Here is a 243,793-nt window from a genome sequence, read left to right on the forward strand (position 1 = left end):
ATCGGAATGATAGCAAGAATCGGCTGCGCCGGCTGGGGCCTAGAGAGGCTCCATTTATAAGGCAGTCTTCCTCTCAGTCATTATTTACAGTGCAGACATATGGTTTTACAGGGCTATCTTGGACAAAAACAAAAAAGAAGCTAGACTCTATGCAACGGATTATACTATCATGAGGGCATACTACACTGTGTACACCTGCTCTGCAGGCCCTGACGGGGCACTGCCACTAGACTTAGAAGTAATTAGAAGAGTCCTCAATTATAGAATTAAGAGACAAATCCCAATTAATATCCTAGGGATAACAATAGACCTTGAGGCTGATGTCAAAAAAATGAACAGAAAAGAATAACAACCACACTTACTGGCAGTGGCAGATCAAATGGGAAGAGTCAACTAAAGGAGACGTTATTAGGTTGTCCCGGCCTCGGGTAACCCTAGTCCCCTTAAACCATCCCCCTACTTGCTTACAGTGCATGGTTCCCTAAGTGCAAAGTTATGCCATATGTGCAAAAGTTATGATTTGGGATCCCAAATGTACCTGTGTAGCTGATGAGGATTGGGCTCATGTCCTTTATGACTGCCCCAGTTACCATCCCTATAGATGTAGACTTATGGCCAAAATTGGACCCATAAATTGCAGTGATGAGCAACTGCTCATCTCTGATGACTTGCATTACATGGCCGTCTCTGAATTTGCTCAAAAAGCTTTTGAGACTAAGAGAAGCAACCATAATCGAGACTGTGATCTCCCCCCACACAAACACTTAGACAGATGTTCTTACCTAATTGTGAAATTTTCTGATAGTGACAAACCCAAATGTGACTGGCCTGTTAGAATGTATTTCTCACCCCGAAAATAAAAAATGTTCATGTTAGAAATTGTATTATTTTATGGGTGTGACATCTATGCATAACTTCATGTGCATATTTTCATAATTTATGTTTTTATAACTAATTCAGTTGTTATATTAATCACATAAATGTTAAGGATTCATGGTGCTTAGTTCAAGTGCTATTAGTGCACTTATTTTTGAGAGAAGATTGTATGTATTGTGTGAATATTGTTTGTGTAATTAGGTGTGTGCATGACAATTTTCTTGATTGGGGCTTTCTGTTGCATCCGCATTGCCGAACATGATGCAGAGCTCTAGTCTGAGAAATTACATCAATACAAGCATTGTGTGCTTGCTTGCTAATGGTTCTCAGTCATGTCTACAGTGCTGAATGTGACAGAGCTGTAGTTTGTTTTTGTACCTTGGAGTATGTATGAGTAGTGAATGAGTGAAATGTGTATGGTAGTGTGTGCTTGCTAATAGCTCTGTCGCATCCGCATTGTCAGACGTGACAGAGATCCGTAGTCTGTGTTTCTACATCTTGGTGCATGTATGAGTAGTGAGTGAAAAGTATGTATGGCAGTGTGTGTGCTTGCTGGCAGCTTGATTGATATGGATTTGCCAAAATATATTTCCTTCCCCTTAATGCATAGAAACAAATATTTGTTTTAATTAAAAATAAATATTGTGAATTAAATGTAAAAATTAATCATGTAAACAAAGTAATATCTGTGATAGTCTAAGTATACATGGGTGATTGTCTATCTGTGTGTAAGAAAGTATAGGTATAGGAGACAATGGTTTTGTTTGTGGTTGTGCATATGTGTGTAAGTCACTAAGTATAATAATAAATAAAGTTGTACCTGCAGGTTGAGTTGTATATATATGTGTGTGTGAGTGAATGTCATGTCACCTGTGCAAACTATGCAGTGAGTGAATGTTTGTGAATATTATAAAAAATAAATTAATAAATTAAAAAAAATAATAAAATAAATGTGATTGTCTGACAAATGCTATTTAGGCAGCACCTGCATCCTGTCTGGCTGAATGATGAATGCAAGATGACAAATGTGTGTGAGAGAGTTGTCCTGTGTCTTAATCGCGTCTGTCCCTAAATTGCAGCATCTGGAGACTAGGCACCTGCGAGGTGATCTGGTTATCTGATTGAGGTGTTTAAAGCTTTGAATGGATTGAGCAAGCTCAATGATGATGGGATTCTTCCTCTTGCTCAGACGACACACATGAGGGGGCACAAATCCAAATCAAGGAAGGATGATTGCTGAATAGATGTACAGAAGTTTGCCTGTAGTCAACAAGGGGTTGATTGTTGGAACAAAATTGAAGGCAGAACTAGACAAATTACTGGAGGGGATGAATAGCTGAAATTGGGTTGGTTTTTTTTTTTTTTTTTGTGATGCTGTTTTATAAGCTTCCTTTCTTGCATTATTTTCCCTTGCTAATGCGCTTTTTCACTTAGACTTTCATTTTTTCACATCAAAAGGGCAGTGAAGTTGGTAAGAAGTGGCTTTTTTGTTGGGCAACGAGCTTCTAATCCCAATGAGAAAAGGCATCTATGCACTGTTGCAGTATGTGCCTTTACTCCTATATCCTCCTCCTCCCATTCTGTTTTGAGATCTGTCAACGAGGATCTTCTGTTTTGGACAAGCAGACAGACCAAAAATCTTTCCTGTGCTGCAGAAGATATTCACGGATATCCACTTCCTTTCCTTCTGTTTTAGACTGCCAGTTTCTAACAATTTTCATAATAGACGTGGCACTGTTGACTGATTACAGTGAATTCTTTTAGCTGTTTCATGTGTAGAATGTCCTTCTGCATTTAATTCAGCAGCAACACTTTTCCTATTTGTGTTAATTGTGAAAACTTAGCCATTGCAATATCACAGAATGCTGGGCTCATGGCAAGTGCACCAGCCTAGCAGAAATATATTTATATTGCTGCTTAGTCCATCTGATATCCATTTAGATATAATCCTTGAACAGTATTTCTTAGTTTGTATAAAAAGCCTGTTATCTTATATGATTATTTTCTTGAATGCTTCCCACTTAGAATTTTCTGATGGTAATATCATTTGGTCCAACTGTACAGAATTTAAAAACTGTCTGAGACCACTGTATAGTCACCTTTACAAAAGCCCTTCCCTTTACCCTTGTCTTGTCGGTAGTTACATATTTAAGTAAATTCCACATCAATATACTGTGATTGCTGTCACCTAGTGTTTATTTTATCTGCAGGTGCTTAATCTGTGAATAAGCACTGCTGATAATCGAGAGTATTACTCTCACTTTAGGAAACAGTCATCCATTAAATTCACAAAACTCCTGCTAGTATGTGAGTGACCAACCCACAAGTTCCAGTCAATATCTGGAAAGTTAAAACCTCCCGTTATAAGCCATTCTGATTTACTGGCCCACTATTTCTCTGTACAATTGTTCACTGTACTCATCTGAATCATTAGGCCTATAACACTCTCCTACTCTCAATTTTGCTTTATTAGTGCTTATGTCACACCAAACTGACTCAGTATTGCACTGGCCACCAATGTCACTGGATAACTTATACATAAAAATAGTAGTTTTTCTTTTCTTTATCTTAGATGTTTACTGATTCGTGTTCAGGTACAGAAAATGAGTATAGGATATGAGAAGTTAGAAGTAGTGGAGATTGATAATTTATTTTTAAAAATTAAAAAAAAAATTCAGATTAATACAGTGTTTAGTAAAACATTAATTTAAATTGTTTTTGATATGGCATGTCTATTTATTTTAAAATTACTGGGAAAAATATTTATCACATCATTACTACTCGCACATTAAAGCAAAATCAATGTAATCATAGATTTCAAATGAGATCCAAGTAATCTTTATCTGTCTCACTCTCATTTCCATAAAAATGACAATTGGATCAATATACTTATCTTCAGTCTTAGAATTTTTAACCCAGTAATTATTTTCCACATCTTTAATTCATATAATACACTCAGCCTTTCTGTCAGTGGTTATTTGTTCCAGAACTTTTTACCATGTACTTTATCCTCATTATATATCTCATTTCTGGTGATGTTATTTTCATAATATGTTATTGCCTATGCCCAACAAATTTATATTGGATTCAGGTCACAGTGTTAAGTGTAAATCTAAATGACTGTGTTCTTCTAACAGTTCATCAATAACAATGTGTATCTAAATGAACAGCCAAGCTATGTATGAAAGTAAAGCTTCCATTTGAACACGTAGCAATCATTATGTGCTTTAACCTCTAGAACTGGGCTACATTCACAGTACAGTACAATACACAATACAATATTATAGGATTGTATGGGATTATTTCAACACAGAAGTTGTATGCTTCACTGAATTTGATTTTTAGTCGTGGTGATCATTCAGCTCCCACTGTGGTGGTGGCTACTTGGATTTAAAATCAATCGTTCATTCATGGTTATGCCTAAGGTTTTTATAAAGTTTTTTTTAATATTTTCAATTGTACAGCATCACCTGAATAGGTGAATCTACTGTACATTTAAAAATTTGAGCCTCTTCCAGGACAGCTATTTTGAAGCAACTAGCATCTCATCAGCTGGTAGGTGGTCTTATTTGAATCACAAGTTTGCTTCTTGCAGGCCAGTGTTTCTTATGAGTCAAAGGATGCACTATGGTGCATCTCCCAATTTCTAATGCAGCAGGCATTCTTTCACATGTAGATTTAACATTCATTGAAGACCACTGTTCTTATTTTCCCTTCTAAAATAATTTATGCAGTTTTGTAACATAATAACTGTCACTTGTACACATTTCCCTTTCAGTGACATTGAATCTTGTATATTGTTACTTAGCTAGCTGTCATATTGATTATACAAAGTACCACTACCTACCATTATATTGTAGCACAACAGACATTAAGTCAGAAGTATATTATTGGATTCAGTGCACATTTTTTGAATGCCTTATCAGCAGTCTCTCTCTCTCTCTCTCTCTCTCTCGGAACCACTGCAGTCAGTCATCCAATAACAAGTGGGAGTCCAATGAAAAATTTCAGCCAAATATTTCTTTACATTTTATAAAGCCAGACCTTGCAAAAGAGTATTCAAATATTATAATAATATATTATAATATATCATTATATTTATGTTATATTTTTATATTGCCTACTACTGCACATTGTTATCAAGGACCTAACCAGCAACCGAAAAACAGAGAAGCAAAGAATCGTGGCTCACCTATTGCAAAACAGATGGGAGACATCAACCAAGGGACAAATAACACGACGATTCATACTGATAGTTGCAAAGATGTACCCAAAAGCACCATCATGGTTCTAACCAGAGTTAAATACAACCTTCTTACTGACAGGCCATGGCCCATTTAAGGAAAAACTCAATGCACTTGGGATAACAGAAGAGTCCACTTCCACCTGTGGAGAACTGGAAACTTGGGAGCATATCATGTACGACTACGAAAATTATGAAGAACACAGATGCAGACTTATAACCGAGATCAAATACCTGCCAACAAACCAAGAGCACCATCTCCTGGATTCGGGGCACCTCCGTAGCCAGGTGGGCAGGAGTAGCAGTGCGTTGCACACGCTTCTTGATTAGACCGGGGTTCGAGCCCGTGCCCACCAAATACGGAGGATGCGGAAAGGTCAGGGAATGACCACTGCATATCCCCAAAGCAATATGGCCTTAGTTGCTAATGCTCCTAAAAACCAAATAACAAACAAACCTGGATTCAGAAGATGAATACAAAGCCCTCAGTCACTTCGCACTAGACGCCTTCAACAGAAGACGAACAGAAATTGCAATCCACAATGAGTAAATAGGTGCAGTGCAGCAAATAAATAAAATAGAAATAAAACAAAGTACAGAGGAAATGATGGAAAGCAACACCAAGGAGACAATGCCTAAGGAACAGACACCAAACAGACATAACATGCGCCAAGAACTTGGAGTAACAACAGAACAGAAACACCGAAATGTGTCCGACAAAAAAGGAACATGGAACCCAACATAAAATGGGAAATACCCCCTCCTAGGAAGATTTCTTACTGGGCTGAAAAATATTTGGCTGAAACATTTCAGCCAAATATTTCTTTACATTTTATAAAGTCAGACCTTGCAAAAGAGTATTCAAATATTATAATAATATATCGTTATATTTTTATATTGCCTACTAATGCACATTGTTATCAAGGAAAAAACAAATGTACAGATTTCTGATAAATACCTTATTATTATTTTTTTCCAGACATTAATAAGAGAAAAATATGTTTAAGGTTGTCTGTTGTAAAATTAAGCATACAAAGTTTTTATTTAATTATTATAGGAATCAGCTTATAAAGAATATGTAGGTACTGTGACAGTACATCCTTCTGCAGATGAATGCCTTTGGTCTCCTTCTCGTGATTTTTCTTCACCTGTTACTCTATTTGATTTAGATTATCAAGGAAACCATGAAGAAATAGTAAGTATGTTTTGTTTCATATAAAAATGTATATCACAGATTTTGTCACATAAGATCTTTCAAGAGTTGTACAAACCTGTATACTCAAGCTGTAATATACACCCCCATAATAATATCAAATATCTGCACATCATAATTATGGCATCCACATCCATGAATATTATTATTATTAGCCATATGGTGCAAGGAAGCCTGAGGCTTATGCTGCACCAGCCCAAAAAAAAAAATTTCTGAACCACCCCGAGAGAGAGAGAGAAGTAGAAGGGAATCGCCAAGAAAGAGAAGAATGATGATATCCAGCTCAGGACCCTGGGTGTGCCAAGCCAATACTCACCAGATGGGAGCCCCTGGGAATAGGAGCATCATAGTAGGAGTTAGAAGTCAGCAACACCTTCCTGCATGTACAAATTAACATATTTGTGTATGATTGTTTATATGATGAAAGTTGCACGAATGGTGATAGAATAACCCATACAGTGGTTTGCTTCTTTGTTTCCAAATTTTTAGGATTGCTAAAGTAAAGTACACTCTTTCTTCAGGTACCCCCAGAAAAGTTGGGTGATACCAAGGCAAGAGAATGTGAGGGCAATTGATTCATGATTATCACAGAACATTTTGCCTCGATAGCATCATTTGCTGATGCTATCGAGACAGTGTTAGGTGGGTCGGAAAACTGCTAGCTTGGGGGGATACAAGGACTAATAGATTAACAGTAGCCACTGGCAGAGGTGAAAGTGATTCTTGCACTGCTTCTATTAGAATGAGCAGAAGCCTGGAAAACAAGATGCAGGATATTTCAGAGACTACTGGAAGTCATTGTGGTACAAGTAAACACATGGGTTGTGTTAGGGTAGCTAAGAAAAAGAACAGGTGCATGTATACTTGCATGTACACCAATGCTAGGAGTTTGGTAAATAAATTTGATGAATTTGAGGTATTGCTCAAAACATCAAAGACAGATATTATTGGGATATCATCAACGTGGTGTCACACAGATATAAGGAATGCAGAACTGGAATTTGGGGAATACAATGTGTACAGAAAGGATAGACAGGATAGGAAGGGAGGAGGGGTTATGTTGTTGTTGTTGTTGTTTGGTTTTTAGGAGCATTAGCAACTAAGGCCATATTGCTCCGGGAATATGCGGTGGTCAGTCCCTGACCTTTCCGCATCCTCCGTATTTGGTGGTGACGGGCTCGAACCCCGGTCTAATCAAGAAGCGTGTACTACGCACTGCTGCTCCTTCCCATCTGGCTACGGAGACGCCTGAGGAGGGGTTATGCTATTAGTTAAGAAACACATAAAATCCAAGGAAGTGAAGCCAGTCGACATCGCTGGACAGTGCAGTGTCGAGTCAGTTTGGTGTGACATAAGCACTGGGAGATCAAAATTGAGAGTAGGAGTGTGCTATAGGCCTAATGACTCTGAAGAGTATAATAAGAAACTGTACGGGGGAAATAGGGTGGGCCAGTAAATCAGAGAGAATTATAATGGAGGATTTTAATTTCCCAGATATTGACTGGAATTTGGGGGCTGGTCACTCACACACTAGCAAGGCTTTTGTGGATTTATTGGATGATTGTTTTCTACATCAGCATGTTCGGGAGGCAACTAGAGGAAGTAATACTCTTGATTTGATTATCAGTAGTGATTCTTCATGCATTAAGAATCTGCAGATAGAGGAAGCACTAGGTGACAGTGATCACAGTGGGCTGAAGTGGGATTTACTCAAAGAGGTAACTACCATCAGGGGTAAAAGGTAAAGGTAAAGTGCAACCATTATCAACCCACTGCAGGATGGAAGCCTCCTCAACAATTCATGCTGAGGGAAATGGACCATAATTTGCCAAGCTGGTTCAGTGCGGGTTGGCAGATCGACCGTATTCAGCAGTCAGGGGCTTGAACCCCGGTCTACTCAAAGAGCATGTGCTACTGCACTCCCGCTCCTGATTTATTGCTTTTGTAAAGGCGACTACAATGGTCTGAGACAGTATTTAAATTCTATACAGTGTGACCAACTGATGATGTTACCAACGGCAAATTCAAAATGGGAAGCATTCAAAGAACTTACCTTGGAAGCTACTAGGCTTTATTATTATTATTATTATTAGCCACATGGTACAAGGAAGCCTGAGGCTTATGCTGCACCAGCCAAAAAAAAAAAAAAATTCCCGAGTTACCCTGAGAGAGAGAGAGAGAGAGAGAGAGAGAGAGAGAGAGAGAGAGAAGTAGAAAGGAATCACCAAGAAAGAGAAGATGATATCCAGCTCAGGACCCTGGGTTTGCCAAGCCCATACTCACCAGATGTGAGCCCCCGGGGTTATTATATATGCTTGGGATACATATAAATTAACACGTGACACAGAAGCCTATGATAGATATAAGTTGATCTGTAACCAAGTTACAAAGGAAGTTAGGCAGGCGAAGGCAGATTACGAGAAATCTTTGGCAAGGGATGCAAAGAAAAACAGCAAAGAGTTCTTTACTTATGTAAACTCTAGAAGGAAGGGGATGAATCAGATTGGTCCACTTGATATTGATGGTTCAACTGTTGATGATCCTGCTCAGGTAGTTAACAAACTAAATGAATATTTTACATTGACATTCATACATGAGGAGTTATTCAGGAAGGGGAATGCCATAGATGAAGTAAACACTGGCAGTGAGCTAGATGATCTTGTAATAATTGAGAGTAAAGTGGAGGAGAAATTGTTGAAGATAAATACAAGAAAGGCACTTGGGGTGGATGGGATCTATCCAGTTATATTAAAGGAGGCAGCAAAGGAAGTAAGCAAACCCTTAGCCATAATTATGAGAGCTTCCTTGGACTCGGGGGAGGTACCCACAGACTGGAGATGTGCAAATGTGACCCCAATTCACAAAGGAGGATCAAAGGCTGACACAAGTAATTTAGACCTGTGAGTTTAACTTCTGTTCCAGGAAAATTAATGGAGGCACTGGTTAAATAAGCACTACAGGATCATCTAGACAAGACTTCACTTATAGCTCTAACACAGCATGGTTTTCTTAAGGGGAAGTCTTGCCTGACCAATTTGATTCGATACTATGATGCAGTCACAAAAGAACTGGATGCAGGGAATAACTTTGATATTATATATTTGGATCTTAGAAAGGCTTTTGTTACTGTTGCACATGGAAGACTGCTGCACAAATTGGAGCAGTGTGGCATTGGAGGCAAATTGCTGCTATGGATAAATTAGTGGATGAGGGGGAGAAGACAGAGAGAGTGGTAATCAATGGACACTGCTCATCGTGGACTAATGTTATCAGTGGAGTCCCTCAGGGTTCAGTTTTGGGTCCATTATTGTTTTCTGTATTTATAAATAATATTGATGATGGTATATCAAGCTTAATGTCCAAGTTTGCAGATGATACAAAAGTTGGCAGGGTTGTTAAGGACACTACTGACGCTATGCTGCTGCAACAGGATCTGGAAAGGTTGAGCAGATGGGCTGAGAGGTGGCAAATGAAATTTAAAATTGACAAATGTAAAGTACTACATATGGGAAACAGCAACCCCAGAGCAACGTATCAACTCTGTGGTACTGCACTGACAGTGGTAGAGAATGAAAAGGACCTGGGGGTAATTGTGCAGGCAGATATGAAGTTCTCTGAGCAGTGCAGACGGGGTGCAAGAGTAGCTCATGTATACAGGAATTTTTCTGGCAGGGATAAGGAGGTGATTATTCCCTTGTATAAGGCAATGGTCAGGCCACACCTTGAGTACTGTATACAGGTCTGGTGGCCTCATTTCAAGAAGGATGTAGAGCTGCTGGAACGAGTACAGAGAAGGGCAACGGTTAGTGAATGGAACAAAGGTTTGCTCTTACGAAAAAAGGCTTAAGTTTTGCAAATTACAGTGTCTGGAGACTAGGCACCGGCTAGGTGATCTGATCTGATAGAGGTGTATAAAGCCTTGAATGGTTTGAGCATGCTCAGTGCTGATGGGATTCTGCCTCTTAATCAGAATAATCACCTGAGAGGGCATAAATTCAAATTGAGGAAAGACAGATGTAGGATAGATGTCTGGAAATTTGCCTTTAGCCAGTGGGTAGTTGGTTAGTGGAACAGACTTCCATCCCTCGTTGTGGAAGTTGATTGCCTATATAAATTTAAGGCTCAGCTGGACAGGTATTTCGAATGAACGGAGGGATGAAGTGGAAGGGTTTTTTTTTTTTTTTTTTTTCTGGCTGATGCTGCATAAGCTTGCTTGCTTTCTTACAAGGAACCAAGCTACACATAATTGTGATATTATGCACTGAACCTTCTGGGAGCAGAGTAATTGTTCATATCAATTCACCATATACCAATTCAAATTTTGACTATTGACATAACCATTAAAATGAAATTAGTCATCTTTGGAGAAAAACACTGTCTAAAATTCCAGGCTAGTTTAGAATAAACATTTGAAACCAGTGACAATAGCGTATTTTTACTTTTTTTTTTTATTTTTATAAAATTTTAATCTGTTCAACATCCATAAAATTTGGTGTGGATGAAACCGAGACATTTTCCAATTTGTCTATTGTCATCGAAAGACTAGTCTGTTACAACTATTACCATTGATGAATGTTAATCCCTTTTTTGTGTAAGCAACACTACCTTTGTTTGGGGCTTAACATATCTAGAAATTTATGTTTGAATCCATCTTGTGATCATTTTAAAGATTTGAAGTAAAGTTTGCTTCCACAATGAATATGCATCTGATTTATTAAAAATAATTAATGCAAAAGGCATAATACTTTACAAATTTAAAATACATTAATACAACATTCAGTGAAAATACACTATTCTTTGTTTGTAATAGTGAATTGCAATATGCGGCATTGATTTAATTGTATCTCCTATTGTGACTACCTTCACGAGTTACCATATATATTGCACTACCGGAAATAAGTAATGCTTCACCAATGGAGAAGACTATTTTTACTTATTCTCAGTGGTATCCACTGAGAATAAGTGTGCCACCCAGATGGCACACTTATTTCAAGGTTTTTTTGGCCTATCATCGGTTGGTGGGCAGGTACCCTGGTGTTGCAATCATGCCAACCCAGTTATGAAGTATAACTCCACAATATGAGAGATGCCAAAAGGTGTACATAGCAATAATTACTTAATAAAAATGATAAATGCACAAGGCATAATACTTTAAGATACATTAATATAACATTCAGTGAAAATACACTATTCTTTGTTTGTAATAGTGAATTGCGGCATTGATTTAATTGTCTCATATTGTGACTACCTTGAAATGGTGCCATCTGGGTGGTGCTGTCCACTAAGAATAAGTAACAATTAGTCTTCTCCATTGGTCAAGTGTTACTTATTTGAGGTAGTGCAATACATGGTAACTCGTTGTTTGTTTGTTTTTTTATTTGGTTTTTAGGAGCGTTAGCAACTAAGGCCATATTGCTCCGGAGATATGCAGTGGTCATTCCCTGACCTTTCCACATCCTCCGTATTTGGTGGTCACGGGCTCAAACCCCGGTCTAATCAAGAAGTGTGTGCTACGCACTGCTGCTCCTGCCCACCTGGCTACGGAGGCGCCTAGGGTAACTCGTTGTGAAGGTAGTCACAATATGAGATACAATTAAATCGATGCCGTTTATTGCAATTCACTATTATGAACAAAGAATAGTGTATTTTCACTGAATGTAATATTAGTTCATCTGATTTATGAATGCTATGTTTATAACTATGGCTTTGGGATCAAACTGCTACAAACATTCAGAAATTCAGGAAATATAGCTTTTGCTATATTAAATATATTGATGTTCAAATATGTTACATTATGCCTGCAGAAAGGAAGTAGCCATTTTGAGCATTATTGCTCAATGTGGCCACTATGACACACTTATTGCTGATTATCAAGGTTATTATCATTATGTATACACATAATACAAACCTACATAATATTATAGTGAAATATACAGGGTTGCATGACATTCTGAAGACAGTATATAATTAAATTGTACAATTCATTTATACACAATTTAATTACTGAATACTCTACAATATTCTTTGTATATTTTAGTAACTTCTTCAACACCTGAAGCAGAGGTTTATTTTTGGAGTTGAAACAACGAAGCAGTTCTTTTCTGTTACGATTATTCATGCAAGGTAGATCATCGAATTCTACATGTTGTTAATTTCCTTAAACAGAAGATGGGAGTTATGTTGACAAGGAGAGGACAAAATGCTTCATTTTTATTGCTGCATCTTATATGATATTTGTTAATGTGTAAAATGAAAATGGAATATTTTATACCGTGTATATAATATAAAACAAGTACAAAAAATTATATACATTGATATCATTTTTTGTACATTTTTCTATAACAGACAGTTAACTGCACAAAATATATTATTGTTTCAGTATTTAAATCAATAATTTTTCCATGAATTTGATCTGAGAATCTCACTGATTTTTTTAAAATTTAATTTTGCATTTATATAGATTTCTCTAAACTTTAGTTATATGAATTAGGTGGGTACAATAAAAATAGAGGGAAAAAAGATTTACATTTCAGTAGACCAATATAAAAAATTCACAAGCAGTTGCAATACATTTTATTACATAGTCATGAATTATACTTGATTTTATAAACAAAAGCTTGTTGGTTTTGATATGTTATGACCAGGATGACCTTGTTAACATTATATTTGAATTATTCATATAATAATATCACCACCTATTTTATATATTAATTGTCACCACTTTAGAATTTTATATCATATCTATGTCACAGATTAATAAAATTATCAGAATAGTTGATATTATAAAGAAAGTAAAGGACTACAGTAAGCTGAAATCTGAAAAATACATTCACCATAGGGATAACTAAACATGTTCATTAAAAATTAAAGCAATAAAAATTTTGATATAGGAGCACATCTTTCAGCTGAGCTCATGGAAAAAATTCTTTTTAATTTAGCACAGCTGGTAATGCTCTCGTGGTATAGATGATGTAATTTGATAACCCAGTAAAGGGTTATAGGCTGTAGTCTGAAAAGGAAAACTAAGAAAAAATAGATTTTCATAAGCCATGAATTTTTACTTAATATATAATATTAATTTTATGTATTATGATATGTAATAAAGTGGATGTTTTGTAATAACTGAAACTTTAACCAAACTTAGAGATGGTTCTTAATGCTTTCCATATTATGCATCATTTACTGTGACTGATGTTATTTGTAATATTAACTTTATACTTATTTCATATAGTTGTTAAAATCAGAGACTTAAAGATAAACTGATATATGTTAAATGCAAAACTGAATATTATCATGATGGCTACATTGCATTATTTGGCTATATAATTAAATATTTAACACAAAATATTTTTCAAAGGTTCTGTGCATATTTTTAATAAAAAGTTAGAGTGAAAATTGAGTTATGAAATTTTAAATTGTTCTTAATATAATTGGGAGATCTGTGCTTCTTTTGCACTCCTCAAGTCTCCTTTCTATTTCTTTTGTCTTCCTTGAATGTTAATATTTCTTGAACTATGAAATATTCCTACCTCATGCCAAAATAATTGTGATATTGTACAAATAACCAGGAAAGGAGATTGACTAATTTTATGATGCTGTATAACATGATGAATACCTCTGCTGATACTGAAAAAAAAAAAAAAAAAAAAAAAAAAAAAAAACCATTGCCCCACAATTATATTAGCTTTATAATAAATATATCAACTTTTTACATGTTTATAAATTAGATTTCTTTTGTTTCAAATTCTATCAACATTCATTCTACAATTCATAACATCTAAAACTATATTTCCTTGTCTATTTGATATAGAAATTATTTTTGAATCAGGTTATTTGAATCATATTATTGAAAAATTTTATATTTCAATCTTATTCTTTATATTTTGAGAAAGTTAAAGTCGGTATTACTTTTTCTTGATTATAAATAAGTTACATATTTCTTCTTTTTTTATCATTTATTATTCTGTTTTCAATGTTTTTCATGTGTATTTGAAGAGAGAATTAAGACAGAACTTGGTTAGAATTGCTGGACAAATCTTATTGGTTTTTTGACTGTATATAATATACAAATTATAGAAATTTCTTGCAGTGCATTAAAACTTCAGTATATGAATATGTGTAGTGTAGCAGAATTGTGATAACAAAAATTAATTGCACAGTATATACCAGTGCAAGATGCTCTCTGAATGATCTGTTTAATTATACTGACATTTTAGATAGAATAGATATGTTATTAATTACCATTTTTACTCTGTTACTTTTAACGCTATCCCTTTAATGATTTTTATATGGCATAAAAGGGATAGTTCATATATATATGTATGTTTACAAAATTAGTTGAATGATTCATTTATTGTATGTTTACCTGAATAACAATTCTAAATTCTTTTTATTTAAGGTATTAAAAGATTATTAATATACTCCTGGTATTTATATACTGGTATTATATACACTCTTTTGCATATACTTCTGGTATGTGAAGTTCAATCAGCATATACACTGTATTTATTTATACATTGGGTTAGACAATAAGTATCATATGTTTATTCATTGATCAGATATATTATTTACATTACTGTAAATTTTAAGATGTTAACGTACTGATCTATTTGCAGGCTTCTGGCTTTCCTGTTATTCCTATTTATAAATAAGCTCAAATTATTCATAAAATTTATACAAAACACATTGTTTGTTTAATAGTATTATAGCATATTATATATACATATGAGATTTAAGCAGTCAACATACCTGGCATGTTTGCAGGTTATAATTTCTATTTTTATTTATAAATAAATTAATATTATTAGTAAAATTTGTAGAAATTGGTTTTTGATGGAAATAAAATGTTAAGAATTGAAATGTTAATATACTGAGCTGTTTGGAATGTACAAGTTTCCTAGTTACTGTTATTTATAAACAAGTTCATATTATTAATAAAATACATACCCAACATTTTATTTGTTTGTTTATAAAAATGGAAAGAAAAGAATTATGTTTTTACTTGAAAGTTAAATGCTATTTAATTCTGTTTTACTGGCATAATATTTGCATAAAAATTATCACAGAATAAAATAATTAATTACATGGAAGAGATGAAATTATGAAAAATGTAAAACCTAGTTTACACCAGTCATTTGATTTTATTGAATTACGTATACAATATTTTTAAAGATATTTATAAAATATAATGAAAAGTATACACAACAGTTAGTATTAGTATCAATAGGCAAATGATACAAAAAGCAAGCTTATAAATATAAATAAATTACTACTATCAGCAAAAAAATAAAAAACAAACCAACTTCTCACAATACATGTCCATCCTCTCCAGTACTTTGTCTAGTTCTTCCTTGAATTTATTCAAACTACTCACTTTCATAACAATAGGTTGTGAAATGAGAAGGTCTTCCTTTTTTTTTTTTGGCTGATGCTGTATAAGCTGCTTTCTTACATTGTATGCCTCTGCTAATACTAACAGACAGAAGTTTGTTCCAACAATCAACTGGCTGAAGGTAAACTTCTACACCTCTATCCTGCAACCATCCTTCCTCAATTTTGCTGGCAGAGATAAGGAGGTGATTATCCCCTTGTATAAGGCAATAGTCAGGCTGCACCTTGAATACTGGTCTGGTGGCCACATCTTAGGAAGGATGTAGAGTTGCAGAGAGTGTCTGCAATTCTGCTCAGACATGATAGGAAGGAGTATATGATGAGAGCCATGTCAATCAATTTGGCCCTGGAGGGATTGTGCAAGGCTCATGGGGTAGAATTTTTCTCAATGTGGTCTGTGCTTGTTAACAGGAGATTGCTTCCACAAGACTAGAATACATTTAAATAGAAAGGCTGCAAGAATATTTGCCAATGCTATCAAGGCAACGTTAGATGAGTCGGAAAATTGCTAGCTTGGGGAAAGGAATCGCAGACTAATAGATTAACAGTAGCTGCAGGCAGAGGTGGAAGTGATTCTTGTACTGCTTCTATTGGAATAAGCACCAGGCTGGAAAGCAAGTTGCTGGAGATTTCAGGAACTGCTGGAAATCATCATGAAAAAAGTAAATACATTGGCTATGTTAGGGTAACTAAGAGTAAGAACATGTATACTTGCATGAATATCAATGCTAGGAGTAAATAAATTTGATGAATTTGAAGTGCTGGTCAAGACATCAAAGGCTGATATTGTTGGGAATATCAGATGAGTCACACAGATATAAGGAATACAGAATTGTAATGTAGGGAGCACAATTTTACAGAAAGAACAAGAAAGGATAGGAAGGGAGGAAACGTTATGCTGTTAGTTAAGACAGTGACTAAGACAGTGCATCCAGTTGACATTGGTAGACAGTGCAATGTTGAGTTAATTTGGTGTGAAACAAGCACTTGAAAAGTAAAAATTAGGGTAGGAGTGTTTTATAGGACAAATGACTCTGATGAGTACAATGAACAACTATACAGGGAAATAGTGGGCCAATAAATCAGAATGTATAAAAAGAATATTGTCACATCCAAAAGAGCAGGAACTAAAATATTTAATAGGTCGGATACAAATTTTATAATATCCCTTCCTGACAGGGGAACGAGACAACCAGTCGCCTCGCCCCACCTGCTACCCCACCTTTCCTTCTGGTGAGGCATGGGCATGCCTCCCTGACCACCTGGGGGAATCTCCTCTGTCTCCCCTATACTTCTGCCTTTGTCCCCAACCTTCTGCCCCCCCACCCCACCCCACTCTACCAATACACGATGCAAACGCCCTACACACTAAATTTAATCTAGCCCAAAAATGATCTTCGCCCTATCTCGGCCTAATTATCCCACGCACTGCCTTGCCATATATATGAATGCATGCACACGTGCTGTATGCAAACATTCAAAGTAATTACAACTACATGGATGCGTATATATTATGTATCACTGTACATAAGTTTTTTTTTTTTTTTTTTGTCCTAGCCGCTGAAATCTCAGGAAATTACGCGGCAGGACCTGCCAGAGTAAATCTAAGTCTGCTGGGTTCCTGGTCTGCCTCCACGGGGCGAAGGTGGGGCAACGCTGGGCTCCAGCAGGGGTCCAGCGGCTAAATGACCAGATGAAAAACAGAAAAAAAAAAAAAAAAAAAAAAAACAATACCCACACACTTTTAAACCTTTGGCATTCTCAGCAAACTGGTACATCCACAAAGAAAGCAACATGGAGATGGGTGGGTACCCCTGGTGTCACATGACAACAATATATCTTACAGAGTAGTTGGGGGGGGGGAATCACCAATATGGCTGCCTTTCATTCTGCCACGTTATTTTACCGCTCCTGGTTTTTAGTTGAATATATGTGTGTTTTTCTTCAAATCAAAAGTGTTCTCAATGATTCTACAACTTCAGTGACCCTTGTGGTGAGAAACTTTGTGTTTTTCTGGGTTTTTAGCCTGCTAGAAGAGTCTTTATTTGTATCCTTTGGTCAGACTGCATGGTCACCATGTGGCTGACATTTGGAATATAGAGAGGCGACCGATATTTTTCGGTCGCAACGCTTTTACCAGGCAACTTGACTGGGGAGTACCATAGTGATTGTAAATTTGAGCAGTGATCGTGCCCCAATCTTTTTGCCTTGAATTCAGCATAATTTTTACCAAAATAATGACTTTAGTTCCCCCCTACCATTAACTGTCCACAGTGAGGAGCCATCTTCATCCCTATTCATTTCTGATGTCACCATTTAAATCATCGTCTCCATCAAAAACCCCCCTAAGAAAGTAACCCTGTTCTCCTAGGGGAATTATTATTATACTTGACTCTTCCCCCCCCCAAGGTGACAGAGGGGAAACCACAAAACTTGCAGAGCTCACCATGAGCCTCCTGATTTAGCCATGGACTTGTGGTGGGCATCATTCCAAACAATCTTCCAGTACATAGTACTCTTGCCCGATAATCCGAACTGTCCCGGTTATCCGGATTGCATGAAAATAGAGGGGAAATGATGAGGGAATGGAGGGCCAAAGTCAGAGTGACGATCCATCATCGTCAACCAAACAGAGGGAGTGGAGGACACCTGATCGGGGTCCACCAAACAAAGAAGAAAAACCTGTAACAAGACGGGTCCTAGGTTGGAGAGGGAAACTCGTTCCCAGACAGAAGTGAGGGAATTGCATCTCAAAAGGGCCCCAGCGACAAGAAAAACTGCTGGACCCCACCTTGCCAGAGGGCACACTCCAGTAAAAAAACGTACCTTAAAACGGTACTGGAGACTATTCAAAGACCACCCAAACAGAGTATCTACTGGACTTCGGTCCCAGATTGTAACAATCTTTAACAAACTGGAAGCACTCCTGAATGATACCCACTTAGAAAGTGAGAGAGCGATGGCTAAACTCCAAGTATGGAATGTGGCGCAAACAAAATGCTACAGCATGCGCCCACATATTTAGAAATGCTGAGGAAACCATCAAACATGATAGAAAACACACAAACCAAAGGCCAGCCGACCAAAAGGAAAACTCTGCTCCCTACCCCTAACATTGTCGTGCTGAGACCCCCTCACCACAGATGACACCTCCAGTGAAAGCATAAAAACCTACGTCATAAAAGAATTATCCGATGACCTGAAATCAACACAAATCAAAACAATTAGGAAAACAAGAAATCCAGGAATCGTCACAGAGAACGAAACTAAAGGAAGCTAGCCAAATAATGACAAACCCTAAAATTACAAATTTAGGGCTAAAAGCGGAAGCACCGAAAAGGAAAGGGCCCTCAATTAAAATCTACGGCTTAGATGCCAATATGACACCAGAGGAACTATAAAATATATGTCAGAAACCTACAGAGGTCCCTACCAGAAACCAACATGAAGGAACAAATTACCCCTAGGTACGCTATCAAACCCATGACAGGCAAACTCAAAGAACTAGGTTGTGGAACTCAGCCCAATAGCATGGCAAGTCCTTGCGAACCAAACGCGGATATTTATCAACTGGAAAAGCCACAGATTCCATTAACACTGGTTTCCAAATGCTCCAAGTTTGGCCTCACAACCCACACTTGCAGCCAAACCACCCTGACTTGTGGCCACTGTGCCGACAAAGGCCATGACAAGGATTGCCCAAAAAGAGACGTACCAAAATGCGCTAACTGCAAAAGCCAAAAACTGGATGCAGCACACTCACTTAGAAACAACCAATGCCCCATCTATATAAAAATCAAAAGCTTTACCAATCCAGAATTGATTATGGTAATACACCTTAAACCTTACAACAGTTAAATTCATCCAACTAAATGCGCAGAGGGCAAGGGCCCTAACCGACCAGGTTAGGCTGAAGGCTGACAAATTAATGCAGACATCATCATCCTGCAGGAACCGTACACCCACTCCAAACACGTCAGAGGGCAACCTGTGCAGATTGTGCCCAAGTGATCACTGCACTTGGCACCTTTTATGTCATTTCCCTATACTGCAGACCCGGTGAGGGCATCACCACAGCTACTAGATACCTGGAACACGCCACCAACCTACTACAAGGAGAAAAAAAATCATTATTGGGGCTGATGCAAATTGCAGATCCCCGGCTTTGTACAGCCCCCCCCCCCCCCCGACAGGCAAGGTACCAGGAATGGGCAGCTATTGGAGGAATTCATTGCGAGCTCTTCTATCGCTGTCCTCAACAGACCAAACCAGCTGCCACTTCTGTAACCTCCGTTTTGGGGCAACAATCGATGTCTCCCTCGCCACCCGAAATATAGCAGGCAACATCACTGATTGGACTGTTCGGGACGCGTGGACTATATCTGATCATAGGGTCCTGACCTATCAACTCAACAGGAACTTGCATCAGCCACCTGCAGAAAGAATTCTACACCGTTATGCGCTGAAAACGCCAAACTGGGACCTATTCCAGGAAACCCTGACAGCGAACAAGAATAGAAGAATACAAGAACTAATCACTGCCAGAAACCCTGATGACCTACAAAGGACCATCACAGGAATCATTACAGAGGCTGCCAACATCTCGATCAACAAGAAAACGGCCGAAACCAGGGGCTGTGTCATGGTGGAGCCATGAATTACAACAAATCTGCAAGGAAGTACAGAACAAAAGGACAAACTTCCAAAGCCTGGGCAGGAGGTAGAAGCACTCAGAAATCTATACAGAGAGGCACGAAACTCCTATACAGCCCTTATACGGAAAACAAAAAGAGAATCCTGGGAGAGGCTAGTGACAAATACAGGAAACACTGACCCCTGAGTTGTCGTGCACAAAGTAGTCACGAATAAACTCCCCCAGAGGGGAGGTACTTACAACCACAGTCACACCTCAAGGAGACGAAACTTGCTCGTGGGAAGCATCAATAAACAACTTCTTAGATGCCACTTTCCATCCCCATGTAGAATCATAAACGGAGGAACAAATCCAGACCTGCATAAGCAGTAACAATTACCGAACAGAGAATGAAGAACCACAATTCACCAAAGACGAACTCATCCTGGCTGCCTCACACATAACAGCAAAGAAATGTCCTGGCCCAGATCTCCTGGAGCCGGAAATCATCAAAAGCGTCGCTGAAACAGAACCACACCTACTGCAACTGTTCAACCTGTGTTTGAAAGCGGGATCATACCCGCAGGATTTGAAAACGGCTAACGTCAAACTAATAATTAAAAATCAACAAAACCACCAAAACAGCCATCCTCCTATAGACCAATAGCTCTCCTCGCCATCATTACTATCAAGAATAAACCATCATTACCAACTGGCAAACCTACCCTCACCAAACCAGTACAGGTTTGAATCAGGTCGATCTACTGTTGACGCCCTCAAAAGCTTAATTACTCCAGCACAAGAAAAGGAGAAAAAAATACTTCCTAGCAATATATTGACTTTGCTGGAGCGTTCGACACCTTATGGTGGCCGAGCGTCCTGGGTCGGCTCCGGCAGGCAGGGGTGTCTGGCAACCTCTTCAATGTGCTCCGGAGCTACCTCACTGATAGAGAAAAAGGTTAACACTCCATACAAAGAAATAAGGAAAATCTTCAGAGGCTGCACACAAGGATCAGTCCTAGGACCAACGTTGTGGAACCTCCTATGGATGAATTCCTACAAAGACTTGGAAGGGGTCTGCTCGCAGGCTTTTGCGGATGACCTCGTCCTGACAATAGATGCTAATTCTAGAGCACAATTAGAAACACTGGCAAATCATGCCATGAAAATCCTCCAGGATTGGGCTAGACTGCACCTACTCCAGATTTGCACCTAATCTAAACTGCACATGCGGCGAATAAGAAACGTGGACTAACCTAATGTTTGTCACTAATATGACGACCTCCGCTGTCAACTGGTGACAAAATTGAAACACTCCCCAAAGACCAGAAACAATATATCCTGGATGACAAAGAATCATACACAGCCTTCACCGATTATGCCCAGGAATTATTTGCTAGGCGTCGAACCATTCATTCTCAACAAATGAACGGGCAACTCAATCAAAACGCAAATGAAGACTCAGAGATGGAAACTGGATAACATGAATGAAAACTGCAGAGGGGTAACAAAGCAACACTATATTATGACAAAACTAAGGACAGAGACCAGAATTAAGCCCGTGGGTCATGGAAGCTGAAACACCCATCACAAAATGTGACTATGCAGTTCTAACAAAGAACAACATCTACATCTGAATCTAGAGAAATGGATGCGTAACTCAACTGCGTGAAATACCACAATCCTGGACTGAACCAGTGAATGGATTGGAACACACCGATCTAGACCACGCAGCCTTGCTGCCGACACGCCTTGTTGGCGATGAATCAAGCACTGTGACTTGATTCCTTTTTATTCCCTTCCCTGGCAGGGGGGGGAGGAGACATTTTCTCTCACTCTGCCACCGACCCCCTCTTCACCTGGTGGAGCATGGGCATGCCCACTGATCATCTGGGAGCACCTTACCCCAGTGGGGAGTAAAAGTATCTCCCCCATACTTCTACCTTTACCCCCCCAAGTCTTCCACCTCCCCTCTACTCTATCTGTACTCAAGCGATGCCGCACACACCAAATAAAATTTCGCTCAAAGTATAGTTTCACACAGTTTCGGCCTGTTCATTCTAAACGATACCCCAACATTCGATAACGCATGCATGCAAATTCAAAAATTTTTTTTTTTTTTAGTTCCTTGCCGCCGAAATCTCAGGAAAGTAAGCGGCAGGACCTGCCAGAGTAAATCTAAGTCTGCTGGGTTCCTGGTCTGCCCAGTGGGGCAACGTTGGGCCTCAGTAGGGGTACAAAGGCTAAATAACCAGATGAACAACGATACATGACACTACACATATACAGTGTCCATACACTTTTAAATCTCTGGCATTTCAAGTCAACTGTTACACCCACAATGAAAGCAACGTGGAGAGGGGGAACCCCTGGTGCCGTATGACAACACTTTACACTTTTACAGCGCAGTAGGGATAGCCAATATGGCCGCCTTTACATTCGAATGCACGTAACTACAGCGTAGTAGGGGGTTTGGGCATGCCCCACTGATCTCTTGGGGCACCTTCCCTTTTGTCCCCATATTTCTGACTTTGACCCCCCCATCCTTCAGCCTACCCCCCACCCTGACAACCTCACACAATCTAAATATTCAAAATTGCGCATCACCCCTTCTTGGTCTCTAATCTTTTAGCGTCTCACCGCATTAATCGTGTGGTCCTATCTTTTCCCCCCTCCCCCGGTGGGGTAAAGCGTATTTAGGGTCAGACGGCACCAGGGGTTTCCGCCATCTCCGCATACATTGTGGTGTGATACAGTTTACATTGTGGTGTGATACAGTTCGCTGTAAAAGCCAGAGATTTAAAAGTGTGTGGAACTTGGAATGTGTGGTGTCATGTACCGTTGTTCTTCTGGTCATTTAGCCGCCAGACCTCTGAGGCCCGACGTTGCCCGCACTTCGCCCCGTGGAGGCAGACCAGGTACTTAATAGTTTGTATTTACTCTGGCAGGATGTGGTTGTCACATCCAGGGTCTGGTCCAGCCCAATCAGTGTTTATCTTTCATGGGATGTGGTCCTCTCCTAAGTAGTTTGGTTCAGTTGGCTGAGTGTCCGTCCATGGAAATTGTGTAGTGGTTTACATGGCCAGGTTATTCATTATTGGTTTGGTAGATTCCTGTGCCCTTTGGTGGTTTCGTTGGGGTGAGAGAATGGTCTTTTCCGTCTCCCCCCGCCGCTCCTCTCTTCGCCTGGTGGGGAATGGGCCTGCCCCACTGATTATCTGGGGGTCGCCTTCTCTATCATCCCCATATTTGTCTTTTCTCCCCAGCCTTCCTTCTCCCCACTCTACCAAATACGCTAGAGTATACCCCTCATAAGTTGGAAATTTTAATTGCGTTCACACTAACTTCATTTGGCTTTTCTACTCAATTTTCCTAACCCCCACTGAGCGAGAATTATTATTATTTATTTTTTTTTTTAGGTCCTAACCACTGAAATCTCATGAAATTAGGTGACAGGATGTGCCAGAGTAAATATCTAAATACTGGTGTACCTGGTCTGCCTCCACGAGACAGTGTGGACAACATTGGGCCCCAGCAGGGGCCTAGCAGCTAAATGGCCAGAAGAACAATGATACACGACACTACACTTACAAAATCCATACACTTTTAAATCTCTGGCGTTTACAGTGAACTGTCACACCCACAATCAAAGCAACACGGAGAACGGAGAAACCCCTGGTGCCGTTAGACACGATTACACAGTGTAGCACAGTGGTATCGTCACTGTCCTCCCCACACCGGGTTTTTCCTCCCCCGGGTTCGAATCCCGTCCATGACGCGAGGAACATTAATGGGCTTTTTTCACTCCGTCGCTGAGTTAGTCGGTCTCAGGCGTAGAAAGCAAAGTTTTTCCCCCGCAAACAGACAAATCGACCATAGAACACACGCAATTCGGACATAAGACAGCACGGCAGATGAATTTAATTATTCGGGTGGCCTAAAAAAATAATAGTTTGGTTTGCAGCGTAGTAGAAGGCAGCACATCAGTGACAGCCAGGTGTATTCCACCCAGTTTGATAAATGAAGCCATGCTGAAGTTGTTACTAACCTAGGAGAGCTTACAGTCAATGCCGCTGTCCTTGACCCAACACTTTCACAGAGAACCGTACCAGAGCAGATACTCCTATTTCCTATGGCCCTGGAAAACAATGAAAAAGAACAGTAATATGATCTCTTCATCCCTCAGTGCAGAGATAATCCTGCAATGGATTAAACTGGAGACGATTCTAATGAATACAAACACAAATTACCAGAGAGCAGCAAGAACCTTGGAAGCACTACGTGCAGGCGGCAATCAAATGCGACGGCGTGCCCCATCTTATGCTGAAGCACTGAGGACTATCCCCTATAGAAATAGCGAGAACGGGCAAAACCCCAGAAGTTGAAAAGAAATAAAAAAAAAAAAAAAAAGACACTTCTACCAATGCCCAACATCGTCATTTTAAGACCAAAAGGGGAGGAAGCCAGTACAAGCGAGGAAATCAAGAGAAAAGTAATAGAAAACCTCAGAGAAGAATTTGGAGAAAACAGAATAAAAGCCATAAGAAAGACCAGCGACCCAGGGACAGTAATAAAAACAGAGAGTAAAGCAGAAGGAACCATAACAAATCCCTACACTAGACCTCACGGCCCGGGCCCCAAAGAAAAAAGGGCCATCGGTTGTGATCTTTGACATGGAACAGGATATGACCCCTCTCAACTGTTCACAGAAGAAATCTACAGGAAAAACTTAAAAAGTGCACTCCCAGACCAGAATGAAAAACAACTGCTTATTCCTAAATATAAAACTAGAACAAGGAACAGCAGCAACTGTAATTGGGTCGTGGAGCTTGCGCCGGAAGCTTGGAGGGTTCTGCATACAAAGAGTACCATCTATGTGGAGTGGAGCAACCACAGGTGGCAATGCCAAAATGCTTCAGATGCTGCAAGTACGGCCACACCTCCCATGTCTGCAGCTAAAAAGATGCCACGTGCAGCCACTGCTCAGCGAAAGGGCATGAATATAAAAACGGCACAAACAAGGAAAAAGATCATGTATGAATCAACTGTAAATCTGCGAGAATGGAACACACCCATTCCACACGGGATTCAAAATGCCCAACATATAAAAAGGTGAAGAGTATATACCAACAACGAATTGATTATGGGGATACACCATAAGAAATATAACCACGGAGTCTTAAAGATACGCCAAATCAACGGGAATGTGCCAGAGCAGTGGTTGACCAAGTGTGTCACAAAGCCGATGAAGAAAATGCAGATATGATCCTCATTCAGGAGCCTTACATGCACATTAGATAGGTCAGGGGTTACCTGACGAGGTACAAAATTATCCAGAGTGACCAGATACACCGTGGGCAGCAGTGGTAGTACGGAACCCAGAAATAACGGCAACAAAAGTACCACAGCTATGTACGCAATAGCGTTGTACTGCAGACCTGGCGTGGAAATCAACTTTGTCATCGCATACCTCCTTACCATCCAAACAACACTAGCAGGACAGAGAGTAATAGTAGGAACAGACGTGAGCTTCTGCTCCCCCGTTTAGCACAGTACTACATCAGACTGACGCGGAACCAGAAATGGGCAAAGATTCGAGGAACTCCTTGCAAACTCAATTTTCACAGTTAAAAAACAAACCATTTAAATTACCAACCTGCAATACAATCAGGGAAGCCACGATAGATATCATCCTGACCACAAGGAACATAGAAGCTCATGTGATCGATCGAACAGTGCAAAATGCCTACCACATAGGATCACCGTACAATAACCTATCAAATTGGAAGACTGATGACAGGGACAACTATCGACAGACAGCTGGCAAACAGATTCGCTATCGAAAAGGCAGACTAGGAACTCTTCAGAGCGCAAATTACCAACAGTGTGCAAAACATCTGGCCGGACAAGGAGAGGGCCGGATGAAAGACCCGGATATATTGCAGAACGAAATCACCAATATCATAACCGGAGCAGAGGAAACAACAATAAAGAGAAAAACTCCCTCATTCAGGGGCCCTGGTGGACACTGGAACTACAAAGATTGAGAAAACAGGCCCAGGCAAAGAGGAAGAAATTCCAAAGAGCAATGGGAACATGGCCACAGGAAGAGATGGTAATACTACGACAGCAATACAAAGAAGTACACAACACTTAAACAGAAAAAATAAAAAAAGAACAAGCGAACCTCAAAGGAAAACCTGATATCAAGGACAGGGAATGAGAATCCCTGGGGCGTGGTATATAAAATTACCACAAACAAGCTACCCAGGGTGGAAGAGTTGCCACAGCAACGAGGATGCCCAATGGAAACCAGACTAAAACGGAGAAATCGATAGCCAATATCCTGAGAGCTATCATCCATGAGCTGCCAGATACCCTCAATAACCAACAACAGGCAATCTGTCAGGCAAATCAAGCAGAGAAGACCCAAGAAACAGAGCCTCCCTTCACAGTTGAGGAAATGCAGGATACGGCCTTACAAATGCGCAACAGGAAATGCTCCGGTCTGGACCTCATAGAACCAGAGATGGCTAAAACATCTGTGGAATATATACCAAACGTGATGCTTAAACTATTCAACCGATGCCTGGAAAAAGGGAACTTCCTCACAAAATGGAAGACTGCACACCTGAAACTCATCTGAAGAGCCCGACAAAGCCACCGGACCAACCTACTTCATGCCGTTCCATAAGCCCTACTTTCTACCCGAACTCTATGACAGGATGCTCCACAAAAGAATCATGACCCACTATAAAATCGACAACCTAGAATTACCAAGGCAATATGGTTTCAAACCAGGCTCCTCGACCGTAGTGGCAGTCCAGAGCCCCACAGCCAGGGCCATCCAGAGTAACAGGAAGTTACTCTGGATGGCCCTGGTAATAGCAGTGGACATGTGTATATGTAAAGGGCGGCTCCTAGAACGTTTGTTCAACTCCGCCTCGTATCTCTGTGAAGAACAGTATCACTACAAATGGGCTAGATGTGTGTGACGTCAGTTTGTGTGTATTGTGTGTGTGTTCTGTTGTTATGTTCTGACCTCTTGGCTACCCAGAAGCATCAGTCACCTGGACAGATGATTCTGGGTACTCGTCCACACCACGGGAAGGTGGGCCAGTCCATGTAAAGCACGTACTGTCTCCAGAGAGACTCTGGCCCACCTGCTGTTGTCAGAAGGTAGGCCAGTATCCTCTGGGGGCCCATTCCAGAGGAAAAAAAAAAAAAAAAAAAAAAAAAAACGATCACCCATGGTGCTCAATATGGAACCGAAATTAATAAAAAAACATTTATAAAAAAAAATATATATATATATATAAATAAATAAATAAAAAAAAAAAATAATAATAAAATTAAATTTAAAAAAAATTATGTGTGTATATATATATATATATATATATATATATATATATATATATATATAAAAAAGTAAAATGGAAGAAGGTAGTGGTGCAGGAAAAAAAAAAAAAAAGTATAAAGAAAGAAAGTGATGCTACAAAAAAAAAAAAAAAATTATAATAATAAATAAATACCTAAAAGAAGGAAGGTGATGCTACTAAAAAGAGAAAGAAAGCACTTAATTTTGTCTGCAGGCCGAGGAAAAATTTCACTTCTTGAGGATTTGAGTTTATATATTATTAAAGGAGATCTAACCAGCTATGCATCAGCAGGACCGTTGTGCTGCATTCTGTTGAGATCTGTCGACACTGAACGCCTTCGAAGAAATACGCCTTGAGCGGAAGCCTGAAGAATCTGATATGACTCCGAGCTTTGAAGCAGAGACGATTCCTGTCCTGGTTGAAAATTAGTAAGTGCATGAAGAAGAAGTCTGAGATCGTCATACAGGGAGCAATGAAACAAGATGTGATCCCAACTCTCTGGTGATCCACACGAACAGAGGTCTGTTTGTGATAAATTGAACCTAAAAAGACTCTGGTTCATCGATCCATGTCCTGTCAACAGGTAGGACGTGAATATGTCCATGCAGAACCACAATCGAACACGTTTATCAAGGAGAAATGAAACTTGTGGTATAAATTTTCTCGTTGTTGCACCAACGGGAGCTGTATCCCATCGAGACTGTCAGATGTTAACTAACTCGTTCCACAGTCTCCTTCTTTCTCTTTTAGCATCATCTTGGAGGTTGATGGTTATTCCAAGAAATTCGGTCTCAATCTGTTTTTTCAGTCTGTATAAAAATCCTCTATAAGTAACTTGCAAGTCTAAAGGTAATGTTCCGGCTAGTACTTGCAGAGCTTGTGTCGAGACTGTCCTGCATGCCTTTAGTAAACACCGCAAGATGGTTCTCTGCAATGAGGCGAGTTTTGCTTTGAAGTGTTTGAGCCGTGCCCTGTGAAACCATGCACCGGCAGCATACGTGATTAGAGGGAGGAAGACTTCATTGTAATAGATCCTTAAAGTTTTTCTGGAGAGTCCCCATTCAACACGGGACACCCTAACAATTGCACCAGTAAATCTACGTATTTTAGATGATAAGCTTGTCAAGTGAGGAATAAAATTGAGACTGGAATCAATTACTACTCCTAGAACCTTGTACTCTTTAACTATGGGGAGACGAACGTTGTTGATCTTGACCAACGGAGGACGAGAGATATCCAACTTTGATCCAAGAATCATCATCTTTGTTTTTGACAAGCTGATTTTAAGCTTATTGGCCACAGTCCAATCGTAGAGATCCCGGAGAACAAAATTTGCGGTAGTTTCAAGATCGGCCCTAGAGTTACCATTTACCAAGATGGTGAGATCGTCTGCATACGCTATTATTTTGACGTTGTTGAAAGATCGGGAGAGCCACTGCTGCAGCACCATGTTCCATGTAAAAGGACCCAATATAGAGCCCTGTGGGCACCCTCTAGATACTGATCTTGATACTTGGCTATGTTTAGCCTTGACTATTATGGTTCTATTGGCAAAGTAATTAAGGATTAAAAGGTAAAGGTGGTTGGAGCACCTAGCCGATCGCAGACGCTCCAGGACGCTCTCCCACCACAGGGAGTCGAAGGCGCCCTCGAAATCGATGAAAACGGCCAGGGTATATTTATGTACCGAGTTTTGAACTGAGGAGACAAAGTCCACAAGAGCATCCTCGCAGGAACGTCCGGGACAGAACCCATATTGACTCCTTGAAAGCAGATCCTGTTCTACCAGTAGGGTATTCAATCTAATGGCCATTAGTCGCTCTAGCAATTTACCCAAATTAGCCAGCAGAGCGATCGGCCTGTACGATCTAGCCATTCCAGAAGGCTTATCTGGCTTTCTGATCAACTTAACTAGAGCGACCTTCCAAATTTCCGGAAAAGTTTCTTCCTGAAGGCATCTGTTGAATAAGTTTAGAAGAACATAAGGTTTTAATTTCAAGACTCTGATAATAAAAATGTTTTCTACAAGATCCAGTCCTGGGCACTTCTGAACATTAACTTTATGTGAGACAGCCTGCAGTTCATCCAACGTAAAAGATTCGGTGGTTGTTGAGGACACATACAATTCATTGTCTGATCGGATTTGGGAATGAACAGCTAAGTCTGAGGTAGGATCATCCAACGGAAAAAGAGCATCTAAGATTGCATTTGCAGAATCATGCCAGTTCAGTGTTTCCACGGAGTCCGCCACAATTGAGCCAAATATGTTAGAACCAGAGGTTTTTCCTCTTACAATCTTGTACAGACGACCCCAAGGATTAGCATTTCCAGAGGTGTGAACGAAATTCATCCACGTTTCACGCTTTCGAGAGGCAATGGCCTTCACGTAGCTTTTCCTCAATGAAGAATACTGCTGGTAAAAACGATTAACGTCGGCTTGGGGCCAGTCTCTATGCCTTTGGTAGTACCTACGGGCTCGATGAACTTCCCTTCTTAACTGGGATAACTCCTGCGTCCACCATGAACACGTCTTCTGATTAACCCTCTTTTTCCTAGAAGACTTATATGACGCTTTTATTATTGCATTTTGAATATAGTTCACTTGATGAGAAATAGGTGAGGTTTCAAAAGAAGCAAGTTTCTGTTCGTCAAGGTCCAGAAGAATGGAAGAGTCAAAAGCATTCCAGTCAATATTTCTGATGGAAAATCTTATCAATTCTAGCTGTGAGAAAGTGTGTGAAGATGGAACGGCAGAATCAGGGGAAAGCATATAATAGATGACTCTATGGTCACTGGTGCACCAGTCCGTATGCACAGTCCAGTCAGTAAGCCGCAAACCGAAGTGAGAGTTTGTCATCGTTATATCTATATTAGATTCTCCTGCATAACTTGAGAAAGTATGAGGGTGATTAGGTTTGTTGTGATAGCAGTGTAATAGCAGTGGACTTTGCTGGGCCTTCGACACCATCTGGTGGCTCAATGTCCTTGGCAGGCTACAGAAAGTAGTACTCCCAGTAGCCCTACGGACGCTGCCCGCAGGGATCTGTCCTGGGGCCACTGCTGTGGAAAGTGGTGTTTGATGAATTCTTGGCCCTGGACCTCGCCAGTCAGGCCTTTGTGGATGATCTGATCCTAACAGTGGTAGCGGACTCCAGAACGGGACTTGAAATGCAGGGTAATGAAGCACTATAAACCCTGCATAACTGGGCGAAACACAAACACATATGCTATACTCTCACCAACCAAGAGAAGCTCAGTCCTACTAAGAGGTTCCTTAGATATCAGACGACCGTCGCAAATAAAAATAGCAGGAACCACCATTAAATTAACAAAGCAAATAAAATATCTAGGTGTTGTCCTGGATGGAAGCTTATCCCTTTACACCCCCATCTCACCTACCTCAGAGAGAAATTGCGCAACTACGCTGCACTCGTAGCAAGAGAATCTCGCAGGGACTGGGAACTCAACAGAAAAACCCTGTCCCTGTACTACAAAACAGTATTCATCCCAGCGATCACCTACGGATCACCAATTTGGTTCAAGAAAGCGGAAACCGTGGCCAATAGAAGACTACTTGACACGATCCAACGAAACATACTGTTAACTATCACTACAGCATGCAAAACAGCACTCACGGCCTAGCGGGAGTCCTACCACTGAACCTTGAGGTGCTCACTGTGGGCTGATGTATCTACTCTCGAAAGACATGCCAGCCACTATGGTCTTACCCTGGACCTGACCTCACCTGAAACACATAAGAATGAAAATAAGAAGATACTCAGCCCTAGTGGCTAGGATTACGAGGAAGGATTGGGGACTGAAAAAACGAACCCTAATGCTATATTATAAGTCAACCTTCATCCCAGCAATAATCTATGCAGCTGCAGTATGGTACCCAAAACATCACTGGTAACCAACAAGAAAATCCTGGATATGACACATAGGACCATCCTATTGACAACCACACGAGCTTGCCGCACGGTAAGCACACCTGCACTGCAGGTGCTTGCTGGAGCGCTACGCCTGGATTTAGAAGCTGTGTAAGCAGGACTGCTCTACCTGCACTCAAAGGGAGTGGCCGCAAATCATCAGGACTTCACAATCAACCCAGCAAGCAGTCAAAAACGGAAAGAGCACGACTACAGACCTACCTCCTTCAGGAGTGGCAACGAAGTTGGACAGAGACGACAAAGAGCGCGATCACTCGTAAATTCTTTCCAGAACTGAACAATATACCCAAGGCAACCGGACTGGTTCTTCCCGGGCTTGCACCTGACCTCGTTACTCACAGGACATGGACCCTTCAACCAGAAACTGTTCGGCTTCGGCGAACAGTTTCTGGTTGAAGGGTCCGATGACCCAAATTGCACGTGCAGGGAGGTCGAAAGCTGGGACCACCTCCTTTACGACTGCCCACAATACGAAGACCTCAGATGCACCCTCATCACGAAAATCCATTACCTCCCCAAAGGACTTGAACATCACTTAATTGACACGGAAGAGGAGTACCGCGCTCTCCCAGTATGAACAGGACCTCTTCACAAGGAGAAGGGTGTTAATTGCCATACATCGAGACTGATAGTACAGCAACATAAATCGCATAATACAGAGACGACTCCTGGAAAAGAAAACTGTGGAAGAAAAGAAAATGAACGGAAAAGAAAGGAATAAAGAAAAGAAGAAGAAAAGAGAATTAAAAAAAAAAAAAAAAGGGACTGGGATTGCCTCATGAGTGTCCCAATCTGAATCAAGTGGACAAGAATAGAGACAACAAACTGCAGCCTAGCTCCCAAAGCCTCACGGCAGCCTGAAGAGGTCACCCTAGCCCCCTTCACCTTTAAACCCTACTCCCCGGGGAGACGATTCTCTCGTCCCCCCCTCATTTCTACTCTGGTGGGGCATGGGCATACCTCACTGAAACTTCGGGCTGTCTTCCCTATTGGCTCCATACTTCTGTCTTTCTCCCCACCCCAGTCTTCAGCTCCCCCCGCTCTATCTTCACGCTAGCGAAGCCCCACACACCTAAATTTAAATACATCCAAAATATCTTCACCCACGTTCTGGCCCAACTCAAGCGACGTCAACCACACGATTGACTTTGGTATGTGTATGCACGTTGTGTGTACATATGTGCACATATGTGCTTGTATACACGCATATATGAATGCAATATAAATACAATATAAATTTTTTATTTATTTTATTTATTTATCTTTTTTTATCATTATTTTATCTATTTATCTTTTTATTTTATTTCTTTCTTTCTTTATTTACTTTTTTTTTTTTTTAGGTCCTAGCCACTGAAATCTCAAGAAATTAGGTGGCAAGACGTGCCAGAGTTACTTAAGTCTACTGGGTTCCTGGTCTGCCTTCACGGGGCGAAGGTGGGACAACGTTGGGCCTCAGCAGGGGTCCAGCGGCTAAACGACCAGACGAACAACGGTACATGGCACTACACATATACAATATCCATACACTTTTAAATCACTGGCATTTCCAGTGAACTGGTACACCCACAATGAAAACTACGCGGAGATGGGGCAAACCCCTGGTGCCGTCTGACACTAAATACACCTTACACCCTGGACCTAACCAGCAACCGAAAAACAGAGAAGCAAAGAATCGTGGCTCACCTGTTGCAACACAGATGGGAGACATCAACCAAGGGACAAATAACACGACGATTCATACCGATAGTTGCAAAGATGTACCCAAAAGCACCATCATGGTTCTAACCAGGGTTAAATACAACCTTCTTACTGACGGCCATGGCTCATTTAAGGAAAAACTCAATGCACTTGGGATAACAGAAGAGTCCACTTGCACCTGTGGGAACTGGAAACTTGGGAGCATATCATGTATGACTGCGAAAATTATGAAGAACACAGATGCAGACTTATAACCGAGATCAAATACCTGCCAACAAACCAAGAGCACCATCTCCTGGATTCAGAAGATGAATACAAAGCCCTCAGTCGCTTCGCACTAGCCGCCTTCAACAGAAGATGAACAGAAATTGCAATCCACAATTCGTAAATAGGTGCAGTGCAGCAAATAAATAAAAAAGAAATAAAGCGAAGCACAGAGGAAATGATGGAAAGCAACACCAAGGAGACAATGCCTAAGGAACAGACACCAAATGGACATAACATGCGCCAAGAACTTGGAGTAACAACAGAACAGAAACACCGAAATGTGTCCGACAAAAAAGGAACATGGAACCCATCATCAAATGGGAACTACCCCCTCCTAGGAAGATTTCTCACTGGGCACGACTCTGATCACCATAGTCAGGGAAAGAGTCACACATGAGTAAACATCGGATTGGACTTAGCAGAAATCACTGCCTTTTGGCAACTTGGGTGGAGCACCCTTGCCCGGCCCACTCTCTCCTTTTTCCCAGCTGGGGATAGTTGATGGTTTCCCGTTCAATCGTGAAGCAACTGACCACAGAATGCAACGAAGCCCAGAGTGAACGCCACTTCCCCAACAAGTCATTATGAAATGTGACTAAATTAAACTACTGATGACCAACAGGCGCGGCCAGTAAACTCCACTTCCTGGACAAGAGTGATGAAAACGCAACAAACACTGGACCTGACTAATACTTGCAATGACTTCACTCAAGATAGCACGGACGAGACCCGAGTCTCATGTACGACAACTGCCTGATCAGACCTCTGTGGAGGCTGGACGGTTACCACCAGACAATGCAGCTCTGCTGCAAAGCGCATTATTAGGATCTTAATCGAGCTCCCTGTCTCGATTTACTTTATATCCCCCTCCCCTCCCTGCCATCCCCTCCTTTCTCTGGTGGGCGTGGGTAGCCCCACTGACCACCAGGGTCATCTCTATCATTCTTATGTCTTTCCCCCCCTTCAGTTTCCCTCCCCCACTACCTATGCAACAGAGTATGCCCCACACGTCAAAATTGAATCATGCAAAATTGATCCTCGCACAACGACTTTTGGCTACCAAATTCTTCATCATTTTTCATTGTTTTTCCTCATCTTATTTTTTATTTTGAGGTCCTAGCCACTGAAATCTCAAGAAACTAGGTGGCAGGACCTGGCAGAGGAAAGCGATACACAACACTATACTTACAAGATCGACACACTTAAATCTCTGGCCTTCCCAGTGAACTCGTACACCTACAATGAAAGCAACATGGAGATGGGAAACCCCTGGTGTCGTTTGACACTAAACACACTCTACAACAGTTGCCGTCGATGATGATCAGTGGATAATACAACCTACAAGTACTCCTAAATCGACGGCACCGATCAAACTGATAGAACTAGGACAACTTACAAATCCGTAAATGAACCCATGACAATGAAGGATGACCGGAACCTCCTGGACAATGTCATGAGTCATTACCTGCATCTGGCACATCCCATTGGACACACATCGTGCTGGGAGCATATCATACAACGACAAGAATACCCAGATCCACCAAATGGACAAACCCTTGATATCAGCTACCTGTAGCCAGAAACCCTGCTGACAGCGCCATATGGCGATCTGAGTCGGGCAACTCTAGCGTGACTCTTTTGTTTTCTGTTGGGGTGAGGGAGGGATTTTACCTCCCGACTCCTTCCCTCTGGTGAAGCATGGGCTTGCTTCACTGATCAACTGGGGTTGCCTACTATCGTCCCAATACTTCTGGCACAATCCCAACCCAGCCTGCAGTCTCCCCTCCCTCTCTACCTTGACGCAAGTGTAAGCCCCACACACCAAAATTTAAATATGTCAAAATTATCGTTCGCCCATCTGTTCAGCCTTTCTAAATTCAAGCGACATCCCTCCCCCGCTCAATATATATATTACTACTACTCTTCTTTTTTCAGGTTCTAGCCACTGAAATCTTAGGAAACAAGGTAGCAGAACCTGTAATAATAAATGAAGTCTACTGGGTGTTCCTGATCTGTCTCCATGGGGGCAACGTTGGGTCTCAGCAGGGGTTAGCGGCTAAATGACCAGATGAACAATGGCACACGACAACACTTATACAATATCCACACACTTAAATCTCTTGTCTTTCCAGTGAACTGATACACGTATAATGAAACCAACACAGAGATGGGGGAAACCCCTGGTGCCGCTAGACATCACTTTACACATTTTACACTATGGTAAAAAAATCAGGAATAAGAAATCACCCGGAACCTAATTGAGTCAGAAATTGCAAAAAATGTCATTGAGTATGAACCTGACCTCATTCTAAACCTCTATAACCACTGCTTGAAACGTTGAGCATTCCCCACAGATTGGAAAACTGCATTAGTCCGGCTAATGCTCAAGAATCGTCCAAACCACCAGAACTGCCAGAATCCTATAGGTCTATTGCTCTGTTTTCCGCCCTGAGCAAGGTGTTTGAGCAACTCCTTTAGCAGAGATTAGAAACTCACTACGAAACCGCAGGGCTGGCTGCTACGAACCAATTTGGTTTCAAGCCAGGAAAATCAACCATTGATGCACTGAGAAATATTATATTATAGAAATATTACTTCTTGGCAATATCCGTGGACTTCAACGCCTTATGGTGACCAAGTGTCCTGGGTCAACTCAGACAAGCCAAAATCATGGAGAACCTATATAACTGTCTCAGTAGCCATCTTTCATATAGAAACATAATAGTCAAGACCCCTACAGTCTTGTTTCAAGACATATATACCGAGGCTGCCCGCGAGGTTCCGTTCTAGGGCCCGTGCTCTGGAACTACGTCCTGGATGACTTTTTGAACACCGACCTTGGAGAAGTCCAATCAAAAGTATATGCAGATGACCTGATCTTGATGATGGGGGCTAACTCCAGGGCTTTCTTAGAAACCTATATTATTAGTAAATTAATAAGAGGAGTTTACCTCAATATAGTACGTGGAACACTTCCGTATGATACCCTCCAGAAATTAAAACGGAAAAAACGAAAAAAATCGACAACTTACCGGTCCATTAAAGTAAAATATAAATAATTAAAGTAAAATATAAATAATTAAATAATCAATTTAACACAATTCAAAATCAATTCAAAACAATTAAAATTCAAATTAACGCAATTAAAAGAATAACGAAAATATTCAAAACGATCTATTACAGCTCTGATTCATACTATCTTAGAAACCTATGCAAATCGTGAGCTGAGAGTGGTACAAGAATGGGCTACTCACAACCAACTGAACATCTCACCTGCTAAGACCTGCTCTGTCTTACTGAGGGGCTCGCTAGCAACAACCAAACTGCCACGGATAAAGATCCATGACATTACCATAAAACTGCAAGCCCAAATTAAATACCTTGGAGTAGTCATCGACAAAAATCAACCTTTCCTACCGCACCTTGTTAACCTACGTAAGAAGATCACAAACCGAACTGCCCTAGTGACCAGAGTAACAAGGCCGGACTGGGGTCTCATAAAGCGAATCCTGGTGCTCTTCTATAGGGCCGTTTTCGTCCCTGTCATCACTTACGACTCCAGGGTGTGGCTTGCAAAGACAGACCGTCGTCAATCGCCGAAAGCTAGAAACCATTCAGTGCTCTATTCTCCTAACAATAACAAGAGCTTGTCGCACAGTCTCAACCCATGCCCTGCAAGTTCTAGCAGGTATACTACCTTTAGACCTAGAAATTGTCCGCACAGGTCTACTCTATCCACTCTCCAAAGGAAAATCGGACACAATATTAGACTTCACTTCTGGTCCATTCAACAACAGGACTGCAGAAGAAAACAGGCTTATCACCCATTTAACACAGGTTTGTCAGATTAAGTGGATGGGGTCTACAAAGGGAGCCATAACCCAAAAATTTCTTCAAGAAGTCCAAACAGTTTATCCCAAATGCCCGACATGGTTCTCCCTGGGCCTACAAACCACCTTCCTTCTCATCAGGGGTTTCCCCCCATCTCCACGTGCTATACATTGTGGGCGTGAAACAGAACACTGTCAATGCCAGAGGTTTAAAAGTGTATGGATTTTGTATATATGTAGTGTCGCGTATCGTTGTTAGTCTGGTCATTTAGCCGCTGGGCCCCTAATGGGACCCAACGTTTCCCCACTCCACCCCATTGAGGCAGACTGGGTACACCAGCATTATAGTTATTTACTCTGGCAGGTTCTGCCACTTAATTTCCTGAGATTTCAGTGGCAAGGACCTTAAAAAAAAAGAAAAAAAAAAAAAGAGAGTACTAGTTGGGCGATTTGATGTTAAGTTTTTGGGTGTGGGGCTCAAGCAATTTGGAGTTGATTCGGACGCTAGTTGTAAGTTAGAGAAGTGGAGGGAGACTGAAGACTGGGGGGAAAAGATAGAGATACGGGGTCCATAGAGAAGATGACACCAAGTCAGTGGAGCAGGCCATGCCCCACCAGAGTGACCATTGTCTCTCTTTGCTATGAATACATAAATACGTTACATATGGAAATCAAGAATGGTACCGCGTGGTCATGTGAGATAAACATAGCGCATGACCACGATTAAACAGAAGTTTGTTTGACAACAGTAAAACAAGTATTACCACGTTACCCGCATCTCTCTTCTATTGGATAAATAAATATTAGTAGGAGGAAAATTATTTTAATGTATAGAAAGATAACAAAATAGAAACAAACTACAATCCAGGAACAGATACCATATGACTAGAACTAGAATCCTTGGTGATTATCTACTAAACCTTTTCACTTGCGAGTTCTACCGGCAGCGATTAGGAGACCATATGCTGCCCTGGATGGTGTATTTTCTTCTGTAAAGAAACGGGAACTTCCAAGCCGATAATGTGCCTTGTCATCAGACCCTCACCGTCATCTATTCCGACACTGTGGAAAGCCTTGCAGGTAGCATGGCTGCAGATCGGTACGGAGGTCTTCTGACATCTTGCGGAGTCAATGCCTAGGCGAACATATAGTGTTTATAGTCTAGCAGCAACGGGGATTCTCCCTTACAAACTGCGGGGCATAATCGGTTACGCAATGCAATGGCGTTATAACCAGACGCAAGGCAGCCGGGTAGAGCAGGAGAGAGTTCTCTGGCAATGCGAACCCTTGGCTGCGCCTGAGGCTTCCAGGAAGTGTCCAGTTTACGGAAAAAAAGAAAAAACCTGCTAGAGGAGGAAGACCTGAAAAGAGGAGTAGAACATTGGTATCGTCACTGTCCTCCCCACACCAGGTGGGAAAGGCTCGGGTTCGAATCCCGTCGATGACGCTAGGAACTTTATGGGCTTTTTTCACTCCGTGGCTGAGTTAGTCGGTCTCAGGCGTAGATAGCAAGATTTCTCCCCCCCCAGAAACTGGGGTTTTTTTCGTCGGACAAAACAAGAAAATCGACCAGAAAACACACTCGATTTACATTACGGGTAACCCTAATATAATAACAGTTTGATTTGTGTAAAGGGTAAACAGAGCAAGAAGATTAAAGTGAGCAATAGGAAGGCAGTCTAACTAGAAATAGGAAGTTAAAGGGATAGAAGGACACCCCGTGGAAGGAGCCCATCCTCAAGGGCTCTGTATAGGTTGCCCCAACTGCAGTCCAATTGGGAGAGAGAGGCCTGCCAGAACAACACCTACAAGTCACTCACACTTCGCAACTATACGACTGTCCTACTAACAAAATATCGCAGAAATTAAACTATTGACAAAACTTAAATCACCGAAGAAGCCAAATTGAAACTACCGAACGGAAGTCACGAAATTCCAACCACAATATCGATAGCAAAGGCTATTTGAACATTAAGCAGCAGCTTTCCAAATAGTTTACAAATTTAACTTATAATATACTGCGGAATTTAAATTAACAAAAAGTATTACAGAAATTATACTGCTGACAAAACTTATAATCACTAGTGAAATTAAATTTAAGCTGCCCAACGAAAGTTACGAAGTTCCCAGCAAAATATCGGTAGCAAAGGCTATCTGAATATTAAGCTGTAGCTTTCCAAATATTTATCTAAATACCAAAATACACTAACCTACGCGACTATAGAATTCAAACTACTGTATATATTAACTACGGTTTAGAATATTAAAATTAAAAAAAAAAAAAAAAATCCAAAATTATTTCAGAAACTACCGTATTTCCCATGTATAAGACGCACCTTTTTTCGAAAAATTTGGGGTCTAAAAACTGGGTGCGTCTTATACAGTGATTGTAGATTTTTTTTTTACTTTCATTTCCCGCTTTTTCGCGCTTGTCTTTGCGCTCATTGTTTCGCACTTGTTACCGGTATATTAGGTTACGTTTTGCCACGTTCTGCCCAGAAATGGCTCAGAAAAGATTTTCGTACAGTGCTGAATTCAAGTTAAAAGTGATCCAGTTTGCAAAAGTGAATGGAAATCGTACTGCTGAACGTAAGTTTGGTCCTCCTCCAACTGAGAAAACAATCCGAGACTGGCTACGGGAAGAAGAAACCCTACTGAAAACGCCACGGCAGAAGAAGGCCATTAGAGGCAAGTCAGCAAAATGGCCTAATTTAGAGAGGGAATTGAAGACATAGACTGAGGAGCAAAGGGCAATTGGAATTCCTGTGTCCACAAAGATGGTTCAGCATGGGGCAAAAAGAATTGCTGATGAAAAAGAAGTCACTGATTTCAAAGGAGGACACAATTGGTACTTCAGGTTCATGGAACGGAATGGACTATGCATGGGCACACGCACCAGACTTGCCCAAAAGATGCCTGAAAGCTATGAGCAGAAGGTCCTTGAATTTCATCGTTTTGTCATTCAATGTCGGAGAGCACATCAGTTTTAGTTGGGACAGATTGCAAATATGGACGAAGTCCCCATTCAATTTGATGTCCCATGTAACAGAACTGTTGATAAGAAGGGGGTGAAAACTGTAACCGTGAAGACAAGTGGACATGAAAAGAGCCATTATACAGTTGTTCTAGCTTGTTGTCTCGACGAAACCAAGCTGCCTCCTATGCTGATTTCAAACACAAAACAATGCCAAAAGAAGACATTCCTCGAGGAGTGATTGTCCACGTTCATGACAAGGGTTGGATGGATCAGGATGGGATGAAGATCTGGTTTGAGAAAGTTTGGAACAGGAGACCAGGTGGGCTCTTACGCAAACCTGCCCTATTGGTGCTTGATCAGTTCAGGCACACATAACAAAAAATACAAAGAAGATTGCTGCAGAGAAAAAAACAAAACTTGCCGTCATACCTTGACATCCCAGCTCCAACCACTTGATGTCAGCATTAACAAACCCTTCCAAGCTGCCATCAGGGACGAATGGAACCAATGGATGAAGTCTTCTGGGGACAATTTGACACTAGCAGGAAGAGTGAAGAAACCAACTATAGGGAAAATTTGTACCTGGGTGAAAAGATCGTGGGATAATATCAAGTTTGAGATCGTTGTCAAGTCATTTAAGAAGTGTGGCATTTCAAATGCTATATATGGAACTGAGGACGAGGCAATATATGAAGACAGTGATTCGTCATCATACACAGATGAGGACAAGCTAATGGATGGGAGTTTTGACAGTGATGAGTTGTATGAATTTTATGATGAATAAAACTTGAGTTTAATAACTTTATGTAATAATTTTTTTTCAAATTTCGGGCCCCAAAATTAAGGTGCGTCTTATACACGGGGAAATACGGTAATTTGAAATGAAGAGCTTGGGAAATATGCAGCCACACACTGTAGCTTCGATCGCAGATCTATTTAGTAGTAAGAAAAGGAGGGGAGAGACATGCTATGAGAAGTATTAGGTATTAGGTATTAGGTATGTTCGGGGTCTGACGGCACCTGGGATTTCTCCCATCTCCGCGTATGTTCTCTGTATCGGACAAGCCAGAGATTTAAAAGTGTGTGGGATATGTACTGTGTAGTTTGTTGTGCCCATTGTTCGTCCGGCCTGTTAGCCGCCGGGCCCCTAGTGAGACCCGACGTTACCAATACCTGCCACAGGGAGGCCGGCCGGGTGTTACCAATATTTGTACTCTGGCTGGTCTTGTCACTTACTTTCCTGGGATTTTAGTGGCTAGGACCGAAAAAAAAAAAAAAAAAAAAAAATCGAGGTTGATATTAGTGATACAAGTTAGTATTAATATTGCGCGACGTGGGGCTGTGCGGTGAAAGTGAGTTTTAAAAACCAAATAGGTTCGGGCAAGAATTTTGATGTTCTCTTTTGATTTTGACATGTAGGGCTAAACGCTGTGCAAGACAAAAGTTTGGGGGGAGGATGAAGACTGGGGGGAAGAAATTGGAAATAAGGGGCCGACAGAGTAGATGGCCCCTGCAGGTAGTGAGGCATGCCCGTGCCCCACCAGAGTGAAAAAATTGGGGAGGCAAGGAGAGGCAAGCCTCTCCTCCCCAGGAGTTTGGAAAGAAAGATCCGCTCAAGAGAGTGCGGATTTGGGTCGCCAATAGGCTGTTCCGGCGGGAGAGTGCCACGTATGTCGTCTCCATCAGTTTGCAGGCCCTAAAAAATTGGCCGTTGAGTCTCATCTAGGTGGGACACTAATAGGGGATTAAATCTGGATGTCATCCTTCCAGACTGCATGTGGTCTGGGGCTTATTTTCTGGTCATTATCTTGGGGTCATAATCAAGTCTACTGGCTGTCATTATGGGGTTTTATCCCTTCCGTGATGTTTGCTAGTCCTTACACTACCTTTTGTCATTATGTAGTGGGTCTATGCTGCAAGGTCTTGGGGCAGTGTCCCTTTGTTCTGATGTCACGACTATTTAAAGGTGTTTTTTCGCTTCTATTGGCGGTAATCATGACTCTTGTAGTTCGACAATCTATTGTCACTTGTCTTTTCCTAGTGCATTTTGTAGTCAGTCCAAGGTCTGTATAGTCGGTTCCTCTGTGTCGTCTCGCAGCTATTTGCAGTTTTGTTTTGTCTCATTCCGTTAAGGTCTTCGGTATATGGCGGCTAGTGTTTGGCGCCTGCTAAATAATCCCTGGGCAAAATCAGTTAAGGCTAAATATTCTTCTTGTGTATCTAGTAGATGTGACTCGAGATCCCTCGGTAAATAGTGAACTCTAGTTATTAGTCTGCATCTAAGGTCTTCGTATTGGACACACTCAAACATAATGTGCACCCAGCTTTCTTGTTCCCCGCAAGTACAACGCGGATCCTCCACTATTCCCAATGCTGTAAGCTTTGCATTGAAAGCCCCATGACCCGTAAGGAGGTAGGTCGTGTAAAGTCCGGGTTGCAGCCAGGTTGGAAGAATGGGGTATACTCTGTCTACGTCCGGGATGAACTTTTTGGTGATGTTCCCTTTTGTTGTGTTTGTCCAGCGGTATTGCCAGGTTTCTTTTAGGTATTTCTGCAGCCTGTTCTTTTCAGCCTTGTGGGTTGCATTGTTATCCACTGTGTAGTCTTGGTGGGTGCAAGGCATTCCTTTGGTTATATAATAGGCTATTCCAGTACGTATGATGTCCAGGTCAAGGGGAAGGGCTCCGGCCAAGACCTGTAGGGCAACAGTGCTAGTGGTGCTACAGGCTCTGGTAATGGTTAACAGGATAGTTCTATGGATTGAGTCGATTATGCGTCTATTTACGGCGGTTGATGCCTTGTGATACCAAACCGCAGAGGCGTATGTTATAGCTGGTAGGAATGTCGTTTTATAATATAAGGAGAGCACGCGACGTTTAAGTCCCCAGTCCCGACGAACCACACGTGCTAACAGTGCAGAGTACTTCCTTATCTTTGTTCTTAAATGTGTGAGATGCTGCTTGAAGGAAAGATTACAATCTAATATCACCCCCAGGTACTTAAGCTGGCTTTGGAGTTTCACTGTGGTGTTGTTCACCTTTATTTGAGGTGGCCTGTGCAGGTCAAGGGAGCCTTTCAGTAAAATTGAGGATGTCTTAGTTGGTGAGATTTTTAGGCAGTGTAAGATGGTCCAGTCCTGTAGTATCCTGATGGCATGGTTTGCTTTTACCTCCAACTGGGTTCTACTGTCGGCAGCAATTTTCAAGATTAAGTCGTCGGCAAAAGCTTGGGTTTGGACGTCACCAAGGTCCATGGCCAGGAACTCATCCAAGACAATGTTCCACAACAGCGGCCCCAGGACAGAACCCTGGGGGCAACCCCTGCAGACACGGCGGTTTACCCTACCATAGGGTGCCACGACACTAATACTCCTGTCGGTAAGGTAAGACTTGATAGTGAGATACAAATTGCAGGGAAGGTTGGCCCGCCTTAGCCTTGCCAGGACACTTGGCCACCAAATGGTGTCGAAAGCCCCGGCAAAATCTATGGAGATGATTAGGTAGTATTTACTGTTGCAACTGGCCACACCGTGCAGCAGATGTCTAAGTGCCTCTACTGTCGAAGACTCAGGCTTAAAGCCGAACTGGGTAGACATGTGCAGTTCAGCACTCTTGTAATGTGTGTCAATTCGGGCATATAGCATTCTCTCAAATAGTTTGCTGATCACTGGTAGCAAAGCTATCGGTCTGTAAGTGGTTGGCTGTTGTGGAGGCTTCGTGGGTGTTTTTGGGATCAGCTTCAGTCCCGCAGTCTTCCAGTTTCTTGGGAAGATGCCTTGATGCAAACAGTTGTTAAACAGATTTAGAAGGAGTTCGGGGGTCAGATCCGTTACTTTTTTGACAATTTCCGGTTCGAGATAATCGAGGCCAGGGCACTTATTATTTCTTACGTGATTTGCCGCGGATTTGATGTCATCTAGCGTGAACGGTGGTTCACGGGAGTCAGTGGTGTATATGTCATTTTCTTGACATATTCTATGCTGTTCAGGTGAAGTAGGCATGGCAGTCTCCGGGAAAATAGTGCCCAGAATATTTGTGATTGACTGTTGCCATGTGGTGGTTTGGCTCCCCTGTGGTGTCAATGTGGTAGAAATAACTTCCCCCCTGGGGAGTTTGTTTGTGATTATCCTATAGACTACCCCCCATGGCTCATTATTTCCTGTTATGCCTGCCAAGTTTTCCCAGGCTCTTTGTTTGCTCTTGTTTATCGCATCCGTATATCTGTTTCTTGCTTCTCTATAGTGCTCCTTTAGTATCTGGACCTCAGCAGCAGGCCATGTGCGTCTTGCCCGTTGAAAGAGTTTTCTTCTTCTCATGGTCTCCCTTCTGAGTTGCTGGATCTCGTGAGTCCACCACGGGACTGCTCCCGGTTTGGGATTTCTCCTCTTCATTGATGCTTCACTCGCCGCAAGTATTATTTCCGTTACCCTCTTTTGATTCTCTATGAGAAGTAATGAAATTTTAGGATATGGCGTGCACATGGCAAGAATATATTCAGCTTCTTGACATAACATGGCCTCGACCAAGCTCCTGCATGCGCACTACTCGAATTCCTTCCAGTTACTAACTGGCAGAGTAGAGGCAGCAAGATTATAACTCTTAAGAATTACCAATAGGTTCAATCCAGTGGATTTTCTACAGGCCGTTCACAGGCCGGCCTGTGACCGAAGATTGGATCTTGCCATGATGTCCATCATGAACTCAAAACACATCAATCATACTGCATGATGGAAGAGATGGGGGGGAGGGTTTGCCAGAGCTTTGCTCTGGAGAATAAACATGGGCTCTACCACTTCAAGCCTCCAATAAGCAAAGTGGTGGTATTGCTTCGGTTGATGAGAGTCATCTACCATTAGCATAATCTATTGCCTAGTAACACAGAAGGGCGGCATTGCTCCGTGTTGTATGGGCGCCACGCCTGGACCCCTGCTTACTTTGATTTGCACCTGGGTGGTCACCTCCAGTATGCTAGGTGCCATTTTTCAGGACTGACACATGGCGTTATACTCAGGGTTATTAACAGTCCCACCATCGTGAAGATGAAATCAGAGGATTATGCTATTGCAGACCGACCGGACCTTGCCGAAATTAGGTCCACTTGACATTACTGTCACCACTATCGGTTCCACCAGCGTTTTAGACTCCGAGGTAGCAAAGCCTGGCTTGGCATACACGAGAATATGTCTGTGAGAGAGCATCAAGGACCCCTTGACCTTTTAAAGTCAAATTTCTATTTTCCCTTAACCGTAGGACATATTTTATGTATGTTTCCTGAGATTGAGCATCACGCGTATATCGAAAAATAAGCTACTGCTAAAAAGTAGCTTAATGGTGTGGCAAAACATTTTGTATGGTACCTCTCCAATAGAAATCAGCTGTTGTATAGAAAAACTTCTACAAACTTACTTTTAGACTAATTTGATCTTCAGAATCTGATTACTTGCAGAAGCAAAGCTGATATAGTAGTAGTAGTGGCATGAGATGCAAGAAAGCAAGTGTATGAACTTATGCAGCATCAGCCAAAAAAATAAAATAAAATAATAATAATAAATAAAATAATAAAGTAAAAAATTTACAAAACAATTCTCTCTAAAAGTTTGTCCAGTTCCTCCTTAAATTTATTTAACCTATCAACTTCCACAACGACAGATGGAAGTTTGTTCCAGCAATTAACCACACGCTGGCTAAAGGCAAATTTCCGCACATCTATTTTGCATCTGTCTTTTCTTAATTTGAATTTATGCCCCCATAGGTTAGTAATCTCAACAAGTGGACGAATCCCATTAGAATTCAGCGTGCTCAACCCATTCAAGGCTTTATACACCTCAATCAGATCACCTCGCAGTTGCCAGCCACTGCAATTTGCAGAACTTAAGGCTCTTGGTAAGATGATCTCTTCATTCCCCTCACCAATCTTGTTGCCCTTCTCTGTACACGCTCAAGTAAATCTACATCCTTCCTAAAATGAGGCCTCCAGACCTGTACGCAGTACTCAAGGCGTGGCCTGACCATTGCCTTATACAGAGGAACAATCATTTCCTTTTTCCTGCTAGCAAAATTCTAATGTATCATTTACGAAACCCCATGACCTGCCCTAGCAGCCTGTCTGCATTGCTCAGAAAACTTCATATCTGCTTGCACAATTACTCCCACGTCTTTTTCATTTTCTACCACATTAAGTGTAGTACCACACAGTTGGTACGTTTCTCTGGGGTTACTTCTATTCATATGCAGTACTTTACATTTGTCAAGGTTAAACTTCAGTTGCCACTTCTCAGCCCATCTGCCCAAATTTTCTAGATCCTGTTGCAGTAGCACACTCATTAACAACCCTGCCAACCTTTGTATCATCTGCAAACTTCGACACTAAACCTGATATACCTTTCATTGATAAATATACAAAACAACAGTGGACCCAACACCGAACCCTGTGGGACTCCACTAATAACATTAGTCCACGAAGAGCAGCACCCATTGATTAATTACCACCCTCTGTCTTCTCCCACTCAACCATCCTTTTATCCATTGTAGCAACTTACCCTTAATACCATTCTGCTCCTATTTGTACAATAGGTCTTTCATGCGCAACAGTGTCAAAAGCTTTCCTGAAATCCAAATATATGATATCAAAATTATTTTTGCATCCATCCAGTTCCTTTGTGACCACATCATAATAACCAATAAAATTTGTCAGACAAGACTTTCCCTTAACAAACCCATGCTGTGTCTCAATTATTGCTGCAGTCTTGGCTAGATGATCCTGTAATGCATCTTTAACCAGTGACTCCATTATTTTACCCAGAACAGAAGTTAAACTAACCGGTCTGTAATTACTCGTGTCACCCTTCGATCTCCATTTGTGAATTTGGGATACATTTGCACGTCTCCAGTCTGTGGGGCCTCCCCTGAGTCCAAGGATGCTCTTATAATTATGGCTAATGGTTTGCTTAATTCCTTTGCCGCTTCCTTTAATATAACTGGATAGATCCCATCCACCTCAGGTGCCTTTCTTATGTTTAACTTCAACAATTCCTCCTCCACTTTGCTCTCAGTTATTACAAAATCATTAAGCACACTGCTACAATTTGATAACCTTCTGGCATTTTCAAACCTTAATAACTCCTCATGTATGAATGTAGATGCAAAATACTCATTCAGTTTGTTTGCTATCTGAGCAGGATCATCAATAGTCGAACCATCGATGTCAAGTGGACCAATCAGATTCAACCCCTTCCTTTTTGAGTTTATATAAGTAAAGAAATCCTTGCTGTTTTTCTTAGCATCCTTTGCCAAAGATTTCTCGTAATCTGCTTTCGCCTGCCTAATCTCCTTTGTGACTTGATTACAGACTAGCTTATATCTGCCATAGGCTTCTGTGTCGCCTGATAATTTAGATGCTTACCATGCATTTTTCTTCTCTGTCACGAGTCTCATTAAATAAATCTTTATTGTAAGTAGAATTACAGCACAATATCCCATCACGGCGACGAGCGCCAGGGGTTCACGTATAGAAAAGATAAGTACGGCGTACAAATACAAAAGGCTACAAAATACAGCGAACACATACAAAAAGACTACAAAATACCGATCACAAATGAAACAGAAATACAAACACAGCATAAAAACACAGAGCTAGACACAAATACAGAAATAAATACAACTTGGCAATATATCAGGGTTCAAGGGCTTTGATAAAATAGTGTCTGTCCTTCTTGTTGCTTATTATGCTGTCGATGTCGGCGTCCACATGGTTGAGGGCGGCGAGCATCTGCTTGGGAAGAAATCTCTCAGTGAGTACAAGCCTGTTGTGGTGAGCCGCGAGTGCTTGGTACCGACCTTAGGCTTGGCTGTGGAATCCTCCGAGAGCAAGCGTTCCATAATATTTAGAGATGATATCTGGCCTGTGATGAGTTTGGCTGTGAAGACCAGCCTCTTTTCCACGATCAGGAACTTCATCCTCGGGATGTCGAGTGCTTGTGCCATCATAGTGGTTGTGGTAGTGGGAGGTAGATGAAGCGGCCCATTTCAGTAACCAGTATTCAGCGGTGTACACCCGCTTGAGGTTTGTAGGTGCAGCAGAGGCCCATATTTCTGCACCATAGAGAATGGCGGGGTAGACAGTGGAAGTGATGAACCTTTTAACAGTGACAGGATGTCGAACGTGTAGCAGCTGCTGCTTTGAGATCCACCGTAGACGAGAAAATCTGGTACTGATTTTGTCGATCTGGTTGACAAAGGACATCTTTTGGTTAAACAGAACGCCAAGGTCTGTGTGCGAGGGTACGTTTGGTATTCGTACCCCTGCGAGTGAAACGTTGAGTACTGTCGGCATGGATTTAAGGGAGAATATCACGTGAGCAGACTTCAGTGGGTTGATTTTTAGATTGAAGTTTGCCAGGTACAATTCTAGATCCTTAAGTTGGGAACTGATTCTGTTGCTGAGCCGAACAGGGTTGTCGCCATGGTTAATTTGAGTCAGCAGTTTGAGGTCATCGGCATAGCATAGGAGACCATTCGTTGAGGCAATAATGGGACAATGATAGCTGTGAACAGGACACCAGATAGGACACCCCCCCTACGGTACTCCAGCAGTAATGTCGCAGGATAGGGTATGTTGCTGCCGATGGAGAATAAGTATTCTGTGACAGAGAAAAGATTCCAAAAAGCACTGCATATCACCTCGAGTGTGAAATTTTTCCTTAAGTAGAGGAGAAATATCGGCTTATGTCGAGATATGTGGTTGCTAGCTCAGCTCTTTGTTCGAATGCGTTCTGTGGTGGCTGCCAAGTTAGTGATTGATGATTTTCCTGCGATGGCATAGTGTATATCAGGTGGTTTCGTCTGGAGGATTTGTTGAGTGATTGTGGGTAGCAAAGCCTTTTCAAGAGTTTTTAACAGACAAGAGGCAACTGATACGGGTCTGAACTAGCTGAGGTTTGTGGCAAATTGGTTTTTAGGGATGGGGTACACTCTGTACTTATTCCACTGGGGTGGGAAATAATGCTCAGCGAGGCATCTGTTGTAGATCGAGAGAAGAGGGTCTATGATGAATGTGCTCAAGCATTTGATCATAATTTGCGGAATTCCATCCTCCCCAACAGTGGCTATTGGGGGAAGAGAATTGATGGCACGTATGAACTCCCGTTTCGTGATGTGGATAGTCCCTAGGACATCTGAAGGGTTTTCATAGTCAGGGTGGACAACTGTAGATGGCACTGTGGTTGTATTTGAAAACCTGGTGATGTTCATTTGATAACCATTGAGGCCTAAACCTTGAACAATATTTCTTAATAGGTATGAAACTTTTAGTAGTATCCACGATTAATTCCTTGAATACTTCCCACTTAGAATTTGCTGTTGGTAACGTCATCAGTTAACCCCACTGTACAGAATTTAAAAACTGTCTGAGATCACTGTACTCACCTTTACGGAAGCAAAAACCCTTTCCTTTACCCCTGATGGTAATTAAATCTTTAAGTAAATCCCACATCAGTACACTGTGATTACTGCCACCTAGTGGTTCCTTTCTCTGCAAATTCTTAATACACGAATGATCACTGCTGATAACCAGATCAAGAGTATTACTTTCTCTGGTTGCCTCTCGAACATGCTGCAGCAAAAAACAATCATCCAATAAATCCACAAAAGTCTGACTAGCGTTCGAGTGACCAACCCACAAGTTCCAGTCAATATCTGGGAAGTTAAAATCCCCCATTATAAGACATTCCGATTTACTAGCCCACTCTATTTCTCTGTACAATTGTTCATTGTACTCATTCGAGTCATTAGGCCTATAACAGACTCCTACTCTTATTTTTGCTTTCGCAGTGCTTATGTTTGTTTGTTATTTGGTTTTTAGGAGCATTAGCAACTAAGGCCATATTACTCCGGGATATGCGGTGGTCATTCCCTGAATGACCTTTCCGCATCCTCCGTATTTGGTGGTGACGGGCTCGAACCCCGGTCTAATCAAGAAGCGTGTGCTACGCACTGCTGCTCCTTCCCACCTGGCTATGGAGGCGCCCCAGTGCTTATGTCACACCAAACTGACTCAACAGTGCACTGTTCATCTATATCAACTGGGTGCACTTCTTTTGATTTTATGTTTTTCTTAATTAACAGCATAACACTTCCTCCCTTCCTATCTTTTCTGTACACATTGTACTCCCCAAATTCCAATTCTGCATTCCTTATATCTTTGTGACACCACGTCTCTGCTATCCCAACAATATCCGCCTTTGATGTCTTGACCAACACTTCAAATTCATAAAATTTATTTGCTATACTTCTAGCATTGGTATACATGCAAGCATATATATTCTTAGTTACCCGAACACATCCCATATACCCACCTGTTTCACGATGACTGCTATCAGTCCAGAAGTAGTGCAAGAATCACCTTCACCATATAAGCTACTTTACTAAATATTGACAGGAAACTACACCTCAGTTGAACTGATTGAGAAGATACACAGCGGTAGCAGTCCGTAAAAGGAATATCTTCGAGAATCGTGCTTTACAAACCAATCTAGTGAAGAACAGCATCGGTGGCAGTGACAGACTATCAATATTGCCACCGAATTAGATGTTCCAGGAGAAAGCTCACTTCATTCAGGATTTGAGACAATTCAGAAAATGCTGTCGAAGTGGCTTCATTTCCAAGTCTCTCTCTCAACACCAGTGTGCTTTTATCTATAAAACTATTATATGAATAACTATCTAAATAATATAACGTAACTATATAAGTAATGCTATTGTATCCCTTTTTTTTATTTTATAATATGTACCTGTTTATTATTCTATACTAATTTTTAATATTTAAATTTTTATGTTCGGTTATTCTGAACTATCGTGTGAACACTTAATTCGAATAGTAAAATTGTAAACGGTTTAATAAGAATATCATAAATATTGTTGCCACGACAAACTGTAGAAATATCCCCGACGTCCAAAGCATTTTTTCCTTAGGTTTATTTTAAGGCGTTAATTATAATTTATCTATATGTTACCATTATTTTATGCTAAAGTGTTGTATATGGCTTCGAGAGTCTAATTTTATTATACAGAGTTTACTTCTTTACATCAGTATTAGTTTTGTAGTGAAAGTCCATTCTACAAACTTAAATTCGAACAGTATATTCATTGTTTGTTTAGCTTTTCGAATATTTTTCAGACAGAATTTCAAAGTGGAGTCATATCTGTTAGATAACTTTCCACTAATCTGTTGTCTCCTATTACCCTTCCAGTTAGCCGCGTGGTAATTAATAAAAGGAACAAAAGCGCAGTGTTATTTCAAAGTGGTTGATAAGCATTATGATTACTACAAGGTTGAAGCTCGACATTATACTGAACAGTGGCAAGTAGGATATCCCCCGTAGTGTGGTGACTAACAGTTAAACACACAGACGCCTGGTGTCGCCAAAATGAAACAAAATAAGAAAAACAGAATATGGCGCCGTTTGCTCGCAAATCGATGTAATCATAAATTTTTGAAATTAAACAAAACTGTAACCACGGTTACCATGTTGAGAAGAGAGCGCAAACCAACGCGATTAATAAGCTTATTTTCTGGAAGTTTTTTTTTTTTTTTCCCTGTCTATTTCACATTCTTCCCCCCCCCCCCCCCCAACTTTCCTCTTTCTATTAGTTCTGGCACCTTGTGTTCTTTACAATTCCATCTGTGTGCATTTTTTTATCAGTTAATTATATATATATAAACATTAATGTCCGCGACGGTATTATAAGGTTAAATAGACTGTAAAGTTCTGTGTAAACGTGGACCATATTCCTAAGAAGTAACCTACTCGTGCAAGTTTACAATAGAACTCTTTATTATATACAGAAAGCACATTGCTGTATACAACTCCCTTCACGGCTACAAGCCAGGGGTTTACATTAAAGAAATCACACAACATAATAAACACACAAAAAAAAAAAAAGCATTATGACTCCTGAAAGGTTTGAACACTGGGATGATGGATTCATGGCAGTGATGAATAGGTCTCCGGGAGCAGGTTCAAATGTCCTCTGACGTGGTCCTGGGAAGGAAGTCGACCGAGTACTTTCTGCCTATATTCCTTGTCGACTGCGAATTTGTAGAGTTCGCCGTCCAAGGACTGTATGTCTTGCAGCATTTGCACGGGTAGGAACCAATCAGTTAGCTTTAACCGGTTTGGAATGACCTGTAGGATTTGGATTAGCCATGAGGCTTGGGACCGGGATCCTCCATCCGCAGTTAGCCCAGAAATCTGGTACTGAAATAAAGCCGACCATCATTTTGATGGCAAAGACGAGTCTTCTCTCGTGAATGATGGCAGGAAGACGTCTCATGTTGAGAGCTGCCACCATCTGGGTGGTCCTTGGTGTAGGGGAAAGCAGAAATTTCCATATGGCCCACTTCAGTAGCCAGAATTCTCCCGCGAAAATCCGTCTAAGATGGGTCGTAGCAGTTGAAGTCCAGACTTCGGCGCCATAGAATATGATGGGATAAACACGTCTTAATATATCTGCACCCAATAGCCTGGTCATAGACGTGCATTAGTTGTTTAATCATCCAGTGGAACCCTCGTAACCATGAAACATACCTGCTTAGTTACCCTAACACATCCCCAAAATACAATAAAGCCTTAACGAGTTACGCACAAGCTGTCTTTACCATCAGACGGGCAAAGTTTGCTGAACTTAGAGCTGCCCAGAACAACGACCCTCAAGTGCAAACACAAACTGGGGTCGGATAGCATTTTCCCAATTGATAAAAGAGTAAGACTGCAGATTAAAATACTATGCTGGCATCATCATGGTTGGCACTCCTTGAAAAGCTGACTCCCAGAGAGTGCTTGGCCTTTGGCACTCGCACAGTGGTGCCTGCCCCTGTGACTTTTGATCCCTCTCCCCATCCCCTATTTCTCCTTACTCCAGTGGAATGCCTTCTCTATCTGTCCACTTTAGCTTGTTCCTCACATTCATACCCCCCCCCTTCCTCTTGTTCCGAATAAAAAGCGCCCTAGCTCGGGAATAGGCAATTCTGTCTGAGGGTGAGCCGGAGTTTTTCTACTTTTTGTGCAAATTCTGTTTAACGTGGAAACTTTCTGAGACTTTTGGATTCCACGAGGCCTTTGAATGCTCTGTGATGGTTAGTTTCTTTGTTGCAGCATAGAGAGAAACAGTGGCTATCCATCTTGTCATCAGGTCAATCCCGAGTTCGGGATCACATTCCTCAAGGACATCCCATGGGATTGCTTGAGCCGCATAAACACACTTTTCAGGATTAAGGTATTTGGGCGCTGTAATTGTTTTGGTTGTGACTTTCCTTCTTCCAGACGTGATGGGAATTTTTATTTGCACAGAGAGAATGATAGGGTTATGATAAAACTATGTTTCTTGTAGGGTTTTGATTAGCCACACAATTTGCTGACACGAACGCAAGGTCTAATGTGCTTTCACCCCTCGTGGGTGGTGTGCTAACCAGTTTGAGACCTAATATACCTAGACACTGACTCAGTCTCCTCTTGAGGTTTCCCTGAGTATTCGGGAGATTGAAATCCCCACACACGACGTGTTTCAGTGATGAATGGAGATGGTTAAGCAGCCAATTGAGGAGTTCATGAACTACTTGCGCGTCTGGAACCGGTCGGATATACACTGCGACAATGTCGAGAGAATTGTTCTGGCTGTTATTGTTTTTAGGTTTTAGCGTAACTAGAACTGCCTCGAAAGAGTCACAGACTGGCTCGATACTGAGTGGAGGATAGAAAATACCTGCTCATTGAAAAAAATCGCAGCTCCTCCTTCCCTCCGATTTTCTCTAGACATGCACACCGTCTGATACCCTGCAGGCCAAGTAGAGGAATGTGTTTTTTCATTGGGGTCAAGCCAGGTTTCTGCGAAGCAAACCTCGTTCATTGAACTGGACAGCAAGAGCTCCTCAACTTCATTCAGTTTATTCCTCATGGATCGCACATTTTGGAATAGGAGTTGGAATGAAGTTGTTCTCTTTACCGTGGCGAGGGATGTACGCGGTCTGATCCGTCTGTGATGCGTCGCTGGTCTTCGATATGTTGAAACCATGACAGGGATCGCAAAATTCGGGAAGAGAGAGAGAGATAGAGATAGAGATTTTGGGTAATTTTCAATTTCATCATTGGGAGTCCCTTTTCCGTGGGTATGTTAAGGGCGAAACATGGATTTCCTTTGTTTTTCCTACGGCTGTTCCCATGAGGAGCCGTTGCGTTGTTAGTGGAGAATAGAGATACATCGTATAGTCAGAGTCTGGACTGTTGTGGACACATCTCAGGAGCGTTTATGGATGTCACTCCTTTTCTACTCCGTGCTTCATAAAATGGCCTGATTATGGTGCCGAGGGGCCATTTGGTGCACATTTCAATCATTTCAAACTGATTTTATCACAATAGATGTGAAAAGAAGCATACGCTGTGCTTCGAGTATTCAATCTCTGAATCTTTAATTCTAATTGTAGTTCCTCAATCAGTACATCTGTGACGAGCTTTGCTGACATGTCTGGGGCCAAACGTGAGACAAACAAACTACTGGGGAAAGTCCGGGTGATGAACCATCCCGTTTGAAAGGCCGAAGCTTCGAGACCAGTGCGATGCCCGTTCAAGTGGTTTTCTTCCTGTTCAAACTGTTTCTACTGGCCGTCTTGCACTTTGTAGTCTGGTTATTTCCCGGTTCGGTATCCATCACCAAGTTGGTCACAGGCCTGGCAGTGGTTCGATTTTGTTTAGGACTAGCTGACGAGTGGCTTCCTGGGTGCAGTTCAAGGGCGTTTAATGTGGCATTTTTATTTATGTACTGATCGTAGTTACCTTCGTCGGGTGGCACATCACCACCTATTGTTTCCTGGGGCAGGTTTAGCTTGAGCGCGTTTAGATGATTTATTTATCTCAGAAGAGTGTTCAATGAAATCTTCTGTTTCTCTATTACCTTCATAGAGATGATGGGCGGCGTGCTCACGACTGCGTGTTCTGGTCTGTTATCAGCTTTAACGCGAGAGCTAGTCGTCAAGAAGGATGCACGGTCAACACAACCTTTCTCAAATTGAGAAGATACGGTATCCAAATTTCTGCAAGCTGGTTTTGGGGTCTGAGGACCCGCAGAGACGATTGATATGCGGATCTCTCTGATATCATAATATTGCTCTTCAGGTCTATCATCTGGTTTTTCAAAAAGCTCATTTCCTTTCTAATTTCCTCATTATGTGCACGAAGTTCTTGGTTTATATTGAGTAGAGCAGATAAACATTCAAAAATTTTTGGAAATTTCTCCTCTAAATTGTGCATATACTGTTCAGCCTGCATAGAAACAAGGTAAACAAATTGTGTAAATGCTTCCGCTATTATGCTGCTAAGGCTATTAGTGAGGTTGCTGAGATGTGGGGCGTATGACTGTTCACTCACGGAGCTAACGACTGGCAGTTTGGCAGTTGCCAGGAGAGATACAACAACACGATTTGTTTTCATTGATTGTATCGGGCTGCGTTTGTGAACTCCCAGCGTTTCCCTTAATATCGTTTGGTGGGTGATTTGCCCGGTCTCGCTCATATTCCAAATGATGTGTAACTTCTTTATCAAAATTGCTTTCTTTATCCTCCAAGTCATTATTTTGCATATCTGTGCAGCGGTGAGGGGTTACGGAATTGCCCTCTTCCAAAGTACTTCCACGGATGCATTTAATTCTTTTCGTGGATGGGGGGGGGGGGGGTAGCACCTTTCCTAATCGCCGTTGCCGTGGTGCCTACTTGTTTACTCTTTAGACAACACTTCCCCAAGAACCCTTTCCTTTTGCTCAGTGACAAGCGAGAGAGGCTTGAACCACGAGTATAACAGGCATATTCGGTGCTTTGACTTGCTACAAATTAAGGTTTCGTCTGCCGAGGTGTGGCAAAGGTCGCATGTCCCAGCAGTTACTGCGAGTGCTGTGTTCTTAGTCTGAGTCATTATTGCCGTTTCTAAGCGGCTTTGTATTTTTTGCTGAATTCAGAGATTAGAGTTCCAAGAGGTGGGGCAGCGGCCGTTTTCGGCTCCTGAGGCTATCCGGTCAAATAGCTCTATTCATGGAGATTACCAATCATCTTGAAACGAGGTCAGGCGGTATTATGGCCCACGTCCATAGTTCAATTACTATTAATAAATAATTACCCGATTAACACACAGGTCAAAAGTGAATGTCACCGTGTACCTGGTATCCTAAGGATCATGTAGTACTACACATGGAACAGTTCATAGGGAATATCATTCACTATTAAAAACGTACACACGGAGCACATAGAATTTGCGTCCGCACGGACGCAGGGCAGGCAATTAATTAATCAATTAATAGGGCATTCCTCAGTCGGCTGGTGAAAAAGCGCTTCTAAAAAAAAAAAAAAAAAAAAAAACCTTCTGAGCTATTACCGTGGATGGACGATCTCGCTCTCTCTCCAAATACGAGATATAAGAAGGCTATCTGAGAAAAATTATCTAGAACATCAAGTTCTAAGGTTACCTCACTTCCATTTCAGTAACATCGTGCACCAATCATTGAATGCTCAATTTTCAAAAAAAAAAAAGGATGAGCAGTGGAGAAACTTTTTATTTTTATTTTGGGAAGGAGGGTATGTAAAGGACGTCTTCGCAAGTAGCACAATGCACCACATAAGCATCGTCTCCTTCCACCAACGGAAAAAGCCCGGGTTCGAATCCTGTCAATGATGCGACAAATTATGGGCTTTCTTCAAAACGTGGTTGAAGTAGTCGATCTCAGGCGAAGCTTTCATGTTTCGCTCTTTCTCTTACCCCCCCCCCCCCTTTCTCCAAGGAACTTTGGGTTTTTCGTCCAGCAAACGGTAAAATCGACCACCGAACATACACGCAGTTTACAGACATAATATATACTGTGGAATATGGCATAATTTGCTGATGAGCCTAAAAGCCTATATACATCAAGGGCAAAAAGATTAATATCAGAAATTAGTTACAAAAGATATGCGGACGCCACAGATATGGCAACAGTTGAATTACAGGCTTAATATATGCCGAGGTAAAAACAGATCTAATATCAAATTAATACACCCCAAAATAAAAACAAAAACACTACGCTGATGCTTTAAGTGAATTCGTTTCTCACTATTACTCCGTTATTATTCTTTCATGGTAAAATTATCAATTTTCTGTCCTTGATTAATCTACTCTCTCTTCTCTGCATACGTTTCAACAAATTTATACCTTTCTTAAAATGATGTTTCCAGACCTGTACATAAAGATGCGTCCTAGACATTGAAAATTGCTGATATAAACAAACCATTTCACTGTTTTATACATATATATATATTCTATGCACACTGGTTAGAAAAAGGTCTCTTTAATGAGAAGTCGATGAACACATGACCCGGCGAACTGAATCTTGCCAAACAGATCCAGGGGTACCCGTATATTCATCCAAATAAGGAATGTTATAATGCGTCACTGTTAGACTTCTAGACTTAAAAATGCATTCAGTTTCAAGAACAAACGGCAAAACTGGATATGTCGAATAATCTCGAATTGTTTCATGAGGCAATGCTTAATCTCTTTTTATCACTTCACAAATTTTGCAACAAGTTTAAATCTTGTTCAAGGCCGTAGGAAAGAGAAGTTCAAAGTTTGTGATATCAACAAGAGATGTGTGCTTGACACACTCAGCTTCTGTTCATAAGACGTGTTTGAACTATTTTATCTCAGTAATGCAAGCAGCAGGCAGATTTGGAATTATAATATTAACTGCTGTATATGTTTTGGAGTGCTATCAATTAACAAGTAATCTGAGAGTTAGCCATAAAATATCGTCAACAACATGGAATGTTATTTTAAAATGCTTTCGACTGCAACTATTTATTCAAATAAATATTCAGTAATTATCCGAGTATATAATTGCAGTCAAAATTGAAAGAACAACTATTATTAAATAATCTGAAATGTTCAGAAGCTGATGGCTGCATAATAGTAATAACCTGGGAGCAAATTACAAAAAGTATTTTATACTATTCGATTTGTAATTGAATACTAGGCCTGTTTTCCGTTGTGGTGTACTAGTTTTCACTTGACTTCTTCGTAACGTACTGGTGCCCTTCTGGCTATGCATTTCCGTTAATGATTAAAAATTTTAAAAGATGTGACAAGGGGGAAAATTCGAACCTGGACCAGAAAAGGTCCATGTTCGAATCTCATCGATAACCGGAGAAACTTTAAGATTCACTACTCAGGACTGAAGCGGATTTTTTTTCTAAGTTAGTGGGAAAATTCCGGCTTTCCATTTCGCTGAACAGATAAATAACCTTTCGAATACTTGCAATTTACAGATACACTGCACTGGCAGTCATTAACACGTAATTGAATTATATCAAGTTTTATCTGGTACCGATATTCTTATATTATGGGATATAAAATAAACCACCGACTATTTTTCCAAATTTAATAACACCGAATTAATTAAAAGACACTTCAGCGTTTGTCTTTTTAATAGGTTCCTGAAATTCAGACGAATTATAAAATTAAATAAAGAACTTCATTTTACAATTATCGCAATTTTGGGGCAGTCCAGTGAAAAAGAGCTGTTGCTCTTTTGCGTCATATAGAAACGGTGCAGATTCAATCCTGTCGCCTGGTAAATTGAGAAATATTTCCCATCAGAAACAGGACTTTGGTTTTAGATTAAGTGCTAAGATTTCAGATTAACCATCAATGTACTGTGATTGTATCTATGTGTATTCTGCGATCGGTTTGCTTGTTTTGCTAGACCAGCAGTTCTCCAACTTCAGTAACATAAGGAATTCCCCCTTTAGCTTGAAAAAAAACTTTTCACTTTAAAGCGTTTTCGTGGACCTCACGCTTAACATTCACAATATTCTTTCTATGCTCTATAAATTTTTTCTGTTTTTAAATACTGATGACAAATTTTGGACATTATTCGCGAACTCCCTGAACCATCTCAACCTAAACAATCATACAATTCATGTACACAAAACACTTTCAGGTTTGCACAATGGGGTTTAACAATTCTTGCGCCCGTTATGACTACAATTCAAAACCTGTACATCTTTGAGATTATACGTCTATTTAATTAAAAGAGGCAACCGCCCTCTGTACACTGTTCTGCGATGGTAACACACTACAATATCCATACACTTTTAAACCTCTGGCCTCTACAGTGTTCTGTATCACACCACAATGTATATTACGCGGAGATGGGGGAAACCCCTGGTGCCGTTAGACCCTAAAAACACTATACACTATACACTATGTTCTGCGATGGCCGACAGCTGAATCAAGATACAAACTTTCTCGAATCTTGATATAAGGGCTGACCTTTCATATTTCTGTAGTCTCTTTTCATCTTGCACGCTCAGCTTTCTGACTTGAGGTTTCAAACTCAACAGGCCAGACGCTTGTATCAACGTAGTAGACATCTTTCTAACGAGGACATTGAAAAACAGTTATATAGAGAAAAGAAAAGTATTTCATCGAGCCATAAATGAAAGTAAGAGGACCTGCTGGCAAAACTGGGTCAAGGACGTTGGGAATACCAACCCTCGGGGATAACATATAAAATAATGAGGAATAAACTGATAAGTGGAGATATCTATCAGACTAATTAGTAATAACCTAGAAACAACAGATTGGCACTACTGTTGGAACGATCGTTGCTAATTTGTTTCCAAAGGATCTACCTCACTGTGATACTCCATAACAGACAGAGACCAGGAGGAAAAACCAGACCAATGTTGGATCTACTGATGCCAGCTTAAGCACCTTGGTGTAATCCTGGACTCAAAACTGTCCTTCCTTCCTCCCACACCTACAGTATATCCAAAAGAAGATAAGAAATTACACAACATTAGTGGCAAGGGTCACCCGCAGGGACTGGGATCTAAACCGATGTACCCTAGCCCTGTTTTACAAAGCAGTCTTGATTCCAGCCATCTCATATGCTGCAGGGGCCTGGTATCATCGGGCAACTATTGTCACAAATCAGGATAAAAAAAACCCAGGCCCGGCTACTCGTGCCTGGGGACGGGCAGCCGCTGCTCAGGTGTTGGCTGTTCCTTTGCAGAGGCTCTACATTCAATACAGATCCACTAGGTGGAGATGGGCTATGTCACCCTTGATACCAGGACACACGTGTTTTGTACTGTGTTTCCTCTACTGTAGTTTGAACACACACACATATATACATATGTGTGTGCTAGGATAATTATATATGAGAATGTACATAAATTTATATACAACATTATTGTGTATGTTTCTTGAGATCGTACATAATATTTGAGTGTGTAAATAAATGAAAAAAAAAATAATAAAAATGCTAGAATACTTTTATTTTTAAAGCTAATCACCGACACTAATGATGCCCAGAAGTGCTTTCAAGAAGTAATATATATGCGTTTTCCGAAACATGAGCTAAGATGATTCATCTGTACCACTTGACATCTAAGGGATACACTTGTTTTCCGTACATGTTAACATGTGAGCCGAACAACATTTTGTTGTTCTAGTTCATTAATTTGATATAATGAACGGTGGTACAAATTAATTATGAAATGGGATTTAGAACAGTGAATGTTAATGACTCTGATGAGTACAACAAACAGCTGTGCAGGGAAATAGAGTAGACAAATAAATCAGAATGTCTTATAATGGGAGATTTTAACTTCCTAGATACTGAATGGAATTTGTGGCTGTGGTTTCTCTATCAGAACCACGAACTGGACCAAATTTAAGTAAGTCTTTGAACAAGAATTTTCAGTTGATAAAATTGACAAAAATTGCACAATTTTATCTGCAATAGAATATGCTTACTTTGTGCAAAACACTCTTTACAGAGCTTTGAATTATTCCACTAAAAGAAAAGTTAGGAGACCTGACTCCACCCCTGGAGGAATCATGAATTGGAAAAAAAAATGGGGTACTAGCAGGTCAGCTTTATCCTTGGCTGAAGTGACAACAGAACCATCTGGTTTGGACAGAGATTAAGCCAGAGAAGATTTAAGGTGGGAGCAGAGATGGGCAAAAGTTGCGGCCAATAGCTTTGGCAAGAGACCAGAATGGTGGGCTACCATTAGGGCAAGAACCAAGTTTTCTACTCTTAGCCTGTTCAAACTCTGGTTTGGACTGATTAATAATTGCGTAAAGCAGTTATTAATCAGTCCTAAATTGTTGCGAGCTTTGGTGTAGGCAGAAAATGAAACTGAATAATTAGAAACAAGCCAATTACGATATGCAACATTCTTCTCTTGAACAGCCTTAGCACATTTATTTGAAAACCAAGGTTTAGATAAAGGACGAGATTTTAAAGTGGAGTGGGGGATAAAGGATTCCATTGCTGCAAGAATAATTTCACTAACACGATCTGAGCAAACGTTGACATCAGAAGTTCTGAAACAGTAATCTGACAAGAAAAAGAAAACAAATCTCGCAGGTCATCCCATTTTGTATTCTTGTAATGCCAAACAACACGAGATTGGGAATAGCCATGAGATAAAGGCTTCATTGGAGAAGATACAATCACCAAGTTGTGATCTGAAGTGCCTAAAGGACTTCACACTTCGACCGTGTACTTAGAAGGGTTATTTGTGAAAAAAAGATCAAACTTGTTGGCTGTATGGTTAGGATTGTCCGGTATTCTTGTAGGTAAATGAACAATCTGTGCTAGGTCATTAGTAATTGAAAAAGCCTCAGCATCTCGACCTGCTGGGTCGGTGTGACTAGAAAATGGAAGCCAGCCGGAGTTGTGAACATTAAAATCACCAAGGAAAATTATCTCGCTGTTCGGAAAGTTGGACTGGAGAAAGTCAAGTTGCAAAGAGAGGAAGTCAAAGAGCTCCAAGTGATTAGTGGAGTTGGGAGAACGGTAGAGACAACAGATGAATTTGACACAATAAGGTAGAGAGATTTTAAGCCAGAGAAGATCAAAGAAGAGGAGATTCCAAATTGGCAAGTCTCTGACAGGGAATATCAGAACGGACATATGCACATGTACCACCTTTGAGGCGAAAGGAATCATACAGCGAAGAATTTGGGCATCTGAGATGAGCAGTAGTTGAATAAAACGATAACTGAGATTCTGTCAGAAAAAGTACATGAGGTTTGGCAGACCGCAAGTGGAAATGGACATCATTGAGATTAGAATTGAGACCGCGTATATTTGTGAAATGAATTAGGAAGTGTTTGGGAAGTTTAGATCTTTTCGCAGATAAGCTTGCTCTATTAATTTGACAATTCATGGTGTATTCAATAGTAAGAAAAAGTGGGTGGGACATGCTGTATGAAGTAATGAAATTTTTGGATATGGGGTACATGTGGTAAGAATATACCCAGATCCTTGACATAACGTGGCCTCGACAATGCTCCCCGCATACACACTACTCGGACTCCCTCCAGTCACTATCTGGCAGAGTAGAGGTAGCAAGATTATACACTAGCTAATCCGGAAGCCTCCTAGAGAGTTACCAATAAGTTCGGTCCGGTGTACTAACTAGCGGCCGGCCTGCAAACCTCGAAATGTAAAGAATATTGGATCTCGCTACGATGTTCACCATAACTTCAAAAGTCATCAATCATACTGCATGATGGAAGAGATGGGGAATTGTTGACTTAGCTCTAGAGACTAAGCATGGGTTCCACCACTTCAATAAGCAAAGTGGTGGTATTGAACCGGTTGATGAGTTTGTTTTTTTTTTTTTTTTTGGTAGTTGTTGGTGCATCGGCTTCTGTGGCCATAATGCACCTCCCAAGGTTTTTGCAGTACTTTGATTCAAGCCCGAGGCGGGATTCGAACCCGCGACCTTTGGGTTGCCAGGCAGGCACTTTACCCACCCGGCTAGCCCGTTCGGCGATGAGAGTCATCTACCACCTAGTACTGCCTGGTAACATAGAGGGGCGGCATTCTTCCATGTGGTATGGGCGCCACACCTGGACCCCTGCTTACATTGGTTCACATCTGGGTGGTCACTCACCTTGTGCACGGAGGTTATACCCAGGATTAACTGGTGGTAGATGACTAACACAGAGGGCCGGCATTCCTCCAACTAGAAGATTTATTCTGATGTAGAATTTGCTACTTCAAAATAAACTATTAATATGCGCACGCGCATACGAAAATGGATATGCCCGTGCGCATATCTATTTTCTATTCTTTCGTATATAGATGTGTACGCATAGTTAATATTTTCGCACTATTAGATATGCGCACGCGCATACGAAAATGGCGTGCGCATATCGTATATCATATAGATGTATACGATATACGATATGCGCAAAAATGGATGTCGTATATCTATTAGATATACGACATCCATTTTCGTATGTATGGATGTGTGCAGTCGCATACGAAAATGCATATACCCCTTAAAGTACAAGCTCTGGTTTTATTAGTCTGTCATTTCTGTTATTTCTATCAGTTTTTTTTGGTTTTATCAAATTTCTGTTCTGAATATGTAACTGCTTGGAAATGCACATACACGGAAATGAACAGTGCACGCGCATACGAATATGTGCGTACCAAAATATAAATATAAGCCCCACAAGTCTCCTCCATACAGTATACATCCTGATATACATTCTTATCAGATTTGTTGTGTGAGTGCTTGGCAATGCACATGCGCACGCGCATACGAAAATGTGTGTGTGCAGTCCGCATAGGTAGAAATGGTGATGGAATGCAAGATGTCTTGTTGTGATTCATTGTCGGGACATAAAAGAGAGTTTAGTTGACCTGCGCGCGTATTGAATCTGGTAATATGATATAGCCATTGAGCTGGGTCCAGCTGACTAGGAAAGCTATGGGATTTTCCCTTTTTGAAACTGGGCGCCCAGGTGTGCTGTTATTGCTCTTGATTTCTCCCTATTAAATTGCCCTCGTGCTGTTGAATAGATATCCGGTCGGAAACCTGTTGAGTACTTTACTTTTCCAGGTTTGGTGTAGCTGCTGCTTTAATAGGAAGGCCAATGTGTACATCTGCATTCCACTAGGCTTTGGAGTAAGATGAGATCCTTAACTTCTTTGATGCGGAATATTGTGCAACGGTGTTTACACACAAGTTTCAAGACGTCACAAGTTTCAAGGACATGTCAAGGTACAACTAACATCCAAAAATGGTTTTCAGGCATTTTTGGATATTAGTTAAGGAGTTGGGGCTGACGATGACGGCGGTTTGGACGTTTTTTCAGGCAGGGGTCCCCGAGTAGGAATAATTAATTTTGCGTAGATAGGTTGGTGATCCGATTTGTAGTGCGTCTCAGGTGGTTCTTCAATCATACATGCCAAGGAGTAAAATAGCAAGTCAAGGTGGTTTTCTCCTCTAGTAGGGCAGTGATCGATAAGGTGTATACAGGGTGATTCACTACCAGTGCGACAAACTTGCTGTTTTCTTTCTTTTTTTTTTTTTAAGGAGCATTAGCAACTAAGGCCATATTGCTCCGGGATATGCGGTGGTCATTCCCTGACCTTTCCGCATCCTCCATATTTGGTGGTAACGGGTTCGAACCCCGGTCTAATCAAGAAGCGTGCTACGCACTGCTGCTCCTTCCCATCTGGCTACGGAGGCGCCACGCGACAAACTTGCAGGAGGTGTAGGGGGCACAAAGACGAATCGGAATCACATAGCATTGCAGGGTCCGAAATGCCTTCGTCATGCGGTAGAGGACGTTGAACGGGAGGTCGCGTGAACAGCGATCTCGCTGGAAGTCAGCATTTGCGAACCGGTTCCTGAGGCAGTAGGATGGACGAGTATTGAAACATTGAACTGGCCGACATGCACCTCGCGTATGGAGCTGCGGACTGTAACGGGCGCGCCGCTCTGCGCTTGTACCAGGAACGTTTCACGCACAGGCATGCTCCTCATAATACGATTTTCGCACGTGTGCACAGAAGGTTACGTGAGACTGGTTGTTTCACGAGAGGTACCATGAATCGACAAGGACGCCAATGAGGAGAATGTCCTACGTCTTGAAGAATAATCCGAGTACGAGTACTCGAGCGATAGGCAAACGATTGGGTATTTCCCAATCCACTGTATGGAGGATACTGTCAACAAACCAAATGAGTTCATACCATCTGCAACGCGTCCAATCATTGGAGCCTGCTGATTATCCACTCCGGAGGACGTTTGCTACTTGGTTTCTTCAACAGAAATGGTTCGAAAATGCTGACTTCCAGCGGGATCGCTGTTCACGCGACCTCCCGTTCAACGTCCTCTACCGCATGACGAAGGCATTTCGGACCCTGCAATGCTATGTGATTCCGATTCGTCTTTGTGCCCCCTACACCTGCAAGTTTGTCTCACTGGTAGTGAATCACCCCGTATTTGCTGACTTCATGTAGTCAACAAGGATCTTCTTGTGGGCAGTGAGCTGTGGAGTGAGGTTGAAATCCCCGATGGCGATATGGTGAGCTGATGGGTGAAAGTGGGTGATTGCCCAGTTGGCTGCCTCAGTAATGATATCAATTGTGGGAACCGGCAGGATTACGCAGATATCTATTGTGGATGCGTTTCTGAGCAGTGTTGTGCAATGGCTCCGAATCACTGGAGATAAGTGTTAATCAATTTGAAGGCCGCGTCTTCGAAGAATATAGCAACGCCACCTTCCTCCATTCCTCCTGGAGGTGAATTCCGCCACCTAGCCTGCTGATGTAGCTATCACTATGTTCTGTTGCTCATGCTGAAGCCATGTTTCGGATATAGCTGAAATATAGAGCTTGGATCTTGAGTCAGCTTCCATTCAGTCGAGTGTATGATGTGATGTTTCTCCTTCTGACGCTGCTGCTTGGGTAGAACGGTCGGACAATAACACCGATCGGCCAGGCAGAGGGGTTACTGATAGCTTCGACGGGATTACTCTTGGTAGTCAGCTTAGTGACTTCCGCACTGACGTAGAGGTTTTAAAGGAGGACGTTAGCTATTCGTTCAGGAGTTGTTAGGGAATGCAACCTCGAAATATTATCTTTTAAGGGCACAAAAGGTTATATTGTTGTACAGTTGGCACTAATTACATTAAGAATAGAAGATCTGTAGACTTAATTACCTATGTATGCAAAAAGAGAAGTAATACTTCTCATCTGATTATCAGCAGTGATTACCCATGCATTAAGAATCTGCAGGTAAAAAACCACTAGGCGGTAGTGTTGTAAATAGCATCAGGGGTAAAGGGAACGGCTTTTGCTTTCGTAAAGGTGACTACAGTGGTTTCAGATAGTTTTTAAATTCTATACAGTGGGACCAAATGATGATGCTACCAACAGTAAATACAAAATGAGAAGCATTCAAGGAATTCAGCTACTAGGCTTTTCATACTAAGAAATACTTTGCAAAGATTAGGCTTAAATCGACGTTAGATGAACTAATGAGACTCGTGGCAGAGAAGAAAAATGCACGAGATGAATGTAAATTATAAGACGATACAGAAGCCTATGGTAGATACAAGCTAGTCTGTAATCAGGCAGGCGAAAGCAGATTAAGAGAAATCTTTGGCAAAGGATGCAAAGAAAAAGCAAAGACTTCTTTATTTATGTAAACTCTAGAAGGAAGGCGATGAATCAGATTGGTCCAATCTGACTGGACCAATCTGATTCATCAATGTTGATGATCCTGCTCAGGTAGCTGCTGACAAACTGAATGAGTATTTTGCACTTTAGGGAAGTGGAGGCCAGAACTTTATCAGCTATATCCAATTATATTAAGGGAGGCAGTAAAGGAAGTAAGCAAACCTTTAGCCATAATTATTAGCGCATCCTTGCATCCAGGGGAGTAATTTTGGAATGTACTTGCTGAAATACTGTTTTAAAACTTCAGGGAAGGATGCTGTTTAAAATTCTTTTGGAGGTTTTTAGAGTATTTAAAAGCTGCAGATTTTTCCTAAAAATAGGAAAATCGTCGTGTTCCCTTTCGTAAAACGAGCGTTTGATGAAAAGCTTGTGTAGAACATCGCCGATTTACTGCTTAGAGATCAAAATTGACAATTGTTTCAGACAAAAACAGTAAACTCCGCTTGCAGTGATGCCGAGAGGATCGTGACCGGACAGTGTAAAATGGCATTATTTCGGAACCAGACTTCTGGGTTAACTGCGGATGGAGAATCCCAGTACCAATCCTTCGGACCAATCCAGTCCTTCATTGAGTCATGTAGTCAGATGAATCATACTGCACTTTGTTTTGCACTGATGCTAGACAGAAACTGTGGCGAAAACCTCACGAAGCGATGGACCATGCTTGCCTTGTTAAGATAATCCATATCATGATATCGCCCAAGGTTCAATTCAATAATACTTTTATTATTGAATTGCACCATTGCGTCAAAAGGCTAGATTATTTGCGTGGTTTTAGTATTTGCGCTACTTGGAGAGTTCGAATGCAGAAGGCAACCTATTCACAACGAAATATGTTTAAAAAGAAAAAAAAAAATAATAATCTACATTAAGAAGAAGCAGCGGTTAACTTTCTTCTAACCCCCTCTAAAATACAAAAACAAAATATTTTAATATTGTTGGAAGGGAAGTATGGATTGTAAAATATGGATTTTAAATCTATATTTGACAGATCTTAGAAACCATGAGCAAAAATTCAAACATTGAAAATCTTAAAACTTCCCCAGTTTCAATAGATTTAGCTTCTCTACAAGAAGAATATCGGATCGATGTGGTAGACCCTTCACAATGGAAAAGTAAACGTAAAAGAAAGGGTTTCATAATATATCAACTATCAGACCTCTAGCGTTTTTGCATTTGACAGAAATCAAATTCAAAAATCAGACTTTTCTATCAGTTATATCATTCAATAAACTTGGCATAGCATTTTCGTTTTTATTTGTTTAAATGAGACACGCGACAAATATCAGAAAGAATTTACAAATATCAGTTCAAGATTTGAAACAGACGTCATGTGCCTACTGCAGAAATAACAGTATCAGATTTTTATTGAATAACTGAGTAAAGTGAGGGTTTATTTTATCTGTTTGCGGTTTTAACTCGATTCGGGGACAAAGTTTGGTTTCAGACTCCACGAGGTTACCATACAACAAAATAACTCATTTATTTTCTAAAGTTCGATATTCGGTTAGCATAAATGTTCCGTGACGTTCACAAAAAAAGGAAAAAAAAGCAACTTCTAGTATCCATTCGTCATCATTCAGATATTCTTACCATGTCCATAAATATTAGTTATTTCTTTTCTTAAACTGAATAATAGTTTTCGCGTGGGCCAATTGATTCATCAATGATGAAAAACCACCACCGACGTGACATACTTTTATCATCATCTAATTATTTAGATTTTTGGAATGGATTTTTTTTTATATGTGACGAAGTGACAATGTATATACTGTTAATAAATGAAAAAAAAAAAAAAAAAAAAAATGTCGCAAAGAAAAGGTATTGCGTCAGATAACGCTTCTATTGCATCAGCGTGATTGCAAGGTATTGCACCAGCCGTTTCTATAAATACGGCGTTGGAAGGGTATATACGCTCATTAGTATCCTGTTTTTGTTGCGCAGAGGTGTAAGCATGGCTCCATATGCTCAGTTGATACCAAGAAAAAAAAAAGTGCAGCGTTGCTCTGTCCCAGGAAGGGACAAAGCAACGCTACACTTTTTTTTCTTTCTACGCGTGCTTTCGCTGATAAAATAGGCTACTACCAGTCAACAGTATCTCTGGTGCTGAAGTTAAAGCGTGAAACCGGTGAAGTGAAGAGAACACCAGGATCAGACCGTAAGAGAGTGACTATGCCTTCGTAATCGGCATGCTAGTGCTCCTGATGTAAAACTGGACTTGGAGATGGCCTCTTGTGTTGAAACAAGTGCACAAACTATCCAAAGACTGCTTTCGGAATGTAGTCTGCATGCCTATCGGCCCAAGAAGAAGAAACCTGTGTTGAGCCAACAAATGAGGAAGAAGCGACTTGCTTGGGCTAAAACTCATGTTTCATAGACAAAAGAACAATGGGATACCATATTTTCTGACGAATCGAAATTCAACCTGCATGGCTTGGATCCGAAGCGATATGTCAGAACACAAAACTCGGAGGCATACCATACTGACTGCATAACACCGACTGTAAAGTTCCCCGCCGGTCAGATGGTCTGGGGAAGCATAACAAGCAAAGGGGTGGGGCGAATTAAGTTTATTAACGGAACGGTGAATACAGAAACCTACGCTGCTATCTTGGAAGAGTGCCTGAAACCCGTTATTAGGGATCACCACAAAGTCCAAAACTGCATTTTTAAACAGGACTCAGCACCATGCCACACAGCAAAATTGGTAAGTTTTATATATTTAGATTTGATAAGTTTATCTTAGACCTGACGTAGCCGAGTGGTCAGGAGCCAGAGTGCATAGCACGCGTTCCTTGAGTGGACCAGCGTTCAAGCCCGTGACTACTAAATACGATAAATATTTGTATTGACGATTTATTGTAATCTCTACTGACTTGGTTGTCGTGCCGGAGTATAAACAGAAAATTTATTTATTCTTGTCTCACAAGGCTTAAAACATACTTACACTAATGTTTTACTCCCTTGAGGTGCAGTGATACCTCAAAAATGCTGGCATTACAGTGTTGGACCGGTCCATCAACGGTGGACCCACATTTGAACCCTCTTGAAAATTGCTGGTATATGTCGTCGTCTAAAATTGCTGAGAAGAAGCCAACAAGTAAGATTGAGCTGCAGGAGAGCATTGCACCAGCAATTAGGCAACCGTATATCCACGAAATTAGGCAACTATGTTCAGAAGTTGTTAACTCTATGCTAGATCGTTGCAAGGCTGTAATTGCAGCTCGAGGAGGAAGAACAAAATACTGAGGACTTATTTTGCTATTTACAGTACATAATACTATTTCGTTAACTCGTAATTCAGTCAGTTTATACACGTAAATGCAACAAAATGTATGTTTGGTTATCATGATTGCCATTTGCATGATTTCTCATATTTCCATTTTTACCCTTTGAGAAGATATTTATGACAATTAGGTGGAGTCTTTATTGGATTTCATTCACAAAGAGATATATTCCATCTGACAAATGCATTTCGAACACTTCTGCAACCCACAATGCAGAGCAAAACACATTATTTGCAAAATTCACAAGTTATTGTAGTTACGTGATACGATATTCGCACAAAATTACCGATACTAAAGCTTACGAACATTAAATAGTAACTTACAAAATCTCTCTAACAAAATTTAAAAATATGCTAACGAACGTGACTAGGACCATTAATTAAACTATTTATTGAATACAATATAATATTTTAATGAAGTCAAAAAACGGCGAAATTTTCCAAAAAAAAATTATCAGTTTCCAAGAGTTCAAAATTCTTCGACTTACAGTTCGTAGCGTCGTGAGGATTCATGCAAATCGACCCGTGAGCTCAACTGTACACAAATAAACCACAAAACTGTGTGAACTAAGTACCATAGGAACTGGCGGATTACAGCCCGAGTATTTTGCATCTTACAAAATTCCCCAAGAATAAAAACTGGTTATGAACCAGTATATCATGCTTTTTTTTTTTTGTAATCGCATACCTAATTAAACCAAGTTATTCTTAATTACAGCGAAAGTGTTTCATTCCCTAACGATTACTTTCTCAGTCTTCGAACAAATCCAGTTTTGTCATCGCTTTCACGCGGAGCAATGAAGCCAATTCTTTACTAACATTCACATCAGGGTTCCACCGTGAACAAACATGCAATATCGGAAATAGTCATTCAAAAACTAAAAATCATACGAAGTTGTTTAAATACTTTTAGCTGAACCGTTACTACTCATATTTAAAGCGAAATTGAAGAACTTGGTTGTTTATATTTTATAAGTACAGGAACTCCCCGACTTACGGAAATTAGACTTTATGTAAGTTTTTGCCAGCCGGTGCAAACTTAAAATCGCGGAAACGTATTTTGCATCCCTTTAACGAGGTATCGTGAAAATATCGTAGTAATGTGAACCCAATAACACACATTGTATTTTTTATTTTATTTTTTGTAATTCGTTCCAAGTCCTTGAAAGTTGAAAATATCGCTATATTATTAAGCTATTTATCTCTCTAAAAGGTCATGTTTATAATGGAAATTGCACTACCCTTTCATCGTTATCATATGTTCCCGTTAAAGAATCAATTTTGAACGCCTTTGTGATATTTTTCTAAAGCACGTTTCTGGACATCACGACCATAAAAAAATAAACAGTTTGCACTTTCCGGTTTATTGGGCTTTTCTGTTAGTGCATCTAATTATAAACGGGTAGTAAAGTCAATCTTATTGCATTTGCAATAATCCCGATAACTGGAATTGTGTGGGTTTTTACGCAATTATGGTGAAATGTGTGTCCCCTTCACTGAAATCTTCAGTCCTATAAAAAACGAATTTTCAGAAACTTCTCTTCATGAAGGGAAAGCAACCAACGGAAAGTGTAAGTGGTGGTAGTGCTAGGAAACGAAACAAAATTGATTTAGAAATGAAGATGGCAATGATTAAGAAGTACGAAGCAGAACAAAGTTTGTCATCTATTGCAAGGGAATTAGGTCTCGCTGCTTCAACAGTGAACACTAGGACAGTGCGCGTATGAAAGAACATGTCAAAGGATGAACGCACTTAAGATCAACAGTGATCACAAAACAGCCTTCAGGTGTCACATCAAAGATGGAACAGCTGTTAATAATATGGATCGAAAATCAGATTCAGAAGCGAGTGCCCCTCAGTCTAATGACCATTCAAGCAAAAGCAACAAGTATTTATAAAGATATTAAGGATAAGTACGGCGAACCCCAACCCAAGTTCGTAGGGTGGTTTAATAGGTTCAAGCATCGCGCTGGTTTCCACAACGTTAAAGTATGCGTGAAGTCTCCAGTGCAGAGAACTTGTGATGTGTTGGAAAAAATTACTGATGACGGCGGCTATTCAACACACCAAATTTTTAACGTTGTCGAGACTGCTCTGTATTGAAAAAAAAAAAAAAAAAATGCCGGATCGAACATACGTTGCCAAAGAGGAAAAGACAATGCCAGGTTTCAAGGCGTCAAAAGATAGGGCCACGTTTTTGTTTGTGGCTTATGCAGCGGGAGATTACAGATTAATACCACTGCTTGTGTACCATTATGGAAATCCTCGTGCATTTAAGGGTATCAATAAAGCCACCCTACCCATACATTTCCGATCGAACCAAAGAGCATAGATAACAATATCTCTCTCTGAGGATTGGTTTAAGTTGTAAGATTCGAAATCTTACAAAAATAATTTTTTTTAATAAAGACTTTGGAAGTTAGTTTTCCTTTTGGATCCTGTTGCTAGTGAATAAGAAAGTAATATCGTCAATTTCAATAATAACAAATTTTCAGCATGAAATATAAATTTAATGGGTGTAAGTAATAAAAACAGAGCCATTAGCCATCTACTTCCGTTAGAAGCGGGAAAAAAACTGCTGTAAAGCGGCATGGGTCCAACAACAACAGACAAATTAAGCTTTATGCGGGGTCGAACCTAGTAGGTCGTCAACAGGAAGTGGGTTCTTAAAGAGCACACAAGTTTCCAAAGATAGATGCTGTGGTCACTAATGTCATTTTTTGTGGTTTTGGAACGCTATGGAGACAAGCCGTTATATGAGAGGAGAAGAGTTGTTTTCTGGATGTTCGGCAAACATCAAAGGGCACACTGGATGGCAGCAGATCCAGAAGGTTGTAAAAAGGGGAGTATTGATCACGTGTTACTTGGCCGGCGGAATAAGAGTTTTCCAACAAATGGAATGAAAAAAAAATCCAAAAGGAGATATAACATTGGAAGGAGTCACTGAGAATAGGCGTGGCGAAATCGGGAGTAAGATGAAGGCAAAAGGCAGTGAAAGCATTGTTTAGACACACAAAGTTGAGATTTTTTTTGGGGTGAGTGAACATGGTTTAGGAGGCACTAAGTTGAGATTTTTTTTTTTTGTCGGTGTGAGTGAAAATGGTTTAGGGAGACATATAGTTGAGGTTTTGGTGGGTGCTAGTAAGAATGAGTTAGTCGGACACATAGTCGAGTTTTTTTTGGGTCGGTGCTAGTAAGAATGAGTTAGTGGAGGGAAAAAAAAAGGACTTTTCTTTGAGTGAAGGAGTGGGTAGAGAGATGATTTTAAGAAAGTAAGTCGGGCAGTCCAGATGTGTAAAGAAGTGTACAAAAGTATAGGACAGTGTAGTACTGTAGCGTAGTGTAGTGTACTGGGAATCGAGCAGAAAAAAAAAATGAAGGGGAAGGGAAGTGTCAATAGCAAGTGCCTGTGACAAGCAAGTGGACGAGGAGAAAGGGGAACATAGTCAATGTTAGCTCTTTGGAAAGTCTAGGCGTTGGAAAGAAAGAGTGAAAGATAAAACGAATCTCTCACAAGAAAAAGGTAGGATCAAATCTGCCGTTAAAGACCAAGATTCCTGAAATCTTGGAAAGCAAAGTGCTGGATCGGATGGAATCGGAACCCCGACCGACACGAGAGTAGCCATTCCGGAACAGGAGAAGTGCATCAAGCGGGCTGAATAAATGAAGCAGAAACCTACCTGGCAGCCCTACTACCCGTATGAGGTATGAGGTATATTGAGGGTCTAGCGGCTCCTGGGATTTTTCCCATCTCCGCGAATGTTCTATGTATCGGTGACAGTACCCTGTCAAAGCCAGAGATTTAGAAGTGTGTGGGTCATGAGTAGTGTTATATGTTGTGCCCATTGTTTATCCGGCTTATTGGCCGCCAGGCCCCTAATGGGACCAGACGTTGTCCATACCTCGCCACGTGGAGGCTAGCCGGGTGTTACCATTGAGTCAATTGTACTCTGGCAGGTCCTGCCACTTACTTTCCTGGGATTTTAGTGGCTAGGACCTAAAATAAAATTGGAACGACCGCGGTTGATTTTAAATCACTTACATTAAAGCACTAATATGGGGTTTGACGCTGAAAGCCTGTTTCTGAAGTGCCTAAAAGGTTGGGCGAAATTTTTTGGTGTATTTAAATTTGGACGTGTAGGGCTATACGCTGTGCAAGAAAAAGTGATGGGAGGGGAGAATGAAGGCTGGTGGGTGAAATAGGAAGAAGAGGGTCGATAGGGTAGGTGACCCCCAATTTTTCAGTGAGGCATGCCCATGCCCCACCAGAGGGAAGAAATGGTGTGGCAGGGAAGAGAGGCGACAGCAAGCCGTCACCTCCCTCCCCTGCCGGGTGTGGGAGTAAAAGAATTGCACTGCACAAGAGAGTGCAGAGCATAGAGCCAATATGGCTCCGTTGAGGCAGCAACTTGGAGTTTCTCTATCTTCGTTGGTCTTCTCTGTCATTGGTAGCCATATTTTTCCTCAGCTATGAACACTGGTCAGGTCCATTGTTGGGCTGTTAGCTATGGCTGTGGTCCTCTTCATCATGGGAAGTTCCGCAGCTCCATGGGGTTATTCTTGCGATCGCTGGTTTTAAATGATTAGTAGTAAGCAGGTTCCTGGGCGAGGTTCTCCTTGAGTCCTCTCCACGCATGTTCTGTGTTTTTTTTTTTTTTTTTTACCTTCTGTAGATGGCTATCAATGTTTTACGCCTACCAAATAGTTTTTGGGCATATTCCTTTAGCTCCCTGTATTCTTCAAGTGAGTCCAATAGATGTGATTCCAAGTTCTCGGGGAGGTAGTGTATTGCAGTGATCAGTCTGCACCTGAGGTCCTCATAATGGGTGCAATCATACATAATGTGCTCCCAGCACTCAAGCTCCCCACAGGCACATCTCGGATCCACCTCAATCCCCAGCGCTGCCAGCTTGGCTGTAAAGGCCCCGTGACCAGTCAATAAATAGGTGGTGTATAAGCCAGGTTGAAACCAAGTTGGGGGACTGGGGTACATCCTGTCGATGTTCGGAATGAATTTCCTGGTGATATTTCCCTTATTTGAATTGGCCCAGCGCTCCTGCCAAACTTGCATCAGGTGTTTTTGCAGCCTTGTCTTTTCATTTTTTTGTGGTGCATTAACGTCCACAGTATAGCCATGGTATGTACAAGGTATTCCTTTCTCTATGTGGTAGTTCATTCCCCTACGCATGATCTCTAAGTCAAGGGGAAGAGCTCCGGCCAAGACCTGCAGCGCGTGGGTACTGGTTGTCCTACAAGCACGTGTCACTGTCAGTAGGATTGTTCTCTGTGTTGCATCAAGGATGCGTCGGTTTACTACAGTTCCTGTTTTGGAAAACCATATTGCTGAGGCGTAAGTGATGATCGGTAGGAAGGTTGTTTTATAAAACAATGACAGGGTGCGTTGGTTTAACCCCCAGTCCCGCTTGACGATCCCAGCCACCAATCCAGAGTATCTTTTGATTTTGGCTCTGATATAAGTTAGATGGTGTTTAAAAGTAAGATTACCATCCAGTATAACTCCTAAATATTTTAACTGGGTCACTAATTTTATTGTGGTAGGTCCCACCTTTATTTGTGGCGGTCTACGTATATCAAGCTTGCCTTTTAGCAGGACAGAGGACGTCTTTGTTGTTGATATCGTCAGGCAGTGGGTTCTGGTCCAGTTTTGCAATATCAACATTGCCTGATTGGCCTTTTCCTCTAGCTGGGCCCGGCTATCTGCAGCAATGGTGAGGACCAAATCATCAGCAAAGGCCTGGGAGCGCACATCAACAAGGTGCAAAGCCAAGAACCCATCCAAAATCATATTCCACAGGAGCGGCCCCAGAACAGAACCCTGGGGACAGCCTCTGTGGACATCACGATTCACTCTACCATAAGGTGCTTCCACAATGATGCGTCTCTCGGAGAGATAAGACCTAATTATGGAATATAAGTTGATCGGCACATGTGCCAGCCTTAGTCTTGCCAGTACGCTCGGCCACCAAATGGTGTCGAACGCCCCAGCGAAGTCAACAGAGATGGCTAGAAAATATTTATTATTGCAGTTTGCTGCTGATTCCGATAGGCTACGCAAGGCTTCCACAGTAGACGAACCCTTCTTGAATCCGTATTGCGATGTCTCTGTGAGTTTCGCTGCCCGGTAATGCTGATTTATCCTTGTACAGAGTAGTCTTTCAAGCAGTTTGCTTGCATCCGGCAGTAGGGCTATTGGCCGATAGGAGTTTGGCAGGTGGGGTGGTTTGTTCGAATTTTTGGCGATTAATTTTACCTTTGCTGTCTTCCATTTTTTGGGGAAGATGCCCTTAGCCAAGCAGTTGTTATATAGGTGTAAGAGGAGGTCTGGAACGATCTCCACGGTCTTCTTAATAATTTCTGGTTCTAAGTAGTCCAGGCCGGGACATTTATTATTTCTTATCGTGGTTGCCATTTGTTGTAGTTCATCCCGTGTGAAGGGTGGCTCCTGAGTGTCTGTTGAGTAAACTTCATTATCTTGACAGATGATAAGTTGCTCTGGCAGTGATGGCTCTATTGGTTTCGGGAAGATGGCATCCAATATATTGCTTATAGATTGTTGCCACGTGGTGGTATATTCACCTTGTGGTGTCTGGGTGGTTGAAATGACTTCCCCCCCCTGGGAAGTTTATTCGTCACTATCTTGTATACCACACCCCAGGGTTCGGTGTTCCCTGTTGTGCTTACAAAGGTCTCCCAGGCCTTGCGTTTGCTCTTGACGATCGCATTTGTGTAGCTGTTTCTGGCTTCTCTATATCTTTCCCTTAAAGCTTCAACCTCATGGGCCGGCCATGTACGCCTTGCCCGCTGGAATTGTTTTCTTCTTTTAATTGTTTCCCGTCTGAGCTGTTGAATTTCCAGGGTCCACCACGGGACAGCCCCCCGGATCGGGCTTCTTTTTATTGCTGCGTTGCTGGCTTCTGTTATTATCTTGGTTACTTTAGTTTGGGTTTCATTGGGTTCCTCGAGCTGATTTGTCTCAGTTAGATGTTGGGCCGTTGCTGGTATTAGGATGTCTTTAAAACGTTCCCAATTTGCTTTGCGGATGGCATATCGGCTCTGTATTTGCTTGGATATTGGGGCTCTGTCAAGTGACCTTGCTATCTGATAGGTAATCACTCTGTGATCGGACGTTGTCCACGAATCCCGAACAAGCCAATCCTTAATATAGCCTGCGACGTTCCTAGTGGACAGCGTGACGTCGATCGTGGCCTCCCACAGTGTGTTAAAGAACGTGGGCAGTTGGTGTGGCCGATTTAGTACCATGATCGGGGAGTTAGAAAGATATTCGTCTAGTATTTGCCCGTTCCGAGTTCCGCTTCTGTCCGGAGTCAGGCTGTGCCAGGTGGGGGATCGGCAATTGACATCTCCCCCTATGATTATTTTCTCGTCTGGGAGCAAGTCTACCAAAACTTGAAGGTATTGTGTAGCTGGGGTAATGTCCTCCCCTGGTCTACAGTACAGTGCCACTATGTAGAACTGGCCTAGTGGCGTCAATACGTGGGCACAAGCTGCCCATGACGAGCATAGTTGTTTAACTTTCGTGACTGTGTAGTCTGGGTTGCGTACCACTACCGCCGCCCAAGGGGTATCTTCCTCATCGTGTACTATCTTATGTGATTGGGTATCCACACACCCGTTTAGAGTGGGTGTACGGCTCCTGGAGTATGAGAATGTCTGCATTGATTTCGTCAGCTTTTATCCTTAGCTGTTCTGCCACTGCTCTGGCTCTTTGCGCATTTTGTTGGATGATCTCTATTTTGGATGTATTATATTTCTTATTGTTTGTCTCCATAGTCGGTTCTCTTTTGGTATTGACCCTTTGCTTTGATATAGACCGGGCAGTTTGGATCTCTGATCGAATGTGTGTATTCCATTTTGGCTGCTTTACAATTGGCACAGGTTGGATCCTGTTCCCTGTTGGGGCAAGTTTTGTACTCATGGCCCTTGCCAGAGCAATGGCCGCAAGTAGGCGTTGTCTGAGTACAGGTGTGGGTTGTGTGTCCGAACTTGCAGCACCGAAAGCATTTCGGCACCGCTGCATGCTCCCGGAACCGGTGGGATCCCCATTCTATATATATTCTGTTGCAGTTCTTCAGCTGTTGCCATGCAGATGGGTCTAGTTCAACTACCCAGTTCCTATTGGTTCCCGATCTGGTACCGGTTGAATACCTTGGTGTTACCGTGCATTTTTTTTGTTCTTCCTGGGCTAAATTCCTTAAATTTCTGGTGAAAATTTCAGTTGCTAGTTGTTCAGGCGTTACGTCTTGGTCTACATTAAATATTATAATTGAAGGCCCACGCTTTTTTGGCGGCTCCGCTGTTAGCCCTAACTTGACAAGTTTTGGGTTTTCCATTATTGCCTGTATATCTTCCTTATTTTCTGTTTCTATTATTAGTCCCGTGCTTCTTGTTTTTCTTATTGTTTTAATTCTAGTAGTCCTCAAGTCATCTTTCATCTCTTTCATAAATTTAACCTTCAGTTCTTCGCTGGATTGGACACTTTCAGCGTTTTCCAGGGTTGTCGGTCTGAGAACCACCAAGTTTGGTGTTTTCAAGAGTGGTTGCGTTTTTTCTTGTTGCCCTTCTTCGTTTGGTTGTAACTGGTTTGAGCCATTCCTCAGCGCCTGGACATATGTGGGGGCACGCTGTTGCATTTGATTTGCCCCACATTGTTCGTAGATTTGTATCTTCACGTTTGCCTTTTCATTTTCCAGGAAGGTCTCTATCAGCATGGCTTCCATCTTACTAAAAATGTTTGCAATCCGCGATCTAATACCTGTTGTAATTCTGTTTGATGGTTCTTTGAAAACATTCTCTAATGCTGTCTTCAAGGCTAGAGATTTTTCATACACTGTGCCATCAGGCAAAGTAGGATCCAAGGGAACTTCTGTTGACTTCTCTTCTCTGGTGTCCTTTGTAGATGGCATACTCTCTGGTTGGTCCCTTGCTACAGTTTGGGAACATGTTCCCCCGCTCAGACTAGACATAGTGACAAATGTTTTATGTCCAGGACGCAATTTACCAGATTCGGTCTGCGTCTTCAGTAAATTTCCAAAAAGCTCTGTACGAGTCTCTAGCTCGGCTGAACGTACCCTCAAACGTTCATTTTCCACCAGTAAGGTAGTATTCACTGCCTCCAAATCGGCACAGAAGCCCAAAATACGTCCAGAAGCAGCAGTTGTAACCCCACTAGCCTCTGAGAACAGAAAATCGGTAAGGGCTTTTTTAACCCTAGAAACTACAGAACACATTTCAAATACCTCCGGAACCCGTCCAAGTACAGGATCATCTTCAAGTGGGGAACTCAGTATCGACTCCCATCTCGGAGTCTCTCCGTCTCCCCCATGTCCATCCGATACAGATGAACTGGAGGGACCATGCACATGTATTCCTTTAGGCTCCTCCAACGTCGATGATTCCACCGCTAATCTAGGGGAACATACTACATTATCTTTATCTATGTTAGAAGCTATGTCCTCATCCCCACGTGACACAACCCGAGGGGTCAATACCCGTGCCAAATTCTTCGAGAATAATAAGACGCCGCCCCAGACAGTGAAGATAAGCTGTACCTGACAGGAAGGACGAAAGATGACGCCCCGCCGAGTTCTACAAGTAAGTCGCTAGATTGTAGTAGTACCTTCACATAAACAAAGAACTGTAGGAACCCAGTAAATTGGTCATCAGGACTTTTAAAAATATATATATATACTGTGAGATATGTACTAGAAATACCTAATTGTAAAGATAGTTTAGGGAAGAATCAGGAAGGAAAGTGATTAACCAAGGGGAAAATTATTAGATATATGATAACGTAGAAAGGAATAGAATGGAATTGATATTTCTTGTTAATGGTATTTAAATGATGCAGGATTAAATATATCTAGAAAGGAAAGGATTGATATCAGCTAGTAATGATTTTAACTGATGTACGATTATGATATATATATATATATATATATATATATATATATATATATATATATATATATATATATATACACACACACACATGTAGGTGAGACTAAATCATGTTGTCTTATGTATGATTTAATTATTTTGGTTTTAATACACTCATATGTATAATAAACTGTTTTTTGATATACAACATTTGTGTGTGTCTTTTGTTGTTCTGAGCACAAGCCTATCCAAGGGAATTAAATACATCTAAGAGGTTTTCCCCTTGAACCTAGAATTTTCTGTGACGTCAATAGTCAGATGCGCAAGTGGGGAGTTATTTTAAAGGGGAGTTGTTTAAAAAGGAGATCTAATCACAAGGGGATAGATAAATAAACAAATAAAATACACAAATATAAAATATATGTAATAAAAAAGCATTTAAAATCCCCCCCCCACAAAGTGCTGCTTAATTCCGGAGGTTGAAAAATATTGTAAAGACAACGACGTTCCTTTCAAGATTTTTCTTCGATTAGATAATGCTTCTGGACATCCTATGCATCTAGAGGATTTCAATTCGAATGCGAGAGTCAATTTTCTACCGCCAAACACGACTTCACTTATCCAACCTATGGATCAGGATGTTATTTAAAAGCATACTATTTTCGCACAACATTTTCTCAGGCATTGTCTGCAGTAGACGATGAGAAAAATTACTTTAAGAGACTTTTGGAAATCTTAGAATATTTACTATAATAATAAAATACTTAAACAATAATAAGGCCTGGGCGGAAATTACTAAAAGTTGTTTAAATGGCGCATGGAAGAAAATATGCCCAAGGCACGTAAAAGGCTTCGAAGGATTTGAAAAAGACGAATCATATGAAGAGGTTACAGATAAGATTGTAAAAGGTTGCAGAGCTGCTTCAGTTGGAGGTTGATGCCAAAGACGTGGAGCAGCTAATAGAGGAAGAAGAGAAGGAATTATTTAACGAAGAACTTATTGACTTGCAGGCAGCGATAGTGAAAGAAGAAAATGCTGACGAAGCTCAAGATGAACCAAATGAGGAGCCGAGACGCTTCATCACCAGCCAGAGAGATGGCAATGGCATTTCGTGAAATTGCATCGGCGATGGCGAGGTTTGAGAAGATGGATCCTGACAGCGAACGATTCTTAAAAGTGAACAGAGGGGTGAATGATATGTTTGCTTGCTACAAAAAGATCTACGATGAAAAGAAAAAAGCCACCGTCCAGTCATCCATTAATATGTTCTTTCGTAAGGTTGAGCGGCCGACCCCTTCTAAATTTCCACATCCCTCAACCTCCGCAGCGGCATACTTATCAGCTGAAGACGTCGATTCTAGCAACTGTGCTCGAGAGGTAAAACTTACTGACGTTATGCCCGTCTCCTCTTTTTTTTTGTAATTTTAAATTTTTTTTTTTTTTTAAATTGCAGGCTTTTGTAATTTTTCCTGCGCATCAGATAAAGAATTGAATAAATACAATAAATAATTCTGTTTACATGTTCGTCGAACATTTCTTTTTTGATTCAATCAATTCAGCGAGCACAGTTGCGAGTGCTGCACAAGCACGAGGGAAATTCCGACTGACGCGCCGTTCCGCGAAACGCAACCCTTACTTAAGTCGGGGAGTTCCTGTACTAAAAGTACGATAGCTAATTAATGTTTATAAACAAAATAAACAAGGGGATCATAGCCTTACTAAAATTTCTTAGCTAAAACCAAAAATATATGCCAACCTACGTGATAGAATTATTCTATCAATTCTGATCACGCAAAGTAAGTTTATTAACAATAATTAATAAAATTAAACAAATAGTCCAAGATTACTGGGATTATTTGTTGAATTTTGTATTACTATAATTAATTCGCTGTTCGTGATGACTGAATATCCGTCATATAAACTGTAGACATTCTTTTATCGCATGTCGGTCAGAAAAATGTTTCAGCAGTGGAAAACGTATTCATATCGCTTGATAGCAATAGAGTTCAATTTCCATCGTCATTCAGAGTCGAGAAATTTTCTTCCCATCACGAGAAGTTGTTTAGTTGGCTGTTATAGGCGCATCAGCAACTTAGGATATATTGTGGCGTTAGGCCATATAATGTCTGTAAATTGCATGTGTCCTGTGGTCTATTTGCTGTTTTCTGGATGAAAAACCCGAGTTTCTGGAAGAAAATGCCATGCTACTCTCGCCTGTGACCGACTAACTCAGCTACGTTGTGAAACAGGCCATAAAAATTCCTCCCGTCATTGACAGGATTCGAACTCAGGTCTTTTCCACCCGGTGTGGACGAAGACGGCGATTCTATTCGCTATGCTATCCTCGAGGACAAGAAGTTTATTTTTATTATTCAGGGTGTTTCACAAATGATGGTCAATAATTTAAAGGTGAAAAATACAAACTAAAATAAGCAAAAAAAGTCCCAGTGAACGTCGGGCCACAAATGAATCGTTTTCGATATAATGCAAATTTCTATTAAGATCCGTCACTGACTATGGGAGCACTAGTTTAGCAAAAAGCTGTGGATCCTTTGCTAAGGGTGGTTTTATTAAACATAAGATAATATAATTTACTGATTTGCTGAAAGGTATTTTAATTTTTGGTTTCAACACCAAAAATTAAGTTTCAAAAATTTCAACACCAATTTACAGATGTTACAAAAGGTGTTCAAAATGATGCCTTGCATCCATACGCAGCTTTGTAGTTTTCTCTGCATTGAGTTGCGAGTCCTCAGGCATTCCAGGGTCATTTCGGATTTGCTGAAAGGCTCCTTCAACCTGACGCTGCAATTCCTCAACTGTGTTATTGTCAGAAGTGTACACCAAGCTTTTTACATAACCCCAGATACAAAAATTCATAGGATTTAAGTCTGGTGATCTCGGAGACCACATTACAGGCCCACCTCTATCTATCCAACGTTGACCATACCTTATAGTTAGATAGCGAGTCACACTTGAGCAAAATGTGCCGGTGCACCATCATGCATAAACCACATGTTCTGGCGTTGCTCAAGTGGAACATTATCATCATCAAGGAGGTCCGGAAGAACGTTCTGCAGAAACTGAAGGTACAACTCTCCTGTTAGCCTGTTTGGCAGAAAGTTTGGTCCAATTAGACGGTCTCCTAGTAGTCGTGCCAAGCCATTCAACAAGAAACGTTGCTGATGTCGTGACTCGTGAATTGCATTAGGATTTTCGTCGGACCAAACGTGACAGTTATGAAAATTAAAAATACCATCACGAGTAAACCCAGCTTCGTCAGTGAACAAAATGTTGTTTAAAAATTGGGGGTTCAGGACACACTGTTGTTGCATCCACTAGCAAAAGTTCACTCTGGGAGGGTAGTCTGTATTGCTGATACCTTGTATGCACTGGATATGGTATGGGAACAGTAATTGTCGATGTAATATTCACCACACACTGCTATGACTCAGTACATGCTCTTGCAGAGCAACTCTCCTTGTCGAAATTCCTGGATTTTGTTCTATTCTTTCTTACAGTCTGCGCGGCTAGCACAGTGGTATCGTTACCGTCCTCCCCACACCGGGTGGAAAAGGTCCGGGTTCGAATCCGTCGATGACGCGAGGAACTTTAATGGGCTTTTTTCACACCGTGGCTGAGTTAGTCGGTCCGAGTCGTAGATAGCAAGGTTCCCCCCAGAAACTGGGGGGTTTTTCGTCCAGCAAAACAGACAAATCGACCATAAGAACACACGCAATTAACATACACAAGACACAGCACGGTAGATGAATTTAATTATTCGGGTGGCCTAAAAATAGCAGTTTGGTTTTTTATTCTTTCTAACACCCTTTCCTCAACATCAGGTGTTATGCTTCTGGGCCTACCTGCTTGTACTCGATGTGCGAAGCGCCCCTGTTCTCTAAGGCGTTGATGTACCCTGATGAATGTGCACCTGTTGGACTGCCTTCGACGGGGAAATGCTTCTTGGTACAAACGTGCAGCCTCGAGTGCACTGCCGTTGTCAGCGGTGGATCCCATCTCTGTACAGTTCACCTTGTCAGTGGTGGATCCCAACTAGAAATGTGCAATATCTCGAAAACGATTCACTGAAGGACCCATGTTTACTAGCCTTTTTTGTATATTGTAGTCTGTACAGTTCACCTTTAAATTATTGACCATCACCTGGTACACCCTATATATACAGGGTGTACCAGGAGGAAAGGTCAATATTCCAGGAGGTGAAAGGATAGGTCATTTTAAGCAAAAAGGTTTATACAAACATGTGCCCTATCCCGAACGGTTTCCGAGACAGAGCTACTTTAATGTACATTTGTTTTGAAATTGGCGCGCAATATTTTCCTTCCCTCCCATCAGACTGCGCCATTTGATTATTATTATTAGCCATATGGTGCAAGGAAGACTGAAGCTTCTGCTGCACCAGCCAAAAAAAAAAAAAAAAAAAAAAAAAAAAATTGAGTTACCCTGTGTGAGAGAGAGAGAAAACAAGAGTCAGAAGTAGAAGGGAATCACAAGAAGAGAAGAATGATGATATCCAGCTCAGGACCCTGGATGTGCCAAGCCCATACTCACCAGATGGGAGCCCCCTGGGGTTAATGTGATTGTCAGTTATCAGTTGATTATTGTGACTGCAGAAGTGAATCAGACTGCGAGTGAATCAGTGAGTAGCGTCAGTTGTCAGTTCTAATTGTAAAAGTGTTTGCTAAAAATTCCGCACATTTTTACTAATGCCGAATATGTTTACGGCTTCTACGATGGTAGTGCGCCTGCTGCTGTTGATGAAAACCATCGACGCTTTTCTACACTTCGAATTCCGGATCGTAGAGTGTTTTCCAAAGTTTTCAACACATTGCGTGAAAGTGGTATGCTTCCCAGTGCTCGTGTTTCATCTGAACGAGGACGTCAAGAAAATGTGCAGGAACGGGAACACATTCTGAACATGGTTCAGCGTAGTCTTACAATTAGCACGCGAAGACTTTCTGCACGTCTCGGTGTTTCACATCCCGCGGGCCGGATGCGGCCCGCGACAAAAATTGTGGCCCGCGATGCCCAAAAATAAAATGTTAGAGTAAACAATTAAAAAGTACCTGTTTATAATTCTACAATAAGGATTAAAAACACCTCTGTAATAAATATAAAAATAATCATTTTAATTTATAATAATTAAAAAAAAGACTCGATCGATGGAGCCTTGATTAGAAAGAACTAAAAGTATAAATAGTAATTTCAAATGAATGAAAATTGAAAATCTTTAAATAACATTGTAACTTTTTAGTTTATTTTTTAAAAATAAAATAGTTACATTTTATTTTTTTAAATGGAAAAATCTTAATCTAAATTTCTTTTACATTTAAAGTAATATTACAAATGCAGCGTTTTTTATAATTTTATCGAAAAGATATTTCATTCGTACTAGTTTCTTTGTCGGGATCTGTTGTGTTGTGTTTGCTATCTATAATTTAATAAATACCTAAGTAATCGTGTTTTTAATTTCAACTATAGAATTTATATAGAAAATGTCGCTTTCAACACCAGTCAAGAAAAGAAAAATTGATAACGAGGGAAGAAAATTCCAAGAAAAGTGAGAGCTGAACTAGTTTTGTATGGAAGTGAACGGTAAAATTACACGCTTAATTTGCAAGGAAAATATTAGTGTTGCTAAAGAATACAACATTAAGGGGCATTATAACTCTAATTATAAGGAACAATATTCGGGCTTCGAAGGAAAAATAAGAGAAGAAAAATTAAAAACAATGACAAATTCATGAAAACTAATGAATCAGTAGAAAGAGCAAGTTACGAAATAAGCTATTTGTTAGCAAAACGTTAAAAATCGTTCACGGATGGTTCGTTAATTAAAGAATGTATGAAAAAGCAGCTGAAATCGTCTGTCTGAAAAAGTGCAATCATTTCGAGATACTTCATTATCAAGAAATACAGCGGTAGAGAGAATTAGCGAAATGGCAGATAACATCGGTTCACAACTACAGGATATATCTACAGAAGTCTCGTTCTTTTCAGTTGCGATTGATGAAAGAACAGATATACGAGATGTTGCTCAAGTTGCTGTATTTTTTCGTGGTTGCGATAATAACACCATGATCACCGAAGAATTGTTGGAAGTTATCCCTTTTCTTGGAACTACGACTGACGAAGATATTTTTGCCACTGTGTGTGTGGAGCATTTTAGAAAAAAAGTGTAAGCTTCCACTTGACAGACTTTCTGTAACAACCGACGGTGCTAAATCAATGACAGGTGAAAATCGAGGATTTGTGTCAAAATTGATTAGAAAATTACAAGCTGAGTACCCAGATAAACCGAAAACCATGGCTGTCCACTGCCTTATTCATCAACAAGTTCTGTGTTTAAAAATGGACGATGTATTGAAAACAGTAACAAAAACAATCAACTTTATTCGAGCGAGAGCCCTCAAACATCGACAATTTACTTGTCTTCTTAAAGATTTAGAATCTGAGTTCGACGATCTTCCTTATTATACAGAAGTTCGATGGTTATTTTTATTTTATTTTTTTGGTAGTTGTTGGCGCATAGGATTCTGTGGCCATAATGCACCTCCCAAGGTTTTTGCAGTACTTTGATCCAAGCCCGAGGCGGGAATCGAACCCGCGACCTTTGGGTTGCCAGGCAGGCACTTTACCCACCTGGCTAGCCCGGTCGGCCATCGATGGTTATCATGCCACAAAGTTTTAAAGAGATTTTATATGCTTTTGGAGGAAATAACAGTTTTTCTTGAAATGAAAATGTATGTTGTAAAAAATCCTTTGTGGATTAAGGATTTGGCATTTTTAATTGATTTTACAAGCCACCTCAATAATCTTAACATTTCATTGCGAGGTAAGAATAAGTTAATGACGAACATGTACGAGGTAATAGCAAGTTTTGTACAAAAACTAACGTTGTTTAAAAATCATTTAAAAAAGGACGTTTTGACCCATGTTCCTACTTTTGAGCAGTTAAAAACACAAAATCAAAATTGCTCTTTCTCACAATATTGTGATAAAATTGAGGAAATCAAAAACGAATTCGATAAGCGTTTTAATGATGTTTTTAAGGAGTTAGATGATATGTTTTCTCTTTTTGTTGGACCTTTTTCATTTGAAATCGAAAAAGCTCCCACTTAATTATATATACTAAAACCAAAAGAGCGCAAGGCAGCCAAAGTAACACACCTCTATTAGTTCCAATTTATTAGGAAACGTTTCGGAAATTGTTATTGTTACAAAATCCATCTTCAGTCTTTGTAGCAATTTCCGAAACGTTTTTTTTTTTTTTTTCACGTTGACAATCTTTGCACTTCTGGACCTCGTGGGTGATTTTGCTGCAACTGTTATGGCCGTGTTCCTTTCTTTGCTATTCAAACTTTTACATCTTTCCTCTTCTATTTCCATGTGATGTTCAGTGGAAACTTTAGAGCCTCCAAAATCCGTGTAACACAACACTAACTTCATGTTCGGAGCCACACTGTAGTGGCTACGAACTCAGCTGCACCTGGCATTTCGCTCGAAACGGAATGAGATGTAGACTACAGTTCAATTGCTACTGTAATGCCATTTGCACTATTAGGATAGTCGATAATTTACACGCGTTGTTGAACCGTAGTGTCCCAATACTTTTCATAAGGGTAAGTATCTCTGACATTATTGCATTTATATCATTACTATATAGTTGAATTCTTTACACAAGTCGAAGTTTGTACGCTGTCATCATTATTACAACATCTCATATTGTGAAATCCTTCACGAGTTTCCCTGCTTACACTTCACGTAAAGAACCACTTCCCCCATAGTTTGAAGCTTTCTGCCCTAAAATATACACGCATCTGTTAAAAATGGATATTAGAATATACTGTAGAAGTCAGAGCCCAACTTTGACCGTTGAATAGATGACAAACAACTGGACTATTATCCTATATTAATATATAGCTAGAGCACCCACATATATGCAATTGGATATTAATTATGCCGAATCTGGTTCATCCTGTATATTATATTCGCATAGAAAGATAAGAGTTACACAATGAAATTAAGCAGACTGGTTTCCATTGGTCCATAACAATCAATGGAAAAGTACAAGAATTGAGTAGAAGGAAACGAATGATTTTAGCGTTGGGAAAATGTGTTCTGAAATTTTATGCCCACACAATTTCTTGGACACACTGAAATTATCACTTAGAACAATTTCTTGTTTTAATAAGAAATATTGACGGGAAACCAGCAAGTGTAGAGATTACATCCTCGAATCAATCGAGGTTTCTTCTCACAACAGTTGGTGGTGTTGGAAGTGCGGTTTTTGATCAGCGCAATGAAGAATGCTTATCTTTCGAGTGTTGCCCTGTATGACGCTCAGAAATCAGCTAGTCGACAGTTCTCGGTAGCAATCCATTAACCCTCTTAAGCTGCCTTATTTAGAGTGTAGTTGAATACGTTTGTAAGTGAGCTTTTATCTGTCGATATGTTTAACTGAACACTTTGAAATCTTTTCTCCCAGACTTCCGGCTGTTATTACTCCATAACTTCTACCGGTAGCCTCACGAAACACCTGTTGGCTCTCCACTCATCTCCTATGGCCATTAGGTAACCCCCACTTTCCCCTCCACCCATCATCCCCGATAGGGACATATCCCACTTCAGATGGCAGCACGATAGTTTTTGATAGAATGCGCGTGAAACAAACTGTTCAAATACTCTCGCATCCCTCTGAAGATAAAAGCTGTCCGCGACGCTTGTCAGGTAAAACAAGCGTTTCACTTGGCGTGGGTCAGTTGACAGCTGCGGTGGGTGTCTGCTTAATTCCTCGCGCCACTACAGGAGCGGACAGTTCTACTAAAGGTGAGAAATCATTTTATGCAATTATCGAATCGCATTTTTTATTTTCGATTATGTTGTCCCAAAGTTGATGATGTGAATTGCGTATACAGGTAGATTCTAGAGGTGTGCAGCCTCTCAGAATGCTTTTATAAGTTCAACTCCTGTCCAGAGTGTTCACCTTAGAGAAGATCAGAATTCTTGTAAATTGAGGGATTACTGTTACAAAGACATTTTTCAAAAACTTCGCTGTTTGGTAAATTTTAATAACAAAAATATGAAAATGAAGTTAAATCTTCAGCCTACAACCAACTAAATTACATCGTCTCATTTTAACACCATTCCTTTAACGAGAGTCTGAATATGTTCAACAATCCCCTTGATGTTCGACTGCTGAAATTAATGGACATAGTCCCACTCTAGCATAAATTCTGATATCTTTTTAACTCTACACATTTTTTAAAATAATAGTTGGTTAATTGGTTTCTATAAAAGTATAACAGAACATTTCGAAACTGTATTTTAAATACTGAATGAAATTAGAAACTGTCCCGAAGTTCCAATATTTTTCGAACAAAATATTTCGGTCTTAAATATCAACGTAAAAAAAACTAACTGTGATTCACTTTACTATCGTACTAATAGTATGTATTTAAGAGATAAAAAAGGATAAAATCTCTGTTGAGAAATGTCTGAAATTGCATCATGCAACATGCACCTGCTCCTCTGATAAGTGGCAAGATTTAATCGTCTTTAATATATCACTTATGATGAGCTCGAGAAGCCCATTTAGAGATTGAATTATGATCACGGCACTTATAAGTGAATAATTACTCGATGTCATCCGTAAAGATTCTAGTAAAAAGTTAAAATGAAGCTGAAGGAAGTTTTATTACTAATTAATACATAACCTGTTGTTAATTAGTAATTATTTTTTCCTGAAGTTTTTCAGTGGAAAAATTAAATGCTTTAAAAGAATTAATTCGATCAAAATGGAAGTACACGAATATCTACAGGCTGTCCATAATAAGGGAGCTATTCCTTAAGAAATGAAATTTAACGGTTGCGATAATATTTGTTGCTGCTTAATCTTACAGTGGTGACAACAGTTGGTGATTATTATAGGATGGTCATTAAAACAGATGTCGCGTTACTATCTTGCTGCATCTACTTTTACGATTAGTAAAGTTAGTTAGTTGTAATTTGGGATGACAAGAAAAAAAAAAGGGGAAGGGGATTGTCCTTGTTGGGAAGATGGGAATGTACTGAGGTCCCGGACTAAAAAGGGCCCCAAATCCAAGGACGGAGGATTCCTTGCTGTTCTTCACCACCCTACCCCCAAACATTAATTTTCTCACCGGGCCTTTTAAACCCCAGGACTGCCCTAACATACAGAGAAGACCTCGTACAGCGGTTCAAAAGGGTACCCAAAGATCGGTTTGGTAAATGATGTCCGCGTAACTAGTCTTTCATCCATGAAACCAACTAAAAGTTCTTGCGAGGAATATGAAGCTGCCACAGGTCACTACTCTTGCTACAGGTCACTACACATCCTCTTTGCCGTTCTTCATTCAAAAATGCACGATTTGCAATCCTATTAAAAATTGTAAAGTCATGAGATCAGATCAAATAAAAGTTTGATAGACCGAATAGTCAAAACATTTCCTTTGATTTTATTTCTTTCCCATTTTATATCAAAACAAAACCCAGACGAATAGCAGTTAAGCGTTAATTTCCTAATGGATAGAAAATACATCACTTCGTGGAACAATAAATATTGAAAAACGTCATGTTGGTTAATTAAGACAATCTTGCATCTCATATACCCATAGCTGTTATTCTTTTGAGCCAGCATTCGTAAGTCGGTATTTTTTCGTGTATGTTAAATTCTGTTATAATCATAACAGCTATACAAGTGTCACTCAGATCAACATGGCAGATGTCAGGTGTGTCATATAGTTTGTATGTCCCTAACGTACTCAGATCTTTGGGAACTTTCTCTTCCACTGCGCATTCAATCACGATTTCGTAATAAGAAGTTCTGAGGTAAATGGGACTTACTTTCTGCTTAGTTCAGCACGATGTTTGATTTACCAACATCCTAGCAATTAAAGGGAAGCTATCCAGGACCCTAGTGCTGGATAGCTTCTCTTTGTTCACGGTCAAAATATGCGGCGTTTACATAATCTAATTCCTCTTGCGAAAGCTTTTAATTACAGTTTTAGGACAGATTATTGCCTACACGAGGGACCACATTTTGTTAGCCCTGTACAGGAAAAAAGTGCAACGTAAAGATCAAAGATTTTAAACCCATTTCTGTCGGTTGCTTACTAAAGATTTTCAAGAAAGTTATTCTTCTCAGATTTATAACCAGACGATGCTGGTTTCCGGTAAGCGGCTACCTGCGTTCTACGTGTAAGCACCCTTAGGGCAATTAGTTATTCAGAGTCTTCATGGCAAAGCTGTTCCACATTCAGAATGCCATCGGCTCAAAACTCAACGTGATATAATTTTCTTAGATGTCAAAGTTGCTTACGATAGTGTTAGCAACCTGGCATTCCTTCATGTCCTCCTAAGCCTATGTTGGGATATCTATTAGGGTTCTGCGTTTTTACAGGCATTACTGTCTTGCAGCAAATTGAATATAACGTATAATAAGCTTCATCAAGAGCCGAGTATTCCGCAAGGTGGAGTTGGCTATTTTCCTGTTTTCGGCTGCATTAAGAGCCTTTTCTCGCCACATCACTTACAGACTAGAACCAACTTTGTTGTATTTACATACGTGAAAAATTCTTTATTTCGATTCTTTGGTCTCTTAGCCAATGCTTTCTCATACGCAGCCTTGGCCTCTGACCTTATTTGTGGTACTAAAAAAAAAAAAAAAAAAAGGTAAACTGCAGCCATTATCAACCCACTGCAGGATGGAATCCTCCTCAATGATTCATGTTGAGGGAAAAGGACCATAATCTGCCACACTGGTCGAGTGCGGGTTGGCAGATCAACCTTATTTAGCAGTCTGTGGATTAAATCCCGGTCTTCTCAAAGAGCGTGTGCTACCGAAGTCCTGTTCCTGACAACTCGGCTACGAAGGCGGTCTTTGTGGTACTATTACGGATCAATTTGTATCTGTTGTAGGCCTGAGTACTTTTCTTCGCTTCTAACTGTCCGATGCTATATTTTTTCTGCTCTATTTTTCACAAACCAAAGGAAAAATAGCATAAACTTAAGAGATAACCACCGATTTATTAACAGCATCGTGTGTCTGGCAGATGTTCCGGAAAGTGATGTTAACAACGAAGGTAACGATCGCTATGTGACAAGTTTATTTATAAAAAAAGATTTTTAAATAAAAAATGTGAAATTTACCAATATCCAGCACGTTGGAGAGGGTTATAGCCTATTTGATATTTTTATTATTTATTAAATCGCCCATTTTAAGCATTTGTTTAGAAATGCTTTTTTTCAAGCTTCTTGATTTTAAGTTAACATATCAACAAACGCCTTTATGTTAATTAAATAACTGTGACAGTTTAAAAGCAATTCATCGTGCCAGAAAAAAAATAATATTCTACAACAACACGCGTTCTCCTTATTTTACGTTACTTCAATGTTTAATGAGATTTAAGGGTGGAAGCAGCTCAAGGTATGCAGTTTACTTTTTGCCGATCCGTTTTGCCTGTCAGAAATGTTTCCAGATTACACAAACGTTATGAAGCCGAGCAACTTAGCAACCATTAGACACGTATAAATCTCTTATCTTGGCCATATTCTGCGGGGAGAGAAATATCTTCTACCTCAACAGATTATAAAAGGCAAGATTGAAGGCAAACGGGGGGATTGGTAGGAGGCGAACGTCTTGGCTACATAACGTCTGACAACGGACTAAAATTCGAAATATAGAACTGCTCAGACTAGTGGAAGATAGGAATGTTTTTCCCTTAATAATCGTCAACGTCCGGGGACTGGGCAAGGCACGTGAAGAAGAATCGCACGTATACAGTGGTTTCTTTCTGGATTCGCTTTCCATCTTATATAGAAGACAAAAGATATATATGCAACTTATTTTGTAGGATATAGTTTTTCTTTTATGCTTTTCGTCGGTCCATCCGATGATTTGCAACCATGACGACAGCGTATGTGTCAGCAGATGCATACTCCAGGAGAGTATGTATCTGCTCACACTTAGCTCTCCTGGTCTCTTTGACTTAAAATGCATCCTGTAATTTAATTACTAATTTAGTATAATATTGTTCATTTATTGTTTTCCCTCACACTCACACTCTCTCTCTCTCAAATATCTAAGTCTTGAATTTTGAGTGCAAGCGTTATATTCTACCAGGAGTGTAGTTAAGTTGTCAGTTTATGTGTCTAGTAAATTATGTATGCGCCAAATCAACTAATGACTAAATCTTTAGTTGTGCCAAAGTTTGCTTCTGCTTGCATGTCAGAGGTGATTTTTTTTCTGGCCGTTATTAATAATATTTTGTACCAGGCTTAAAAACTTCTTTGAACTTTAAACCATCTGTAATTGAACCAAATTTTTTCACTATATTCCTTAAACCTTAAGGATCAGGTGTGCATTCCACACAATGAAAGAAAAAAACATAATACTGAAAACGGACATGCGTATGAGAGATTCATCTTTAATCAGTCTATCAGGCCTGATAGCAGCAGCGTAACAAAAGATCCACTTCCGCAGTGTTTGGATTATTAGAACCGGTAAAGGGAAATTCATCTGCATAATCAAATCAGTGGCGTTAAAACTGGGGTTGACAACCTGTAATTTTTGCTAGCACATTTTCCTTTTGGACAAGATAACGTGATAAGGGTAGGCAGCCTCGTATGTATCTACTCTCCGGTTGCTTCATGCAGACACATTAGCTTCTTGCTAACTTTCCCCAGACGCTTATGAAAAGAAACTGTTTTTAATCACATCAATTAAGTAAATGTGACGTGAATGTAAAGAAATGGAAGTCTGTTGGATCAAAATACTGCCCGAAAGCGATCGAGATGAATGGGTTTGGCACTATAAAGGAGATTCACCTATTTCGCCTCCCTCGACAACAACATCAGGAACTGTTTCCCAAAACAAAATTTTGGGAAACACAAAGTGTAGTGTCCACCCTACATAGAGGAATGCTTCTCCTGTGTTATCAGGCAATAACAAATGGTGGACGATTCTCATCAACCGGTGCCATTCCACCACTTTGCTTATTGGAGGTTTGAAGTGGTGAAACCCATGTTCAGTCTGTAGAGCAAAGCTCCGGCAACCCATATCTCTTCCATCATGCAATATAACTGATGTCTCTTCAGGTAATGATTGGCATTGTGGCGAGATCCAATCTTACTTACATTCTGAGGGTACAGCTGTAAACTGGTTTTCGCAGATGAGCTAGTGTATAATCTTGCTTCAACCTACTCTGCCAGATAGTGACTGGAGGAAGTCCGTGTATGCTGGGGATGTCGAGTCCACGTTATGTAAAGGGGCTGGGTATACGCGATATCGAAAAATTTCAATAATTCATAATACAACATGTTCCCCTTCCACCCTTTCTTTATTAATGAATACGTCATGAGTGGTCAAAACTAGTACTGAAAAAAAAAAAAAAACAAAAAAAACACTTATCTGCGAAAATATCTAAACTTCCAAAACACTTCCTCGTTCATTTCACAAATATACCTAGTCTCAGTTCCAATCTCAAAGACGTCCATTTCCATTTACAGTCTGCCAAGCCCCACTTTTTCTGGCAGAATTCCAATTATCGGTTGGTTCACTGCTCATCTCAGTTGTCCCTTTCATTCGCTGCACGCTTCTTTTCACTTCAAAAAGGTAGTCCCTGCATATGTTCGCTCTGATATTCCCTGTCAGAGACATCATACATTGCAATCCCCTCTTTTCGATTTTCTCTGGCTTACTCTTTTTAACCCATTCTATTAAATTTATCTGCTTCTATCAATCTCCCAATTACATTAATCAATTAAGAAGTCCTCTATTTGAAGCTCGACTTTCTCCAGTCCAACTTTCCTAATAGCAGGCAATTTTCCTTGGCGATTTTAATGTTCACACTAATCACCCATACTCAGCTCGTCGAGATGCAGAGGCTTTTGCAATTACTAATGACCTCGCACAGATTGTTCATTTACCTACAAGAATACCAATCCCAAGCACAAAGCGAACACTTGATTTTTTCTGAAGAAGAACCCTTCCAAGTACTCGGTCGAGGTGATTTGTTCTCTAAGCACCCCAGATCACAACTTGCCGATGGTCTCTTCTACAGTGGAGTCTCTCTCGTGGCCATTGTTATTCTCAGCTTAGTATTGTTTGTCATTACAAGAATGACAAATGGAATGATCTGCAAGATTGCAGATCATTCCTTGCTTATATTGCTGTTTTAAATCTTTTGATGTCAATGTTTGCTCAGATGGTGTCAGCCAAATTATTCGTGTAAGAATGAAGTCCTTTATTCCACACCCCATCTTAAAATCTCGTCCTTTATCTGAGACTTGGTTTTCCAATAAATGTGCTAAGGCTGTTCTCACAAGATAAGAATGTTGCATATCGCAATTGGCTTGCATCCAAACCTCCAGGTTTATTTTCTGCCTACACCAAAGCTCTTAACAAGTGTAAAGCAGTTATTAAAAGAAAAAAATATATATATATATTACATTAGGGTCACCAGGTAAGTTATTACATATACCCATGTAATAACTTACATGGGTATATGTAATAACTAGGCTAATTATGCGAGCATCACTAGACTCTGGGGAGATTCCCTTGGATTGGAAAAGTGCAAATGTATCTCCCATACATAAGGGTGGCTCTAAAAGTGAAGTTGGAAATTATCGACCTGTCAGTCTGACTTCAGTAGTAGGGAAAATCATGGAGGCAATGATCAAGGGTGGAATTCAGGATCATTTGGATCGAATTGAAATTCTCAAGGATACTCAGCATGGTTTTGTAAAGGGAAAATCATGTTTAACAAATCTGGTTCGCTATTTCGAAAGGGTTACTCACGAGCTGGATTTAGGGAATAATTTCGACATTGTTTATTTAGATTTCAGCAAAGCTTTTGACTCAGTCCCACATGAGCGGTTGCTTTATAAGCTGGAACAGGTTGGAATCACTGGGAAAATCCTTAGATGGATAGAAGGATGGCTTCAGGGCAGGAGGCAGAGGGTTGTGATAAATGGCTATTCCTCAGATTGGGTTGATGTAAGAAGTGGGGTTCCCCAAGGATCAGTATTAGGACCACTGTTGTTTTTAATTTTCATAAACGACATGGATGAAGGGATAGAGGGCGTGATGTCTAAATTTGCAGATGATTTTAAAATTGGTAGAGTAGTTAATGATCACTGTCAAGCTGAGCTTCTTCAGAGAGACCTAGATAGACTTCAGGAATGGTCAGAAAAATGGCAGCTATGCTTTAATCCAACAAAGTGTAAGGTATTACACCTGGGAAACAGTAATCCCAAAAAAATTTATTCACTTGGTGGAGTTCAACTAAACCCAGTACTGGAGGAAAGGAACTTGGGTGTTACGATACGGTCAGACATGAAATTCTCTGAGCATTGTAAACAGGTTGCAAGGAAGGCCCATGGTGTTCTATCGATGATCTATCGAACTTTTGCAAGTAGAGATAGGGACGTGATAATCCTATTATATAAGGCTTATGTTAGACCACGCTTGGAATACTGTGTTCAAGTATGGAGACCGCACCTAAAGAAAGACATCGAGCTCCTTGAAAGGGTGCAAAGAAGGGTAAGTCGCCTGGTGAGATCGGCAAAAGGGCGTCCTTATGAAGAAAGACTTCGAATATGTGGGTTGCAGAGTTTGGAAACTAGACACCTTAGAGGAGATTTGATTGAGGTGTTTAAGGCTGTGAGAGGCATCAGTAAAATGAATGAGGACGAAAATTTCAAGATTATAAATGATGCTAGAACTAGGGGACATAAATTCAAGTTACGGGGGGGAAATGTTTAGATTGGACTGCAGGAAGTTTTATTTTAGCCAGCGAGTTATAAATTACTGGAATAAGTTGCCTTCATGGGTAGCGGAGGCTGATAGTTTGGGGAAATTCAAAGGTCATCTGGATAGTACTTTCGGGTAAGGGAAGCGCATAGGATGATAGGTTTAATTTCCTTTTTATTTATATTTTATTTTATTTTTTTATTTATTAATTATTATTATTTATTTTTTGTTTTTATCATTGTTTTGTTCGGATTTTTTTTTTTTTTTTTTGGCTGGTGCAGCATAAGCCATAGGCTTTCTTGCACCATGCGGCCGTTACTAATACTAATATGTATTGTGTCCGTAAATTGCGTGTGTTCTCTGGTCGATTTGCCTGTTTTGCTGGTCAAAAAACCAGTTTCTGGTGAAAAAAAACCTTGCTATCTACACGTGAGACCGACTAACTCAGCCACGGAGTGAAAAAAGCCAATAAAAAGTTCCTCGCGTTATCGAACCGGACCTTTCCACCCGATGTGGGGAGAACGGTGACGATACCACTGTGCTACATGCGCAGACATAGTTATTAATCAGTCAAAACTATACATTTTGATTAATGAGTCCTAACTATGTACTTTGTAAGAGAAATAATTCTCTTGCAAAAGCTATTGGCCGCAACTTTCGCCCATCAATACTCCTACTTCTCTTAAAACCATGTAGTTCTAGATTTTTTAATTTTTTTTTTTTTTTTACACTTTATCCCATTGGGGTTTTTCCTTCTACTTGGAAATTTGCTCATGTACAGCCAGCCAGTTCCCAAAAAGGGTGAGAAATCTTTTCCATTCAATTATCGTCCCATTGTCCTTAATTTTACTCTTTCTAAAGCAATGGAGAAATCTATTAAGCTTTCCATTTAATCAATAATTTTCAATATGGATTCTGTCAGTGTCGATCCAATGGTGATATTATAGCTTATGTTACCCATCTATGGACAAATTCAATGTAAAAGTTTGGTGAAACTCTTGACATATCAGACTTTTTATTGTGTTTGGCATAAATTTCTTCTAAATAAGCTTCCATCTATGGATTGTGTACTGTGTTTTGTAATTGGGTATCCATTTTTTTTTCTGTGGGCGATGGTAGACTGTAGGCTCTGTCTTCTGACATCGCTAGTGTTCCCCTGGGTTCACTTCTTTCTCCCACTCATTTCCTCTTGTATTTTAATGATGTTCTTCCACTGACCGAAATCCTATCTGTGGCTTTGCTTATGATAGCAAATAGCACTACTTCTTCCAGTTTGAGAAATCTTGCCCTGCACAAACAGCTTAAATTCTCGAATATCCATTACCAATTCCTTCGATGCTGATCTCCAGGTAATTCTCCAATGGCTAACTAAGATAACTTAGTTATTTCAATCCTTGTAAAACTCGGTTCTGTCTTATATCCCGCAAAAAAGGATTCTTCTGCTTCTATGCTTATCTTCCATGACACAGATTTCTAGACAAGGTCACATGACTTTTTACCTCTCTCAGCATAAGGACATCGCAAATATTGCTTTCTCAGCATCTAAAAAACTGGATTTTTTCTTTCGCCCTCAGCGTTACGTTTCTTCTTAGCAGCTACTCACTGTACAAATTTCAAATTCACCCTACCGTTTAAATGTTATTCTCTAACCTCTCTCAGGCTTCTCAGCTTATTTAAAAGAGGGCAGTTCGGTTATGTAATGAGCAATCTCTTTAAAAAAATCTCTCCACTCTGTTTAGTTTCTGTTTCATGTCTTTTCTATAGATACTTCCATGGGCACTCTTCTTCTGAATTAGCTTCTATAACCCCCCCCCCCCCCTCTCTCTCTTCCAAACCAGTCTCAACACATTGCGCAACCGTCAACCTCCTTTTACTGTCCAACTTCAAACTTAGTTTTCTTCTTCTTCATTTATCCCTTTAATTTCTCCTTTCGGGAACAACCTCCTTCACACATATTTCCTGATATTTAAAATCTACAGAAATTCGAGTCTTGTTTTCATCCTCTCACTCTGTAACCCGTGCATGGTTCTAAGTTCTATAGATCCTAATACATTTCGTGTGTTTGGAGTGTTCAATAATAAAAAAATAAATAAATAATAATAATAAAAAGAGACTTTATACTTAAAGCAAAATTATAAAATTTTGCACTGGCGTTTCACAGAGCTCACATTCTAAGAACCAGCTTCTGTATGCTCTTTCAGAAAATCAAATGCGCAGATGACATTAATCGTAACATACATTTTACTATTCTTGTCTTCCACTAGAGCCTTCTAGACTGCAATCAGATGCACTTTAAGATACTTAGTTACCAAGCTCTTTTGTTCAGGTATTCGAACTCTCTTCGTATTGAGAAGCTCCCCCAGACGTGTTACCCGCCTTTTGGACCCCTCTCTCTCTCTCTCTCTCTCAGTATAACTTCAGCAATTGGACACTGTATCCCAAGGGCGGTCTCACACACAGGAAATTTGAACATCTCTACAAACAATTTGTTGGAAAAACCTTAATATTCCTTTGTTCCTCTGTTTTTTAATTCGCCCCTTGAAGTGTATAAATTACTTTCCATCCCTGCATTTTTCAGAATAGAAACGCTTTCCATTTCTCTGACCAGTCCTGAACTTTATCCAAGTAGTTCCGAAGAAGCTTTGCCTAACCACTGGTTATTCAAGAACCTTTCAATCTTGAATCTCTTTCCCATGCCTTAAAAAAAAAAAAAGTCGTCAGAGAATTGATTCCTGAAGGACTTCCTGCTAAACCATTCTGAAGAGTACCATTAATTACAATCCTTTGCTTCCTGATGCGTAACCATCCTGTAGCCCATTTGAAGATCTTGCCTCTGATCATGTTACCCTGGGATAAACATTGTCACCATCAGGAACAGGGCAGCATCAATGGCAGGGATGTTTATCTTTTCAGCGATGTGGATAAATTGCACCCCCCCCATACACAGGTCTTTGTTGACACTGATCCAGCCTCATTTCACCTATGGTGTTCTTTCATAGCTGAACCATCCAGGGGAACACAGCGAGAATTAATACCATCTTAAATTGTTCTCTGCTCCATTTTGGGCCTTTCTTGGAATGCATTATTTACCACAAGATATAATGAGGTACCTTCTCAAAAGTTGCCCATTATATCTAAACATGTCTGTAAACTACGTTTGGATATATCGAAATTATCTAACTATGGTGTTTTATATTCTTTTTCAACCTGCCTATAAGCTACATACAATTTCAGTACACAACGTCCAACTCTTATATGAATACAGGAGTACCTATGGGATCTTCACTTGGCCCCTGTTTTTTACTATTTACAATAATGATTTGGTGTATTACCACGTTTCACTTCTTATTTATATATTTAAGCATTGACTTAATTTTATGAAATAAATTAATTCCCCTAATCAAAGTTAATCACTTCAGTCCATTGCGAATAATTTTTACAAGTGGGCAATGAATTAAATTAAATACAAATAAATACCGTATCGCGCCGGAAAACATAAGAGCTATAAACTCTCGGACACTTTCGAAATCCATTTTAATCATGGATCTTTACGTTCTCCTCTTAACTATGGGTCATTTGCATAACAACAATATTGTTTCAAAGGGTGTGCAAACATTAGACTTCACTGAGGTTGCACAAACACGAAAAAAAAAAAGATTTTCAATGTTTGCTTCTCTTTATGGCGCCTGCGTTATTACTGCTGGAGTTTGTTTGTCCTGTTTGGGATGCAACGCAAATAATTTATGCTAATTTACACAAAAAACCTGTAACACGGGGCTATCCAAGGAACTAATAAGACCTGATAGTAAAAGTCGCTTTCATTGTTAAATAAAAGCGTATTACCTTATCATTTTGAAATCTTAGACTTACAAGTTTGCGGTTTATATGCAAGACTATTTTTATTTTTTTTAAACACTCTCACACACTCCACCCATTTACAATACAGGAGAAACAAACAGATAGTTGTAAAAAAAATATATATATATCGTGCATAAGTTAATATAATTAATTTCCCAAGAAGGCAAACGTAAGTTAATTAATAATAATACAACTTAAATTATTATACTTCATTATATATTATAATTCTTTCTATACATTAAAAGTTTTCCTCCTAGCGATATTTATTCGAGCCAATAAGAGAAGAGGGTGGGGCAATTACGTCACTTATTCGAGCCAATAGGAGAAGAGGGCGGGGCAATTAAGTAACCACAAATGTACAGATAAATATTACATAGGTCATTTGCTTAAGATTTCGATTAGTGCGTTATAAATGTTACTATTATACAAACAATAGCAAAACTATACAAATATTTACAAATTACTAAACTAGTTACAATCATACCTCTACTATATCGGGACGATGGATCCCTTCGTCAGTTGACAATAATATACAAAAAAAAAAAACGTCACAATAGAACATCAAATGATGCCGGGCGTGGTCATGTATTAGATAGTAAAGAACGTGAACAAGGTTAGTGAACGTTAATTGGAAGCGACACAAATGGGTTACTGGGCAGAATCAGACACTTGCTGTTGACAACGTAGAGCGTGTATCTGGGATGCATGCCAACGTTCGTTGCATTGCAAGACAACTGTCTCCATAATGTTCACCAACCTTGTGCACGTGCTTCACTGTCTAATACATGACCACGCCCGGCATCATTTGTATATTAATAAGAAAGGACCCATCGTCCCGATATAGTTTGTGTATTTGTAAATAGTTTAGTATTTTGTAAATATTTTACATATTTGTATGTGCTTGTAAATATTTCAGTCTTGCTCTTTTGGAGGCAACAACATTCCTCATGCATTATGGAACCGAAGCAAAAGGCCATTTTCTAAGTGGCCTATGTAAACGCAGGTAAATAATTACATAGGTATATTTATTCGAACTTTAGAATGCTGCGTGGTGGGAGCGGGGCAGCCAGATAGCCATAAATATCCCTACATAGGGATATTTATTGGAATTTGAAAATGCTGCGTGGTGGGGGGGCGGAGTAGATAATGGGAGAAGAGGGATGAGGGTCACGTGTTACAAGTGGGCAGGGCAATTGTCACCTCAAATTGCACAGGTAAATAATTATAGGCCATTTCCTGATTAGCTATCGATCAGTGCGTTTCGACAGGCGTCTTTTACGTAGAAAAGATTTGACTTACTCCATATCTCTACATTTTACATTGAAAAGCGTGCGCAGGGGTTAGAAAGCAAAGCGAGCATGGGGCGAAGCCCCCTAGTATTATATTAAATTTAATTATAATCGCAATACACTTAAAATTAATATAAAAATACAAAGAATTAGGCTAACCGGGAGATTAATTAAGACAACAAAATAAAACAACACAAAGGTTATTAACGCAACGTAATTGTCAAATTTAAACCCATCGATCAAGACAGCCCAAAGGCTGTCTTGATCGATGGGTTTAAATTTGACACTGTCAGTTAAAAGGTTTGGCGCGATAAATGGTACTCCGGCTGGTCTGAAAGAAACAACCTTCGAGTGGTCAACGCGAGAGCGCAGAAGTACACGCGTTAGAGGTGACCATATTTCGAACCCGCATACAAAAATATATGACCACGAACAAGAATGTACACAGTACGATTTCCCTAATAATGTGACTAGCTCCTCCTTAAAATCAAACTACCCACTTCCATAAAATGAGATGGGAGTTTGTTCCAATAATCAGTTACTCCCTGGCTGGAAGTAAGTTTCCGCACACCTAACCTGCAAACAACCTTCTCCAATTTAAATTTAGGTCAACCTTATGCGTATCATCAGACAAGAGTAAGGATGGTTTAAAGCCGTCAACACCTCAATCAGGTCTCTTCACAGATGCAGTTTCCAGACACGTTGATATTTACAGTTTACAGAACTTCAAATATCAACGCAAAACGTGACAGCCGAAAAGGTGGACAATGTTTGTTTGTTGTTTGGTTTTTAGGAGCATTAGCAACTAAGGGCATATTGCTCCGGGATATGCGGCGGTCATTCCCTAACCTTTCCGCATCCGCCGTATTTGGTGGTCACGGGTTCGAACCCCGGTCTAATCAAGAAGCGTGTGCTACGCACTGAAACTCCTGTCCACCTGGCAGTTGGACAATGTCGAACACTATAAAGCATCTCGTAGAGTGATGTAATATCTGTTTGTGTTTTAACATCAAGTGGTAAAAGGTGAAAAGGTATGGTCAGAAAGGCTCAGAATTCCGATTTTAAAAAAAGTTTGCAGCTATCTGACGAAGTTCTGTTTAAACTAATTTTATTTGAACAGACGCTGCGGCACAATATTATTGTAACGTGCGACATGCGTAAAATCTTTAAAACGATAAGCATTTCTGTTGACAAATCTGATCGCTTTGTGGGCTTCACTCGCGGTCCGCGGTATATTGGAATTTTCAAGAACTGGAAAAAGACAATGCCTTGATGCTTGACCGTTTTATTTCTTATACAAGTGTAGAGCGAATGTAGTAGGTGGCTTCTGATTTGGCATTAGCTCTTGGACAACTAAAGCGACTCTTGGCTGAGCTCATTGAAAGCCTTCCGTTCAGTGGTTAAGATCATTGAAGGAGTGTTGCGGTTTAAGAAACCGGCTGTGTTGGGACTTCTCATACCGAATTGTCCCAGCGCCTGAACTAATCGCTCTTCAGTGAGGACACTGTTGGCTCCACAAGCACAATCAAGTAAGCAGTCAGTCAGAAGCGCCATCATAGTGCACAGCGGGTAGCATGGTGGATATATTTGTAATCTCATATTCTCAGTTCTTCCCACACCGAGGTGGAGTGTTCCAGGGTTTGCATCCCGTCAACGACGCGAGGAATTATTATAATACAGCATCAGCAAAAAAAAAAAAAAACAAAAAACTAACTCTTCCCCTGTGCTAAAATTTCATAACTGTCCATATCTCCTCTAACAGTATCTAGTTCTTCCTTGAGATTATTTAAACTACTCACTTCGAAAACAGCAGATGGAAGTTTGCTCCAACGATCAACCACCCGCTGGATGAATGCAAACCTCAGCACATCTATGCTGCAAACATCCTTCCTCTCAATTTGAATTTACGTCCCCTCATGTGCGTATTCTGAACAAGAGGAAGAGTCCCATCAGCACTGAGTTTGTTCAAGCCATTCAAAGCCATAAACACCTCAATGAGATCACCTCGCAGGTGCCTAAACTCTGGATGCTGCAATTTGCAGAGCAGAACTTAAGCCTTTCTTCTTAAGAGCACCCCTTTGTTCCCCTCACCAGTCTCGTTGCTCGTCTCTGTACCCGTTCCAATAGCTCTCCATCCTTCCTAAAATGAGGCCTCCAGACTTGTATGCAGTACTTAAGATATGGCCTAACCTTATATAATGGGATAATCACCTCCTTATCCCTGCTAGCAAAATTCCTGTATATCATTGACAAAACTCCATGAGCTGTCCTGGCAGTCTGTCTGCACTGTCAAAGAACATTATATCTGTCTGTATAATTATGGGGAATTAAAAAGTCCCAGGTCTGTTTAATTCCCCACTGCTATGAGCGCAGTACCACATAGCTGGTACGTTACTCTCGGTTTCCTCCCCACACCGGGTAGAAAACACCCGAGTTCCAATTCAAGGGATTCAAACTCGGATGTCGCGTTATTCACTGGATTCAAAATCGCGTGAATGATGCGAGGAATTTTTCGCGGTTTTTTTTCACAACGTGACTGAGTTAGTGAACCTCAGGCGAGGATAGCATGGTCTTTCCTACCGGAAACTCTGGTGTTTCGCAGAACACACGCAATTTACAGAAATATCCATACGGCACAATACGAACTAAGTTGCTGATGCCTCTGAAACTCTACAACAACCAGCCCTTTACAAAACCATATTGTGTGTGTCTTTCTGAATGCCATTTCTATCTAAATATCCCTAGATTGTAGTCTTAATCATTGCTTACCAATGAAGTCAAACCAATCAGTCAGTAGTTATCAACTTCTCTATTAGAACCGCCTTTATGTATTGGCGATACACTGGCACTTTTCCAATCCAAAGGAATCTCACCGAATTCAAAGATGCCCTCATAATTAACAACTCTGACATTACTGTTTATACAGCGTTAAGGCTAAGTATCCTTCCGTTGTATAGTTTGCTAACCTGACACACCCGTTGAAGTTATTTTGGTTTGTTTCCCAAGCTTTATCTTCCCGTTCATTTGAAACGTTGCCACCCTAGAACTTACCAACATCGGCTGTTGCAGCAACAAACAACAATTCTTGAAGTGTGCGCAAGCATTACTTTGACCCATATCAGATAAATGAGGGTCTATTATCTTTCTACACTCTAACTAGTAGTTTCCTTGAAGCCTTAAAAGGTATCCTCAATGATACTGGCAAAAATCCTTACATCGCTTTGTTCAAATGAATACGGTCTCTATAAAATAGATTTTCTACCTATAGGTAAAGGCCACGCTGATACAAATTTACCCCTAGAGCCTTGCAGACTCCCTGAAGTCTTGAGTTAATCCAAAAGGCTTTCAGGACAATCCCTCCTATCACGTTTAGGCAGAATTGCAGACACAAACTTACATTATGATCTAACTCATGGTATTTTTTCATCATGATCCTATATTTATCCAATCAGTCAGGTCGTGTTCATTTAATACTATTGTTATACCCACATGAAAAATAATGCTCTCTTTACCCCCATCTCTCCCTTAAAATCTGGCAGTCTGTTGGTAACGTAATCAATTGTTGTTCCCGGCAAATACACCATGCTTCTGTTCCACCTATATTTAATACAAAAAATATTATCCGTTTACCTAACAGCAGAATTTCCGATTAAAAAGCTAAAATCTCCTTCAGCCAGAGCAGTTATTGTTATTGCATTAGGATTTTAGGAACATGAGCGACTAAGGCTCTATATAATGTCTGTAAATTGCGTGTGCTATGAGGTCCATTTTCGGTTTTCTGGACGAAAAACCCGAGTTTCAGGGAGGAAAAAACATGCTACCCTCGTCTGAGACCGACTAACTCAGCCACATTGTAAAAAAGGCCCATAAAAATTTCTCCCGTCATTGATGGGACTAAAACTAAAGTCTTTTCCACCTGGTGTGTGGGAGGACGTCCATCCGACCAACTGTGTTACCCACGAGGGCCAGAGCAGTATTCACTTCACTATTCTGTTGTAGTACCAGAATCTGGGATATGTCACTTGGTAGATCACGAGGTGCTTGAGTCCCTAACGAGCAAGCAAGCACACGTTGCTTCAGTGACTCAAATGCACTAAGTTTTAATTCGAGATGGGTACACTCCTTACATCGGGTGAAAGAAAAGAATCATTAGTTGAACTTGCTTTGTCTATTACACCGACCCTCCAATACATGCCTTAGGCTATAACAACGACTAACTCACGACTTACACCTTAATTGCCAGCAGCCATTTGTCAGAGTCATGATGTTCTTTGACTTTATTGAAAGTGGATCTTTTGAACAGAATTTAAATTAACGAACTATTACACAAATCACTAAAACTTTATCCACTAGTGAAGTTAAAAAGTAAGCTACTGGAAAGAAATTAAGTTAACAGAAATCTTTAGAAAAGTTAAGGATTGAATTTACAAAATAGTTTAGAAATTAATTTCACAAAATTACTGAAATAAGATTTTAAAAAAAAGTTTTGTTTACCAGACACCCGATGTCTATCCCACTTCAGTTAAGCCATCAGAGACCTTGTTGACAGAAGCGACTGTAGAAACAGTCTCTCCTGTCAACAAGCACAGATCGAACAGAGAAAAAAAATCTACCCCATGAGCCTTGCGCAGTCTGTCCAGCAAATCGACGACAAGGCTCTCATCGTGAACTCCCTCCTATCGCGTCTGGGCATGATTTCAAACGCTTTCAATTTCAATCATAACTAGCGACTTTCCTCAACATTGCTCTGCTATTTTTTAAATTTTCAGACATCCTACTCTTAATACCATTAGTGGCAACGTGTATAGCGAAGACGATAACTGCTCTACAACGTCATCTACTTTACTCCCTGGCAGACATACCCTGGTTCTATTCCACTTTTTTTTTGCACTATGTTTCCTACTTCCCGACAATTTTGGATATTTTCACATCGTGGCCGAGTTAGTCGGTCTCATGCGAGGCTGGCATAGTTTTTTTCCTCGGATTTTTCGTCCAGCAAACCGTTGAGGAGACAGAATTACAGACATAATATACCGACGCCTCATACTCTTAGTTGCTTTGGCGCTTACATCCCAAGTACACATTACCAGTGTCCCCCACTAGAACCAGAATATTTCTCTCCAGGCTGAAACTGAACGTGGTTTCTCAGAAGTGTGTGCCATCAAAACCTAAACGAATAGAAATCTCTAAACAGACGTAAGTGCAGCATAATGTGTAAAGTGACCAAGCGAGTTATCGACGTCTGGAGTAGATTATCAAGTGGAATCTTGGTCAAACGATGGATTAATTAACCTCTGCAGTTAATGTGGGAATATCACAAGGAATCAATACCTACGCCGTGGGAAGAACCCTGCAAAGAATGCAACTACGGGAAGTAGAAGACCATCGAGGAAGTCACTGATCTCGGAGATCAACCTGAAAATACTACCGAGTTGGGGCTGGGACCGAAGGCAAGTCATTCGGTCCGATGAGTCCCCAATTCACGCTTTTTAGCACCGATGGAAGAGTGCACGTATGGAAGAAACCAATTCTGTTGACGTAAAGGTCGCTGGAGGAGGTGTAATGTCATGGGATCTGAACTGTTTATGGATATAATACTGTTAAAGAAGTTCAATGAATATTATTGTTCACCTTAAACATAACAATAGCGGTTGTGATGTGAGAAATTCCATATTTTTGTTGGAGATTGTATATTTGAGCAAAAGCGCGTTCTTTAAATCAGCAGGAGCTTGCAACGCTAAAAAATTAATTCGGTGGAATGTTGTGGTACTAGAAGGGAGAACCAGCAGAGCCCAAATGAACTGGTAACATAAGACTGATATCGGGAGAATGAAAGTTACATTAGAACAATTCGTATCGCTAGATATGAATATCTATAATGTTATCGCTAATAAAGGTTGAACTCTCTTTCATCTAGCAACATCAGATGGCAAAACCGAAATGAGAATAATTTTATTTCTCTTCTAAATAGCATTAATGTAGCTGTTCACGAAATGCCGAACAGTATTTCAAACGTTAGGTGTAATAGCGTGTTTGTGGTGTCGATAGGTGTTTGCTGATATTTGGAATTCTGCTTTCGCTGAACTTGTTTTTAGGAAGAGATATTTTGCTCTCGTAGAATCGGCTCGCAATAATGCGTGAAGTATCCTGGACAAGAACACAAGATACGTATTTATGTTCGGTTCATTTTCAAGTCTACTTTGAATGAGGCTCATTAAGAGGCCTTCCTGCACTAGTAGTCTGATAATTATACTTGCGGGAGAACTGTATTCACTCTTTGCAAAAATGTCTGCCAAACGTAAAAGTGTAGTGGTATCAATCAATGACAACGCTGATGTCATTGAATAATTGAAGAAAGGTGTTAATAGTAACAGTATGGAGTAGGGAAATAAATTTGGATAATAAAAAGTTTCAAACATTCCTATTTTTTTTAATCTAAACAAATTGGTTATCTAAATTAGTTAAACCCAATTTATTTCGGATAATCGAACTGTTGGCATCGATTATTAGAATATATTGTGAACGTAGTACAGTAGAACCATGCTAAGATTCTCCAAGGTTGTTAGAATTTAACGAGCACTTCAGAAATGGCGCTCGAGAAAGTTCTCTTCAATATGGGATTGTTCAGGACAAAAGAAATTTTCTCGCGTGTCCTATTTTGTTGTGAGCTTAAGTAAGGCTGTCTATTCCTCGATAACTCCATAACAAAACTTTCTATTTTGACTTTCATCTCCAAAAATTCAAGGAATTCTTTTTCTGAGGCACGAAGTTAAAATTTCAGTGACTGATCCCTACCTATTTAAAGCAATGCCCAGCACATTAGCGCCAAAATCGAGGAAAGATATTTATTTTGATAGGACACGATCTCATTAGTGCAGAAGCTTAAGATTGTTTCTCCACAGAGATAAGAACGACACGAAAAACGTTATAAGAAAAAAAAAGTCATAAAACTAAACTGCACTTTATAGTCCATGTGCTTGTCAAATCCTTCAGCATCACCAAAAAGGAACAGTTGACCTTGATAGCCATCCAAAGTCACTACCTACTTTAAATTACGAACAACAAATTGCGTCAATTATCCACAGTTTGAATAAATAACTTTTTAGTCCACAGTATTACTCCAGTAGTCCACGCAAAACACTGGGGGGGAAATTGCTATGAGTCTTCAGCAAACCGAACTGTTAGGCAAAATTATAACTTTAAAACGTACAAAGCTCTTTTATCTCGAACTTCCTCCTTTCGGTGTATTATTTTTTTGCTCGCTCGTTCACTAATTCCCCTGTCAACGCTCTCCTGAGAACGTTACGGTGCATGCACTTCAAATTGATTTTTAACGATATTGCTCTTTACATTAACTACGCACAAAATGTTTGACAAATATTCGGAATACTTTCAACGTCCGCGGGTGTATTTCACACATTAAATTCTAGTTTTAATGCACAGTAAAAGGAATGCCCAAATGCGCTGTACGTTGAATGGACTACCTCCAGTTCTTCTGGACGCATTTTTGCAACTAAATACTTTTAAATGAAATAAATAAAAAAACCACTTAGAGTTAAAATCCACATTTAAGAGATTGATTCTCTTATAGTAGGAATATCAAAACTATTCTATAAGGAATGGAGAATTTGAATGTATGGGACTTGTCTTCTAAACGGTGACACGAAGAATGGTATTTGGGGCGAAACAGAAATAGCACTTAAAATGGCAGATTGGCTCTTGTTTTCGAAAAACAGTAGTTTTTTTATATTTATATGGCAGTAAGATGTAGCTATAAACAACATACCTGTATCAAACACGGGACCTTTTCACCTTTCGCTTCGGGAGCATCCATTTTCACCATCCAACAATAATGGGCTAACATGGAGACACTCCATTTGCTTTTGTATCTTTGTTCCATCGCTACGATGTCTTGATGGAAGCACCCGCCATGTTCTTAGCTGACAGCACCACAGTTTGGCGGGAACAGATCCAGGTGTGAGTGCAAGAAATGCATCTTCAATGACACCTCAGTTTTTCGTAAGAAGTAATGAGATCTTTCACAAGCTGCTGGCTTTCGAAACATTTCAAAAGGCTCTCCACGCTGATTTCTTGCTATCACTAAGGGCACGTTCGAACTGTTCCTCTGAAAATTTGCTTATTTGTGGACCAATGAAAGCAGCTGCCTTAATCTTCTCTGTATATCTTGGGAATTTCTCTTACAAGCATGTGAATACAGGACCATTCCTTTTGAATAATTATTCAAATTGACTAAGAATTATCAGTTAAAATGTCAATATTGGTAAAAGAACCTATTACTTTGATAACAATAATATCCTGGTTGTTTCTACTTGCCAGCAGAGACAGAGGCGATTTTCTATTGTATAAAGCAATGGTGAAATGTCATACATTGATGATAACGATGAGCCATAATACTGGAGATTTAGTAATCAGGGAAACTGTCTAATAACAGGATTTAAGTTCAAGTAGACCATGCCTAACCTTTACCTAAAGATTAGCATTGCACATCAACGAATGATACCTGTGAAAGATTAGTCGCTGCTGAGTTATCCGATATAGCGGGAAAAAAAAAGAAAGGTAAACTGCAGTCATTATCAATCCACTGTAGGATGGAAGCCTCTTCAACGATCCATGTTGAGAGACATGGACCATAATCTGCCACACTGGTCCAGCACATGGTGTCCCAAATGTTGGGACACCATGTGCTGGAGAATCCCCCAACCAGCACTCCGCTCCACTCCCAAGCTTCTTGCTCTTCCGTCGAGGTTACATTTTAAAGATCGGTTCCTCCCTTATCAGAAGCTCCATCTAGTTCAGTCCCACCTGTGCAAAATCGTCGACGACAAAAAGTAAAAGACGGCGCATCCTAGATCTGCACGTGTGTTTCACAACCATCAACTGATGTGAGATCTCACATCAGTTGTGTTATTGTATTTTGTTTTTAACTAAATTCAATCTGCTGTATGTTATTTATTTATTCTATTATTTATTTAATACATTTCCGGCGAGATGATATCTCTGCCGCTTGTTAACCTCTGGCTTAGTGCCGTGAAGGGTTTGTAAAGGTAGGGTACCTGCGTGTACCTAGGAACCTTACAATAAAGATCATATTTATATTTATTTATTTATTTTACGACTTCACCCTGGGACTTTCCAAAGTAAATTATTATATTTTATAGTGTTCTTTCATTGGTAAAATGACAAACATTTCAATATTACTCGTATAGTTTAGTTTCTAGCCTTCAAAGAAATGGGGAGGGGAAAGAGAGACAGCATATATTTGAGACAAGTAAGTGCTTAGCGGCCTACTACGGAATGACGTTACACTGCCCCTAGACTCCTACTAACCTCTAATGTTTGGTGCATCTTTCACATACAGCTCTTTTGTGTCCAAACTTCTACTTCTATGTGATGGCTTTTCTCAATAAATGAAGATTTAAAGGTGTAGTTTGCGTCACCCTCTTAGATGCCTCACGCACAGACTGCACCTTGTTTATAACGGAAATATTATCTATAGCAATTTACAGTATATTTATTTTCACTTTCTATTTCTTGTTTTATCTAAGAAGGTGGTCGGTCGGCCAAATTATTAAAAGAATGGGATTGGTATATAGTTAATAAATTTCTGGAAATTGTCCAGTTCGATTTGGTATTAGTTGATGCCAGATGGACAGCTGATATACTCTTTCAGTTCTTGTTTTTACTAGTGCATGCTCAATATTTTGCAGCAGTTGGTCGGTTTGCCGGAATAAATCTTAATTAGACATAACTTTTAAGACACCAAGAACTGAAATATTACAGGTTAGAGGTAGTACAGCTTTCAATTTTATTTGAATTTTAAATCTTTAAGTTTTCACATGGTAAAATTTAAATTAGATTTATCGGTAGGCCACGATGCTTGGATTACTGGGATATCTGCTGTGACAGTAATCTAAATTAAAATGGGGACAGTTTGAATTCCGTCATTGGACAGAAAAATCTAAAACTTCAGCTAGCAATAACTGTAATGCTGGAAAGTGGATACAAAAAACTAAAAGGACCTAAAATTAAATAGCCAAATAAATGACACACGAAAACAGCAAAGTGCTGCATCAAACTAAAAATAATCCTCATGTTTGCTTAATTGTAAGCCATGAATCTTTCATTAAGTGTAATTTTCTCTATATGAGTAAATATCCAATTCCTCTTTAGGTAATCTTTTCAGCTCCACAAGATTAGATAGAAGATTATTTGAGCAGTTAATTAGTGTGAATAAATTCTTACTTCTAGTCTAAAATTATCCTTAGTTTAAATTTATATCCCCTTGTTTGCTTAGATTACTGGGACATCTGCTGAGAAGGCCAAAAATATCTTCGCAGCGTTTACTTTACTGAAAGTGGATACAAAAAACTAAAAGGATTATCTAAAATTAAATAGTCAAATAAACAACAAACGAAAACAGCAAAGTGCTGCATCAAACTAAAAATAATCCTCATGTTTGCTTAATTGTAAGCCATGAATCTTTGAATACCTCTATCATTAGATGCTTGGTTTCCAGATTATGGGAACCTAGTATCCCATCTTAGAGAAGTTATTCAAATCATTGTTTCCACTTCATCTAAGGTAAAATGATCATTTGGGTCGGAGACGTAGCTCATACCTTTTCTGTCCTCTCCGAAATCCTCACTATGTGTGCTGAGTGGAACCAGCAATGCACACTTAACCATATTACCCCTATTCCATTTTAAGGTTGTTTAAATTAATTTCATTTTCTGTCTTTGAGTTTGCATGCTGTTTAGTTGTTTAAATCCGGTTAAACATATTTCAGGCATGCTGTATATTTGAATCTGTTTTTATTGCTAGCATAGAAGCATCCACAGTCAATTCACGGATTTAGGTAGTTTGGAACCCTGACGCAGATGTTTTAGAAGCTGTAAAATTAAGGTCGCAAGGTCCATAGACCAACGCAAGTACTATTGCTCCAGAGGCCCTCCGCGACTATTGGCTCCTGTAGTACCTGCGCCTTGATAAATGCAGCCTTTGCCATGGTTCTTTTGCTGTTTGACAAGCCACGACATATACGCAGGTATTTGGGAATTTCCAAAAGGATAATGCTTCCTTGAAGAAGTGGTCACTATGGTTCTCCTAAAGTTTCTTTCCTGTTATTTTTATTCTTAGTGGAAGATTTCCTTGCATGCTATACTAGCTGCAGTTTGCAGCAATTCCTTACGTATTTGTTTTGGTTGAGTTTTAGGTGCATCAATGACTTTGACCATACTGCGCAGTATATATTGTGTCTCTAAATCGAATGTGTTCTGGAATCGATTTTCCTGTTTTTCTGGACGAAAATCTCGAGTAACCGGGAGTTAAAATATGCAGCCCTCGCCTAAGGTCGACTAAATCAGCCACTTTCCGAAAAAAGACGTAAAAATATTCCTAGCGTACGGGATTTGAACTCGGATTTTTCAGCCGACTTCTCCTGCGAGTCCCAAACAACCACGAATCGCATGCTTCAGTGGACTTCACCTGCGAGTCCCAAACAACGGATAAATTGCGTACCACTAACAAACAGTCAACTTTTCTGTACAAGAAATATTCATAAACGTTAGGCGGCTTTCATTTTAATTTAAGTGGCCAATTTATTTGGTAAAATATCAAGCCTTCTCTCATAATTACGTAAGAATTTGACCTGGAAAAATGCTAAAAATCATTCTTTTATGTCTGCAGAAAAAAACGACTGGGAGAAGAGTGTCCAATTAAATCTGCAGTACCTACGAAGACAAGCAGGACAATAACCCTGTAATCATCTAGCTGCCTGTGGTTATTAAAATCAAAATGCTGTTAAATGGTCGTTGTTCGCTGAAGACAAATATTTGCTTTCTTCATAAGTCAGTTGTTGCTTTGCCCTTTTTCCGAATCGCTGACTTATGACGCTTGTGGTTTTCTCCAAAGGCCTAATCTCAGGAGATTACAGAAAAAAATATTTTTGTTCAGTAATTCATGACTGTTTACCAAAATTTATAGATCTGCATTACAACGACAATGATTCTGAGTGAAACTCTGGAATTAATTTCACCAAAAACCAAGAAAGTCATTAAAATGAATCCTAATTAAACTTCTTAATTAACGATTTCATTTAATAGACTTGTCACTTGGAACAACAGAGAAAGACAGAAAGATGGGGCAAGAGGCGAGTGATGCTAAAAAGAAAACTAGAAATATCTTCAATACAAATATTATTCTCTGCTGAAGTTTTCGCGTAAAATTCGCTGTTGCGCATGACTGATATGAGTTCTACTTGAAGCGAGTATAACTATTTTACAAACCAATGAAAACAGATTTATCCAACAGCCTGTGGCTATGTAGGCGAAGTTTGCTCATTTTATGACAGCATCATCCCACAAACTATACAATCGCACAGCGTCCAGTATCAAGTTAATTACTTTATCGATTGAGTCGGTGATTTCGTTGACGCCGGGTTGTACTCTTTCGTGTTAAGATTTCTAAACTTTGAGAAACTACAATTTTTCACGAGAACAAGGCAGTGACGTCCAAAAACTTCACCCGAAAAGTAGAAGGAAAGGTAAAGAGGCTTTCCATTTATGCGAATACTCGTTAGGAAGGTGTCGCAAAAGAGTGAAATGACTGTCTTCACACTTCTTGTATCAGGTCTAGAGTTTACTAGTGGATACTTCAGAAGACTCCTCAGTTCCTTTCAGATACGATCACCTGACCTCTTAACAGTAGTAATGGAGAATATATTAGCCATCGTACGCTTGCAGGGCAACCTCAGCTGCCTTATTAAAAAGGATTGTATTGAAAATAAATCTTTATCCAAAAGATTTGTTTTCAAGAGAGTGATGACTTCAAGTCTAGTTATACATTGGTTATTTAATTAGCATACTTTATCTAATTATTTGTTTCCTTCTTCCTAGTTTTCGGAGATATGTAGCGAGGATTTTCCGCGTGTTTATGGAAGGCAGGAAAATTTGCTTTGGGCATTTGCCAACAATCTGGTAAAGTTTGGATTCGATTCCCTTGGGTATATTCCCCTCCCAAGAGATTTCCTCTTTTTTCGCCCATGAAACAGAAACTGACCCATGAACAGAAGCAATTTGTAATCACCTAAGAATCCTCTAATTGAAGAAAGGAGAGGTGATCATCAGTAATTACGCGGGGATAATCGAGGGGTCATCTCAGCAAACTCTTACTACTGAAAGTCATCCTTACGCTTCTTCTGCAGGACATTTTTAATAGCAAATTGGACTAAAGTTAAGAAATTGAAGAAATGTCTGCAAAACATATTTGTAAATGGCATGGATTGTTTAAGGAAGGGGAAGAGAAACTTACAGGATAAAGAATGGCCTGATTGCCCACGATATCAATATGTTTTTAAAAACATGGTTAAAGGCTTATTGATATTGTTAATATTGCGGAACTGACAACAGATTGGCTGGACTCAGTTCCGGATTCAACCATGAAGTGCGACCACAAAATATGTACAAAAGTAAAAGAAAGTTGAAGAGAAATACAGATAACTGTACTTCGTTCCTACTGCAACTTACAATACACTCAAAAATATGTTTCGTAAAGAAAATGCATTGTGACCATGCAAGTTCCATCAATGGTTTACAAAAGCTCTGAGTAATTCTTATTGCTCCTGTCAGCATCTGGGGAAATCAGGTTTTCAGTACTTCAAGTGTTTTCGATAATATTGCTGAATACCGAGAAGATACATAAAGCATCATACGCAATTACAGATACATCGCCAATTCTAAAAACGGATTACTCAAAAGTCAATGGAAACTGGTTTATGACGCTACTTTCAAACTCGGGGGACGTAAAACTCTTAGGGCTGTCTATATGGCCACGGGTTGGACCCCCTCCACTTTAAAACGTCCCTCAGTAGCCCTGAAAACACTGTACCTTTGTATTTCCATGTACGTATTTCCACCGTGATTATCTTATGGAAAATTTTCCTTCACAATAATTGAGGCTGCATCAGTAGTGCAGGAATGATGTCAGCGCTGCAACGGAATTTCAAAAAATGTCATCAAAACGTTGGGTTAAATATTTGTGGCAATTACGTTGAGAATTGGAGCACGTGTTTCTTTGTAATTACTATCAAACCGAGTTTCCTTATCTCACTAAGTTCTGAAAATGTTGGAGACCTTTCCGAGTTGCTTTTGTACGCAGTAATAAGAAATCTTAAACACGAACTGTGATTAACATTTTATCCATGTGTTATAATAAAATATTATTACACTCAATATTTTCTTACTCTTAATATTTCACAGCTGGTCTCGCCGATCTTTAATGGCGCAATTTCTGGCAATCTGATCAGCGGATGTCAGATACCGGAAAGATAGGAGCTAGGGAGAGGGGAAGGAAGTCTTCAAAATGAAACATCAACACCCACGAGATAACGAAGGCCAACAGCACGAATGTACCAGGTTGGAAGTTTAGCTTCATTCGCCTTAGGTGGGTTGCGGTGTAACTAGTTCTATTACGATCGCTTCCACCGTAATCCTCGAGCTGCAAGCATATGTGGGTGTAGTTTTATTCACAGAAGGGATAAGAATTTCTATAAGGAAATGGAACGAAACGCAATCAAAGTCGTCAATGCAAATTGCTTAATGGATAATTGATCATCCTGAATTGTATGTTAATCCTACTACCCGCAAATTACAACAACGCGATGAAAGTCTTACGTGTATGTGGGTGTAGAAAACTTCACTTGCTGGATACAGAAGGCTGCTTAAGATCCAATGCGGCAGTATTCTGTCATATCGCTACTCAATTGTATAATTAAGAAAATGCTTAGCGTACAATGACTGTATTTATCCGAGTTAAATTTGTATTAAAACTTTTATATTTAGAAAATATACCGATTAATATATTTCTTATACATATGCGCAATACGGAATAATATGAGTAAGGAATATTTCAACAACCCGGATACTAGAACCTCGCAATAGCAGCACGTTTAAATAGAATTAATGTGTCAACAGATTGAACGAACTAATATTATATACTGGAACTCTATGTCCTCTCGAGCCATTTCTGCAGTCTTAGAATCATGAGAGACTGGCCCTCGCAAGTAACATGATCACTATCCTCCCACAAAGGGTAGAAATGGTGCGAGTTCGAATCCAGTTAATGACGCGAGGAATTTTTATGAGTTTTTTTACAGTAAAATGTTTTGAGTCGAACGGCACCAGGGGTTTCCCCCCCATCTCCGCGTTGTGTACTCTGTGTAAAAGGCCAGAGATTTTATTAAAAATTGTAAGTGTGTCGTTCCTCTGACGTTTCAGCCGTTGGGCCCCTAGTGGGACCCCACGTTGTCGCACTTCGCCCCGAGGAGGCAGGTCAGGCACAGAGGGATCGCAGTAGAAGTTTGTACTCTGCCAATCCCTGTCACCTAGTTTCCTAATATTTCAGTGGCTAAGATGTGTAATATATATATATATATATATATAATTAAGCACTAGAAATTAGGTTAAGGCCGAACTGGAGTTTAAGTTAGGGTAGAATTAACTTTAGACACTAAGTTAACTTTAATTTAGATTAAGAGCAAGCACAATGGTTGGGTAAATTAGAGTACGGAAGAAGACTGAAGGCTGGGGGGGGGGGAAATAGACATATGGGGACGATAGGGAAGGTGGCCCCAGATATATTAGTGGGGATAAGCCCCCACCAGAAGAAAGAGGTCGGTGGGGAGTGAAACATACAGGAACCAGTTTTTTACGAGCTTTTTTTTACAACATGGCTGAGTTAGTCGAGGGTTTCACTGTTTTATCTCCTGGAAACTCAGATTTCCTGTGCATCAAACAGCTAAACCGACCAAAGAACACACGTAATTACTAGCACAATATACGAGAGCTTCATGGCTATCCTGACAAAATGTGGAATCATCTTTCCCTCCGGATGAATGAGTTTAATTGGTTTAAGTGCAAAGGAAGGCAGTTGAGACCAAGTCAATGTATATTATACGCAATGAGCCTGTTGTACGAGTGGTAAAAACATAATTTTTCGAAGAAAACAAAAACATACTTTATTACCAGATTAAATAAACCAACTCGCTTAATTCTTGATTAATTAAGATTGTTGAACGTTATGCGAAATAAATTACACCTATGCGATCTTAAACTAAATCAACGAAGCCCGAATATATATGACCGAAATTTCCAAACCACTTCAGGCATCGTTTTCAACACAAGCGTAACAATAAGACCGATATAAACCGATAAATAAATATATTATTTATTGCAGATAAAATAAATACATCTGCAATGTACCTTTCAGGGCCAGCTTGGCCAGGGATTACACACAACAAAATAGAGAACCTGACAGGTCCTACATCAAGATTTTGTACCTGCCTCAAGATAACTGGCAACACACCAGCGGGTGAAATTTAATAAGTTAAATTGCGCGCGCACGCACACATACACACTGAAAGAAAATGTAATAATAACTACATAAAAAAAATCCCTTCAGGTAACAGAAAATTAGATGACAGTGCCATGCAGAAGAGGAACTGCCACCATCACTGCTCGGAGATTATATCAGATTAAAGGAAGGCTGTCCAGGATCTTCCGCCTGGATTTTTTTTTTCGACAAACTTTGTAGTTGCAGTAGAGCCTGAAGATTTGGTGACATTTGGGTTAGTATAATGACACCATCATTATTATCAGCTGATAAAGATGGTGTCGCTCTGAGGTTGGCTTGTGGAATCGTCAATGAGCACAGTTCCCAGAATTTCGGGGGTCTTTGTCATTCAGAAGAAGGATCTTTACTGTGAGGGTGACGGGACGTTCCGCTAGCAGACTCTTAAATGAAATAAACCCACACTGAACTTGGAATAACTTCTGATCCTAAACTCGCGTTTCATAGTGTGGGTTGTAACTACCGATATTTCCAAATTATTAAGAGACACAGACTCCGGTGGTGTGGTCTTCATTGAATACACCATTATGGATGGTTTGATTCTAAGGTGAGAGTTACGTAGATAGACTAATTTCGAACCGAAGACACGGTTGATATCAGCGCATTGGCCCTGATATCAACCGTGTCTTCGATTTTTAGGCATCCGAGTAACAGATGTTTGAAGGGAACAATCGTAGCTAAGAATAATAACTTGGAGAGGACGCCTCCTTCATGTACTCCTACAGAAATATTTGCTAAGGGTTCTGATTATGTTGGAGAATGAATATTCTTTCTCGTAAGATGGCACTGAGGAACCAAAGCAAACCTGTAATGGACAAATAATTCTCGAGCAATTGACGAGAGCAGGGATACTCACAGAATCAAAAGAATGCTTGCACATTTGTGATTGTCATTTCCTGTCGATTCCAGCAAGCCAAGAATTTTGGTGTTGGTAGTTGAGAGATTGTGAATTGTCGATTTTCCGTGGCTCACAGAGGGCATGTTAGGAGAACGATGTAGAAGGATCTGCATATTTATTGTTAGGAGAAATGCTTTTTCAATGGCGTTAAGCATCATTAAGACTGCATGCAGTTGTAATGGGCTTGATTTATTTTAGTTTAATGGCCTTTCTTAGGTGCAATTTATTTTGCTTTAAGATTCAATAAACTTAATTAATTAGCCAAAAATTACTTTTGAGTTAGTGTACTTCATTCAGTGATATTGCTTAGTCACGCATGTCTTTTCACACAATATTGTCTTCCTTGAGATGCTCCCGATCTTTCTGGCTAATGAATTATCTTTTGTAGTAGTTAGCTTCGCTTTTATTGTATACACAAATTCGTATCTCGAATTATTCCTAGAAAAACTGGAGGAGCTCTGGGATTTAGAAGTTTCTCTATTAGTGGGACAACTTAGCGCGAAGGAAGATAAAATAAAATACGCAGATTTTGTAATGTGATAATTATATATCCAATCTTAAGCGAAATACCCATCTGCTAAATAAGCCAGTGGCCTCCTCGCCATAAGTCCACTTTAATAACTGCTTGGTACAATACTCGCCTGCACTTGACAAGTCAGTGTGCCTGCGCTCTTGCGACTAACAATTGACGACAAACAGAAGTGGAAAGACAAATGTCGAGCTAGCGATGTTTATGATAACCCACGTAGTATAGCAGTCTCCGATGTAGCTCTTTGATATCTTACAAGGTCGTTGCATTTCCAAGAGCATGCTGACGGTAAATGCTAAATTCCCGAATAGAAATTCTCGGCTCTTGTTCTCACTCATTATTTGGGATTACGATTTGTTCCACTTGAACTTCAAACAATAAGGAAATTCTGAAAGTTATCACTGATATGGACTCAGTTATCACGACCCGTTTGATGACGAAGAGAAATACTGAGTGCATTTTTTTCTGCATTTGTCTCCGTCATTCTTGTCCTGGTCTAAATAAACAAAATTTGGAGAACATTGGTATGTATATACTCTTGTTCACGGATGACCTATTTACAGAAGATGCAAAATTATATCCCTTTTGTTTTAAAATCTTGGGTAATTTGCCTTTGATTTATTCACGAGTGCGCCTCTACTATACTATGCAGCGTCTACATTGATATTCTGATGCATATTTTTAATGAAATCTTCACTAGCGCGGATCCCCCAGAAATTTGGAACACATACTTTGTGCGTCCAATACCAAAATGTAAACATCCGAAGGGACACAAGGACTACAGGCCGATCACCATCAGCTGTGGATTCCTGAAACTCTTTGAGAAGGCCATTCACCCTGCGCTAACAGAACATTGCTTCAACCACAGGTATTCTTACCTCCAAACCCTAATCAAAGGCAGGTCTACTAGTACCAACCTGCTTGACACACTTACAAAGGACCCTGAGCGGCCGAGCGCAACTTTGTCGTCTTCTTCGATGTGAAGGCAGAATATGACCGTGTAAGTATTGACGCATTAATACATATATTGGGGAGTTATTTCAACATTACAGGGTAATGCTCTACGAATTTTAGAAGCAATTCTAAAACCTAGAAGGCTTCTAATTACTTATCAAAACTATCAATATTATTGCCTGGTCACTAGAGGAGTACCGCAGGAGCCCTTCCTCCTTGCCGTTCGTCGCAGCTCTTGAATCCTTCCTTGCATCACAACAGCGCTTCTGTCTTACGCAAACGAAATTAAACTGTGCATAACATCACGTAATCCTAATCAAGCAGATACCATCAATCAAACTGGCCAATCAAAAAACACAACTAGAAAGGTATCTAGATTCGATCAGTTTAGATATTAATCACGCTAAATCAGCTCAAATGACCTCTACAAACAAAGTTAAGGAACATCGAAATCTATATCCTCAAGGGAACCTGTAGAAAAAGTCATCACGCATAAGGACTTAGGTTTAACGTGGGATGAAGGCCTCACATTTCAGCGGCATCTAAGCTTCCCCAGAACGAAGACCTATGAAGCAATGTTGCTGCTATGTCAAGAACTCGCAGGAATACATGACCCTCAGTTTGTTATCCGATATGTTCAACGTTGCCTTTATCCCATACCATTATATTCCTCCATCATCTGGTCCTCAGCGCCCAAAACTCACTTCATCAAATTTCTCAGGTTTTTAACTGGTCAATAAAAAAACACAACCAGAAGTGTCTAGATTCAAATCAGTTTAGAAATTAATTTAGAGGTTAGATTATCGGATCCTTAAATGGCTTAATAGAATAACAAGGAGGCAGAATACCATTTCTAGATGGGTGCTGTAATCGAATTTAGATGTGATACCTTGGAAACAGCAGATTAATTGCTGCCCAAAATACCCTAAGCACTAACTAAATTTATAACCGGACGCATCGATGCCCTCAGAATCAGCGAAATCGTCGTCACTCCCAGGAGAGCATGACGCTACCAGGCTGACCCCGGCTTCCTCTTCAAGAGGGACTAGACAACATAGGTCGCCTAAGTTACATGTTTCCCGGAAACAGAAGTTTTTAGTGCTGGGACTAAAAAGTATATAGATCGGAGAAACTGCAGAAAACCATGTGGATGGAACTATGACATCTACTACCCAGTTATAAAGCCCCAGAAACCAAGATGGTTGAGGCAGAGTGTGGCACCATCTTGTGTCACTCCCATAACTACCACTGAATGCAAAATCCAAAGCTAAAACAGCTGTGGAGGTGACTCCATAGCTGGATGAAGATGAGAAGTAGAATATTGAACGAATATAGAATATTAAAACAGACAAAATTGCATTATCCAGAATAGAAGAAGAAAGCCCTAGCAGAATCTGAGGGAATGGACCCCACAAATATCCACACCATACCGAAGCAGAGACCCAACAGAATCTTTTGACAAGTCACAGACCACCTAAATAGGCAAATAATACTCGATTATCTCAACAACAACGAAGTAACACTAGACATCATCCGCACAGCAATTTGTCTCTTCCGTTCATCCTGGCGGCTGCTACAGCAGCTACTAGGGTGAATGGAATAGAAACCAGGCAACAACATAACATTAAACGCAAAAACAAGGAACCACCAGTCTGGGAAAGAAGGCTATTGCAGCGGATTGAACAGATAAGAGTGAAGATAGGCCAACTAACCCAGTACTAACGGTCTAAAAGAAGTAAGAAGCTGATCAGACAGGTGAAGTGCATCCTCAAGAAAGACAACATTCACAAAACAAACACGAGACCTATAATCATAGGATCAAAGAATACCTTTACACCCTCAAGCAGAAAGTCCTGGCCCTCGGAAAGAGACTTCGCCGTTACAGGGAGAGTGCCAAGAAGAAAACAGATAAGATATTTAATGAAAACCAGAGAGCCTTCTACAGGAAAATCAGACAAGAGAAGAAAGGCAACTGACCCTCCATACCAGAAAGCACTGGAGGAGTTCTGGGATTACCTTGTGGACCAGCGAAGTTAGCCATAACGGATAGATTTAGAAAGGAAGAAAACCAAGAACGTAAAAGAGATAACAAAATGGAGGATTCGGGAGGAAGAAGTGCAACAATCGATCAGGAAGTCCCAAAAACTGGTACAAGAAGTTCAGCTGCACACATAGGCAAGGCACATAGTGGAGCAGTTCACCTAGATAATGCACCCTGACACAACCCAGAGTCTGACTCAAGGAATCACCCACTTGAAGGATAAGGACAAAGGCACTACGAACTCGACAGAGTATAGGCCAATCACCTGTCTCCCAACAATGTACAAGATCCTGACCAGCTGTATAACTAAGAAGATATTAGACCACTTGGAGAGCCAGAACATCATAGCTGAGCAGCAAAAGGGATGTAAGCAGAGGAGCAAAGGATGCAAGGAGCAACTGACCACTAAAAAGCAATTATGGAGGAAGCCTACAAGAAGCACTGTAACCTGTACACGACCTATATCGACTATAACATGGCTTTCAACTTCGTGCCCCATAGCTGGCTCATAAAAACATTGCATGTTCCCATTGTCCACCATGCTCAATAACAGCAACGGATAAACCCTAAAAGAAGGAAGGAAGAACCTATATACCCTCTCTCACCTGATCTCTGCGCTGACATCAGGATGCAATTTGGCTTAGACAAACGCAAGGTCCATGGATTACGTCAAGGACATTTAGTCGGACAAAACTACCAGCTGAAGGCCAGTAAAAAAATTGAAGCCATGAGGGAGAGACATACAAATATCAAATCCAGACTGACTGAGAAATGCCATCAGAGACAAGAGAAGCCCTGCTAAAATCAAAGCTGAATGGTGGGAACATGGTCACAACCATAAACACTTATGCAGTTCCAGTACTAACCTACTCCTTTGGAATCGTAGATTGGACCACACTGAACCGGAGGAGATCGAGGTCGATTAGGATAATGATGACTAAGAGCCACCTGAAGTTGGCCATCGATAGACTGACCATACCCATTAAAGGATGGGGGTTGAGTGGCCTCACTGAATAAGAGAAGACGATTAAGAACCTGTGGGATTACTTCCAGGAAAACCCAGTACCAATCTGTCAAGACATGAAAAAGATAGAGAAAGGGCACAACGCTCAACCTCAACACGGAAATCACACTCACACGGACAGAAGAAACAAAGACAGAAAGATGGGTGAAGAAGACATTCCATGGCAGACACTACAATAATCTCCATCAAGACTACATGCATAAGGTGCTTTCCAGCGCTTGGCTCACCAAAGGAAAGTTCTTCCCCGCCATCCAAGACCAGGTAATCAAAACCAGGAACTACAAGAAATAAATCGCCAAGGACCCGGAGTAACATAACAAGATGACACGTATCAGCGATGTCACCTGGTCCCAGAAAAAATCCAGCACATCACTTCAGAATGCAGGGTGATTACCTAGCCGGAGTACGCTCACAGACATGACTAAGTGGTCAGAATAATACATCATAAGCCAGTGCAAAAATACCAACTATCTAAAAAAAAAAAAGTTTACCATATTTCAAGTACGAGCCTCAGGCGGTACTAGAGACCTCTACTAAGACTATACTGGGCCATATTACGTGCCATAATAACGGACAAGACGATCCCTCAAAACAGATCAGACATAACCCTCGCCGACAAGAAGGAAAGGGCTACCTACCTGATCGACATAGCAGTGCCCAACACCAGAAGAAAACGTACGAGGCAAATATCAGGAAGTACTCAGACTTAAGACAGGAAACCAAAGAAATGTGGTATGTGGAACAAGTAATGACCATCCCGATCACCGTGCCAACCACAGGCAAGGAGCCTCCATAAAAACCTAGCAACAATAGGCCTCCCAGAGGAAATTTACATGGAACTCCAGAAAGCAGCGATCCTGAACACCTCTAGGATAGTCAGAGGAGTTCTTTGACCAACAGTAACAACAATAGCAACCGGACAACCAACCAACCAATTACACTTGGCATCAGTAGCCGTCACGGGACGCAAAAAACCACATAGCGAAAAAGTTTCAGTAATACCTTTTGTTTTTTAAAGAGTTTTGGTTGAGCTTCGGCCTTACTCTTTTACGGACATACCCTTGAATAGAGCCTGGAAAACAAGATTCAGTAGACCAGTGCAACTGTTGTGAAACTTCCATTGTTAATTTTATTCTCTAAGTAGTTAAAAGGCTAACAGCTTTGATTCACGATTGCTTTGTGTCAAGGTCATATTTAGAAGAGTATTAAATTAAATACAAAATAAAGCATTTATTCTAATTCACTAATCTTTACAGAATATTACTGTTATCTATATAGATGATATGGCATCACCCCCACTTGAAACTGAACTTCATTTGGCAACGTTACCTTTCTTATTAGTGATGACTCATCTCGCTAATTGCTGTCAGTATCAGTTGACATTCCGGAAAAGTTTTCATTTAAAGGAAACAAACATTGTTTCCTTTAAAATTGAATCTTCAATCAATCTGTGTATTAATTTTTACTGGTTAGCCGATTATGTCAAGAAATAAGAAAAGAGCATTAAAGGAGGAAAAGAGTATTCAATGAAGAATGGGAATTGCAGTATTGCAATTCCCATTGTGAACGATATTGTAACAGAATGTGTGAACGATAAAATGTGTTTGCTCTGCGATGCCATATTGACAACAGTGAAGAAATACAATGCATGTCAGCATTATGCGACTGTAAGGACAACAAAATATGGTAAACCAAAAGGATAACCTCGAAAGTCTGCACTTAAAAAAATGAAAGATGGAAAGCAGAAGCAGCAACAAGTATTCAAAACTATGTCAGGACAACGGACTGACATCACTAAAGCAACATTTAGCGATGTAAAAATAACAAAAGAAAAGAACATTGTTGAAGTTGGATGTTTATCAGCTAATGTTAATAAGTACAAACAACTACCTCTTTCAAAGAGGACCATAATTGATCGGCAACATGAATTACCCCGTAATATAACAGAACAGCTTCATGTAATATGCCAAAGTAAAGCCATTTATTATTCAATCGCCTTGGATGAATCCACTGACAATACTGACTCAGCGCAGCTTTTATTCTTTTTCATGTTATAACTGCGGATTTTCATTGTCAAGATGAGTTACTGGCTTTGGGTACTCTTACTGCCAGGACACGTGGAATCGATATCTAGGAACTGAATTTATGTAATTTAGTAAGTGTATGCACAAATGGTGCACCTTCCACGAGAGGAAAACGAAGAATTTGTTGCGTTATTACAGAAAGAATTGCCAGATCCAGATACTTTGATCTCCTTTCAATTTTCATCAGCAGAATGTGTGGGCTAAATCTACTGTTTTAAGTAACACATTAAAGTTATAGGTATTGTAAACTACATTCTAGCAAATACATCACGACATCGCCAATTTCGCAACGTGCTTCAGCTTGATGATGAAACATTCAGCGTGAATCTGCCATATCATTCTAAAGTGCACTGGTTGTATCAAGGACACATAGTTGTCAAACTTATCTTTGCGCAAACAAATCAAGCTTTTATGAGGAAGAGAATCAACAGCGTGAATTGTCAAAAGTAGAATTCTGCAGAGATATTGCAGTTTTGTGTAATATAATGTCAAAGCAAAGTGATCTGAATATTTTTTTGCAAAGTAAAATCATATGACATGTGGCTTGAAATACGGGCATTTCGGAAAAACCTTTTTCAAAACTTTGCTTAACCAATCAGAACTTTTAGCTGAACACTTTCCTGAACTGGCAAAAGTAATTAATGAACATGATACGAACAAATCATTAAGGAAATGTGACATGAAAGAATACACAGCTGTTTTAGCCCCTGTTTGAAGAATACAATGAAAGGTTTGATTTTGAGAAACATGATCTCACACTGATACCAGCTTTTCAACCAACCAATTACACTTGTCATCAACTGACAGATGTCTCCAAAGCACTTGATGACTTACAGATAGAATTAATTGAGCTCTCAGAAGATAATATTCTGATAAAGTCTATTTGACGCAAAGAAGGATCCTCTTTAAATATGGAAAAATGCTGCTGTTGAATACCCACGTCTACGTCAAAGCTCGTCGAATGCTATCTTGTTTTGGCACAACCTACTACTGGGAATCAACATTTTCATATATGACACAAATAAAAACCAAGACAGATCTCAGATGACGGATATTCACTTGGAGGAACAATTAAAACTAAGCTCAACGAGGTTGGAACCAAATATCAGAGACTACTGTCTGGCATTAAGCAGTCGCAAAAAAATCATTAAATGTTTTGTTGTCAAAGTTCGTCTATTTTTAGTTTTATCATCATCACTGCTAGACAAATGTTTTCGCTATTTTTTTGTTTAAATTCCTCATACAATAAAAGGCTGTAATTAAAATTATAAATATGCCTTCAAAAATATAATTTTTATTGTATATATTTAATTCTCAGCATGGAGCCTAATAGTATCTTGGCTTTCCAGTGTAAAAAGGTTCCCCACTCCTGGTTTAATGTACGTGCTGCCTTCTATTTCATTGGTTGGCGACCACTGACAAGAGTTGCTTATTCCTTCAGCAGACAGCCTCATGTTGCTATGAGTTAACGTTATCAGTAGTCCGACAACTGATCTATGTCAATTGTCTTCGCGGCAGTACAGCGGCAATAATCCCAGTCCTACCCAGACTGAGTGCAAAAGGCCCAGGTTCGAATACCGTCAATGACGCCAGGAACTTATGGGATTTTTCCACTCCGTAGCCGAGTTAGTTGGTCTTAGATGAGGACAACAAAGTTTTCTTTGCTGTCCTCGCCCTAACAAAAAAAGTAGAAAACGACTGATCTCCTTGACCTGAACACTGATCCTAAATTCAGATATGTGCCTGAATACCGTTTTGAAATCCAGTCCATATTTTTACCTCATTGGGTTTCACTCCATTCGGCAATCAATAACAGATCAACTACAAACTTCATCGAAACGTTCAGGAAACAGCCAGCAGACTCTACAAGTCACATAATGTCAAACATTCAACATCCTCCAAAATTTCGGGCCCACTCGAAACTGTCCCTGAAATTTAGGGGACATTAAGGAGAAGTTTGTCGTGATATGGTTGATATGTTTTAGTATGGTTGCGAGGGATCAGTCTTACTGGGAATAACAGAAATAGGATATAGCATGATTAGGATCAATATTGGATGGGTGTAACTGCAAGTGATCAATGCACCTCCTTAAAAAAAAAAACAAAAAAAAAAAAAAAACTGGAATGTTTAACTGTTCATGAATAAACTGAAAAATCACGGTACAACACTGTTCATTCTATTAATCCTCGAATATAGTTACTTGTAAGGAACCATCGAAGGCGCATAAGGAGTCACACGCAATTTAACCAAAAACTAAGAATTTACAAGAGATCTCTTTATTAGAGATGTTGTACGGACCGAAGTGGCTAAAGAAATATTTCACAGCCATTACACACAATCCCCAGAGAAATGACACTAGAGATCGCTCTACTCGCAGCACTCGTATGATTTACAATGCACACCACCCTTGGGATCAATTACGTCCTGCTAGGCAAAATGCGTGCAATTCCAGAGAACGTCTGTTAACAAGTTGCATTATAAGAAAATGAATATACGGCAACACTCTGAACACAACTTTCGTTTAGTACCATTCGAACGTGTGCGACACGACTAAGATTAATTCATTTTTTGAGGGAGAATAATAATTCTTTTTTGTTTGCTTAATTGTCTGGTTAAGACTTTCGAAAAAGAGAACAGCAACTGACGTTATAAGGTATTAGTTTATCGTGTCTATAAATTGCCAGTAGAATTCCCTGGTATTATATTTGTAAGAGGAAAATTTTCTTCCTAGAACACTCTGCTGGCTGAGGGAAATCTTCATTAGAGAGGAACTTCCATTAAGCCAGGGCTGCCTTGAAGTTTAACTCCATCTGCAGGTATCAAACGGCGAGAAGATATTCAACTTTTCTGTGACGCAAACACTTGGAATCTGTCATTGAATTCTTCGCTCTTGGGCTGTAATTCATCAGAACAGGACGTAGCAAGAAAAAAATTGCCAATACAGGAAAGAAAAAGCCTTGAAGGTTTCTAAGTTGTCTTTTGCGTAACTGACTGAAAACGTTTTAATTCGCTGTACAAAAAATTAATTCTCAAATCGTAAAATATTTCCATTTTTCCTATACTTAACGCATCTCACAATATTCATCGCCTCAACATTGAGAGACTGATGAAGATCCCTGAAACATTAGCCAAAAATATTCCCCCCCCCAATCAGTTAAATTTACATATCTCCGAAGACTCTCCCCCCGCCCCTCCACTGTTTAGTTTATTGCTCGAAGATTGCTGGCCTGGGTGGTCCATCCACAATTTGCTGTAGATATTGCCCCGTCTGAAGCTCCAACCCTATTTCAATGGAACACGCTATTTGGTGATGTATTCGTTAAAGCGGGCAATCACTAAGAGAAACCATCCCCATTACAAGAATACCTTCAACTGCATTGCAATGAAATGACCACTTTCTGAAAGATAACAATTTCAGTCTGTTTGTACGGGTTCTGTTTGCAATGAAAACAGATCGACTGCATTGAAGAAAACGATACACAATTACCAAAGCTGGCGTTATCATTAAGAGACAGTTAATTAATTACATATTTCGTCATTTTTCTCGTCTGTAAATTTATATTTTACCATCGGATGTTGAAATTCCCACATTCTGTTTTCTTTTATTCTGAAAATATTAACTTTAAGAAAGAAAACCCATATAATGTAGCTTTCTGGTTGCTGCGTAGTTCTTTTTGCTTATTTTTAACCTTTCATCTTCCACATCTATACTTGTTTTGATTCCTGTTCCGTTTATAACTGGCGTTTTAGGGATTTTTAAAGAGTGTCGCTTCTGGTATTCAAATTAAAGAACTACCAGACAGACGCTAAGCTGTAAAAAATTAACCAAAAATCACCCACCGACCCACACGTTCACGTAATTATTTTGTTTTCGGTAACATCTCCCAGAAAATGAGTTGGCGCTTGAAAATAAAAGGAAAAAAAAACTTTTTTAGCTCAAGGGGAAAAGAGTCTAATAGCTAATTGTCAGACAAGTTAAAACAAATACATGAAAGATCTTCATCTAATATTTGCCTTTGTGTGTTTGCGTAGTTCACAGGCTAAGAGCTCTTGAAACTTTAATTGCTACCACAAATTCGTTCACTTGTAGTTTTGCTTGTATCTTCTCTCGAGTTTATGCAATTCGGACATGGTTTTTTTCCAAATTCGTTTCCATTGTGAATCTCCAGTCCTGTAATATTTTGAAAAATTCAACTCGTTGGGGTCCTTAATTTACTTTTTGCCAACTGTGATTCGTTTCCTGATCTGATGACTGTAATAATAGTTTTCATTGAAGGCACTTCTTGATTTTGTTGTTCACTGGTCAGATCTTTAATATCAAATGAAATAAATATTTGGGTTTGTCACTTAAGTTGATAGAGTAAATAAAAGTGGGAAGTATGTGTTAAGGATAATTTTTGTCTGCCGTCTTTCAAGTAGGGAAAAGGATGTAATAAAATCGATAAGATCTATTTAAAAGTCCACTTGTGTAATGTCAAAAGAATCAAGTACCAGAATGAGCAGCCGAGATCCGTATTGTTTCCGGCAAGGGAGAAAAAAGTCACGGCCATCTTCGATATATTTCCTTGAAGATGGGAGTCGCTGTCTGCACTTTTTTGCTTCAATTCATTACGTTCACACATCACCAGGTCTGTCCTCTCTTGAATTTTCGCTTGAAAAGAAACATTAAAGTGAACATTTGTCCTTGTAGCTAGCTACCGTTAAGGCTAGTGTAGACACGTATTGCTTTCTGAGGGGAAAACCATTGTACGTTAGTTCGAATAGTATTGGAAATACTTCGAGGGTTCATCCTCTGTTTTCAGGATTTTATGAGGTTACTCTTTGCTGTCTGAATCCTGGTCTTGGCCACTTGAAGATTGAAATCTGTCCAGGTATACAATATCAATTGCAATACCATGTCAAATAGCAAATGTATTCCGATTGACATCTTCAAAGAATGTATTTAGTTTACAATGACAGGAAAACATGAAGTGCTTTAATATAACTATTAGCTCTCGCAGTAGCATAGTAGGTACAATCACCGACCTCTCCACAACGCAATGGAAAAGGCCAAAGTTCGAATGACAGGAAAGAAATCATGAACTTTTTTTTTTTACAGTGTTGCTGAATTCGTCAGGCAAGGAGTGCACGGTTTTTTCTCCCAGAAACCTTTTTTCTTTTGTCAAATCAAACAGGCAATTTGACCACAGAAGGCAATCAATTTACAGATACAATGTACTGTCGTCTCTTAGCCTTATTTGCTTTGGCAACTAACACATTCAATATAATTGGTTGTTGCTTCACATTTTCGCTTAAAATTAAGATATTTTTTGCCACTTTCTGATTCTAAACTATTATTTTATCCCTTCTTTTATTAAACTTCATATTTACTGCAATAATAATGAATTCTTCTTTAGATTTTCATTAATTTCCTTTTTTGTTTGAACTTTTGTTTTTAAATATTTATTCTTACTTTGAGCAAGTTTCTATGATTGTTTCTTACATCATTTTATAAATTACTGTATTGGATATAATTAAGAAAGGATAGAAGAGCAAAAAACTGACCATTACTTATTTCCTTAATTAACCCAATCCGTCTGTTGAGAAGCTTGGACAGCGCTTAAAGACAACGGCAGAATAAAGACAGTCTAAAGAACATGCTTGTAAAGATTGATAACTGCGTCTTAATGGCTGCATCCTTTCTCGACGTAACCACGGACATCATTTATGCTGTCTCCTTCAACGCCGCACTATCACCCAATGGGAAATTGTCTCATTTCTCCGTGTGGCTCTTAAAATTTGTTCTTGCGGTTTGTGTACCGATTTTCAAAGAATACACGCTGACCCCAGAGAGTGCAGTTGCAAAAACATCCTCTGCTTCATAGCAGAGTACACGTTTAATTTAAGCGGTGTTTTTACAGCTCCCTGTACAGTTTATAGTTGGGAAAGACGGACTGCATGTTATGTATTGGGTAAAGGACATTACGTGATAACTTAAATACAGAAATGAAGGGAGAAAATTAAGTGCACAAGTTAATTTTATTTTTTATCAGATATCCACATTTAGTACAATAGAAATGTAAGATGATCTTTGAAACGTAGCCTGTATCAAATTGCTTAGAAAGTTATTGTATTAGATATGATGTATGCTTGACAGCTGTACCTACCTTCATATTTAAAAGTAGAGTTATTTTAGCAATAAATTAAATACGTTAATGACCAGTTAAATTTATTTTCTTAAATGAACTTGACAATATTTCAAGGAGAATTGCAGTGTTAACAGAAAGCGACGTAGCTCAACAGCATACGGGAATTCAGTCAATAGACCAACTGCGTGAAGGTTTGGAGGGCTTCGATAAATTTGAAGATACTCAAAGTAAAATCTTGAAAACTCAGTATAGTCACACTAGTCATTATCCAAATACCATAATCAGTAAGATGCAAGCTACCACTTGCATCTTACTGATTCCATATTTCTCGAAAGACTTCAGAAAAGGAAAAAGTAGGGTTTTATTCATCTTGCTTTTCTTAGCAATAAAGGACAAGTTGTAGTGAGAGAAGCGCAAGGCTTCTCTCACTAGAACATGGATATGCTAGGCAAGAGCAATATAATATAACTTAAAAAAGACTATCACTGCTTCATCTAATAATTTACCTTCTGAACACAAGATGCAAGGAAATTTTAGGTAACAGGGGGAAAAGTGCGTCTTATGGTCCAAAAATTACGTTAATTGAAGAAAAATACCCTTTACCATGTGCGATTTGTTTAATTTGAACGTAATCATCTCAATATAATACAGTATACTGTTGGCTAAGTTCCTGGTTTTAACTTAAAACCCATTATTGGGTTTGAAGACTGGTTTCAGTTAAAGTCCGAAAGGTATCCAAAAATATCTGTATTACATACATATGTATTGAAATAATTAGACTTCAGTTGACAAATTATACAATCTCACACGTGGTAAAACAGTGTATATATTTTTCCAAATATTTTTCCAATTATTTTTAGGTAAGGTTGAAACTTCTCAATGAAATTAAATGTAATAAGGAACTACGATGTTGAGAGTGATGCTTTATGAACTTTAAAATTATTTGAAAAGTTCTACTCTGATATTTCGTCGAATGTTTTGGAAAAAATAATAAAGAAATGCATTTCCAAATACAGATATTCAATGGGTATCATTCGTCTTTATCCAAATTTTTGCGAACACTAATTATTCAGATGAAGCCCATCGCTTAAAGCCAAATCCATAAGCATGAAATGTGATGTTTGATCCTAAATCACTTCGCAGTCTGAGAGAAAAAAAAAAAAAAAAAGGTAGAAATTTCATCTCAACCAAAAATAGAGACGTTTTATAATCAAGTTATCCGCTCTAGTTAACCAAAGCAGAGCCTTCCATCAAGAGAACGACAGTCTTTGAATATTGGATGAGGCTCCTGGCGCGATGACTGTATTTTTAAAGACTCATTTCGGCGAGCTGTTGGCGATTAGGCATAAATTATCGCTGCTCGACCGAATCACTTGCACTGTTCAGTAATCTTCACTAACCCGTGTTCGCAGAGAAAAGAATGATGTCTCAGCATGGTATGTTAATCGATTCGAGGCATTTCGAAAAAAGTCGCTTGACACAATTGAGATAATTCATGAGCCAACCCGGACGTCAACAACTGCACACACCTATGGGGACTATTATATCGATATCAATTTCTTGCCTCAATGCAGACACCGATCTTCTATTCACACAGAGGACATCGCATAACGGGGCACTTTCCTAGAGGCTATCGATAAAGTGTAACACCTTTTTCGATTGATTTAAACATATATATATTGTCCCTGTTCCACTAGCTTCAAGGATTAAAGTGAATCAGTCTCCGGTGGAGGAAGACAGTTTGCATTTAATATGCGTGCTCAATGTGGCTTGATCATTTTGGTCACCAAAAAATACTGCTTGTTTTCTTTGACTTAGATTTTCTCGAGACCTTTTCTGAGGTGAGGCTCTTCCACTCTTTCGCTGACTACTTAAAGAGATTTACTTAAATGATTTATCTTTGGACATGTTAGAGTAAATCACCTTCAACTGGAAGATTAAGTAACAGTTATTCAGTCAAGATTTTTAATTCTTCTTAGGAAATTTATAATGGTCCAAGAAGGAAAGATTTCGCTTTAAAGTAGATATGTGGAAAAAGATTAGGTTCGAATCCCTGTTGATGGCAAGAAAGTTTTTTTTTCGCACCGAAATGAAAATCCTGCAAGACAGGCAAAACTCATAAATAAGATAAGGTTTTTATTTATTTATTATTATTTTGTTTCATATCAATCACAAACATGAAAGCTTATTGAAACTTCTTAGTGCGAGTAGACTGGGAATTGAGAGAGTAAAGAAGTTTTTAATTTAGATTTTTGGAAAACTTTCGGTCAAGGTACTGTGAAACAGACTCTCATACCATGGAACGTAGATTGTTGAGGCGTCGACATCAACAATATAACTGGTTATCATGAAATTTATTGATTAAAGGATTTTCTAGAGATTCTGCTTTTCTTTTAATTTTTATGACCTAATCCATCCAACCCTTCTTTCATTATTTCGCTTTAAAATATTCATATCCTTTTCCAAGTAGCCAAACCAAAGTTAAGATTGGGGGGACCTAACCTAAACCCTCTTTTTATTAAGGATCATTAACTTTGATTATGTTACTTTCTGTTTATGAAACTCAACAGAAAAGACGTCAAACAAAGATTGTACCAATTTCGGAAGTGCTTTTTCAAGACTAGTTCTACAGTTGATTGAATCATTCTCCAAATATTCACGGCCATCTTTTTAAAAGTGAATTATGGGTGGGGGAGCCTTTGGACCGATTCCAACTACCTTTTGAATTCCGCGAAACTTTCCAACCTTCACCTAGATCCATCCGCCAGCCACAGAAGCGTTGTGCATCACCGGAAATCTAAATACGTAGCTAAAAGCAATAAGTTGAACTCCACTTTCTCTCAGTTCGCTCCGAATCAAACAGTAGCGCATCTCCCTTAAAGAGAGTACCATCTGACACTCTTAAAAGCCATCATAGTGGAGGTGAAGAAATCAGTAATTGGCCACTTTCAGAGCGGACTTTTGTTTTTTATGAAAATGCATTCTTAAGGTAGAGAGATTTTCTTTCGCTCTTCTCCTTCTTTCGTAAATCCAGCCTTTCACGCTAAAGGCATCGCACATACTTGAGAAAGGGAACATCTATCGCGTTAAGGGAAGAAGTGGAAGGGAGGGAGGAGAGAAAGAGAGAGGTCTTCCTAGTGGTGTTATGGTCTGGGCTTTTACAGACTTGGCGCAGTGGGATTTTAACGACGCATAACATACATTAATGATGACCAGTTAAGACAATGAACGGCACCACTGATGAAGTTTTTGTGATTCTAAAGACTCGTGGAAGTGGTGGACTGCAGTTCCCGCTTTATTTTTCATCAAAATAGTTTTATTTCGTTTCTAGAAGTTTGCGGTGATGAATTAATTAACTTAACCACAAAAGGAATTTAAATTTAATATTTCTTTTCGACAAAGATTAACGTGATGAGTTTTGTCTAAAACGTCTGTTTAATTAAAAGAGCGATGTCGGGATGTATTCGTTGTTGTTTTAAAAACTGTTCACGAGGCACAAGTAAATCCAAGGGGAATTGGGGGGGAGGGAAGCCGAGTAAAACCAAAGACTAAATCCCATCAGCGAAGCATAGCATTCATTGAAACTTTTTCGAACTGGAGTGAGTTAGCAAGTTACAGTAGAGGTTCGTTTGCCTACAGCATAGCAAATTGTCTTGATAACCGAATCCCAGAGTATACGTCCGAAACGTCGATATCGATACAATTTTATTTTTGTGTAGAAAACGAATTGAATGTACCTTTGTGTAGCGAATCTTTTCCATCCTTGATTTCAGTAAACCATTTAATTTTGCAAACATATGCCCTTTAGCATTTTTTTTTCATTTTTGAGATTCTAGAAGATATATTTCGATAGACTTAAAAGAATCGATTTTTTATTTATATTATATTTGCATTGATTTCGTTAAGGCTACAACCTGGAAGCAGGCCTAAGCATATTATTTTATTACATTAATCGTATTGCTCGGTTAATAGTACCGTATTATTATTATTATTATTATTATTAATTATCAGAGCTTATACAAGCTTCACATTAACCGTACACGCTCCCGTTTAAACTACGAATCTTGTTGGGTGTTCTGGAGTATAATTTAGACAAGGTGTTCCTCTGTTTTGTTATCACATTAAAAATGCCCTTAAGAATACATCAATTTTTTTCCCATTGCCATATACATGCGGAAAAATACGGCCTGGCTCGTTTATTGTTTCATCATTAGCAACCAGCGAGAAGCTTGAAATTTCAGGGTGTGAGTAATGATGAATATTAACACCTTGTGCAGCGATGAAAATATCGCTTGACTTTCGTGATCCTGAAAGCGTTCTTTATGACAGCCATCGGGGATCCCTTCCCCATTCTCTAGACTGAATGTTAGCAGCCTTTCCCAATTATGTACAAAATAATGTTGTGAAAGCAAAAATATAAAGTTTATCATTGCAGCATCAGTCACAGTACATTTATGAGTGATTTCTCGGAATTCACTTGATATTTTGCTCCTTTCTTAATTAAGGGACAAGCTTATTCAAAAGCCGGATTTCTGTAAAGGATTCGTCTGAATTTAAAGTGCAATTTGCAAATTCAAATTGCACTTTTAAATACCAGAATATTCCATCGCGAAGCTGGTAACAGAAGCAGCCCTATAACTATAAACCGTCTTTACTTTCCCATGAAAAGTTAATTGAAATAAAAATGGCGAGTTCAGCCAAAATTTGAGCTATATCTTCGTATCAAGGTAGTGGCCAACTTGCAGTACTCCAGCCCATCTTGCGCATAATTTTCACAAGCAGGTATAGCTGGACGTTGACATGTATGTCACGGGTTTCGTGTCAGTTACACGGAGTTAATCACCATTAGAAAAAATGCAAGGCCACGGCTCAAAATCCGGCCATGGATTTTCAGCCGTGGCCTTGCATTTGTTTTACTAAGCTCAGAATACACAAAATTGCAGACCTGAAGTTGGGAAATTACTTTTGCATTACCCCATATTTTTAAAGATTCAGTTCCACTTGCGTACTGAATCGCAGCAGGAAATGAAGTCAACCGCATAACTAAATTATGAGAAAGTCTATAAATCATAAATGCGTTTTCAGAGCGCGCTCTCTCCACTTGGCTGTTATTTAAAATGTTGTAGATGAGATATAATCAACACAAATTTCTGTTCTCGAAGCCGATGAATTCATTACTAACACGCTACAGAGCATCGAAACGCAAGATGTTAGCGGATTAAAGACTCCGACCGAGAGGACATTAGCAACGAGAGAATGATTGCAGACGGGGGGATAAGAACGACCCCAGGGGCACTGGCATACAGCGGCGAGAAATATCTTCTGAAGAAATTTCAAAGAGCACTCGAAGTGTAAACGAGACTTGGAGGGGCATAAATCTGAGTGATGCTAAGCACAAATATTCGCTTTTTTAGCATCTTCAGATGAGGCAGAGATGCGTACACTCACCTTACGAAGGATGTTGAAAATGCTTAACAAAAAAAAAAATAAGAAAAGAAAAACTCTGTAACGGTGCACAAGTTCAGTGGAAAAAGACGAAGTTCATTGTGTCGAAGTTTGTTGTAAGCCTTCGTCGGTATTAGAAAAGTATCGATTAGTGTAAACACGAGGCAAGTTCTGTATTTGCATTTATAACGCATTATCCACAATAATCCTTTTCTGTAAGTCTATGGAATTGATTAAGATTTAACGGGGATTATAATAGTTGAATCTACTCTACGTTCCAGTTATCGTACATTTGCCCACGTTTTCAGTTGAAGATTGCCGTTTAGAATTCGCTCAGGGTACTCTCTCTCTCTCTCTCTCTTAATCTATAAATCTTTCATAGATGTAATTCCTTGGATGCTATTACTTCTGTACAACGGAACATCAGTTTGCCATTCCGCATACTGTACTTGATTAAGCTGAACTGCTGTCCCAAGAAAAAGCTCATTCGTTTGAAAACCAGCGCAGAAGGCAAAGCAATTGTAAGAAGTTTGGAGAGTGTCCTCATTTCATTAGAATCCAAATCCTGTGAATGAACACTACACTAGAAAGCACGCTACACTAAAAACTAGCGCCTGTCTTGCTCTGGCACAGAGGTTTCCAGAGTGCGGGGCGAACTCGTTTTATTTATTTTTTATGAAGCAATTTTTTTAAAAGTGAAATATGTAAAAACCATCCCACTAATCGAGGTAGAAAAGTATTTTATTTCGGTCTTTAAGATTAAATGTATTGAAGAATACGGGGTGTTTCAGCTATAACCGTTAGAATTTATTTCTGCATTTAATGTTATCTAATCAAATGCTTTTTTTCTCAATGGGAAAGTTGTTCCGCGTCCTCAATTTAGTCCATGAATGTCATCGGTGTACTTCTGAAACGAAAACAAAAAACGGTTGTTTGTGATGATCGCTTTTAGCTGCGCACTGTAGCTAATTTTATGTCAAATCTATTTATTTGCACTTGTTCTGGAAGAGGCATGAATTTCATGAAATATTTTGTGAGCGTGAAATTCATAAGATATTTTATGGGAAGCGCAAAGTTTAAAAGTTTGGGAACTTCTTCGCTCTGGCAAATTCACTCATCTTTGTATCTTGGAAGCTCCAAAGCGATACTATGGGCATCCCATTTTGTTCTGTTAACGTATGAATAATATGTAACATTTAATCATTTATGACGTGGGTTGTGAATACAAAAGAAATTATTTTGGTGTTGTGGATTTCGTTATTTCTTTTATTAATCTTCCTCGATGAATCAAAAAGAAGACCGAGAAACGTTTGACTGCGTTCTAAAAAGAGATTTGGAGTTCTACACCAAACCTATGTCACAGTATACGATAAGAAATATTCACGGAAACAGAGTCTGTAAGCTGGAAAATTATAAGTGACTGTCCAATGCCTAACTGGCATTGGACAGTCAAATTCTGGCAAACTCTGGTCAGTGGCTTTAAACAGCAAAATCTGATTTAGCATACTAGTTCTCCCATCTACTCGGTTTATTACATATTGCTAAAATAGGATTACCATAATGCGCAGAAAGACTTTTTTCTTTTTTAATCTTTTGCATCTTAAAAGGATGTTCGGATGTTTACAGTATTTACGGTCCAGCGATAACTGAAAATGCGCATTAAAGAACGTCGGTGGGTCTAAATTATTTCCAGAATGCGAAGTAATTTAAATAACCAAATGAAAACGATTACGCTGATGACCTTTACGGCCGATATGTCGTTACGTTGGGGATGTCGTCATTAACGGCAGGACAAAAGGGGACCGTAAATTAATTAAAGTTGGCTGCCTGAACTGGGCGTGGGTTTCCCTAATCAAGGATGCAGATAGGCGAGAAAAAAAAAAGAGTTTAGATGTATAAATCACCACCGGTGACAGCTTACAGCTTCATCCTCCCCCCCATACACCTGTATTAGAATGCAGGGTTTAGATTTTGACCGCGTCTTCTCGAAACAGGACTCGATCTGTATACAACCGAAAAGAGAATCTTCAGCTAAAAGTAAAATTTAAAAATCATGTGAAACGCGATTTATTTAAAGTTATCTTGTCATAACAGGAATTGATCAGTAATTACTCAATTCGAAGTGAAGATCCATTCGATACAGTTACAAATTGTTAGAGTATGCATGCGTTGCAAAATGTGTTAAAATAAACAAACTGTTTCCTTCTTCACGTACGTGTCTATCCAACTCAGCTGACCTTTGAATTTCACCAAGCTACTCACGGAGGTAATTTATTCCGGTAATTAACAACTCGCAAGCTAAAAGAAAACTTCCCCAGCCGTCTAAACTTCTTTCTTCGTAACTATAATTTACGGCCTCTAGTCCTGGAATCATTTATACCAGTGAAATTTCACCCTCATCCATTTTACTTTCACCTCTCTCAGCCTTATACATCCCGGTGAAATCTGCTCTAAGGTGTCTAGTTTCTGAGCACTTCTGCCCACAAATCTTTCCTCATACGAGTGCCCTTTTCCAGATCTCACCAGATGCATTGACAGTCTTTGGATCCTTTCAAGAAGCAGCTCGGCGCCTTCTTTCAGGCGCGGTCTCCATACTTGCACACAGTATCCCAAGTTTGGTCTTACAACTATCTTAATACAGTGGGATTAAGACTTCCTATCTCTACGAGCGAATATAACAAATACTGAATATAGCATTCCATTGAGGGCGCGATAGTTACTTGTAGAATCTTCACGAAAATCTCTAGAAATTTCGAACTCACATACTGCAGTTCGATGTGTCTCGTGACTTAGCAGTATAGATAGCCCACTCTGCGACCTGAATTCCCATTAGTAATGTTGCCACGAATGGAAAACGCATTCCGCACATAAAAACGTTTTTAAGTGGTTTAAAATAATGAACTGTATATGAAGTGACCAATTACATGATCGGATCTTAATCCAATAAAAAAATATTTGGTAACGATAGCTCATCCAGCTGTCAAAATCACCATTGTCCAAGGATTAAAAGAAAATAAGTTTGAAAAAACTTGAATATAATTTTCTCTGAAAACTTCGGTTAATTCTCTGCCGAACAGAATTAATTATTCTATATTATTTATTTATCAGTGTTAAATGTAAAACTTGTAGTGATTAATGTTTTCTGAAAATGAGGTGGACTCGGGCTAGCAAACATTTTCCATAACTGCGCAAGTGAGAACTTTAATATTAACAAACAGTAAATAAACGAGGGGGTATCAAAAAGTTCGTACCCTCACCTAGATAAAACATCAGTAAGAAGATGGCATTTTTAATATAACTTGTCTACATATTCAATAACCAACATGTGAAATTTTATTCCCGTAGGTGACCGTACACCAGAGGTAGAGTCTGGAATCTAAGGAAGGACGCTATGGTTGACAAAGTGGAGTATCGAGCAGCGATCAAGTTCCTGCATTTGCAGGGCAAGAAAGCTCAGGAAATTGATGAAGAAATGAAAGCTGCGTATGGGCAGAATTGTCCATCCTATGACACTGTAAAAGAGTGGAAACGGGAGTTCCAGTGGGCGGTCTTTGACGAGCCAAAGAGAAGGAAGGCCATCAACATCCACAGCCATCGACAACAGTGAGACCGTTGCGGTTGAGCAGCTGGTGCTGATTGAAAGACGTGTGACAATTCATTTAATCGCAAATACAGTGGGAATTAGTTATGGGTCTGCCCAGCATTTTACATGACCATCTGCACATTGTCTAAGGCCTCCGCACGATGGGTTCCCAGATTGCTGACGCCTTTGCAGAAGCAATGTTGAATTTGATTAATACAGATGTTGAGAACATTTTTGATCGGTTGGTGACAAATGACGAATGCTGGGTGTACCAGTATGATCCGAAGACTAAAGACATGCGTGGACGCTGATCTGATTCGTCTCAGGAAGTCATCGATGAAGTGGAATCGTGGTTTCAGGCAAAAAGCGCCGACTTCTATGGTCAAGGTATTAAACAACTGATTCATAGATGGGAGAAATGTGTTACTATACATTGAGAGTACATAGAAAAGGATTAAACTTCCTGTGAAGTTTCATCTTTCTAGGGCTATTGTTTCTAGGTAAGGGTACGAACTTTGATACCCCCTCGTATACAAAATCGTTTGATCAATTCATTTTGATATATATTTTTCTACAGCGTAAAGCAGACAGTTTCTGGATGTTCCATACTTTTGCACACTACTGTACATGCAAATAAATATAATGAAGACGTAGTTAAATTGGCGTTACTAAAAATATTTCTTAAAACAGAATCGGATGTATTGATTTAATACTCGCTTAAACCGATTTTGTTGCAACGTGGCAAGGAAAACTGACGGGAGGCTTGAGAAATCGCCCCCTAAGGCAAAGGTGACAGCAGTAACGGTCAGAAGCAGCTGGAGGAAAGAAATGTTTTACGTGTTTATTCCCTTTGCTTTTTAGGAGAAAACACCAGTTACGTAAAGCTGGAGAAGATGCTCGCATCCCATTTCGAATGAAAAATAAGGATAATAAAGACACTTGGTTCATTATTTTGTTTGCATCTTACACTAGAAGTCTTCTAACCCCATCATGTGAGGAACTACTGAAAATCAATGTTGAAAAGGCTTAGGTAATATTTTCAGTTGCTTTATTCTGCGTTTTCAATTTGATTGGAAGAGCTGAATATCGCAATATTCATTCAAAAGTTTGCATTTCTTCGGAAAATTCTTCCTAATACGAATTAAAAAAAAAAAAAAAAAAAAAGCAGAACTAATTCTCTCATAGAAACGCGATTTATTAACAAATCAGTCAGTCTGTAGAAGTGCCTTTGTTTCTTTTTAGTGTTTAGGCCACTGCCAGGTCTCTCTTTTTCTTACATACAAGCGATTGAGTCCACTCCACCTAGAGACAAACTAGTCTCCTTAAACAAAAGAACATGACAGTTAGTGCTCCTGCCTCCCATAAATTACAGGAGCGGGTCTATCTAATGGATAGTTCAGAGGGAGAGGAGATGTTACGTTCTACTCCAGTAGTTTCCTTAACTTTTGTCACTCTAGTTACACTTTAAGGTAAAAAAAAAAACACCATATTCGCGGCACGCTTAAAACAATGACAAAACAATAATTGTCATTGAACTCAAGTTTTTCCTAATCTTGTAGTTAACTATATAATATCGGTGTAGATACGCCATAGTTTACCCATACGTTTAGCTATATGTAGTAGTGTAAAAGGCATCGTTTTAACTGTAATCTCAATTGTGGCTACCTTCACAACGAGATACAAGGTATTGCACTACTTGAATAAGTAACGATTCTCTAGTAGAGAAGACTACTGTTATTTATTCTCATTGGATACCACCACCCAGACAGCACCGTTTCAAGGCTGTTGGCCTATCATCGGTGGGTGGGCAGGTGCTCTGATAATGCAACATGCCATCACAGTTGCGAAGTGATTCCACAGTATGAGAGATGCTAAATGGTTTCCAGATAACGCATTTAAAGATGAAATGCACAAAGGCATAATTATATATGGGTTTTAAGTAGTTAACTATATAATATCGTTGTATATACACCAAAGTTTACCCATAAATTTTAACAACGTACTTAAACTATGTGGATGTACTACATAGTTCAAACTAAATTTAAACGATGTAGTACACCAGAAGAAAGTCGCATCACACCAAAGCGCAGAAACATTTTGGAATATCACCGTAGTCTTATTTATTTTGATTAGCATTTACATTTCTCCCTGACGTATCTTGGATATGTTTTCGTGATTTAGAAAAACATTTCAGTACGCTAACCGTTTTTACGGCAAAAAAAAGTTATAGATTTGACCTTAGTCAACTTCGGTGCAATTTCAAATCATACATTTTAAATTACACTAAAATTAAAATTTCTTATTAATACAATATACACCGATGAGCCAAAACATTATGGCCAGCGAGTCGTTATGCAAATCGAAGCAACTGCGGGGGAACTACGGGGACACGGTATAAAAAACACCCGATAATGTGCTCCATTATTCAGGTGGGAAAGGCAGCAGACTTAAGCGAGTTTGACAAAAGCCAAATTGACTGGGTCAGAGCAAACCCGAAACGGTACGGCTGGTGGGATACTGTAATAACACTAACATTTTATTAATCCTGTAACAGATGCCTATTTCTGTACTTTCCATTAATAATATTTCTTTATACTGTATTTTATATCCCTGTAATATACTGCTATTCTGTGGAAGGTATTGCACAATTCATTACAATTATAATGTAGAAATACGATATATGTAGATTATACAATTGATCTACTCAATGTGTTCATCTACTCATATTTCTACAGTATATAATGTGTACATATACTATAAATGCGTAAATCTGTTTGAGCATATGACGAAGTGCGTGCTTGTTTAGATATTTGAGATAACGAAATAAAATTTCGACACTTATTTCCGGAATACAATACATTAACAAATCAACGAACAGTTCATTAAAGATTCAATGAATCTACCTACCATTTAGAAAGATGGTTATATTTGTTGTATTCACAGCTGAGACAGGGTTGCTGGTTGGCTTGTTTTGTAATTTAATTGTAAAATAAGGAAAAAGTTCACGCCTAATGTTTGAAGCTTATTGAATCGTAGGTCCATTGACTGAAGACTTGTGGCACATGGGAGCTTCCTGTAATCGAGAAAGCGAAGACCATTGTATGATACGTTAAGAATTTTCAAGCTGCATACCTTTTCCATTGAACCATTGAGAGTGTGAAGATTATTGTGGCTCAGATCTAATTCTTGCAAAGCGAATGCTTTCGTCCAGCAGTCTCTGGAGAGGGAGGAGATTTTATTTCTACTCAGATGAATAACAGAAGTCATTGGCATATCAAGGTCTTCACGATTTAGCTCTTCTATCTCGTTGTTCGCCAAAGAAATACCTGCATAGTACGAAGGACTCATAAAGGTGCGAGGTGATTTTAACTGATTTCTTGACAAATGAACTTCCACAGCCAATTTAGGCAAATGTATAGATTCGTCAGAAAGTTTGTTTCCGTCGAGGAGTACAGCTCTCTGAATTCTGATGCCACCAAAGGCATCTGGATGTATCCCAGCTATCAGTTGGTCATTCAGCGTTAAAACTTGTAAACTGGAAAAGTTCCCACGAAACGTCTCCGCTTCAATGTAATCCATGTGATTATTGTGAAGGTACAAAAATTTTAGTTTCCGCATATTGCGGCGAAATGACGTTCCCAATTTCGTGAGATTGTTGTAACTGAGGTCAAGGGTCTGCAAATAGAAAAAAAAAAAAAAGGTTAGAGTTCGTTCAATTTATAAATTAATAATAATATTCAGTTCCTCAAACTAAAAACTGCACTATTATCACATCGCTACCTCAATAAGCAATCATTGTTTGATATAAGTTTTGCCAAATGAGTAGTTGGGCTTTACGGTATATGAACAATGCCCATATGAATTTTGTCAACATTTACGCTGTTTCAACATTAATAAAGTTTGTCAGGAGTTTCTCGACACTCTAGGATTTAGAAATAAATGTGATATGTGAAATCAGTCGCTTTCACAGTCCTATCATGATGAGTAATGGTTCCACTAATACTCCATCGCCACCATGGGAATCATATTCGCTTTTTTATACACTACATGAAATTGTCCCGTTTTATTCGATTATGGCCTAAATATGTGTACTACTCCTCAAAACAGTAAGGAAAGTTGTATTGCAACCTTCCTTATTATGAAATAAGTACATCACGTACGCATTTGCATTTCCGTATTTTTTTAAATTTTATTTATAACAAGATACAGAACAGGTAACCATTAACAGTGTATCTGAGATCAGAACATAATAACAATAATAAGAGACCAACAGGAAGATAAACATTGATATAGATTCAAACATTAAAATCATATGTACAAAAGAGGAATGCATTAAGTTACCGGTAAAATAAATAATAAATTAATTAGTTAGAAAACAGAAAAATAATAAAACACATAATACTAATAAACTACAATAATTAGATGAGAGCTAGTCACTTTGCAGTTTAAGAGAAGAGGCAAACTTGTGGATGGAGTTCATCACTCGTTGGGAGTTGTCAAAGAAGTCAGAGAGAGTGATTTGCTGATTCTGTTCAGTGGACTTAACTTCATAAAGTCCGTGGTGGCAGATGTCACCATTTGATGATTGTGTGATGTCAAGGCGAAACGGTGTAAGGTTCCTGACTTGTCTACAAGGAGCATTGAAGTTGATTTTGCTGAGGATATCAGAGCCTTCATAAGTTCCAGTGAGTACTTGGGCTACAAGGGTGATGTCAGCAGTAACTCTTCTGGTGCACAGAGGCCTCAGATGAAAGTAATCACACAGCGATTCATAATACACTGAGTGATAGAATAGAGGATTGCGGTACGTAAGGTAACGGACAAAATTTTTTTGCACTGCTTCAATTTTGTTAGTTAAAGTCTTTGTGTGAGGATTCCAGATGGGTGAACTGAATTCAAGGCTTGGCAGAACAATAGTTCTATAAAAGATGACAGCATATCTGTAGTTCTTGAAGTTGTATGTGTTCCGTTTGATGAATCCCAATGTTTTGAATGCTTTGCTGGCGATTTTAAGGACATGGGCATCGAATTTAGCACTGCTGGAGAAGATAATTCTCAAGTCGTTAACTTGATCACACCTTTCGATGATCACAGAGTTAATAGTGTACTCCGTATTTATTAGTTGTGGAGATCTGGCGAATGAGAAAGAGATTACTTTGCACTTCGAGGGGTTAGCAGACAAGCCATTCAGAGATAGCCACAGAGAGAATTTATTGAGAGCACATTGAAGCTGTTGAGAATCGGTAATCTCCTTCACTGCTGAGTAGATCTTAATATCATCTGCATAGAGAGCAACTTGAATATTGGAGGTGTAGATGAAAGAAGGAAGATCATTTACGAAAACAATGACGAGAAGAGGACCTTGTGGTACTCCACTTAGTGTTTTAAAACAGCCTGAGTTCACTTGATTGATGATAAAGCTCAAGGAACTATGAGTAATATAGCTGCGTAGCCATGAGAGCAAAGGGTCACGGATACCACATAGCTTAAGTTTTTCCAGAAGTTGTTCGTGCGGGACTTTATCAAATGCCTTAGATATATCTGTGTAGACTGCATCAACTTGAAGGTGGTTATCAAGGACTTCAGAGGTGTATTGCCAGAAAGGAAGCAAATTTGTGACTACTGACTTGCCACTGCAGAAATCATGTTGATTCCGATCAATGAAAGGCCTGAATAATTCGAAGAGATGTTTGTGTACTGCTGTGTCGAAGAGTTTAGCCAGGCTGTTTTGCAAGGATATGGGTCAGTAATCAGTTACATCATTTTTATCACTTTTTTTGAAAATAGGAACTATATTGACCTGCTTAAAGTGCTTAGGATACTTCCCCAGCCTGAGAGACAAGTTGAAGATCCGCAGTATGAGGGGGTTTTAAGGTAGTGACAATCATTTTCCAAAATAAGCCTGGAATGTCGTCTGGACCTCTGGTATAGTCATTTCTCATGCTTTTTAATGCCGAATTTAAATCTTCATCAGTGATAAAGAGGTTAGTGAGGATATCATCTTTCACAGGTGTGAAGTCAGGAAATGAGGCAGGTCTCAATGTATCATTAGTTTGAATTCTGGAAAAATGTTTGGCTAACTCTTGGAGTTGTATCTTATATGAGCGTTTTCACTTCTTGCGGAGTTGGCTGAATATTTCATAGAATTGACTGTCACCTGATTGCTTATACTTGTTTCTATAGAATTCTTTGGATTTAATTTTATGTATTAGTTCGCTGTTATACCAATGCGGGTAGGTAGAGCGTGCGGTCAGATGGGATTGAGGAACAAGGTCAGATATAACTGGGTGGACACAGTTGATCAGGTTATTGGTGAGCACATCGATGTCATCCATAGCGTCAAAGAGCTGCTTGTCTATGTTGCTGAGAGTTAGGTTGAGCAGAGGCCAGTCAGCCATTCTGAAATTGAATCGTGGAGAATGGGAGCTGCATTTGAAGTTATGAGAAGTTACAGTTATGTCAAAAGTAATTGGCGAATGATCCGAGTGAAATATAGGGTTGTCATTGTGAACATCTATATGAGTAGAGGAGAATATTAGGTCAAGGTAGGCATTTTCTCTGGTTGGAAAATTGCAAATTTGTTCAAGACCATAGCTGTGAAGCATATTGAAGAGAGCCCTAGTCTGCAATGATGGAGAAGAAGATCCTAAATTGGCCAGTTGACAGTTAAAGTCACCCAAAACCATTGCTATGTCGGCAGATTGAATTAGTGGGAAGATTGATTCCAGCGAGCTTTCTAAGTACTGAAGATCGATAGTAGTTAAGGGAGGTGGAAAATAAAGCAATACGATTAAAACTTTTAACTTGCCAAGATGAAGAAGGCAGTATAGTGATTCAATATTTGTGAAATTTGATGCAATTTCACAGAGTATATGGTTAGAAGGTATAATAGCTACTCCGCTTCCACGAGATCCTCTGTCTTTTCTATGGATTGTATATTGCCCATCTATAATCTCTTGATCATCAATATCTATGGAGAGCCAGGTTTCAGTGAGCAGGTAAATGTCGTAAATATGTGAGCCTTGGATTGCTCTAAAGTGGTTTAGGTTGCTAATTATACTCCTGCAATTCTGAAGGTAAACACTGAACAGTTGGGATCTGGGGATTCTATGGCGAGAGGAGAGCGTAGTGTGTGTAGATAGCAGGGCTTGTGATTGCTATGCCTGTGGAGAAGAGATTTTCATATGCGCATAGCCAAGCAGCACTGATTACCTATTCAGAACACAAATCTGATAAAAACGTATATGAGGACAATGATTTTCGAAGGCTCTTGTATGCATTTTCGTATGCGCTTGTGCATATTCGCCATATTTCTGCACGGTGTGGAAAAGGCTGGATTCGAATCCATCAAGCCAGGCGGAATACGTGGTGAGCCGTAGTTAGTAGCTACCGAAAGTGGTCCGAGGAGGCGCATTTTCGTATGCGCATACGAAACCGCTGGCATGTATTGAACGACCAAGGCTCATTGATGGTCGAGGTGAGCAAAGGCTCTCCCAGATGGTACGTGGGCCACCGTGGCACTCGCTGGTAATTGGAATGCTGGTGACGGGAGTAATGTGTTCGATGTACAAACAGTACATTGAACTCTGCTGAAAATGGGGCTGCGTAGCCGCAGGCCGCTGCGAGTGCCCATGATAACCACGGTTCACCGGCGACAGCGCCTACAATGGGCACGCGAGCATCGAAACTGGACCTTGAGTGAATGGAAGAACGTCGTCTGGTCCAATGAATCACGTTTCCTGTTGCACCATGTGGACGGCCGGATAAACGACGTGTGCGTCATTTACCTGGGTGCACCGTGGGACGAAAACAAGCTGGTGGCGGCGGTATCATGCTTTTGGCGATGGGATACACTGGATCCAGTCATTCCTGTGTTAGGCACTCTGACCTCTAGGTAAAAGTAATGCAGCCATTATCAACCCACTGCAGGATGGAAGCCTCCTCAATTTATGCTGAGGGAAATGGACCATAATATGCCACCCTGGTCCAGTGCGGTTTGGCAGAGCGACCGTATTTAACAGTCAGGGGCTTGAATCCCGGTCTACTTAAAGACTGTGTGCTACTGCACTCCCGCTCCTGACCACTCGACTACGGAGGTCGGTCTCTGACCCCTACCACCTACCTAAACATCATTGCTGACCAGGTACACCCTTTCATGGCACGGTCTTCCCCTCTGGCGGTGCCGTCTTTCAGCAGGATAATGCGCCGTCACACCGCCCAGATTGTTCGAGACTGGTTCGCGGAACATGAGGAAGAAGACTTCCAGGTATTGCCCTAGCCTCCAAATTCCCCAGACATCGATCCCATCGAGCATCTGCGGTTTGTGTTGGAACAGCAAATCCGATCTGCGGCGTCTCAACCACGGACCTTACAGGAGTTAAAGGATCTGCTGATTACGTGTTGGCACCATATACCACAAGACGCATTTAGAAATCTTGTAGCGTCCTTGCCTCCCCGGGTACGAGCTGTTCTGGCTGCGCGTGGAAGACCAACATCATATATGGTAGATGGTCAATTTTTTTTTTTGGCTCATCAGTGTATAAAAAAAAAAACACTGAACTAAAAATTAATGATAAGTTATAGTTACTGTACTGTATTTCCGTATGAATAGTTAATTAAAATTTTATACCGTTTCTTATGAATAAATTAAGATTTCAAAATCGCTATAGAAATGAATTTAATATCTTTTATGATATTCTTATTCATTTTAAAATCAAATTTAATTTATAAAAAAGCGAGATTATTAATTTATCAAAGAAAGGTGCCGCCGAACTTATTTGAACGAATAATTAAAAGCAATTTTGAGTGACATTGATTAGAAGGAAATTTCGGTACAACGAAATGACTCATTCTCTCCAGATAACTTGCTTGTTAGTGGGATTTTAGTGGCCATGATGTGCAAAAATCTTAGTGGGTTGTATATGTGCAAAAATCACCGGATTTTTATTGGCCCGATTTGAATAAAATTTTGTGATGGGCTTGAAAAATAATTTAAAAGATTTCATATAATAATCATATAATAGGTTTCATATAATTCTGTTCAAAGGAGTCGAGTTGTTGTTATGGGGGTTTAATGGCGCATAAGCTGCTAATGCAGTCGAGTTGTTACACGAGGATGATGGCAAAGACAGACAACAGGCGCTTTAGACATATGCGAAAGCGCATAAAAAAAAAGATACTTTTCGTGAAAGGATTTTCCCTAACTTCGAAACGGGGCTGTTTTTAGCCACACTCTTCGAATCTTCTTGCTGCCGTCACCACTCTGAGTAGCCCAACCCCTCCAAATGCAATTTACCTTTCCTAATCGTAAGCATAAGAACACGCGTAGTTATTAAGAAAGCAGTGTATGAGTCAAGGCCGCTCCACTAAGTAACAAACTCTTTCGTCCACTTAATGAGCACTGCAAACTGCTTGATGGGATTACCTGCACTGTTAGCATTAAGAGAATGCACTCTGCCCGCCGTGCTCATAAGAGGCCTATAAAAGCGAGGGAAAACGTCCAAGGGAAATTTGCATCTGGTTAGCATGCCAACGTTGTACTTTGCTCAAAGTTTCTGCTGATTGATATTTTGTGAAGGATCATACTTTGCGAAAGAGAGCAAGAAGAATTAGAACAGTTGCGTCTCTTTTTTCCACCAATAGATAAAGAAAACTATCAGCCATGTACATTTAACTCTTGACATTCCTATCGTGTTTACCATAAAGATCGTCTAAGCAAGGTCCCATCTCATGGAGTTTCGACTGTTTTTTGTAACTGGGCATCCAGTTTTCTCTCTGACCGCTGTCTGCGGGCGACAGCAGATGACTCTCTAGGTTCTCCAAGGTTCAGTTCTTCCTCCCACTCTTCTTCTCTTGTATATTAATGATCTTCTCCCACTAACTGGAAATCCTATTCCCTAATTTTGCTGATGATAGCACACTATATTCTACCTTCCAATATCCAATAGATACTTGCGCTGCAAAAACATCTGGAAAAGAGTGAAGAAAACTTCACCCTGTTCCAGTCTTTTGAGGTTATGATGAACATCATGGCGAGATTCAAAATTCCTTACATTTCGAGGATACCGCATTAAAACGGTGTTCGCAGGCCGGCCGCTAATTAGTACACCGGACCGAACCTATTGACAACTCTCTATGATGCTTCCGGATCAGCTAGTGTATAATCATGCTACTTCTACTCTGTCAGATAGTGACTGGAGGGAGTCCGAGTAGTGTCTATGCGGGGTCGACATTGTCGAGGACACATTATGTCGAGGATCTGGGTATATTCTTAACATGTGTACGCCACATTCAAAAATTTCATTACCTCATACAGCATTTCCTCCGCACTGCTTTTCTTACTATTGAATACACCATGAATTGTCAAACTAATAGAGTAAGCTTATCTGCGAAAAGATCCAAACAGGCTGAGTAGAATGGTAGCCGAGCATTCTGGTCTCTTGCCAAAGCTATTGGCCGCAACGCTTGCCCGTCTCTGCTCTCACCTCTGTCAAAACCAGATGGTTCTATTGTCACTTCAGCCAAGGATAAAGCTGACCTGCTAGCATCCCATTTTTCTTCCAACTTATCTGTTAATGATCTTGGTAAAACACCTCCCACCATTCACAGCACGCTCCGGTGGTCTTCCCTCAAAAGGATGTCGGAAAGATTTTGACGAATCTTGATGCTAAGAAAGCTCCAGGTCCCGATGGTATTTCTCCACTTGTTCTCAAAACCTGTGCTCCTGAACTTATTCCTGTTCTTTGCCACCTGTTTTCACTTTCTTATTTCAAAGGTGTTTTCCTTCTGCTTGGAAATTTCCTCATATCCAGCCAGTTCCTAAAAAGGGCGACATCTTTCCCATCCAATCATCGTCTCATTGCAATTACTTCTACTCTTTCTAAAGTAATGGAGAAATCAATTAACCCTAACTCTTAAACTACCTAGCAACCTTCCGTGTGATCAACGATCGCCAGTATGGATTCCGTCAGTCGATCCACTGGTGATATTCTGGCTTTTGTTATCCATTTATGGACAAATTCAATGAAAAAGTTTTGTGAAACAAGCAGTTGCTCTTGACATCTCAAAGGCTTTAATCGTGTTTGGCATAAAGGTTTTCTAAAGAAGCTTCCATCTTATTGTTTGCCAATTATTTTTTGTAATTGGTTATCCAGTTTTCTCTCTGACCTTTCCGTCTACCATCACTGAGGGTGATGGTAGATGGCTCTCTGTCTTCTAACTTCTCCACTAATGCCGGTGTCCCCCAAGGTTCAGTTCTTTCCCCCTCTCTTTTCCTCTTGTATATTAATGACTTTCTTCCATTGACCGGAAATCCTATCTATAGTTTTACCGATGATAGCACATTGCATTCCACTTTCCATTTTGAGAAACCTTGCCCTGCTCAACCAGCTTCAACTTCTCGAATATCCACTACTAATTCCTTAAATGCTGACCTCCAGGTAATTCTCCAGTGGGGAAAAGACAACTTAGTTGATTTCAATCCTTCTAAAACTCAGTCTTGTCTTATATCTCGCAAAAAGGATTCTTCTGCTCCTATGCTTATCTTTGGCGACACTCCGATTTCTAGGGGATTACCCTGACTTCTAATCTCTCTTGGCACAAGCACATTACAAATGGTATCCAGCTGCCCCTGGTCATGCAGGCGAGGGTCTGGGCGTGATCATAGACCACAGGCTTTTATTCCTACCTCACCTACAATACCTTTGTGAAAAAACCAGGAAGTTTACAGCCTCCATCATTAGAATTTCAAGAAATGAGTGGGGCCTGTCTAGGAGGACCCTGCTCCTCTACTATAAAGTGGTATTCCTTCCCTTAATCTCATTCGCGGCCGGAGTTTGGTTCCACAGAGTGGTAATCGTCAAATGAAGCTAAAACTCAACTCAATCCAGAGGGCAATGCTACTAGCAACACATCGCATCTGCCGAACGGTGTCCACTGCGGCAATCCAGGTTATTGCTGGGACTCTGCCTTTAGACCTATATGTAATATTTGGAGGATTATGCTTCAGGCTCAAAAAAGGAATACCTACCTCCATCATGGATATAGACCTATCACTGAATGATGACAATAAAAGGGAAAAAGCTCGATGCTTTAAAGAGCTAATAAATGTCTGGAAAACAAGGTGGGACAATTCAACTGTTGGCACTGTAACCAGAAATTTCCTACCGGATGTCTCCTTTGTGATGTCGAAGAAGGTTAGCTCATGGTTTACAAGTAGTCTGGAAGCATCGTATCTTATTACTGGGCATGGATCCCTTAAAGAAAAACTCCACCAGCTAGGCCTGTTAAACACTAATCTGTTTCTGTGGAGCAAAAGAAAACTGGCAACATCTTCTACACGAATGTGCCTGCTATGAAGACATTGAGGAATGAGCTGCGAAACGAAGTCCCATCCTTCAGCATAAATCAAGTTGACCAACTTGTTCTGACCCCACATCACTTGTCTGCACTCCAGGCTTTTGCAGCTGCTGTCTTTGCCAGAAGGAAAGATATGCTTACAACTAATGCGGCAGCAACATAACCTCAAGCACCAATCAAAGATCAACCTATTGACCTTTTCAGGCATATTATTATTCTATTTTATTTATAATTTTTCCTTTCCTCATCTCTCTCTCTCTCTTTTTCTCCCCCATCTTCCATCTTTTCTTTCTTCCCTTTTAATATTTTTATTTATTTTCCTTTATTTTCTTTATTTTTTTTCCCTTTCAAAACCTGCACCACGGGTGAAATTTTTTTTTCTGAAGTCCCTCTGGAATGGGCCCTCAGAGGATCCTGGCCCATCTACTGGGTCAGAGTCTCTTTTGAGACGTTACGTGATATAGTAACGTCTTCCCGCGTAACGTCGTCCCACCTTCCCGTGGTGTGGACGAGTACCCAGAACAAGTAGCCAAGCGGCCAGAACAGAACACACACAAACCTACGTCACATACATATCTGACCCATTTGTAGTGATACTGTTCTTCACAGAGATACGAGGCGGAGTTGAAAGAATGTTCCAGGTGCCGCCCTTTACATATACACATGCCCACACACACACACACACACAATATTGCTTCCTCTGCATCTAAAAAACTTGGTTTTCTCTTTTGCTCTCGGCGTTAACTTTCTTCCAAACAGCTTTTCACTCTGTATAAATCGCAAATCCGCCCTGCCATGGAATATTGTTCTCACATCTGGGGTGGTGCCCCCAAAACCTCTCTCAGGCTTCTTGATTCCATTCAGAAGAGGGCAGTTAGGTTAATTAATGATTCATCTCTAACAGAGTCTCTCCACTCGCTGTCTCATAGACGCACTGTTTCTGCTGCATGCCTCTTCTACAGATATTTCCATGGGCACTGTTCTTCTGAATTGGCTTCTATAATTCCCGCTCTCTCTTTCAAAACAGTCCGAACACCTGCCGCCACCAGCCAACGTCCATTTACTGTCCAACTTCAAACCCACAGAACCAACTTTTCATCTTCCTCATTTATTCATTCAACTTTATTTTCTGGAACAACCTTCCTTCACACGTATTTCCTGAAAATTACAATCTACAGAATTTCAAGTCCAATGTCAGCAAATATCTTCTTTCGTCTTCTCAACCTCCAACCCAAGCACGGTACTAAAGGTTCTAATACCTCTCGTGTTTGGGGTTTTCCTAAAAAAAAACAAAAAAAACACTATATTCTATCTTCCAATATCAGAAACCTTGCTCTGCACAAACATCTGGAACAAGGTGAAGAAACTTAGTTCACTGCAATTCTTCTAAAACTCAGCCTTGTCTTATTTCTCCGACGTTCATCTTGAACGATACAGATTTCTAGACAAGGTCGTATATTTCTCTTACGCTGACTTCCAACCTCTCTTAACATAATACTTCGCAAATATTGCTTCCTCTGCAATCTAAAAAAAAAGAAAATCTAAAAAATTAGATTTTCTTTTTGCTGTAGGAGTTACTTTTCTCATAAACAACTGCCTCTATATGTCTCAAATCCACTCTACCATGGAATATTGTTCCCACAACTGGGGGTGATGACCCCAAAATCAATCTCTCTCTCTCTCTCTCTCTCTCTCTCTCTCTCTCTCTCTCTCTCGATTCAAAAGACAATCAGGTTAATTAATGACCCGATTTCGTACAGTGTAGCCACTCCCTGTCTCAGACGTTGTTTCATGCCTTTTATATAGATAATTCTATGGATGCTGTTCTTTTGAATTGGCATCGGCAGTTCGCCCCATTCTCTTCGAGACCAGTCAGCATCCTTTCAATGTCCAACTCCAAACTCACAGAACCAACAACTTTTCTTTCTCATTTATCCCTTCAACCTCTGTTTTTCTAGAACAATCTTCCTTTACATTTCCTAAAAATTGCAATACACAGAAATCCAAGTCTAATATCAACGAGTATATTCTATGTTTTTAGCCTTCAACCCATGCACTAAGTACTACAGGTTTAATACCTTTCGTGTTTGGAGTTTCCATCAAAAAAAGAAATAAACGCTTTCTTCCAACATCGTTCAATACATTTCAGTTCATTTTCCTCAATTATTATTTTGGATGAGTGATAAACAACTGGGAAATGGAAACATCTGTTTCCATTTCCCTATGACGTATGCACATTATTACATTCGCTGTCCTAAGAATAACGACCTCACGCATTAAAGTTTGGTGATGACCTTGTTTGACCACAGGTCTCTGGTTAAGCTGCCATCATCAGAAACATCTTTCGCACAATCCGAAGGATAATTAGCTGCTCGAGCCGTGGTCCCGTCTTCTAGAAGTATGCATACGTTGTTCTCTACTCCAGTTAAACCTCAAAAACACACCTCTCGTGTGTCCTGAGCGGAGAGTTGCGAATTTATCGCGTCATAAAAAATAAGGACTTATTTTTAGGGATGAGGTACGCTCAACAACTCCGGCCTTGACAACATCAACAGAAATTTAACGCAAAATATGGATTTTTAGTGTACCACAGTCAGTTGTTCTACCTCGTGACATTCGCGATAAATGAAACCCCGTTTCGTCGCTAGAGAAGAGCGTCTGGAATCCAACGGTGAATATATTCAAGCTGCCTCGGACCGTTGCTGTTGAAGAGCCTGGACTACGCTAACTTCATTATGTTGTTTTGATGACAAGATGTAACGGATGTTACTATGCAGCGTAACTGCCTCAATGGCTTACTTTGGTGCTACGCAGTTTCTTTCTTGCATTTTATGTGTTACTTAATGCGATTTTTATGCCCTTTTCGCATTTTTCACAGAACTACGCTACTTGTCACCGTCAGCGAATGCCCCGTTTTCGCCCGATTTTTATGTCAACAAAATGCTTTTTATTTATTAAAAATCTTCTCTTAAACTTCCCTATGTGACTGCGATATTTGTTGAAAGGGTTTTTTTGTTTTTTGGAGATGTTTCCCCCTCAAGTTTATCACAGGAATCGATATACAATTACTTTTATATACGTGTTATATAAAAGTAATACGCCGTTTGTATATACGGCATATTAAAGCAATATCATAAGATTAATTGGATGAACTATAAAATTTGAAAAATTAAGAAATACAAATATGACGACTACCTATGAGGCAGATCGGTCCTGCATAATTTAGGCCTCTCATATAGAGAGAGATTACCCCTCTATTGCCCAACCACTCTTGCTTAAAAGGCTGATAAAAAGTATCAGGGGCGGACAGAAGGGCATATGCCCCCTAACCGAAAATTTGAAATTAAAGAAAAAGAACGCAGGAGACGTTCTAAAAAAAATTCAAAAGGCCAGTCGCCATGCCTCCTTACGATGATACCTGGAACTGGTCGTCATGCCCCTCCCCCTTAGGATGATACGCCACTGAAAAGTATTATGGTAATCATTTACAAGAATAGTTCTTAGCGAATGGAGAGCTGTGGGAGGAAGTTAATATATTATAATTCACCTGTCAAAAGTATTCCAGGCATGCGTCATCAGAATCCATAAAAAGAAACAAATCACCATAGAATATTCTTTGTTTTCTAGTTGAAGCACGGAATTTTAGCCAGACAACATTTTTGTTCTGTGTTTATCATTGATGATCATTGCAAGTCTTCATAAGGTTTTGTGCATTTCAGAGCATTGGAACAGGCGGTATATTTGTGCAGTGCAGTCTGCGTTTAGTGGCTTTCGAGCTGAAATGCACGGGTGGCATATTGGAGAATTTCCTATTCCTATAGTTAGATGTCAGGGGATTTATGTACCATTAGCATTTTACAGGAGCCTGCCAACTTTGGATTGTAATCCCAGACTGCAGGGACTGAAGTCCAGTCCGCTCACTTCAAGGGGCAGTACTCAGCCACTATGGCATGAATGATTATAGGAGCAGCAAGTGTATTTATCAGTAATAGCAGTTTCTGCAGTCGTGCCGCATACATCGACGTCCCCACTTCACCAGACACAAAGCAAAATCTTCTGTTCTTGAAGTAGGGGCGTCGATGTGTGCGGCACGAGTTCACAAGATGATAACCAACAACGTCATCGTTGGGTATCATCCTCGAACAATTCATTTCTGGACTATGCGTTCACTTACTGTACAGTCTGCGAATGTCGCGCATATCTTATGGACTGCTTGTGTAGAGTTTATGCTCAGTTTATACCGAAAAGTCATTCTCGAATAACTGCAATTGGATCAGCCATTTTTCATCAAAGACAACAAAAGATAATAAAAGATGTCAAAAATACTTAATTTTTGTGTACAATGTATAGGTCTGTTTTCTAGTGGAAGCCATTTTGCGATCTGTCTTAGGCGGTATACAAATACTCGTGACAAGTATGTGTATTACGGAACAATGGCCCTGTAGGCATCAACCAACTCAATGTCAACGTGCATTTTCGAAGTGCATCGATGGATAATCAGCCCTCTACAATGACTTCCACATTTTTTTTCATAAAAACAGGAACCTTGTATAAACCGCACAAACCTTTTTGGTAATCGATTTAATAATGAATGAACTGATTAAAACTATTCCACATGAACTATTATGGGACATTGTTCAGCCATTATAATAAACACTACTTGGTCTTTCAGATCTATTCACCGCCCTTTTAACTAGCACAGCGTTTATGGTCGCTTTTTTTTTTCTTCTGAAACGTATAGCAAAAGGTCTGGCATTGAATTTCGTAGAAATGGCAGTAATTTGAGCTTTTTCACACCTTAAGGATTGCACAGTTCTCCCCCCCCCCCCTCCAGAAACTTGGGTTTTTCATCCAGCAAATCTGTAACATTTGTATAATTACAAAAAGAACCAAAACTATTAAACATTGCTAATAAAAAGGTTTAAACAAATGCCAAAGATATCAAGAAAACAATTTTCATAGATGTAACACGTCCACGATTCGCTTTATTTTTCTCCAGGATAAATTATTACGTAAATCAGACCGTTCTCACACCCACGCAATGCACACAATAACGTATCTGACTGGTTGACAAGAGTTAATTTCGCGCATCGCTGGTTTTCTTCCATTCTGCACTACCCTCCCACTCCTTACTCTCCCTCCCTCGTCAGACATGCAGTTCACAGAATCGCGAAATCGTAAAGCTACTCCAGGAAAGCTGAACTCGTGCATTTTTCTGTGTTCCGGTAAAATGCAAGCGTCAACCTACGATGCCAGTTTAATCATTACCACTGGTCACCTTCATTTGCCATTGCTTAATACACAAATGTTTCTGTGTTTTGTTTCAGTCATTTCTAATAAGGGCTAAATATTAGATGATGTAGTAAGCATAAGTTTTATCCAGACGCGTTTTTTTTTTTTCATAGCAACTCACAAATAATACCCAAATCTTACAGCAACGACAGGTAGAATAAAATGTTCGAAATGCGTTCAGAAAAATTCATTCTTGATTTAATTTAATTTTAATTCTGGGAAATTCGTCAAATAGTTCCAGACTATTGAAATCTTCAATAGTTAATGCGGTACAAGCTTAAAGAAAAACGGGACACGAGTTTCTGTTTTCCAGAGTCCGTCTGACTCTCAATGATTATGTGCATCATTTCATAGTCTCATTATAGTTTTCCTGTCTATGCAATTTTATGTATACATCAAGTTGGGGAGCAGTTTGGGCTAATTTCCTAGGTGGTTGTTGTTACCTTTGAGTTTTATACGCATTAGCGACTTAGACTATTTTGCTCCAATATGTATTCTGCTTGTACATGTGTGTTCACGGGCTGATTTGCATGTTGTGCGGGATGAAAAACACGAAATATTCACTTTACTCTACTTTCTCTGTCTGAGATAGGCTAACTACAGCCTCGATTGAGGGGGGAATTTAGAAATTCCTCATTCCATAGTCGGGAATCGAACCAAGACCTCTCTAAGAGCTTCATGGGTATATCAAGAAAGACAAAGTTGCCTAAAGTGTAGGGATGGTTGTTATGCTACCAACGAGAACTACATTTCTTTGAACGTGTTAACTTCCAAGTCAACATGTCTCCAAAAATATGATAAATGTTAATTGTATTTTGGGACAATGTTAAGGGTTCCTTTTATTAGGAGGATTGAACTAATTCAATCCTAATAAAAGAAACTCAACACTTGTTCCGAAACATGGAAATGAATACACCGGTAGATAAATTAATATGAGTAGTTTTCATTTAATTCATGACCACTGTCCCCCATTACCAGTAAATCGTTATGCCAATTTTATCTTCTCCTTTCGTAGAGCTGAGACATTTCTTCAGTTCACACACGCTAAGCATCTCCAAGCTCAGATAAGAACAAGCCAAACAAACCGTGGATAAGTCGCTTAGCGTGATAGCGAAGACAACACTGATGCAATCGGTGTAAGTATTTGCGTGTGGCTGCCTTCTAAGGACAATAGAAGCCAATATTCCTTCCTTCTTCCGTTCTATAAAAACAGAGACATTACACTTACCGCAATGTTCTGCAGATAACGGCTTCCGCTTCAGCAGGAACAGCTTTATCAAAAACATTTCGTAAAGTTTTCCAGGGGAAGCTTTCTTTTAGTGACAGTGGAACTGAAGTGAGGTTTCAAAAACGATCTAATTTATTTATGGAAGTTGTTCCTTCAACAAAATTCTTTCCTCAGAGTTATCGCACTCTTCCACATCGTAACCGGTAAGCGATTATAAATATAATTAATTTCTGTAGGAATTATCATCATAAAGGATCTATAGAAGAATCTGACTCAGGGCAATAATGAACAAACACGAAAAAGATGGAATCCGTTCCGTTTTCTTTTCGTTATCAGCAACTTAATTAGTGATCTATCTGTCAATCCCTTTGTTTATCCTCCCATTAGACCACGCCCGCACATATTCATCTGAAAGTTCACTCTACGGTGAACATATGACTTCGTTTGGATGCTTTCCCAAGGACGATCGGAATAAATTTGACATAAATTCATTAATTTAAAATTTGATTTAAGTTTTACCCAGCTCCGTACAAGTTCCACTGGACTTTCATTTTCATGTTTAGTTTATGTTTCTCAAATAAAATAAAACAAATACCTATTGGCATTTAAAATTAAAATTTCCATAGCGCTCCGACCAAATTCGATTGGTTATTCAAAATATTTTTGGTTTGGTTCAGTATGTGACTACTAATATATTCACTGATAAATGTATTTATCTCTGTCTAGCTTTGTCTTGCATGCTCAGATTGCAATTCTTTGCACGGTAGTGGATAGGGAAATACGAGAGAAGGGGAATTGCAGTCACTTTACTTTGAGAATTCTTTTATTTCACAGCGTCCTAAGATTCTTCAAGAATCACAGAATTCAAGGTTGTCTTTCTAACCTGTACAGTATTTCAGATACAGCTTATTTCACTTTTAGGAAGTAGCCCAATACCAAATAGGCTAGAAATTAATCAAAATTACGGTAACCCAGTGTTGTGGTAACATGACTCAATGCTATCTGGAACAGTCTATTGTAATACATCATCATTTGTAAGCGAAATAAAGTACCCAAGCTTTATGTCACCCAAAAAAAAAAAAGTTAGGTTAGATATAAAAGCAGAAACTTAGTAATGTATTCTTTAATAAGATGAAATATGTAAATATTCTGTTAGCACGTGATAAAAAGTGACAGCATCAATCATAATTGCAGTAAATGAAGTTCATGATCGATAATGAAGAGTGCCCATCGGACTGATAATGTCAAACTGCTTCCAGCAAGGTCCTCCATGCCGAAATAGCAAATTTGCCACTTGTTACTCGTGGAGACACTTAGAGTCGAATCCTGTCAAAGCACTAGAGAAAATCCGAGAGTCCTCTTCGATTGAGGTTGTATCCGATTCAAAGGAAGAGCAGGGTTTTCTCTGCGAGTTTGTTTTTTTCCTACAGATAAAACACGCAGAAAACTATATGAACTGGCGCGCTCTAACCAAAGTGGCAATGCACAAAACAAAACAAAAAACTCTCCAAAACAACAGATCTCTATAGTGTACGAGTCATTTACTGTACTTTTGTCAATCTTTACTTGGCGAATAATAATTTTTTTTTTTTGAAGAAAACACTGATTCGAAAATATAACGTATAAACGATGGGAATGAAGACGAATGAAATTTCATTCGTCTTCATTCCCATCTTACTTTTTACTATTTGGTGTAGATGCGAAATGTTCGGAACTTGCGATTAAGAAAGAGGTTTGTTACTGAGACCGCTACAAGGCTTGGAATTTATCGAGTCTTTCAACTCTGCCACACTCGCCTTGATACATGCTTTAAGAAAAATTTCACTTGAAAGTTCGTTTGTTCACTCTTTGAAGTGTTCTATTGGGCAGTCAGAGGCCATGGACGGGAGCTTTGTCTTTTATGTATTACTTTGTCTGTGCCCTGATTTTCTTAGATTCGGATCTGATTTAAGTTGAATCGCTGTCTTTTCTCCACTGTTTATTCTCTTGTTCTCTGCTTGCGCACGATGCGCCACGAACTCCATCTTTATCACAAAAGACAACAAAGATGCAGCGAATAATTCTTCACCTTCCACTCCGTAACCGTACAGCGTTATACGCGACATTGCATGCGAAGAAATATAGAAAATTATATTTGGAAAACGATGCGAACTCAATTTTCAGGTCTTATCGTTCATTTGAAATGTGGGTAAGAGGGGTTCCTAGGAGCATAATAATTTTTAGAAAACGCTATCATCTGAAAATGAAGCGGAAATCAGAGGTGGGGAATTGGGAGTGATATATTCCCGTTCATGTAAAAACAAGTTGCGTATAAGCAAGCAGAATTTCACGAAATCGAGGCATCAGTTGGAGATATAATTTTAGGAACAACAGTGATCATTCGCGACGCTGAACCCGCTAATTTTCACATTTCTTGTATCAACATTAGAGTTATTCAGATGCAAGACGTATTTAAAAACCGTGTCTGGATTCCCTTATGACTTTTGATTAATTCTTAATAGTCGTATATTATGATATTAGCTTTTCTTCTTCTCCCCACCTCGTTAGAGATGTCTGTGCACTTCAAGCTTTATTTATGGAGTTGATTGCTCGAGACCAAGAATAATGAGGCTGTTTATTTGTCTCCACAAACACGGAAGGTATTGATGATAATCAGAATTAAGACCCCGTGGCTCTTCCTCACACCCTTACGTCGTTGCTATTCGATTGCACCTTCTGTAGTGGGAGTTTGAGAATACGGGCAGATAAATACCACAAGACGATCGTGAGAGAGACGATTGTTACAAATTATTCATCCGTAATGTTTCAGAACCACCCACGTACTGTAAACTATGCATCCCACTTGCCAGTAAAGAAGGCACAACTATACTAAAAATAGCAGTAGGGAACACTCTGAAATATTAGATTTCTGCCCAAAGTCATGTAACAGTAGCACTGGGAAAATTTTGCAGTGAATATTCAGATGAGGGACACGATTTTACTTTTCATTAATAGTGGCTATCTTACGGTGTAATCTTTAATCACTAACTTTACAAATAATGTGCACTGATACGTCCACATATTATTACTTGAAGTGTTTTCAAGTGTAGACGATTTTATTTTGTTCTGTTTTATCCTGCAAACGTATGTTCGACTGAAGAAATGAATATTTTCAGATATAACCTTACTCAAGGTTCAAATTAGTTTGACTTATTGCAGTTGACAGCGCAAATTACAGTGTATTTAAATGGAGACGATATAAATTGAATAAATTGTATTGAACTTTAAAAGAAGATAGCCACTCAACTCCTGCTGCGTAATCAGCAGAATTTACAACTTTTCTACAAATATGTAGAAATTGAATAAGAGAAAATAAATTTAACAATAGCAATAGCGTGCACATTTATAAACTCTATAGCTCAAACACTCTAACGCTATTAGTAATAGGTTGAAGAGTTACAGATGTCTTCAGAAATACGAGAAATAACATTTGTCCTGTTTTTCATCCACTCTACGAAAAGAGAACAAATAGAATGTAATATTTTTTAGGAAAAGTGCTTTTGCTGTGCGGGATACCTGGGTTTACTGAGAGAGGGATGTAATCTAGAAACTTTGCGTGGTTTTTACGACCTTCCCCTTCCCTACAACCTGCTGCACCATCAGATAGCTTAGTCACGGTTATGCAAATGTTAATTGGAAAAACCACGTGTGCGCGAGTGTGTGTTCCGCCGCCAGGTTTCGCTGCAAAGTGATAAGAATCTTAATGAGGTTGAGAAGTGCCCATTAAGTGCCACGTGGATAAGCTACGGCACTGAAATTTATTGTGCCATTCGATAACCTATCGTAATTACGGATAAATCGATAAATAATCCGACATTCCCTCGTCTGCCTTCGAGTACAGCCAGTGGATTTACAATACCACGCATATTTCGCAACCTGTTCAGCTTATACCAACTGTCACGCACACGATTTTGTTGCAATTATGGACAGGCTGTTCTGTGTCAAGTGTTCGGGAAACTTGCCTGGCTGTTCTAAGAAAACGGGCATTTCTGGAGATAAAGAGCCATAAGGAGAGGAAAGACTCAAGTATGCAACAGTAGAAGAGGGTGATGTGGCGCCACTTTCCTACTCCCACCCCAGGGGTAGGGTTGAAAATATTGTCCAGAGCCGAAGAAATAGCCGGCTTCTCTATTTTCTGTATAAAGTATAGAATTAGCTGTCACAATAGCATTTTGTTTCTCCTGGGCACAAAGTGCTTCGTCTATTTCAAACTAGCTGTTGCCAGTATTTCTAATATTGATCGATTTGTTTTCTGTATCCAATTTGATGAGGAAGCTGAACTTCCGTTGTTCATTAACTTCTTGTCTCGTTATTCCATACTGAAACCCCTTCCTTCAATACTGCTAATTCTACTTCTATCAACGAATGAAGCACGAAGGAAGCAATAATCTGTAGGGTGCTTGATTTCAGAAACACCTAATCACGTTCTTATTTAAAACAAATTTTCTTTCGGTATTACTTTTACATACACGCCCACGGTGAGCAGGAAATGTTGACGCCAAGTGTCTCCAGATGGACCTTTAATCAAATCATCCTACTAGTGTGGAAAAACTATGCATTTAATTTCCTTTCACGCCACCTCAGGAGTCCCTCTGGTAGTGTTAATTAAGTTCGACAGGCTCATGTACATTGATGTACTCGTCGAAACAATCTGCCTTTTTTGTCTCTCTTGATCCAGTACATCTCGTTGTGAGTTTTCCTTTCTGTCCACTCGGATATTTGGGAGAGTCTTTCATCAGTCGGTGAAAACTTCTTTATTGTCTACCTTAAATTTTGTGTTTTTAAATTAAGAGAAAATAATGAATAGATTGCTTTATGTTAAGAGCTTCCGATACCTACTCTGCCATTACCTTTCCATCCTTTATTACAGGAACAGCGTTTATGCGCTTTGTTTTTATAAAAGAAAACGAGCATAGGTGGATTCTCCCTCCTCTAACTTCCGTAGTTCTTTCCTTAATTTTCTAGTTCTATCCATGTGACGCTTGCACTGTCTCTTTTCATCCATTCGGCTCTTTGTCTGCCTAATCCTTCCATTCGTAGTCATTGTTCTAACTCAAGATGTCGTCACGACACCATTTTATTGGCAAATTAAATTCCTGTGATGACCCCTAAACCTATCTGATAGCTGTGCACTAGAGTTATTTACTCCACTTAAGCTCCTCACCTCGTTTGTTTCAGGAAGAGAAATACAATTCTTGCTGTACGTGACCGACAATACAGTTAATTACCAGGCATTTAACTCCTCTCCTGAATTTGGAGGGAATGTATAGTTATAGGCCTAGAAATCGGTCCTAATAGTGTCCGAGTTGTTGGGTTTTTTGTAACTGATCACCAAGTCAAGCCTTTTTCCAAAATACCCGGAACAGCGATCCCAGATATTTTTTGCCAGTGAGCCTTAAACAGAATGTTACTCTGCCTTTCTCGTGTCCCAGCGCACTGAATCCACTGTTACATCGATATTCTCAACGGACATAATAAGATTTGCATTTCTGTTTGCAAAACAGACCCAAATCCTCCATATATCTTATGTAGTTCCCACACGGGTCATTATAAACATATCCCAAGTGAGTATTAACGGTAGGTGTCAAAAAGATGGTTTTTACAACAGAAAATCCATTATAAATAGTTAACAGTGTACTTAGGAAAAGCCCAGTTTACAATGATAACAATTTAAAACGCTACAGTTCGATCTGTTTTGTTATTAAAGAATTTGATGCAATTTTATGACTGTTTGTTACATTTTTACATACCCATTATATTTTTCATTTTAATTCAAATTACGTGGTCTTCTAGGGATATTTATGATAGAAAAGTCTCTTTGAAAACAAAATAAAAAAACTTAAGTTTTTATCTTAAAAGGTCAAACATTATTAAATCTTGAATCCTAAAGGAAAATGCTTAACAAGAGAGTACTTTTAATAAATGTGCTCGTGAAATATTGTTTTTCGTAACGTTATTGCTTTTCGTGTTTATCTAATCAACGCACTGAAAAACGTTTTAAATTATTTGCGCGTGATCATCAACCCATAAATGTAAGAGTATAATTAACGCAAATTTCATTCTAGCTTTTAGATAATGCTGCTAATTAACAAAACGTTATCAAAACAAAAACGAGTTCAGTAATTCCAGCTGAATGTTTTGCACAAAAAAAAAAAAAAATTGTAGATTGGTTACCATGGAAACTATACAGCACGTGCATTGTTTTTCGTCTGCTGTTATGAGAAATTTTTCAGATTTTTACGAAATATGATTTTTCTATTTCTCTTAACTGAAAAGAAATAGAAAACGAAATATGTTTTGTATTAGAATTTATTTTTTTATTGGCTTTGCATTGCGTGTTACGCGTTGAAATACAGCACATTCTCACAAGATTAATGCAAACACTACGCAAAAAATATTACAAGTGAGAAAATGAAAATCTTAGTAGGATGTAATTTAGAACTAATTCAAACTTTTAATAGTAGATATGCGTGATAATCGGATGGAGAAACGGTTCGGTAATGATGGGAACAGAAATAAATTATAAAGTTTCATTAATGTAAGGAAATTACCATAATAAATATTTTTTTGTATTTTTGTACTCGTCCAAAGATAGTCGTAAGCACTGAAAACAATATAATTCAATTTCGATCACGCTTTTCTCAAAAAAAAAAAACCCTTCAAACTTGGCAATTGGTTATACGTCGCTTTTTACCATTTCAATAATTAATTTCATATCTCACAAAAAAATCAATAATCTGATAAGGTGATTTGGATGAATGGTCCTAATGTTTCGATTCTTAGGAGCAGAATAATTTAAGAATATGAGGAAAGCGCATTTATAATAATAAATGAAAATAAGAATACTCCTCAATTTGAGAATAACAAAATGTATCAGTCCGTGTTCATTCTCGTATAACTGGTGGTAGTTCTTACAAGATTATTTGGGTTATCACGAGGCCTTTTCAACACGTTGTCGAAGATCAGAAATTGTAGCTGTTTAGGGTGATCTTTGTCCGATATTGCGATAACCAGCTTTCGCGTAGCAATTTTTACTACATTGTTGGGATGGACCTCTGGAAATCGAATTAAAATGGAGAGAGCTGTTCATTAAATAAAACAAGTGGTACGGAAAGGACGACTGCTCTACCTGAAACACGCTACTTAATACTCCACTGTTGACGTCTGTTCAGTACATAGAGGTGTAGAGAACTGATGAAGGATTATTTAACGGTAATTAAGAGGCAGTTGCATAACTCATTGGGATTCTAAGCACAATATTCTACAAGACGTTTTAAGGCACTGCATAGAAAAGTGACCAATTTTTAGGCTTTTGTGGTTTCCTCGGCAGAAAGAGCTTCCTGCGCAGTTTAATTCTTTCTTGATCTAATGTGATTAGTGAGTGAATACGTGATCGGTAAACGTGAAATTATGATCCAGAAATGAAAAAAAAAAAAGCGGGAAACGAAGAACGCATAACGGAATACAAGAAACAAAAATAAAGTTTTTTGATTTTATAATCGTCCATTGGTGTCTCCCCTACGAGATTCCAACTGTAGTCTGCCAACATATTTGGGCTCCATTTTCCCTGGTATTTTTTTTTTCCATTTGAGAAATATCTTGGTGAAATCTTTCACCGTGTTCAAGTTTTCAGGAAAAAAAGTCTAAATGGGAATGTAGGAAATGAAGCTTTCAAGACATACTGCATCCCAACTCTGTACGCTAAAATTAACTCATCCACAATTTCACTGTAATTTTCTGATTTCTCATTGCCTAAAAAAGTTCCGGCAGACGTTTCGAATGCCTTCCAAGCTGTTGTTTCTGTAAAATTTAATGTTTTAGTAAATTCCTCATCTTGGATTAGCAGTTTTATTTGAGAACCCACAAATAATCCCTCTTTTATCTTGGTCTCACTGATTCGAGGAAACTTTTCTTCAAACAGGAAACTCCTCCATTTTTGTCCATCGCTTCCTCAAATATATTTTTTTTTATGAAACCTAGCTTAATGTGGAGATAAATAGATTTTCTGACTTAGCTACCAAAGGATGATATGCTACAGTTTTCTGGCCTGGTGTTGTTTCTGAACAGTCTGGCCTTTTTTTTTTCTTCCTTGTAGCGGCAATCCTTCGATTGGCTCTCCTACTCGCATAAAAGGCAGCAGTATTTAGCGTATTCACCTCGCACTTTTGTAACAAAGGTTACAAAATGAGATATCATAATAATTTCGAAAACACCACTGAAACCAATGGAAACTTAGTAAGGAATGGGTATAATTAATACGTAGGCCTCGCACCAACCGGAGATATTCATGATGGGCGCATCACAGTTATTCCAATGGTTCTAATCTATTAAAGTCAATATTTTTAATTAATAGAATAGTTACAGCTCGTTTTCTACAGAACATCTTAAAATAACAGAACACAAAGTTCGAAGATCTCATCGCGAAATCGCTTTATATTGACAAATTATTATTAGCTACATGGTGCAAGGAAGCCTGAGGCTTGTGCTGAGGCTATATCCAGCTCAGGACCCTGGGTGTGCCAAGCCCATACTCACCAGATGTGAGCCCCTGGGGTTATATGCCGAAAGATATTTGTAAACCGAAATCTTTCGGCATTTTGCCAGGTAGAAACTGTAGATTAAGTCGTTTAAAAGTCTGTAGACACTCTGGATTCATACATGAACAATACAGTAGTCCACGTATAGTCTACAACAGAGTTTCCCCAAACTTACAATAATCGCGTACACCTTTTGAGAGTTTAGTCTTACCGGCGTAGCCCTTGACGGGCGAAAATAATTTGGAGTAGTTTTAATAATACTATTTTATCTAGACTAGAGCAAATACAGTACAATATATTGCATTCATTTGTTTATATAATAAGAGTTATACATCTATACTATATATAGAAATAATAATTAAAAAATGGAAGTTATAATAAAAATCAACAAACTTTATGATCGTGGAGATTCGTACCACTCTGAAATTAAAGTACGCATGTTAGCTAGTGAAGAAAGCACATTTTTAATGCTTACTATTTTGGTACTAAAATTTTTAGTACAAAACAAATGATAAAGTAAAATAAAAAAAAAAAAAAATTTGCCGTGTACTCTTTAAAATCCTTTTGCGTATCTCACTTTGGGAAACATTGGTCTACAGGTCCATTCAATGGTATTTACAGCTGGAACATCACGCTAGCTATGAATGGACTCCTACTCTGATCCCACACCAACTTTTTCTACTATGGCTGCGATTACTTAAGCTTGGGTTTTAAAACTTTATTTTCATTCTATACCATGAATAAATGATTTTCTTCAATTTTGATTTTCTTCAAAATGTTTACCCAACATGACACTCTCAGGACAAAGTTTCAGTAGACAGATGAAAGCAGAAGTGCGGTGAACAAAGCAAAGAGCTAGTAATGTCACACTTCGTAAAGAACTCTTAAGTGTAGCAGAATTAGTAAAAGTTTTATTTTGGATAACCCACCAACAATATCAGTTTTTCTTGGAAAAATGCATCAGAAAAATCCCCTAAGACAGTGTGTAATTCACGAAGTGAAAGTCTGTGCTTAACAATTACGTTAAAATCGAGCATAAAAAATACATTAAAAGAAGGCAACGGAATAATTTAGCTTTCGCCCAAAAGTAATTAAGATTTTAGTCTTTTAAGGAGGGAAAAAAGTGTCTTCGCTTGCTATACTATGCAAGAACCCTAAAGTTGCAGAGTTATTAATAAACAAAGATAAAAATCAAATGCCTTCAGCGACAAAGATGCAACATAATCATTGTGAGCAAGCCACAGTACAAGCAGCAAGAAGCACTGTCCTAAACTGTTTCTTCAATTATATTAAGAATTCAAAATAGAAGAGTTGCTGCGAATATGAAAAACTCAAAAAGTGTCTATACACCTTTACTGCGCAATTAAAAAACATTCAAGACTTTCATTTATAAAACTAATCGCAATTCGGGTGGAAAATTCGAGAACTGAAATCATATTTTTAACAAATGATATTAAGCTCATTCCTACTAGGTTGATAACAAAGGATTTGGAGTGTATTTCAAGGGAGAGGAGTGATTACTCTCCTGGCTTCTCAAAAATCCATCCCTGAGGATTTATTAGTTTGAGGACCCTACCGCATTATGCAGCACAAGTATAGCAACCAAAAGGTAAAAAAGGGTCACTATGAGTGTCGAAGTAACTGTCATTTCCGCTACTACTTGGGTGGTGGGCTGTTCCTAGCTGTTGCACGATCCTGGACTGGCTAATATATTTATTCCTGCATCGCAGCAATGTTTGTTGGAAAAATAACGATAACAAGCCGCCATTTTGTCTTGTACAAACAAAAGAAATTTATCCATAAGAGACAATTTTCTCAATTTTGGATACAATAAGCACCTGACCAAAAATTCCCAAATTCTTGATTAGTAAATGTCATTTTCTACCGTATGATAAAAAAAAAAAAGTGTCTGAGAAATTCTGAAAATTAAGGAAAGATACGCCTCGTGGACGTTTGTACCATGATTGCTATTGCCAATTTTTCTTTGTTAAATTGATGTCACTGTCAATAATATTGTTTATGGGTAAACTCCATTCAGAAATCTGGATTAACTGATTTCTCAGCGTTTATTCTGTATAAATTTTTTTACAACGGTAATTCAAAGACAATGGAAATAATTAACAAAAGCTCACATCCCCATATAAGACAACTATTTACAATATCTGTATTTGAATAGCTTATTATTTTTGAGGTACATTGTTTCTTAGGTTCCTCTCCTGGTATGTTTACGAAGAAAATGAAACATTCGAAAATAAATCTGGGCTTCGTACAGTGCCATTGATTTCCTCGCACAGAAAGAACATTCTACACAAGCGCATCTAATACAAAGAATTGATTTATTCAATATTTTGCCATACCTATTTGTAGTCAGAATTGTAGACTTCGGCATTGTTCCTTTGCACCAACTCCAGATGCTGAATTCAAATAATACCGGAAAGATTTAAAAACATGTGCCTAATGAAGCAGAAGCAACAACGAGTTATGCAATTTGATCAATATTTTATCATAAAAATCCTTGGCGGGCAGAAAAATAAATCCCATTTTGCTGCCTGCAAAATAAAATTATCCGAAATGACAACATCAGTGAGTTTACGAAGGTAGTAAGCAGATCCAATAAGGATCTCCAAATATTGAACTTTGTAAACCCCAGTTAAACTCGCATTATCCGAAGTATATTTAAGGTTCATTTCATGAGGTAAAAAAAAAAAAAAAAAAAAAAAAAGAACGAAAACAAATGATGATGAAAAGAAAATGACGAGACAAAAAAAACAAACGAATTTACTTCTGTTATATTCAACCACTTGACAAGGGTCTGAAGATCGCAGAAAAAAAAAAATAAAAAAAAATGTTGCAGTGAAGCATAGACTTTCACTTTACTGTAAAAAAAAAAAGAGAAATTTACCTCAATATGATACGTAGACCACTTCCGTATGGTCTCTTATTCATTCTCCTACGAATATTGAAATCAGCGTAGAACGTATTGCGCATCATAGCTCTGTTATATACTGTGAAATTCATATTTTAAAAAAGTCTTGTTGATTTCACCTGCAAAATAGTCCTTATCGACCAGCACTCCAATATGTGCATGTCAAATGGATCCCCACCCCGGAACATCAAAAGTCCTCGAAGAATCCTTTGAGGAAAAGTCATAGTTGTTATTACATTGATGAATGCCAAGATTCATTTATTGCACGGTGGTTGGTGGTTTAGGATTTTAGGCACATCAGCAACTTACGCCATTCATTACACGATAACGTCCAAATTTTTATTACTTTTTATGTATACAGGGTGTCTCAAAAATATTGGTACAAACGTTTAGGGGAGGTAGGCAACATCTAAAGGAATGTGGATCGCATAGGAACCCATAACCGGAAACGTCGCTGTTCATCAGTTCGCGAGATGGAAAATTTCTGGTTTACTCATTCAAGCAGTAGTCGCTGCACGAAGAGCATGCATCGATATACGAACTGTGAGCTGGCATACATGCACCTAGTGTATGGATTAGCAGAGGGCAATGGACGAGCCGCTTAACGAATTTATGGACAACGCTTCCCAGACAGACATGTACCGGACCACCGTTTGTTTGCGGGTGTGCATCAAAATCTGTGCGATTATGGGTCATTTAGAGGTAACAGGAGTAGTGCGGGCAGACCACGTTCAACGCGAACTCCCGCCATGGAAGAAAGTGTGTTGAATGCCGTCCAGAATAATCCTACTACCAGCACACGAGCTGTTGCCTCAGGTGTGTCTCGTTGCAGTGTACAACGTGTCTGGCACGACGATTCCTTACGACCTTTTCATCTCCAAAGGGTTCAGTTACCGCTCCCCCAAGATCATCCTGCACGTGTGGCTTTTGCGCAGTGGTTTCTCCAAGAAAGTGTTCAAGACTTGAATTTTCTAGCCTATGCTTTGTTCACGGATGAGGCTTATTTCACTCGGGAAGGCTTATTCAATCAGCACAATGCTCATGTGTGGGCTCACGACAACCCACACGGTGTGCGCCCCATGCAGCACAACATCGCTTCGCAATAAATGTGTGGACAGGTATGGTCGGTGACTGCTTAGTCGGCCCATACCTGTTACCATCCCGCATGAACTTCGCTAAATATCGGAACTTTCTTGAACAAGTTCTACCAGGGTTACTTGACGATGTTCCAGCAAATATGAGAAAACATTTGGTTTCAACATGACGGGGCACCTGCCCATTATGGAAGGTGTGTTCGTGACCATTTGAACAGACGTTTTGGGCGTCGATGGATTGGCCATGGTGGAGCCATTGCCTGGCCCCCACGCTCACTTGATTTCTTTCTGTGGGGGCTCTCAAATATATCGTGTATGAATCGCCTGTGGAGACGGAAATGAATCTCGTGGCGAGACTCGTCTGCGCTGCTGCTACTGTCAAAGAAACACCATGTGAGTTAAACCGTGTCCGCCAATCCATGCTGCGTCGGTGTCAGGCATGCATCCCGTCTCATGGTGGAACCTTGGAGCATCTGTTGTAACATCATGAAATGCATCCATCTCGTACTCCATTGTTAATATTATGTCAAATAAATGTTTGCCACTAATTACTGTCTTGTGTCATTTCTGCTTCTTGTGCCTCTGCCCGCCCGCGACGTTTTCGGTTATGGGTTCCTATGCGATTCACATTCCTTTATATGTTACCTACCTCCCCTAAAATTTAGTACCAATATTTTTGAGACACCCTGTATACTGCTTATGATTTTCTAAATGGAAATTTAGAAAAACGTGAAAACCATTAGCACCTATAAATGTTGAGAAACATTTATTAGATGATCATTCCTGTATCGATAACTAATATCAGTATAGGAATGGTATTAAGTTTTTTATTTATACTGCCATTCCCATCTTACTTTTATGTATATCTCGAGCCTTGTATAATATACAAAAAATTAAGAAAGAAAATTAAAACATTCATTTAGTTAAACTAGTGAAAAAAAAAAAAAAAAAAAAAAAAAAAAAACTTATTTTCGTTTATTATATTTCCGAACAACACATGGACACAATGTTGTGCACAGCGAATCACATTCCCTGTTACTAACATCATATTGATGTCATCTATGATTACTGGGTAAATCTAATTGGATAAGAAACTTGCAGATTAGACCTATTTGATACGCGTGTACTTCTAAGGGTAATTTAAGTCCAGTTTAATGAATTAAAAGTTGATTAATTTTTACAAACGAAAATAACAAACATCTAGCTCTCAAAATTAAAAGATCTGCCGTAAACTAATATCACTTGCCATCTCTTAATCCTCCATCTGACTGATTATGGCCAAAATGGAGTCGATCCACAGGAGACATTTATGACAATGACTTAAGTCACCGATCTGTGAATAAATTCCGCCTAACACTAAGAAAGCCACAGCTTTGCTATTGACACTTCAAAGACATTTGCTCGTGTTTGTTTTTTCAGTCTACTTTTGAAATTGGGTGGACACTTTTCTTCCTCACCACTTTACATGCAATGGTAGATGGCACTCTCTATCCAGACATTTTGAAACCACTGCTGGGATACCGTTTTACTTTCTCGCCTTAAATCTTCCAATTAATGGAAACTCGATATGTAGTTCTGCTAATTACAACAGATATTCGAATTATTCATCAGTTTAAACGTTAATTAGAAGTTCTCTAGTGAAGGACAAAAAAAACCTAGTTAACTTAGATGCTTCTAAAAACTAAATCCTGTTTACTCTTCTAACAACTTCTTACTTGTAACTTCTAACCCTTCTAATCCACAAATATTCGGTATCACTTCCTTATCATTCAAAAAAAAAAAAACCTAGGAAGTTTCTCCAAAAATCACTCGAATTCCTAGACTGTCGAAAAGAGCAATGACGAGCCATTGCTTACCAACTCGCTCCGCTTCCTCTCACACAAATGTTCAGTTTAGTACATGCCTTTTCTACAGATAGTTCCATGGCACCGTTCCTCCGAAGTAACATCTATAACTCCAACTCTTCATTCCAAAGTCAGAACACGTGCCTCAAACAGCCAGCATCTCTTCATGTTCAACCCTAAACTCATTGAAGTAATTTCTTTTGGTTTTTTATTCATTTCCTGTGTTCTCAGCAACATTTATTAGATAACCTTTCACCTCATGGATGTCTCAAAAAAGGCAAAGAAATCAAAATGCCTGTAAGTTTCTTCTGACCTCAACCTTTGACACGATATCACATACTATAAAGTTTAAGTACTACGTTTTGGATTATCGTAAAAATACCAAAGAAAAATGGGAAATTTTCGCACGAGATAGGCTAACTCAATCTTGCATGGAACTGTATCTCGAGCCTTAAAGTAATTTGAACCAGAGGGAGACATTTTTTTTTCTCTCCGACAACGTTTTTTCTATGTCACGTCAACAGCAATTACATGTATATGGGTATAGTTAATTCTGAGAATTAAAAGTATTTCAACCTTGAATATATTATGACTTAAGCTTTATTAGCTCGATATCTGTTTAAGAATTCTATGGTTGCGATTAGAGAGCGATTTAATCCTAAGATGAAAGAACGAAAACTAATATCTTGCTGAGAAGTGTTTTGATGGTATCGATGCTCTTCTAAAAAAAGTTCTTTGTCGAAGAACTTACAATTAGAGAAATCCAAGAAAAGAAAAAATAAATAACGAAACGACGGTGACAGTCCATTACCACACACTTCATAAGTCAGTCTTATTATCAACCCCGCGGTCGCCACTTATGACGTCACTCGCTTCCAGAACTGCCATTCGCGAATCATTTAAACCGACCGAATGTATAAAACACGCACCTGGTGGGAGGAGTATCAATGTTAGTTACAGTCAGTGTATATCTGGTGCGACTGCTAAAATAAAGTTTGTCTTCTTTCCGTAGCAGAAGCCGTGCAGCACTTTCGCATCCCGAGACTGTTCGTAAAAGTAACTGATCGTAACTTGTCCTGCGCCGATCTACTGCCACTACAGTGTTTGAATCCGAGCTTGGTTTTTGTGACTTGATGGTCTGGTTGAAAAGGCAAATGTTCACTTTCTGTCTGTTGGCTGCGGTTTCCCTTCTCGCTGAAGCCATAGCTTATCCCCAACACAGGTAAGTACCTCGATTGTTCCTCTCCTATCGATCGAACTTCGCAATATTTTACTTTCTCGTATTTATGAGTATGAAACAAGTTTGATTTTTGTTTATAATTGATTGTTTCTCGCAAATAATGCGAGTTGTCGGTGGATAAAACATTTATAGATGACTCGACACTAATTCTTTGTCTATAAATCCCACGACTTTCCTTTGGTTTTCACCTGAATACCAAAGGAAAGTCACACAACAGATTAGCGGTATCAGTTACGTATTGTCATCTATGATATTGGCATGACAGATCATTGTTTTTCGTTTTAAGCACTTTATTAACACTCCATAAAAGGAGAAACTCGGAGACAACTCATTCGTCTTTGAAGATCAGTTTTGCGATTCTTAGCAGACATTAAAAGGAAGCAGCAGATCACATCGAATCCATCCAATATACCAGCTTATCAGGGTATGTTGATGTATTTTGTGCAGACAAATACTTGGTCTTTCCTGTTGTCTTGATAAAAAAAGTTCCTAAATAATTATTAATTAATAAATAAGTGCAAGATCTGTGTTTAGAGAAAGATAATTTTTATATATATTTATTTTTTGCATATGAATTAAAAGTGTAAAAAAACCAGTAACCAACTTCGTGTGTGTACTGGAGTGTTGCATCAGCAAATCCTGATTCAAGTTTATTACAAAATTAAAGAAACCACCACCACCACCGTGGGAGGCTCTTCATGGTGTCAAATTATCCATCGGGGAAAACAATGTCTAATCCGACTTTCCAGTGATCAGCCTTCCAGATGCTAACAAAGAACAGCCTTGCTTATCAACACAAAATCTCAAGACTGTCATTTCTCCTGGAAATCTCGGCCATTTCTTACAATAAACAACGCCCCGTTACGAATGCATGACGCATATTGTCCTTGCGAATTTTATTTTGTGATGCGTTCTTGAAATGGCGACTTTTCTGTCCTTGAACAGGGTAAAAGTTGCGTGATGCGTTCGGTGAACTTAATTGGTGATGCACGCCTTCTACAAAGAGCGCCCCAGGTGTTAAAGAAACCCCGAACTACCAAACTCCTCAATGACAACCTAATTATGTGACGTCATTACTAATGCTGGCGCCATCGTAAAGCAAACTGTGAGCTTTTGTTTGCTTAGTTTAAATACTTGCAAGATTGGTGTTAGGTGACATAAATGTACAAACTTTTCTTAAGATTTCCATCACATCTTGCAAATATCCAATCGTTAATGGCGCAGCTGAAATTCAAATAACTTCAAACTTTATTTGGAACTTAAACTTTGCCATTAACATTTATCCCAATTTGGAAATGGAATTAAAGTTAAAATTTCGGACCATTTCGCGATATTTCATCACGATGTTGTGTGATACAAAAATGGTGTCACATTATTATAGCATTAATGAATGATATATTAAATGAATATAAAAAGCGGCAATACTTTGAATATTCATGGGTAAATCTTGGTTTTCGTGTTAAAGATTAATTAATTAAAAGCACTGCCGCTTTTTGCTGTTGTATGGATAGTGCATGAAAGAGTGAATAGCAGGATATGAGATGATAAGATGAGCAGTGGTGCCTGCTCGTATCCGTACGCTACCTCTTTATACGATTAGCGTCTTACAGAAGTGTTGCATACTTAATTGAAAATTAAGTATTTCAGACACCACTTCAGGTTGTCAGTTGAAGAGCTTTAGTAATAAGAAAGGAAGAAAAAAGGAATAAAAGAATTCGTGATAGTTTCTTGTGTTCTCTCTCTATCTTATGACTCCTGACTGCGTGGTCGTCCCGAAGCATAAACATAAAACTTATAATTTCTTAACAGAGAACAACAATCCAGAGGGAATATATTTTCTCCTCGTGAGTTATTTTGGGCTTTTCATCCCACACAAAATGTAAATCGAGCGTGAATCCACTCTTATTTGACATAATGCACTACAATAACTGGCACGTCATATAAATTGGGATCATTAAGACCAAAGGGGTAGATGCGAACAAAGCTAAACCAACCAATCAGGTTTCTCATCCAGCAAGACATATCGGCCAATGATAGAATACAAGAACTTTACAAACAGGATAAATTGACACTTCATGGCTTTAGTTTCCTCGGCGAAAATTCTGAACGACCTACATCACATTTTTCAGAAACTGGGGCCATGAGGGGGTCGGTTGGTATAAATTTAATACATTTAGCGGTCGGTCTGCCTGTTTTATTACATTAATTGTCGATTTCTCGGGAGGAAAAGCCATGTAATCTGCGCCTAAGACCGACTAACTCAGCCATGTTGTGAATAAAACTCATATTTCTCGCATCATTGACGGAATTCGAACTCGGGCATTTGCCACTCGATGTGAGAGGACAGTGATTATAACCACTATGCTACTACAACGGCTCTGAGACGGTGCCTTAATTGAAATTAACCAAAGAAAGCAGTCAAATTAACGACTCCTTACAAACTCTCTCTCTCTCCATTGTCTATCACACAGCGATGTTCAATTTCTGCCGCATGCCTTTTCTATAGATGTCCGTCGTCATTGATATTCTGGATCGGCATTTGTAATTCCCTCACTCTTCCAAACCAACCAGTAGAACAGTGAATGAGTTCTGACTGCCGCAAGCAGTCAGAACTCATTCACTGTTCAACTCCAATTTCACAGAACAACCTTTTGTTTCTTATTTATTCCTTCTACCTCTTTCTTGTTATGGATTTCGTGAAAATTACCGTGCACAGAAATTTAAGTCCAAATGTTAAATTTTAGGCGCAACAGCGACTAAGGCTATATTGTGCCAAAATACAGGGTGTTTCAGTTAAACGTTTCAGAACTTCTAAGAGGGGTAGGGTACATCCTGACAACTCGAAATCATATAGCAATGTGGGGTCGGAAATGCTTTCCTGAAGCGGTGTTGTACACAGAAGCACCATAAAGAAAAGAGACCGTAAGTGAGAAATCGTTTTAATAATACATGAAAAGAAGCAAAAGGTACATGGATTAAAGTAAGTGTTCGAAGTTTCTTCCACGGGCTACAATGCACGCCTCACATCTCCGACGCATGGACATCCGAACATTCTGGAATACTCCAGGCGAATTTCGAATTTCTTCGGCAGCTACTGCGATTCTTGCAACCAGCTCCTCAGCATTGTCAACAGGGGTGTCATAAACTAGCGATTTCATATGACCCCAGAAATAAAAATCAAGACATGATAGGTCGGGGTGACCGAGCAGGCCAACGCACGGGACCACCACATCCGATCCACTGTTGACCAAATGTGACATCCAGGTAGTTACGAACATCTCCGCTATAATAGGCAGGGGCTCCATCGTGTTGGAACCACATTGTCTGTTGCGTCGATGCAGAAATCTGTTCATCTCTCAAAAGTTGTGGCAATACATGCTGCAGAAAGATCAAGTAGATAGGTCCAGTTAGACGACACGGTAACAGGTAAGGTCCGATGAGGTGATCTCCCAAAATACCGGCCCATACATTGACCGAAAATCGAATCTGTGCTGCACGTCGTCGCACGACGACTTCTGTGTACAATACCGCTTCAGGAAAGCAATTCCGACCCCACATTGCTATATGATTTCGAGTTGTCAGGATGTACCCTACCCCTCTTAGAAGTTCTGAAACGTTTAACTGAAACACCCTGTATATTATCTAAAAATATATTCTTGGCTAAATGCTAAGAGTATGAAAGAGATATGGTTTATGCATGGGTATTGCGCACACATTTCCACTACCCAGGTAGCATGAATGCATCGTTTAATTATATCTCATATTGTGAATCAACCTTCACAACAAGTGGCCGAGGTATTGCACTGCTTTGAATAAGTAACGCTTCACCAGTGGAAAAGACTGATGTTACTTATTCTAGGTGGATACCACCACCCAGACGGCACAGTTTCGAAGCTTGTTGGCATACTCATCGGTGGGTAGGCAGGTACCCTGTTGTTGCAATAGTGACAACTCAGTTATGAAATATAACTCCACGATATGAGAGATGCCTGATGGTGTGCGTGGTTTAATCTAAAAAATATATTCTTGGCTAAATGCTAACAGTATGAAGGAGATTTGTTTATGCATGGGTACTGCACATACATCATTTCTACTATCCAGATAGTACGCACAAAAAAAAAAAAAAAAAAAACATTCTGAATTACCCAGAGAGAGAGAGAAGAATGATGATATCCGGCACATTTAGGGTCCTGAGCTGGATATAATCATTCTTCTCTTTCTTGGTGATTCCCTTCTACTTCTCTCGCATAAGCCTCAGGCTTCCTTGCACCATATGGCTAATAATAATAATGCATCATTTAATCGTATCTCATTGTGAATCAACTTTCATAACGAGCGGCCACTCGTTGTGAAGGTTGCTTCACAATATTAGATATAATTAAGCGATGTACAGTATTCATATTATCTAGGTAGTAGAAATGACGTATGTACAGTACCCATGCATAAACTATCTCCTTAATATATATATAATGTCTATAATTTGCATGTGTTCTGTGGTTAATTTTCTGTTTGCTGGACTAAAAACCCGAGTTTCCGGAATTAAAAAAAAACATGCTACCCTCAACTGAGAGGTCTAACTCAGCCACGTTTTGAAAGCCCATAAAAATTCCTCACGTCATCGACGGGATTCGAACTCAGATCTTTCTTACCCAGTGTAGAATCGCCCACGAAGGCCCAACGTTAATTATCTACTTGCAAAGGTAATTATGTGTAAAAGTTCAAGACAAGTTCTATACACCATTAGAATACTACTGTATATAAGGTTACAATATCTTTCATAGTTGGAATCATCGTTTAAAAAAAAAAAAAAAAAACTGGCCGGTAACAAGAATTAAATCCAAACCTTTTTTCTTGATGACAACAATAGTGAGGCTATCTGCAAGGACCAGTATGGCAGAATCATTATCTCTATCAGCTGTATTCCTGTGGCCATTAATGAAGAATAATGACCAGATATCATTATTCCTCACTTTGGTTACCCAGCATTGTTGATGACACCTTGAGATCCAACGCTCACTTTATGTATTTCACACGCGCCATCACAAACACCACACTTCAAAAAAACATAGTTATCCCTTACATAACAAAAACATTGCAATAGTATCTTTATGATAGCGCTTTGCTTCTTTGGTCCTCAGAGTCATTTCTCCAGCAAAATGCGGGACAGGATGGGACGTACACTTACCTCGGCCAGTTGAAACTGTAGCCTAGCTTAGAGCACAAGAAGCACAGTATGACATTCACCACCATCTTGATTCATTTCCAATGCGCGTACCGATTTGTATTTGCTGACCATTGAGATGAGGTGGGGAAGGGAGCTATAAGCAATATTAGCTATAATAATAAGATGGTCCAACACATCACCGCGGGATGCAAGGTGATCATACAGACTGAGTACTCAGACACGACCAGGTATCGAGGATAATACATCAGAAGCTAGCAAGGAAATACCAGTTGGTCGAAGAAAGTGTACCGTACCACAAGTACGAACACCAGGCAGTACCAGAGATCCCAACCCACAAGCTGTATTGGGACCGCGCCATAATAACGGCCAAGACAATCCCGCACAACAGACCGGACATAACTCCTTGTGGACAAGAAAGAAAAGGCTACCTATCTGATTGACATAGCGGTACCCAACACTGGCAAACTGCAGAAAACCAATGGAAAAAAAAAAATCAGGAAGTACACAGACAGGAAATCAAAGAGATGTGGCATATATATGCAACAAGTTACAACCACCACCGGTATGCTGACAAAGACCCTACATAACAGCCTAGCAGCAATATGTCTCCCAGCGAACACCTACAAGGAACTCCAGAAAGTCGCAATCCTGAACACCTATAGGACAGTCAGAGTTCCTTGAACAACAGTAACACCAGACATTACAACCACCCTGTGTACTTGGTAGCAGTACCCGTCACGGAGTGGAATCTCCCATTCAGGAAGAAATAATACAAGAGCAACAATAATAATAATATTCGTGTTGCCCAAGCTCTAAAGTTAATGGAATTGACTTCGAGTTGTAAATGGACCGTAGATACTTGAGTGTAAGGGGAACGCCTTATATATGGGTCATATCAGTTTTTGCCAACGGTGAAAAATTTATGTTAACTTTAAAAATTAACTTTTTGATGTTACCGGGAAAAAAAAATCCATCATGTTCAATTCTTTATGCAATGAGTGCAACGCACAGATATGCGTTTTATAAGTAACGCAGGATTTCACAGAAATAAAATTTAGGTCAGAAGATGTGCTGCTTTAAAAGGATTCCCAAAACATCTTAGTTCCGTCAAGTGATGGTGGAAAAGTGGTTTTGTTACGTCTCAAGCAGCTACAAAATCGCGTGGGAAAAATTCATTTCAACCAAATTATTTCTGTTTAGGAACATTTACTTAGCAAAATTTTTGTTTACTAAATATGCAAAATACTCAAATATAGTTTAAAATGAGTTTCAAAAAACTAAGCTCCCCACAGGATGTTATATCTCTGGTATTCGTACGGATAAGTATAAAATTATTAGAACTTGTAATCGAAATGATTACAATGTAGTTCGATATTTGTACAAATTATACGTAAGAAATAAGTCGTGTGATAAAATTTGTCACTTTCGTTTCACTTCCCCAGGAGTCAGATACAGTAAAAAAGACAATTTGGTCAGCTCTAAAACAGGTTTTGACTTTGCATTACTGGTTTAGAAAAATAACTAAAAGAAAACATGATTTTAAACTGGAAACAACCCTTGAAAAATGATAAGTATCGATTCATTTTATTATTTTATCGGTAAGAGCGAATTCGGAATGTTTTGTCGTTTGCCTCTCGCTTCGTATCCAACCTCCCCACAAAACCTTAGAGTTGAATGGAGAGAAGCTAACGGAGCGTTTATTTTTCACGGCACTAAAGTGTTTTTTGAGTGAATATACGGGTTATTTTGCCTGATTATATGCGCATAAACGCATCGCTACGCTCGCAAAACTTTCTGGACTAACTCTAAAGTCAGATTGTCATCTATAAAAAAACTAATGTGAATACTAACCGCTATTCCTATGGTTTATTCTATTTCTGCTAAATCATGCGATAAATCATACAGTAAATCACGCGTGTGACACAATGGCAAAAACTACAGTCAAACTTAACCCAAGAATACGTAACAGAAAGAATTTCAACGTTCATATTTCAGTAATCGAATTCCTGGCTGCAACTACATGAGATAACTATGGCAAGAATTCTTGGTTTTTATTTACTTATGGCGAAATGCTTGTCTTTCTAAATCTGTTTACGATATTCTTCAGATTACTTCAAATTTCTCAATATTCATTCAGCCCGATGGGATTGCGTCAACTGGGTGTAAGATGGTTCAGTCTATGCGAAAATTTGGTGCTTGGCAATCCGGTGTATCAAAGAGAGGCTAGAAAAACGATGCAAAATATAAATTGATCTAAACAAGCGAATCAAAACAGTTGTAAATCGGTTCAGTGAAACCGAACCACAGAGGGTAATCGCTTACAACCCGCATAGTTTTGTTTTCTTCTTTGTATGGAAGCACAGTGCTTCGTACTGCTTTCCAGAACATTGCATTATCACTAACTTTTTTTCCTTCTTCGTATCTGCATCAATGAGTTTCTTTTGGCCTCCCAGCCCTTAATCAGTCCATGCTCTAGAACAGCAAAGGCTTCGACAGCCTTGCAAAAAAAATAATATATAATTATTATTGTGTGTCAATAAGAAGTTCCTTCAGTCTTCTTCCCAACCGTATGGAAAAGGAATTGCTTTATTTATCAAGTAAACAAGCAAAGCGACAATAGAATACATGCAATTTACATTTACAGCCATTGTGTACAGATGCTGCCTACCCTCATTTGTTTCGTGCAAAAATAAACACCCCACCCCTAAACTAGCCCTACTCCATGCTTACTAAATGTCTTCTGGTTTACCAACCCTTAACCAGGAGTGTCAAAAGCTAGCACCAGCCCAAAATATAAGATGGGGAAAACGTCTGACCGGCACAGGCCGTCTTTCCCTGTAAGGAGCCCGGACTCCAATTCAAAGCCCCTTCATAATGGTCGAGCCTGGAAAAAGCTGACCGCCTACTCCTTCAGTCCCCTCTCGAAGCTCCTGCCCTTAACCCAATCATGATAGCATGATTGGGTTACGGGCAGCACTAATGAGAAAAGTACAGTGCGGGTTGCAAAACGAATGTCAGAAGACGCGCGTTAACTAGTTGGTATCCTTTAATGATCTCTACTTCTAGCTTCCCGAACAAATTGCCTCAAAACAACAGAAATGAAAGTAAAGTGTGAAGTGTATGTAGTACTTTTTTTTTTTTTTAATAGGAGCTTCCTTAAAAAGTAGGGTGTAAATTAAAAAATGAATCAAAAATATCAATAACCATATCGTGGTCACCAAATTTACCATTTGCAGTATGCCATTGTCGGTTTTCCTTTATCATACACCGAATTCACCGCACAGAATCAGCTAATTCTCGCACGCTTTAAATTGTCACACCTCCCCGCAAGGTTTCTTAGACGCATCCCCCTTTTTAATAGAAATTTATCAATATGTAACATCTTTATTCGCTAGCACAACTTACTGGGAAGGAGTACTGCAGGTCTGCTAACTACAGCCGCAATATACGCGTACCGGAAATGAAACTCGCTTTTCATTTAAACGGTGGATGAGTGGGGTGGGTACATTATTGCTAGTTACAAGTTTACATAATTATCTAAATCAAGAGTAAATATTTTCTTCTCATATCCAGACTGTCAACAACTGACGTGTCCATTGGCTAAACTTTTGTCAGGAATCTGGACAACGCTCATTTTCACATCATCGCTCTTTTACATTTCCTACAGATATTCATTCTGTGAAACAACCTCAGACACCAAATATCCACAAAGAACGAAAAACGTATTGTTTTACGAAAATCTACAATTGCGTACTGCGGAACGTCAAATACAGTCACCTTCACACTCGTCAAGATAATGCGCGAGATAGTTTTCGGACTAAAAAAGTTTATCGCTGTCAGTTCCATCTTGCTGCTGGCAAACCAGTAATTGAAAGAACTTGTTAAAGTTTCAGTAAGATCATTCTGAGAAGCCGATGTCGCTTTAAAAATGAAAAATAAAACCAAAGTCATCATTCAAAATTTTTAAATGCTGAAATGGTGCGCAATTGACGTAGCCTGGTATTGGAAAACTTAAAATTAGTGGGTGCTCACAGTCGCCTAAGTTGGCAAAAAAAAAAAATGGGATGTACTTCTACTCACGAATCTTTCTTAAATGTATGCTCTCCCTTCTTCAGATGCACGCAAAAGATGGGCCAGCACAGATTACCAAAAGCTTCGCCATTGAGGTATTCTGTAGTTATAAGTTGAAATTTAATCCGGGAGATTGTTGTCGATCGCGTTCGAGATGGATAACTCAATAACGCAAATTTTCGAATTTTTTTCGCAGCTCCACCTTAGCTTCCATATTGAACAGGTTCTTTTCACTACGTGGAAAAATTTTAAAAATTTGCCAGCTGCATATTCCGAGAATTGTTCAATAATACAACTTTAATCCTTTGAGTTTTTTAATTTCTTTAAAAAAGTCTTTAGCTTTCAGACACGTGTCGCTCTGCTTCACTAACCTTTATTTTCAATCCTTAGCTCTACCCTCACGGTTAGCACCGTGGTTATGATTGCTGTCCTCCCACACAGTCTAGGAAAGACCATAAGTTTGAATCGCATCTCCACGAGAGAAACTTATATCGGCTCTTTTCGCAATTTGACCGATTTAGTCCGGGGCGAGGGACGCGCCGTTTCATTTCCAGAAAGTGATAAACCGATTGAATGATACACGCTATTACAAAAAATACACCAACGCTTTGTGGCATTAGTTGTATTGGTGTTTAAGAGGCATCACCAACATCCTTTTAAAGTTTTATTTTTTTTTGTTTCAACGGACCAAAAAAAAAAAATATAAAAAACTCGCATGATGAGAAATCTGAAGTGTATGCAGACTCTGAGTGCCTCCAATGCATCTTTTGAGGCAAAGCTTAAATTAGGTTGGCAACGTATGGTCGTGCGGTGTCATAAGATGGGATGATCATTTGTGTCAGTTGTCCCAGTCGCTTGCTTTTTGCCACTAAGGCGCAAGCGATTCAAAGTACCGTCATCTAGCGAATGTCAGCATCGTCTTCTTTAAAATCCAACGGAAAAAGATGGTCTTTGAATGCTGCACACGGTAGCTGAACTTCAACTAACGTAGTCAAAGAGAACAGTTAAACTTTTTCTGCAGAAATCCGGTTTCGTTTTTTTATTTCTGTTTTTCGTTAATGGGGAATGGTTGCTGTTTTCTTAATAACTTGTTTATAACTTTAAATTGACCCGTTGGGATTAACCACGCGTCTTTTAACATTTCTATTTGGATTGCAAACAGTAGACCCTCTTTGGTTACCTCTGTTTAAAAAGAAAGGGGGAAAAATGCGAAATTTTACAATATTTTTCTCACTTAAAAAATATAAAACAATGCTTCACCGTTTAACAGAAATGTAGACTGGTCTGTTTATAAAAATGAAAGAGTATTTCCAGTAATAAAGCATCGTTTCTGATGAATAAACCAAATAAGCAGGCGAACAAAACTTACAATCAAGTGACGTATAAGTCATTCCCCCCCCCCTCAAACAATCTGTTGACAAACATGGAATCCTACCAATAAACTGTTATGATTCCATATATGTCAACAAAGACGACTTGGAGTCCGTGATGCTGAAGTTTTTGAACACGTTCTGGTAGCGGTACAACGTATATTTGTTGTTTAATCTAACTGAACTAGAAGGGTCTAATAGTATTAAGGCTAAATGTTCAGATCCGAAGGCCCGCATATGCTGGGTTATTGCTTCTGTTGACAAAGACCCCACGAAGTGCGCCGAGAATTGAAATATTATGTTGATATTTATAAAGTGATTCAACCCGCACTGAACATTTATAGAACTTTTCAGTTTTTCTTTAGCTACGTATGATATGACAGAAGAATAAGAAAAATGTTCCTTTTAATGTCATTTTTAGTAAAATAGATGTAAACTCGAAGTTAAACAGCGCATAAAATTTTATCAAAAACTCCTAATACTGGTAAATATAAGAGTAACGCTTCTGTCAATTGTATGCCCAGTAAAGCGAGAATTTATATTGCCAAAGTATTTACGGTATTGTCTGCTTCTCTGTAATGAGAAATATCACTGACAAATAAGGGGAAACCAAGTTCTGCAACGTTTTAATATCTGAAGAAGTAGCACAAAACAAAATTTTGCCACATAGTAGTCCTGCACAGGCGAGTCCTTAGACTCCTTACCCACCCAATGATATTTTCCAAACAGTAAACACGACTTCAGGAATAGTGTGCAGTAAAGTATATATTAATCCTGCAAGATGAAAACCGATGGCATTTCGGTAGGCTACTCGTAAGGGAGTTTAATTAACAACGGACCCTCTCGTTTAATGTTTAATTGAAAAATGAGATTTACGAATAGGCTTAATTAAGGGACGGTGCGTGTTCGTTAATCTATAGCGACTGTTGTGTAATGCCGCTTGTTGACCGAGTGAAGAATAAACTTAATATGCTTTTCCAGTGCCTAAAAATCACCCAACTAAAAAAGGCAAATACATTGAACATCGGAAAAGGATCGGTATTACAATAATCCAAAAGTTAAGATTAAGTTATTAACAAAAAAAAAAAAAAAGTACACTTTAATATCTAATTTCCACTGGCAATATCTTATACGATATTAACAGTCGAACGAATAGTAATTTAATTATTTTTGTTTTAAATTAAACCAAGAACGCATACATTGTATTGAGGCGTAGACAAACAATGTTTCTGATAATAATATCAGAGTGGCGACTTCACCGCAAAGCAGAGAAGCGCGTTGGAATGCTGCCTCCACAGGGGCAATGTAAAAAAGATAATCACCTCAGTATCGTGTTAAATGTTCTGTGATGAGTGACACCACTAAAAAAAAAAAAAAAAAAAACTATTCAATTTTCGCTAATAAATGCAGACTTCTGACTCTTTAACTTAGAGGTATTAGCTTTATCACTTGATTAGTATTTGAACAAACAAATACATGAATTACTCATTATAATGAATACGGTACTATACATTCACAATCAATTCTAGACTTGTTCATAGTATACATTTCGCATTCCAGCAGCATAATTATTCACTTTTTTTAATGAAAATGCCAAATACGAAAGGTATCAAAACCTATAGTACTTAGTACCATGTATGGGTTGAAGGAGAAAGGGGATTACCGAAGGGGAAAAAAAAAAAAAAGGTATCCACAAAATACGTTATAAAATAGAATACTATAATACAGTAGTATTAGTGCTTGTACGTCGCAAAACTTGTTTGCTTTTAATACCAACTATTCATTTTCAGACAGTAAAACTAAATGCAACAAGGCATAATATTTTAAGAGTTTTAGATTTTATATAATATCGGTGTAGATACACCATAGATAACTCTTGAAGAAAAACTAGTGTGAAAGGCACCCACCGATGAAAAGCCAATTAGCTTTGAAACGGTCCGTCTGGGTGGTGGTGCCCACCGAGAATAAGTAACAATAGTCTTCTCTATTACTGAAGCGTTACTTATTCGAGGTAGTGCAATACATGGCAACTCATTGTGAAGGATGAACACTATGAGATACAGATGAAGTGATGCCTTTCACACTACGACCGTAGTTTTTCTTTAAGAGTTGTCTATGGTGTATCTACACCGATATTATATAGATGTAGTAATGCATTTATGTATTCATAGCTGAGAAACACACACACACAGTCGAAAGCTTCTCTAAGTATTTTATTTTATCAAAAGAAGCGAGCGCAGCGAGCAGGGGGAGAAGCCCCCTAGTATATATTATAAATTTGCCTCTAATGTTGTTTAAAATCCAAATACGATTAAGCTGCTATTCCCGTTGAGAAATCATTTAAAGAAAGATTTAAAATTTTGTCAGTTTGTGTTTATTTCTCCATTGCTGTATATCCAGTGAAAATACTGAGATATTTAGGCTCATCTTTAAGGCGGAACACGTCATTTACAGAATCCATGATATACCTAACTTGAATCTAAGTTGGGCGTGTTTTGTTCTATCACGTTTAAATTTAGTCATATTTAGTTTCCTTTATTAAAATAGCGAATAAAAGCAAGAGCACATTTAAATAACATTTCACTGGCACTAAGTATCGATAATATAAACATCGCAACTTCATCAGCGTACTCTTCCTCTTCATCTAAACACTTCTGCCATCTTTCTAATGGCTTTTCTGAAGAAGCTTTGTGGTAACTGTTAGAACCAGAATTGCACGCTTTGCTTTGATGACTGCCTCGATAAGCTAACTTTTACCACCAGTGAACTCTTTCAATGGTCCAATGATAAATAGGTGCAAAGTCTCTGAATATAGGTGTGGTCCTATAGCTTATAGGAAGTATCACCCCCATTTCCGACCACTCAAGGTATTTATTATCACTGTGGCTGAGTGAGGCCTCTCATTGTCTTGGTGAAAACAAATGCCTTTGTACTATGTACGTTCGTGTCAGACGGCACCTGGGATTTCTCCCATCTCCGCTGTATCGATGACAGTACACTGCCAAGCCAGAGACTTGAAAGTGTGTGGGCCATGTATGTGCAGTGTGATGTGTTGTGCCCATTGTTTGTCCGGCTTATTGGCCGCCAGGCCCCTGGGGGGAGCGACGTTACCCATACCTCGCCACGTGTGTCCAGTATCATAACAAGTTGCTCTGGCATGTCCTGCCACCTAGTTTTCTGGGATTTCAGCGCCTTTGTACTGTTTACCTGTGTTTTTTTCTCAATAAATTAACTCCTGTTGGATAATTTGACCCATTGCCTACACTGATATTTAACAACTGCTGCGAGCTGATGTCTTCCGATGATTCAGAATCCATCCATCATTGCCATCTCCTAGGAGGTTGACTCCGAAGAATCTTCATTATAACCTCTTCTCAGCTACTCTTGCAAGTTCTTTGTACTCAAGCCTGCTCTAGTCTTCTATGTTATCTAGCCATGATTGCTTGGGATGTTCTCTTCCTCTTTTGCCTTCTATTTACCTTCAGTTAGCAGTTTCTGAATTTTTTCTAATCAAGTGGCCCATATATTCTAATTTCCTTTGCTTCATCTTGTTTATTTAGAAGGGTACGTTTAGTTTTTGCCAGTTTTAGTATTGGTTTTGTTTTCCATGATATCTTCATCATTATCCCATATGTCCTCGTTTCAAAATTATCGATTTTATTTTCAATATTTTTGCTTGTCGTCCATGTTTCCGTGCCATATGAGAACACAGACCACACAAAACATTTGTTAATCCTAATCCTCGTTTTGGCATCCAGGTCTCGTGCTATTAATCTTTTCACGTTGAGCAACTCTTCTGTTTATTTCACCACTGGTCATTGTGTATCCAAGTTAGATAAAAAAAAAAAAAAAAAAATTTCCACTTGTTCTACTATTTCTATTCTTAATTTTTGGGCGTCTTCCCTTTTGCTGACGACCATCACTTTCGTTCTATTCACGTTAATTTTCATTCCCCATTCCTTTCCCTTTCTGTTCAGCGCATCTACAGCCAACTGCAAGTCTTCTTCATTTTCAGTTAGTAGGGCCGGATCGTCAGCATATCGTAGGTTATTTATTTTTTCCACCTCTATTAACTCTCTCGACTCCTCAATCTCTTCTCTGAATATCATTTCTGTGCATAGGTTAAAGAGGCATGGTGACAGCACGCAGCCTTGTGTAACTCCTTCCTTTATCCTAATTTCTGCTTATATATGATCTTTAGTTCTTATTACTCTGTTTTGTTCCAGTAAAGGTCAGCAATCAGTTTCAGGTCTATTCCTATATTTTACAGACACTTTATCAGTTTCCCACGGTTGGCCTGTCGGAGGTTTTTTCATAAGTCTATGAAAAACATCTTTTTTTTCATTTCTACATATCTCTCACAAATGCTTTTCTTTTATTGAATATTCCTTCCCTTGTTCCTTTTCCATTTCTAAAACCGCTTTCTTTCCTACTTCTCGTTCAGTTTTATTCATTATTCTGTAAGAAATTATTTTCAGTAATTTTTAGTTACATGGCCCATAATGCATATGGTTCCGAATCTTTACAGCCCTGGTTGTCTTGCTTTTTGGGGATAGGTTACATATGCAGAATCCATTAGGTCTTCTGAGAATTTTCCTGCGTTATATATTAGATTACAATATCTTTGTTAGGCTATTTATTGCATTATCATTATAGATTTTTAATTTCTGAATATACTTTATTGTCTGTTGGTTTTCCATCTTTCATCGCTTTAATGGCTTTTATCACCTGTTCCTTTATGATTTCTGGCCCTTCCTCATTCATTTCTGATTAACAGTTTCGTCTGTCATTGTCATGTTGTTCCTGTATATGTTCAGCCGCCCCGGGGGCGACGCTAGGGTATTTCGGAAAGTTTTCTTGCTGATTGTAAGAGTGGAAATTTCTGTAAGATTTACAGGAGTTTTGTTCTTTCCGTGTGCTCAAGGCTGAGAGCCTACAGCGCCGAAGCTCACACCTCCGCGTGGTTTTGGGTGGGCAGGTGAGGAGTGAATCCCCTGCCTGGCTAAGTTGAACTTGAACGTAGGGGGACGAGGTTTCTTGTTAATTTTGTTCTGAATTTTTTCAAACTCAAGAAACGTACCAAAAACCCTCTTGAGGCTTTTTGGTGCATTTCCGTGCCCTCAAAATTTGCTGTTAAGCCTGGGTTGACTTGAGTTGTCCATGGGACCACTGCTCGTTTCACTTGCGCGGCGAGTATTTTTAATTACTAAGGATGGATTCCTTGGGTTTTTTTTTTACCATTTTGTTCCATTAAGCTGAGTCTTGGGTCCCGGACTCGTTGCTCTCACAATATTTATTTTGTAAATATTATAAATAGTTTGTTTTTCGTTTTTGACGATCAATTTTTAATTGTATAAAGTGAATTTTATTATATACATATATAATGTCTTCTAGTGAAGGAATAAGTGAAGATGAGTTGCGGGCAGCAATGAGCGAGGCCACAGAAGATGAGTGTGAGGAACTGACGCAGCAGATTCTTTCTCAAGCGCAGGAATTAACTTAAATAGAAGTCTTCTCAGGTAAAGAATTCAAGAGAACTCCTGCTAAAACAAGGTCTGTCTTTGCCGGGTCCGTCGCAGGATTCGGAGAAAGGGCCAAGAAAAAAGAAACGGAAGCAAGGAGAAGTAATAACGGATGAGGGTGAACAAAGTGCAAAAGAAAAAATGAGGTAGTACATGTACCAATAGAAACAGATGGATTTAAATATGTCCATAAAACAAGGGATAGACTTAAATCTTTTCTTTGGGATGCACATAGCAAAGTACCCACTGCAGCAATAAGGATGATTATGGATATGTGGGATATAGTAGAGAAAAAAGCCCATGAAAACTATGTGGAAAATGTGGTGTTAAAGTATAGAGAAGAGAAGAAGGAAAATGAAAGTTATTCAACAGTTATAAAAAAGGAGTGACGTCTGAAACAAGTGCACTTAAGTGATGTTAATAAAAGCTGTAACTAATAGACATAAGACAAGTGACGAAGTCAAATCAGATATTTTAAAAGAAGTTAGACTCATGTTAAACACTGTAAAAGTAAAGAATATTCGACCGATCTGGCGAAGATAAAGACATGTACAAAAATCCAGGAATTGGGACTGAAATGTAGTGTTTCAATGGAAATATATCCAAGAATAGTTCTCCTCGATGTGGAACAAAATGTTGATAAGGATGAACTAAAGAGTCAGTTATGGATAAAGAACTCTAAAGAACTTAAAATCAGTGAAAAGAAGTTTTAAGAAAGTGTTGAAATTGACTGTAAATAGGAACAAGAAAACTCAGTTAAACAATTAGTCAATTACAGGGGAAATATGGAGCTTGTTACGTGATAGGACTCATTTGTTTGTTCGATGGTCATCCTGTAAGTTTAGAGAAATATATTCAATAACGCAATGCTATAAATGTCTTGATTTTGGCCATGTTGCCAAGTACTGTAAGAAGGAGATGTGTGGCCACTGTGCTAAATCTGATCATACATTTAAGGATTATAATGATCGAAATAAGGAACCAGTTTGTATTAATTGCAAGAAAAAGGATGTTGTGGCGGTGGATAGGAGTTGTCCAGAGTACAATAAGGCATTAGAAAATTACAAAAAGAGAATTAATTATGAGTAGTTATACAAAAATATTACAGATAAATGCGCAATGAGCAAAAGCCGTTGCTGCTCAGACAAAATTATGTAATGGAAAAGGATGATGTTGCGATTTGCCTTGCTGCAGGAGCCATACTCTGTAAATGGTGAAATTAGATAATGTCCTTAAAGATATCGTATCATATCTGAAGGTGGTAATCCAAAGACTGCTATTATAATAAGGATTAAGGAGTTGGTTGTTACAAAGATTGTGTCATTATGCCAGGAAAACTGGTTGTGTTGTGAAATTATAGGCAACTTTGGAAGAGTATTTAACAACTGTTTATTGTCCACCTTCAGAAGATAGAGAAATATACGTTAATTATTTGGAGAGATTATGCAGGGTTGTTGGATCGTGTAGCTTGGTGGTCGCGGCAGATTCTAATTCTAAATCTTCACTACGGGGTAGTGATATATCTGATGAAAGAGGAGTATTACTGGAGGAATTCATTGCTGCTTCTCAAATAGAGTGACTGTGGCTGGACATCCGCCTTACCTATTCATGAATACACGGACAGTCATATATAGATATAACTCTTGCAGCATATTCTGTGATATGTAATATTAGAAATTGGATGGTTCAAGAAACTGTAGTACAAGTGATCATAATGGCATCTCCTTCGCAATGGAAAAGTGTAATAATACAAGAGGAAATCGATAGATTTAGAGTAAAAAGTGCGATGTGGTCAAGATTTGACAATGAATTTAGGAAGTGTTTCGTTAATTGAATGCGATGATTTAACATCAGAACAATTTGGGAATAAATTAACTGAGTTTATACAGAGTTCATGTAAAAAGAGTAGGAAGACTATGAAATCTGTTAATCGTCCTGTGTTTTGGTGGACTGAAGAATTAGGTTGAAAAAGAAAAGAAATGTTTAAGAAAAGGCGTCAGTTTCAAAGATTAAGAAGATTTGATGATTCGGATTTATGTGAGACTGTGAGAGAACAATATAGAAGTTTAAGGCGTGACTTCGTTCGTGCTGTCTGCAAAACTAAGATAATTAAATGGAGGAAGTATGTGGGAGAGCAAGGATCAAGGGACCCTTGGAATTCAGTATTTAAAATTTTAAATAATAAAAAGCACTTAGGAAAAATATCTTATACAATAGGAAGTGATGATAATGAAACATTGACTTGGAAAGATTCTGTGAATGGGATCTTGGGGGAATTCTTCCCGGATAATGATGATCAGGAAAGTATAATGCAAAGGCAAATGATCTCAGAAAATGCTAGATATAATTCGAATGAAGAGGATGAGCCTTTTACGTATAAGCGCCTCCGTAGCCAGGTGGGCAGGAGCAGCAGTGCGTAGCACACGCTTCTTGATTAGACCGGGGTTCAAGCCAGTGACCACCAAATAGGGAGAATGCGGAAAGGTCAGGGAATGACCACCGCATATCCACGGAGCAATATGGCCTTAGTTGCTAATGCTCCTAAAAACCAAATAACAACAACCTTTTACGATTTGGGAGGTTAGTAACGCAGTAGACCGTGCAAAGGATGGCAAATCGCTGGGTCTGGACAAAATTTCTCTCCTTTCTGTTCTGGCAAAACCATATGAACGGTTATGTATGAACCGTATAATAATTAGATATGAAAATAAGTGTCTAGCATCTAAAAATCAGTACAGGTTTAAAAAAGGTTGCTCTACTGAAGATGCGGCATATAGACTGGTTCAGATGGCGGGAGATAGTGATGAGCGATATGTCCTTGATATATTTGTCGATTTTAAAGGTGCTTTCGACCGTCTCGGTGGGAGAGCATTATGAATAGGATAGGCAAGATCGAGTGTCCCAATAAGTTATATTCTGTTTTTAGGAATTACTTTGTGAATCGTGGGGTTGTAGTAAGAACAAAATATACTGAGATTAAGAAGAATGTATATAGAGGTTGTGCACAAGGTTCGGTGGCAGGTCCCTTTGCATGGAACATTGTTTGATGAATATTAAAATTTTGAATTGGTTGGTGTTGATAAAATCGCATATGCTGATGATCTTGTCTTAATAGTAAAAGGGAATGCAAGATCTCAAATAGAAAAGTTGGCTGAAATTGCTTTAAATACACTACAGGATTGGACTCTGAAGTACGGACTGCAAATATCAAGAGAAATAAAAACAGTGCAAATGCTATTAAAAGGTAAACTTAGTATGAACCGGCCCCTACTGCGAGGCTTCTGGGTGAGTCGCTTCGATATGTAAAGGTAAGTAAGTATTTGGGTTTAAAATTAGAACGACTATTATTCACTGAACATGTTAGTATTTAAAGGAAAAAGTGAGGGCACTCTATGCTAAGTTGCGGAGGGTGATAAGAGCTGATTGGGGAATAAAAGATCGAGCTATAAATATGTTATATGAATGCCTATTTATCCCAATTGTAACATATGCTTCTGATGGTAGGTGCATAGAGTGTCAACTGTTCTGGTTCAAAAACTTAAGTCAGGCTCAAAGATTTGTTTTATTCTCTATAACCAGGGCATGTCGAACCGTCTCTACAGAGGCCTTACAGGCGGTCTCAGGTAGGGTCCCTGTCTGGTATGACGTTTTGTTTCTGGCATAATATATTTTACAAAAATGAATATCAGAAAAACTCGTATGGATATAACATCTTGCCCGGATATAAATCGAGATTACACTGCTATGGATGTGAAAAGAAAAGGATATTGGATGAAATAAAAGAGAAATGGGAAGTGCAGTGGAATGAAACAGATAAAGGAAGGCAAACTTAATGAGTTTATACCAAAAGTGGATACAATTGATAGCAAAAGGAAACCCTGGCTACAATTTGGGATGCATGCGGCATTTCTTTTGACGGGACACGGACTTGCCTTGAGACTTTGTCAGTTGGGGCTGAGGAATGATGGGTTTTGAACTTGTGAATTGGAAACATCTATGCATATCATGTTAGATTGTGCAGTCTACGCTGATTTGAGACATGAATTAGAGGTTTCTATGGGAAATCTTGGAAGGGGGACCTTGTGGACCCTCTTCACAGATAAACGGTTATTTTCCTATTTCAATAATTATGTGGCCGCGGTTTTTAAAAGAAGAGGGCATCTACAGCTAGATAGTAGAGCCACGCCTCATAGCGGCAGGGGCGGTAACTCTTGACATTAAGACCAATGAAGTAATTTTATATTAGATCTTTCTTTCAAGAGGCTAAGTGGCTAAAGTGTTATAAATTTTTATATTTTGAGTTGAGTTAAAATTTATTATTTTGTGTTATAAGTTGAATTCTAAAGACTATGATACAAGAACCCAATTAGCCTAAAACCATGGATAGGCTTCGGCCTGGGAAATGGATAGCTGATTGGAGGTTTAATGTGTATATGTTCAGCCCATCTTTGGAGATATCTTCCTTTTCCCACAAAATTTTTCCATATCTATCGTTTATACAGTAGTTTCCTTTGTTTCTCTTTTTTTTTAAAGAAATTGCATTTATTTTTGGAACATTTCCGTGGTTTTGAAGTTCTTCTCTGTCTTCAATTTCTTTACATTTATTATTTATCTATCTTTCCTTTGCTTTTCTGCATCTGATTCTCCTGTCTCAACTCTTATATTATTATTGGTCTCTGTTTTTATGTTTCTTTCTCTTTTCCATTAAAAAGAATATATCCTCTGTCACTCAGTTTTCTTTCTTATTCTGTTTACTTTTTTTAAAAAGACTGTTGCATCTTTCAAGATTCAGAATAAGGTAGCAAATATTTTGGTCTGAGAATACTACATCACTGAGGGAGGTTGTTTTTCACATCTCCATTCCCTTCGCGGAGAGCTTCTCACCACTTACTGTGATAACCATTCAACTGTGATTGAAGTTTCCTTTCAGATTTGACGCTGAATACTGATATTGAATTAGTTTTGCCGTGCCTACTATGACTGATAGTTACCCTTCCACCCGATTAAACCGATAATAAATTAATATTTGAACAATCCCTGTAATACAAATCGTCATAGAAGTGATTTCAGAATTTAGTCTGCAAGTTGAAAACGCTATGAAGTGCTTTTTAAAAAACACCATTATCAATCGATATTTATTTTATAGTTACTTGTATCTCCAATATTTTGTTCCCAGTTTTAAAGTTTAAGCTTTTCATGAGAATTTAACGTCGTTGTAATCGAACACCTGCGCATGATTTCTCTTTATTAACTCGATGCGTTTCTTTTACTCGATTATTGACAAAAAGCCCCAAATTTTAATTCCTCTATGTATTAAACCTACTTTTGTATCTAATAGCAAACCGAAAAATCACATTTAGTAAATGGACAGCCGAAAGTAGTTCAGATACCCCTTCCCCGCTCTCGTTTACCGTCCCTTTATTACGCACATTTCCCTATATGACTTCTATCCCTTTATTCTCAGTAACAGTCAAGTAGTCTATGTAAACCCTGACAGAAATGATACATAATCTGGTCGTAATCTCTTACGTAATGCTTTCATCCGATGCAGCAAAGCAACCCGATCATCCAAGAAGTTCCATTATTTACAAGCCTTGCTGACTGGCACTTTAGTCTATCGAAGAAATCATACTCAATTGCTGCATCATCCCTCTAAATGTGCTTTCTTTCTGGACAATATACCAAACACACGTCAACGAATATCGTCTCGTACAATTGCTGTTTAACATCTCAGATTACTCTATTTTTTTTTCTGAATGGTGTTCAAGACAATGATGTATTTACCCCTGGGACGTGTTATGCTGAAAAACACATCGACCTCTTTCATTTGTCAATGTCATCATAGTTCTATATTGATGGTCCCAAAACAGGTCAATTTTCTGCGCATGACAGAATAAAGAAGCAGAAAAAAAAGAGCACTTTAGCAGGGGTAAATACATCATTGTCTTGAACACCATTTAATGGCGTAAAGAAGTCTTAAATCGTGAAAAATCAGTCTTAAACGTGAACCGTTGCTTTGAATTATCTTGAGAATAAGATTATTTGAATAAATTTGTATGTTAATTAAACCACTATCAACAGTATTTATTTCGGTCCCTTGTGGAACATTTAGTCCGTATCCTGCGCTTTTAAGATTAAAAGGGAGGTAATCTAGAGCCTCTAGTTAGAACACCACTCCAGAAACAGTTTAAAATAAACATATCACAATCCTCAAAAAGGTTCTCGATTTCTCTGCCACGGTTCCTTTTCACCAAATAAATGAACGCTAATGTTTAAAATAAATAAAATTTTCCCGATTCTAATTAACTTCTATTTCAGAATCAACTCTACATAGAAACATTGGACGCAACTTGTGAATCTTTGTATTCCTTCATTAATAGTCATTTGAAAACCACAAAAGAAGCAAGTTGGTAAAAGTTGTCTCAGTTTATGAAGACTAGTGCGATAGTTTGACCGCTCTTTCTATATAAAAATAATAATCCGGAAACGAAAAACAAAAGCGGGAGAATGGAAATATCGCGAGTTTCCAAGCAGTTATTCTAGTTCCGTACTTTCAGATTTTTGCTTTATTATTATCTGCGCATGTTGACAGAGTTTCCGGACCCCTGGCCATCAATACAGTGAGCGGCCCATCGACTGCCACTTCTATTCTCAGCTGCTAAGTGACTGTCATCAAGATGCGGTTGACAGATAGTGTAGCGCTCTTCCTACGGAGGTCACGCAAACCTTGTTAACTCTATCTTGGGAGAGTATTGTTTGCCCTGGTGGGGATTAGTAGCGCCAAGTCACTTCAGGTAGTAGCAGGAAGCAATCTATTTGAACAATGAGGAAGAATACGTGGCAATAGTTAGAGGTAACTGAAACGCTATCTTAAATGTTGGGCACGTTAAACACCGCAGCTGAGGGCCTCAAGTCCACTAGGATCGAATCTCCAGCGGCCACGTACAGCATTTCCTTATAGTTGAAATTATTAAATAGGAGGTAAACTATATACACAAAGATAAGTGGCGATATTACTCTGCGGAAATGGTTCTGTAGTATGGACCCTCAGTTAAAAACCTTATCATCAGGCATTAGAGCTGTGTACGCTCCATCTACTTTGCTCGCTCCATTAGATCTGTTTATTTTAATTGTCTGCCATATTTACCCGCAGAATATTCGCGGATGCTTCGGCTTTCTAGTATCCATTGCGTGGGAGTGCTCCAACCTACCTGATTGTTCTTAGTGAAGTAAAAATAAACTAGGCTATTCTGGAATACAAAAGACCTTGTCACGTAGTTAAGAATATTATTAGCTTTCTGATCACCTTATGTAAATATCCATAATTCAGTTTGTTAATCTGGGCTCTTTATTTGAAGATTGACTGTCCGATGGAGAAAAAATAAGCTGAACAGCAACATAAGTAGGTCGCTCTCTCATCGTTCGCTGACATTCTCCTCCTTTTCCACATAATGAATTCTATTAGATATCATGTAACGTGCTCTTTAAAATCAAAACAAGACAAAATACTGGAAATTATCTCACAGAGATTGCCAGGACATTCATTTTTTTACCAGCTTTATCTCCCCCTCACATCTCTTCTCATATTCCTACTTTTGTTTTTTTTTCACATCTTTTTCGAATGATCCTATCTTATTCTTCGATCCTTAAGTGGGACCACAGTATTATACATTAACCACCTGATCATAATTCCCAAATTACAACCGAGCTGATGAGCTGGATGGCGCTCCATATTCAACCAGTTAAATCTACTTTCTTACTCAGAAATTTTAATTTGCTACTCCCAAGACACCTTGATCAAAGAAACGAATTAAATGCAACAACAAAGATTCTGAATTTCTTCAAGGACAAAACTTAAATAGAAAGGGTGCAAGAATATTTACTGATGCTATCGAGGTAGTGTTAGATGCGTTGGAAAACTGCTACCTTAGGAGGGGGGGGGGGCGTTCACAGACTAATAGATTAATAGTAGCCGCGGGCAGAAGCGAAAGTGATTCTTGCACTGCTTCTATTTGAATGAGCAGCAGCCTGAAAAGCAAGGTGCTGGGGATTTCAAGAACTGATGGGAGTTACGAAACAAGTAAATACATGATCTTCTTATTAAGAGAAAGAAGAAGTGCATGTATACTTGCACATGTACACCAAAGCTAGGAGTATAGTAAACAAAATTTGAATTTCTGGTCAAGATATCAAAGGCGTATATTGTTGGGATTTCAGAGACGTGGTGTCACACAGATAGAAAGAATGCAGAATTTGGGGAGTACAATGTGTATAGAAAGGGAGGAAGTGTTATGCTGTTAGTTAAGAAACACAAAATCTAAGGAAGTGCATCCAGTTAACATTGGTGGACAGTGCAATGTCGAGTCAGTTTGGTGTGACATAAGCATTAGATCAAAATTGAGAGTAGGTGTGTGTTATAGGCCTAGCGGCTCTGAGTACAGCAAACAATTGTACAGAGAAACAGAGTGGGCCAGTAAACCAGTTTTTCTTATAATGGGGATTTTTCCGGGATACTGACTGGAATTTGTGAATTGGTCAATCGCACACTAGCAAGACTGGATGAATGTTTTCTATAGCAGCATGTTCGAGAGGCAAAAAGAGAGATACTCTTGATCTGATTATCACAAGCAGTGATTATTCATGCATCAAGAATCTGATGTTGTTGTTGGGTTTTTAGGAGCACCGGCAACTAGGGCCATGTTGCTCCGGGTATATTGTTTGTAAATTGCGTGCTCTGATGTCGATTTTCTGTTTTCTGGACAAAAAAAAAACGAATTTCCGGGAAGAAAAACTATGCCCTTGCCTGAGACCGACTAAATCAGCCACGTTGTGAAAAAGACCCAAAATATTTCCTCCCATCATCGACGGGATTCCAACTCAGGTCTTTTCCACTCGATATGGTGAGGACGACGATTCTTCCAACTGTGCTACCCACGGGGGCTTAACAACCTGCAGATAAAGGAACTAGGTAGCAGTGATCACAGTGCACTGATGTGGGATTTACTTAAAGATGTAACTACCATAAAGGTTAAAAGGAAACAATTTTTGCTTTTGTAAAGGTGACTAGTGGTCTCACACAGCCCTTAAATTCTATACGGCGAGACCAAATGATAATGTTACCAACAGCAAATTCTAAATGGGAAGCATTCAAGGAATTAATCTTGAAAGCTACTAGGCTTTTTGTTCCTACTAACAAATACTGTTCAAGGTTTAGGCCTAAATAGATGTCAGATAACGAGACTCGTGGCAGAGAAGAAAAATGCATGTAAATTATCAGGCGACACAGAAGATTGTAGTAGATATAGGGTAGTCTGTAATCGAGTCACAAAGGAGGTTAGGCAAGCGAAGGCAGGTTACGAGAAATCTTTGGCAAGGATGCAAAGAGCAACAGCAAAGACTCCTTTATTTATGTAAATTCTAGAAAGAAAGGGATGAATCAGATTGGTCCACTTGATATCGATGGTTCGACTTTTGATGATCATGCACAGGTATCTGACAAACAATGAATATTTTGCATCTACATTCATACGAGGAGTTATTTAGGGAGGTAAATGCCAAAAGCCTATCAAACGTTAACAGGGAGCTAAAGGATTTTGTAATAACTGAGAGCAAAGTGGAGGAGAAATTGTTGAAGTTAAACATAAGAAAGGCACCTGGGATGGATGGACCATCCACCCCAGGATGAATGCACCAATTATATATAGTAAAGGAGGCAGCAAAGGAAGTAAGAAAACCCTTAGCCATTATTGTGAGAGCATCTCTGGATTCAGGGGAGCTCCCGAAGGACTGGATATATGCAAATATATCCCCAATTCACAAAAGGGATCAAAGGGTGACATGAGTAATAATGGAGCCACTGGTTAAAGAAGCATTGCAGGATCATCCAGACAAGACTGTAGTTACAATTCAGACACAGCTTGGATTTGTTAAGGAGAAGTCATGTCCGATCAATCTGATTGAATACTATGATGGGGTCACAAAGGAACTGGATGCAAGAAATAATTTTAATATCGTATACTTGGATTTCAGGAAAGCTTTTCTAAAATCAAGTACTGTAAACCTACTACTGCACAAAAGACTTCTGTACAAATTGGAGCAATGTGGCATTAAGGGCAAGTTTCTGCTATGGATAAAATGGTGGCCGAGTGGGAGAACACAGTGCTAATCAATGGACACTGCTCTTCGTGGACTAATGTTATGAGTAAGTGTTCCCCAGAGTGCAGTGTTGAGCCCATCGTTATTTTATGTATTTATTAATAATATTCATCAATTCATTAATAAATACATTATAAAAACATGGACATTAAAAAAGGCTTAATGTCCATGTTTGCTGATGACACGAAGGTTGGCAGAGTTGTTAATTATAGTACGCTACTGCAACAAGATCTAGAAAAGTTGGGCAGATGGATTGAGAGGTGGCAACTGAAGATTAACATCGACAGATGCAAAATATTGTATATGAGTAGCAGTAACCACGGAGTAACATACCAACTGTATGGTCCTGTGCTCAGGGTAGTGGAGAACGAAAAAGACAGGGGTTAATTGTGCAATCAGATTTGAAGTTTTCTGAGCAGTGCAGGCAGGCTGCCTGAAGAGTTGTGGGGTCTTGTCAATGATATACAGGAATTTTGTTATCAGGGATGAGGAGGTGATTATCTCTATGTATAAGGCGATGATCAAGTCGCACCTTGATATTGCATACAGGTCTAGAGGCTCATTTTAGGAAGGATGTAGAGCTGCTGGAACGAGGACAGAAGGGCAACGAGATTGGTGAGGGAGAACAAAGGGTTACTCTTAACACGAAAGGTTCAAGATCTGAAAATTGCAGCATATGGAGATTAGACACCTGCGAGGTGAGCTGATTGATGTGTATAAAGCCTTGAATGGTTTGAACAAGCTCAATGCTGATGGGATTCTTCCTCTTGCTCAGATTACGCACATGAGGGGCATAAACTCAAATTGAGGAAAGATAGTTGCAGAACAGATGTACGAAAATTTGCCTTTAGCCAGCGAGTGGTTGATTGCCGGAAAAAAACTTCCATCTGTGGAATTTGATAGCTTAAATAAATTCAAGGAAGAACTAGACAAAGTTTTAGAGTGGTGAAACGGGAATTTTTTTTTTTGTCGATGTTGTGTAAAAGTGGTGCTTTCTTGCATCACATGCCTCTACAAAGGGTACTAGGAAAGTTTTGCAATATGACGCAACAATGAATCACAGAAAGCTGCTTGTTGCTGCATGTTGAGACATGTTCATACGTGCATAGTAGCCGCCGCACCAAGTCGATGGGCTCAGTTATTCATTAGTAGTGAGAGTGTAAAGTGCTTGCGATGGCATCGTGGTCACGAAATGAGATAAGGACAGTTTTGCAGTATAATTTCGTGCGTGGTTTAACCATAGACCAGTGCTTAGAAGAAATGACTCTTGCACTAGATGATGATTGTCCACATCGTACAACGCTATTCAGGTGGTATAGAGAATTCCAAAGGGGAAATTTCACTCTGGAGGATTCTGAGAGGCCGGGAAGGTCACGAACGTCAGTTACGGAGGAAAACGTTACTGCTGTGAGGAAAATGCTTGACGAAAACAGGCGAGTGACCTACCAACAGATAGAGGATACTTTGGGCCTAAATGCACCAGCAATTCGTTCGATTCTGCAAGATCATTTGCACTGAAGAAACTTTGTTCTCTTTGGGTGCCGCATCAATGACTGAAGAGCAGATGACACGACGTGTGACTTGGTGCCGGGAGATGTTAAAAAAGTTTGATAAGGGACAATCTCGGTATGTGAACAACATCGTGACAGGTGACGAGACTTGGCTGTACTATTACGATCTGCCGACCAAGGCTCAAAACAAAGTTTGGGTCTTTGATGATGACGACACACCCGTAATTGTCAGAAAATCCCGATCTGTAAAGACGAAAATGATAGCTGTATTTTTCAAATCGAGTGGAATTGTGGAACGTGTCGTTTTGGACACGCAGAAGACAGTCACAGCTAAGTGGTATACTGAACAATGCCTGCCTAAAGTCATTGGATCTATGAAGAACCTGCGGCCAAAGTCAAGAATGGACACCTGGTACCTCCATCACGATAATGCTGCAGCTCACCGCGCCAAAGCCTGCACCGAATATTTGACCAGGACAGGACTGAAACTTCTCGAGCACCCTCCCTACAGACCAGATCTTGCTCCCTGCGACTTTGCACTGTTCCCGCATGTGAAAATGAAGCTAAAAGGGAGGCGGTTTTCCAGTGATGAGGACCTTTTACGGGCTTGGGACAACGAGTGTGCTTTACTCCCTAGTGAAACTTGGCAGAACTGGTTTAAAGATTGGTTTCGGAGGATGGAGAGGTGTATTGAATGTAGAGGAAATTACTTTGAAAAAATTAAATAAACAAAGCTCTATTGCAAAACTTTCCTAGTACCCTTTGTACTAATGCTAAAGTCTTGGTTTTCTGGGAAAACGAAGACTATTTTGAAAATAGTCTTCAGACGACTGATAACAGCCAAAAACTAGAGGAGATTTAATTTCTTATATTTCATTTTCTAAAGAGGCTGCGGAGCCTTCTTAGTATCATATTTCTAAATAAACACAGGAATAACTTCAAAATGACTAATGGCTTCTTTCAGTAATGTACAATGAAATAGTTGACTCAATAAAGATCCAACCGTGGGTAATTGAAGTGCGATGAACGTTTTCGAAGATGTGAATTAAATACTGTCGCTCTTAAATATCGCCCGTAGCAATTAATGGCATGAAGAAAAAAGCTACTGTAGAACCAGATGGATTCCAATTCTTCGTAATCGATAATATACGGACTTAATTAAAAATTAAGTCCGTATATTATCGATATTTTGCTTCATAATTTGAAAGAAATCATCAAAACCGGATCTCCACCGATATAGTCTACATATTTTGTCAAAGCTATCCCTCCCATTTCAATTGGCTTCTTGCTACTGCAGGTTTTTAACAAAGTCATCCATAAACCATTGACTGAACACTGTTTCTGACATAGACCACCTTACCTGTATCAAATTCTTCAAAACCGATAGTTACAGCTTCAATCAGAAAGCTGTCACAAAAAGGTCAGATGGATGTGGTATTCTTATACGCTAAATCTGCATTTTTGCAGATTAATTTGAGTGCTTTTCCGTACACGAATTTGATATTAATATATCCGTGAGATATTGTATCGAAATTATTGCAGAAACGCAAGCTGTTGGTTTCTGGTGATAATATCCAACAGCATTTTGAGGTCCCTTTACCCTTGATAGTATTTACATCTTTAATTAAATTCCACATTAGTACACTGTGATCATTGCCACGCAGTGGGTCTTTTAACTGCAGATTCTTAATACTTGAGGAACCACTGCTGATAATCAGATGAAGAACATCGCTTCCTCTTGTTACCTCTTTAACATGATGCTACAGAAAAGTCATCCGATAAATCTGCTGGAGTCTTGTTATTGTTTGAGTGACCAACCTACAAGTTCCATTCAATATCAGAAAAGTTAAAGTCCTCCATTCTGGTTCTACTGCCCCACTATTTCTCTGTACAGTTTTTCATTGTACTGATCAGAGTCATTAGATCTATGATATTATGTTACCAAGAGCACACGCCTACTTTCAGTTTTGTTTTCCCACTGCTTATGCCGCACTAAACTGACTCAACATTGTGCTGGTCATCCATGTCGACTGGATGCACTGCCTTGGAATTAATACGCTTCTTAACGCAGAGCATAATCCCATCCCTCCTGTCCTGTCCGTTCCTTACTATATACGTTGTACTCTTCATATTCAAATTCAGCGTCGCTTATGTCTAAGTGACACCATGTCCCCGCTGTTCCTACAATGTCTGCATTTCATGACAATCATTACTCACTTCAAATTCCTCAAATTTATTTACAACTTGCAGTACAAGTTAACAAGCATAAAGATCTTAGTCTCCTTTGCCACACAAACCAAACCTCTTTACTTCGCTGCTATCATATTAGGACTAAATATCTCTCATTAATATGGAACATGTAGCAAGGACTCGTTGGAATTTCGGATTAGAACATCCCTGCGAAAACTCCTCTGACTGTGTGGTCGTCCCGGAGTATAAACAGAAATTGTTTATTTTACTGCATTTACGTAATGCAAATTACCACAACGGACAGAGACAGACAGACAACTGAAATGCCAGCCCTTCGAAGCGGTCAAATCACATCACGCAAGCATTAACGCAGCAACTATAAGAACAGAACAACTGAAGCACTCACCGTTAAACCAGACTGAAGTCAAAAATAAAGAAATGAAGTTGATAACAGAAAGTAAAACAGATTATAGAAGGCAGTACGAGTAGTGCAAAGCAACTAGCGCTCACCACCCCCATTAGAAACAAAACTGTAAAAATAATATAAAAATATTTCATTATAAAATAATGAGATGATTTTTGTTCCTTGCTTTGTTTGTCCTATACCTATTTTGTGTATCACATTAGTTATTTTAATGTGTTTAAAGTGTTTTCTTCCACCGGAAAAGTGTACCAGCTCAAAGAACTTCGCATAAGGATTACGTGGGTGAGAAATTTTTGTTATTACGAGGGTTATCTTGTCTGAACTCTCTCGTCATCTACATAATCCATTTAGGCTTAGCATTCTGCTAAGGCTAAATGCGTGTTAGATTCAGCTTCTGCTTTATAGTGATTTTAAGTAGTTTTTAAAGGGCATCTTTATAAAATCTGTGTTCTGACATGTTCCTTAAATGACTATCAAGCAGCTTAGATGGTTTTTATGAAGTCTTCATCAAGATAAGTACTATTTATTTAAGCTTAAATTTTTAGTGTGCAACGTTACTCTGAGCCTTGTTTTGCATAGCTACAAATAGTAACGTTATTGACTACCGTGACGCAAAGCTGTTCGTGACTTTGGTAGTGTTTCTGCTTTTGTAAAGTCCTGCAGCCCTCTAACAATTTTTCAGTTAGCCACTCCCACGTCCAAACTGTCTTCTCCAGGCTTAATACTCTTCTCTCCGATTCCTGATGTGTCAATAACGGCTCACTTGCTTATTTGCTTCATTCTGTTTGCTGACATTTAAAGCCATTCTCAACTCTTCAACATGCCACCTAAAAAAGCGGTTTCATGCAATATATGTCAAAAAACAGTACGAAATTGGGTTATCTGCAAGGGAATTTGCAGTATGGTTTTTTGTGATGCGTGTTCATTAATAAAGAACTTTTCTAAATCCAGTAATTTAAAAAGTAATTTCAGATGCCCTTCATGCAAAAGTGCTAACAAGGGAAGTGCAAACTTACAGTCTCCTAGTCAGCATAAGCTGGATTCCCAGGATACCCCAACAGATGCTGATCTCCTTAGCAACGTTGACCATCCCTCGTCTCCCCCCGTCAATATAGTTCAATTTCCTAAGCCCTCAGACCATACAAGGAAGCAAACTAAAGATGCCTCCGCCCAAACGGATGACGCTTCCTCTCTGTCCCCCCTGCCTTCAACAGCCCCAAACAATGATCGCCCATTTGCTTTCCTGGAACAAATGCTGAGGAAACAATTTAGAGAAAATGAAGATATTAAACAGCATCTTTTTCGAATTGAAGATCAGCAATGTAAATTCTACCACCTGCTTCTCGAACTAAAGGCTATGGTCGAAAGCCATCCAGTGCCTCACCCTTCTTTTCATCAGGCTTCTGCAGTTCCAGTCCTCAGTCCAGATGCTGAAGAATTTGTTCCAGAAAAAACAGCTGCGCGACCCCAAAAATCAAGCTCTAGCTCTCTTTCTGTCCGAGAACACAATCGTGCTTCCTCGCAACGCGTTGACACAGGCAGACAACCGATATCTACCACTATTAGTAATCAACAAAAACCGAGCAATCTGTATGTGCACTGTCAAAATGATCGCTCTGAGCAATATCCTGAAGTGCCTTCCCATAATGGCTTGCTTACAAACTCCCCAGGTTTTAAGTTTCCCCGCAGAAACAACAGATATGCAAGCATAATAGGAACAAGAAATATGCAGTCCTGTATTAAAAACAGAAATTAGAAACAGAAATAGTTCGACGCCTAGAAGTAGTAACATTTTTGTTAACAGGCTAGACCCCAATACTACTTCCCAGCAGATGGACCAGCTACTATTAGAACTAGAAATTCCAGGTAGAGCGTTCAAAATAAGAACGAAATATCACACATATTCATCATTTAGAACTGAGCTAAAGAATTGTGACCTACAACAATATCTAAATCCTGATATCTGGCCAAATGGTCTACTCGTCATGCCATTTTATGGAGCTATTGGAGGCTCGGTCAACAACTCTAGTAAAAAGGTACCAACTAATTCTCAATCTGCTGAGTTCTCTGCATAGCTAGAGAATAATATTCATAATTCTCATCCTAATCCCTAATCCATCATTTAACTTGCCACCTAATACATCTGTTTGCAAACATCCTTCTAACACAAATGTCCATCTCAGCATTTTTCTTCAAATGTAAGAAGCATAAAAAATAAACTGTCTACGCTTATTTCATTAATGGTTGAAGAATCGCGTGACATCATATGTTTAGTTGAAACGTGGATGCAGGAATCTTTACAAGATGTTTTCCTACTGCCGAATAATCTCAGCTACACGCCATTCATGACGTCAAGAATTAATCGTAGGGGTGGTGGGACAGCAATAATTGTAAAATCCAATTTTAAAGTTTTGAACACATACAACTCTAATACTTTCAACTTTGAAGGAATTTCCCTACTAATCCAAGTTGAGGATTCTCTACTTCAAATTTATAATATTTATATTCCGCCTGGACCTACTGATGACATCATTAATGAAGTAATAACCTGGATCACTACTGTTCTTAAGCCTCAAACTAACATCATTATAATGGGCGACTTTAACCTTCCCCTGCCCAAATATAATCTACAAATGAAGCTGCTGTCCGACTCATTTTTAGTTCTAGGAGCTAAAAAAAAAAATCAACGTCCCTGTTACAAGAGGTAATCAAGCGATTGATCTTGTATACTCTAACTTTCCACTGCATGAAAAACTTAGTACGAACATTACATTTAAATCTGACCACAAAAGTATAGAACTGCAAGCAACAATTTGCTGTGGGAATCCTCGCCCCCCCCCCTGGAAATCACTAAAAGAATATCATCAATTAAATTCCTTCAGAAAGAAAAAGTTTTTGCAGCTCTTAAAATTCTATCCATGGAATTCCCTCAAAAATATTCCTATACAGGACGCCACCTTTCTTCTTATAAAATGGCTGAATCAACTGAAAACAGAGTCGGCATCCAAACTTGTTAGAATATCTTCTCACTCCAAACCTTGGTTCAAATCCCACCTGAAACCTTACTTTAAAAGTAAGCAAAAATATCACAGACAGTGGAAGAAATGCGACACTTCATCAGCACACATAAAATATAAAAAGAGCAGAGCTTTGTTTCAACTCAAAAAAATTCAGTCATACAAAAATTATGTTATGTCCACGCTAAAGCACAATAAAAGAGCACTTTCTACAAAAACAACAGCTACCTTACAGCACGATCTAGTTTCTGAATGGATAAGATGCAATATGGAAACAAGCAGATCTGACATTTTCACTGAAGGTATACAAAACAGATTTATAGCATTTAATTCCTATGAACAAGCAGACAAAGAGCAACATGTGTCTCCGGATCAAGCCCTGCTAATTAACCAACTTGTGAAGAATACATTTCAGCGTGCAGTTAACCAAATACGCCCTGATAGTAGTGAAGGTCCTGACGGCATCCCTGGTTTTATTATTAGATTGTCCAGCGTATACATTATTGATTCGTTAGTGCATATAATTTCCAGGTGCATCTGCCAGCCATTCCTTCCAAGATAGTGGAAAACTTTCAGGATTACGCCGATTCCTAAAAAAGCTTGCAGAAATAACTATCCCGGCCATCGACCAATTGCTGTTTCGTCAATAATTACTAAAATTATTGAAAAAATCATGCTCCCATATCTTCAACATGCAATCTTCGCTAATGCGCCTGTCAATATGCATTTTGGTCCTAGAGGGCGCTCCACAACAACAAGCCTAGCTGACACCATTGTACGCATCCAAACTGCGTTTCAAGATAAGGCACAATGCGATGTATTTTATTTTGACATCAAAGGTGCTTTCGACAACATAGATCTCAAAAAAGCTTTTCAAATACTAAAAAATCATTTTCTCATTGACACAATGATTATTTCCCATCTTCAATACAGCCTAAATCGCAGACTTCTCCTCTTCCCCACTAGTACTTACAATATTCTCGTCACAACCTCAACAGGCATTCCCCAAGGAGCCGTTCTCTCCAGTACTATATTTTCAGTATCTCTTCAACCACTTCTACAAGAAAATCCAAATCTACTGGCATATGCCGATGATTTAAAGTTATTTATAATCTCCAAAGCCAGTGATGATATTCGCAAAGTTATCAATGATGCGAATTCACAGATTTGTGAAATCATCGAGTACCTGAAAGATCTCAATCTGAATATAAATGCAAGCAAATCTGTTCAAATTACTTATTCCCTTCAGAAACAACCCAACCACATAGAAATAAAAATTGCAGATGTCCCAATCCCAAATGTTTACGCTCACAAAGACCTTGGAGTTGTTTTTGATAAAAATCTCTCCTTTAATGCCCACTATTTATATGTTGCTCAAAAAATTCAAAAAGCAAAATGGTTAATCAAACAAGAAACAGCAGCGATTCAAGACAGAAAAACAGTCATTAAGCATGTTCAAAGATGCATCTTTCCCATTCTGTCCTATGCTTCCGAAATCTGGTCTGGTGCTCCTCAAGTAACCGTCAAGAAATTCCTTGCCCTAGAATATTGGGTTCTTAGATGGCTCAATAGTAAGCTTCGTTTTCCCCATACAATATCCAGGCAACAGCTTTATAAAAACCTAAAAACAAAGCCTCTGCAACAGATGATCAACGAGTCTGGAGTCATGCTTCTTGCAAAGTTAATCACCTCTGCATGCGATTCACCAAACCTAGCCAATATAATAGCTATCCCCAACAGGGAAAATTCAAGAAACCAGCAATTCAAATCCAACCTCTCCAGGCTCAAACAAATGGACAGAATGTTCCCCAATGCATCTCTTCACCTCATAAATCATCACAACATTGATTGCAACAGGTTAATCAACTCTAAAGCCTACAGGAGTCGGATCTCCGATAAAATGAAGAAAAATAATCCAACCCAGTAATTGCAACTGAAAGCCAAATGTCCTGTTCTGCAATTTTTTTTTAAATTCATAACTGTTCTGCAATTTTTAAATTCATAACTGAAATTCGTAGGCATTGTTAATATCTATATAAAATCTGCTATGTACATATACTCTATTATTTTATTCATTCCCGTTGTATTTTTACCTGCCCCTAGCCATGTGCTGTGATGGGCTTGCTGTATTTGCAATAAATGAATATTTAGTGATATTTCGCACCTTTTTAGCCTCAGCATGATCTGGTGGCGCTGATCTCAATTTAGTATTTATTGGCTTATAACTTTGACATATTCCTTCCATTTCTACTTCTGTTTTCCTTATTTGTTTCTTCGCTCATTTTCCGGATGTTTTTCTTTTCATATTGCTTCTATATATTATGCGACGTTGTTGGATATTGCTTATGCAACCATAATTATGAAAGAATGAAATAAAAGGAACGAGGGAGATAACTTTCTTCTTCATTTTGCAATGCTGAGTTAACCCTCTATAAATTAAAAATAATTCAGAGAGGTAAGGAAGTTGATAATGTTGATTTTGCTATTTCATCGCTGGCAAAAGACCTCCATTATCAGTGCACTCTGCGCAGCGGTCTAACAAAGTGTTCATAAATCAACGCGAAAATTGTATCCAGCTGCCGAGTGTTAGTTTTCAGCCATGATTAATAGTTCTTTTCCTCTTCGCTCTTTCACTATCACCTCCTGCCTTCCCTGGTAGCTTCCTTCCTGTACAAATTACAGCAATTCTTTCACTACGCATAGAAAATAGACTCGCGTACTAGCGAACACAGTCAGCAATATCTAACCTTCAGTTCTTTTGATTCCAAAATCTTATCAAAATTGTTTATCTCTCGCGTCTAGAGCGGCGATTATGATTACTGTTCTTCAAAACAGCGTAATCAAAGGCCTGAATTCGGTTCCGGTTGAGACGGGAAGAATTTATGGGTTTTATACATTGCGGCATTTGTCTCTCTGTTGAAAGTTGCAGGGTTTTTTCCCTCCCGGAAAACTTGAAAATTTCACCCAGCAATAGGAGCGAATTCAAGCAGTTCACAGAAAAAAAACATGACTCGTGACCCTGGTCGTAGTTATGCAAATCGTGGAACAACCCATCCTGCTATCCCTGTATTTATTTACAACTTATACACGTGGTGTTGTTCCATTAAAATTTTCTACCTATAGGGTAGTTTTAATTAAACTGCATCGCTTTGGCCGCCTGTAGATGGTAAATCACGAATCGCTCAGAGATGACGTTTGGAATAGACAGTGTATAGGCCATGCAGAAACGAAAGAAAAAATATTTCTGACAAGTGATACCGGGGTTCGGTAGCGCTGTATGCAGCCACACAGCAAAACCTATTTGATCAAGTCACAGTGCAATATGAAGGTTGTTGTTGTAGTAGGGTTTTCAGGAACATCAGCGACTAAGGCCATATTGCTCTGTGTATATTGTCGGTAAATTGTATGAGTTCTAAGGTCGATTTTCTGTTTGCTGGACGAAAAACCCGAGTTTACAGGAGAAAAATCCATGCTACCCCTCGCCCGAGACAAATTAACTCAGCCACATTGTGAAAAAGGCCTATACAAATTCCATTCGAGTCCCATCGACGGGATTCGAACTTGGATCTTTCCCACCCGGTGTAGGGAGGACGTCTATTCTACCAACTATGCTATCCACGAGGGCAGTGCGTTCGACACCTCATAAAAAAAAAAAACCATCACATATCCCAACAGCAGTTTTCAACTTCGGTCGCAGCGAAAATCGAATAAAGGCCTTTTTTTTGTACACACGGCATGAGAGAGCAGCCGCACCATCCATTATCCATACTTGCAAGGACCTACCGTGTTTCACGCCCACTCGTGCAATGCTTCTTACGAGCTGGGAAACAACGTACTAGAAACTTGCGCGATCGAGTTTCTGCACGCATCATCATTACCTTAAGCATAAACAGGCTACCTAAGAACTAAGCACTACAGGAATGCATAGAAAAATTTGAACATTTCTAAAGAATAAACAGAATTAGCTACAATACACTGATTACTGTTCTTCTTAATTTGGCAATCAAGGATCGTTATGGAATAATAAATATTGGCTATATTATTGTTACACTAATTAAAATTGCTACCCCTGTTATAATTGCGCAAATTCCTCCCATGAGATCGTTTTGTTCATTTACAATAAGAACACGGTATGAATTTTATTAATAATCTATGCATGCAAGTAAGGAGATAAATAAACCATATTCCATTATTTTACAGCCCAAGTCCTTTTTAAAGAGGTAAAATACATGTTCATAGGTAAAAACACAAGTACATGTTTCGTTCAGTCTGTATAAACTGTGTGTAGCAGGTATTAAATATTTTTAATTTTTCTTTTAATGTGGCAATGGTAGTTTATACAGTAGTAATAGCCATATACTGCAAAGAAGCCACACGCTTTTTGCTGCACTGGCCGTAAAAGAAAAACAACAACCAGTAGATAAGAAAATAAATTATTTGCCTCCCACCTCGCACGTACTATCCAGTTGACCTTTGAATTTATTCAAACTGTCAGCCTCAACTACTTGTGAAAGCAATCTGTTCTAACAATCAACTCGCTGACTAAAAGAAAACTTTCTACAATCTAGTCTAAACCGCTTCCCCTGTAATTCAAATTCTCTATAACAGTGGAAATTCCGCCTTCATTCATTTTACTAACCCCTCTCAACTTTATAAAACTCAATCAGATCACCTCTAAGGTGTCTAGTTGGCAAACTCTTTAGCCCACATATACGGAGTCTTTCCTCATATGCTCGCCCTTTTGCTGATCTCACCATGTGATTTGCCCGCTTTGGACCTTTCAAGAAGCTCAATGTCTTTGTTTTGATGAGGTCTCCATACTTGAATACAGTATTCCAAATGTGGTCTTACAGTTGCCTTATACAGTGGGACTATGACCTCCATATCTCTGCAGCAGCGTTTCCCAAACTTTTTTAGTCACGGAACACTTTTCATCTCACAACATATTCACAGAACACTTACGAAACAAGTTTAGCGGGAGCCAAAGAACTGTTTGCCAATATTTTATTACATTACGACGCACTGTGCATCAGAAGCATCTTTATTTTCAACACATGTAAAGCCGAAATTCAAAGAACTGTCATTATACTTTCGTTTTGGTCTTTTATTAGTTGGTTCCTGTTTTTTCACTTCGGATATTTGGGGAACAAAAGGCTGAGATTGTTCATCCTCACTTTGAAGTGTGACAATATTGTGTTCGTTTTCATCGACCACAGTTGCAATACTAGAAGTATTTGCTTCTCGTTTTAAAGTCCCTTTTTTTACCACAAATCTATGGTCATTTATTTTAATAATAATAATATTTCGAAATACTAATAACTACCAAAAAATTTATACAAGAAAGCGAGTTTAGTTATGATATCGGTTTGCTTCCTCCTCTCCTTCAACCCGTGTAGTTCAGGCTAAATCGCATACGAATGGCATATTAGATCACCACATTGATACTTTTTCGTAGATGTCATCACCTCTACGCATACTTCTCTAGGCAAAATAAAGTCTTCCAAAATAAAGTGTTCCGCGGTGATTTGATTATTAGTCTATGCTAGTATATTAATAACCGAAAAAAAATTAATAATAAAAAAAGCAAATATAATGATACAAACGTGGTGTACGCTACAAATTTAATTATGATTTTTCGCGGAACTTGTTCACATCTCACGGACACTAGTGTTCCGGGGAACACTTTGAGAAACGCTGCTCTATAATATTCGATAAATCATCGATAGGCCACCATGGACTTTCCTGGCTGCCTGTTTACACTGCTCAGAAACCTTCATATCTGCCCGTATATAACTCCCAGATCCCTTTCTTCCTCTAATGTTTTAATTCAACCCCACCAAGTGTATAATTTATTTTGAAGTTGCTATTACCCAAGTATATACCTGCCAAATACATGTACAAAACTTCGGCCATCCTGTATTCTTATAGGTACTCGTACACAGAAACACTGGGATTATTTGTATTTATTAATCAGCTTTACATTCCTGCACAAGATGTACAAGGCGCTGCAGTTTTTGACATTTAGACGCCACACCAACCTAAGTCGTGTGACGTCTAAACGTCTACAACTGCTTGGTGTACTGATCAGCTCAATGGTCCGAATTCATGGAGTCCTCTTCTGTGGTTCACATTGCGGTATCCATTTCCGAGAAAAGCGTGTCAATATTCTGTCGGAATCATACGTCCCGAAGCAGGAATTATGATTTCACAAAGATTTTACTTCCGTTATGATTTTAATTTGCATAATTTATTGGTGTATACACATAATGATTCAAGAAACGTAATGACGTTTCTATGGAGCAAATATTGTAGTAGTAGTATATTTAAGCAGCATATTTCTCAAGGAACTCAGTTGATTTGCTGTTCGTCAGCGTATGACTTCGGTCAGATAATCTTTTCATACAGCATCGTTATCTAGCATTTGTACGGCTACCTGGTGCCATAAACCTGGGAATTGGAAAAATTAAAAATTTATCAACTTCTACTACAACGACAGATGGAAGTTTGTTCCAGCAATCAACCACCCACTGGCTAAATACAAGTTTCCGCACATCTATTCTACAACTGTCTTTCCTCAATTTGAATTTATGCCCCTCAGGTTCGCAAGCGGAAGAATCCCATCAGAATTCAGCGTGCTCAACCCATTCAAGGCCTTATACACCTCAATCAGATCACCTCGCAGGTGCCTAGTCTCCAGCCATTGCAATTTACAGAACTTAAGCCTTTCTTGGTAAGAGGACCCCTTCGTTCCCCTCACCAGACTTGTTGTCCTTCTCTGTACACGCTCAAGCAAATTTATATCCTTCCTAAAATGAGGCCTCCAGTACTCAAGGCGTGACCTGACAATTGCCTTATAGAACGGGATAATCACCTTTTCCCTACTAGCAAAATTCCTGTATGTCATTCAGTGGCGTATCCAGGTATCATCGTAAGGGAGGCATGGCGACGAGGCTTTCGAGTTTTTTTTTAGAACGCCTCCTGCGTTCTCTTTCTTTAATTTTAAATTTTTGGTTAGGGGGACATATCCACCTCTGCCCACCCCTGAATATGCCCCTGATATCAGTGACAATACACAATGACCTTCTCTAGCAGCCTATCTGCATTGCTCAGAAAACTTCATATCTGACTGCCCAGGCCTTCCTCATGTTCTAACCACCCTAAGTGTAGTACCACCACAGTTGGTACGTTTCTCTGGAATTACTTCTACCCAGCATATGCAGTACTTTATTTGTCAATGTTAAACTTCAGTTGGCACTTCTCAGCCCATCTGTCCAAATTTTCTAGATCCTGTTGCAGTAGCACACTGCCATTAACAACTCTGCCAACCTTTGTATCATTTGCATACATTCAGCGCAAACTTTGTTGCGCTAAATATATGCATTGTTCTATTATACGTGCGTGATCTTGTAATTAGTGTGCCATAAATATTTCCAAACCTCTAATAATGAGTTGGGCTAAGGCGTATAGAGGTTTCTTGGAATTGTCTTGCTATTCCATGGTACATCGTATAAACTAGCTTGTACTAGGAACCTTGAGATGGTGTTGGGTTCCCATGTAAACACTGTTCAAGTGAATATCTAGAAACGTTTTATAGTGTTCCTAATAACAATATAACTAAAACGTGGAAGGAGAATGGCAACAAGCATTTGAGAAGGTATTGTATCGTCTTGTTTGTGTACTCAGACTGATTCAGGCTTATTAAACCACACAGCAGCATGGACTTTGGCAAATTTAAAGCACTGATGATAATTTAAGCTTCCTTCCCAGGTTAATCCTTCGTCTTCGTGGTGGGTAACTTTCTCTCCACTGTCCCTCTAAATCAGATTTTATATCAGTCTTATTTTTCTTATTTGTAATTTCTCATTTGTGCAGATTTCGGTTTGGCTCCCGTCAGATGTAAAGTAAATAATATTATAAATGTAGGATGCGAGTGATGTTAGTAAATAAATGTTGCTCAGGATAGTTATATTTGATACCGAGCTTAATGTCTTTCGCATATTCCAGGAAACTGTCAAAGCTTTACAAGGAAAGAATCCATCGTTGTCACAAACAGACTGGCTGCCAGAACTAGCCCTTGTGATACACATAATTCGTGCTTAAGATACTGATGAGCCACAAAGATAACCCAGTCAACCGCAAAATCTTTGGATGCAAAAGCTATATGAAGTGAAGACTTCAAATTGAGTGTTCTACTGTAGAACACTCAATTTGAAGTCTTATTTAGGATACAATACACAGAACTTCTACATATTGTATCCTAAATAAGGGCTTAATCAAATTAATTGTAGCTTTAAAAAAAATAAAAAAAAGAGTCCATATGGGTCCATAACCCTACCCATCCCGTTGTAGATTTATTAGGTAGCTGTTTGATTACCTTTATGAGGGCTTTTCGGTCCAGTGTCTATTGCTTTATTTATAGCGCTGGCATGTCTTTGGTTTACAAAGAGTCTTTTTTACTTCATTTAAATATCGTACACACATGAATAGCATACCTTTTGCATTTGAGAAAGGGACTCGTTTTCTCCATTTCCTCTGTTCTTCGAGGAAGGCGTCTTTATATATATATATATATATAGTACCTCAGTACTGATCCTGAATAAAAATTGTGGATTTGTCATATTAATACATTATGTAAGAAATATGACAGATCCACAATTGATTATTAATTAACAGATCTACAATTAATTCCACTAATACATCGATCAGAAGTATTAATTCCTCTAATACGCCAATAAGAAATATTAATTCCAAACGCAGTCAATATTGATATGTAGTGAATGCCTTCCTGACAGTGTCGTGGTTTTGCTACTTGTTATTTGTTTGGAGAGATCAGAATTGGAATCCCTTCGGAGACTGGAATAATTCTTAATGGCCAATTTTCAATCGGGACTGTAATTAGTAGATCCCAGGCAGAGGATATGGGTTGTTTATTTCGTGAGTTATTCCAGTTTCTTTTTCAACTTCTACAACATATAAATCGACCCTCGAAAAGTCTTAATTCACACGTCATATATATTAGAAGTAAGAATCACAAAAATAAAGTAGTTTTTCAACTTTAGAGGCAAATAAAATTCAGAAAGCGCTATTTTATTATTAAATAGCTACCTTTGAGAGTGTGATTAACAAAAAAAAAAAAAAACACCCTACGCATAAATATGAGGAGATAAATAATTTAAACACTGCGCATTTATACAATTCTGGGCGAAGTGTAATGAAGCATTTCTTCTTTAATATAAGTGAAGGAATAATGAGTGCCTAAAGAATCTTTCTCAAAAAAAAAAAAAAAAAGCAAACAGAAAAAAAAGGAGACCTTTTAGTGTCGAGATAAAGCACCGATATTGAGAAAAGAAAATGGACTTAAGAGTTCAAGATAAGACATTATTTTGTCCACTGTTATTTGGCTAAAGGTGCTGCTGGAGAAAAGAGCAAAGTAGCAGCAGTCTCTCATTGAATTAAATTAACCATAAGTCAAGCTAGAAGGAGAGGAAGGATGAGAGAGAGACGTTTACCTTCTACGGGTGTCGACGCAAAGTGAAATTCATGGCGAGAGTTGCAACTAAAAGCAAAAAAAAAAAAAAAAAAAAAATCCGAATGACAGGCGGTGAAGTAGTGGAAGGAAAGAATCGAAATTTATAGGAAAGACGAGAAAGCACTCATTCAAGGAAACTTGACAAGTGATAGTAACGGCAAACACTGTGAAGAGGGTAGTTGACGACTCACCCAAACATAAATATGTAGACAATGTGTGCAAACGTCCATATGTAAGAACAGAAAATCGATTACTTATGTGAACTTCGAGGTCTTAACTGTTGAAAAGGAAAGATATCTGAAATGAGGCTGATTGCAAACTCATTACGAGTATAATGAATTTCGTTCATTGCCTTTATCATTGGTTCCTCGAAAGTCACACTAAAGAATAGGACTTTTACTACATTTTTAAACGGCTGAATGGGGCCCCTTATACCATCTCAGATGATTTTGCTAATGGTATTCTTGTCCACCAAATTCCCAACAACATATTTCACTGAAAGGGAAGTTAAGAATGCATCTCTCTCATGGAAAAAATATTCTCAAATGGAGATATCAAAAGGATATCAGGAACTATAATAAATAATTACCTGCAACAATCAGAAGAAACATAAAAGAAACTATACTACTCGCAACTTCTGAAAGTTTAGGCATAAAGAAAAAGAAACGTAAAAATTGAATTTATACTTGGAACCATGAAACAAAGAAATTTATAAAAAATATTTACAAACAAAAAAGCTAGAAGATGAAATGGAGTATAAAAGATTGGTTAGGAAAACAAAGCGACAGGATTGGGAGAAACTTGTCAAGTCTTTAGAGAGAGATTTTGCAGGATATCAAAGATATGGCTTCAAAGTGTTCCATAAACTCAAATTGGACACTAAGGATAATCATAAAATAAATTCAACTCAACTGCAGTGAAAATATGGGAGACATTATTACGTACTTTGGAACAATGAAATGCCAATAAAAATAAGTAATAACAGACATCACCAATAATACACTCACCAAAGAACACAGAACCATACAAGGAATCAATTTCAGAAGAAGAATTTGAATTAATAATAGCCAAAAATAGGAAAAGTCCAGGCATAGATGGAATTGGTATTCAGTTAATTAAATATGGAGGTGAAAAGTTAAGAGGAAAGTAGAAGTTTCTTAATACAGTATGGAGAAAAAGCGAACTCCCTAATGAATGGAAAACAGGAGTGGTAATAAATTTACACATAAGAATGGATCTAAAGAACTTTGTTAAAACTATAGAGGTGTAACACTACTATGCAATACATACAAAATTTATGCAAACTTCTTAAAAAACGAACTTATAAAATGTCTGCAAAATGTTTTAATTGAAGAACAAATTACATTAGGGTTACCGGTAATTTAATACAAACCCTATTTGTCTGTAAATTGCGTGTGCTCTCTGGTCGATTTGCAGGACGAAGAAACCCCAGTTTCTGGGGGGGGGGAACCTTGATATCTACGCCTGAGACCGACTAACTCAGCCACGGAGTGAAAAAAAAAAAAAAAAAAAGCCCACTAAAGTTCCTCGCGTCATCGACCGGATTCGAATCCGGGCCTTTTCCATGGGGAAAGGACTGACGATACCACTGCGCTATCCCCGCAGACTTACTTGAAGAACTGTTTGTTGATTATAATCATGCATATGATAGAATACACCGACCAACTCACTGAGAAATTAAAATTTTACGGTGTAAATTCACAATTATCAACAATTAAGATTATATGATAATAGTTTCAAATCGTCATCAGCCATTTTGAATCCACTGCAGGATGAAGGCCCCTCCAGCAACTTTCCAGTTCCTTCTGTTTTGTGATGGCCATCCATTTACTACCTACAGACTCGTGAATTTCATTTGTCCATCTCCGTCATTGCTTTCCAGGTAATAGTACAATTAAACAATTCTAAATTTTCAAACAGAATTAAAACTAGAGGATTACGACAAGGGTGTGGACTTCCTTTTATCGCTTAACCTATATATCAATAAAGGTACAGCGGACTGGGAAAAATTACAAATCTAACGGGATCCCAATTTCAGCACAAACAAAAGTCGCAATTCTACTATATGCTGATGGCCAGGTTATTTTAGCTGAATCCGAGACAGAATTACAAAAAGCAGCTCACAACCTTTTCAAATCATCGTCAGCCATTTTGAATCCACTGCAGGATGAAGGCCCCTCCAGCAACTTTCCAGTTCCTTCTGTTTTGTGATGGCCATCCATTTACTACCTACAGACTCGTGAATTTCATCTGTCCATCTCCGTCGTTGCTTTCCAGGTTTTCTTCTAGCTCTACTATTCTGTTATTTTCTTAGTCCATCTGTCATCATGTCTTCGAGCTATGTGTCCTGCCCAAGACCATTTCAGTTCTTTAGTTTTTGATAAGAATGTCCTTTACTTGAGTTTGCTGCCTAATCCATGTGTTTCTCTTCTTATCTAACAGTGTGATTCCCAATATAATTCGTTCCATTCTTCGCTGTGTAGTTCTCAGCTTCTCTTCCATTCTTTTGGTGAGTACCCAAGTTTCACTTCCATAAGTCATGGTGGGAGTATACATTGGTTCATTATTTGGTATGGAAATGTCAATAATAAAAAAAAAAAAAAAACCAAAACTATGGCCATGCAAGGAAAGGAATTAATTACGAGTGAAAATAATAGTTAATGGCCATAAAATAGAACAAGTAAAAATATTCAATTACCTTGGCAATACAATTTCAGATTTAGGAAATTGCAGATATGGAGAGTAAAATAAATTTCGACAAAATGAATGGTATTATTAGAAGACATTTTGGTAAATATGTCAAGAGATATACAATTACGACTTCGTAAAATAATCTCAAAGCTAGCCTTAATGTGTGGCTCCGAAACTTGGATCTTGAAGAAAAAAGACGAAAGAAATTTGGAGGCACTACAAATTAGATGGATTCCTTAGGCCGTTTACAGGGTATCCGTTGAGAGACCATAAGATATAGAACACAGTGGAGGGAAGACGTAATTAGGATGTCTGACGACGGACTACCTAAGAAGGCTCTGTTCTATAGGTCACATGGATGGAGGAGTGTCGGAAGATTCGAGGAAAGATGGATGGACCAATTCCTGTTTCGTTGAGAAGATATCTTTACAATGGCTTTAGGCATTTTTTTGTAAATATAATTAGTCACTGATCCGCGTAATGGCGCTCAATAAATGATTTCAGTTTTCCCACGGGTCCTCCATGCATGCGCAAATAAACAAGTTCCCAAAACAATGTAAATATCTGAAGTAAAATAATATTTAACAATCAAAACGAAATCGCAAATATAAGAAACATTACTGTACTAGTTTATTGCGCGATTTCTAAAATTAAATGTCTTAATTTTTTTTACAAGTTAGATAATTTCTTTTGTGCAAATATTTTAAGAATTTGTAATCAAACTTTCATACCTTTCGAAAGCAGTACTTTAGTTCATCTAACTAAACTCAAGTTTAGAGTGCTGATTCATTTTAAAGCAATATCTTTGCTAGTGCTTTTATTATTATTATTATTATTAATAGCAACAACACGGCGTTTGTGTTCTGTCAAATTTGAAACTGTTCCTGCTACTCACTGACTTGAAATGGTTTATCTCAAATAAAAATAATAAAACACATTAGAAGAGAAGAAAACCAGAAACGTCACCAAGCATTGATAAAAGCAAATTTTTATTCCTTTTCAAGACTTAACAGTTTCTTTTTTTTTTTGTATTATAATCACTCTCAACTTAAATAGCAGAATATTATATTAACATATCTCTTTGTTCCTTTCAGAGAACGAAGAAGTGGAATTTCTGATCAACGATTAGCAGAGCTGGAGACGCTATTAGCACTGGCAAAAATGAGGGACCAGGTTCGAACCGGTCCTGTGGCGTTTGGTCTCATAGATCCTTCAAAAATGTAATTATTAATTTTCTCTCTTTCCCTCTGTGTGTGTGTGTGTGTGTGCGCGCGCTCGCTCATCCTTTAGTTATAAAAAACAAAAATAACATTCTACCGAGAACACATGTTTCTAATATCGTTTTGATTAGTTTCCTTTGCAATACCGAAGGAAAAAAAAAAAAAAAAATCTTTATTTTCTCCGATCGCCTCCTAAGTTTCCAGTCTCGGCTTAATAGAAAGGTGAAAGGCGATCAGAGAGAGAAATTTCGCATCCTTTTCCGCAACCAGTTATTTTCTTATAACGTCAGTTATGAGGAAAGAAGGGTAGGTAAAAAAGGTGTTGGCTTGCTTGCTTTCTTTCAAATTTGAAACTAAAAATGTTCTCTGCGATCCATTCGTTCACATACCTAAAAGTCACCTGTTACCTGACAGCATCCAATAATACGATATTGTTTTTTTCTAGAGGGAAAAGAAAACGTTCCTGTAATGAACCTGAAGGCCAGCGGGAGTCAGAAAGGCCGATTCCTTATATCAACAATGCGGACAACTCAGAAGACATTTTCTCTAAATCCGACTTCTTAGAAAAGATTCTACAATCAAGATCACGAAAAACATCTTCACGGAAATGAAATCAAGTATTATTTTCGTCTAAATTGACAGGTAAGTTGGACATTTTTTTTATCCGAAACACTAAATTAATTCTCGCGTGGGAAAGGAGGGTTCTTCCTCCTTTTATACACCATTCTGAGAAATAATTTGGCGTTTTTTGTTCGTAACTCTAACGTTTCATTTATAGCATGAATATCAAACCTGTCCCAAGCAGTATGGATTCGGAGCGAGATATTAAACGAAACACACCAGGTAGCAATTGTCTGAACTGAGGTTTAAGAAAGCACTGAAAATCAATTAGAAATGTGAAAATTAAAATGCAAAAGCGATATAACATTTATTTTAAATTGGACTTTTGTTTTGGATTTCTCTAAATGTAATACTGATTTAAAATCCAAATCTTTGATTTCATTAACTGAGAATTTATTAAATGATACACCGCAGGAGACTAAGGATGCTGTTTTGCGAATGTCAAGCAAGCCGACTTGATATAAGGAGAATTAGGGAAAGACCGCATGTATATTCAAAAGAAAACAATTATCAACATTAATGTGAGTTGATTACAGGGCTTCTCTTCCTTGAATCTCATCGGAATTTACTTATGTTTCTAGAACTGAGTCAGTACAAAAATTCTTCATAATAAAATGTTACTACATTTTAGATAACAAACAATTGGAATAACTTTGATTTCTGTACGCTGTTTTGTAAGATGTAAGAATTCTTACATCCTATATAAAAATGTTTAATCGTGTAAGTTTTTATACAGGGTTATCCATTTATCTTGAAACTCATTGGTCAACAGCGTATATCGAGTTCACTGCATAATACTCGTAAAGTACATATCGTTGATTAATTTTAGACAGATGATAGAAGTAATATTTGAAGAGCAGGGGGAGGGGAGAATTGTTTATTCTGGAACATTACCTTGCAACCATCCAAATAATTTGTTCAATGAAACTAACCGCTGAGGAAGAGTATCAGGGCGGTATTCGAAGTTCATCTGTATAATTGAAGTAGACGAATGATACTGCTGATTCCGACAGAATAGGGTGACTGAACACACCGCCAGCAAATAAGCGAAACTTCCTGACGGAGTTCGTTGATGACTACCTTATTTCTCGAGTGCATATTCTCACTGGTTCCGGATCGGTAATCTCCGGATTTTTATCTGCAAAGAGCACTCAGCAGTAAGATTTACGAAAAGAACCCCCACATACTCTGGGTGAATTGAAGAAATCATTCAAAACTGCATTCTGCCACTGACGAATATTCTTTGTAGAGTTGCATTGAACACTACACTAAAAAGAGTGAATGCGTGTCCACATGAGCAAGGTGAATACTTGCAATACATTCTAAAAAGTTAAATTTTGTACTCATTTGCTAACATTTTGTTCTATTGGCAACCGGTTGTGGTATATTAAAGTGTACTCTAAGTTGGTTCCATTTTAATTGGATAATCCTGTATAAACTGACAGAAGTTAGGTCCATACTGCACTTTTTTTCAAACAAAATAAAAAAAAAAAAGCCCGTTTTATTCACTGGATGATTATGGAAAACTAAAAGTAATAAGATACCTTTATTGGATAGGTTGGTTGCGGTAGATTTCTAGACAAAATCTATGGATTGTTGACGGAACTAACTGGGGTTTAATTTAATAAAATATTAAATTAGCAGTCAGATCAACAGTGCGCGTTTTAATATTTCTCTCTCACCCTTCCCATTTAAAAAGGAAAAAAAAATAATTCTATTTCTAATATTTAAAAATATTATACAATTTAAAACAGTAGTTCCCTTTCATTATGCATTCTCTTCTTTGAGGCATATTTACAGCAAAATGCTTTGAACAGCATAACTTTGTGGTAATGTAATTTTTTTTTTTCTAGGCTTGGTGTAACTAAATATCTCGGTTTGGAACCTTCTGAGAGAGGAGCCAGCTGTTTAGTCAACGCCCTGCAAAGTTTTATTTATTGTGTAATTTGCTGTGTGTGTACAATGCCAGTGACCATGCCTAAATTGGGCGGACCATCATATTCTCACTACTTGATATACTTGTATTTAATGTCTAATGTCCTGATTGTTTGTACCATACGACCTGTAATTTATTTTCCCACTGTCAACGAAGCTCAGGTTCATCAGTTTATATATGTAAATTGATGATGTATTAATAAAGTCATATTTCATGATTTAGTTGGTTTTGTTTTCATCCCAGTACAGATGGAGTAGGGAGACCGTAACAACAGTTTCAAATTTAGTTACTAACTTTTTCTTTTGGGAGAGGCCGAAATGGATCAAGTGTAAAACTGATAAAAAAATTGATTCTCTTGGAAAAACATCTTTTTTTTATCAATAATTGTACAAGTTAAAGTAAACAAATCTATCTGTCTGTACAGAAATATAAGACTTGAACTAAATAAAAACTTCTAACAATGTTTCCTACTTAAGGCAATAGTACAATACCAAATGAAAACATTTCCAAAAAATAGAAAAATGTTATTTTAAGAAGTGTCCAGGGCTATTAAATCACGCAAGATAATTTGCATTTGCGATTATTACAAGAGATGCCATACAGGCTATAATGCACATAATCTTTGACTAAAATCTACCACAAAAATGTGTTGAAGTACATTATTTATTGATGAAAGGTGCCTATGTGGAGTGATCCACGTTTGCATCTTCCTGTTTGAGCTGCAATTGAAACTAAACCCTGAACTCAGCCATGTGCTCTGTATCCCTTTGGAAGAACACGGAATTTAACACTGCAACGCCATATAAAAGGAACATTACATGCGAAGCCAGTGACACATGATGTGCACAAACAATGTTTGGGAGTATAATTTATTGGGTTGTAAGCATCAAAATAAGATCTTCAAACCTTGTTACACATTTGTCAGTGAAATTGGTCCAAATTTCATTCAGTAGCTAACAGTGCTTTTCCAGGTAGACTGATACTTGGAGTGTGGGTAAACATAACACTGCAATGTCGCTTCGGAGTTAACCCACTGCTTGGTTTTTGAAGAAATTTTAATGGTCTCAGACACGCTCGTGAGACTAATATGCTTAAATTCTCTAGAGAGCGTTGATCGTCTGTTTGACTGGTTTGGAGTAGAAGTTACTTCAATCATATGCTTTAAAATGAGTGAAGATAAAGTAAATTGGGAAAATAGCTATCGTTCGCACTGGATCCACCATTTCACTCATTATATCCGAGGCTGCTTGGTATTGAACTCCATCGGTAGGTGGTCCGATCTGAATTGGCAGTTATAGGAGAGGACTTGAATTTTCTTGAAGTTATGATACACTAACAGAAGTTCTGTTTCCTCTGGTTGGTGGTGTTTCCTGAGGAACGAAACCCAAAGTCAGAATGGCTTCAATCACTTCCTGTTCCTCACCGAACTTTGGCATGTTAAAATCCTCTGAAATTGTCGTTTACATTTTGGAATAAACACGTGAAATGAGGTCCTTTCTAATTAAAGAGTGTGCATTGTGGAAGATACACAAAATAGATTTGGGAACGTTCGCTACTTTTTCAATGGTTATAGTGCACTGTTTTACGGCTATGTAATTCAGTTCCTTTTCAATTAATTCTTATGATGGCGATGCCACCTCTATCCATCCTGCGGCTCGCCTGCCAGAGATAGAGTGGTTAACAGTTGTAGTTCCAGTTCCTTCCCCTCATCAATCCTTGTTTCTGTTGAATATGGTTTTGGATGGGTTCTTGGCTTTGCACCTCGGTGATGTGCGCTCCCAGGCCTTTGCTGATGATTTGGTCCTCACCATTGCTGCAGATAGCCGGGCCCAGCTAGAGGAAAAGGCCAATCAGGCAATGCTGATATTGCAAAACTGGACCAGAACCCACTGCCTGACGATATCAACAACAAAGACGTCCTCCGTCCTGCTAAAAGGCAAGCTTGATATAGGTAGACCGCCACAAATAAAGGTGGGACCTACCACAATAAAATTAGTGACCCAGTTAAAATATTTAGGAGTTATACTGGATGGTAATCTTACCTTTAAACACCATCTAACTTATATCAGAGCCAAAATCAAAAGATACTCTGGATTGGTGGCTAGGATCGTCAGGCGGGACTGGGGGTTAAACCAACGCACCCTGTCATTGTTTTATAAAACAACCTTCCTACCGATCATCACTTACGCCTCAGCAATATGGTTTTCCAAAACAGGAACTGTAGTAAACCGACGCATCCTTGATGCAACGCAAAGAACAATCCTACTGACAGTTACACGTGCTTGTAGGACAACCAGTACCCACGCGCTGCAGGTCTTGGCCGGAGCTCTTCCCCTTGACTTAGAGATCATGCGTAGGGGAATGAACTACCACATAGAGAAAGGAATACCTTGTACATACCATGGCTATACTGTGGACGTTAATGCACCACAAAAAAATGAAAAGACAAGGCTGCAAAAACACCTGATGCAAGTTTGGCAGGAGCGTTGGGCCAACTCAAATAAGGGAAATATCACCAGGAAATTCATTCCGAACATCGACAGGATGTACCCCAGTCCCCCAACTTGGTTTCAACCTGGCTTATACACCACCTATTTATTGACTGGTCACGGGGCCTTTAAAGCCAAGCTGGCAGCGCTGGGGATTGAGGTGGATCCGAGATGTGCCTGTGGGGAGCTTGAGTGCTGGGAGCACATTATGTATGATTGCACCCATTATGAGGACCTCAGGTGCAGACTGATCACTGCAATACACTACCTCCCCAAGAACTTGGAATCACATCTATTGGACTCACTTGAGGAATACAGGGAGCTAAAGGAATATGCCCAAAAACTATTTGGTAGGCGTAAAACACTGATAGCCATCTACAGAAGAAGATAAAAAAAAAGAGACACAGAACATGCGTGGAGAGGACTCAAGGAGAACCTCGCCCAGGAACCTGCTTACTACTAATCATTTAAAACCAGCGATCGCAAGAATAACCCCATGGAGCTGCGGAACTTCCCATGATGAAGAGAACCACAGCCATAGCTAACAGACCAACAATGGACTTGACCAGTGTTCATAGCTGAGGAAAAATATGGCTATCAATGACAGAGAAGACCAACGAAGATAGAGAAACTCCAAGTTGCTGCCTCAACGGAGCCATATTGGCTCTATGCTCTGCACTCTCTTGTGCATTGCAATTCTTTTACTCCCACTCCCGGCAGGGGAGAGAGGTGACGGCTTGCTGTCGCCTCTCTTCCCTGCCACACCATTTCTTCCCTCTGGTGGGGCATGGGCATGCCTCACTGAAAAATTGGGGGTCACCTACCCTATCGACCCTCTTCTTCCTATTTCGCCCCCCAGCCTTCACTCTCCCCTCCCAGCACTTTTTCCTGCACAACGTATAGCCCTACACGTCCAAATTTAAAATACACCAAAAAATTTCGCCCAACCTTTTAGGCACTTCAGAAACAGGCTTTCAGCGTCAACCCCATATTAGTGCTTTAATGTAAGTGATTTAAAATCAACCGCGGTCGTTCCAATTTTATTTTAGGTCCTAGCCACTAAAATTCCAGGAAAGTAAGTGGCAGGACCTGCCACAGTACAATTGACTCAATGGTAACACCCGGCTAGCCTCCACGTGGCGAGGTATGGGCAACGTCTGGTCCCATTAGGGGCCTGGCGGCCAATAAGCCGGATAAACAATGGGCACAACATATAACACTACTCATGACCCACACACTTCTAAATCTCTGGCTTTGACAGGGTACTGTCACCGATACATAGAACATTCGCGGAGATGGGAGAAATCCCAGGAGCCGCTAGACCCTCAATACCTCATTTCTGTGATGCAGATGGAATCAGTCTTCTTGGAAAGACTGATTCCATCACAGTATATCTTATTCGTTGGATATCTTTATCTAACACATTGTACTTTGATAAGAAACGTTCAAGTTTCATTTCGAAATTTATATTTTTGTTTTTTGTTTAGTACGAAGCATTTTAGCAAAGCAATCTGTCTTTTGATTCTTTAGAACATAAGAAAACATTATTGCCCTTCTTTTCAGATGATCATTAATGTTTTCAGTAGCATCTGTTTATTTATTTATTATTACTTTATTATTTTCAGTTAGTTATTTATTTTTGTGAATTGATTGCTGTTGGGAGACAGATGGGATTCTAATCGGTATCTCTCCAAATGAACGAGAAGCAGAATAAACTATAAAATGTCATTGGAATCTAACAACAAAAGCTACGTGTGGATATAGGATACAATTCCTTTCTTTCTCGAACTTTATGCAATTGGATAAAAATCCAATTATCTGTCTTCTACAAACCTGAATCTCATGGCTATCTTTGGTGAATTCCAGCCCTGGATAAATATTACCGAGGGCTTTACTTTAATAGAAAATATATATAAATAAATATATCATCAAACTTTAAAGGCTTCGCCTTGTAGCTGCAACCATACATCTCTGTCTACTGCTAAACGTTTCATTTCCTCATATCTCCTAAAGTTCATTTTCCTCATTAGGTTTTCCAAAATGTTCTTCCTTGGTTGTCCCCTTCCTTTCTTTCCCAATATTTTTTCTTCTGAGATATTCACTAAAAATTTATATTGTCTTTTTTGCCGCCGTCGTGAGTAACTGCCGCTTTTCTTGCATTCAAGACAGATTCGTTGGATCGTCGCTCTGTCCAGCTAATACTCAACATCTCCAATGCTTCCAGTCTCTTGATATCTTTCTTGCATAATGTCCAGGTTTCACTTCCATACAGCAGCACACACCAAACGAATGACTTAGCAAACTTTTTCCTAGTCTCCCTGTCGATGTGTCTACTGGTTAGAATATTTTTCTTGTTACTGAAAGCTTGCTTGGCAAGGATGATTCTTCTTCTGATCTTAGCGCACCGGTTGTCCTGGGTAATGAAATTCCCCAAATAACAAAAAAAAAAAAAAAAACTGTTTCACTTGTTCCACTTTGTTGTTCCCATTTTGATGTTTGTTTGAGGTTGTTCATCATTCTTGGTGACGACAAGTATTTTAGTCTTTTGTGCATTTATCTTTAGATGTGAATCTTGTAGCCTTAATGATAGCCTTTCCAACATCTTACACAGCTCCTGCTCTGAGTCAGCTAATAATGCTATGTCGTCTGCGAATCTGATGCAGTGAATCTGTTGTCCATTAATCTTGATACCCTTTGCTTCCTACTTCATTTTTGCTATGGATTCCTCGATGAACATGTTGAAAAGGTACGGGGATAAAGAGCAACCCTGCCTCACACCTCTCCCGATCCTTGCTTCCTTTATGGCATCATTAATATCTACAGTGTATTTCGGTACGTTGTGTCTTGTACAGATGCAGGATAAGCCTTCTGTCTCTCCAGTCCAGGCCAAAGTTTTCATGACTCTGAACAAAATTACCAATTTACGTTATCAAAAGGCTTTTTGTATATCAACAAAAGCAATGTATGTTCTCCTACTCATTTCCATTCTTCTTTCAAGAATTGTTCTCATTGCTAGAAGCGCCTCCCTTGTCCCACATTCAGTTCTGAAGCCAAACTGATCTTGATCGATGACCTTTTCTATTCTTTTCTTGATCCTGTTCTTCACTACATTCAAGATGATTTTGGATGCATGGAGACAGTAGGGTTATAGTCCTGTAATTGGCACAGTCATTAGCATTTCCTTTCTTTGGAAGAGTGATTGTTCTGCTTTTATTAAAGTCGTCTGGGATTTCACTACTTTCATAGATTTTTTGTATCACTTGATAAAGCCCATCTTTCATGTCTCCTCCCATATTCTTGAGTTGCTCCGCCTGGACATTGTCTGGTCCTGCTGCTTTCTTGTTCCTTAATTGAAATAATGCTAACTCAAATTCACTCCTTGTAATTGTTGGGCCTTTAGCGTCCTATTCCACCTTATCTTCTGTTTCAATATAACATAATAAATTAAATATAACATAATATAAATATTATATGAGGATCTTACTTTAATAGAAAATATAAAAAAGGTCTACTTTTTTTAAAATATAAATGGTTAAATCAATTGAAAGCATTAAAGAAAATAAATTTACACAACGGTCCATGGATAAAAGAAACCTAAAGTACTTATATTCTATAAATGTATTTCTTAATTATTTTGTTATGAAAAGGAATGTTTATTTATTACAAATTCTGTTAAATATGTAGTAATTAGATATACGTAAAAATTCCAAAAATTAATAAAAATATAACTGATCTAATTTTTTGTCTGTCTATGACTGCAAGCCCACCAAGAAGTATGGGACCATAGACGAGTGCTTTTTCCCCTAGACTGGTACTTGAGCGACAATAATACCCCCCCCCCCGTCGGCGAGATCATCAAATTGCCCCGGTGTGCTATTCAACAATCATACCAAATCAATTGTCGAGCCCCATTGCGATCTGCTGACGTAGCTTCAGCAGGTCCTATCTCAGGTAGTGATTTCGCCATGGCGAAAGGCAGGGCAAAATTTGATATCAACCAGGGTGCGGAATGGACTACAGCACACTGGAAGGCCATTCCAGTTCGTCACAGACATCGGTAATAACATTTATTTATTCTATTATTAGAAATGAGATTTTGTTAAAAAGCATCCCATTTCGTTTTACATTTCGAACCTAATTATCAATAAAAACATTTAAGCGCACACGTACTCATTGGATAAAAAAACTGAATTCCCTGTAAACCAATTTACGATGAGTATTTTTATGAAGGACTTTTCACTGGCTTGTTAAAATTATCGAATGCTGTACGTATTTATTTTGGTGTTTCGGTGGTCGCTTAAGTATGGACATGTGTATATGTAAAGGGCGACTGGAACGTCTGTTCATCTCCGCCTCGTGTAGCTGTGAAGAACAAAATCAACTGTAAAAAGGACCAGAAATGTGATTGGTGTAGGTCTGTGGATGGTCTGTTGTATTCTGGCCAGCTGGCTACTCAGAAGCATCAAGTCACCTGGAAAGATGATTCTGGGTACTCATCCACACCACGAGAAGGTGGGCCAGTAAAACACGTACCATCTCAAAAGATGATATCCCACCTGGTGTTTCCAAGAGGTTGGCCAGGATCCTCTGGGGGCCCATTCCAGAGGGGAAAGAAAAAAAAAAAAAAAAAAACACGAGTGATGCAGTTTCTGAAAAAAAAAAAAATAAATAAATAAAAAAAATTCAATAAGGTCATACTTGTTCCCGAGGTGCAAAAGAAACATGGCAGATTGAGCAAAAAAAAAAATTTTTTTTTTATTTTCTTGCTTAAGTAAGCAGATCGGTGTAGCGGTTTTATTAAGAAATGTTCTGGTGTCATACTCCAGAAATGGTCTGGGGTAATACTCCAGAACACTGTGCCCCCTCCAAAATGGCAGCGAGCAGAGGAGTGGGAAAGCAGTGATTGACAAGTTACGACTCTGCCCACTCACTGGGTTCTCCTTCACATTACACGCGGATGTCACATGATGATGTGCCACATCATTATAAATAAATTTTCTGCTTATACTCCGGGACGACCACACGGTCAAAGGAGTTCACAAGGTAGAGAGAACACAAGAAACAGCACCGTATTCAGCAGTCACGGGCTTGAACCCGGGTCACTCAAGGCACGTGTACTTATGCACCCACTCGAATGACCACTCGGCTACGGCGGCCTCAACTGGAACTGAAAATTCACGAAAACGAACAGAAAAACAAAACTATTCCACATGCGCTAACGACGAATTAGCTCTTTCTCAATCCACAAAATGTTAAATAAATACGTTGCGAAATAAAATATTTAGGGCTGCTGGCTGCTCCAAAACCTCTGCTTTTGCAACCAATCATTATAAGACGACGCCATGGGCGTTTACAATGAAATTATTTTTTGTACACACAAAATGTCCAGAAAAATGCTTTTTTTGTGCAATTCCAGAATCTGATGATCCCTCCTTACTACGGCGATAAAGTCGCTTCTCTTGCTTCAATCCGTCTCAAATTAGTACCGTAACATAACCCACCCTAACCCAAAACAAAAAAAGTAATACTCCAGAGAACGGTACCCTCTTATACATACACACACACAAATGGCGTCGAGAAGAGGGGGGGGGGAAGCAGTGACGTATGGTTAGTAACTCCGCCCACTCAGTGCTTTTCCCTCTTCTTCTCGACGACTGCATGTGGCGGATGTCAGGTAACATAACAGTATGTCGGAACTGAAAAATAACAAAATTAACGGCAAAACGGCAATTTTTTGGGAGCAGCATGTAACAGAAATGCAATTTATTCGGGGAATACAAAACGTCACGTAACATAACATCTCAGCGTTAAAATTAAGAAAAATTAACACGAAAACAGCAATTTTTTTTTTCAAAACAAGAAACAAAAGTAATACCACGTGCGGTCAACGACCGTTTTTTTTGCTTGAATCCCTACCGAAGTCGCGTAAAAACTAACCTAAAAACATAACCTTTTTTCACTAAACAAATTAAAGTCGACTAACACGTGCAATTAACAATAAAATTCCTCTTTGTATATGCACAACACGCCAATAGAATTTAAAAAATATATATTTAAAGAACATAACTGACAATGCTAGGTTAATGAAATGGGAAAAGAAAACACCACATCAGTCCTGGCATGAGGGATCGCGGCTAAAAAAAAAAAAAAAAAAAAAAAAAAAACACAACGAAACAATTTATCTGCAGGATGGAAGATAATATTAATTTTTATTAATTTTATTTAATTAAATTGGACACTTACGGTAATTATAAAGATGTTAAAGGAAAAATATGAACAATTTATGAATATTTCCAAGTTCCACTTTTCTTTAACTCAGGACGACACGAAGTACCAGGTAGCGAGCGAACACAGAAACCCAGTAAGCAAATGAGACTACGAAACGATACGAATTTGCATTTACCGCTGCAATGACGTCGTGTCACGTGACGACAGCCTGAAACGAAGGGGGGGATACAGTGAGTGGGCGGAGTCAATCACTACTTTCCCCCGCTTCTCAAATCCATTTAGAAGGTTGTGCCGTTAACTGCAGTTAAGCAGAAAAAAAAAAAAAAAAAAAAAAACACCACTTCTTTTGCTTGAATCTGCCCCAAACAAAAATCACCTCATGAGTGATATTTGGTTTTTTTGGTTGAATCCCTTCCGAAGTCGCGTAAAACCCTAATCTTTTTTCATTAAAAACTAAACGAAACCCAACCTCTTTTCTCAAAAAAAAAAAAAAAAAAAAAACCCTAAACGAAAACTCACATGTTCGGTCCTGGCTTCAAGGCGGGTATACTTTCCGAACTGCGTTCAAGAATTCCATCGCTAGATAAACCCAGCAGCAAAGCAAACAGCCGCCAAAAAAAAAACAACAAGAAAATGATAATTTCGCATTTACCGCTACAATCTCAAACAACCACGTGACATCCACCTGTCAATCACAGGAGTGAGTGGGAGGTCCCTTCCCCTGTCAATCACCGCCGTCTTCCTCGAAGTACTCGGAGGTGCACACTATTCTGGAGTATAGCCTATGGTTTTCAATGAAAAAAAGATTTGCTTATCCTTGGGACCGCCATACAGCAAGATACTCAAGACTTCCTTGTTAGAGTAGCCACGCATATAACTCATTTAACAATAGGTCACCCATTTTTGAATAACATGCATATTCGAATGTGTGTAGGAGTTCTAGGAGACCAGCCACAAAAGTTCATTTTCTTAAAGTTAATCGTGAATGAAAAAACAAATTTGCTTTCTTGATTTTAATAGTACATCAAAAGTTATTCAGATACTTTTATTTTCTAAGCTGGCGTTTAATTGTATAACAAAAAGATATTTAAAGTACTCGCCAAACAAACATGAACTGGATTTTAAACTTATCTCTCTTAGGAAGAGCAGTTTAAGCAAAAGCGAAATTTGAGGGAATGGCAGAACTACAAAACTATAAAAAAAATTAAAAAAAATTCCTCAGTATAGATAGTCATCTGATGTTAACAGTAGTACTAACCACCCACCCGCCTACCAAGGTCGAAGAAATAAAATCTCGTGCAGTAAGGGTTTAGTGGGAAATGAAATTATGTCTAGGGAAAAAGCAAAGGCAAAGAAATAAGTTTAATTTGACGAAACATTCAACAAACTCATGATGGTACATACAACAACTGATGAATTTTCGATAACGATCCTTTTCACATTACATTATAATCTACTTTCACACAAATTATTTCAGGTAGTCCTACTAAATTAATTAATGCTTCAGTTCCGAGTGTAAAACATAAAACATACTCCGTGACGAGCGCAACGCCGATTCATAAGACGTTAAACGATGATAAGGGGAAGAAGAAAGAGGAATAGCAAACTAATTTCCTCCAAAAACAGTGAGATAAATACTTTCAGCAACATTCCGAGTAAAAGCTAGTATATAGATATGTAGAAAAAAATCATTATAAACTTAAAACACGGTACGTGTCTGACTCTTAACGTTCTAACACCAAACTACTCGAATCTCGAAAAGAAATATCAGCTAGAATAATTATCAACTTTATCTGCAAATCACTAGAGACGTACCGCTTCGGCTGTACTTTTCAAAGTTTTTATTTCAACATGTGGTTAATATCTGCAAGAATTTCCCATTACTGTAATTCTATCCGCGACTTCTAAAGGGTTCTACGTCTTAAGGCAATTATCCCAATCGTCAAAACTACCATGAAATGCGCACCTAACATTATATTCAAAATAAAAGGATAATGACTATATACTGGCAATACCATTAAAGTTCTAAAAATGGTTGGTTCACCTTTGTAAATGACGGCTTTTGAAGTCTTCACAGGACGCTCAAGACAACTGACGGAAACTGATGATGCCATTCACTGTCTTCATGAATTGATTCAAGGCTTGCACAGTACAATTTCCATAATTATAACTAACACAGACTAAATACGGAATTATGAAAAACTTCCGATAACAAAGCAGCACTTCATAGGAAATAACGACGGCGTACACCCCAAACAGATTACGAACTGTAACTTCAATCTCTATGCCTCCTACTTATACACAACCACCATAAACTTCAACCAACCATGACCATAATCCCTCCAGCATTTGAAACGCAACAGCTCGACCCAGCTTATGGCGCGCGACTCTGTCACAATTGAATTGGTACTGTCGGATTGCCTCGACAGTAAGGGTATCCGGGATCTCTCAAGAAGCGACAAGACCGCAGTCAAAATCCAACACTATTACGTCACGTGTATTATTACACTCGCGTTCCGGCCACATATCGAGGGTTTAGTATCAAACAATGTTAATTACAAAATCATGTTGTAGTTGATGTTTTTCTAATTAACCAAAAAAAAGTCATTTGACATTTTCTTGGTTCACCGGAAATGTATACTTACAGCCTAAACTAACTTGTAAAGTACTAGAGAGATAGTTTTATTACATACATACAGGGCCGTGCCGTGCTATGATACAGAGAGACGACCGCATCAGGCGGCACCGTAAGGGGGCGGCATAAGCAGCGAAATCAAAATACAATTTGAACCATTAAGGGGCGGCATTTCGAAGACATACATTATTATTTTTATAAAATAAAACTAAAGTTATTGCAAAAAGAAAATGCAATTTTGTAGTTAATGTTTTTGACACTAAACCTTCGATATGTCTATGTCTGAAAACGCGCTTGATGCGACTGGTCTCGTTTCGTTGAGTGATGATTTCAGACAGGCCTTGCGGCATAACAGTGAAAAATCAAAGGTCGAAATGAAAAATTTTCAGAAACAAAACACACGTTAATAAAATGCCTAATTTTTAATATCAAGTACCTTTGAATCTAAAATTTTAAGGTCAACTTATCATTAAGCTTAGATTAAATACGTATTAGAAAGAGATGAATTAACACCAATATAATTATTTACAGTTTATTACACGCATATTTTTACACAAATATAAAATTGTTGTTTACCTTTTAAAACCAAAGAATTTGTTTGTGTTTATCAAACGGAAGATGTAATGCAATTTTCGGGAGTTATGTTTTTGAGTTTACTTTTCAGGTTCACGAAATTTACTTTTGAGTTTGTCAATTCTTATAGCATGTATGAGACATACTATACTGCAGATTGAACTCTTGCGAACGCAGAGTCCAATCTGAACAGTACTGATTAAGTAACGAGGAATGGCTCAGTTACATCATCAAATCTTCCCACGTACGCGTATAGCATTACACGGGCGTCAGCAGCATGGTGCATGTAAGTACACCACCTATGGATTTCGAAGTAATGCACAATTTTTTATATTTTCATTAATTTATTGAAACATCAAAAAATTTTAATTCAAATAATTAATCCAAAACAAGAACAAAATATCTCTTGCGAAACAGAATTAGACACAGTTAATTTTCGCCATTATCTTTAAATAAGAATTGCAATCTTCTCGGCTTCTCTGCGAATTTTGATATAGTTACGTTCATAAACTCTTCATTGCCAATGACAAAATTTCGCGCCTTTTTTCTTTCTCACTCTGCCCGAATGCACAGTACTTTCTTCCACCGATCACGAAACGTTGGCTCGGCTATTAGCATTAGCATTAGCATTAGCAGAGGCATATGATGCAAGAAAGCAAGCTTATTCAGCATCAGCCAAAAAAAAAAAAAAAAAAAAAACCCACTCCCATTTCACCCCTCCGTTCGTTCGAAATACCTGTCCAGTTGAGCTTTAAATTTGTTTAGGCTATCAACTTCAACAACAAGTGATGGAAGTCGGTTCCACCAACCAACCACCCGCTGGCCAAAGGCAAATTTCCGCACATCTATCCGACATCCGTCCTTCCTCAATTTGAATTTATGCCCTCTGAGGTGATTATTCTGAGAAAGATGAAGAATCCCATTGGCATTGAGCATGCTCAAACCATTCAAAGCCTTATACACCTCTATCAGATCACCTCGCCGGTGCCTAGTCTCCAAACTCTGTAATTTGCAAAACTTAAGACTTTCTTCGTAAGAGCAACCCTTTGTTCCATTTACTAATCTTGTTGCCCTTCTCTGTACCCGTTCCAGCAGCTCTACATCCTTCTTGAAATGAGGCCTCCAGACCTGTATACAGTACTCAAGATGTGGCCTTACCATTGCCTTATACAAGGGAATAATCACCTCCTTATCCCTGCTAGAAAAATTCCTGTATATCATTGACAAGACACCATGAGCTACTCTTGCAGCTCGTCTGCACTGCTCAGAGAACTTCATATCTGCCTGCACAATTACCCCCATGTCCTTTTCATTCTCCACCACTGTCAGTGTAGTACCGCAGAGTTGATACGTTGCTCTGGGGTTACTGTTTCCCACATGCAGCACTTTACATTTGTCGATGTTAAACCTCATTTGCCACCTCTCAGCCCATCTGTTCAACCTTTCCAGATCCTGTTGCAGCAGCATAGCGTCAGTATTGTCCTTAACAACCCTGCCAACCTTTGTATCATCTGCAAACTTGGACATTAAACTTGATATCCCATCATCAATATCATTCATAAACACCGAAAACAACAACGGACCCAACACTGAACCTTGAGGAACTCCACTAATAACATTAGTCCACGTTGAGCAGTGTCCATTGATTACCACTCTCTGTCTTCTGCCACTCAACCATCCCCTTATCCATAGCAGCAATTTGCCTCCAATGCCACACTGCTCCAATTTGTGCAGCAGTCTTCCATGTGCAACAGTATCAAAAGCCTTTCTAAGATCCAAATATATAATATCAAAGTTATTCCCTGCATCCAGTTCTTTTGTGACTACATCATAGTATCCAATCAAATTGGTCAGGCAAGACCTGCCCTTAACAAAACCATGCTGCATCTGAGCTATAACTGAATTCTTGTCTAGATGATCCTGCAGTGCTTCTTTAACCAGTGCCTCCATTAATTTACCTGGAACAGAAGTTAAACTAACAGGTCTATAATTACTTGTGTCAGCCTTTGATCCTCCTTTGTGAATTGGGGTTACATTTGCACATCTCCAGTCTATGGGTACCTCCCCTGAGTCCAAAGAAGCTCTCATAATTATGGCTAGGGGTTTGCATACTTCCTTTGCTGCCTCCTTTAATATAACTGGATAGATCCCATCCACCCCAGGTGCCTTTTTTATGTTTATCCTCAACAATCTCTCCTCCACTTTCCTCTCAGTTATTACAAAATCATCCAGCTCACTGCCAATGTTTACTTTACCTACATCATTCTCCTTCCTGAATAACTCCTCATGCGTGAATGTAGATGCAAAATACTCGTTTAGATTGTTAGCCACCTGAGCAGGATCCTCAACTGTAGAACCATCAATATCCAGTGGACCAATCTGATTCATCCCTTTCCTTTTCGAGTTCAAGTATGTAAAGAACTCTTTTCTGTTTTTCTTTGCATCATTTGCCAAGGATTTTTCATAGTCTGCCTTTGCCTGCCTAATCTCCTTTGTGACTTGGTTACAGACCAACTTATATCTATCATAGGCTTCCATGTCACCCATTAATTTGTATGTATCCCATGCATTTTTCTTCTCTGCCACATGTCTCATTAGTTCATCTGACAACCATTTAGGCCTAAACCTTGAACAATATTTCTTAGTTGGTATGTAAAGCCTGGTAGCCTCCAAGATTAGTTCCTTGAATGCTTCCCATTTTGAGTTTGCTGTTGGTAACATCATCAGTTGGTCCCACTGTATAGAATTTAAATACTGTCTCAGACCATCATAGTCGCCTTTACGAAAACAAAAACCTTCCCTTTACCTCTGATAGTAGTTACCTCCTTGATTAAATCCCACTTCAACACACTGTGATCACTGCCACCTAGTGGTTCATTTATCTGCAGGTTCTTAATGCATGAAGAATCCCTACTGATAATCAGATCAAGAGTATTGCTCCCTCTTGTTGCCTCACGAACACGCTGATGTAGAAAACAATCATCTAATAAATCCACAAAAGCCTTGCTAGTGTGCGAGTGACCAACCCACAAATTCCAGTCAATATCTGGGAAATTAAAGTCCCCCATTATAAGACTCTCTGATTTACTGGCCCACTCTATTTCCCTGTACAATATCTTATTATACTCATCAGAGTCATTAGGCCTATAGCACACTCCTACTCTCAATTTTGATTTCCCTATGCTTATGTCACACCAAACTGACTCGACACTGCCCTGTCCATCGATGTCAAACTTGACTTAATTGAGATATTGCATGCACAGTAAACCCTCGCTAATCCGGATTAGTGAAGCAAAAGATAGCCTTAAAAGAACAAAAACTTAGAACACAAATAAATGGAAAATTTAATAAATAAAATATAGGTAGTGTTAATGAAACTAAATAAAAAAATATCGCTGTAGAGCTTTTATTTAAAAACTATAAAAAAACAAGACATTCATTCATCCATCGATAGATGGATAAATGTATTGTCGTTTTATACATTTATCAGGTGGCGCTGGCGTCGCACGCCAACGCCACTTGATCGTTGCAGTGAATACCACTGCAACAGTGAATACAGCTTCTTCCAGCAACACTTCTTTATGTCTATTCGATACACTACTTTTATCACGTCGCACATCCAATTTTAAAGAAAACATCTTTATAGATTATTTTTGTTTTCTAACATCTGACAGTCTATTGGCCAACACCAAATTCTTCAGCAGTTTTTTTTTTTTTTTTTTTTTTTTCCAGGAACACCATTTTCAATTTGTTCTATCACTTTGAACTTGTTAATGATAGTTAAAGTAACATGTTTTCTTTTTATTCACTTTTCAATTCTTTAGAATCCATAATTATATAAAATATGTTAACTTAGTACATGTATACGTATAAAGAAATACGCAAATGAACCGATATAAGCAATAACATCCCTCCGACTCAGTCAACGATACTGAACAACACGCAAGACAACGTAACGTATGGTCTATCCCCCTCTCTCTCCCTCCGCAGTTAGTGACTCATCTACCCTCCTAAATCCCGGGTCTTTCAAAGTACTCAACTGTGAACAGAATTTTTCATATTTCGATCCGGATTAACCGTAACCGGAGTGGCGAGGGTTTATTGTATTAGAAAATTTGGTGAACAAAAAATTTATTCCCACCTTGCAAAATATCCTGCCAGCGCCCAAGTAGCATCTGCGATTGTAGGCAGTGGGGCGTTATCCTATAGGCAAAAAAGACATCAGCCTATGGCTCTGACGAGATGGGGCTCCCCAAAATCAGTTTCAAAAACTTGTTGCTGTTTTTCACTATTTTTAAGTGATAGAAACAACTTTCTACCTGCCAAGGTTAATGAACTTTATGATTCAAGATTAATTTGAAAACTGCGTTTTTTTTTTTTAAAAGTGCCTTTACCCATTTTGATGAAATTTTACATTTAGTTCTTATGTCATATAATTCGTTTGTTTTGTTGGCACAAAAAAATGAAATTGAAAATGTTCTTTATTAGTTTTTTCTTTAGATGGGACCCCCCAATTTCATTTTGCCTTGGGCCCCATGAAGGTGTAACGTGCCACTGCCTGTAGGGTACCTTCACAGTAACTTAAGGGAGTTACTGTGAAGGTTCCGTTATATTTACGGTGCAGTTTAATAAAATATCACATCGTTTTCATCGTTCCTGTCCATATGTATAAACCAGACTTGGGTGGATAGATTTTTCAGGGTAGATCTTTCAGAAAGATGTCTAAGCTATGATAATCCTGGTGATAACCACTCACCAGAATATTATCAAGGTCTAAGATTACAAAAAAAAGCACACAGTAAGGATAGTTCTTAATGCTGCAGTTTATTGTAATACACCACTGAGATGTGAGAGATGACTTAAAAAAAAAGGGGGGGGGGTTTAACTTATACGAAAGGTGTCTATAAATTATTCCCCTGATTATGAAATGCAATTAAAATTTTATTGTAATAGGTATCTTGAAATGGTTTGCTGCAGTTATAAAAAAACTGTTTTTTGCTCATGCAGTTGTAGGATTGATCTCAGCAAGCATTGTGACAGTACAGCATTAAAATGGTGGCAATGCAAGGGAAAGGAAAGTGCCTATTGTAGCTGTGGGATACCAAATCTCCAGTGACCGTAAAGAAATGTTTTCAATGGGAATTCCAGAAAGATCCATCTACAGAACAATCAATAAGGGGATGGCTGAAACAATTTCAAGAAACCAAGTGCACTGCACCAGAAAGAAGCAGATAGGCCTAGTGTATTTGCAGATAAAATTTCAGAAATTCAGGAAGTGTTTACCCGAATTTCTACAAAATCTATCTGCTGGAAAAGTCTGTAGCTGCAAATACGCAAGCAACATTGCACATCGCAAGAGTTTGAAACTTTTTGCCTACACAGTGCAAATGGTCAAGGAAATTAAGCCTCACAAAAAACCACAAGAGGAGTTTGCTGTTCACATTCTCAACCGGATAGACTAAAGATGAGCACTCTCCAGAAAATGTCGTTTGCAGTGATGAAGCAACATTCCACCTATCTGGTAAAGTTAACAGACACAATTGTCGCATATGTGAATCTGGAAACATCCACTCAGTTCGTGTTCACGAACTGAGTGGATCACCTCAGCTTGAATATATGCAAAACCACGTGTTCTAACAGCAAGATGGGGCACCTCCACACTGGAGCTTGCATGTGCACAATTTCCTCAATAAAAAATTTTCCTAATCGATGAACCGGCCAGGGCAGTCCCATTTCATGGCCTCCTTGTTCCACAGATATCACGCTTATCAATTTCTTTGTATGGGGCTACATTAAGGACAAGACATGTAAAAAAAAAAAAAAAAAAAAATGTTAAGGTCACAGAGTTGAAAAACCAGATTGAACAGGCAGCGACTCCAATTTCTCAAGAGATGCTTCGAAACGCTTGGAATAAAAAAAAGACAGTCTTGACATTCTGCTTGCTGCTAAAGGTGCCCCTGTGGAGGTCTGCTGAAGTGCGATAAGAACTTCTTTGATCAACCTTAACTAATAAAATTCTTTATTGGTTATGCTTGCTTTGAGTTTGATTTCTTTAAATTGCTTTGTTGTAGTTATATTAAGTTCAGCAAACCGTTTTATAATATCTATTACAATAAAATTTTAATCAAGCTTCATAACAGGTTAATAATTTAGACACCCTGTACGATTAACATAATTTTCAAGGAAAAAATATGTCAACTTTGGTATCTACATGACATTACCGATGAGTATGATAAATCTGAATAGTATTTCATTCTGAATCCTGAACAAAATGAAAAAATTAATGTATGCGAAACAGTGAAGTGATGAAACAAGATGGCAGAATTGGCGAAGAGAATAAACAAAAAATACAACCACAAAGGAAAATGAATAATAAATACACATACACAGTAGTGTGCATAAATATGAGACATTTTTAATACATATTTAAATACTCATAATAGCCATCCGTTTGTATTCGATTATGTATAACAATTTTCACTTAGGTAAAGAAAAATTCAGAGCTGAAATGGCATGTGTGTGTTTATTCCAGTTTTCTAGATGGCATTATTAGCATAAT

At 39.1% G+C, this 243,793-nt stretch overlaps 1 protein-coding gene across 2 annotated transcripts; it reads left to right on the forward strand.

Moving 5' to 3' along the window:
* Nucleotides 1-88,974: 88,974 nt before the first annotated feature.
* Nucleotides 88,975-225,456, forward strand: LOC150077320 (uncharacterized). 2 transcript variants are annotated; one of them, XM_090386480.1, is made up of 5 exons: nucleotides 88,975-89,085; nucleotides 175,619-175,828; nucleotides 222,627-222,752; nucleotides 223,198-223,394; nucleotides 225,227-225,456. In XM_090386480.1, the coding sequence occupies exons 2-4, from the start codon at nucleotides 175,740-175,742 to the stop codon at nucleotides 223,361-223,363; spliced, it is 381 nt and encodes a 126-aa protein (XP_090242606.1). In that variant the 5' UTR covers nucleotides 88,975-89,085; nucleotides 175,619-175,739; the 3' UTR covers nucleotides 223,364-223,394; nucleotides 225,227-225,456. The 2 variants fall into 2 exon arrangements, with proteins under 2 accessions (XP_090242606.1, XP_090242607.1); XM_090386481.1 differs by having other exon boundaries at nucleotides 89,009-89,085; nucleotides 175,622-175,828.
* Nucleotides 225,457-243,793: the final 18,337 nt, after the last annotated feature.

This window comes from Mastigoproctus giganteus, chromosome 12 (genome assembly GCF_048544385.1).
Source record: "Mastigoproctus giganteus isolate SK-2022 chromosome 12, ASM4854438v1, whole genome shotgun sequence".
Taxonomy (NCBI): domain Eukaryota; kingdom Metazoa; phylum Arthropoda; class Arachnida; order Uropygi; family Thelyphonidae; genus Mastigoproctus; species Mastigoproctus giganteus.

Bases quoted from the DNA above. Each gene is read 5' to 3' on its own strand.
- LOC150077320 (XM_090386480.1), top strand. From the start codon at position 175,740: ATGGTCTGGTTGAAAAGGCAAATGTTCACTTTCTGTCTGTTGGCTGCG. The intron at 175,829-222,626 runs GTAAGTACCTCG...TGTTCCTTTCAG, and splicing joins ATAGCTTATCCCCAACACAG to AGAACGAAGAAGTGGAATTT. The intron at 222,753-223,197 runs GTAATTATTAAT...GTTTTTTTCTAG, and splicing joins CTCATAGATCCTTCAAAAAT to AGGGAAAAGAAAACGTTCCT.